Source organism: Adiantum capillus-veneris, chromosome 3 (assembly GCF_014529385.1).
Source record: "Adiantum capillus-veneris isolate H3 chromosome 3, ASM1452938v2, whole genome shotgun sequence".
Classification (NCBI taxonomy): Eukaryota; Viridiplantae; Streptophyta; class Polypodiopsida; order Polypodiales; family Pteridaceae; genus Adiantum; species Adiantum capillus-veneris.
The window spans coordinates 59,421,532-59,709,889 of NC_140933.1; the positions used below are offsets into that span (position 1 = coordinate 59,421,532).

At 42.2% G+C, this 288,358-nt stretch overlaps 1 protein-coding gene and 1 pseudogene across 1 annotated transcript in view; one reads left to right on the forward strand and one right to left on the reverse strand.

Annotated features, from left to right (window-relative positions):
- The first annotated feature begins 21,561 nt into the window (after positions 1-21,561).
- On the forward strand, positions 21,562-225,743 carry LOC147460986 (pentatricopeptide repeat-containing protein At2g39620-like; annotated as a pseudogene).
- A 58,178-nt stretch (positions 225,744-283,921) lies between these two features.
- Positions 283,922-288,358, reverse strand: part of LOC147460987 (pentatricopeptide repeat-containing protein At4g18520, chloroplastic-like) — a 4,528-nt gene continuing 91 nt past the window's right edge. The window contains exons 1-2 of the mRNA XM_086508648.1: positions 288,158-288,358; positions 283,922-288,040 (exon numbers count right to left, since the gene is read on the reverse strand). The exon at positions 288,158-288,358 is cut by the window's right edge and continues 91 nt beyond it. Of these exons, the coding sequence (XP_086364774.1) occupies positions 284,888-287,998 (3,111 nt within the window). The 5' untranslated portion in view covers positions 287,999-288,040; positions 288,158-288,358 and the 3' untranslated portion in view covers positions 283,922-284,887. The remainder of the gene's footprint in view (positions 288,041-288,157) is intronic.

Here is a 288,358-nt window from a genome sequence, read left to right on the forward strand (position 1 = left end):
TGGTGACCACTGCTGGCATAACCTGAGTAGTAAGAGGAACCACTGGTTCATGATGAACCCCTGACATGCGACCTTGTAAAGACTCTATAGGCTGAAATTCAGACCTCATTGGCAAAGACTCCATCCCTAACTGGCTCATTTTCCTCAGCTTCCACTCTTTGTTCCTTGCTACCTCTAGTGCATCTTCATATGTCCTTGGCTTCTTTAGCTCCACTCTCCAACGTATATTCTCCCAAAGACCAGCTAAGAACCTGTCCTTCTTCATCATGTCAGGTGGGGGTACCTGTGGTGCTAAGGCCTTGCACATTTGCTCCCATGCCAATGAAAACTTACGTATGTACGCATCTACTGGCTCACCTTCCTTTTGCACCAAAGCTTGTACTTCTTGCCACACTTTGTCAGGATCTTCTATCTTCACAAACTCCACTTCCAACCCATGTCGTAGATTTTCCCAACTCAACCTTATAGGTGGATCAGCCACACGCAACTCCTCTTCAAATGCTTTAGACCAAACTCGTGCATCACTCTTCAAACAAATTTGGAGAAGGCGTAACATCTGCCCAGGGTCATGAATCTGGTTGCTAATGCAGGCAACCTCCATCTTTTCCAAAAATTCTTCCACATCTTCATCACTTCTTCCATGAAACTCCGGATAAGAGAAAGCCATGGCTACCCAAGTTTCAATGCTTTGAGAACCCCTTTGAACACACGTGCAAGAACCCAAAACTTTTGACTACCCAATCCCCAGAAACTTCAATGGAGCTCAACTTTAGATAAGGACAAACACATGCACATCAAACGAGTTTTCATAGTTGATCATCGGAATTACAACAGACAAAGGACATTCCAAGATCTCTCGTAATCTTCTTGGCCCGAACATAAAGACTATGCGCTGCTGGAAAAAAATCTTCCTGGACACATGAACATTTATCTGGATTCTTTGAGTTAAATGAAATGGAGTGAATTGAGGGCCATTTTGATCATCCATTAAAGCCAACCATGAAGCTCCCAAGAAGGCACACCTGACTTATCCTCTGATTTTGCCAAAATTTCAGCAGCATAACATCATAAATGGCTCAAACGACCAAAAAACCAGCCATCATAACTCAGAAAAATTTTGGTAGAGTTTCCATAGAAGTAGAGCAGTAGGAACTCAAAATATAGATTGTATATGTATACATAAACTGTCAACAATAGAACTCGAGCATCAAACAGGAATCACTAATACATAGCCTATGCGAAAAGGGTGCTCCAGCTACCTGTATCACCGAAAGGATCTCTACATTTGAGAATCCCCCAGCTCAATAAAAACCTCACACGAAGGCTAATGCAAATCGTGTATAGTCAAGTCTCAGAAATGACTATCTTCCAGACCAAGTCTCAAAAATGACTGGGACTGCCAAATACAACCAAGTATGGCTCCACAAATGCGTACAATGGCAGTTTCCACAAGTAACGTACAACCCAGTAGACAATGCGCTCAAGCAGGCGCTAAATGATGCATACCCACAACTGCAAGTGACATCACTGCTAGTATATCACTGTACTCCAGCTACCTGTAGCTGTGTGAATCACCTGTACCTGTACCTGTAACCTGTAATCTGCAACCTGCAACCTGCAGCCTGTAAGCCCGAATCTCGAAGCTTGAAGCTTGAATTAGAAGGTACTCGAAGAAGATCCTCAGTTGGGGCACCAAAAGAATGTGAGCGGGATGAAAACACACACAGCGCCTCTATAACGACCCGACACACACTCTTGGGAAGATACACACACACACACACTATGGGGCACCACTCGGCTTACACAACACACCTGGCCGAGACAGGGAACACACCTCTGGAGTGAGAGGAGAGAGACTATCCACTTGCCCACTCCACACAGACACACACACACACACACACACCCAAAAAACTCAGCTCAAAAGAGGAGAATTTCTGATGTTTAGATACAATTGAGCTTGGGCCAACACCAATGGGGCAAATAGCTCACACAATATAGGTAAAATAAGCCAGATACAATCACAAACTAGAGCAGAAACTTCGCTCATTGGAGAAACTTACCCAAAAAAACAGCAGGAAAAGAGTGAGGAATTTGGCAAAATGGACAGTGCCATCGCATCCGGAACGGCCCAAAACTGACCTCGGATGAGCAGTTTACGGCCAAAATAGGCTCCAAAAACCCCAAAAACACAGTTGCGGCTGTTCCTCCTCTCTTCTCCACGTTTTTTCTGGTCTTCTCTCTTTTTTTTCAGTTCCCACACTTAGATTTATTAGTTGGGCACCCTTGGCCTTTTAGATGACCTCAAACGGACCCCGAACAGGCCAAAAACTGACCTCGCAGTGCGTAGTTGTCAACTTTTTGCATCATTCGCACACCTGGCACTCAGTTTTTTTCCAATAATGCATCTCGCCACCACGTGAAGTGGCCCCAAAAAGTGGTCCTCATGATGACCTTTCTGCATAATTATCACAAGGAAACACCCACGTTGTGTCCGTACTCATCCACGTGCAAGTATTGACCCCGTTTGGCCTCCTGACGCCACTAGATGCCATCTAACGCACCTGCTTACCTCATGTCATCGGCCCGCGGATAGCTTCCTCGAGAAGTTTTAAGCGCTACCAACTCCTCATTATTGTAGAAAAAACACACTGGTACTGGTAATAGTGAAAATCGATGCACTATGTACATCTTGTCCTACCTGTACACATGTGGGCCCCACATAACCACCTGGCTCTGAAAAATGGGCAATTATTTATTTGATGCACCATGCATGTATATGTACATATGCGCAATCCCTTGCTCCAAAAAACTCCTGACAACGTTGTACCTCTGTATGTCAGAAAACCTGGTGACAGTGGGTGTATATGGCGTCAAAAGGCCCCCCTATGAACCTATCTGTTGGTGTGGACTAGGAGGTTGATGGCAATTTTTGCCATCGGATGAATACGCTAGTCGAACAACCACCAAAAGGTCAAGGCTGAAACTATGTCAAGGACGTGATTGATGTGCTCAATGTCGATGCCGGGTGTCACTCCTCTAAGATAGAGGTACCTCACCCATGCACGCCACGAGAATTGTTGTCTTTAGGAAACCACTGGTCCATGGGAACGTTGATGTCGGGGTCGGATGTCGAAAGTCTGCCACGTAAATGTGAGATATTGGGGAAAACATTGATGTAGTGGAAGAAGATGCTCGAGAAATAGGTAGATTTCAAGGTCGGGTGTCGAAATGGAGCACTGAGATAGCAAGTGCTCTCTCTCTCTCTCTCTCTCTCTCTCTCTCTCTCTCTCTCTCTCTCTCTCTCTCTCTCTCTCTCTCTCTCTCTCAAGTCAATTTCGGGGTTTAGTTTAATTATGTGTGTGAGCACACCCTTGTACACAAGCTTAAACTTTTTTTGCTCTATCAAATTGCTGCCAAATATTGTCGATGTCGGGTGTCTGCCTACTCTATGTGTGTGTGTGTGAGAGAGAGAAACACACACACTCACTGCCTTGCTTCCTCCCTTGTTGGCTGCATTCTCTTGAATCTACTACCTTTGTACTCAATTGCCAAGTTTTGTCATTGCTCTGCTGTCGCAATCAATTATTGCTCGATTTTCCACTTACTCATTTTATTGCTAGCATCAAGTGCTACTTGAATTTTCTTCCCTATTGCTGGTCAATTCCACCAAACTGCCCCATTGCGCCAAGCTTCCCCCATCGTTGTTCAATTTTGCCTGATGAGATGCTCTACGGCCTAATTGCCTTCATTGTAGATCACACCGAGTTGCTGCCTAGCGAGGTGCGTGTTCATTGGCTTCCTCAGCTATGTGCTCTTTGCTTTTCCCAAGCTTGCTTGGCCAACTCTCTACAAAGCTCGTTTCTTACTGCCTGCAAGCTCGATGCTCTCTGAGACCGATTTCCTTGCAGGATCCCAATCTCTAATTTGGAGGGCCTGCACATGCGAGATGAGGAACAGAAAGCTGATTGGCTCAAGATGAAGGGAATGAAGCCCCGTGCACGTGCGTGCAAGGAAGGGGGAAGAAGAAGAAGAGCAGAGCTTAAGGTTTGGAAGAAACACACGACTGCAAGTCTATCAGGTTGTGTCTCTTTAGTGTTGTTTTTATGTGTATGTGTTTCAAAGAGGGTTAATAGGATAGGTTAGTTTTACATGGGTCGGCTATGGTAGCCTTTACCCAACAGTAATCACTCCTAAAGCACGGTAAGAAGATCTAAACTCCATAGCTATCATCTCTTTCTCTCTCTACTCTGTTTTTTTTAGTAACTATCCTCTCGGTGGTTGCTTTTTCATATGCGAGGACATGTATGGACTTTTCGGGTGTGTATGAGGATGCTTCATGCTTATTTCATCATATTTAGCACATTGACTTATGCACACTGTGTGCTTGTGATCATGTACATACAAAAAAAATAATTTGGAGGGCCTGCACATGCGAGATGAGGAACAGAAAGCTGATTGGCTCAAGATGAAGGGAATGAAGCCCCGTGCACGTGCGTGCAAGGAAGGGGGAAGAAGAAGAAGAGCAGAGCTTAAGGTTTGGAAGAAACACACGACTGCAAGTCTATCAGGTTGTGTCTCTTTAGTGTTGTTTTTATGTGTATGTGTTTCAAAGAGGGTTAATAGGATAGGTTAGTTTTACATGGGTCGGCTATGGTAGCCTTTACCCAACAGTAATCACTCCTAAAGCACGGTAAGAAGATCTAAACTCCATAGCTATCATCTCTTTCTCTCTCTACTCTGTTTTTTTTAGTAACTATCCTCTCGGTGGTTGCTTTTTCATATGCGAGGACATGTATGGACTTTTCGGGTGTGTATGAGGATGCTTCATGCTTATTTCATCATATTTAGCACATTGACTTATGCACACTGTGTGCTTGTGATCATGTACATACAAAAAAAATAATTTGGAGGGCCTGCACATGCGAGATGAGGAACAGAAAGCTGATTGGCTCAAGATGAAGGGAATGAAGCCCCGTGCACGTGCGTGCAAGGAAGGGGGAAGAAGAAGAAGAGCAGAGCTTAAGGTTTGGAAGAAACACACGACTGCAAGTCTATCAGGTTGTGTCTCTTTAGTGTTGTTTTTATGTGTATGTGTTTCAAAGAGGGTTAATAGGATAGGTTAGTTTTACATGGGTCGGCTATGGTAGCCTTTACCCAACAGTAATCACTCCTAAAGCACGGTAAGAAGATCTAAACTCCATAGCTATCATCTCTTTCTCTCTCTACTCTGTTTTTTTTAGTAACTATCCTCTCGGTGGTTGCTTTTTCATATGCGAGGACATGTATGGACTTTTCGGGTGTGTATGAGGATGCTTCATGCTTATTTCATCATATTTAGCACATTGACTTATGCACACTGTGTGCTTGTGATCATGTACATACAAAAAAAATAATTTGGAGGGCCTGCACATGCGAGATGAGGAACAGAAAGCTGATTGGCTCAAGATGAAGGGAATGAAGCCCCGTGCACGTGCGTGCAAGGAAGGGGGAAGAAGAAGAAGAGCAGAGCTTAAGGTTTGGAAGAAACACACGACTGCAAGTCTATCAGGTTGTGTCTCTTTAGTGTTGTTTTTATGTGTATGTGTTTCAAAGAGGGTTAATAGGATAGGTTAGTTTTACATGGGTCGGCTATGGTAGCCTTTACCCAACAGTAATCACTCCTAAAGCACGGTAAGAAGATCTAAACTCCATAGCTATCATCTCTTTCTCTCTCTACTCTGTTTTTTTTAGTAACTATCCTCTCGGTGGTTGCTTTTTCATATGCGAGGACATGTATGGACTTTTCGGGTGTGTATGAGGATGCTTCATGCTTATTTAATCATATTTAGCACATTGACTTATGCACACGGTGTGCTTGTGATCATGTACATACAAAAAAAACACTTTTTGTTTCACGTTGTGTAGAAAGTAGAAACACTGTTTTGGTCATATATCTCAAAACGATATGAATCAAGTTGAGCCCTTTAGACTAGACATTAAAAAAATAATTTAGAATATTTTCTCTCTTGGGTGTCGTGTAAATTCCGCACAAGCAAAGAGTTATGGTCAAAAGACAGCTTGCTGCTTACCGCACACTCAAAATTTTGGACCTTAGGCTCCTTGGAGAACCACTATATAGACTCGTCAGATGAGAGGACCCACTTAGCCAAATCAAAAGCTGATTAAACTTGCTCATAAATGTATTTAGGTCTTTGAGATCACTTTGTGGGTGCGAGTTATTAACAGTTCCATGTGCAAGGTTACCTACACGTATAGGGGTGCTACCTAGGGGGAGTCCCATATGACTTCATGAGTTGGCTGAGTGGTTCGCATATGTTTTGTGGGTTGTTTTGATGAGTTGATTTCAAGTGTTTGATGTCCATAAAATTACATGGGGGTATATGGTTAGACAACCCGAACCATGCAGGCAAATATAAATCAAGTGGCTTTCTTTTTGTGTTACCGTTTGTTGCATGAGTCTCATATGGGCAAAGTGATGTGATAAGGTGTTAGTCTATATTATGAAGCTGATATTGATGCATTGGGTTGAGATCAAATAATTTCATTTGCATGTTATACATGCACCAAAAAATGGAACAAAATTACTTTTTCTCGTATATCTGACATTATGATTTATGGTTGATCAAAGTGACAAGGCTATTTTGCATCATGATTATGTTGATGGAATGATTTATGGAACCTCAAGGATGGATGTGGACAACTCATGTGCATGCATATATTGCTTCCCACCCTTCTAGGCCAAAACTAGCTCTATGTGCTAGGGAGATGAGGTGCGTAAATAGTGCATTCTTTTATGCATAAAAAGTTCATGTCTTAAGGGCCATGTGTGTGGCTTAGTTTGATTATAGTGGATATTTCAAATTCCAAGTGTGGGAGAAGTCGATTCGATATGGAATATGGTTTATGGCCAAGGACTGAGATCCCTCATGGATTATGGTTGTGATTTTGATTGTGGAAGCCAGTGTGGCTCTTGGATATTTTTTTGGATGTGGTTGTGCTGCCAAAATGCTGTTTTTGCAGCCATGTTATGTACCAAAGTGGTTTTGCAGGACTAGACGTGTATCACCCTGAGTTGGGTGAAGTGTTCACCCATGTGATATTATTGGATTATCGTTTTTGGTTATGGATTGGATCATGAAGTGGTTTTGATGGTTTATGTTGGACATATAAGGGTAGAACCCTGTACATACTAGCTGCTTGGAAAATATTGTTTTTGCATATGGAAGATGCTATTGTGACTTGGACTTGTGTGTTATGTTTCTCATGGTAGCATCGTTACAAGGCTAGGATCACCTATATCGCTTAGCCTTAGACAAAATGGTCGATGACATGGTGCTTTGCTAGATTGGGGGTGTTTCCTAGGTTTTCTTTTTGTTAGGCTCATCTACATGGTAAGTGCTTCAGGGGTTGAATGAGCTACATGACTACTGCGTAGATGACCTTGCCTTGGATTTGCCTAAACACTGGATGTTGGGCATCAAAGAGGCATGTCTCCTAAAGTGGTATGGTTGGTGTTGATACCCTACCACTTCTTGATATTTCGAATCCTTTCTGATCTCGGGTTCATGGAGGGAGGCAAAGCGGCCTCAACCTATGCCTGGCTCAGGTAGGTTGGAGGTGTTTTGGTTCACTCCAGGCAAAGTGAAATTCTCTCTGCTCGTAGTATAGTGGAATTGGATGGGTGGATTGGTTGATCCCCACATAGGGTCTGGTGCTCCCTAGTCATTTGTATTTTTGACGTTATGGTGTACTTAAATTTTGTTATGGAATTAATTCATGGTTGCCTATTTCATTTAGATAAGGCATTTAAAGGTTATCCTTTTTCATTCTTATGTGTCTCTGTGCATTCTATTTCACCCTCTACTATTCTCTCTGTCATAAACAAGAACAGGGGTTAGAATATAGACATGTGCTTACAAATCTATCTCACCATGGGGCCAATGGTAAAGGGGTCCAAATGAGAGATGGTATTTAAGTTGTCCTTCGGTGCCTCTTCTTAGGTATCCTAGAATGTTGTCAAGGTTGATACTCATTTGGCCTTCTATACTAGGAGGGACTCAATTACACTTCATATGCCATGATCTTTGATTTTGGTACCCATACCTGTTTGTTACCTCTATAGTACTCTTGTTCTTTAAACTGAATCGTGATGCTATATATCCCATGTGTTTGTATTTATGTGTTGATATTTTGTCTTCAATCCACACTAGATCACTTACTTTTACTAGAGTGCTCAGAACAAACACTTGCTTGAGTTTGTCTTGCTTCAATGAGTACTTGGGTTGATATCCCTTTGCTTTTTTGGGTGGCTCCCTAGAGGTTTTTTTTGGGTCAGCAAATGACTGGGAGTTTCTAAATCTTGACTTGCTTGAAGGAGTTGATCCATGAGGGGTCTTTGATGTAGAGGCATATGATGAAACATCTTTCATGCTCATCAATTGTAGATCCACTTTACCTTTACCTTTGTCTGTAAGATATGTCAGTGGTCCTTGTGACATATTGCAACTCCGAATCCAACATCAGCGGTACTTGTAATAGTTTCTTACTACTACTTGGGAAAGAGAGGAATAGAATTATGTCTTCTCTATAGGCCTTGTGTTGTTCTGACCATTCATGACCAAGGATAACATTTGCAGACAATTGTTTTGAAGGCTTTACTTGAAACTTTACCTTCTCTTCAAGCTTTTGGATGCTAAAAATAGAAACCATTTCTCCTTGACTTGAAGCCATACCTAGGATTGCTTTACTATCTTGTTTGCATGGAGTGATCTTGAGTATTATCTAGATGTTTTTTGAAACCATATATATTGCATTGTGATTATTTATCTAGTAGAGCATTGCATCAGACACTAGCTCCATTTGCACTATTGAGGACTATAGCTATCCTCATTGGTGGTTCTCTGAAGATTTCTATCTTGCTTCAATCGTGGTCCCATATTTTTTTAGCTAGGTCTCTATGGAAGGTGATTTGGGACTTTGTGCTCCACTAGGACTTCCATCTATTGAGTTTGTTGGCAATGAGTGACTAACCTTTGAACTTCCAGTTACTTCGTGGTTTTCTATAACTACAATTTTATTTACTTCTAGTTTTGATTGTGATTTCTTCTCAATAGCTCTTGTGGTTTTTGTTTGTCGTGCTTGACTTACACTTGCCTTTGCCTAATCTCATCTGAGTTTTTGTTGGGTTGAGACAAAACATCTTCATTAAACTCAGCTTCAGCATCAGTCTCCATTTGAACAGTACTTGAGGAATTTGTGTTGTCTTTCATCGGTGACTATTCTTGGTCTTCTCTGAAGAGTACATCTTGTTTGAACTCCGTATTTCTAGAATTTTTTGGACCAATGGTATCCCCATTGTAATATCATTCGGTACACCTTTTACTATCGTCACATGAAATTGAGCTATGCGGGTCTATGAACCTATTTAAATGATGGTGGAAATGATTCCCAACATTTTGATTTCTCATTTCCTATTATGCTAATAAATTCAGGAGCATCTTCCAATTGCAGTTGGCCATGTTTTTTCCAAGTGCAAAAAGACATGATGTTCTTGTCTAGATAAAAATCTAGCTTTACTTTGCCTGACAGCTTTTATTCATGTTCACCACTAGTAATGTTGCACTTAATCTTCTTAGGATTTCTTTCCATATTGAGACTTATCTTGTTGTGGTGGTGTCCGTGGATCAAAATATTTTTGCATCTTCTTTAATTTGATCGCCTACTTCAGTCAATGTTGACTCATTTGACTATGCTACTACACCTTTACTTGTAGTTGTTACACATTATCTATCTGCATTTGAGTGACCTTTGTTCTTAGAATATCCACTATACTTTCTTGTAGAATTTTCCTCTTCGGAGGATATTTTGGCATTGACCTTTGTTTAGCCTTCTAAGATTTAGACTTTGTCAACTTTGAGCTATTTGTCACTTGTTCTGGCAACTTCAGATTCTATGTCAACTTAGACATTGTGTTTCTTTGTAAAAGAGTTTTTAGCTTGGCCCTTCCTAAGGTGATGACTAAAGCTTTCTCCATGAGTTGGGCTCAAGACTGTTTGGCTCTGTTTTGATCTCATCTTTTCGGACTGTGAAGGCACATTGTGTGTAGCATTGTTGATGTTTGGCATCTGCAAACTCTCTACATAGTTTCCTATGTATCTCCGTGAAACATGACATATGTTTCGCCAAGTCAAGCTGTAAATTACTTATCTTCACCTTGATATTGTCTATCTTGTGGGTCTCCTATGACATGAGCTTCTGTGGTTTTAGAACCCAAGACATCATAGAATTTAGATTCTTGTCTATGTCTAAATCCATTTTGGTCAAAGTATATGCTCGTCTAGTCACAACTTTGAAGCTTGACTTCCGATGGATGAGATTTTGGCTCTGGATAGATTTCTAGATTCACTTGAATAATTTCATTGATATCTAGAGAGGATGGGCTATAATAGATTCTTTCTTCTGAGATAAATCATCCTTCTTGATCTATCATTCGGCATAATTCTATGAGCTGGTATGTAGGCCTCTCAAAGACGGGTCAACTCTTTTTGTACAATTTCCTTTCTCGGTCTACATAGTGTGCATAGGAATTATGTGTGCCATATAATGCTAATAGAAATTCTCTTGGATGTGCTCCTTAGACTTGTGAATGATTGTACACTACTTGATATGGACATAGAATTATTTGCAAACCTAACACTCTTTTTGACCTCTAGTGATAACTAGAGACTTAGACTAAATTCACGCATGAATTTGTTGTTCACAGGTTCCAACTTAAGCTTTTCATGTGCATATGCATCTTCATGCAGATTTTGAACTTGCACTACTTTATGATGAGTTACATGCACTTACTTAAAATTTTGCATTTCTAATGTTGTCCGGGTTTCTGGGACAATCCTTTGAAAAATGTCCACCTTTCCGTCCACAATTTGATACTACACCACCCAAGGGATTCACTGTATATACAAAACGGGATGCCACCTGCGAGCAAACAACTTTGATAAACCCCTATATATGACTCATGTTAGGGAATATGACCCCCCTTTCTACGCTTATACGACAATCAATGCAAAAAACTATCATACTCCTATCTTACATATAAAATTTAGGTCTCACATGATCTAATTGAGTAAAACTAGTCACATAGCGTATAACAGATTGGCAACATACTAAGAAATCACTTTTATTGATAACTAGATGTACCCTCAATGTGTCTTAGTTTGACTTTCAAACTATGTGTCCGTTTAGCGGGCATTCTAGCTACTCGTCCAATTATGACCCATCTAAATTACTCAAAAAACATGGTTATAAAGTTGTGTTAGGTTCTCCGTGTAAATTTGCATATATACAAACTCTTTATAGCTTTCATCCCTCAACAAATGAACTATAATCACAAACCAAGCAATTGATACAAAGCAGTGTTAGTTCTTGCATGTATCTTTGTAGCTATTGACTCACAAGTTCAAGGGCAGTCTCTTTTGGGAAGCCATGATTTTGAAACACAAAAATGTCCTCTCTCTCTCTCTCTCTCTCTCCCCCCCCCCCGCCCCGCCCCCCCACCCATAAATATGATACCCCTCCCTTATTTTTAAGCTTGGGAGATACATTATTGGGGGCATGTCCCTAACTTATACGCTTCTGTAACTTGTAAAAAGCCCCCCTCCCCTGCACTTACGTGGTGAGATAAGTTTTCCATGGTGAATCCCTAGGGGTACACCATTACGGTTGGCACTTCAATTGGCTTGTCCATCTCAAGTTCTTGCTGAGAAGCTTTTGCTTCTATGCTTTCCAAGTTGCCAGCATCTTCCTTTAAAATACTGACCATCAGTCTGTAGATTCCTCCATCTTGACCTTTATATTATCTTTGGCCTAGTTCTCCAATTAGACTTGCTTCTATTGGTTGATTTGTTGGTTCTTCCAGCTCTAGATCTTAACTATAGACTCGACCATCGTAGTCTATGTATAGTTATCCTGATTGCATATGTACCAACTGTATGGTTTGCTGGCTTATGTGAATGTCTGGATGGACACTTGGGTTAATTTTTTGAACTTCTATCTACACCTCATCTTTGACCTTGCAAAACCTAACTCCACTGAAATGTATAAACATCTAGGAGTTCTCTGGATCTAGCTTTACTTTGATCAGTAGGATCACATCTCCTGTGCTGGTTTTGCTACTCATCAGATAACCATGTCCTTCTACATCACTATACAAGACTTTGTCTCCGATATAGCCATATAGTTGTAAGATTTTCTCTACTACACTTGTGTCTATGTTACGGCTGCTATACTGGCTATTTATGGTACACTTGAATCCTTTGCACGACTCGAGCCCATATTGTGTTTGGTATGTACAACTATTTCCTAGCAGATTTTATTGCTGCATGGTCCAATTCCTTCTTCTCCAATTGAAAAGATTGCTTGTGCCAAAGCAATTATGGTAGTTGAATACTTTCTAGACACACAAGAGTTGGGCAACTCTAGTTCAAATGCGTTAGGATTGATTGCAATTCTTTGAAACAATGAAAAATTGGGTCTTCAAAAGCTTAGTTTGCAATCAAATGTGTCCCTAGTCTTTCATTTCTAGGTCCAAATTACAATGCACTAAGCCCCAACATGCAATTGTTGTACTTGCAAAGTTGTAGCTTGCATTATCATTCTTAGCTCGTCAGTGTTCTTTGTCTGAATTGTAGTACAACTTTTTGAATGGGCTAGAATTGGAATATTCTTGCTAGGTGAAGAGTTTATGATCCAATTTTGAAGGTTTTCCAATTTTCAGTATCACTTTTGCAAAAGTAGCCAAAATTACAATTTGCAACCTCCAGTTCCTAAAAAACCAATTTCTAGTAGCAAACAGTATCCAAATGAATCCAAATTTCTCAAGCTATCTTGATGATAGGTCTACAAATCTTGGGAACCAAAAAATGTCCAAAATGAGCCCTCTCTCTAGTTGGAGATAATAAGCATTCTTATTATCTACCGAGTCAAAGATATACTTTTTAGCACTTTTGAAAATGCACACTGATTAAGCATATAATAAAAAATCTTTGAATCAATTTTCAACAAATTTGGACAACTATTGTAGAGATTCTCACTAGTTTTAGTCATATGCAAACTTTGATACAAAATAGCTATCACTCTCAATCAAAACTACTCTAAATTACTTGAAATTTGGTACATGTGCACTCTATTACTATCATAGATCAAGGTCCCTTCAAGAAAAGTTAAAAAATGTTGTGTTTTGGAACAGGAGGTAATAAAACCACTTATAATCTCTTGAACTAAAATGATGTTTTTTTCAAAATTTCTTGTCATACACTTGTTGTACACACTATGATAGGTCACTTTGTTAGGAAATAAGACGTAGCTAAATAGATAATTGAGTAGATTACTTAATGGAGAGAGACAGATTTATATACACGAGATTATAGAGTAGAGAGAGAGAGAGAGTACACACGATATACGTGGTTCACCCAATGTGGGCTACGTCCACGGGAAAGCAGCCACTCAATGGCTTTAGTACTTCAAAACAAGAAGTAGTTTACAAAGGGATTATACCTTAATGGAGCTCCCGCCTTGCTTCACTCTCACCACCTCACACTCACCGTGTTGCATCAACTTCACACTATGAAATGTGTGTAGAAATGGCCTCCTTTTATAGGCCAAAAGGGCTGCCCTCTCTTATGAGAGACAGCCATGTGTAGCCGCCCTTGTGCGAATAAGTCCAAATCGGACCCTCCAATCTGCCCATGTGTGGCCGCCCTTGAGAAGACAAGTCCGCTTTTGAATTCGGCCACCGGCCATTGAATTCGGCAACCGGCCACCGGCCATTGACTTTCGACCACCAGCCACCGGCCATTGACTTCCGGCCACCGGCCAACCGACCGGTTGTTTTCCGACCACTTTCCGGCCGCCGTCCGGCCATAATATTCCGGCGAAAAAGAAAGTCTCGGGGGCCTCCGCCCCCGAGGCCTTTAAAGTTGCCCCTGATTCTTGTCCATGAAAATTTTGGTTTCCGGTGAGTGATTTTCCTTCACGCACGATAGCTTCTCCTCATAATGGGGGCCTTACAAATGTGCGCTTTTACCACAGAAAATTACAAGGGTAAATCAGGCTCCATACTTAACACACTTGACAAGTTTCATGAGGTTTGGAGCACCTAAAAAATCACCCTTATTATCCTGCCAAAAATTGCTTATTATCTTTTGACCCAAAAATGGGGAATTTTTCAAAGTTCCTTGACCCACACTAGTTGTTCATAGTATGGATAAGTCATTTAGCAAGTTTCATAAGGTTTGGAACAATCTTCAAGTTTTTAGCTCCCCTTTGTAATTGTTGTAATTGTTGTTGGATTTCAGAGAAATTTGGGAAAAATCAACTCTCAATAGCTCCAAATGACACCAAATTTGAAACATAAGCTCAATACACAATGGTCTAACATGTGGCATGCTCAATTATGAAAATTTTTAAATCTTGAAGACCGATATATTAAGCGAGATTATTATCTCCATGCCCAAATTTGTAATATTTTCAACTTTTGATGGTTCCCACTAGTCAAGTGTATGTTCGATGAGCTCCGAATGAGGTTTTACAAATATTGGACAACTTTAGCTCAATCTTCGATCATTAACTTTTGAATATATCAGATTCAGATGCATTTCTAGTGGTCATGCAAGTCAAATGATGTCCAAGCCACTTAAAACTTCACACAAGCACTCTATACTACCCTAGATCCAATCCCTTTGAAAAATTTTCAAAAAGTTGAATTTTTAGGGTAGCAGATAATAAGCCCACTTATTATCTCTCACGTCAAAATGAAATAATTTTTTCATTTTTTGACTTGTATTGGATGTTCACAGTATAAACAAGTCACAAATCAAGTTTCATAGAGTTTGGTTTGGTTTCCAAGTTTCTAAGCCAAAATTTGTATCTGCAACGATCTTCAGTGAAATCTAAACCTAATTGGCAACTTACAACTCCAAATGGCACCAAATTTGAATCAATGTATTATTATAATATGTTCTAACATGTGGTATTGTCAAATGATGAAAATTGTACAATTTTAAAGACCAAGATAATAAGCGCGCTTATTATTTGGGTGCCCAATTTTGTAACTTTTTTCAACTTTTTCAACTCACACACTTAAAACAAGGAATTTTAAGACCTGTCAAGAAGTTTCAACCAATTATGTTGTGTTTTTCTATGCTTTTGGCTTGAATAATGCATCAATCCTTAGACTATGACATAGTCCAAGATATCTACCACTTGAAAACAACCTAATCTAATGGTTTCGGTGAGTATGACTACTCCCAAAACACCTCAACACGACCGAAGTAGACACACCTAAAACGTAAATGAAGTTTTGGACAATGCTACTAAGCACTAAGGTTTTTGCCTAGTTGAGGCTACCTTGTCCTAAAAAACAATGCCAAAATGTGGGGCTCCCTTATTGCCAAGCCTCGCTATCTTATGTAGTGACAATGAGAACCATAAACATAAATGTCATATCTTATGACAAAGTCGACTCGGCTAGTGCATGGAGGCTACGAGAGATTGTCATTCTCTTGGAAAACACACTCAATCCTTGTCTCACCCAAATCTACACTCTATTGCATATCACGCAGTAGAAGCTATCTACGACACCATAGACTAATCTTATCGGTTCACTAAGCAAACAAGATCTAAATAAGACGACAAGACTCATGGCCAAACTCTCAAATCCCCTTTTGACCACTTTCCAAAATCGCGCTTATTCTCTATAAGGAAAATTTGACCTAACCATTTTACACCCTGAATACACCCTAGAGCTTAGCAATGATTCCCTTACACTCCTCCTATGCAAAATGCACTTTTGTTAATTAAATCTAAAGTTGTGAGCACATTAAGAAGTAGGTGAGCAACAACAAAAACACAGTTTTATTGCGAGAAAAGAACAATGTCGCAAAGAGCTTTCACATGTGAATGCGATGAAGTAGACGGCACTTCAAACGGACACTTCATGAGGGAAATACAAGCTTGAGAAGACAAGAGGATGTTGATGAAACTATCATCAACAATCTCCCTCCTGAAGAGATTACCACATATATTTTAAACAACGAAATTTGGTGAGAAAATTCTCTCACAATGCGATGCCAAAACACTATGACAAAGCAACCACCGAGTGCCAAATGCAATCAAAACACGATTGCAAACCATGTGCATAAACAAATAAACTCACAAGAAAAATCTTACAGAGTTTCGGCAGTATTTGGCTATCTAACCATAATAACCATACATGTCATAAACATGCTCAAAACCATGAGCAAATCATGCGCAAAATCCGCACTCAAGTATACATAAGCTTCCTCAAAGTCTCAACTCCCTAAAGTTGGAACACAATCATGTAATCCGAAACACAAAGTGTATCAACCGCACTCTACAAGCAAGGCATATACTAGCATAAACTTGGATACAAACCAACCAAAATATGGCACAAATTGATGCTCAAAACAGCTGAATATCAGCTACATATGCCATTGCAAGGCGAAGAATACCATCCGGCGAAAAGCGCACATCATGTGTATAAACGAACATCAAGCATGTACCAAATGTGTATCAAAGAGCATCCAAATTAGCTAAAAATTCAGCTCACAATTATGCTAAAAATGCTTGCAAATCTCTGCGCAAATCTGTGCACTACACTCTTGAAATCTGCTCAATCGCACAAGTGAATGAACATAATATGTGATGAATCCACTCTCGAATCCTGAGAGTCCACAAGAATGCATACATCCACAAAGTGTTCTCAACGTATGCGCATAAATGTGTTGAAAATATCAACCCACACTCTCTTCACCGAGAGAAAAAAATCAATGCGAAAAACAAGAGAATGACAAAGCCTAATCCGAGCTCTCCAAATGTAGAAAATCACCACAATATGCATACATAATCTTCAACTTTCGGAATACCCTGAGGCCGGTCGGTCCATATCTCCCAAACCTTTCAGATTTGCAGAAAACTTCCTTCTGCAAAGTTGTAGACCACTCAAAAACGGTTGGGAATAGAGGGAATGGACTTGAAACGTGTTGTTTTTATAGGTCGAAACAGATCTGTAAAAATCTGCATCTGTGTACCCTAGATGTGCAGGCAGTCTGAGTGACGTATCTCAAATTTGGTGAAGATTTTGAAAAAACTTTCTTCTGCAAAGTTGAAGAGGACAAAAATCCGATCAACAATAAAGAGAATCGGCTTGAATGAAGATGTTTTGGTAGGCCAAAACATATCTGCAAAAATGTGCTGTAGTTTTTGTTGCTTCTCTGCTTGCCTCCCCGCTGAGCTCCAATGGAGCTCCCAATCCCTGAGCTCTGATACGAGTTGAAGTGCGCGAGTGGAAGCGTGTGTGAGTGTGTGCAGCAATAGAGAAGAGAAGAGAGAAGGAGACCTTGTGTTTGTAGGGGCTAAAACTCACTCACTACATGTTGGCCCCCTTATTCTATTATGTACATAATGAATAAGTATAGTGGGCGGGCACCTGGCCTAACCGACCACATGGGGCTTTACCCCAACAGAGGAGAGTTTAAAACGGTCTATAAGCCAGTTGTAACGCTTATTATCCAAAACTTACAAAATTTTTCTTTTATACCTTAGCCATAGGGTGTAAAATGTGCAATGTTCGGGCATCCAAAAGCCTTTAGAACTCCACAACTTCATGTATTTGTAACCTAGGCATGCTAAAAACTGACGTGTTCTTTACAACTTGGAACTAACATCGAGCCAAAACACATTACAATTATTACAATGGCTTGAAATAAATCAAAAATTTACAATACATGGCCATTTTGAGAAAATGTAAAAATGTATAACTCAAATCCTTACTAATTCTTTGCATTCATCTTTGATGCGTATCTGCAAGGCTTGGGCCTTTACTATCTCATGTTAACTGGTGTTGGCTCAGTTAACATGAGCCCTATCGTTCAAAGGCCATATAACCTCTCATTACAATAGATGGCAACATATGGCCCTTGAGCTTATACATTGGCACCCTATGGCCCTAGGGCCATATGATCTCTCATTAGAATAGAGAACAACCTATGGCCGTAGGGCTAGAGGGTGGCATAGGTGTCAATGTAAAAGCTCTTAAAAATCATTTAGGCCATTCTAGTGTGCTTACATGGTCACCATGGTAACCCTAGGGCCATAGGATATCTCATTACAATAGAGGGAAACTTATGGCCCTTGAGCTTATACATTGGCACCCTAAGGCCATATGATATCTCATTAGAATAGAGGACAATCTATGACCCTTGAGCCCTATCGTCGGCCATAGAATCTCTCGTTACATTAGAGGGTAACCTATGACCCTTGAGCTTATACATTGGCACCCTAGGGCCCTAGGACCATATGATCTCTCATTATAGTGGAGAGAAACCTATGGTGCTAGGGCCAAAGGGTGGCCTAGGTGTTAAGCTCTCAAAGAGCATTTGGGCCTTTCAAGGAAACTTACTTGGGCACCATGGCAACTCTATGGCCCTTGGGCCAAAGGATCTCTCATTGGAATAGAGGGCAACCTATGGCACTTGATCTTATACCTTGAATGAGCTGAATGTCAAGAATAAATGAAACATTTTAATGAAACTGATGGGAAAATATCTAACCATCGGGAGAGGATTTTATTGGCATGCCATAAGATTCTGGGGGTTAGTATGTTCAATATTTTGAGGTGGCGTCTTTTTGTCACACGAGAGACACATGACATATGCCAAGCATGGGCTGAAGGCTTGTTTAAGGCTTGTTTTATGATGAGGATGGCCTTCTTTGATATCATTGCCCTTTGAAATTTTTGGCCCGTGATTGTGTATGCCAACACCAGAGGGAACATGCTTTTGTGAAACCATTTGCTATTGATTGCCCTAGTAGCATGCTTTGTCCTTCAAAAGGTCATGGTAGCACCAATGGAAAGTAATTGCACTTTTATTGAAGCAACTGATCTACACTATCATGCAATAAAGATAGTATTCAATAGGTTGAGCCATTTGTTGCACCTATAGCCAAGTTAATGTTCTCTGTAATCATACACTTAGCGCAAATTGCAATATTATCCAACACATGAAAAGCCTTATCTTGTACCCAATGTTGCAACAGTGGCTTGTCAAGGGAATTGGTCTTAAGGGCAACATTGACTATGTGTACTTATAGACATCTTCCCTATGTGTGCATATTATCGTGGTTGAATCATCAATTGTTATAATGAGTTCGGGTCATCCATTACACATGGTGATAGTGTCTCTACTATCTGTTGCTCTGTGGGATGATTGACACGGATTGTGTCAAAGAACTGAACGTACACGGGTGTGCTGCATGGCGAATTGAGAAAATCAGGTTGTAGTAATGTATCCTGAATTTTGTATGTTACATACATGGCATAGTGGTGTTTGACGGTGGCACACTGGAGGCAGCTGCACCAAATCCCGGAACAATACGATGAGCTTTTGACAGAATGTGTCAAGTAGTGTTCCAATACTAATATTCACTATCCAGCGAATGATCAACATATTATCACAACCCATAGCAAAGTGTTCAGTTAATATGAAGAAAGGTATGCCAATTTTGGAGATGAGTTAGAATGAAAGCACAATGTCTCTACAAATCAAAAGAGGTCGGACATTATAATAACTTCTGTAAACATGGTGGAAGAAAGAAACACACATCTTAGAGAGGGGACATAGACACTGCTCGGGGTGCACGTCAAGACGTTGCAGCCCTCGGTCTAGTTTAGTGAGCGTCTTCCTTTCAGAGGGATTGTCTCACAAGTAGTCATTGCAGATTATGTTTTGTATGGAATCAATTTCAATAAAGGTTCTTGTCTGCATGAAGTCAATCTTGTAGTGGTGGCAGATTGTTTATAGAATATGTAGACATGATTAATGATCCATGCAAGTGCATACACATCAATTGATTTTCTCCAAGGGCATGCGGATTTGGTATTCAGGAGTTTAGCTACTCACCACGGCCTAATGGAATGCTCTTTGCGCTTTCGAATATTAATTGGCCTTCTCTTGTATGGTAGTCAAAGGGCAAGACCCCAGTCTATAATGCCTACACATGGCATTCCTTCTCTGGTGAAGTCAAGCACGATGTTCCAAGGGTGAAGGTCATTGTGAGTAATGCCGTTGTCATGGGAAAATGCTAAAACTTGGACTAGCGCAGGAATCAAAGAAGAAGAATGATTAATGATAAGTCTACATTGCCGTAGCTCCATTTCAATCCGTTTCTTGCTACCTTCCTCACCTAGGGCAGCTAAAATTTCACTGATGCTTCCAGAAGGTGCAGGTACACACTCCATCATATCGCCAAGAATAAGGGAATATAAGCACCCATGGTGATTGAAAAGTGTGTGCAAGGGCACGCATGATACCCCGATGGTTGAGGTCAACACTTCTCTCGATTGCAAAAGACTTGAACTGTTCCTTTTCGTGACATTTGAATTCCTTGCAGCAATACATGTTGGTAGATTGAAGGAAAGAAATTTCTTCAAAATTGCATTCATGCTTAGCTCCATGTGATCCTAACCCTAGTTTCCTTCCTTTCTTGATAGCTTTAATGGAATGCCCAATGTGACAGAGCAAAATGAGTTTAACATAGTTTTTGAATATGCAAACTAGACATGCAAGCTCTACTATCTCACAAAGAGTCTCCTTTCAAAACTTCTCGTTGAATGTGTTTTATGTGTCAATGATCCTTGCCCGGTTGGATTTCTCCTTCTGAATATTACAACAGTTATACCAATGTTGTAATTTTTTCATTTGTATGCCCTTTGGGAAGTCGCCTCGGAGGTCTGCAACACACTTTGACATGTCTCCAACAATACTAAGGAGAAGGTGTTGTATACTGCCCAATATCACCCCTCTCAAACTTGGAGGCCATTGAGTAAACCACTTCAGAGAGCAAGGATTGGAGGCGCCACTCATCTCCCAAGGGCGATGTTATGTCATCCGGCATGAGGGCATCCACTATCCGCACTGATTGGGTGCGCAACCGCTTCTTAAATTCAGTGCTTTTTCAGGAATCATTCTACCTACAAGCATTGAAATGACTTTATGATGGGACAATGAAGCATTTATCACTTCAAAGTCCAAACGTGAAGTTAGAGTTTCTGTAGTAATGAAGAATAACATATGGTTAAGGAGAAGGGAAGGAAAATCAAGAAAATAGTATCTCTAGTCACATTTTCCCAATGATTTCATACATAACATGAAACATCTGAGCAAGTTGGGAGTAGATCCATGCTCAATAACTAACAGAAAGCCTCTACATATGAGCTATGAGGATGGGCACTTGCATTGCATGGAATAGCAGGATGATTGCAAGGACTGATGGAAATCATGCTTTTATAAGGTTGCGTACTTTCTCCGTCTATGTTTTTTAACCTTGAAAATTACGTATCCTATTTTGACGCCAATATCAATCCTATTGCAGTAGCCATTCAATTCTGGCCACATGGCATAGCTAGCTTTGGTGCATTCTCCAAATCGATATTACACAATCAAGGTAAATCTACCGATCATTTGCCATTTTTCTGGCAAAATTGTGCACCGAGCTTTCACCATAACTTGGAGCACAAAGACTCAGACGAAGAAGGTCCAGAACATACAAGAGCTTATAAAGGATAAATAAATGGAAGCTCTGCCATGAAAATAGAACACCGTCGAGCTCTGCATTGAAAAGGGGCAAACAGCCCACGCTTCGCACCTGGATACGTATGAGGCGTGTAGCATCGCAGCCCACGCTCATAGCAGAGGAGACGTGCGATGGGGGTCTACGCGCGCACACACTTTTTTTAAAATCTTGTTGATATAACTTACAATGGGAAACAACACACACACACGAACACACACAGATGCGTTCTCTCTCTCAGCACCACTGATTTTGTGTTCACAGAGCATCGCCAAGTATGCAGCAATAAAGGCTACACAAGCAAACATGCAGAGGAAGAAACCGAGTCTTTCTTATGTGAGCTCACTTAAAGACTGTGCTAAGAACAAGGATTTGTACCAAGGCAGTAGGATACATGCTGATATTCGCGATAGTGGATTACTTGAAAAGAATGCATACTTAGGGAACATGTTGGTCACTATGTATGTCAAGTGCGGTGCACTTGTCAAGGCTCAACAAGTGTTTGATGAGCTTCCTGTGCGGGATGTCGTCTCTTGGAATGTACTGATTGCTGGATATGCCCAACAGGGACAGGGTCAGGAAGCTCTGGGCTGTTTTCAGCAGATGCGAAGTGAGGGCCTCGCTCCAGATGCAATCACCTACGCGTGCGTCTTGAAGGCATGTGGCTGTACGCAAGATGCTGATATGGGCAAAAAAATTCACGATGATATTGTCAGACAAGGGTTGTTGCAAAAAAATGTCGTGCTTGGCACTGCATTGGTTGATATGTATGCCAAATGTGGTGCACTTCAGAAAGCACAAAGAGTGCTTGAGGAGCTTCTTGTGCGAGATGTCGTCTGTTGGAATGCACTGATTGCAGGATATGCCCAACAGGAGCAGGGCCAGAAAGCTCTAGGCTGTTTTCAGCGGATGCAAAGTGAGGGCCTCTCTCCAGATGGAATCACCTACGCGTGCATCTTGAAGGCATGTGGCTCTACGCAAAATGCTGATATGGGCACGAAAATTCATGATGATATTGTTAGTCAGGGGATGTTGAAAACAAATGTCGTGCTTGGCAATGCCTTGGTGGACATGTATGCCAAATGTGGTTTACTTCAGAAAGCACAAAGAGTGCTTGAGGAGCTTTGTGTCTGGAACATTGTCTCGTGGAATACACTGATTGCAGGATACACACAACAGCAGCAGGGCAAGGAAGCGTTGAACTGTTTTCAGCGGATACAAAACGAGGGCCTCTCCCCAGATGCAATCACCTACGCTTGCATCTTGAAGGCATGTGGCTCTACGCAAGATGTTGATATGGGCATAAAAATTCACGATGATATAGTTAGTCAGGGGGTGTTGCAAAAAAATGTCATGCTTGGCAATGCCTTGGTTGATATGTATGCCAAATGTGGTGTACTTCAGAAAGCACAAAGAGTGCTTGAGGAGCTTGGTGTCCGGGACGTTGTCTCGTGGAATGCACTGATTGCGGGATATGCCCAACAGGGGCAGGGCCATGAAGCTCTGGGCTGTTTTCAGCGGATGCGAAGCGAGGGCCTCTCTCCAGATGCAATCACCTATGCGTGCATCTTGAAGGCATGTGACTCTATGCAAGATGCTGATATTGGCATAAAAATTCATGCTAATATTGTTAGTCTGGGGGTGTTGAAAAAAGATGTCGTGCTTGGCACTGCCTTGGTCAACATGTATGCCAAATGTGGCTTACTTCAGAAAGCACAAAGAGTGCTTGAGGAGCTTCGTGTCCGGGACGTCGTCTCGTGGAATGCACTGATTTCAGGATACACGCAACAGGAGGAGAGCCAGAAAGCTCTAGGCTGTTTTCAGCTGATGCAAAGCGAGGGCCTCTCTCCAGATGCAATCACCTACGCGTGCCTCTTGAAGGCATGTGGCTCGACGCAAGATGCTGATATGGGCATAAAAATTCACTCTGATATTGTTAGTCAGGGGCTGTTGAAAAAAGATGTCGTGCTTGGCAATGCCTTGGTCGACATGTTTGCGAAATGTGGTGCACTTCAGAAAGCACAAAAAGTGCTTGAGGAGCTTCCTATCCGGAATGTGGACTCTTGGAATGCATTAATTGGAGGATATGCCCAACAAGGGCAGGGCCAGCAAGCTCTAGGCTGTTTTCAGCAGATGCAAAGTGAGGGCCTCTCTCCAGATGCAATCACCTATGTGTGCATCTTGAAAGCGTGTGGCTGTACGCAAGATGCTGATATGGGCGTAAAAATTCACGCTGATATTGCTAGTCAAGAGCTGTTCAAAAATGATGTCGTGCTTGGCAACGCCTTGGTTGACATGTTTGCTAAATGTGGTGCACTTCAGAAAGCACAAAAAGTGCTTGAGGAGCTTCCTGACCGGAATGTCGACTCTTGGAATGCACTGATTGCAGGATATGCCGAACAAGGGCAGGCCCAGGAAGCTTTGGGCTGTTTTCAGCGGATGCAAAGTGATCGTATTCCTCCAAATCCAGTCACCTATACTTTTGTCTTGAAGGGTATGCTTACATCTTGAAGGCATGCGGCATTACGCAAGACACTGACATTCATGAGCGGATTCTCTTCTGAATGGTTGAATTTCCAATTCACAAAGCCCGTCACTCGAGTGCTGCCCAAATATGGATGAAACAAACACAGCGGGCAAGCAAGCAGCTCACACACAAAGCCAGAAAGGTTAGAAACTACTAGACGGTAGGATCTCAATGATGGTACCACCTGTACAGATTGGAATTGTGCTTGAATGCAAGTGGAGCTACCATATGACACATTGTTTTACTTTGATAAAATTGCTAAGAAGAATCTGGTCTCTGAACGATACTTTGTCAACCACATCTATAGACCCCATTTGAAGTGAAGACCGGCAATGTCATGCCATGCATTGATGAAGCGGATTTCTTCGTTGAAGACAGAGCATTTTAGTCCCATTTTGAGGAAACTGAATCTCACGTTGCAAGTCAAGGGAATTTACATGTTGATGTGGTCCTTGGTCAACCATGGATGGACCTCCATCAATGCTGTAACAGGCTTGGACACTCAAGCGAGAAATCAATAACAACACGAACAAAAACTGCAGCAAAATGAACCCAATAAGGAAGTTTACATGTTGATGGACCTCCATCAATGTTGTAACAGGCTTGGGCACTCAAGCGAGAAATCAATAACAATACACGAACAGAAACTGCAGCAAACTGAACCCAATAGAGAGAGAGAGAGTAGTCAACACAAAGTGGTGGAGTTCCGCTTCGTGATGCATTGGCCCCAAAGCTTTGCGCCCCTTTTGGTATTTTTGTTGATCACAAAGTACAATTGCTGGGAGGTCTACTCTACACCCGGCTTCCAAGCTGACTTGCTAGAGTGCTGCACCCCCCAAGCACGATTAAACAGGTTACATGGCCCCCTAACCTTGGCGCCCCATCTTTGATTTTCATTGCTAAAATTGGCGCCAAAAACTACTTGTAGACAGCACAACTTGCCACATGGCAACCCATGCTTTGACACGATTTGGGTTGACATGCCACATCATCACTTTGTGTAGGTTTGTAGGGATGGTTGGCTCTGGCCTAGGCTTTTCATGTTAATGTTCAATTTAATGGTCAGTGTCTACTTGAGAAACTTCCCATGTCATCATACTTGTAACATGCCCCCTCTTGAAAGAAAAGTAATCTTCCTTGGTTACACATGCAAAATAGACAAAGGACAAAGACTAGACATTGACCTGTGTACACATGCATCAGACTACACACATTTAGCAATTGCACAAAGACACCCTTCATTGAACAATCACATCATTATACGAATCTGCACACATCTAATAGTTGCACAAAGACACCTGTCATTGAACAATCACCACATTCACATCATTATCCCTGTTGAGATTTGAGACATGAATCATGATCATTGTAATTGATTTGGTAATCACATCCAGACTGTGCTGATCTTTCATGGATGCCTTGATCTATAAATCTCGTTACTATCATAATCACATCATTAGTTAGGTGGAAAAGGTAAAATGTGAATCATTTCATCTTTTCGATACATACTCAAATATACACGAGAGAGAGAGCATCTAACAAGTTCTTTTTGGGAATTCTCATTTTAATATGCATCTTTTCATATTAATGGTGCGTGAATGCGGTGTATGTGCAGAGAGAGAGAGAGAGAGAGAGAGAGAGAGAGAGAGAGAGAGAGAGAAGAGAGAGAGAAAGAGAGTGGGATGGAGCAGAGGCAAGAAGGAGGACTCACTCCTTAATCTTCTATGTATATAAAGGATCAGTGATGGGTTAGTGAGGTCTCTATACGGTGGACATTGGGCATCCGCTTTGGAGCACAACATGTTGTTTTTATTCCAATAACCTCCGACTTAAAGGTGAATGTGCCGATAAATAGGTACTACTAGCTAAACTACTAATATGTACAAGAGAATAAATGAGAGACTCTCTCAACTTATGTTTAGTGGCTCACTCACTCGATCTACATGCAGTCGTATCGGTTCTAGCAATAGGAGAGCGTGTGTATCCACTCTAGAGCTTGCATGCAAGAAAATAGATGAGAGACTCTCTTAGCCTATGCTCACAAGCTTGCTCACTCGATCTACTTGCATCTGTATCAACTCTAGTGATAGGCGAGCGTGTGTATCCACGCTAGAGTCTGTATGAAAATCTCGCAGACATCTCTGTATAGTCTACGTCGCTCCACAATGCGTCATGTTAATGTCAATCATCGTACGACTGCTAATCTCTGTTGCACATGATCCCACTGCAATTGTTAGGTTGGGCCTTGACACTAGTACATCATACATCAGACCCCCAAATGCTAACGAAATCTTTACAAACCTGGATCTACTAGCCTCCTTAACGCAATGTGTATGCACTGCATCATCAAAATAACTCATCACATATGGATGTGTCATCATCGACATTGGGATCGCTACGTCCCTTTCATCGATAGGCAGAACTATGTGTTCTAACATCAACCCATCAGTCTTTAGCATGAGCATATCAAAGAAGTCTATGTTTGTCATCTCTGTTTGTGTCTTTACTTGCACATCACAGACTCCGATGACACTTGCTGTATCTTACTAGAGCAGTGTTGCTCTACCTTTGTCTCTACAGAGTCTACTCGCATAACCTGCATAGCTACATGCTCTATCTCGTGAACATGGTGTATCTCACTAGCGAAGGAGACACGTCCCTCTCTCGCTCAACGCATGTCAACAAAAAAATCCAGACTGTCATTTTGTACCTGAGATATACGCACATGACATACCAAGCCACTTTGGACTCCCCTGGCAATCACTAGGATCTACAATGCATCTAGAAAGACCGCTCTTTAAGAAGTATTTGACACCCACAATGTGCTAGCTGTTTCACTGAGATTAAACTCTATTTCAACTAAGGAACATATCGTGGCATATGTCGTAGCATATATGATGCACCACTAAGTAATGACAAGCATATATCTCATGCACCTACAATGTCAAACGCCAAGCCATCGGCCAAGTGCATACGACCAAAGCTCCTTCTAGAGAAAGTGCTAAACCACTCACAATGTGGTGTGATATGGAAAGTTGGATCCTCATCTTAAAATCGATGGGAAGAAGTGTCGCCTCTCGAAGACATGTAAGCAAGAGGAACGCTAGAGGTAAACGTGAAATAAAATACATAACCATATGCATAGTAGAGAGAAAACACGATGCTCAATACACATCATTAAAACTACATGCACAATCTACAACCTCGAGTAACCTGTAAACTATGACTACTTGTAACTAGTAGCCACAACGAGCATACACAAATCTCTCTCTTGTGAGTGTGGGTACAAGAATACATGTCTGTGTCCGAAATTGACAAAATCTATCCAAGTGAGAGAAAACTCGATTACTATCAAAGTGGGAGTAAATTTCGTTCACAACAATCTCTGAAAAAGGACACAATATCCTAAACTAATAAACTTAACTCAATGCCAATGAGTAGAAACACCAAAAATAGCTCCATAACATCACTCTCAGTTGAGCTCACAAGCTCCATTACATTCTCACAAAGCTTCCAAGATTTCTTGATCCCTCCACTACCTAGCGTAAGAAAATTATCGCCTCAGAGATCTCGATGACGCCATGCTCCCTACCATCACAGTGCGCTCTGATACCAGTTCTTGATGAGTGCACAACACGAAAGGGATGCAAGGGTTGAGAGATTAGGGTTTTGAGAGAGAGAGAGAGAGAGAGAGAGAGAGAGAGAGAGAGAGAGATTGGTTTTGATGGAGCTTCTTCTCACACTATGTGGGAGCTTCTTAATGTTCTATATTATCAATAAGAAAGAATGAGATTATGGTTAGTGAGTGGTTAGTCTGTGAAGACATTGGCCTAATGGACTTCATCCCCGACATCATAAAGTCTTTCTGCAAGGTACTATTAGACAATATCCCCAAAATAAGGAGAAATTGGTGACTTCATTCTATCTAGGTAATATTTGACAAAAGAGTCACATTAGCTCCCCTTGTGCAACACTCACCCCACAAGATTGAACTTGTCAAGGAATAGTTGGTGCTAGATCAAAAGTCCACGGTACAACTCTAGTAATCAATAGAGTATTCAAAGGCCTCCTCCTCCATCCACTTTATATCAATAAATGAATAGTTTCTGACCTTGACTAGATATTCGTAGAGTCGCTTATCCTTCACTTTCCTTTCCTACCTATTTTGCAATGAGGATCTCATTTGTCTCTTCCAATTTTGGTTATTGCTCTAGCTCCTTGTCCTTGTCTTTTGGCACCTCACCTTTGAAAGGTCTCAAGACACTTTTCAAATTGGAGTAACACCCAATAATTCTCCTTCAACTGCAAGTCGCGTCAATGCTTATTTGTTGCCTTCTTATGTGTGCTCGAGACTTCTGCAAAGCCTTCCTAACCTTAGTGAAAATAATCTCAAATGGTCACCTCCTAAATGATGTTAGTAGTATTGATGTAAAATGTCATAATAACTAATATCTAATTCTCCTTAATGATTTTCTCATCTTAAACTGATCATTTAATATGGAGAAGTACCAGGGGAGTAAAAGTTTGAATACTGGTTAAGCTGGCAGACTGGCCACAGTAGGGATCCAAAGGAGGGAAAATAGGGATCCAAAGAGGGGGCCATCTGCAAAAGAGCAATGTGCAAAAATGGGCTTTAAAGACCCTAAGGTTCAGCCCATTAAGGCTTCCAAAATGCTAAGGTTCCAAAATTCAAAGGTTGTGTCCTATGGTCAAGCTTAGTAAAATTGGATGCTTTGTGAGTGTGCCAAAAAGTCTTCAAGACTCCTACATAGAAGGGGGCGAGCCCTATAAGTAGGGGATGAGAGAGAAACACACACACACACACACACACACACACACACACACACACACACACACACACACACACACACACACACACACACACACAAGCTCCCTTTACACAAAGGGAATAAGGGACACCTGTCAACTCCCTAGGCCAATTGCCCACAAGGTGCACTCAAATCCTATTGGATGGCCATAGAGGTGGACCAATGAGAATTAGGCTAGAGTAAATCTAGTTTGATTCACTTAAAAACACTTGATAAAAGAACCAATAAGAATTAAGGTCTCTAGAAGACTATTGGCTAGTCTCCCAAGGGGTCCAATGAGCATTCAACAGCCCCATGGCTTGCATGATTCTTATTGGCCAGAAGACAAAGGGGTCCAATGAGAGCTTAGTTGCGTTATTTAATTACCTAAAGCTCTCACAAAAGGGGAAAGGGGGACACATGTCACATGACTATCACTTATGCTTCTTAAATCCTATTGGCTAAGCTTGGAGAGGTCCAACGGGAAGCCAGCAAGAGGATTTAGCAAGAGGGGTCAACCAAGAGAGAGAGGGGGGTGATTTTTCAAAGGCATTATCTCTCTCTCTCTCTCTCTCTCTCTCTCTCTCTCACACACACACACACACACACACACACACACACACACACACACACACACACACACACACACACACACACACAATCTCATGTGTGAATCAAGAAGACTCTCTCTCTCTCTCTCTCTCCTTCTCAAGCTTTAATGGAAAGCTCATCACCCACTCCAAGCTTGTGAGAAGGGAGGCCTACACCAACAACTCTTTGCTTTGTGATGCAAATCCAACCAAGAGCCAAGATTCAATGCATGCTCATCTCCTCTACCATGATAATTACTAAGCTATGCTAAGCTTTTATGAGTGATTATGTGAGGAGATATGCTTCTTTCTCGTAAGACTACTCCTTCTTCCTCTTAATCTACTCTCATACCCCTCTAACTCTCACCATAGGTGTGTGAGGTCTTGGGTCTGAGACCGTGAGCAAATTGCTGTTATGTTTTATAAGTGTTTTCTTAGTGCTTGAAGCTTCCATCTTCATTTCACTACCTAGTTATTGAAGGAACACAAAGAATTGTATTGTAAAATGCCTTCCTTGATGGGGGAAGCCTACAATACAAAGCTGTTTGAAGGGGGGACCGGCTCCATGTAAATCTGATCCTCAAGTGTTGTCAATAGCTTAATTTCTCTCTCTTTTGAAGCATTGTTCATGCCTATCTCACTAGGTGTTATGCTTTTTGTTGCTCTCTCCACCCAAGCACTCTTGCTATGCTCAATGCTCACTATGTCTATGCTATTTTCCGCTACACACAAGTTACTAGGCCCTTAAATGTTACATTGGTATTAGAGCACAAGGTTTCTTTTTTCTTGCTCAAGAAGGGAGGTCCTCAAGCTAGCTATAAATGGTTGTTATTATTAATTGCAATTGAGTAACTAGAATAGGGATTTTTCAGCCTTGCAGTGCGCCTGCCTTCATGCAGATAACAGGGCATCACCGTCGAGAGCTATGCTCTTAATAGTGGAGTCCTACGGGGCTTGCCTATGGACTAACCACTATCGAGCTATTAGAAGCTTGACATGAGCCGGTGTTGTTTCGGTGTTGAAAGACCCTCTCTTCTATTCCTTGCAATTAATGGTATTCGAGCCACGGGTATAGTAGATTGAGTGATTTTCTAAAGGGGTAAAGAGGAGTAGCAACTAGGGCTTGAAGTGCCAAAGTACGCCTAAAAATATTACACCTAAAATTGTTAGAATGACTGACAATAGTAAGGAGAGTGAAATTAACGTTGATAGATTTGATTTTGCTAATGAGCTAGCTACTAATGATGCTCCTATGCTTGTTAGATACCTTGTTTCTAGGCTTCATCAAGCCATGGGCAATCCATCCCGCCAAAGTGAAGTGCAATGGCAGCTTCGTGCTCATAGGATTCTCCAAACTCCCCACCATGACAAGAGAGTACCTAGGAAGCCTCCTTGTGAGACTTTCAAAAGAGGCCTCTCTCCGATTCAGGAAGAAGAAGAGGATCCATACAAAGGGCTCAAAAATATTCTTCTTGATGACACATCTCCTTCTCAAAGGAGAACTCAAGAGCCCCCACCAAAGGAACGAGAAAGAAGTGAGTCTCCTGCCACCTTGACGGAGATGGCTCCACGAAGACGGCAGGAAAAACGCTCTCCATCACTTCCTAAACGGAGAAGATCATTGCACACTTCTCCACACCATAATTCAAAGAGGGATGACAGAAAGCAAGAGAAGAAAAAGGCGGGAAAGAGGTCACTCTCTTTTCCATCTTCTTCATCCTCTTCCTCTTATGAAGAAAGTGATGGTGCAGACAAAGAGGGCCAAGGCAAGAAAAAGGCGAGAAAAAGGTCACCCTCTTCTCCATCCTCCTCAAATTCTTCATCTTCTGAAGAAAGTGATGGTGCAAATTTTGAACCATAAAAAAGAAGAGGCCATATGAAATCCTATGCCGCATGGAGAAGTCGTCCATGCTCAACGTCCATGCTCAAGAAGTTCAAAGAGGGAGGAAAGAGCATCTCTTTCCTTACCTACTATGTCACCTTTGGTGCTACGGACAAAGTCTTGGCTTTTACCAACAATTCGATGCGGTGTTTGGAGATGAGGGCTTCATTGGAGTCCTCTAAGCTACGCCATGTAGCTATGCACTTTCAAAAGTCTGCCAGGAAATGGTGGTCTAGCCTACGGGAAAATGGTGAAGCTCCACGAACATGGAAAGCTTTAAGAGGTTCCATTATGAAGCAGTTTTTGGCCACCGATGCCAAAGACAAAGTAGTCACCGAATGGAGAAGCTTGAAGCTCTTTCCCTACAAATCCATTAAAAAATATGTAGACAAGTTTTGGGACTTACACCTCAAAGCCATTGTCTTCAAACAGATGGATTTTGGAGAGCAAAAACAATAATTTTGTGCGGGCTTAACTGAAGAAATGGCGGAGTATGTTAACTCCCAAAGGCCACACACCATATTTGCGGTCATAGACCATACTATGGTGGCTTCTTGAATCAATTTCCAAATAGGGGCTAAGAGAAATCTTAAGCGCACGGAAAACAAGGGTTCCAATGAGCCTAATGGTAAGGACAATGTCCAAAAGTCTCCTAAGGGCAGTTCCAATAACAACAAAGATAAGGAGAAGGGAGTTTACAAATGTGAAAACAAACTCTCTCCTGAAGAGCTTGAGCATTATCGCAAGGATAACCGTTGTTTCAAGTGCAGCAAGCAAGGGCATGCGTATCGTGCTTGCCCCCAAAAGAACACTCGCCATGAGCCTCCTAGAGCTACCTTGGTTGAAATCCAAGAAGAGGAAGCTCACCACAAAGGATCTCCTCTATGCCATGCTTGGGGAAAGGTAAGAGAACATGATGCTTTTGTTATTTGAACTTGGTTCTACTCACAATTTCATATTCACAGAGTTTTCCACCAAGCTAGGCATCCAAGCCTATGAGATGGGAGATGTCCTACCTGTAGATGGTGCTTTCAAGGGACAAGAAGCTTCAATAACTGCCTTAATGGGAAAATTGAGTCTCCATGTCCAAAGCCATGTGGACAAAGAGGACGTCTTTATCTCTCCTCTCAAGCATGAGGATGTAATCCTAGGGGCACCATGGTTTGATCGCATGGCTGCCAATTGTTAAATTCCCTAAAAGGAAAATCTACTTTAAGTACAAGGAAAAGATATGTACATAGATGCCAAAGAGATGGGTAACACCATACCCATTGTACATACACAAGCTTATAATAAGTCAATAAAGAGCTCTATTTTTGTGTACATGATTTTTGTTAAAGATTCTCAAAATGAACCTAATGCTTTAGAAAAAGAAAATATAAACAATCACAAGGAACTAGAGTTATCCAGTTTTCTCAAGGGATTTCAAGATGTTTTTATTGACGACATCCCTTGTGAACTACCTCCTAAACGAGGCAATGATGATCATGCAATTGAACTTCTTCCAGGAAGTTCACCGCCTAATAAACCTCCTTATAGAGTTTCTCAAGCTCAACAAGAGGAGATTATGCGGCAAGTGCATGAGTTAGTTGAGAAGGGCATGGTTAGGCCTAGCTCATCTCCATTTTGCTCACCCGTGTTATTAGTGCAAAAGAAAGATAGCACATATCATTGTGTGTCAACTATAGAGCACTAAATAGGATCACTTTCAAAAATAGGTTTCCCATTCCACGGGTAGAAGACCTATTTGATAAGCTACAAGGGTCGACCTACTTTAGTAGAATTGACCTAAAAAGTGGCTACCATCAAATAAGGATAGTTGATCAAGACATTGTAAAGACCGCATTTCGCACTACGTTTGGTCTTTACAAATACATTGTCATGCCTTTTGGCTTGACCAATGCACCAGTCACATTCAACCGCTTGATGGAGAAGCTATTCAGGCCTTACCGAACCTTTACTGGAGTGTTCTTTGATGATATTATCATCTACTCTAATTCACTAGACGAACACAATCAACACCTCCAAGTAATATTTCAAGTCTTAAGAGAGAATAAATTTTATGTTAATCGAAAGAGAATTTTTTCTTACAAGAGATTCAGTATTTAGGTCACATTATCTCTCAAGATGGCATCCAAATGGATCCATCAAAGTTAGAGGTAATAAAAGGATGGCCTAAACCAAGGAATCTTCAAGAACTAAGAAGCTTTCTAGGTATGTGTGCATACTATAGACGCTTCATAGAAAAGTTCTAACAAATCGCGGGACCATTACATGACCTAACAAAGAAAAACGTTAGGTATACATGGTCTACCAAGGAGAAAAATGCTTGCATAATCAAGTAGCCAATGCACTCTCAAGACGGCCGAGAGTGAATGCGGTTTCCATAGCAACTCACAATGATCTATCTTCTATGATAGATGAGTATACTATTGATCCCGATTTTAGAGATGTGATTTCAGCCCTTGCATTAGGGAAGAAAGAGGAACCATTTACTTTACAAGATGGTTATCTTCTCTATGGCAATAGACTATGAGTTACTAACTCACTACGTGAGAAAGTAATGTACGAATCTCATGCTCCTCCTTATGCGGGGCATAGAGGGATTCAGTCTACCCTAAAAGGGTTTGAAACATATTTCTATTGGCCTACCATGAAAGAAAACATACAAGAATATGTTTCTAAATGTGTGATATGCCAAAAGACAAAGTTTGATAGAGGGAAGCAACCTGGATTGCTTCAACCTTCGCCAATCCCTAGTGGGAGAGCATATCCATGATTTTATATTTGGATTGCCTAAGTCTATCCATGGGAATACGAAAATATGGACGATAGTATACAGGTTTAGAAAACAAGCTCATTTTATACCTGTCAAAACGACTATCAAAGCCCATCAAAGGGCGACGCTCTTCATTTCACAAATCTTCAAGTACCATGGCTTGCCAATGTCCATAGTGTAAGATAGAGATCTTAGAATGACCAATAATTTTTGGAAGGGTCTCTTTGAGAATTTAGGCACAAGGCTAAAATTCTCTTCGGCCTATCATCCGCAAACAGATGGCCAAATTGAAATAACTAACCTAACGATTCTTGATCTACTAAAAGCCTATGTAACGAAATTAGATCAAAGATCCCAATGGGAGAAGTACTTACCCTTAGTGGAGTATGCCTACAATAACACTGTACATACTTCCACGAGAAAAACACTTTCAAAGTAATTGAGGACCAAGAAGAGGTGCTGCAGCCCGAGTCCATTCTCCAACATGAAGACAAGGTATTAAGAGGCGGTAAGATTATCTGGCGGTATCTTATTAAATTTAAGAATTACCTTTTTTTGAAAATGCTAGATGGATGCAAGGTATAAAATTAAAGGATAACCTAAAGCTTGTCAATGTCTAGAGTAAGCAAATGTACAAATGTTTAAAATGAACAAAGTTTTTGTCTTATAAGACTCTTTTTCTTTATTATGCACAAATGTTAAGTAGTATGCATGCTTAGACTCAAGTTTGTGGAGACAACATCTTCCAAACATTAAGTAGAGCTTGTCACTCTACTATGGAATATTGATAGGACTAATGAGAAGACATGCTTGCGGCAGCTTAGGCTCTCAAGTGCCAAATGGATTAGTCATCCATTCTAGAACGATGTTGTAGGGTAAGATAGGGATCTTCTACCCACTAGAAAAAGGACTAATGAATAGGCTTTATCTTCTCTACCCCATAGTCGAGGACGACTATGATTTCAAGAGAGAGGTAATGTCATAATAACTAATATCTAATTCACCTAAATGATTTTCTCATGTTAAACTGATCATTTAATATGGGGAAGTACCAGGGGAGAAAAAGTTTGAATATTGGTTAAGCTGGCAGACCGGCCACAGTAGGGAACCAAAGGAGGGAAAATAGGGATCCAAAGGGGGGCCATCTGCAAAAGAGCAATGTGAAAAAATGGGCTTTAAAGACCCTAAGGTTCAACCCATTAAGACTTCCAAAATGCTAAGGTTCCAAAATTCAAAGGTTGTGTCCTATGGTCAAGCTTAATAAAATTGGATGCTTTGTGAGTGTGCCAAAAAGTCTTCAAGACTCCTACATAGAAGGGGGCAAGTCTTGTAAGTAGGGGATAAGAGAGAAAAACACACACATACACACTCACAGGCTCCCTTTACACAAAGGGAATAAGGGACACATGTCAGCTCCCTAGGCCAATTTACCACAAGGTGCACTCAAGTCCTATTAGATGGCCATAGAGGTGGACCAATGAGAATTATACTAGAGTAAATATAGTTTAACTCATTTAAAAACACAAAATTAAAAGAACCAATAAGAATTAAGCTCTCTAGAAGACTATTGGCCAGTCTCCCAAGGGGTCTAATGAGCATTCAACAGCCCCATGGCTTGCCTCATTCCTATTGGCCAGAAGACAAAGGGGTCCAATGAGAGTTAAGTTGCATTATTTAATTAGCTAAAGCTCTCACAAAACGGGAAAGGGGGACACATGTCACAAGACTATCACTTATGCTTCTTAAATCCTATTGGCTAATCTTGGAGAGGTCCAATAGGAAGCCAACAAGAGGGGTCGACCAAGGGAGAGAGGGGGTGATTTTTCAAAGGCATTATCACACACACACACACACACACACACACACACACACACACACACACACACACACACACAATATCATGTGTGAAGCAAGAAGACTCTCTCTCTCTCTCTCTCTCTCTCTCTCTCTCTCTCTCTCTCTCTTTCTCAAGCTTTAATGGAAAGCTCATCACCTACTCCAAGCTTGTGAGAAGGGAGGCCTACACCAACAGCTCTTGGCTTTGTGATGCAAATCCAACCAAGAGCCAAGATTCAATGTATGCTCATCTCCTCTACCATGCTAATTACTAAGCTATGATAATCTTTTATGAGTGATTGTGTGAGGAGATGTGCATCTTTCTCGTAAGACTACTCCTTCTTCCTTGCAATCTATTCTCCTACCCCGCTAGCTCTCACCATCTTCAAAGGTGTGTGAGGTGTTGGGTATGAGACTGTGTGGGAATTGATGTTGTGTTTTATAAGTGTTTGCTTAGTGCTTGAAGCTTCCATCTTCATTGCACTAGCTAGTTATTGAAGGAACACAAAGGATTGTATTGTAAAATGTCTCCCTTGATGGGGGAAACATATAATACAAATTTGGAGGGGGAACCGACTCCATGTAAATCCGGTCCTCAATTGTTGTCAATAGCTTAATTTCTCTCTCTTTTAAAGTATTGTTCATGCCTATCTAACTAGGTGTTATGATTTTTGTTGCTCTCTCCACCCAAGCACTCTTGCTATGCTCATTAGGAATCTATTCTAATGAAATGCTCACTATGTCTATGCTATTTTCTGCTACACACAAGTTACTAGGCCATTAAATGTCACATAAGAAATTTTTAGAGACTGATATTTCTCCCAGAGAGTCTTGTTTTTAGAGATATAAGACTTCAACAAGTCCAAAACCACTAAGTTAGTAATCTTTGACTTCCAATTTTTCTGTGGATGAAACAATGATGAGTATTTTAAGCTGAGTGACTATATTCTCTGAAGTTTAAAATAGTGAATTTGGGGCCTGTATCTGACACTATAGAAGCATGCAAGGTATGTAATCTAAAGATCTGTGAGATGAATAGTTTGTCCAAGTTGTCGGCTTTCACTGCCTTCTTTACTAGAGTTATGGAATCTCAAGTGAACTGCCCAATGTGATCCCAATATTTATTTTGGATTTTTAAGGTATTTATTTTACTTATTTGTGAATGGCATCATCAAATAATTGTGCAATCCACATGATGTCCTAAATGTGGTTTTGTACACATCTCTAGTAGCGATCTTGATTCGATGATAACCATTTTTTCAAATCTATTCTACTAAAGCATGAAGAACCCTATAGTCTATCAAATATTGTTATTGTTAAAGTTATGGCCTCTCAAGTGAAGAGCCTAATGTGTTCCCAAGGTTGATTTAGGTATGTAATTTTCATTCAAAAAGAAATTGGGTAGGCTAATTTTTTGAGGGGGATACTTAAGGCCCTAGGCTACTATATAAGAAACAACCAATCCCCATTTTATTATCATCTATTTCATTGCCTAGTTGGTTGGTTTGGTAGAATCTCTCTCTCTCTCTCTCTCTCTCTCTCTCTCTCTCTCTCTCTCTCTCTGCTTCTGCATCATTGACTTTGACATGGTATCAGATCTTTAATGGGAGAATTGCACCCATTGAAGAAGAGAAATAAGATTGGAAGTTGGTGGTAGCTCTTGGAGTCTCCTATAAGTAGCATTGCACATCAATGGTGAACTTTGGTCTTTGTCATTTAGAGTTTTAAAACTTTGTTGAATGTAACGTTCAACTCGTGGGTATGAAAGATGTGGAAGATGGTGTGCAAGGCATCTCATGGGGAGGAAAAACATGTGGCAAATGGGGTGCGAGGAATCCCACAGGGAGGAGTACCTCGATTGGGGAAGATCAAGGCCATTGAGGGCCATGACTTCTCCATCAACCTCATAGAGCCAAGCGCATACATATCAACCTTCCGACCTTCAACGACAACCAGTTTTGATTAACATGGCTATGGAAAGTGGATCGGCTAGTACTCAATTAGTTATCCCAACACAATTGGATTCATTAGAGCTAAAATTACATCACCATCCATGGAATACTGAGCCACCTCTCTAGCATGTATCAAAACCAATTTTTTATCTCTCACATACATCGCTACCGCTACCTCAAACGTTGAAGCAATGATGCCTAATGTGTCGCATGTGACCATAATGCTAACAACGCGAGTATCACCATGAACGATTCCTTTGCCCCTCATGAATCATCTTTATAGAGTTTGAAACGTCACACATATTAAATCAAAACTCACATATGCATCAAAATGTGTATGGCAAGAAATCTTGGGAGAAATTCGGCAGAATCAATTGGAGCCTCCACAATTAATTAGGTCTACTATAAAAGAGGTAGTTTCTATGACACCTAGATCAGAACAAAGTGCAAGGCCGTGTAAAGACCATGATATACCCCGAGGGTCTAAGCTTCCCAATACTAAGGAGGCCTTACTTGATTTATAGTACACAAAGAATGAATCAGAGGTGTTGAGATAGAGCAAGATGGTGGAAGAATGTTAGAATATCATGATTTTTGTGCTAGTTAGTTTGTGCCAACAAGCACATCTTGTAAGCATAAGGATAGTGATGTCTTTCAAGTGTAAACTTTTAAAAAATCAGAATGAAGTGTATTGTGCTTTCAAATGAGCTTGAAAATTTATGTTGAGACGTTACATTGAAGGTGTGGTGCAGTCATGATGCATGCAGGGAAGAAGGGCACAGGGGCCACAAGTAGGAGAGAGGGGGGGAGGTGATTATGAGATGCAATTAGGTCCTCACTCATCACAATTGAGTAGGCTGCCCAGATGGAGAATAGCTCAACCACCCACCATTGAGGAAAAAATCTTATGCTACTTCTTCTCTACCCTGAAAAAGGGTGAAGCTATCTGAATCGCAAAGATCCCCATTGCCAAAGAACATGTATGCAGGGCGGGGGAAGAACAAATCAGGTTCTCTGTGTGTGTGTGTGCGTGTGTGTCTCACCGAATGACATCGACTACCTCTCACATTACACCAGGCTTATGTGTATATGTGTGTGTGTGTGTGTGTGTCAATTGAGCACTTATGGTTCAAGCCTTTGCACAAATTACTTGAGAGTTATTTTGATTAAAGAAGCTGTGTAAGGTGTTAATTTTTTCTCTATGTTTTAGTATCTCTTGTATGCATGAAGTGTGGGATACATATCATTTCCCAATAAATAGAAAAATTACCCTTTGACATGGATAGCCTTGCATCATATTATCTTGTGACATTGGGGGTGTGCAAGCCGATGCAAAGCTCCCAAGCTCAACAACCCAGTGCAAGACAAATTTTATATTATAACAAAAGATTTCAATGTTGTTCATGGCCTCTAAGATGCCTCTACATGGGATGGTGCCGACCCCAAACTAGTGAAGTGGGACAAATCATTGATGTGGAGTAGTTTAGTGTATTCAAAGAGCCAAATGAGTTTGCAGTCAATATCACGTTAAATGCAATTGCATACATAACAATATGTATGACCATATCATGTAGCTGCACTAGAGGGTGTACCAAAAGGCCCCAACCAACATGGAGATCAAATCTACATTTGCAAAGGGTCTTGTAGAAGAATTTAGTCCGGAGGCAATTGCAAGCGGTTCAACCATGGAGTTCCATTGGGTTGAGTTTTCTATCCAGCATTTGCAAGACCTTTGAGAAAAAGGATACTATGTCCCAAAGTGGAGGATGCGTAATTTCCATTGTTCTTGCCAAAGAAACGAGGAGGGGTCTATTAAAATGAAGGAGGACTACTCATGCCAAGTAGCTACGAATATTGACAAATCTACCAAGGTGACACGCCTCTCTCACCATAGCACTCACCAAGGGGTAGAAATCCTATCATATTTTGGCCTTGAGGATTTGCAACACATAAAGTTTGTCGGCATGATCATCTCAAAAAACATCTGCAGGATGCTAAACAACATCTCGTGAATGTAAGACAAGATTTTGAAGCTACGAGGGTTTTGAAAGCAAGCAATGCTAGGGTTAGCCAAGTTGTGGTTGCTATGTGACAGAAGCTTCCTGATGCTGACAATGAATTGTAGAGTATACTATAGAGCCACAATCTCAATGTAAAGTGAAAGTAAAGACATTGGATGGTTTGGGGTTTCCTCATAGTGAGTACACGCCCATTGATGCTGAAATTGATATAACTTGTCATTGTGTAAGTATCCATGACTTTTGTTCTTGCACCTTATGTTTGGAATGTGGCCTAGACTTGTTTTCTTATGTAGTTCTCAGTGAGCTAGAATAAGATATATAAGAATTCTGATGAGGCCGAGTGGAGGGCAAAGAACCATCGGAGAGAAAGGGAGGCTCGTGAAGAAGCTGAAAGGCATGGGAAGGAAAGTCTCAAGTGGGAAAGATTAGAGAATCAGTAGAAACTTGAAGTATAAAGGCAAATGCACAAACTAAATGCTCAATGAAGATAGGAGAACAAACACACTAGGTACTACAAGTACAAGTGCCCTAGGCACCACAAGCGTTTTCAAGAGTAGGAGACTCTTTGCATACTTGTTAAATTATCTAGTATGATGGAAAGTTGTAATATAATGATGAGATTCCCGTTTAAATGTTCATACTTGTTCTGACTTCTTTTCCAAATAGTAAGGATCAAATGTTTTACTATCGTGTTTTTTGGGGCCATACCTTGTGCACCGTTGGCATACATTTTGGTCTTGTAATTTGTTGTTGCCCAGAACTAACATGATAGATCCTCCGCCCAACCTCCCTTTTTAGCCACCTGGCCTAGGATCCCTTCTCCACTAGCAACTAGCCCTTGTCCTGGTCCTTGTCCTCCAGGGTGGCCCTTGGCATGACATCACTCTCCTCTTGGAGAAGCGTTTTCGTCCTCAAAATAAAGTGGTTTTATCTTCATAAGAACACTATTTTTTTCCACAATGGCATCCTTTTAGATCCATCTATAAATTGGATTGGAGCACGGTTCAATAGGAGGTTCAATGAAACCAAGAATAACATCTTGATTTTCCACATTGTTGTCCCTTTGCAACCATCCGATATGGAACTGGCCCATATCCATCATAGCGGGTAGACTCCATTTAGAACTCACTTAATATGGTAAATGAGTTATCACAACTAAGATGTACCCAAAAGATTACCTCTTTTCACTTTTCGTTAATTGGTTGACGTAACTAATTAGCAAAGTTTAAGTCCTTGACTTGTGATCTTATCGCATTAGTAATTAACCCCACCATAACTAGTGTTCAAGGTTGAGAGCCTAACTTACACATGAAGAGAGTAAACCTAGTTGCAAACATGCTTGACCTTATGGTTAGCAAACTCCAACTAGAGAAATACATGCTTTTTAATTGGATTTCTTGGTTCTAATGTATGCTCTTTGAATATCCTTTAACACAAGATTACACTTGTAATTTGCACATCCTCTTTGGATAATTGAGAGTTTTGAGGTCTGTTTCCCCATGGTTTATAGACAGTCTTCCAAAAGGACTAGTAAATGGTAATCACAACATTGCTGAGGAATCAACATTGTCATAAATAACCATCTTGGTTAACTTGAAATACCCACAAGCACCCAGACCGAGCCATGACCTCTATTGGTGATTGTTAGATCTATGTCATGAATGTGCATGCGGCTCCGAATCAGCCTTTGTTGAACACTAGGGCCCATAACACCTAGTGTGCATGCATTTATAAAAAGCAGACCCAAAATTACATATCCATGATCATACTTTCCCATACTTATGGCAAATGTGATGCTCAAAGCACACATGAAAGAGGAGTGTAAATAGTTCTAGAAAGAAACTAGATATCGTATACTGTAATCATTTGTAAGCCTTTTCAAAAAAATTGAATCATAATAGATTGTGAAACATAAATCACTTCTAGGTACAAATAGTGGAAAATTCTCATTAACAACACATAGCCTTGCTATATGCATAAAAAAACCATCCATTAATGTTGTTTAGTGAAACTTTTAACCTTAACAAGATGTTCTAAGTATCCGCCAACAATTTTTGGCCACTTAAACTGTTCCTAATACTACATGCTCAAAATGGTCTATAAAACGGATGTGACTATAGCACCTAGGAACTTTATCGCGACACATAATTGATATGACATGCGACAATATCAGTCCCAGAGACTCATATTCTCCACATGTGGAATATGTCTTGAAAAAGGATATCTAAAAAAAGAAAATCCTTCAAGTACAAGGTGTATTTGTGTGTGAAGATGACTATAAGCACTCTACGACATGAGTGATAGGGACCCTCGTTATCTTTACTCCACATTGGCTAAATTGAACTTTTTGAGTTCCTAGACCATGTTGTATCCCATGTGACAACATGTGCCAAAGAAAACCATACATATAGGTCCATAATTGCATAATGTAGGAATGGATGTTGGACACTACAGTTTAAAATAATTTGCTTCTACATGACCTTATCATGTCTCTTAAAGAGAAAAATGGATGAAAATATAGAAGTTTATGCATCCTACTCGAAAAATTAAACAAAAATATATTAAAAAAATAAACAAAATCAAATCACATTCATACCCAGAGGTTGAGCATAGTGTTCACTTATTTATAGCCAAAGACACCTGCCCAAATGTCCCACCTGCAAAGGCCTAGGATCACTAATTGAAAGTTAGTGAAATTCAAGTAGTATTGCACATGTAACCCTAGGTGTTGCCTTTGCAATCCAAACCCCTTAGTTAAAATCTACATCGTAAAACACCTTGGTTAGACTTTGCAAGGAAAATACTCAACTAGCAGCCAATAGTGATTGAAGACTACTTTGGAAGTTAAAATTGTCCACTACCCAACTTGTGGACTTCTTTTCTTGAAAATGCAAGTTTGGAGATTCCAAGAATTGACCATCAATACTTAATAAGTGATTTAGTAATCATGAGTTGGGTCTTACCCTAGAACGGTGCTTGTATAGACACTATTAGTGCTATAGATAAAATAGAAGATCCACTCAAGTTGGAATCGTATTCACAAGTGGATTTTTTCTAGACCTAAAAGTCCATAATCTTGCGTTTTTGTGAATAGCCGTGCTATCTAAACTACCTATTTGAGTTGCTTCTGGGGAACCAAGTAAACAAGCCTAGTCATAGAACACCGCAACAAACTACTACCATTGCATCATCTATACACCATGGTAGAGAGAAGCCTTTACGAGTTTAAGACTTTTAAAAACTTAACTTGATCTTCACACTTAAAGTATAAGTGCTAAATTAAGGTCCAAAAAACGCTAATGGTAAGAATCTTACTTGTCCATTAGAATCAATGGGTACTCATCTAGATAGAATTGTTTAATATTGAAAGAATCACTGATGGATTACAAATAGATGGCTCTTATCCATTTAAAAATAGAATTCTCTTAGCCCTTTGCAAATAGATGGTTCTTAGCCCTTCCTGCTACCATATTGTTATAGAAAGATTTTAGTAAAATCCTTCCTAATGTCACTTTTCCCATAGAGAATTAGGAACGAGAGAGAGAGAGAGACTGCTAGGTTGAGAAAAATACCTTATTCTACTATGTTGTTTACCCCCTCCATATGCCTCTGTGAAAAAAATGGATGTGTGGTATCTTATCCTATAAGCGTACAATAGTGTGCTTGTACAACGCTCTCGTAAAGAGAGGTAACATAAGTCACATCTTGACACACCTACCTTGTATGTGGTCGTGACTGTACCAGAATGACTTAGGTATGGCACTTTGAATAAAAATAAATAACAAATGTTTGCAGACATCAGTAACTTTCATCCTCTTGATAGAGTAGCTAGTTTTATAGTAAAAGTGTATACAATGATGGGGTTTCAAATGTCCATCATACTTGTACGCCATGCATACATATCAAAAAATAGAATAATAAGCCCTTGGATTCAATGACAGCCTCAACTATATGAGCCCCTAGTATACGTGGCTTGCACAATTATACTAGCATGGATACATCACAATGTGTCATTGCATAAATTGTGAGCTTATATCCACATAGTGCCAAAGATATGTGCCCTTATTGTTGATCTAAAGTCTATCAATAATACCTTGGCACCTAAGAGAAGCCTTGCTTCGCATAAAGTCTCGCAAAGCACTTTGATTTGCACATTTGAGAAATCTTTTTTAAATAAAAGGTTAAATTACAGAAGAAACAAGCAAAACTTGAAGTTTACTAACCTTGTTGCCCACTTGTGGCCAGGTTTTTGGTAATGCATAAGTAAGAAATTCGCTCAAATCTTGCTCATAGCCATATGTACCACTCGAGTGAGTTGGCATATGTATCATATGCGCCCTCTTGTGACGTGAAAACATGCAGACATCTTGGTAAGTTTCCTCCACGTTCGTATGCTAATAGCATATTCCAAACTTTGGAAACCGCTATGCCAAATGTTGAAAGAGAAGCCTTTCTTCACATAAGCACTCATGGAGTTCTGGTGCTCATAGCTAACAAATACTCTTGCCAATTACAATTTCTAGCAAACAAAAGTCAACCTTGTCGAGCATTCACAGATAATTCACCTTGTTGAATTGTGAAATATATGGAAAAAAGAAAAAAAAATACTTGCAGGATATGTACCTCATACCTGCTTGGCTTGATTATCGCTTTCCTTAATCATATAGATTTGTCTTAGAAAAATAGTTTTCCTAGGAGCTATGTCCTAGAAAAATTGCAATGTTGAATAAAATAGAGAGAAACTCCTATCAATTTCTCAATCTGAAACAAATGGTCGTCCATGCCAAGTAGTCGGCCATGTCGAGTACCTTTGCCGCAAGTCTAGTAATAGGCTGTGCCGATCTCCTTGAGATGCCCAAACATTATCGATTTGCTATGTATTTGCATGATACAACTTATTATCCTACATGCCTTTGCATGATAAAGCTTAGTAGCCCAACTTTGGATGCTAACCTTCGTGTTAAATACATGTGCCCAATGTTGAGGGCAAAATATTTCAAAAGAATGAATTTTTGTACTTTGCCCTTGCCGAGCAAAGGCAACCTTTGCTTGGTGTGCTGGAAATACGAGAGGTCAAGAGGTGGAAGACTTGCAAAAGTAATCAAGATCTAATCCAATATTGTGAATAAGGCACAAGCTATCTTAATAGGAGAAAATGAATAACATTTATATTCATATATTGGTGTTTTTTTATTTTCCCTACCTGTGTATGATTTAATGAGGTGTTTATTGACACCAACATAAAAATAAACATTTGAGGAAAAAAAGGTGTTTCTGAACACCACCATTTTCTTGAGAATCTACCTCTTTGTCTAATGTAGCACAAGGACTCAACCCCGGGGAGGTCACCTAATAAAAATGTAACCTATCACGTGAGTTCAACATAAGGGTATTTAAAGTTCTTGAAACTGACAGAAATATATATATAGAAGGGCATTATTTTTTCAAATTTGAAAATAACTTATAGATTTTAAAAGGAAAGGGTACATTATATTCTTAACAAAATTCACAAATAAGGGGTTTTACAAACACATCTTGAACGCACGTGATATGGTAGTTTTACACATAGTGAACCCCCCGAGGACTCAACAACAAAAATTATGTATAACATCCAAAATTAAACAAATATTTTCCAAATCAAATGGGAAATAGGACTCTGTAGGCATTGAAATCAATTCCAAAGTTGTGACATTTTTATATTTTATCTAAAATGATGTTATTATTGTCCTCGACGGTGATGAGATCTTGGGCACATCAATTTCTATATTTACTGTATTGACAATATCTTTCATTAGACCTAAAACAAGAATAATGAAAAGAATAAAGAAATGTTCTTTTAGTGTATTTATTGTAGATAGAAAAGCAATGATAAGAATACAAAAATAACAATCATATTGATGTGCATGTATAACTAACTTGTTTCTCTTTTGATGGCCATGCTTTCTTTTTTCGAAATATTTCACTGATCTGTCTATGAACAATCTCATCTCTATATAGTTTGCAAAACCCTTAATGTAAGTGTCTCAGCAGTAACCTGCTATGTTAAGTGGCTGCTTATGCTTTTTCATTGGATACTCTCAAGGCTTGTCCTAGGGATATTTCCTTGAGGCAATGTTTTGCTTCAAAAGGTAAACAAGTCTCTGCAAGGGTATCGAAATAATACCGCTATGTACATTGGTGTACATTGAGGAAACATCATGAATGGTGTGAAAGAGCTGAGAATGTGTTCATGATAATAGAGACAAATCAAAGTAGGATAGAGTTATGGAGAGTCAAGTGTAGGCTAATGAGACAATCCCAAAAATCAACATAAAGAAAGATCTCTTGAGACATCAGTTAGTTACAAAGTGATTATTCCACAGATGCTTTATAAAAAAATCAATGACATGGAGAAATTTCAAGAACTATTTGAATACATATTGAGCTGGCCACACTGAGATGTTTTTGATGAATTCTGTGCACAATGTCAAGTGGAACAGGGCAAAATATATCAGGAGTTAGTAGGTTGAGAGTTCTGAGATTTTGACAGTCTGTGATTTGTGACAACATGACATAGGCAAGGCCTGGTGCAAATGCATCTCTAAAGATAACAAGAACTTTTCTAGAGATTGTTTCACCTTGTGCCTTGCGTCCAGTCATGGCATATGCAAGTGTCAAGGGGAATGTGGATTTATGATAGGTACACTTAATCTCATCTATGGTTGGTTTTATTTCGCAAATAATGTTCAAGAATGGAAGCAATCCAGGGTCCGTTGCATGTATTACAGAGCATGACATCTTGTAGAAAGTTGCATGTAGCCAGTGGATCGAGCTTGTGATATGGCATGTGTAACAAAGTTCCTGTGCATGATTACAAATTGGGGGTAGTTGGGCAAGATCACCAAGCAAGACAACACATTTTTTGTTGAAAGGATTTTCCAATGTAGCACTTGTTACATTGAAAAATTATCTTACGATAAGGTCAAAAGTTGTTTGGGTTACCAAGGATAGCTCGTCTATGATTATAACATCTACCTCTCATTGGTCTTGTGAATAGAGAGAGAATACTTTTGATTCTTGGTTGGTATCTTGAACTGGTAATTCATTGTAGATGCGATGCTGTTAAGTCTTGTTATCACTCCGGTGGATGCAGTTATTATGACACTCATGCTTTGTTCAATGTATTCATACGTCAATATCCAATTAGATGTGTTTTTCTACTCCACAGTGTGCCTATCAGAATGTCAAACCATTCCTGAAAGTCAATAGTTTATTGTATATGCTCAATTGTTCCATTGTGAGTTTTGAGTCGTTGACAATAGTGAAATCCTTTAATATGGGCAATGACTGCAGTCAATGATGGTCCATGGTTGAGTCATTGTTTCATTTTCTCTTTGTAATGTAGTCTTTTGAAGTATCATATGCACAAGCTGATCGATTTGTTCACTAACTAAAATATTTTGTTGTGTATACTCTATAATGCACATCTCCAAGTCCTTGTTTCTTTGGATCAAATACCTCGTCTGACACTCAATGAAGTAAGACCCCTTTCTATTATCAAGGGATAGTAGCTCTGCCTCTCTTTTAAGCATGCATGATGCAGCAAGATGTTGTAGAAGAAGGCCTTACGTGGTGTCTTGGATGGTATTCGATGAACTTGAGCAATCTTCTATGATGTTTGATGGCACTGCTTTAGTTGTCTAGCAAAGGTGTGGATTGTGCACTTTGTGATGACCTTGCTTCAACAATGTAGTTTTTATGGTACTCAAAGAATGTTAAGTTTTCAAGGGCGGTTGGTCTAGCCTAATACAAATCAATAGGGTGCATCACAACATTGTGTGATTTGGACATGATTTGTTGTTTAAGCTCTAGAGGCAATGAATGTATGTAGAACCTATCATTGCTTTTCATTATGATTGAAATTTGCAAGCAGTTCAAAGAAACTTATGTGGAAAAAACACACTTTGTCAAAAGTGCAACAGCTATCAAGTGTAGCTTAATTTTGTCAAGTCCTTCCAAGCCTAATTTTACGGCTGCCTCTATAGGTATGTTTAATGTTCCAATTTCTTTATTCTTCATTGAGTACTTGATCATATAATATGATAAAGATGATTTTGTGACACGCTGGATATTCATATGAGTGCCCCGAAGGAGAAGAACAATTACATGGTAAGGAACCACATTTCAATCTTTGTAAGTAGAGTTGGATGAGGATTTGGTTGAATATCATACAAAAATCCATATTTGCACTTGCCATTGTTGTTGTGCACACGACATGCATCATGAAACGCATGAATTTTCTTCTTAAGGATGAACTCGCAAAGCATCCTTGCATGCATGTCATTGGAAAGTGCAACAGGGATATGAGCAAAAATCGTTGATACTGTTTGCCTGATGTCGTTCTCATCCACCCATAGATAGACATGGGCATAGAGAGATACCCTGTTTTGGATGTCATACCATACAAGGTGGTGATGATTTCAGCCTAGGATGTGACTTCCCTACAAGATGTAGTGATTCATGAACTATTTTAATCAATTGTGAAAGAGAAATGTACATTCAACTGGGCAATCTTTTCAGAGAGGTTGAAGGTTGCACGCATTGTGAGCAGGGGTCGCACAATGCCGCTTAGGTAACATCTATCGTATTCAAGTTTCTGTTTGATTCCCACAAGCACAGAGGCCTCATCCTCAATGAAGCAAGGCAGGACAACTTGGCTCTTCTCCAAGTTGGCGAGCACATTGACAACGCTACCTCTAAGCCCATACTGACCATCATATGTCAGTTTGCGTATCTTGGCAAAGGGGATACGAATGGAGACCAAGAGTGCCTCTACGGGGCTTAGGTTTGACACAAAGGGAAGTGCTGGATTGAACCCTATCTCTTGCAAGCTCCAAAGGAAATTGCTACCGCTTGTCAAGTGTTTCTTGCACTGGCTGCAAACATACACATCCCCATAGCGTCTTCGCTTCCTCGAAGTGGATTATGCAACTAAAGGTAGAAGCTGACGTGTTAGCTGGCATCATAATAGAAAGCGTCCACATTTTTTGCAGGGTGTAATGGGATTGTCCTTGATGCTTTTGTTGTATCTCTTAATCGGCTTGCTCAACCTGCCATGGGTGCATCGTATTTGAGCACCGGTGACCAAGCCCTTCTCTTTCTTTAGGCATGAAAGCTTGCATTTCACGGCCTGGGTTGTGTGCAACGTGTGTGGGTGCTTGGCCTGGAACATGCGGACCACCTCAACATCAGGCAAAGCCTCATGCAACAAGGATAGCCGATGCAAAGTGGCCACCTCATCTTCTTTCCATCCAACACGTGCACGGCTTGAGCACGTTGTGAAGGTATGCGATGCCATTGCTTGTTTCTGAGAGCATAATGCCCTTAGCAAGAAATGGTTTTGATGGCATCCCCAAGATGATTGTTCTCATGCTTCCACTTCTTTTCAAATACACTTTTAACCTACAGCTCGCAAAGCAAGCAAAGTCCATTAACACGTCCAGGCTAAGAGCAAGTGAATTGGTGTATGTTGAATACAAAGATGAGAATTCAAGATGAGAATTCTGTGGCCGACATTGCGCTAGTGGCCCTGTCAGTAGGGAAGAAGAGGCATGCACCCGGGACATCATGTCTTTCAAGAAAGAAGCTCTAAAACAAGTCGTTGAGCAAATTTGATCTAAGGTCATGCGGTGCACCTGCTGAGTTTTGGAGATGGTGTAGCGCGAGAAAGATGTCTAAATTGTTTGGAAACTGTGCCGTAAAAATGGTATCGACATCGCGTTCGGGCAAGTGAGTCATTGCAAAGGCACGCGAAGATTGTAAATATTCAGCCGTCTTGTGTGTTTGTTTGTTTGTGTGTGTGTGTGTGTGTGTGTGTGAGAGAGAGAGAGAGAGAGAGAGAGAGAGAGAGAGAGAGAGAGAGAGAGAGAGAGAGAGAGAGAGAGAGAGAGAGAGAGAGAGAGAGAGAGAGAGAGAGAGAGAGAGAGAGAGAGAGAGAGAGAGAGAGAGAGAGAGAGAGAGAGAGAGAGAGAGAGTATGTGCTTTGGAAGGTTGAAAAGATGGAGAGGAAGGAAGAGTAGAAAGCGAGTTATGGAGAGACACCACGGCAACAAGGCTCAAAAGCACGATACCATTTTCTTATGAAACTCGATATACAATGGACAAGCCAAAATTTAGTTCATCGATTGTAGAGGGGTCTAGGTAAGGAAGCATAGTTATTTGTGGTGAAAGGCCAAAAGCTATGGAAATCCATGCTCTCAAAGCATCTAGGTTTCCAACAGAGGAGTGAAAGATATCATAGACCCATTTGTGCCAATTTTGAACACACCCTCGACAACAGATGCCGATAAATATCCCTCGCCTTTGGAATGCTCTCCATGTACACCAACTCCTTACAGCTCCTTGGCAAGGCCAGAAGGCGATCCACCATAAACCCTGACACTTGAACCGCCACAACACGTCTGTCAATGCTGCTTCGGATTTGTGCCTCCAGTCTGAGAGTCATGTTGATGATGTGATCTTTATCGCAAAGAGAACAACGCAGTTGGCCTTCAACCTTCTTCACCTTTGGTGAGTCACAAACTGAGCACTGGGAATGCAAGAGAGCTCTATTGAATTTGACAAAGTGCAAAGTCCCCACAAACTACAAAAAAAACAAACGTGTAAAGACCACTAAAGATGTCTTTATCTAGTTGACTACAAAGCATGCAAAGTCACCTCTCTATTGTAGCCGAGAATCTCGCACTGTCTATGAAATGTTGTGGTCAATTCTTGTCTTAAGCGTGATCCTCGCACGGGGACCAAAGTTGTGACGTCTAGAACAGAAAATGTGCGCACCTTGCAACAAAGAGGCCAATATTCCTAGCCACAAACATAACAATGTCCTCCCTAGCCATATGGGCCATGACTTGATCATAGTCATGCTTTCTAGAGTTGACAAAGCTCACCTACATATAACAAAAGGTTTGTCAACATCGAAAGAGAGGAGCATTGAAGCCAATGCTTCTGATACGTACAACTGCTTTGTCATCTGGGATCGGGCCATTGGCAACAACCAAAATCCCCAAATGTAGTGCCAATTCTCTCATGGAAATAACGACTTTGCAAGACAACAAATGCCAGTGTCGTCAAGGGCGGACGTCGGCTAGTAGTCTCAGAAATTGCAGAGTTAGCAAGAAATGTGCTTATCTTTGTCTTTATAGAAAGCTAAAGCAATAGGGAATGGGTCACAAGGTCGAATGGTTGTCGATGCATCGACATGCAAGGAGAAAGAAGCTGAGCCAGCATCATTATGGTTTTTAGCCCTGACAAGAGGACAATCAATCCTGACGAACAAGACGATCTTGAGCTCCTTGGTGTAGCTCTCAATGAAGGGATCCACAATGATGATCGTGATCGTGTCGGTGGAATCGGCATCGACGATGTCGAACTTGAAGTAACGTGCATTTTTCTTTTTCCCAGGGGAGATGGAATGGTATGTGCCGTACCAATTCAAGATTTTTTCCTCTATGGAGAAAGGTTTACTACTCTCATCTATATCGCTAATCACAAATAGCAGCAAGGTTTCCTTGACTATCAGGCTTTTCCCTTTGTCCAGTAGCTTGCCATTGTCCAAGATATTGTGAGCAGCTGAAGATTGGCCAGCTTCAGAAAATGAGGCTGCAGCTTTGCTTCATTCGCGTGCTGGGCAAGGAAGTTGTTGTTGAGACAAAGATGGTGCTTGTGCGCACTCCTCCCCTAGTGGAGAGCATCCTTTGCCTACAAAAAGAAAGAAGAGCACCATCTTAATGCAGCTCAACACTCAAGAGTGCATTGCAATAGAGAACATCACAGACATGCCAAGCCTGTTCCACAAAGAATGAATGTGCACGCTGGCCATACCTGCACTACTAGCGGGATGGCTAGCAGGGCTTCCTTGAAGCAAGGCACGCCTACACCTCTTCCCAGCTGCGGTTTCCTTGAAGCTCGGACTTGGGGGCAATTTAGCAAAGCTCGACAACACCAACTGCGATGAACGTTTGTTTGCAGGACATGGAGGAGACTCAACGAACCTACGCACTTTGCAAGAGGACAAGAAAAGGAAGCATCCAATTAAGCGTAGCATTGACTAGTTGAGCAGAGCAAAGAGGACATTAAAAACATCCAACATGCTAGACATTCGGAAAAGACAAGGAAGAATGAGCTGTAGAAACGAAGCTGTTGAGAGGATCCGGAGAAGCTTGCGCCGGCGTGCCGAGATGCCAGGCGGAGAATCCCAAGTGACAAAAACCAAGGGCACTAGCTGACTGCCTGCTGCTGAAAAGTACAAGATAGTCAGAGCACAACCAAAACATGGGAGTGAGCATGGGCAATCCCGCATAACAGACCTTGTGCAAATGACCCTAAGCAGGAACCGTAACAAAAAACGCAGACTAATGCTTTAGATTTGGCACATGGATAATATTCCTTGAAAAGACCTGCTGACAATGTTCTCGAGTGCATTGCACGTAAGCAGAAAGAAACCAGGATCAACAATCAAAAAACAACAGTCACATCCAACATCTCGATTGCATCATCTGCAGAGCAGGGAAAAAACCAGCAGTGCAGGAGCTAGGACGACAACACCAACACAAGGCAATGTTCTCAAGTGCGTCGCACGCAAGCAGAAAGAAACCAGAACCAACAATCAAAAACCAACAATAGCATCACCTGTAGCAGCAACAAGGAAAAAACCAACACCAGGAGCCAGGACGACAATACCAGCATAAGTCAGTGTTCTCGAGTGCATCGCATGGAAGCAGAAAGAAACAAGGACCAACAATAAAAAAGCAACAGTCATAGCCAACATCTCGATTGCATCATCTGCAACAGGGAAAAAACAGCACCACGGAGCTAGAACAACAATATAAGCATAAGACAATGTTCTTGAGTGCGTCGCACGCAAGCAAAAAGAAACCAGGACCAACAATAAAAAAACAACAATAGTGTAGAGCAAGTAATTCAATATCCAACATCTCGATTGCATCATCTGCAACAACAGGGAAAAAATAGCACCACGGAGCTAGGACAACAATACGAGGATAAGACAATGTTCTCAAGTGCGTCGCACACAAGCAGAAAGAAACCAGGACCAGCAATAAAAAAACAACAATAGTGTAGAGCAAGTAATTCAATATCCACCACAGGTAAGCATTGCAAGAGACATCTCAATTGCAAGAGACAGTCACAGCCAACATCTCGATTCCATCATCTGCAACAGGGAAAAAACAGCACCACAGAGCTAGGACAACAATACGAGCATAAGACAATGTTCTCGAGTGCGTCGCAAGCAAGTAGAAAGAAACCAGGACCAGCAATAAAAAAACAACAATAGTGTAGAGCAAGTAATTCAATATCCACCACAGGTAAGCATTTCAAGAGACCATCGACGAGGCAATGATCGAACATGCATTTAAGCTCAAAAACACGGTCAACACATGCCAAACTTAACCGCCAAGGGAGAATACAACCAGCTCAATTAGTAGTGCTCCTAATGCAACAGAAGCAAATGGAGCAACACTAGGCCACTGTAGGCAGGACCAACTGAAAAATGCAGCCAATGAAATGATGTCACTGCAACCGTCATGAGTACATCACTTGTAAGCAAAACAAAAAGCAAGCACCAAGACCGGGAGAACAACACCAGCGCAGCAAACTTTTTTGAGTGCGTCGCTCGCAAGCAAGAAGAAACTAGGAACAATAATGAAAAACAACACCAGCATAGAGCAAGTAAATCAATTGTCTCCATACATAAGCATACAAGAAAATGTTGACGAGCCAGAGAAACAAACCTCCAGAGAAGTCCATGCTCTCACCCTCGTTGGGTGAGGCATTGCTTGCACTCCCTTCACCACCACCATCAATGCCACCATCAGATGCCATGATAAAGAGGATCTCCAAACAAATATTGATGCAACTACTTTAAGACACAAGACACAAACCCTCAAACTAATCTACAGCAGACGCTCATCAAATTTCAACTCAACTCCTCACAAGCGACAACAACTTCCTCAATAGCATTTGGTAGAAGAAAACATTGGCTTGCATATGGTGACTCAACTGATTTAAATTTGGAATTGCAGCATATCAGCACAGACAAATTGAATAGCAAGAGAGAACCTTCCACCAAATAATGATAGGTCAAAGCTCAAACGTCAAAACAAAGATTGAGACTTACTAGCACATGTACAAAAGAAGGATAGAGAGAGAATCTTCCACTAGATAATGTAGCTCAAAAGCTCAAACATTAAAACAAATCTTCAGACTTGCTGCCACATCTATAAAAGCATGACACAATATAATGATAACCAGCTGAGCAAGGGCTTGTTACACTGCATTTTTCTCGCCTTTTTAGCCTCTTATATACGCTACAATAAGCACATGAATTCTTCTAAGAATTACATATCGCGTGCCTTTCAACACGTGCACTGAAGCATAAAGAACAACACGAGCAGTGCTCGTCACCTGAGCCTACACAACGACGCAGTTTCCTTCAACAATCTTGAGAACCCCGCCTTTGGCATTAAACGAGCAGGACTGCATATCAAAACACCTCTTGGTGCCACGTCCTCACCACCTGAGCCTGCACAACAACGCCATTGAATGCAGTTGCCTTCAACAATCTTGAAAACCCCGCGACATTGAACAAGCAAAGCTGCGTATCAAACACCTCTTGGTGCTATGGAAAGAGGAGCACGAAAAGAGCATACTTCTTGGAAGGATGGCACCCGCTGCATGCGCCACCTTCTCCGGTAGGATCAAGGAAAAAAGGGACGAGACTCGCCAAGAGCAACACGGAAAGGGGTTGCAGATTGTGTCAAATGAACCTTTAGAAAACCTAATAACATGTGGTAGCCATCCATCAACAATATCGAACGGCCTGAGCTTTGCAACAAGTTTGCACCTAAAACCCTATGGCCTTCCACAGGCCAAAAAAAGGTTTGTGGGCTTTAAGGAGCAATAGCGCCCGACGCTATTGCTCAAGGAAATCTTTTTAAGCAAGTTTGGGGAAAAAGAAGGAAAAGGGAAAAGAAGTGGAGGGCAGCGTTTTCGAGAGGGAGGTTTTTCTTTGGCTTAGAGGAGGAGGAGAGAATTGGAAAGTGAGAGAAGAAAAGGTTTTTTTTCATGCACTCAGTGATCAAAGCCGGAACAGAAGGCGAATCGCCGTGAAGCGGCTCGAAAGGGCACGTGCTCTGCAGGAGAAGAAGCTAGCAAGGGCTGCCAAGAGAAAAAAGCTACTGCCGAAGAGAAGCGGATGGTATAATTCACATCAAGGCATGTGCCGACAGATTCAAGTGACAAGGGATGTGTGTGCCTTTCTGTGTGAAATAGTGATGGCCATGGTGCGACCTAGAGCAGATTGTACGGACCTTGTACATAGCTTTTTTCTTAGAAGCTATCATTGCCAATTTTGTCTACATCTTTCCTCCCTTCCCCCTTTATTCTTTGCTCATCTCCAAGGTGTGTGATGCCGGTGTGTGAGCGTGTGCGCCCCCCGGGCCCCCTATGTGTGTGATAGAGAAAGAGAGAGAGGTGTTGAGTTGTGGAAGAGCGAGAAGCAAGCAAGATTGGTGTGATCGCTCTTGCAACTGTGCAGATCGTGTGTGCGTTGGGTGAAGTGTAGGCGAGGCCTTGCTAGTGTGAATTGTCTTTTTTTAAGGTGTTTTTGAGAGGACAGGGGTGTTGTGAATACCCTGAGTTGTATAGGGTCCATTGCGTGTGTGTTGGGTGTGTTCCCCATTCCCATTCTCCATCTTCTGGTGCCCCCACGGAGGAGCACGCTGATGCTCCTTTTTGAAGACGAAACAATGATTTTAGCGATGCCAAAGGTGTGTCCTTTGAAGAGAAGGTGCTGCTAGGGATAGCGTGGAAAGGCTTTCCAATTTTCAGAGGTGTTGAAGATACTGTAACCTGATTCCAAGACTACGAATTGTTTGTGTTGGAAAGTGGTTTGTCGAGAGAAGAAGATGCAGTATAGGTGTTTCCGCTCCTGGTTCATGGTAAAGCGAGGCTATGGTTCGATGGCATGTGTGATGAGGAAAAGGTGGATTGTGAAGCCTTGGAATTGGCTTTTTGAAGCAAATTCATAGCGGATGTGCAGCTGGACGAGGTGAAGCAAAACTTGGATAGGTTAAAATAGAGCCTGGAAGGAGATTTTCAAGCATTTTTATGTGAGTTTGAGGTCCTTTGGGGAAGATGATAAAGGTAACTTCTATTGAGAATGTTGGGCTTTTAAAATTGAGCAAGTTTTTGGATTGCATGCATGAAGAAGTAAGAGACAAGGTGGAGATTGATGGCCCGGTGTCATATGAAGAGGCGGTGGCTCTGGCGAAAGGGTGTACCAAGAAGATATTCAAGAAGCGGGAAGCTAGGCGGTGTTTGCCAAGTGGAGTGATGCCAAGGCAGTGTGATGATGTGGTAGGCGAGGCAAGGATGGTGCAAAGAGAAGTGCATGTGCAAGAGGAACCAAGGGTCCTATGGATGCAAAGAGACAGGATGGTTCCTATGCCAAGAATGCCAGTTAGGGTTGTTCTAGTTGTGGAGGATGTCCAGGTAGTTCCAAATCGGGCAGAGGATGTACTGCCAAGCTCAAGTGTAGCTGTAGAAGCTCCATTGAAGGGTGGTAAAGGTTAAAGGGTGCAGTTTGCAAATAAGATCGAAACGATGAAGCTAGGGGAGATTCTCAAGCTTGAGATAGAGGATGAGGTTGAGCCAAGTGAAAGTAGCTCTATGGATGTTGACACAAGTTGGGATACCGAGTTGTCTCATTGAGGTATGATGAATTCGATCTCTTGCATGTGAGTAGAGATGAAGTGAGCATGTGTGAAGAGTGGGGAGAAATGCAAACCAATATGTTCCGTGGAGACCAAGTGGAGGTGCCGAGCCTACAAGTGATGATATGCAAGTAAAGGTTGATAGCGGGAAAAAAGAGCAGTGCAATCGGGTGGCCTCTGTACTCGTGCACACTCCACAAACCACGCCTCATGCAAACAAGCAAAGAACAAAACAAAGGGGGCACCACCCTAAATTAAGAGGTTTAGGGACCTCACACATAGTGCACATAGGCAAGTGAGACTTCTGGCATTATGATGGCATCAAAACATATGGCAAAACACATAGAAACGAAGCTTAGGGACCTTATGTAGCATATATATACACAAGACATCAGCTTAACAATACAACGGCATCTGATCATACATAACAAGGATATAGAGAAGCAAGCCAAGGATGGCATAACCCCTTGTCAAAAACAATCAACCCAGCAAGTAGGTATGATCCTACTAGCAACACATCAATACCTTAGAGAATGATGGCGAGGATGGTGGCCATGGAGCATGAGAGAAGACTCCTTATTTAGGTTTTAGGGCTAGTAATGTAGCATACTAGAGGGAGAGAGAGAGAGGGAGAGAGAGTAGAGCTCCATCCATAGCTCCTCATTGTGAGCAATGTCGTTATAGCTTCGTTGCTTGGTGAAGTGGGTGAAGTGTTGGTTTTGAGTGAGAGAAGGCCTCCTTATATAGGTTTCTGAGAGGGTTTAGGATTAGGGATAAACATGCTTAAATCCGTTGATTGGGGTTACTTTTTGCTTAGGGTGGTCAATAGATTGAGGTCACCTGATATGTCACCATCAAGATATTCTCTAGAGTGATGTGAGAGGGGAGGGTAAATGCTGATTTTTCTGATTGTGACACATGGGGATAAGGCCTTGACCAGCATTTAAGGTGGCTGTTGAAACCGGAGGTTCTGCACATGTCAGGGGGGGACCTGCGGGGGGGGGGGGGGGGGTGGCAGCTGGGTCCTCCTGAATATCAAATTCTCAAAAAATCCTCAACCATGGCTTCTTTTGACATGTGTTCTTTGAAAAAATCAGCATGTCTCTTTTCAACTCAAAAGTCTTTATCCTTGTTGACTCACCTTTACCATAAGATTTTCCCTTTTTCTCCTCCTGTAACTGCATTGTTGATGCCCAATCACTGCTTCTAGTAACGGTGAACTGTTACCTATCAAATACTTATGGTGCAGTAAAAAATATTTACCATGGGCAAAAAAAGTTACTGTAGGTAAAAAGTGATTTGTATTTACCATGTAGGTGAAAAATATTTAATGTAGGTAAAAAATATTTACTGTGGTAAAAAATATTTACTGCCGGTAAAAAAGTGAAAACGGAGTATGCTGTGCTGTGAGTCCACACGAACATCCTCGTGTAAATTTCACTAGAAATTCACACCTAGAATGGGCTATTCTGTAAGATATAGGTTGTAGGCATGCATAAGAGCTCGTTCCCACGTATCTTCTGTCCATGGAACTTTTTACTCTTTGGTGCTTGTGAAGTAGATTTTTCTTCTCTTTTGAGATCCCTTGGACTAGAGTATCCTCATCTCCCCAACAACTGACTGTGCCTTTATTGCATCTTCAGAAGGGGTCCTAAAAACCATGCATCAAAGGTGATGTACGGTGCCATGCTCATGGCCATATGGTTAAGGTTGCAGTGGAGTGTGCCATAGTGGCACAATAGGTGCAAAGCTTTTCCAGGAGGGATGGAGAAACCTTGCCTAAGGAAGAAAATGAGGATGATGCGGTAGAGAACGAGTTTCTCTCTTCCTTGATGGAGCATGATGTAGCAGTAGAAGAGATGCTTGAAGGGCAGGTAATTGAAGCCGACAGACAAGAGGTGTTGGTAGACCTTGAGGGGACAATTGATGAGGGAGATCTTGATGATGCTGTAATTGAGTGCTTTGCAAGTGAGAAGGCAAACATGGAGCCAAAGGCGGAAGTGCTTCCAATGTTGCAAGTGAGCTCTGTGGCAGCGGGTGTGGATTCCTAGATTGTGTTCGAGATTTCTAAAGGGGTTTGTGAGTGGTGGTTGAAGGGGATGCTGATAGAAGTAACTGTACAGTGGGCTATTGGGCAGGTACAGGACTTGGTTGAGGAGGATCTTGTGCTATATGGTTGGGAGGGAGGGCCTATGTATCTCCGTGAAACATGCCAAATTATTCCCCAAGTCAAGCTATAGATAGCATTATCTTTACCCCGATATTGTCTATCCCATGGGTCTCCTATGATATGAGCTTGTGTGGTTTCAGGACCCAAAGCATCATAGATGCTAGACTCTCGTCTAAATCTACAAATGTTTTGGTCAAAGTATATGCTCGTTTGGTCACAACATCAAAGCTTGATTTCGATGGAGGAGAATTTGGCTCTGAATAGATTTTGGGATTCACTCGGGTAATATCCTTCAGCTCTAGAGAGGATGGCTATAATAGATTATTTCCTATGAAATGAACCATCCTTTCTGATCTATCACTAGACGCACTTCTATGAGCTGGTATGTGGGCCGTTCAAACACTGGTTGATCCTTTTTGTATAATTGCCCTTTTTGGCCTACATAGTGTGCATATGAATTATGGGTGCCATACAATGCTAACATCTTTATGTTTGATGTGTCTCTTAGACTCGTGAATGATTGCACACTTGTGTCAGTGGATGCAAAATCATTTGCAAACTTAATAGTTTTTTCAACCTTTGGTGATATCTCAAAACCTTTACTAAATTCATGCAAGAATTTGTTGTTCAAAGAATCAATTTTAAGCTTTTCAGGTGCCTTTGCATCTTTATGCTGATTTTGTACTTGCAATGTTTTTTTTTATGCTTCTAATGGTAATGCAAAATCATCCGATTGCATTAAAAGTGACGAGTTAAATGCACTTACATCGAAATTTGCATTTCCAATTTTCTTTGTACCTTACTTGGCGATTGATATGTACCTGTTGTCTGGATTTCTTGGAAAATCTTCAAAAAAATGTCCACCTTTTCGTCCACAATCTGAGAAATATGCCATGACTGGTGGTATTTCAACTGGTTCTGTCATGTCAAGCTCTAGCTGAGAAGCTTCTGCTTCTATGCTTACCAAATTGTCGGCATCTTCTTTTAAAACACTGAGCATCAAGCTGTAGATTGCTGCATCTTGAACTTCGTACTGTCTTTGACTTGGTTCTCCAATTAGATTGTCTTCAATTGGTTGATCTGTTGGATCTTTCATTTTTGGTACTCGATTATAGATTTGACCACTGTATTCCATGTACAATGACCCTGATTGCATATGCACTAACTGTATGTTTTACTGGCTTGTGCATATTTCTAGATAAACACTTGCCAATGGGTTGATTATCTGAACTTCTATCTGCACTTCATCTTGGAGCTTGCAATACTTGGCTCCACTGAAGTCTGTGAACATCTTGGAGTTCTCTAAATCTGGCTTTACTGTGATCAATAAGATCTTGGCTCCTGTGCTGCTTTTGCTGTTCATCAAGTATCTATGGCCTTTTGAATCTGTATACAAGACTTTATCTCCATTGTAGCCATAAGCTGTAAAATCTGCTTTGTTGCACTTGTACCTGTGTTACCACTGCTACTGGTTGCTCTGCCGTACATGAACTCTCAGTTCGAGATGATTCCATGTTGACTGGTTCTATAAAAACTGTCTCCTAATAGATTTTGGTATTGATTAGCAAAAAACTTTCTGCTCGGGTTTGATAAGATTGCTTTTGCCAAAGTATTTCTGGCAGTTGATTTCTCTTAGACTCACAAGAGTTGATTAACTCTAGCTCGAAAGTGTCAGAATTGATTGCAGCCTTTGAAACGATGAAAATCTAGGCCTTGAATAACCTAACCTACAGATTAGATTGTTTTCCATTTTTTCCACTTGACTTGAATTCAGCTCTTGTCAAGCTCCCAATTCTTTGCCTGCAACCTGGTTCTTCAATCTGAGCTAAGTGAGTCAGCAATTGAGATTTCCAAATTCTATCCTTATAAGGAGCTAAAGGACTAATCTGCAACTTGAAACTGAGTTAACAGGTACCAATTTGGATCCGATGGAACCCAAAATTGACCAGTGGCCTTGTATTATGTTGTTCTAACACTATACAAGCTCAAAAGTCCAAAATCTTGTTTATGGGGCTCAAAAGTAAATAATCCCGATTATTTACTTTTCTCAATTTTTACACTTTTTAGGCTTGTTTTGCTAAGTAATTACCTTGTTGTGGTCTCTGGACAAGTTTGGTTGAGTTTGATCAAGATTTGTCCAAGTTATCAACTGTTTAGTGTCCGCAGACTCTGATTCCAAGAATCAGGCTTAAGTCTCAATTTTATGATCCAAATTTCACCAAATTTGATTTGTGGAGTCTACTTGATGTGCTTGACCCTGTGGTATATTTAGTTGTGTCAAATTTCTCAATTCTGGAGCAAATGTAAATAATCGCGATTATCTACTACAGGTTTTTTTTTTGGTGAACTTTTTTTTCCTCAAAAGTAAATAATCGCGATTATTTACTTTTGATAATTTTTGGTCATCTAAGCATGTACACTTGTTTAAAACATCAATATAAGCCTATGAGTCAAGTTTCATTGAATTTAAACAAGATTTACCAAGTCACACTCAAGTTCTCGACATTCAGTACAGATTTCAGTTTTTTATCAAGGTTTTGGTTTATTTTGTGATCCAAACTTCATGAGCCTTCACAAAAGATGTTTGCAATCATGCTTAGAGTCTATGGTATCAACCTTGATCAGTTTTGAGCCAAAAGTTAATAATCATGATTATTAACTTTTGACCTAAAATAAACAATTTTTTCAATTTTTTTCCTAAACAGTCTTTTTATGATCTATTTTGAGCGTATGAATCAAGTTAGAACTTAATTTGAACAAGATTCATCAAGTCAGACTCAATTTCTCGACAGTCAGTATAGATTTCAATTTTTACCAAGTTTTTAGCATGGTTTGTGATCCAAACTCTATGAGCCTTCACAAAAGATGTTTGCAATCATGCATAGAGTCTCCGGTATCAACCTTGATCAGTTTTGAGCCAAAAGTTAATAATCATGATTATTAACTTTTGACCTAAAATGAACAATTTTTTCAACTTTTCCCTAAACAATCTTTTTATGATCTATCTTGAGCGTATGAATCAAGTTATAACTTAATTCGGACAAGATTCATCAAGTTTATCAACTGTTTTGTGTTTGCAGACTCTGATTTCAAGAATCTGGCTTAAGTCTCACTTTTGTGATCCAAATTTCATCAAAATTGATTTGTGTGGTATACTTGGTATGCTTGACCTTGTGGAATACTCAAATATGCAAGATTGTCAATTTTTGGAGCAGATGTAAATAATCGTGATTATTTACTTCTGCAAAACTTTTACAAGTTTTGGTTCCAATCTTGACACGGATCTATTAAGCACCTCAAGTTAAGGTCTCTAGCCAAGTTTCATCAAGTTTGGACAACTTTTGGTCAAATGGTCATCAGTTTTCTGTCCGCAGACTGACTTTGCAAAATTGGTCACAATTTTCAATCCAATGATCCAAATCTTACCAATTTGGTTTGTGGACTTATTACAACATGGTCAAACTAGTGGTATGCTGACTTGGTAAAAAAAGTTGAAAAATGGGACAGATGTAAATAATCGCGATTATTTACATCTGACAACTTTTTGCATTTTTTTGGTCAAATGATGATGTACACATGTTTATCACATCAATATAAGCCTATGAATCAAATGTCAACAAGTTTGGACAAATGTTTTCCCAATTTAGACTCAAATTTCAAAAAGTCAGTACAAACTTTAGTTTTTATCCAGTTTTTTGCCAGTTTGGTGATCCAAATCTTTTGTGCCTTTACAAAAGTTGTTTGTACACATGTAATGAGTCATTGGTATGAACCTTGGTCAAATATGAGCTGAAAGTTAATAATCATGATTATTAACTTTTGGCCCAAAATGAACACTTTTTTGAACTTTTTCATTGGACAGTTTTTTCATGAGCTATTTTAAGCCTATGAATCAAGTCAAAACTTAATTTGGCCTAAAATGTCAAGAAAAAGCAAATAATCTGAGTTTTGGCAAGCTCTTGAAAATTTTACCTCAAAGTGTCATTGAGTTTACCCACTGGATTATACAACTTTTAATCTTACTCTCCAATCGAATTGAGTGGTTTGGAGGCTTTTCGTGCTATTTCTAGCCGTAGACCTGAAATTCTGCAACTTCCAATAACAACTCACACTTGATTCTTGCAGAGAGAGCAATTATTTGAAATCCACCTCGGATCCCCTACTCCTAGATTCTCATGCAAAGGGATTGTGGAAAGTGTCCACAAACACTTGTTTTCTTGTTTTCTATGGTTTCTTGAGCATTGATTTTAAGACATGTCTCACCTTTCAATCATTCTCCAAATCCAAATCTAAATCTATAATCCAACAATCCTAAAGGCACTCGGCAAGTACAACTTACCTCCAAGCTACCTCTACACAGCAAAAAACGACAATCTTAAGCTATGCGGTTTCTAAAACGAAAGTTTTACTCTAGGTGAACCTAGGGAAAGTTAATGGACAACTACACAAGACGCTCGTGTTTTCCCTAGTTTACGTCTATTCGTCCCCGGCAACGACGCCAAATGTGGGACGCATGTCTAACCTACCATACTATCTTTTTTTTTTTCCGAGAAAAAGATCCTTTTATTAGTTAATGAAAACTGCCCATAGGGCTACATCCACCTCTACAAGAGAGGGCTACAACAAGCATGATGGGCAGACTCTCCCAATGAGAAAAACAACATAAATATAATGAGGCTAAATCAAGAGATGGGAGGAGGGAAGAGCCACACAGGTGGACAGTAGTGCCATCTGAGCACCCCCTAGACTATGGTGTAGAAAGGTCCAGGGCGCCAGAGTCAAAGGAAAGCCTCGCGGCGCTCCCGCATGCGGTCGGAGCTACCCTGTAGTCCCTCAAGCTATCCTCTGAGAGTATGGATCAGCTCTAGCCAAAAGTCACGAACAATCTCTGCTGGTGGCACAGGTCGAGCCTCAAAGATGCGGAAACAACGGGCCCGCCAGATGAACCAAAGTGTCAGGCCACTAATGAGCTCCCAACACTCCTCTCTCTCACTGCACCACTCCTATGGAGTAAGCTCTGTAGCAGGATGGAGTGTAGGTCACCCCCCTGCATCACTATTATCCTACTGGTGGAAGATAGCTCAAACTCAAGTGCCAGGCCTGTGAGTGTGGACCAGGCTGCTGCCCCCCAAGTGTACTAGTGAGTCGTGGAGAGAGCAGGCATCAGCCAAAGAACTTGTAGCCACACCTGCTGGGTCGAGAGACAGTCCCAAAGACAATGACGCTGACTCTCCACCAACTAGTCACAGGCTGACTCTACACCAACCGGTCACAGGATGCACATGCAGTCGAGAGACCACTATGCACAAGACAACTCCCTGCTGCTGTGGCTCTGTGTGCAACCAACCACTGAAACAAAGTGACACGCCTCGGCTATCTGGAGTCCCACAGCCTCTGCCAAAACGCTGCCAAGAACTCGACTGTGAGGCCCTCCTCCTGCCAATGGCGTGTTGCAGCAGGGCGGGCCTCTCTCTATGCTGCAAGTATATGACGTCCAAGCCGAACAGTGTACTAAAAGAAGGGGACTCGTGGGAGCTCTGCAGAAGAGAAGGGGTCCCTCCATAGCCACTCACCAGGATCCCACTGTACTCGTGCCAGTGGACAACACTCCCAAGCCCATAGCCTCCAGTGTCCAGTCTCAAGAGCTCCTGGGTCAGGGTCTATGACGCAAGTCCTCCCACAGATGCCCACAACTAGGATCCTGTGGAAACAACACTCTGCTACCTGCGGGGCCTCTACTGCAACTCGCTGTAATCATCCCCCACCCTGAAGCTCGAAGAACAGGGCTGGGACAGTCTCTGAGCAAGCCCTAACTGAAATGAGAACCTCCAGTCGTGTGAAGGCTCCCATCCACCGGGGTGCTACTGGCTTGAGAGGTGTGAGCCACTCAGCTGGAATTGACTCTGAGATGTCCTGACACATGCTCTACACCCCTCTCATGCCTTGTAGCTGGAAACCCTGCACCTCCTCTGACAAACCTGTGAACTCTAGCCAGTCACCTAGAGAGCGTGTTGGACCTGCTGCCATGGGACCCCAAGAAACATGAGGCCAACTCACAACCAAGTGGCCTCTCTGAGTTCTAACCATGGTGTTCTAGACGAGGGGCTGCCGTAGGCGCTCCTCCGTACACGTCGGCTGTCTCTGCTCTAGGCCACGTCGTAAGAGCTCCCAAGATTGAAGAAAACTCACAGCAAAGCGGTCCTCCAGTCGGCGCAACTCTGTAAAGATCCATTTGGTCGAAGGTTGCCAAGGGCCTCCTGACTGAGGCACCCTGGCACGAAGCCTCTGCAGCAAGAACTCCTTCCAGGGCTCCTCGCCTGGAAGAAGTCCTCTGACGACGAACTTCCCAAGAAGGGCTCTGCTCTGCTGTGCTTGATCAATTATCCCAAGCCCTCCCTGAGAACAAGGAAGTGTGATGACCGACCAAGCCACCTTAGCTCGGGAAATCTGAGTGTCACGACCTGACCAAAGGAAGTTCCTGATCAGCCTCTGTACCTGGCTGATACAAGAACTCAAGAAGATCCAGCAAGAAGTGATGTACCACATAGTCGCCAACAACACCTGGTTGGAAACTACTACTCTACCAGCCAGCGAAAGTCGTGCTAAGCTCCAATGTAACAGCTTTCTGCCGATGGACAGGAGAAGAGGAGCAATCTGCTGCTCAGGGGACAAGTCCAAACCAACCTGACAACCCAAGTACCGAACTGCAGTCCCTGGGGGAATCCACCTGAAACCCTCTCCTGGCATCCAATCTGGCACAGTAGCACTGCCAACCGAGAAAGCCACTGTCTTTCTCCAGTTGATCAGTGCGCCCGATGCACAACAGAAGGTCTCCAAAGCCTGCTCATATCTGTGTAGATTGGCCTCCTGGACCTCTAAGTACAAGGTTGAGTCGTCGGCAAAATCAACGTCCAGAAGCTCATCTCCCCGAATAGGGAGTGCTAAGCCCCTCAGACCAACCTGCCGTGAAACCAAAAATATGCTCATTGCCTCCGCATAGAACAGAAAGATAAAGGGGGAAAGAGGACAACCCTGTCTGACCGATCGTGTGCGCATGAAGCGCTCACCTCTACCTCCTGCCAAAAGCACCTGACTGTGAGCCTGTCTACACAAAGCTGACACCCCTCTGATCCAAGCATCTGAGAAGCCCATCCTGCGTACAGTGCCCTCTAGAAAGTCCCACTCAACTTTGTCGTATGCCTTCTCAAAATCGAGAAGAAGAATCACAAAGTCCTTCCCACGGAGCCGTGCCAGGGAAGAAGCCTCCCAAAAAGTGAAGATGTTGTCAAGTATACTACGTTCCTTGACAAAACCTGTCTGAGTCCCATGTATAAGGCTCTCCAAAAGTGGCTGAATCCTCAAACTCAAAGCCTTGGCAAGAATTTTGTAGGCTGAGTTTAGGATGGTGACGGGGCGCCACTGTCAAATCTCAACCAAGGAGCCACCCTCCTTTGGAATGAGGTAAATCAGGCCCTCACTCATGCTATCCGGCATCACTCCTATGTGCAGAATGTACTGAAAGGCACTACAAAGATCTGGGCCAAGCAAGTCCTAGTACTCCAAGAAGAAGCTGGGAGTCAGCCCATCCTCACCTGGATAGCTACCACGAGGGAGGGCCCTAAGATCCGTGTGCAGCTCTTCAAGCTGAAGAGGCATCTCTAGCCTATGGCGCATCTCCTCAGTCACAAGACAAGGCATCTGTGCCCAAACCTGCTCCTTGCATGCATCCTGCCGCTCTGACTAGGGCTCAGCCGATAGTAACTCATGGTAAAAGTCAGTAGCAACTGCGCGCATATCCTCGGGCTCACAAACAATTGACCCATTGGGTCTCCTCAACCGATTGACCTTGTCATGCGAGTGCTGAGGTCCCACTGTCTCAAAAAAAGCACCTGTCACTCTGTCACCCACATGAGTCCACTGAGATGCCTGTCGGTGAAAAGCAAACTCATGACACCTCTCCTCTGTGCAAGCAAGCTCCTATCGAGCCTGCTGTAACTGCTCCTCCAACCATGGACTGTCTGGATGCTGCTCGTGCATCCTCTATAGTGAAGCAATGCCTCGTCTGAGACGCTGCTCCTCCTCTCTCGCTGCAGCCCGTCGAGCCAGAGACTTTTGGAGAAAAAAGTGGCTAAGCTGAGCTAGGCCTAAGGCCACTCTGTCTGCAGGTAGAGCCTGGCTGTCCATGCCCTCTGTCGAGAGAGCTTCTACCCTCTCTCTGAGTGCTGAGTCCAACAAGACCCGCTCTGGGATGCGAAGCATCGTGCTCCCACTCCTCTGCCTGTCTGCCACTGTGAGGATCACTGGTGCATGGTCCGAGAAGGATGTCCCTGCCAGGATGCCCACTGATTCCCCCAAGTCACTGAAGTGGTCACTAGTGTAGAAGCAATCTATCTGCTATAGATTCACTCCTCCCACTCTGCGGTCCGATCTAGAGAAGGCAAGGCTCGCTGGAGGCCTCACAAAGCTAGAGTGCTGCCATGTGTCCGAGACCCTCAAAGTCATACAAAACCTCTCCCAAGATGCTAACTCGACTCCATGCACAGTAGCATGGCTGCCTCCAATCCTATCTCAAAAGGGTCCTCCAGCATGTTGAAGTCCCCTCCTATACACCAATGGTCAGCCTGTGGCAAAGACTCAACAATCTGTGACCAAAACTCTGCATGAGCACTCGCCACATTGGGCGCATAGATCATTTCAAGAAGCCCACAAGGCCACCCTGAACCTGCATAGTAATCCACTGAGCCCTGCCTGGCACAATAATCCCTCTGCCCACAATGGCCTGCTACAATGAGTCTGCAATAGTCATACATACCCCACCCTGGATGCCTCCAGGTCCAAAAGCAGCTGACCAAAAGGTATCATATTGTCCACGCAAAATCTGACCACATCGCCGAATGTGTCTCTCAGACATATGCTGCTCCTGAAGCATAAGGAGATCAATCTCTCCTCCCACAAGGCAGCGCTGAAGCTCCTGATGCAATCGGCCCCGCGGTCCTTGCTAAAACTAGCGCCCACCTAGTCCCTGCACGTTCCACGAGACGATCCTCATGCGGAGAGAGAGAGAACAGATGCTGCCACAACAGCAAGACGGGCTATCTTCGAGGCTACTGGCTTGGATGGGAAAAATCTGCATCCGAGCGTCCTCTAGATAGGCGAGACTGCAGTGAGTGCCTAGCCCAAGCCCAAGCAGAGCGAGCCGTGCGTAAAGCAACCTCCTCTGTCCAGGAGTCCTCATGAATGTATACATAGCAAGGAAAACACTGCGTATCAGCAAAAAATTACACCACAATGTGCCTACATCCTGCTGAGTCTAGGGGTGTCACTGCAAACTTGGCCATTGGCCACAAAGTCTGCAGCAAATCTGTAACTCCAAGTTCTCCCATGTGGTGAGAGAACTCGTGAACCTGTGTATGCAACCATCCCACCACTAAGTCAAGGGACCACTCTGTCTCGGCCCTACCACAGAGGTGGAAGGAGAAACCAGCTGCTGAGTCCAAGGCCTCTGTCCCCCTAGCGGCGAGGAACAAATCGTGGACCCTGAAGCAGGCTGCCTCGTGGTCTGCTGCGGAATTGTCGAGAAAGCGAGTGAACCCATAGTCAAAGAAATCCCAGCGGCATCGGAGGTCAATGCTTGTCAGACCACAAGGGATAGCTGCAAGGGAAGATGTCCGAATCTGCAGAGGGGGCCGCTAGAAGGGCTTACCCTCTCTCGCTATGCGACTCGTGGCAAAAGCGCTGCCAAGAGATCTCCTAGCCGCCAACGAGGGACTAGTCTCCTGAGTCGACTGTGAAACTGGAGCAGGAGGGGGGGAAGAAGGAGTTGGGGCGGGGGGGGGGGGGGGGGGGGGGGACGGAGGGGAAGAGGAGCGGGGTGGGGCGATAGAGGTAGAGGGGCCGGGAGTAGAGGGCGGGGGGGAGAATGAGGAGGAGGAGGGGAACTCTGAAGGGGGGGGCGGCGGGCGAGGGTGAAGCGGAGGTGGAGGCTTGCGTAGGGGGCTCCTCCTACTCAAGAGGACCATCCTATCTTATTTCAGTATTAGCGAGAACCACAATTAATTTGTCAAACCATGGGACGAAGCTGACTCGACTAGTGCATATAGGCTACAAAAGGTTGTCAATCTCTTGGAAAACAACTAACAACTCGCATCTAACTCAAGCTACACTCAAGTGACTGAAATCACCAAAAGCCAATCGCTCATCGACAAGCATCAAATGACATCCAAACGTAAGGAAACATCTAGGACAGGTTTATAAGACCCAAGCACACATGCTTATGGTCTCAAACCCCACTTTAGGTCAAGTTCCAAAATTGCGATTATTAACAGCATTGGATTTTTGACCTAGTCTTTTTTGATCCAGAATGCATCTAAATGCTTAGCAATGATGTCCCAATACCCCGCCTATGCTTAGTTTTTTATTTAAAAGTGTCAATTCCTAGCTATGATGAAATTAGGCCGCAAGTCGGTGATGCCAAAAGCTACGAAATACTGTGAATGGCTTACGTCAATGCGTAGGGCTCTTACCTGTGGTTGCAATGCAACAATGCAATTGCAATGTGACAACCAGAGAGGGAGTAGAAAGCGCGAGAAGGAGAGAAGTGAGCCCCGTTAGCTTACGTTGTGTATTTCTTATCCAAAAACTTAATCAAAACTTTACAAAGTTGGCTTTTATACTTTAGCCAAGGTCTAAAATGTGTAATGTACGGAGCCCACGACCTTTAAGGCTCCACACTTATTGTATCTGCAACCTAGGTACACTAACTGACCTATGCTTTACACCTTGGAACTCTTATTGAGCCCGTAACATGTTATAATTATCACAATGGCTTAATAATTTAGGAAATTACAATACATGGCCATTTTGGAAAAATGTGAAAAGTGTGTAACTCCAATCTTCACTGCTTCTTTGTATTCATCCTCATGTGCATTTGTACGTCTTTGGTCTTCGGTCTTTAGCAGCTTCTGTTTTCTGATGTTGACTCAGTTAACAAGGACCAAGCTAAAACGGCCTTTATAATTGAATTTGGAGTGTCCGCATTTCGTGTTATGGATTTTGGCTTAACCAATGCTCCTGCTACCTTCCAAAGATTAATAAACATTGCGTTGAGAAAATATTTGAGGGAGTTTTGCGAAGCTTTCTTAGATGATCTTTGTGTTTATTCTTCTTGGAAAGAACATCTATTACGAAAAGTGTTTGAAAAGTGCAAGTTCTAGCATCTCATTAAACCCTTTCAAATGCCAATTTTGGGTTAAACATGGAGTCATTTTAGGAAATAATGTGTCCAAAAATGGGATTTCCACAGATGAGAACAGAATTAAAGCCATTGCTGAATTGCCACCACCTACAAACTATAAAGGAGTTCAAAGGTTCATGGACCATGTTGGTTATTACCGCCGGTTTATTTTAAACTTTGCCAAGATAGCTCGTCCATTGTACAAACTTCTTATTGAGGTCCACTGGACCGTGGAGTGTGATCATGCTTATGAGTCATTGAAAAAGATCTTGACAAGTGGTCCCATTTTACAAGTGCCCGACTGGAATGTAATTTTTCATGTGCATATTGATGCTCGAACTTTGCTATTGGGTGTGTTTTAGCTCAACCAAGAGAACATAAATTGGACTACCCCATTAGCTTTGCAAGTCATCAATTGAATGATGCTGAAAGAAAATACACCACTACAAAGCAAGAAGGTTTAGCTATGATTTATCCAGTAAGGAAATTTTGCTACTACTTCCTTGCCAGCAAGTTTGTTTTCTATGTGGATCATCAAGCCTTGTTGTATCTAGTAGATAAACCTTATTCCATGGGAAGAAATACACGATGGTTGTTAATTTTTCTCGAATTTGATTTTACCGTTGTGGTGAGACCTGGTAAAAGACATGTCATGATGGATGATTTGTCTCACATCCCCAATGATGAAGCCCCTTCTGGAGTCAATGATGAATTGCGTGATACTTCCCTATTCCTAGTCTAGACCATGCTCAATGGAGTGAGAAGATTGTGAACTTTCTATAGTTAATGGTTTTTCACCCAAGGAGCTTCGTCAGGATATAGCTCAAAAACTATTAAAAGAATGTGAACCTTATTCTCTAATTGCGGAAACTCTCTACAAGCTAGGCAAGGACAATATTCTTAGACGTTGTGCTTGTGAGGATGGAGTATTTATACGTACTGCAAGAAGCCCACATGGGTATAGGCGGAGGACATTTCTCAGGGGAGCTAACTTCTAGAAAGGTTTTGCAATCAAGCTATTGGTGGCCTACCTTATTCAAAGATGCATCATTTTTTGCCAAAGGGTGTGATGAATGCCAACGTTACAAGATAAAACAACAAAAGGATAATATGCCCTTACATTCTGTTAAAGTGACTCAAACATTTGGAAAATGGGGTTTAGAATTTGTAGGTCCAATTAGTTTGGTAGCTCGTAACACTTAATATCGATATATAATCGCTGCCACTAACTATATGACAAAGTGGATAGAAGCCAGGGCAACACGCAAGGCTGATGCAAGGTCAACTCCCAAGTTTGTCTTTGAGAACATTATTAAATGATTTGATTGTCCCTTTGAGATTGTCAGTGACAATGGTACTCCTCACGAAAAACTTCATGATAGCCCACTCTTAGAATGTATGGCCCATTGTCATCGTCAACTACAACATTCCTCCGTGGTTGACTACCAAGAAAGGGCACCTGTTTCTAAGCTTGATTGTGTCAGGGTGGTATAAAGTGGAGAATATGGATGTGTCTCTTCGTCTACTATTGGAAGAGCTACAACAATTGTGGATTGGCATAGAAGTGGTGGATATGAGCCGACACACAGGTCCACGAAATGCTTTGATCAAAGGCATTCTAATGTGGACCATGTATGACTATCAATCGTGATTTACACTCAAACTCAAACACTATAAATCTTGGTTTTTATCAAACTTATCTATTGTCATGTGTATACATGCAAGGCTTTAAATAAGCGGATATAGAGCATGTGTCACATCTGGACCTAGACTTAATGCACTTCAAACGCCCTCACTGAAGAAGAAAATCTACGAAGGTCATCAAGCGTATCTTCCAGAGAATCATGAGTTACACGAAGGTTTTTTGGGAAGAGAGCCATCGAGGATGTCTACACAAGCATGGTTAGAGCAGAAGGAGATTTGTGATGACGGTTTGCCCCCAGGGATGAAGAGACTCTCTCTATGGTATGAGTGACCATATTGGCCCAGACTCATGATCAATCACTTGCTCGATCCAAAAAAAGTTCGTGTGTGAACTTTAATATCATTGCTAGACGTGTTTTGCAGTTTATTTTATTGGTGGCCATTGAGGGATGTTTGTCTCCTGATGTCCATAACACAATCTACAAACTTGCAAATTTGGTGCAATGGATCTCACAAAAGGAGATCAATGTAGACTCCATACCATTTTCCAAACTAAACGCTGTGGAGGTTGTGTGCATGTTTGAGAAACACTTTCCTACTACCATGCTAACCATTCAAGTGCATCTTCTTGTTCACATAGTTGATGAGGTGGAAATAGCTGGCACAATACATTCTAGATAAATGTTCTTTTTAGAGCCTTTCATGAAAACGCTCAAGGGATATGTGTGTCAGAAGGCACGTCCAGAGGGTAGCATGACAGAAGGTTGGCTGGTATTAGAGTCCCTAGTTTACATTGGAGAGTGGCTAGATGGATTTGATAAAGCCCGAGACACGTTATGGAGAATCATAGATGATGAATGTATATCTGAGATTGTCATGTGCAATCTCGGTGTTGAGAAGAAGATGACATGGACGATCTAGAGGCTAAAATCAATTGAGTTTGCATGCTTCACAATCCAGTGATGCAAAAGTGGATTTCACAATATGAGGATGCAAAGCAAGAGCAACAAAGTGTAGGAATCGAGTGGAGATGGGGAAGACGACCACCGATGCATTATCCGGCAGGTCTGTAGAGCTTGTCCATATTTTCTTCTCCATTCAATATTAAGATTAAATGTTCATATGTTTAATGCAGGTATGGATGATGATTAGTTTCTTTCTTCTTTGTCACCCCAGCAAAGGAGGTGGTACGAGGAGCATCATCGCTCTGGAGCACCATCACATCGTTCCACTCCTTCAGTGTCTCCCTCTATTTTGGAGCATTCAGTGCACTCCGAAGCTTCGATGTCGATGAGACGATCTTCACACTCTTCTAGGCACGAACGCTCTAGTGGTGGCGATGGCGGTTGCTGTGGGGATGCCGCCGCTGATGCCTCGACACCCCCTCGTGTTCGACGAGGCTCTTTACCTTCCCCTTATTTGCCCGCCCCCACACCAGCCATAGCATCTCCATCTATGCCAAGTTTTGTGAGGCTATCGGCCATTCCTCGCTACACACCACTAGCTACTCCTCCAGGAGTCACCCGAGTCGACACTCCTCGCTTTGGGGCCCAGACTCCAATGGAGACACCTGACGTCTATACCCCCATCGAGATGCTGCTAGATACATCACTCAAGACCCCTGCGGAGACACCCAGGTTCACGCGTCACGGAGAGAGGGCTTGTCGTACTCGATCAACATCAACGACGGCATCATCTTGATGACGAAGGCAAGAAGGTGATCTCACGCATGCGCGGTCTTTGCTCTTAGTTATTTCGATACTATATACTAAACACCTGGAGTGAGCTGCCAAATGAATTAAAAGACAGATTCATCAGCATGGTGCATGACGAGTTTCCTGTGTCAAGTCAAGATGAGCACTTCAGCAAAGACCTGATGAAGGTTCAAATCCGCAAATACTGCAAGCACAAGCATTTTGAAGTACAAAAAGCACTAAAGCATGGGTGGAACAGATCATATTGACTGGCTAAAGAAGATTGGAAGAACGCAAAGCGAGCGGTGTGCAAGAATCTTGACAAGTGGAAGCAACAAAAGGAAGCAGCCAAAGCATGAGTAGAGACAGGGAGCTCGCACCGCTTGAGGAGCGGCGGGTGGGCATCATTTGAGGTCAATTTTGTAAGTGTTTTTGTATTCCCCTTTAGGTTTGGTAGTTATGTCTATTTGTACTTTTCAATTCTAACATAATGTATTCTTTGTATGTTTTGAATAGTGGTCGATGACAGGACATGACCCCACACCATACAAGCGCAAGTACGCAGGAAGAAAGGGCTTAAACACCCTGATGGACATTCTCAGTTCTCGCGGCGGCATGGTTATTATTTCACTTTACTCTTTGACATTTTTTTATTTTAGTGATAAGCTAATAAAATAGATTGTTTTGTAATTATACATTAATACTCACAGAAAGTCTTATCATTTTTTTCTACAGAATACGACAGATATGCCACTTGGATGTGATAAGACGTTGTCAAGAAGTGCGCAGTGCGACTAGGAAAGCGTCGGGCCTCTGACTGTGAGGATTAGTTGCAAAATCAAGCAAGGCGTAGACGATTTGAAGCCAAAATCACACTAAAAAAGAAAAAAACTCCAACCATGAAAGCTCCACTTTGAAAAAGAACCAATACTAACTCAAAACTCTTGTATGTGTGAAGATTAGGTGTAGCCTCGCTCCCAATTGCACAGATGCAATGCTCATTCGACCTCTTAAAAACCCTAAATTTACGCTTTGATTATTTGTCGTGACCATTTCATGAAAGCTTCAGTACTTCATTGGAGAAGCCCAAGTAGTTATTTGAGGAGGGGAAACCCTAATTTGAGGCCTCACAGCCTCAACCATGTAGTGGAAGCAGCAGGGGACTGCACTAGCACCCTGTAAAGGAATGGTTGTATCTCCTTGATCATGTACCCAAATGAGGTCATTCTTGGCTCTAAAAATTCCCACACAACTTGAGAAACAACACCAGCGTCGTTGATGTGGAATTTTGAGCATTTTCAAGGCTAATTTTGACCATTTTTATTCCATTTTTAGCCCAAAAATGTCACTTTTTTGTCCGTAAAAAGCCCAAACGACCTGGGAAAAATTCCTAAAATTGTGGAAAAATTCCATTGGGCTCAAATTTCATGTTGAACCTCATTTTCTCACTTGGTAAGCACTTTGGACACGTCTTTTATGCCAGTGCACCAAACCTGCTATTTTTGGCCAAGATTGCCCGCATTGAACTTTCTAGGCAAAACGAGCGTGCCACTTCCAAACACTTGACATTTGTACATTAATAAATCAAATTAGGCATATATTTATGTGAAAAAGCATTCCATGCACCACATATAGGGCCTCGCCCGCCCAACAAGGTATGTACACAGCTGCAACTGTGGCATTCATTTTCGCATATATCACACTATGTACATTATATCATTTGGTCCCACACATCATAAACATTAAGAGTGAGGTAGATAATTTAATTTCACAATATGAACATTCCATGGCACGACATCCACCCCCTCTAAACCTACACATCCTCCGGCATGTGCCACACATATCTTTTGCAGGTTGAGTCTTCATTTAAGTCAACATACATATCAATTTCGTCATCACTTGCAACGAAATGTAATGCATCATCCTCTTGTTCTTCATCCACATCCATAAGTTTTTTATCAAAGCCTTAATTCTGACTTCTCTGTGAATCAAAGGGATGTATATCACCTCTTCTTTTGAATAACTTGATTCTTTTCCCTGCGATGGGAATCTTCATTTTTGTCCCATCTAATTCATGCAAGGTATGGGTCGCATTCCCATGTACATGTTGAACCACATAAGGACCAAACCATCTCTTTGAAAGCTTTCTTATTGTTGAATGCTGGTTGTCAAGACTACTATCATACACCAACACCCAATCACCTTCCTCAATAGCTTTAGGTCTGAGCGTATGCCTCTTATCATACCTGTCTTTATTCTTTAACCTTGCATCTTTCAATCGCGCTACTGCAAGCTCAATATCTTGGGGCCTTCTTTCTAATTGTTGTATGCGCAAAGCAAGAAGGTCTTCCCTACTCATTCCATCTTCCCAAGGCAATACATTCCATGTGGGAATTACATCCTCAATTGGCATTATAGGTTTCTGACCATACATGAACTCAAAAGGCATATAACCACTAACTGAGCTATGAGTTGTATGATCAGCCCATAAAGCATAAGGCAATAACCTAGGCCACTCTCCCATTTTACCTTTGCAGGCCTTAGCCAAAGCTTTAATGATAGGAGGATGCCCACGCTCTGATTTACATTTTCCCTCAGGATTATATGCAGTAGTGAGAGCAAGTTTAATGCCCAACCTAGAGAAAAACTCCCTTGATTTGTCAGCATCCAACTCACCCCTGTCCGTTGTTATTTTTTCAACACAGCCATAACGGCTAACTACAATTTCCAAGAGGAACTTACATACCCCTTCTGTGATTTTTGTTCTTAGAGCACGACCTTCAACTTGATTGGTTAAGTCTTCTCCTGCAAGCACTATGTATCTCATTTGCATAAGCCCAATGGCATTGTAACCAGATCTACTACCCACTTGTAATGCATGGCCAATGGGTAAGTAGGGTGCAACCCATCACGATGACGTACATTTGAATACATTTGACAGGTTTCACATGATTCCACAAAGTGAGATACATCTTTATACATACCTTTCCACCAATACCTCTCTTTCATTTTAGTAAAGGTGGCCCATACACCTCTGTGTCCAGCATATAGACTCTCATGAAACTTTTTCATAAGCTCATTTTGATTGTCCTTATCATTCACCACTCTCATGGGCATTCCATTTCTTTGTTTTGGACGCTTCCATAAGTACCCATCTTTCAAAAAGTATCCATAGGCCTTTCTCTGTATTCTTTTGAACTCTTGATCAGTCATCCCTTCTTGCCTTGTCAAAGTGCTCAGATAGCGTCCAATGAGCAACCACTCACCTTGATATAGGTCCTCTGTAAATGACTCAAGTGCATTTGACAGACAAACATGATCGCCCTTGGCATGAGAGATACTATAGAACTGTGTGCCTACATCATCACCCTCGAAAACCATGTCTTCTTTTTTTCATACCTTGCTCTTGAAAGCATATCTGAAACTGGATTATCTTTCCCTGCAATATGCTTAAATTCTTGATTCAAGGACTTTATGTAGGCAATCCATCTCAACATAGCAATGTCGGGAGTTGAGAAACTTGTTATCATTCCAATAAGGGGTAGACAATCAGTCTCCACTATTACATTTGCTCCTATCAAATACTCTTTGTCACATTTCAAAGCTGTGACTACTCCCCATAACTCTCCTTTTACCTGTGGATAGTTGCGTTGACAAGCACTTAGGATTTTTTCTCCAAACCTCACTACATATCGCTTGCCATCATCATCATCTTGCCCAATCGCCCATCCAATTCTTGTGGGGCTAGTATCCACTGTTACAATTACATATCTTCCACATTCATAGTTTGCTTTCCTCAAAGTTGGAGACAAAAGTAGCAACTTCTTTAATTTCCTCATGGCATGTGTATGCACTTCTTCCCATTGAAACTTTTGGTTCTTTCTCAAAAGGTGATACAAAGGCTTTGCTACATGTGCATAATGCGGAATCCAGATAAGATAAAACACGCATGCACCCAAGAACCTTCGAGCCTCAGTGACATTTATACATTTCTCTTTCATTATCTAGATTACATCAATATTTGCAGGACAAGTCCTTCTACCATATGGCCCGCACATATGTCCCACAATAAGAACTTCATTCACACCAAACACTGATCCAGACAAGGTAAGGTTCACCTCTTCTAATCTTGACAAGATCTCATCACAATCATGGATATGGTTTGCCACATACTTGCGGCACCCCCTCGATTCCACAGCCACATCTATATCGCTTACATCACATCCTTTGATTGGCACATCATCAAGGAAAGGCATTGTAGTTTGCGGTATGAAGTCACGTAGGACTTTGTTCATACCATTCATCATATGTGCAACTGAATTAGTTGTCCCCTGAGGTAAGGTGAACATCCTTACTAAACCCAAGGGTTTCCTCATGGTAGTCAGGTCCCTGCTTTCCATTGCTAGTTGAAATTGATCATACCCTGAGTACAAATCTCCCATAGAATATATTGCCCTTCCTGCAAATGCCTCTGCAAACTCATCGACAACTGGCCCTATACCCACATTTTTTATTGTCACCTTGTTTACAGGTTGCATATCCTGAATAAAGTGTAAAGAACCATTTTTCTTTGGAACAGTGAACCACCTGTTTGAATATGGAGCACAAGAAGGCTCCAAGATACCCATCTTGATCTTTGCATTAAGCAGCTCAATGAGCTTTGGCAAATGAGCCTTTGGAAGAGGAATAGGCCTCAAGTTCCAAGGTACATGAGGGATAGTGAAGATCACCATAGGAGCAACAATGGATGGATCAACACACCCTATCTCATAAGGCTCAAATGCAAAAGCTTTTCCGTGTTTGGCAAGCATGTCTTCAAAGCATATCTTTTCAGCTTTTGTCAAACTTTCCTTGCAACCAACCTGTAACTCCTTCAAAGAATCCTGTATGAACTTGTGTCCAATCTTGCTTGGGTCACGAAGGCTGGGTTGCAAAGCAGCTTGTTCCATCTTATATGTACAGTCCTTTGGTAGAGGTAATGCCACTGGTTTCACTTTCTTTGCCACAGACTTATACTTGGTCTCCACTCGTGCATCAACACTTTGAGAATTTTTGAAATCCTCAATGACTTTGTATATTTCTATTGAGCATACTTTCATGACCTCACTTCCCATATGCAAATTGCAAATCACTAAAGACTCCAAATCTTGCATAGTATCCACAAAAGAACACTCATCAAACACACCTGCAATGCATTCTTCATCTTCTAGCAAACCATTCATCTTCAAACGTCTTTGTACACTATTTACATGTTGTCGTTCACCCCACTTTAAGTCCTCACACTCTGTAAAAGCAATAGATCCATAGTCTGATAATCCTACAAAACCTATAGAAAATGTTTCCTTTGCATATATATCATGCGAGAACCTTTCTCTTCTTGTACCAGTGCAATCCCACTCTACAATGGTACATGGCCAAAACCCCTCATATCCCTATAGTCCTTAAATTCTTTGTTTGTCTTTGGCAAGGATTGCTCTCTAAGACTTTCACGGTTCCTTTCATGGTCCACACAAACAATAAGGAATTGTACTGCACGCTTCCCATCCCTGCTCCTTATTCTTGCATAAGCTGACCCATCATCCATCACCTTGGTTTCCATGCGAGTAGCTGTGATGTATGACTGTCCAAGGATAAGAGGATATGTAGACATCTCCTGTACAAAGAAATTTTGGTCATCTTTCACATCCCCAATAGTCACCTTTACATTTGGACAAGCTCCCTACAGCTCCCCTGATGAGTTGTTTGCTGCACGAATCATCCATCCATGATTTATATCAATTGCCCATTTTCCTTTTTGATAAAGAATCTTTGACATGAGGTTAATTTCTGACCCATGATCTATCAACGCAATGTATGGCTCTTCTAAGTCTCCCACTTTTACTAGCGTCTCAGTAGTTGCTCTTGCCCAGTGACTATTCAAGTAGTAGCTCTTATGAGTGGTCTCCAGTTCATCTTCATCATCCAAGAAGCGAACATGTTTTACTCCTCCCCTAGACTTGTAGCATCCAACAATAGTTTCATCACCTTGTTTGCCATAGACCTGTACACCTTGTGCATTTAAAGTCTCTTCTTCACCCTATACATGGATAGATTCAGTAAGAGACTACCGCTTCCTCTTTATGATGTCAATTATTTCTTCATGGAATTCCCGCTTTGCTATACCAAGGACCTCACCCAAGGTAAATTCCACCTTACTGTTTAGAATCCTCTCTTCCAAAACCTTTTTGAGATCCGTTGTTGCCTCTATATCGGATTGGAGTTTGTAGGCCGGACCCTTTGCTTTTGATTTTGTTGCATCCTTCTTCTTGTCTTTAGAGGCCTCTTGCATAGGCACTTCGGGGACATGCATCTGTTGCGGGGAAGGTGATCTAGGAGGCACTATGTCATTTCTACCTCCACTCCTCGTTGCCCACTTTGAAAGCCCTTCATCCCCATTCTCGCGCCTACGTTTCTCTTCAACAATGGCCTCATTTGCTTGAATTTTGGTAATATATGCATGCACTGAAAAAGAGTCCACAGGTTCATTCCAACCTGTTTCAAGCCGAATGCAATCTCCAGCTTCGTGTAAAACCTCTGTAGTCATTTTACCCTTCATAGCAGACTCTATAGCGCATAGCCATGGATCTCCAATACCATTAGATTCCTCTTCTCCAACCTTGACTGAACCTTTTTTCTTAATAGGATCCACCTTCAACCCATAGGTGGCTGGAACCACAATCACAGTCTTTATAGGACTCTCGGGAACACTTGGGGATTGAGTAGGGTTGACTATCATCTTCTCTCTTCGTCGTTGTCGCTTAGCTCGCAATGAAATGACGTCTTCGACCTCATTCCAATCAGTCTTCAAACCCTGTTCCGCATCCTTATCCTCAAGTAGTAGCTCTAACTTCTCTTGAATCTCTTTACCTGCGGCTTGCAAAAAGAGCTTTGTCTTCTCCGAGTTTAGAGTAGCCTTTTCAGTTCTTGAAAGTTGATCATAACGACGTTCGAATTCCCTTAGCAGTTCGGTAGGTGAGAGCCCCTCTTTTGGCCGAACTACCCACCCTAAGAAAGTCCTCTTTGTTACCCTTTCGGAGTCCTCCATAAAATACTCTTCCTTCAAGGCTAATTTGACTGCTTCCCAAGTTGCCCCATGCTCATTTCTAATTCCCCTTACATGCTCTCTGATCTCGGGAACCACATCAAGTTCAAAACTTTGCACCATCTCTGCTTAGGGCACTTGATGAAGCTCCATCTCCTTTACATACCCACAAAGATACTTTGTTACATATTTACATTTAAATTGGTCCAATTTCTTCACCACAGATTGAAGCGCTTTGGTTGAGGAAAGATCCCTCCTTTCTGCAGCTTGCTGCTGCTGCATAAACACTGCAAAAGCTTGAAACATTTGCATTGTGACTGGATCAAACCAAATCCCCTGTTGCTCTTGTTGTTCCATAGATTTAAACCTTTCTTTTGAGACCTTCAATGAATATTTTGAACCCTCACCCTAGCCTACTTCGCGTCGGGTTAACCAAAAATGTGTCAAGCAGTGCGAAGTGTGACTAGGAAAGTGTCGGGCCTCTAACTGTGAGGATTCGTTGCAAAATCAAGCAAGGCGTAGAATATTTGAAGCCAAAAACACACTAAAAAAGAAAAAAACTCCAGCCATGAAAGATCCACTTTGAAAAAGAACCAATACTAACTCAAAACTCTTGGGTGTGTGAAGATTAGGTGTAGCCTCGCTCCCAATTGCACAGATGCAGTGCTCATTCGACCTGTTAAAAACCCTAAATTTACGCTTCGATTCTTCGTCGTGACCATTTCATTGAAGATTTAGTACTTCATTGGAGAAGCCCAAGTAGTTATTTGAGGAGGGGAAACCCTAATTAGAGGCCTCATAGCCTCAACCATGTAGTGGAAGCAGCACGGGACTACACTTTAACCCTGTAAAGGAATGGTTGTATCTCCTTGCTCATGTATCCAAATGAGCTCATGCTTGGCTCTAACAATTCCCACACAACTTGCAAAACAACTCCAGCATCATTGATGAGGCATTTTGAGATATTTTGAGAATTTTTAAGGCTATTTTTGACCAATTTTAGCCATTTTTAGCCCAAAAATGTCACTTTTTGTCTATAAAAAGCCCAAACGACCTGGGAAAAATCCCTAAAATTGTGGAAAAATCCCATTGGGCTCAAATTTCATGTTGAAACTCATTTTTCCACTTGGTAAGCACTTTGGACACGTCTTTTACGCCAGCGCACGAAACCTGCTATTTTTGGCCGAGATTGCCCGCATTGAACTTTCTAGGCAAAACGAGCGTGCCACTTCAAAACACTTGAAACTTGTAAATTACTAAAGCAAATTAGGCATATATTTATGTGAAAAAGCATTCCATAGCGCCACGTATAGGGCCTCGCCCGCCGGGCAAGGTATGTACACGGCTGCAACCGTGGCATTCATCGCATATATCACACTATGTACATTATATCATTTGGTCCCACACATCATAAAAATTAAGAGTGAGGTAGATAATTTAATTTCACATTATGAATGTACCATGGCACGACAATGTCTCATTAGACAACGTCAGTCTAGCTGTAGCCAGATAGCATTAGTTTTATTTCATCATAGCATGTAAAATGAGATGATGTGTATATGTCTTTTTGTAACTATTGAAAAACAATGTATTTTTCACATTATGATAATTTTGTTGTAACTATTACATTTGCAAAGCTTAACAATCAAGTGATTTTGCCTAAGATGTGTATAATTGTCATTGATTTACCTTTGCCAATTCACTTTCGTCCAATTACTTTTGTCAGTTTTGTATCTTTACTTTGCAAACAATACTGTGCATGATGGAGTTAATGGTTATATTGTCTTACCTTGCACTTTCTTTCAAAGGTGAATCTGGGATAATCTTGGATTCATTTAGGTTTACTCTATTCTGGAAACATTCAATATGGTTGATGGGGCCTACCAAAAAAATTTACTCTTGAGCGTCGCTATAAGCGTCTCTATATAAGGTTCTGCAACATCGCTATAAGCGTCTCTACAGAAGGTGTCATAAAAACTAATATCTAACCAAGCCAAATGATTTTCTCATATTAAACTGATCACTTAATGTGGGAGAATAAACGGGAAAAAGGGTTAAGATATTGAGATGTGCTTATACATCTATCTCAGTACGGGGCCAATGGTAAAGGGGGCCAAATGAGAGATGGTCTATCAAAGATCAAGGCTAACCAGTGGAGCATAAGAACTTAGGGTTAGTGTCATTGAAGACCTCCAATAGTTAGTGTAAAAGTCCTTTGACCTTAGGTAAGCTAGGGATGATCTTGAGGTGGGAACCCAGCCCAAGCTTGAGGTGCTTGAGGTGGGAGCCCGGCCCAAGCTTAAGGTGCTTGAGGTGCTAGAGGTGCTTGATAATTGATATGCTTGAGGTGCTTGCCATGCTTGAGATGCTAGAGTTGCACTTGAGGTGAGAACCTAGCCCAAGCTTAAAGTGCTTAAGGCCAAGCTTGTGGTGGGAGCTGGGGCTATGCATGAGGGGCTTGAGGTGTCAAAAGGTCAAGATTCAATCCCTACAAGGAGGAGGCAAGCGCTACAAGAGGGGGGATGAGAGAGAACAACCACACACTCACACATGGCATCCATGGTACAAAGAAAGCAAAAGGGACACTTGTCAAGTTCCTCCTCATGTTGCCCCCATGGTGTGTCTGAAGCCTATTGGTTGGCAACCCAAGGGGTCCAATGATAATTTAGGAGATTTAATTAATTGATTTTGAATTTATCAAGTCCTCTCTCTCAAAGGGGAAAGAGGGACACTTGTCCCAAGGCTACCCTTGTTTCTTGTAATGCCTCCTGCTTGTGATTGGCTAGGCCTGGAGGGGTCCAATGAGCTTCAAGCATGAGCTACAATGGGGGGGGGTTCGACCCAAGCAAGCTAGGGGGTTGCTTAGGGGGTACACTCACCCACACACACTCACACACACCCTTATGGTGTGCTATGAAAAGTGCAAGAGCTCCCTCTCCTTCTCCAAGAAAGTAAAGGTTGAGAGCCTACACCAACACTCTTGGCTATGGAGTGCAAATCCAACCAAGAGCTATGCTTCAATGCTTAAGCTTTCCATCTTCTCCATATTCATTACTATGCTATTATGTATGCTAGCAAGAAGAGTTATGATAAATCAAGAATTAATTCTTTCTCCTATGAAATGTTTCTTCTTCCTCTTCCCTACCCTCATTCCTTGGGAGCTCTCTCCACCTTCGAAGGTATTTGAGGTCTTGGGATTGAGGCTTGGGATAGTTAAAGCTTTCTTCAAAGTTTATGTTATGCTTGTGATGCATGAAACTTTCCATCTTCGTTGCAGCACCTAGGTCACAAGGAACACAAAGATTGTATTGTAACAAGTCTCTCTTAATGGGAGAAATCATAATAAAAATGCCTATTGGAGGGGGGACCGGCTCCACATAAATCCGGTCCTCAGCTGTTGTCATGTTCTCTAAATTCTCTCTCTTGCAAAATTATTGTTCATGCCAAGTTATCTTATGGCTATGCCTATGTTTTTATCTTCAATTATGTTCACCTGCTATGCTCACAAAGTAGTTTCTCAAAAGTACTCTCATTAATTTCCGCTACTCTAAAGTTAATAGGCCAATTCCATTACATTGGTATCAGAGCATTTGATTTCTCTTTTTTTGCTTAAGAAGAGAGGTCCTTAAGTAGCCTATAAATGGTTGATGTTGTTAACTATATTAGGGTAAGTGGAACTGGGATCTATTATCGGTTTTATTGAGCCCACTATGTGGGATATGGTGCACACCTTGGGAGCTTTGGAGTTAATAATGGAGTCTTTTTAGACTTGCCTACGGCTTTACCTTTATTGAGCCATAAGAAGTTTGAAAGGAGCTAGCCCTCAGCAACTCTGCTATGTTAGACCTACTCCACTACTCTGTATAATTAACCACTTCGAGCCGTGGGTGTAGATACTTAAGAGCCAATTTTCAAAGGCTAAGAGAAGTGGAAACTAAAGTTTTGAATTGCCAAAGCGTATACTAAGTACATACATAAATTCTGTTAACATGGCTGACAATAATCAAGAGAGTAGAATGAACATTGATAGCTTTGATTTTGCACATGAAGGTGCTAATGATGCTGCCCCCATGTTTGTCAATTATCTAGTTACTAGATTGCAGCAAGCTATGGGCAACCCTGCTTTACAAGCCAAAGTTACTCAACAATTTCGTGCTTATGGAATTTCCCTTCCTCTCCAAGAGGAGAGAGAGCTTAGGAGGCCTCTTGAAGAGACCCCCAAAAGAAGACTCTCTCCCATTTGAGAGGAGGAATCCAAAGAGTAAGAAAGCAATGAAACATTAAGTTCCTCTAAAGATGTGGATCCACAAAGACGGCGGTGTAGACGATCTCCCAATCCTCCCAAGACGAAAAGATCAACACACACTCCCTCTCCTCATCATTTAGAAAGAGAAGAGAGGAAACAAAGGAAGAAAAGGGCTAAGAAGAGGTCACCCTCTTCTCCTTCTCCTTCACCTTCCTCCTCTTATGATGAAAGCTATGGCTATTCTCCTAGAGAATACAGGAGGGGAGGACATCACAAATCATACCCTGCATGGCGAAGGTCACAAAAGGTAAAGAAGCTCAAGGAGGAAGGAAAGAGTATCTCTTTTCTCACCTATGATGGCACCTTTGGTGCTACCAACAAAGTGTTGGCCTTCATCCAACAATTTGATGCGGCCTTTGGAGACGAGGGCTTTACGGAGTCCTCCAAGCTACGCCATGTAGCTATGCACTTTCAAAAATCAGCTCGCCAATGGTGGGATAGCCTTCGTGGAAACGGCAAAGCCCCAAAGACATGGAAAACTCTACGAGTTTCCATCATGAAGCAATTCCTTGCAAGCAATGAAAACGACAAAGTGCTTACCGAATGGTGCAGTCTAAAGCTTCTCTCTCATGAGTCTATCCACAAGTATGTCGACAAGTTTTGGGATTTACATCTCAAGGCTACTGTCTTTCAAAAGATAGACTTTGCCAAGCAAAGACAACAATTATGTGCAGGATTACCTGAAAAGATGGCCGAATACATCAATTCTCAATGGCCTGGTTCTATTAGCGAAGTAATCCATCAGACCATGGTTTCTTCACGCATCAATTTCTATCAAGGGGCTAGACGGAATGTCAAGCCCATGGAAAACAAAGACAAAAATGATGCAAAGGGGAAAACCAATGCTCAAAATTCTTCCCAAGGCACTACCAACAACCAAAACAACAATCGGTCCAAGGAGAAAGAAGTTTACAAAGGCAAAAACAAAATCTCTTGTGAAGAGCTTGAATCTTTTTGCAAGTACCATAAGTGTTTCAAGTGTGGGTACAAGGACATGGCTATCGTTCTTGAACCAAAAAGAATGCTTGCAATGCGACTCCTAGGGCTTTCACCATCGAAGCTCCAAAAGAGGATGCTCATTACAAAGTATCATAACTTTCCTATGCTTGGGGAAAGGTAAGAGAGCAAGATGCCTTCATCTTGTTTGAACTTGGCTCTACTCACAACTTCATATCAGCACAGTTGGCCACCAAGTTGGGCATCCAAGCTGCCGATATGGGAGATATTGTAATGGTTGACACAGCTTTCAAGGGACAACAAGCCTCCATTACTTCCTTGATTGGGAAGTTGAGGCTTCATGTCCAAAGCTATGTCGACAAAGAAGACTTCTTCATCTCTCCTCTCCAACATGAGGATGTTATTCTAGGGGCGCCATGGTTTGATCGCATGGCTGTCAATTCTAATGAGCATGGTTGCACTATTCCAATTACAAATCCTCCTGCTTTTGATAAGTCAATGAAGAGCTCAGTTTTGAAGTACATGATTTTTGTCAAAGAGTCTCTAAAAGATCCTAATGTTTCATCAAATGTAAATGGTAGGAATCAAGAAGAGTTAGACTTGTCTAATTTTCTAAAAGGATTCCAAGATGTGTTCATCGATGATATCCCTATGGACTTACCTCCAAAACAAGGGGATGATGACCATCATATTGAGCTCCTTCCAGGAAGCTCACCGCCTAACAAGCCTTCTTATTGAGTCTCACAAGATCAGCAAGAGGAGATCATGAGGCAAGTACACGAACTGGTAGACAAAGGGATGGTGAGACCTAGTTCCTCTCCCTTTTGTTCTCCATTCCTTCTTGTGCAAAAGAAAGATGGTACATACTGTATGTGTGTGGACTATCGAGCACTAAACCATATCACTATCAAAAACAAATTTCTCGTGCCTCGGGTAGAAGATCTTCTTGATATGCTACAAGGCCCTACCTAATTCAGTAGGATCGACCTTAAGAGTGGCTATCTCAAATAAGGATAGTGGATGAAGATATCCAAAAGACCGCGTTTTGCACAATGTTTGGTCTTTATGAATATCTAGTCATGCCTTTTGGCTTGACTAATGCAGCAAATACATTTTATCGTCTAATAGAGAAAATTTTTGGACCGTACCGTAAATTCACTAGAGTGTTCTTTGATGATATCATCATCTACTTCAAGTATTTGGAGGAACATAAGCAACATCTCCAAGTGATTTTTCAAGCATTCAGGGAGAACAAGATTTTTCTCAACCAAAAGAAAAGTGAATTTTTCCTTCAAGAGATTCAAAACCTAGGTCATATTATCTCTCAAGATAGTATCCGTATGGATCCATCAAAAAGAGGTAATAAAAGAATGGCCTAATCCAAGGAATCTACATGAGCGAAGAAGCTTTATTGGTATGTGCGCATACTATAGACGCTTCATAGAAAAATTCTCTCAAGTAGCAGGACCACTACACGACTTAACTAAGAAGAACATTAAGTATGCATGGACTGCTAAGGAGCAAAATGCTTTTGATAAGCTCAAAGACAAGCTTACTTGCCAACCTATCCTCGTGCTTTTGAATCTCTCAAAGCCATTTGAGGTCCAATGTGATGCTTGTGGTGATTTCCTTGGAGCAGTGTTTCTTCAAGAAGGGCATACCATAGCATATGAGAGCCGAAGGCTCAATACTGAGATGAACGAGTCTTGGGCATTTATGAGAAAGAGTTTTTAGATGGTCTACATTCCCTAGACACATGGAAGGACTACTTATTGGAGACTCCATTCATTCTACGAACCAATGGACAAAGTTTCAAGTATTTCATGACGCAAACCAAGCTCTCCGGCAAACAAATGAGGTGAGAAAATTTTCCTTCATAATTTAATTTTCATATTGCTTAGATTTCTGGTAAGAACGATCAAGTGGCCGATGCACTTTCACGACGACCAAAAGTTAATGCGGTGTCTATAGCTTCTCATAATGATCTATCTTCCTGACCTTGACTTTAGAGACATAATGTCATGCCTTGCTTTGGGGAAGAAAGAGGAACCATTCACCTTGCAGGATGTTATCGTCTCCATGGCAATAGGCTATGTGTTACCCATTCCCTTTGTGAAAAAGTTATATATGAATCCCATGCTCCTCCCTATGAGGGGCATAGAAGTATTCAACCTACTCTCTCAGGAGTAGAGAGTATTTCTATTGGCCTACCATGAAAGTGGACATACAAGAGTATGTTTCAAAATGTGTAGTATGCCAAAAGACCAAATATGATAGAGAGAAGCAACCCGGATTGCTCCAGCCATTGCCTATCCCAGATTCACCATGGGAGAGTATATCCATGGATTTCGTCTTTCGATTACACAAGTCTATCCATGGAAATACGGGAATATGGACAATATTCGACATGTTTAGCAAGCAATCACACTTTATTCCTGTCAAAAAGACTATTAAGGCACACCAAATGGAAACTCTCTTCATATCTCAGATTTTCAAACATCATGGATTGCCAACATCCATCGTGTCAGATAGAGATCCTAGAATGACCAATAATTTTTGGAAAGGTCTCTTTGAAAATCTAGGAACAAGATTGAATTTTTCTTTGGACTATCACCCACAAACGGATGGCCAAAGTGAGATAGTCAATCTTATGATACTCGATCTACTCAAGACTTATGTTACCAAAGTAGATCAATGCTCACAATGGGAGAAGTACTTACCTCTTGTAGAGTATGCCTACAATAATACTGTCATACTTCTATGGGAAAAGTACCTTTTGAGATCATTGAGGGAATACCTAAAAGTCCCTTGCTACTCAGAGTACATGGGAAGATCTTTGCCGCCGATGAGTATAGCCATGACCTACAAGAATCTTTTCAAAAGATTAAGGAGGCTATATCCATCTCTCAACAAAGGCAAAGAGCTACTGCTGATAAGCACAAAAGGGCCTTAACGTTCAAAGAAAATGATTGGGTCTTACTCAAGTTTCCTAAGGCTCTGTTAACTCTCATGCACATTCCTATCATCTAAGACGGACGCCGTATTATTTATTTAGTAGAGTTAGGTATCGGGCTTGTCGGTCCAATAGAAAAAGGGTAAGAGTGATCACCGATGAGAGGCGCACTCTAACTGGAACATTCAAGGGATTAGTTGGCTAAGCATGGGCACCCAAGTGTGAATGGGGCGAACTCATATAAAAGTCAACTAAACCTATAATTCACTCATTCTCTCATTTGTGCAATTGAATGAGTGCTCTTCCTCCATATCCATCTTCTTCTTCTTCATCTCCTTGTGTGTGTGTGTGTATGCGTGAGAGAGAGAGAGAGTGCGTGTGTGCGATCCAGCATTGCGGCGGCACGACGCTGGCGAGGCAGTTGAGCGCAACGTAGTGGCATCTCCCTCTTCTTCGCGGAGAGGAATCCTCCACGATAGCAAGCATAGAGCGGTGAGTGACACATCATCGCCATCTTTGAGCTTACTAGTTAAGGCTAGTTGCATGCTTGGAGCCATTTGTGGCTTGCACATAGTGTATCGGCAAGTTCCTTGCATTGACAAGTGCAACATACGCGCACATTTTTGGCACCGTTGTCGGGGAATGCCATACACTAAGCTTGAATGGCACTCTATGCTTCTTTTGTGGTGCAATTTCAATTGTAGGAAAGGTAGGGAAGGAAGGTGTGTGTGTTGAGAAGAAGGATTTTGTTTTGCTACTGTGTATTTCTTTGTTAATGAAGTTTTGAAAGGTACTATGTTTTCTTCGTGATAAGGTGTTAGTATTAAGGTTGTTAGTTCTGTGTAATATAAAGTATAGTAAGTAGGAAGTAGATCTATTAGAGCTATTGAAGTGTGTTAGTGTGTAACAGTAGGTGTATTAGTTGTAAGTAGGTAGGTAGAGAGTGTGTGTGCTCGCGCGCAGGCCACAGCGACCTTATCCCCAAGGAAAAAAAAATCTTTAAAAAAAATTTAAAAAACTTAAAGGTAGGACTGGGATCGGGAATATCTCCCAAACCCAAGCCCAGACCCAAGCCCAAGCCTCAGGCCTCAATTGCCCTTTAAAATTACGTATTTTAGCTTCACACGTCGCTCAAAATTGATTTTTTTGAGGACCAAGGGAGCTTCAGGTGACCAAACGTTGTGCTGTAAAGCACACTGCGACCCTCTGAGTGATACGCTTGTTTTGAGCTATCACACACTTTAATCAAAAACCCGATCATTAAAAAACATAAAAAACGAGTGAAAACGGACGCCTAAAAAAGTAAGCAGTTAACCTTTGAGATTATCCGCGGGCGCTTGTAGGGTGCCAAAGGCACATGCATCTGCGCTCTGGTCCTGTGCTAGAGACGGAGCAACTAGAGAGAATTTTGACTTACGAGAGTTCTCATTATCCACCTACCTTAGGTTCCGGGCCCTCGGCGGGGACCCAAGGTAGTACAAACCAAGACCCAAACATAGCGGCTAGTAACTCTTCCTCTAACTACGATGTCATGGAGGGTTTCCCAATGCTTAATCCTGATAGATCCATTCAAGACATGCATGCCATGGGCCCACGGTCTGGGCCGAGCATGCTTAGCCGCTTGAAGGAAACCTTTAGTAGATCCACTCGCTCCGAACATGGAGCTAATGATGTAAATGAGGGGGGTGGGGAAGTAAATTCGCCATTCATGACCAACGTAGACCCTATGCGCTTACAAAGTGTGCACATAAATACTTCATTCACTGTAGCCCGTGACTCTTCAAAGCTATTCCCCTTCGAGGTCATATTACCGGATGGTAGAAGCCTTGCCGAAGTGCAAGAGGTTGAGCGATATATCATTGCGGCTAGGGAAAAGGAAATCGAGAGCTTACGCAAGGTGGAGCAACAAAGAGAGTTAAAAGCAAAAGCCTCTATGTCAATATCCTTGCTAGGAGAGAAATCAAGTGCTCCTGGCTTAGCAACCGCTAAGGGCCAACCCCTACAAAGCAATATTTCCTCTAGCTCAAAGGACACCCCTAGCACCTCAATCCTAGATGGAGCGTTCTTAAATGAAAACTAAGAGTACAAACTACAAACGGAAACTCTAACCGACCTATACACAGGTCACACCTATCACGTGGGTTGGTTAGATTTCCTACAATCCACAATGGATGCTACTAGTGTGGAGGATCAACAACAAAGATTTTGTGAGGTCATCCATAGAGTCATTGAGTTAGAGAGACAGAACAAGGGGATCAACATGCCTTCAACGGGTCTCAGGAGATTCTTCGATATAGGAAAGGCTAAACAACCAACCTTACTGAAAATGGAAACTCCCTCGGTAAGTCCGGTGGATCCTCCATATGTTGTTTCACCAGGGGTCTCAATGAAATCTGAGCCCACAAGTGATAGCTTTACCTTTCCAAGTCTATCTCATCTTTCCCTGGATGGCACCACGGCTACCATGCCTACCCCAATGATGAGCATGCCGAGAAACACGCCATGGACCTCATTTGTTAATAAAGCACCACTACATGGTAGCTCAATGCGTGCAACAGTACCTACAAGTGTGTACCAATCGTATACACCCATGGGTCCTCGTACTCATGTAGTCCCTTCCCCTCCCATTGTTTAAACAACCTATGCTCCACAACCACAACACCCAAGCTCTTATTTCCATAGGACTATACTGGCTAGAATTAGCATGTCACATCCAATTTCTGCTATGCCTAGGGCCACCCATATGAACCTTGGGCCACCACATGGCACAACATTGTACCCAACGTGGAACCCAAGGTTTTCCTATGTGCCAAGCCCAATGCCAATGCCTACTGCACATGTAGTCTCTGGAGCGCCTTCACCCACAGTACCTGCTCACTTAGGTGACTTGGCATTTGCCATTTGCTCAAGCTATCGGTCGATCAATTGTTGAGAATATGCGTAACATGCTAGAGCCTAGAAGTAAGGCAGTACAAATAGCCAAGCTCACACAAAAATTTAGTGGAGACGGGGATGTGAGAAAGCATATCGAAGTGTTTGAACAAATATGCGATTCTCAGGAGAACACAATGACTTGCATAAGAGTAATGCTTTAAGCTTAACCTTAAGTGGAAAGGTTGGGGATTGGTAAAGAACCCTAAGGGTGGAAGAAAAACAAATTTACCCTACTCTTAGGAGACTGTTCTTGAAAGAATACGTACGAGAGGGAATGCTTTCGGGTGTAGCCTCTCAGCTTCAAAAAACCCAATGAGAGGAAGGAGAGTCGGTGAGAGACTTTATTAGTTGCTTAAAGCATTTGAATTCTCGTTGTAATCCAAATGAGCGCTTCAATAATAATCAATTGCTGGATAGATTCATTAGGGGATTACGACATGAGGATATCTACAATATGCTCGGTATGCTATGGACCGCATAGTACCAGTGAATGCCCTACTTTTAGAGTAAAATTCAATGGGAACTGCAATGCCTGTGGGAGGTATGGTCATCAAGCTAAGGATTGCATAATATTTAAGCATGTGATGGCCAATAGACCAACCTTAGCATGGAAAAACACACCTCGAGTGCCTTCATTGATGCCGGCCCCACCTCTTGAACAAACGTTACAACACATGGTCCCTAGGGCCCAAAATGTTGTTCAAACAACACCCTTATCACCTCCAGTGCTAGGATCGTAACCACCACATCCGAGAATCACTTCTGTGAATCAAGTGGGTTGTGAGTAATCTATTGCTTGTTTGGAAGGTTGTGAGGAAGATATAGATCCTAATATTGCCTATGGGTTGGATGTGCTTGAAGAAAGTCCACAATACTACATGGAGGACTATTGGGGACAAGTCAAACCTGTCTATCAAGTAGCTGCTCTTGCTGCAAGAGGCCAAAATATCAATTACACTTCTAAGAGACCACCTCTTCAATGCTATGAGTGTGGAGGTCCACATCGTGTAGCCGAGTGTCCTATTAGGCTACAAAAGAACGCCACACTAATGCAAACCAATCAAGTGAGCACGTCTACAATGCCGATACTCATGTGTAATCGATGTGGCATAGATCATTTGATTGATCAATGTCCAAATAATTCAAATGCACCGAAGATCACGCCATTAAACTTGATTGAGGTTACCGAGGAGCCATCACAAAGTACACCTGTGGTACCAATAAACGTACTCACACGATCGATGCTCCAAAAACAAAATTATATTCTTGAGGAAAGAGACATGGCATCAATTGCCCAATCTCAGAAAAAGAAGAAAACACGAAGGAAGAGATCGCAAAAAGCAGCGAAGTCAGACCCTAGTTCAAAGACCAACATAGGGACTGGTGAGGACCCCGTATATATGAATGACGCTGAAGAGGATCTTGATTCAGGTGAAACCACGGAGACCAAAATGACCACTAAGATAGAAACCAACAAGGAAGATCTTCATGAGCCACAATTGCCACGATCCAAGAAGAAGATAGGAACTTATCCAGACTGTACAAAGGAGATCGAGCGAGTCAAGCGATAAAGGAGTTTGGTAGAAGATATCCAAAGGGATCTAGAACTAGCACCTATGCACATCCAAATTATAGACACCGTGTTCCCTATGCAACAACAACCTCACCAAGTCCATAGACCCTTAGCAATACCTAGTGTCATCCAAGAAGAAAATGACTTAAAGTCATGGGAAAGTGGGCGTACTCACTTCTTGATGGAAAGAATGTTTACAGAGGGACTACCTGATCCTATCGAAGAAATGGAGATCCCATCTTCCCCACGTCAAGGGACTGAAGCCCAAAAGGTGCCGTTAAACATTGCCAAATTGATGGATTTCATGTCTTCAGAAGTTAGAACCACCATCATGTCCAAACTATATAAAGACCCTGAGCTAGTCTCAGCTCTTCGAGCCTTCCTCAATGGAGAACTAAAGTTTGGGCTACCACAATTTTCACAGATGGATGGAGGTGGTGAGATGCCAATAGAGGAGTAACACTTAGATCCACAACCCAACCTAGATGAGAACCTTATTATAGAAATACCTGTTAACAAGCTAGGACAATACTTTGAGGGTGATGAATCCAATGCGACCATACCAATCACTACTAAGGGATTAACTATGAAGGGAATCCTTGATGGTGGCACTCGGGTTAGCATTGTGACTAAAAATTGTTGGGAAACCAAAGACCTCACCTTGTGACCACAACCATAGTAGTGAAGATGGCCAATGGGTCTATTGTTAAACCTATTGGGATGCTAGAATATCTCAAGATCAAGGTCTTTGGACATAGAATAAGGATTACATTCATTGTTATGGATTTCTCCAAACACACTATGGCATCGGAGATGATCTTAGGACGTCCTTTCATGAGGGAAGCAAAAATGGTGCATGAATGGTCTAAAAACCATGTCTACTTGTAGTTCCAAGATTATGTCATTCGAGTGGATCTTGTAACTGGTCGAGCACATCCCCTAGGAAACAGGTTTATAATTGATCATAGATCTGACACCACAGTTCACTCGGCCCCATTGCAGTATTGTTACACGTTGTGAGCGGGATGGAAACACATAGAACGCCTCTATAATGACCCGATACACACTCTTGGAATGATACACACACACACACACTATGGGGCACCACTCGGCTTACACAACCCACCTGGCTAAGATAGGGAACACACCGATGGAGTGAGAGGAGAGAGACTACCCATTTACCCACTCCACGCAGAGAGACACACACATACACACCCAAAAACTCAGCTCAAAAGAGGAGAATTTTTTATGTTTAGATTCAATAGGGCTTGGGCCAACATCAATGGGGCAAATAGCTCACACAATATGAGTAAAATATGCCAGATACAATCACAAATTGGAGCAGAAGCTTCGCTCGGCAGGAGAAACTTACACAGCCAAAATAGCATAAAAATAGCGAGTAATTTGGCAAAATGGACAGTGCCATCGCGTTCGGAACAGTCCAAAAGCCCACTCTACAGTGTCAAAGTGCTCAAATCCGACCTCGGATGAGCAGTTTACGGCCAAAACAGGCTCCAAAAACAGCAAAAACACAGTTGCGGCTGTTCCTCCTCTTCTCTCCGGGTTTTTTCTGGTCTTCTCTCTGGTTTTTCAGTTCCCACACTTAGCTTTGTTACTTGGGCACCTTTGGACTTTAAGTTGACCTCAAACAGACCCCAAACAAGCCAAAAAGTGGCCTCGTAGTGCACATTTGTCACCTTTTTGCATCATCCGCACACCTGGCACTCAGCTTTTTCCAATAATGCATCGCGCCACCACGTGAATTGGACTCAAAATATGGTCCTCATGATGAAATTTCTGCATAATTATCACAAGAAAACATCCACGTTGTGTCCGTACTTGTCCACGCGCAAGTATTGACCCCATTCGACTGCTTGACGCCACTAGATGCCATCTGACGCACCTGCTTACCTCATGTCGTCGGCCCGCAGATAGCTTCTGCGATAAGTTCTACACGCTACCAACTCCTCATTATTATAGAAAAAACACACTAGTACTGGTAATGGTGAAAATCGGGTAATGGTGAAAATCGATGCACTATGTACATGTTGTCCTACCTGTACACATGTGGGCCCCACGTAACCACCTGGCTTTGGAAAATGGGCAATCCTCTAGTTGATGCACCATGCATGGGTATGTACAAATGCGCAATCCCTTGCTCCAAAAAACTCATGACATAATTTTCCCATCCCCTAGCCTGCTAGATCATTCATGATCAATAGAACAGCAGCAAAAAGTGATATGAGACTCGCAGCGTCACAAGTCTCCGCATCCTTCACCAACACTGCTTGATCCACAGACATCTCATCTTGCTCGACCATCATTAACCTGGTATGATACAATTTAAGACGCAATCCATTTACCCTTGTCTTATGTAGAATCCCATCCATGTTAGCCAACTGATATGTACCATTCGGAAAACACTCCACTACCTTGAAAGGCCCTTCCCACTTAATTTGAAACTTCTTTTGGAAGGTGTTGTGTAGCTTATTGTTGTAGCGCAAAACCAAGTCATGCTTCTTGATACCCTTACTTTTGACCTTTTCATTTATCTTTGTCAAAGCCTTATCCTACATCTGCCCATAATGTTCCAATGCACTCATTCTATCCAGATGAACATCTTGTAACTGTAAGAGCCTCTCTTTGAATGCACCACTAGGCTGCCCAAGCAACTTTTCTAGCATCTTTACTGCAGGCAACTCTACCTCCACAGGCAATAGTGCTTCCTTTCCATATACCAAATGAAATGGAGTAAACCCTGTACCTGTCTTCACCGAAGTACGGTAAGCCCATAATGCACTAGGCAATTCCAAATCCCAATTCTTTCCTTGGTGCTCTGTCACTTTTGAAAGAATTTGTACCAACTCACCATTGAATCTTTCATTTAATCCATTACACTACGGGTAATAAGGAGTGGTATGTTGATGCCTAATCTTCATCTTCGCACATAAAAAATCTAGCAGTTTAGCTATAAATCCTGGCCCCTTATCTGAAAGTAGCTCGAGTGGCACCCCAAACTTGCAACATATTTCATCATACAAAAATTTTTCCACATCCGGTGATCTGCTTTACTGCTATAGCCTCTGTCCATCTAGAGAGATAGTCCACTGCAGTCAAAATATGTCTTTTGCCCCTGCTTGTGATAGGTAATGGGCCTATTGCATCAATTCCCCTGCTTGTGATAGGTAACGGGCCTTCATGATTCTCTTCCAACACTCTGTAAAGCTCCTCTTGCCAAGGTACAAGTCTCAACACAAGATCAACCCCTTTCATGTACAAGACATCACCAATCAATTTGTACCTGTATGCTCTATGCAAAAAAACATACTTCTTAGACTTCTGAATTTCCTTCGGAATGATTCCTGTTAGCAAAAACTCCTCTTCTTGAGCCAAACTTTCCCGGCCATGATAAAGAGGTAAATTGGTCCTCAACAAAAATAGCTCCCCGATCATGCTTTGAGCTGCTTCATCTGCCTCTCCATTTAGAGCACGTTCAATGTATCTAATGCTCCATGCTTCAAAATTTTTTAACAGGCCTTTAATTCTGAAAAACATATCCTTCAATGAGGTGTTCTTGCTCTTCCACACACCCCACACTTGCTTCACAACTAACAAGGCATCACCTTTTATGCTCAACCTTTTAATCCCGTGCTTCAAGCAAATGTGTAATCTAGCTTCCAATGTAGCATATTCAACTTCATTGTTACTATACGCACCCAACTTGAACCCACTCTTGCATACTAACTTCCCCTCTGGATCATAAAGTGCTATACCCCCTGAAGCCACATCATGGCTCTTTCTGTATGAGCCATCAAAGAACAAAACATGTGCATGTTGATCTTTGGAACTTCTTCGACTACCTTTCTCACCACCTCTTCCTTAACAAGAAGGGGATTCTCCTTGTAGGTCAACAAATCCGCTAGTGGAGCTCTTGTACTGTCTTCCACTAGAAAAGAGAACTCAAACTCTTGCAGCTCAATTACCCATTTTTTGACCACATTTGACATGTTAGTTCCATTGATTAACTGTGGCAAAAAGGTGTAACTCGTCGAGAAACAAAAGGTCGTGGTAGCAAATAATGACGAAATCGTTGACAAGCAAATATTACACTGGCCATCACTAGCTCTACTTCCGAGAATTTTCTCTCTGCTACCAGCTTCACTCGGCTTGCACAATACACTGGCCGCATATAATGGCTGCCCTTTCCCTTTTGCAATAGCATGGATCCAATGACATCATCCCCTACTGATGGATTTACATAAAACACTTGCTCCCAATCAGGAGCCTGCATGGCTGACAACCCTCCTAACACCTCTTTCACCTCTTGAAACACTTCTTCACACTTGTCATCCCATTGCAATGGATCATGCTTTGCCACTTGTTGTAATGGATAAATGAAATGAGAAGACAAGGGAATAAACCGCGCCATGTACTTCACTTTGTGTATAAAGGTTGCCAATTGCTTCATACTCGTAGGTGATGGAAGAAGAATAATAGACTTAACCTTGTCTGGATCAGCCTCAATGCCATTTTCTGACACCATGTGGCCCAATAACTTCACCCTTGGCTGTGCTAGATGACATTTCTTTGGATTTAGTTGTCCTCCACATTCATCATATCGAGCCAATACCATCTGCAACTTCTCATGGTGCTCAGCCCTACTGCTATAGACACAGAAGTCGTCCATAAAATCTTTGACACAACTACCAGTGAAAGGTTCCAATACCCAATTTTCTCTCTCTTGATAGAAAGATGGTCCATTTGACAACCCAAATGGCAATACCGTGTAGCAATAGCAACCCCATGGCGTAATGAAAGTTGTCTTTGTTCGGTCTTTAAGAGCAATCTTCAATTGAAAATAACCTGAAAAACCATCACACACACTGTACCTCTCATAACCTGCCACTAAATCCAAGATCTGATCAATGAATGGAAGAGTATATGGATTCTTCTTAGTGGCTGCATTTAAGGTCTTAAAATCTACACAAATCCTCCACTTTCCATCCTTCTTTGGGTTGACTACTATTGGGCTCACCCATTTTGTGGTCTCCACAGGGACTATGAACCCTGCCTTCAATAGCTTGTCCACCTCTTCCTTCAAGGCTTCCATTTGCTCTTGACCCATCCTTCTTAGGCTTTGCCGCACTAGCTTAGCACCTTCTATCAGCTCTACATGCATCTCTTCTCCTTTGAACCCTCTGATCCCTTCATATGAGGTAATGAACAAATCGGGAAAACTAGCCAGCATGTGCAAATATATCTCCTTCTCCATAGCTGAGAGGTCTCCACTGATCATTTGTGTCATCAATTCCTGCTTCTTTGACAATTGAACCTTGGTTTGCATCAGCCCTTCAATCACTTCATAAGGTCCTTCACTTTCATCTTCAGCCTCATTTGCAAATGCAACTAAACCAGACTCCTGGATTTCTTTTTCCATCAAAAGAAATGCAACATCAGCATCCTCATCACTGCTGGTAGTGCTATCACTGTCCTCATCAGTCTCACTGTGGAATAGTCTTCATCACTAGACTCATCCTCATCTTCATAAAGCTCCTCCAACCGTTTCCTTGTATCCATATTATATAGCTTCTTGGCACCTGTCTTTCCATAGAGACTAATCGTACCACGTCGCCAATCTTGAACAGCTCCCACTACACATAACCATGGTCTGCCCAGTATAATAGGATATGATCCCAACCTCGCTAGCATCACATGAAAATAAACCACTACCTTTGCATCATATGCTTCCACTTCTAAGCTCTTTACAACACCCAAACATTTTACTTTCTGATGGTTTGTCAATCTGATCCGAAAATTTGACACCCCTATCACTGTAAGACCCATCTTCTCAACGTATGAGTGTGTTATGACACATATTTGGGCTCCGTCATCCACATAACCTTGTCCCATATTTTTTCTTTTGTGCCACACATCTAGTATTGGACAAATGTCTGGTAGCTCATCCATCGCCAACACCTTCACTGAACCTCTCTCTGGTTCTTTCTCCATTGGGTTAACCATCCTCTTCCACTGTCGCTTTAGCTTAGGCACCATCTCTATAAGCTGCCCAGAAGTAACATCGGCTTTCCTGCTTGTCAAATCCTCCTTCAAGTCATAGCTTAATTGCCCATCCCCTAGTGGAAAATCTGAAACATGAAACTTGCAACGAGCCCTCCTTTTCCTCTTGGCCTTGACATCCTTGCCTTCATGGCTCTTTCGCTTCTTCTTACTAGGACTCGGGGCACTTATTCCTTCCTTGTCCTCTGTGGTCCTCTTCCCAATAGGCATCACTAATGTATCCTCTAGCTTTGATGCCTTCTCCAAGGTGACTACACTGATCACTTTTGTCTTTCCCATTTCCTCCTGGGTTAATCCATTGGTTCCTTCATCTCCCTTAATTTCGATGCCATAATCATTTGACCTAGTTAGCACCTATCTTGGCAATGGATACATGTCTCCCCCCATCCTTGGTGGCTTATCACATTGTGGGCTGGTGTGTCCCAACTCTCCACAATTATAACATGTGGGTGTCTGTCTCCAGAACCTACCATTACTTTGTCCAACACCATTCCTAGGTCTTTCTTCACCTCCTGGTTGATTTGCATACCTCCGTCGACCTCGATTATTTCCCACTTGACCTAGCGTGTTTAGGCTAAGATTCTTCATTAATTCTACCACTTGCCTCATGTCTTTCCTTAGCCCATCATCTTGCACTGCTGTAGTGACCACTGGTGGCATAACTTGAGGAGTAACAGAAACCACTGGTTAATGATGAATCCCTGGCATGCGACCTTGTGAAGAGTCCATAGGCTGAAACTCAAACCTCATGGGCAAAGACTCCACCGCTAACTGGCTCATTTTCCTCAGCTTCCACTCTTTGTTCCTTGTCACCTCTAGTGCATCTTCATATGTCCTAGGCTTCTTTAGCTCCACTCTCCAACGTATATTCTCCCAAAGACCAGCCAAGAACCTGTCCTTCTTCATCATATCAAGTGGGGGTACCTGTGGTGCTAAGGCCTTGCACATCCTCTCTTATGCCAATGAAAACTTACGTATATACGCATCTACTGGCTCACCTTCCTTCTGCACCAAACCTTGTACTTCTTGCCACACTTTGTCAGGATCTTCTATCTTCACAAACTCCACTTCCAACCCATGCCGTAGAGTGTCCCAACTCAACCTTACGGGTGGATCAGCCCCACGCAACTCCTCTTCAAATGCTTTGGACCAAACTCGTGCATCACTCTTCAAATAGATTTGGAGAAGACGTAACATCTATGCATGGTCATGAATCTGGTTGCTAATGCAGGCAACCTCCATCTTTTCCAAAAAGTCTTCCACATCCTCATCACTTCTTCCATGAAACTCCGGATAAGAGAAAGCCATGGCTACCCAAGTTACGATGCTTTGAGAACCCCTTCAAACACACGTGCAAGAACCCAAAACTTTTGACTGACTCAATTCCCAGAAACTTCAATGGAGCTCAACTTTAGATAAGGTGCACATCAAATGAGTTTTCATAGTTAATCATCGAAATTACAACAGGCAAAGGACATTCCAGGATCTCTCTTAATCTTCTTGGTCCGAACATAAAGACTATGCGCTGTTGGAAAAAAATCTTCCTAGACACATGAACATTTATCTGGATTCTTTGAGTTAAATGAAAAGGAGTGAATTGAGGGCCATTTTGATCATCCATTAAAGTCAACCATGCAGCTCCCAAGAAAGCACACCTGTCTTATCCTCTGATTTTGCCAAAATTTCAGCAGCATAACAGTATAAATGGCTTAAAAGACCAAAAAACCAGCCAATAACTTGGAAAATTTTTGACAGAGTTTTCCCAGAAGTAGAGCAGTGAGAATTCAAAATATAGATTGTATATGTATGCATACACTGCCAACAATAGAACCGAGCATCAATTACGAATCACTAATACATAGCCTATGGCAAGGTCACGAAAAGGGTGCTCCAGCTACCTGTATCACCAAAAGGATCTCCACATTTGAGAATTCCCCAGCTCAATAAAACCTCACGCTATCAACTCTCTTACAAAGGCTAATGAAAATCGCGTATAGTCAAGTCTCAGAAATGACTATCTTCCAGACCAAGTCTCAGAAATGGCTGGGACTGCCAAATAAAACCAAGTATGGCTCCACAAAGACGTACAATGGTTTTTCCACAAGTAACGTACAATACTAGCAGAAAATGCGCTCAAAATGGCGCCCAATGATGCATACCCACGGCAACTGCAAGTGACTTCCACTGTCAGTGTATTACTCTGCTCCAGCTACCTGTAACTGTGTGAATCACCTGTACCTATACCTGTACCTATCCCTGTAACCTGTAACCTGTAACCTGTAGTCTGCAACCTGTAATCCTGAATCTCGAAGCTTGAAGCTCGAAGTAGAAGGTACTCGAAGAAGATCCTCAATGGCGGTGCCAAATGAATGTGAGTGGGATGGGAACACACAGAACGCCTCTATAATGACCTGACACACACTCTTGGAATGATACACACACACACACACACTATGGGTCACCACTCGGCTTACACAACCCACCTGGCCGAGACAGGGAACACACCGATGGAGTGAGAGGAGAGAGACTACCCATTTACCCACTCCACACAGAGAGACACACACATACACACCCAAAAAATCATCTCAAAAGAGAAGAATGTCTGATTTTTAGATTCAATAGAGCTTGGGCCAACACCAATGGGGCAAATAGCTCACACAATATGAGTAAAATATGACAGATACAATCACAAATTGGAGCAGAAGCTTCGCTCACAGGAGAAACTTACACAACCAAAATAGAAAAAAACAATACTGAGGAATTTGGAAAAATGGACAGCGTCATCGCGTCCGGAAGGGCCCAAAAGCCTACTCTAGAATGTCAAAGTGCTCAAATCCGACCTCGGATGAGCAGTTTACGGCCAAAAAAGGCTCCAAAAACAGCAAAAACACAGTTGCGACTGTTCCTCCTCTTCTCTCCACGTTTTTCCTGGTCTTCTCTCTAGTTCTTTAGTTTCCACACTTAGCTTTATTACTTGGGCACCTTTGGCCTTTTAGTTGACCTCAAACGGATCCCGAACAGACCAAAAAGTGGCCTCGCAGTGCACAGTTGTCACCTTTTTGCATCATCCGCACACTTAGCACTCATCTTTTTCCAATAATGCATCCTGCCACCACGTGAAGTGGCCCCATAGTATCTTTTTTCTATTTTAGCATAATACTTTTGATGGCCCGTAGGATTTTTGCCCGTCGTTTGCCTCAATCGAGCATTGGGAAACATTAGTAAGACCCAATCATTTTCTTTGAACGCTAAGGCCCTTTTGTGCTTGTTTGTAGTAGTTGTTTGCCTTTGTTGAGAGATGGATATAGCCTCCTTAATCTTTTGAAAATATTCTTGTAGGTTACGACTATACTCATTGACAGCATAAATCTTCCCATGTACTTTGAGTAGCAAGGGACTTTTAAGTCTTCCTTCAATGATTTTGAAAGGTTCTATTCCCGTAGAAGTATGGACAGTATTATTATATGCATACTCTACAAGAGGTAAGTACTTTTTCCATTGTGAGCATTGATCTACTTCCATAACAAAAGTCTTTAGTAGATCGAGTATCGTAAGATTAGCTATCTCACTTTGGCCATCCATTTGTGGGTGATAGGCCAAAGAGAAATCCAATCTTGTATCTAGATTTTCAAAGAGTCCTTTCCAAAAATTATTGGTCATTGTAGGATCTCTATCTCACACGATGGACGTTGGCAATCCATGGTGTTTGAAAATCTGAGATATGAAGAGAGTTGCCATTTTGTGTGCCTTAATAGTATTTTTGACAGTAATAAAGTGTGCTTGTTTGCTAAACCTATGGAATATTGTCCATTTTCCCGTATTCCCATGGATAGACTTGGGTAATCCAAAGATAAAATCCATGGATATACTCTCCCATGATGAATTTGGGATAGGCAATGGTTGGAGTAATCCAGGGTCCTTCCCTCTATCATACATGGTCTTTTGGCATGCCACACATTTTGAAACATACTCTTGTATGTCCATTTTCATGGTAGGTCAATAAAAGTATGTCTCTATTCCTCAAAGAGTAGGTTGAATGCCTCTATGCCCCGCATAGGGAGGATCATGGGATTCATGCATGCCTTTCTCATGAAGGGATTAGGTAACGTATAGCTTATTTCCATGGAGAAGATAACCATCTTGCAAGGTGAGTGGTTCCTCTTTCTACCCCAAAGCAAGGGCTGACATTATGTCTTTTAATTCAGGGTCAGTAGCATACTCATCTACCATAGAAGATAGATCATTGTGAGTTTTTATAGACACCACATTAACTTTTGGTCATCCTAAAAGTGCATCAGCCACCTAATTGTGCTTACCAGCAACGTGAGTAATATGAAAATAAAATTGCAAAAGAAAATTTACCCATCTCATTTGTTTGTCGAAAATCTTGGTTTGCGTCATGAAGTACTTGAGACTTTGGTGGTCTGTTCGTAAAATGAACGGAGTCCCCAATAAATAGTGTTTCCATGTGTCTAGGGCATGTAGAACATTTAAAAGCTCTTTCTAATAAATGTCCAAGACCTGTTCCTCTGTATTGAGCCTTCGGCTCTCATATGCTATGGCATGCCCTTCATGAAGCAAGACTTCTCCAAGGCAATCACCACAAGCATCACATTGGACCTTAAATGGCTTTGAGAGATCCGGAAGTCTAAGGACTGGCGGGGAGATAATCTTCTCTTTGATCTTTTCAAAAGTATTTTGCTCCTTAGCAGTCCATGAATACTTAATGTTCTTCTTTGTTCACTTTTCTTTTGATTGAGAAAAAACTTGTTTTCCCTCAATGCTTGAAAAATCACTTGGAGATGTTTCTTGTGTTCCAATGACAGGAGCAAAGCGAACCCCGAACCCCCGACAGCCTCTAAAACACCGGGGACCGAATGGCGCGCCTCGAGCCTATCATGGTAAAGCAAACAAGGGGCACCACCTAACTTCAACGGCTAGGAAGCAAACAACACACCACCATAACAAAGTTTTCATCCAAGAGAGATGGTTGCTTGGGAGTAATGATGAAGAGGAAGGAAAATGAGATCAAGTGAGAGAGAGAGAGAGAGAGAGAGAGAGAGAGAGAGAGAGAGAGAGAGAGAGAGAATGAGGGAGGGGGTATAGCGGCTTAGTACTTAGGCACCACAGAAGGATGGCGAATCCGCACACCCTTCACACATACACAAGCTCACTCCAAACACAATACTAGGTGGCGATTCCGCACACCTCACATGGGCAAAACATTGCAAGAAAACATACTCACAAAACCTCAAGCTTTATTTAGAGAATAAGGCGATGAAATGGGGAGCATAGGGTAGGGGAATGAGAAGGGAGAGAGTGGTAGAGCACATGGCGGATAGGTGGGAGTTGATGGCGAAGACTCGCACAAGGGTTATGGCCATTATCCTTCATTTAGCTGCCCTTCATCTTCCATAGCCCAAGGGTGTAGCGGTCATGCTCAAGACGAGCATGGTGATTGCGGTATCGTGATGGTGTGGGTGTGTGTGTGTGTGCACTAGGCACACACAATTCATAGTGTATTCTTTTGGTGATGTTGTGTGTGTGTTTAGTGTGATGGTGACCCCTCTTTATATAGGGGAGGAGGGGGGAGAAATTCTAGAATTTAGAAATGAAAAAATCATTATCTACATAGGCCATGTGACTGTGGGTCCCACCTGTCTAGCTGTGTGTATATGTGCCAGAACAGCAGTCTCATGAGAGAGAGACTAAGAGAGAGAGATGGGTTGATGAAAAAAAGTGAGAGGTGACATGGAGAATAAAGTAATTACAATAGGGGAGAGGAGAGTGTGTTCAGAGGTGAATCTGTGTGCAGATATGTGTGAACACAAGAAAAATCAGGTAACCACCGGGTGGGGATGGGTCTGTGGGCACCTTTTTCAGTGAAAGTGAGTGTGTGTGAGTGTGGGGGAGGTTATTTAGCTACAAGACAAGATACATGGTGCCCTTTAGAGAGAGAGGGGGATATTTGGGTCATGGGATATGATAGGAGAGAGAAAGAGGGGGTGGGGTATACTATTTTGGAAGATAAGATAAGTTGCATGTGAGTTAGGGTGCATTATTGTTGAGTTAGAATGCATTATTGGTGAGAGGTGGGGTAGCTTGAGGGGAGAGAGAAAGGAGAAAGGACAAGGGGAAGAGAGAGGGGGTTGACCTTTTGAGTGGAGGAGAGGAAAAGGGACACACGGCGGGGCAATAGTGAAGAAAAAGGAGGCAAGGTGGGGATGGGCTGCCCCGCAGGCATGAGGTGGCCTATTTTATCTTTCTCATATATTTACATAATCATACTTTATTTTTTTCTTAATTTTTTCCAATGCCTTTTATCACTCCCTCCCTAAGAGGGGGTTTTCATGGGGTGGGAACGAGAGAAGAGGGGTATGGGAGCTTGGCTTGTGAAAAGCCCCCATCATTAGCCCTCCCCTTTTGGCTAGAGGCATTTATGTCTCTAGCTCATCTGTTTGATCATTATCGTCGGAGGTGGCGGCTGATGGTGTGTCCTCATCTGGAATGTCAATAGGTGGAACCTGGTCAAATTGAAGAAAATAAGGTTTAAGTCGCCAACCATTTACCCTGGTTTTATGAAGTTTTCCATCAGCCTCCATAAGTTGGTAGCTTCCATTGGCATACTTTTTTCTGATTATGAAAGGGCCTTCCCATCGGAGCAGGAGTTTCTTATCCTTGCGCGTGTCGAAGCGATTGTCGTAGTGGAGCACCAACATTCCTTTCTTCAATTCTTTTTTCCGGAGATGCTGGTTAAAGCTAAGTCGTCTATGCTCTGCTTGTGCCGCATAATAATTTATTGCTTATTCTCTATCCAACTGCAGTCTTTCCAAGTTGATGATATGATCTCTCAAATGCATTTTGGGCTGTTGAAGTTGGCTTGCCATTACTCTGAGACTTTGTAGTTGCACTTCAATGGGCAAGATTGCTTCCTTACCAAATACTAGATGATACGGTGTGAATCCCAAGGATGTACGGAATGAAGTTCTGTAGGCCCATAAAGATGATAGTAGGTACTTATCCCAGTCTCCAGGATGATTGTTTACCTGCTTGGTAATAATTTTAGAAACCATTCCATTTACATTTTCAACTAGGCCATTACATTGAGGGTAATATGGTAAAGAGTGCCTCCTTGTAATGCCCAGTTTCTGCATTAATTCTCCTACCAAGTCTGCTCTGAAACCCGGCCCTCTATCAGAGATGATCTCTAAAGGTGTGCCAAACCTACAGCATATGTGCTCGTAGATAAATTTAGCTACCTCTATCGCTGTGATTCTAGTGGTGGTTGTAGCCTCTGCCCATCTAGTCATGTAGTCGACCCCCATGATAATGTAGAATTTTCTTGAGTTGGCCCTAGGTAATGGCCCAATGGCATTGATACCCCATTTTTCAAATGGGCCATATGAGAGAATAGGTGTCTGTGGTTCAGGCATAAGTGACCTAGTGCCGGCCTTTTGACACAACTTACACGTTTTGCACCAATGGTTTACATCATGGTTGAGGCTAGGCCATATGAAGCCTGCCTGTAAGATTTTCCTACTTGTTATGTCTAGGGCAAAGTGACCACCACAAACCCCGTCGTGACAGCTAGCAATTATTCCCGTGATTTCCTGAGAGAGAGGGACCTTCCTGAGTATTTGGTCCTTACCCTTACAGTACAAACCATCATTGATGAGTCGATACCTTGTGGCCTTTCGCGTCAGCCATTGCTTCTGTCCCTTTGTTAAATCTCATGGGCATTCCCCTGTTTCCAAAAAATGCATGATGTCAGGCAAGGCATCACTGCCTTGAAATAGAGGGAGCTTTAGTTTTATTGCTCCAACCACCACTTCCTGTAGTCTTTCACTTGCTAGGGCATCTGCTTCTTGGTTTTGAGCCCTTGGGATATGGTGTATTTGAACTTCTTCAAACTTACCCAACAAGGTTTTTACACCACTTAAGTGAGTCCTTAAACTAGGATTCTTGCATGTCCATGCTCCATTTACTTGCCTTACCAGAAGTAGAGCATCCCCAAATACATTAAGGCGTTGTACACCTTGCGAGACGCACCATTGTAGACCCTTGGTTAGTGCTGCATACTCACCTTCATTGGTAGAATGTGAATCTAACAATTGGCCCAACGAAAATACCTTTGTCCCTTTGTCATCAAAGACCACTATGCCTGCAGCTGCTTTGTCGGACGCTCTCTTGTAGGCTCCATCAAAGTAGAGAGAGTATGCTCCTTCTAGCATCGCTGGTACTGGAGATACTCAGACTTCTCCTTCCTTAGATTGCTTATCCTTACCTTCAAAGACTTGGTAGGTCATGAGTCCCCCCAAACTTTCCCTTGTCGTGCTTTCTACCTGTACCGTGTAGTCAAACTCTTGCAGACGAACTAGCCATTTAGTAATTCTAGCAGACACATCCATGTGTTGTACAACATAGGGAAATATTTCATGCGTGGTTAGAATCACAAATTGATTAGGTAGCAAATATGACCTAAACTTTGTCGTTGCAAATCTAAGAGCTATGATTAAGTGTTCCACATGGGTGAAACCTTTCTCTCCTGCTGTCATCATTCGACTAGAGAAGTAGTCTGGCCTCATGAAAGATGTCGTCGTATCCGTTTGGAGTAGCATAGCCCCCAATGAGTCATCACCAACACTTGAGGTGACATAGAATTTTTCATCCCACTTAGGTGGTGAGATAGTTGGCAGAGTGGCTCAGACCTCCTTTACCTTGTTGTAGTGATGTTCGCTTTCCTCGTCCTAAGTGAAAGTTGATCTTTGAGTGAGTTGTTGCAGTGGTAGAACAAGTTGTGATAGTAGATGTATGAATCTACTTAAGTACCTCACCTTCTGTAGAAAAGAGACCAGTTGATGTGCGGTCGTTGGTGAAGGTAGGGCTATGAGTGCAGACACCTTACTTGGGTCGGCGTTGATACCTTTTGCTGAAATTTCATGGCCTAGTAGAATGAATTTACTCTCCCCAATGTGGCATTTATCCACATTTAATTGCCCACCTAGGCTCTGCAACCTGGCCAAACCTTCAGTTACCTTTTCTAAATGTGAAATATGGGAGCTATATATACAAAAATCATCAATGAACACTCTTATGGATGTTCCAAAGAACGGTTGAAAAACATATGTGACATATCTTTGGAATGTGGTAGGTGCATTTGTGAGACCAAATGGCATAACCCTGTATGCAAAACAACCCCATGGCGTGATAAAAGTGGTTTTTAGCTGATCTTCCAAGGCTATGCGTATTTGAAAGTATCCTGAATAACCATCACAGATGGTATAACATTCAAAACCCGCTACTTCATTCAGAATTTCATCCAAGAAAGGGAGAGGAAAGTGGTCTGTCTTTGAAGCTGCATGTAGTGGTTTGTAGTCAACACAGACCCTCCACTTACCATTCTTTTTAGGCGTCACCACTACGGGTGACACCCATTCTGATTTTTCTACAGGATAGATGAATCCCGCCTCCAGCAGTTTCCTTACCTCGGCCAAGAGTGCCTTTTCTTGTATGACCCCCAGTCGTCGTAGCTTTTGCACAACTGGTTTTACCCCTTCCTTCAGCTTAATATGATGTTCCACCACTGTAATGCCTGTGATTCTTTCATAGTTGTCAATGAACAGGTTAGGAAATCCCATCAACATTTGCAAAAAACTATCATTCTCCTCAAGTGTTAATTTCGTAGACAACATACCCTTCAACCTACTTCCTCCTAGGCCAAGAGATTTGCTCTCCTCTTCATTGGGTTGCCCTTTTGGTGATGGATCACCAATTGTGCTTACCCTTTGTGGATCCTTCATAATGATACCCATCACATCAATGGAACTGTCACTTTCGTCGGTGGATGTGGTATCCTCCTCAGAACTGGAAGATTCGCTAGTGGTTTCATCTGCCGATGTTTCCAGATTCATTTTCTTCTGCTTGCCAATCCTCATGTCGTAGTAGATTGTCTCCCCTTTCTTACCGGTCATGCGTAGAAGGCCAGTACCCCAGTCCTGTTTTGCCTTCATGGCCATCAACCATGGCCTTCCCAAGATTAGTGGATAGCCCTCCCCCTTAGTAGGCATTACAAAAACATCTACCTCTACCTCAGTGTTGAAAGCTTTTATTTTCACGACACTTACCACACCCACACACTTTACTTTTGCATTGTTTGCCATCTTTGCCTTGCATGGAGAAGGCCTATCAACCTCGAGCACTAATCGAAGCATCATAGCTTCGCTCATTACACGGATTTGTGCACCTCCATCAATGTAGGTGTTTCCAACCCTCTTTCCTTTTATGTTTACGTTGACAATTGGAAGGATGTCATCTATGTTGCATCCCGAAATTGCTCCGGCTACCTTTGTTTTGGAGCGTCTTGTACTTACCATTTTAGACCATTGTCGCCTTACTTTAGGTACAAGATGTAGCAGTTGTGGCCATGTAATCTTCGGTCCTTGCTCTGCCACATCCAATGTTAGATCATAGGGCTTAGAACTTTCCCGTAGCTAGAAGTCGGTGATGCCCAATTTCCGTCGTGGCCTGGATGGCCTCTTGCTAGTTTCTCCTCTCATGCTTCTCTCATCATCTGATTGTGTAGCTTTCTCCCTCCTAGCTCTTTTCACAGTCATGGCCTCAAGTGGTTCTAAAAAGGTTACCTTCTCCTTACCCTTGTCCCTCTCCTTTGCTCCGGGTGGATCCACTACTACGGCTTTTCCTTTCTCTTCTAGCCTTATGATGTTTACAGGGTGATCAAGTGGTGGGGTTGGTGTAAAAGGTGGAATGGATGCTTGTAGTGGTGTCTGGGGTGGACGTAGAATTTGTGTTGGTGGGGGTGGTGCTCGGGGTGGGGGTGTTCTTTCTCTAGGGGGTGACAATTGGTTCCTCCTATCTCCTCTATTATAGTTTTGTCGTGGTTTGGGACAGTAGTATATACCGTGACCGTCTTCTCCGTAGTTGTAGCAATGATACTCCCTGTTTTTTCGTCGTGCTCTTCCAGGGTCTTGATCTCTTTCTTGACTCCTCCCTTGCTGTATTAAGTGGATAGACAAATTCTCCAGTTGGTCAGTAATATGGGCCAACATATCTTGTTGGTCATCTCTTACCCCAAGAGCCGGTGGTGGTGGTGGAATGGTGGTCATCGTAGTTGCTGGTCGCTGCGATGTTCCTACTTCTGTTGACTCGATTTCTATGGCTTTCATTCGCAGCTTCTTGTCCTTAAGGCGAGCAATCTCGACGGCTAACTCGTACGTAGCCGGGAATCTACCTTTCACCTTCTCCTTGAGAAGCGTCCATAAGCCATGCGTGAACCGATCTTTTTTTAGAAAATCGGGTGCAGCTTCCCTCCTTGCCAGTGACTCAACCCACTGTTCCCACAAATCCACAAATTTGGACTCATAGGTGGCATATTCTAAAAGACCCTCCTGCTTCAAGTCTCTCAACTTGTCCCACAACTTTTCTGAAGTGGTACCTCCCCCAAAGCGCCTCTTAAAAGCGGTTTTTAAGGGTTCCCAGTCATCCTTGGTTGCTTGTGGAAGTGCATTGTACCATGATCTAGCTTCTAGCTTCATGAGATGCTTAAAGATTCTAACCCGGGATTCATCCGTATCTTTGTTGCTCACTACACATGCTACTTCAAAGTAATCTAGGAAGTCTGTTACCAAATCCTCCCCCTTATTTCCTTTAAATGTTGGAAATGCTACACTTGCCATGATTACTGAGAGAGAGCTAGAAAGACACACTGCTTAACTTGCAAAAGTTTTTTTTCTTCTTTAAAAGGAGGCGTGTATACCCTCTTATACTAGGACATAGATTAAAACTTCAAACGGTACATTGCCTTGTACCAAAGGTAAGACAAATGGTTGATCTGATGCCAGAATCTCAAAAAACCGCTCCCCACCCAGCATGGTGTCAATGACGTGCTGGTAGTGAGCCTTCAAGTCCAGTATTACCTTGATTGAGCGTACATGTGTTGGTATGTGTGATCTGTCTTGAGGTAGGTGTACTGATTCTTGTGAAGCTTAGAGGTGCTTAGTCACTGTCCAAGCTTGTGGGAGAGGGTGGTGTTCTTTCCTGAAACAAACATAGTAGATCCCTAGTTTCTCTAGTGAGAGTGTGAGCCAATCCGTTATCTGTGCTGCAGCATCAGGTGCGACTTGAAAACTGACTGTGATAATTACCTCGGTGACTTGAGTTACCCGATTCTCAAAGTAGAATAGTGTTGATTCTCTATTGTGCAGAGCTCCTTCCATTTTGTTGTTGTGGGTTGGTTGTAGGTTGCGGACATGGTTTCCACCTTCTCCTTCTTCTTCTTGGCACTTGGCCTATGTATATCCGTTGGGTTTGGCGTGTTGGTTGAATCTCCCATTGCAAACCGATTACCGTTATGCATGGCACTCGAGCTTCGATGGAGATGCGGAGTTCGTGTAGTTGTGCTTGGAGCTCTTCTTCTTCTGTCGTCCAATTAGCAAATCCTGCTAGCCATTCATCCATTCACAATAGTTTAGGGGTTTCAGTCTTGTAAACTGAAGGGTTTCATGAAAAGATCCTCTGTGGAGGCACCAAATGACGGGAGCAAAGCGAACCCCGAACCCCCGACAGCCTCTAAAACACCGGGGACCGAATGGCGCTCCTCGAGCCTGTCATGGTAAAGCAAATAGGGGGCACCACCTAGCTTCAACGGCTAGGACGCAAACAACACACCACCATAACAAAGTTTTCATCCAAGAGAGATGGTTGCTTGGGAGTAATGATGAAGAGGAAGGGAAATGAGATCAAGTGAGAGAGAGAGAGAGAGAGAGAGAGAGAGAGAGAGAGAGAGAGAGAGAGAGAGAATGAGGGAGGGGGTATAGCGGCTTAGTACTTAGGCACCACAGAAGGATGGCGAATCCGCACACCCTTCACACATACACAAGCTCACTCCAAACACAATACTAGGTGGCGATTCCGCACACCTCACATGGGCAAAACATTGCAAGAAAACATACTCACAAAACCTCAAGCTTTATTTAGAGAATAAGGCGATGAAATGGGGAGCATAGGGTAGGGGAATGAGAAGGGAGAGAGTGGTAGAGCACATGGAGGATAGGTGGGAGTTGATGGCGAAGACTCGCACGAGGGTTATGGCCATTATCCTTCATTTAGCTGCCCTTCATCTTCCATAGCCCAAGGGTGTAGCGGTCATGCTCAAGACGAGCATGGTGATTGCGGTGATCGTGATGGTGTGGGTGTGTGTGTGTGTGCACTAGGCACACACAGTTCATAGTGTATTCTTTTGGTGATGTTGTGTGTGTGTTTAGTGTGATGGTGACCCCTCTTTATATAGGGGAGGAGGGGGGAGAAATTCTAGAATTTAGAAATGAAAAAATCATTATCTACATAGGCCATGTGACTGTGGGTCCCACCTGTCTAGCTGTGTGTATATGTGCCAGAACAGCAGTCTCATGAGAGAGAGACTAAGAGAGAGAGATGGGTTGATGAAAAAAAGTGAGAGGTGACATGGATAATAAAGTAATTACAAGAGGGGAGAGAGGGGAGTGTGTTCAGAGGTGAATCTGTGTGCAGATGTGTGTGAACACAAGAAAAATCAGGTAACCACCGGGTGGGGATGGGTCTGTGGGCACCTTTTTCAGTGAAACTGAGTGTGTGTGAGTGTGGGGGAGGTTATTTAGCTACAAGACAGGAGACATGGCGCCCTTTAGAGAGAGGGGGGGATATTTGGGTCATGGGATATGATAGGAGAGAGAAAGGGGGGGTGGGGTATACTATTTTGGAAGATAGGATAAGTTGCATGTGAGTTAGGGTGCATTATTGGTGAGTTAGAATGCATTATTGGTGAGAGGTGGGGTAGCTTGAGGGGAGAGAGAAAGGAGAAAGGACAAGGGGAAGAGAGAGGGGGTTGACCTTTTGAGTGGAGGAGAGGAAAAGGGACACACGGCGGGGCAACAGTGAAGGAAAAGGAGGCAAGGTGGGGATGGGCTGCCCCGCAAGCATGAGGTGGCCTATTTTACCTTTCTCATATATTTACATAATCATACTTTATTTTTTTCTTACTTTTTTCCAATGCCTTTTATCACTCCCTCCCTAAGAGGGGGTTTTCATGGGGTGGGGACGAGAGAAGAGGGGTATGGGAGCTTGGCTTGTGAAAAGCCCCCATCACCACCAAGGACTTGGAGTAGATGAAGATATCATCAAAGAACACTCCAATGAATATGCGGTAAGCTCTAAAGATTTTTTTCATTAGATAATTGAACGTGGCTGGTGCATTAGTCAAGCCAAAGGCATACGAGATATGCATAAAGACCAAATGTTGTACGAAATGCGGTCTTTAGAATATCTTCATCTACTATCCTTATTCGATAATAGCCACTTTTAAGGTCAATCCTACTAAAGTAGGTAGAGCCTTGTAGATTATCAAACATATCTTCTACCCGAGTCAAGGGAAATCTGTTTTTGATAGTGATATGGTTTAATGCTCGATAGTCCACACACATACGGTATGTACCATCTTTTTTTTGCACTTAAAGGATTGGAGAACAAAAGGGAAAGAAGTTAGGCCTCACCATCCCTTTGTCAACAAATTCTTGTACTTGCCTCATGATCTGTTTGAGCTTGAGAAACTCGATAAGGAGGCTTGTTAGGCGGTGAGCTTCTTGGTAGGATCTCAATTTGATGATCATCATCCCCTCGTTTTGGAGGTAAGTCCATAGGGATTTCATCGATGAACACATCTTGGAATCCTTTTAGAAAATTAGACAAGCCTAACTCTTGTTGATTCCTACCATTTACATTTGATGAAACATTAGGACTTTTTAGGGACTCTTTGACAAAAATAATGTACACAAAAACTGAGCTCTTCATTGATTTATCAAACGTAGGAGGATTTACAAGTGGTATAGTACGACCAAACTCACTAGCATCTATATACATGTTCTTTCCCCTGTAGGTGAAGTAGATTCTCCTTTCAGGGAACTTCATGTTGGCAGCCACGCTGTTGAACCATGGTGCCCCTAGGATAGCATCCTCATGTTGGAGAGGAGAGATGAAAAAGTCTTCGTTGTGGACATAGCTTTGGACATGGAGCCTCAACTTCCCAATCAAGGGAGTAACGGAGGCTTGCTATCCCTTGAAAGCAGTGTCAGCCATTACAGCATCTCCCATCTTGAAAGCTTGAATGCCCAACTTGGTGGATAGCTCATTTGATATGAAGCTATGAGTAGAGCCAGGGTTAAACAAGATGAAGGCATCATGCTCTCTTACTTTTCCCCAAGCATAGGAGACAGGTGATCCTTTGCAATGAGAATCCTCTTTTGGAGCTTCGATGGTGGAAGCTCTAGGAGTCTCATTGCGAGAATTCTTCTTGGGGCAAGAACAATAGCCAAGTCCTTTCTCCCCACACTTAAAACATTGATGGTCCTTGCGAAAAGCCTCAAACTCTTCATGAGAGAGTTTGTTTTTACCTTTGGGTTAAAGCAGGGATTGGTGGTACAAAAAGTAGTGTCCTTGTCACCTCTTGTGAGGCACTCTTGGATGGTGTTTTGCTAGCAGTTTTCAAAAGCCAAAAGATAAATATTCAATATTTCTAAAGGCGTTCTACCAACCACTTTAATAGTTCTTGATTTAGTCGAAGTCAAGACTCTCTACCTACCCCTTTAGCAGTCTACAAGCTCTCTCTCTCTCTCTCTCTCTCTCTCTCTCTCTCTCTCTCTCTCTCTCTCTCTCTCTCTACCTTGCAAGAAGAGGGAAAATTGCAGTAGGAAGTTGTAGAGGGACCTTAAGGAGAATTGTCATAAGGAGTGGAGACTATGGTCCAGGAAATTGGGATGGAGATGTTGCAGTGGGAGAATGGCCAATAGGTTGAGTTCGAGTAGTAGCCTCCACTCGATTGTCACCTTTTGTGGAATGTTGATTTCAGCAATTTGGGAGAGCACGTTCCACACTAGTAACAGCCTCCACACAATTGCCATGTTGGATGGCCGGTCATTGCTTGTGGTGTTAGATGTTTGGAAGAGAGAATTTGTGCACAACCAGCCACCTCCAAGTACATTGCAGGGCTCTGATTACTTTCAGTAGCATGCGCAATACAGTCCACTTCATGATGACATGCCTCACAATTACCACAGGGAAGACTCAGTCACAATTTTCCATGAAGCTAACCATCGGATGCAAGAATATTGGTCTATGATGAAAAGAGAGAGTCGTATGAGACAACACGAAAGTGATGCATTATGTTCAAGGTCAATAAAAGATGTGAATCAGGTTTGCATGAAAGTCTCAAAATGATGGCAGGAAGCAACAAAAGGCATGACTTGTGATGCTAAGAAAACCGCCTTTCAATGTCTTTTAGGACTGCCAGCTTTTAGACGTTTGCATCATGCATTTGAGAATTCAATACTATCCAATATTCGAGGCACAATTACTAAAGTCAAAGCATCCATGCCTGAAGAGGAGCTGAAGATTAAAAGATTTGTCTGCATGATCTTGATGAATAGTGAAGGAGATCCATCAAGGTCTATTATCAACTCCAAGATGGCTAGATTTAATGGATTGCATCGGCAAAACTTTGCAACATCCAATTCGCGGTGAAAATAGGCTGAGGTTGATGCATTTCCTTTGCAATTATGTAGTCGTCAACTACCTCAAAGTTCCACCATCACACAGGCTGAGGTTGATGCATTTCCTTTGCAATTATGTAGTCGTCAACTACCTCAAAGTTCCACCATCACACGGGCGTCAAAAGACCTTGTATTTGTTGAGATGTCGAGCTCTACACCTTGAGCTGGCATCCACTACGGGTCTTGGCCGCTTACGGCATTTACTCAATGGCGCGTTAGGTGGCCGACACGGAGGATCTCTGCCAGTGATTCTAAAGCTGGACTACACTTATAGTGCGAGCCTAGTACACTTCTAGCGAGTTCACACTTAGTGACCGCATGTACATATGTGCTACTTTTCAGCTTTATCACTTAGTCATTTTGTACTCTCTTTTCTGTGAAGAAGAAGAAGAAGCTTTCCATCTCTGTGTGCTTTGTGCTTGTCTTGTGTAGCTCTCTTGCATCCTCATTCTTTACATGGTATCAGAGCCTGGTGCAGGCAAGAGAGCAAAAGCATCACAATCCCTTCGTTCGCAATCCTTCGTTTTAGGGGTTTTTCGCACAAGTTTCTGAACAGGTCTCCAAAGTGCAGTATACAGAGATTTACTGTACAAGTACAGTGGTTGTGAAACGCTTGATTGTGGACACTCGTTGAGTGTAGAAAGCGTTACAGGAACCACGATAGCAGGTTCAGCAGATTTGCAGGTTTTTGCAGATTGCAGCTATTTTGTCTTAGTGCTTCAAGATGTCTGACGGTTTCAGTCAGATTGTTACTGAGAAGCTTGAGAAAAATAACTACCCTGCATGGAAGTTCAGAATAACAAATTTCCTAAAAGGAAAAGGTTATTGGGACTATGTAGAAGGAGACAATGAAAAGGAACCAGAGATTCCCGAGGCAAATGCTACAGCAGATCAAAGGAAAGCTTTGAGGGACTGGCAACAAGGCCAGAGCAAAGTGATGTATTGGCTTTCTATGAGCATCACAGATGGCATGATGGGCTATCTACATGATGTTGAAACCCCCGCCATTGCATGGAAAAACTTAGGCAGAGTGTTCGAGGTGAACACCAAGGCCAGGAAGCTTCAACTAAAGTCGGAGCTAAATCAGGTTAAGAGGAACAACCTCTCAATCAATGATTATGCCTTGAAGATCAAGAGTATCATTGAGGCTCTTGGATCTATTAAAGTGTCAGTGGAAGACGATGACATTGTCCGTGCATGCTTGGATGGTCTAAGAGATGAGTATGTACATTTTAGGTCTTCCATGAATACAAGAGACGACATCCCCGTGTTCCAAGATTTGATTTCTATGCTTATTCTTGAGGAGAAGAACCTTGACACATCTTCTTCTCATGGCAGAAATAATTCTGAACAGGCCTTCTATTCTAACTCCAACAGAGGTAGAGGTAGAGGTCGTGGTCGAGGCCCAAGGGGTTGCAGGGGCCAATTTCTGGAAGGTCAATCAAATCAAAACAATACAGGTGGCAGGGGAAACCAGTCTCAAGGCAGGGGGAGTCAAAGAGGTCGTGGTGCAGGATCAAGCAGGCAGCAACATACTCTAGATAGTAGAGAATGTTGGACTTGTGGTGAAAGAGGTCACATGTCACGTGACTGTCCAAAGGGAAAAGCAAGTAGAAAGAGAGAACAGGGCAACTATGCATCTACTAGCAGAGATGCAGATGACAGCAAAAACGAGCGCATGTTTGTTATGCAGCATGTAATGAATACAATGAATGCAGAGAATTCCACCCAAGATGATGTTTGGTATGTGGATTCAGGTGCCTCTAATCACATGACGTCTCGTGGAGAGTGGTTTAGAGATATGCGCAAACCAGATGTGTCAGGCTATGTGCAGACAGGAGATGACACAGCTCACCCCATTGCTCATGTAAGGGACATACCTCTAAATATGAAGAGTGGGAAATCAAAGTACTTAGCAGATGTACTTCATGTCCCAAACATTACAAAGAATCTTGTTTCTGTTGGACAAATGGTTGAGCAGGGTTTGCAGGTTCGCTTCAATCCAAATGGCTGTTATGTAGAAGATTTCCAGAATGGCTGTAAGCTGATCACAGAGGGCAAATGTGTGGGCAGAATGTTTACGCTGAATGTAGACATGCCTGAGGTAAAAGCTGCATTATTTGCACAGGGCACAGGTGTTGTGGCTGATGTTGACATTTGGCACAAACGCATTGGCCATGTCAATGAGCAGAGATTGCGCAGCATGCAATCAAAACAGATTGTAAAAGGTTTGCCCAAATTCAAGGTGGATGGTATGCATAAAGTGTGTGCAGCATGCCAGTTTGGAAAACAGTCAAAGGGCTCATTTCCACATGAGCGCAATGTATGTAAAAGGCCACTTGAGGTGGTGCACACAGATGTTTGGGGTCCAACCGATACTGCAAGTATACATGGTTGCAGGTATTATGTCTCTTTCATTGATGACCATACAAGGAAAGTATGGGTCTACTTCATGCGTAACAAAAGTGAAGTGTTTGGTCACTTTCAAGACTTCAAAGTCATGATTGAGAAGGAGACAGATATGCAAATCAAGACATTGAGGTCAGATGGAGGGGGAGAGTACTTCTCCAATGATTTTTCAAATTTTCTGCGAATGCATGGTATACACAGGCAGTTTACATGCAGATATACTCCACAGCAGAATGGGGTCGCAGAAAGGAAAAATAGGCACATTGCAGAGGTTGCACGTGCATTGATGAATGAGAAGAACATGACTCATCATTTCTGGGCTGAAGCTGTAAATACAGCTGTGTACATTATGAACAGGACACCTACAGCTACGGTGCATGATGTAACACCTGAGGAAAAGTTTACAGGTACAAAGCCTGATTTGGCACACTTGAAAGTGTTTGGCTGCATAGCTTACGTGCATGTACTAGATGAGTTGCGTAGGAAATTGGATCCTAAAGCAGAGAAATGTATTCTTGTGGGATATTCCCTTGAACAAAAGGGGTACAGGTGCTACAATCCTACTACACGAGAATTACGAGTGAGCAGAGATGTAGTCTTTGATGAGATGAGCAGCTGGTACAGTAATGCACATGGCACTATTGGGGCTGATGTAAAAGATGATGTGGTTGTACAAAATGTGAGGCCACAGTCACAGGTTTTGAGTGGACCACAAGAGTCCTCTTCTCGTGGCTCTGTTGAGAAACCATGGAATGGTAGACTACGTACGCAGGTTACTCCACCAACAGGTACAGGGAATGTATCACGAAAAGGAAAGGAAAAGGTTGATGAACCTCCCTTTATGGCTGATGCATCATCAGGTTTTTCACATGTAGACATGGATTCAGATGGTTCTGAACAAAGTCTTGATGAGGAATTTGGAATTTCGGCTGTCAGGACACCTGGTGTAAGGAAAGTACAAGAAGATTCTAGAGGGCAAAGGAGTGACCCAGGACCGCGCAGATCTAATAGAGTCAGAAATCCAGTTCAGAAATTGACTTATGATGGGTATCTAGCGCATCACCAAGCCTACATGGCTAAGGTGATACAGGATGTGGAGCCCACATGTTTTGAGGATGCAGTTGGAAATGTGCATTGGGATGATGCAATGAATGAAGAGATGGCTGCATTGGAAGCAAATGACACATGGGAGTTGGTGCCATTGCCAAGTGGCAAGAAAGCTATTGGCTGTAAATGGGTGTATAAAACGAAGCATAAGGCTGATGGTAACATTGAGCGTCACAAGGCAAGGCTGGTCGCAAAGGGTTATGCACAGACGTATGGCATAGACTATGAGGAGACCTTTGCTCCAGTGGCAAAGATGACGACTGTGAGAGCTGTCATAGCAGTGGCTGCATCTAGAGGATGGATTATGCATCAAATGGATGTAAAGAATGCCTTCTTGAATGGTGAGTTGCAAGAGGAAGTGTATATGGATCAGCCACCTGGTTATGTTGATCCAGGTTACCCAGATTATGTATGCAGACTTCTCAAAGCTTTGTATGGTTTGAAGCAGGGCTCTAGAGCATGGTATGACAGGATTGCCAAGTATCTTGTCAGTATTGGTTTTAGGAGAGCTCATGCTGATCATTCACTCTATGTACGTGAGAGTGATGTGGGGATTGTGGTCATTACTATATATGTAGATGACCTTATTATTGTTGGTGACAATGCTATGGAGATTGACCATGTGAAGGGTCTTCTCAAACAGGAGTTTGAAATGAAAGATTTAGGCGAGTTGCGCTACTTTCTTGGCATTGAGGTGATCAGGACTCCAGAGGGTGTATGGCTATCACAGAGACAGTATGCTTTGGACATGTTGTCAAAGTATGGTATGGCTGATTGTAAGCCAATTTCTATTCCCTTGGATGTGAATGCAAAGCTAAGTGTAGAGAAGGGTGATGTTGTTGAGGATGTCAACATGTACAGGAAGATTGTGGGTAGTCTAATCTACTTGACTATCACAAGGCCAGACTTGAGCTACACAGTAGGCTTGGAGAGTCAGTTCATGCAGCTTCCGAGGAAGCCACATTTGGATGGAGTACGACGCACACTTAGGTATGTGCAAGGTACTCTTGACTACGCATTGTTCTATGCAGCAGATGCACCATTAGCATTGTATGGGTATACCGATGCAGATTGGGCAGGTAGCATTGTTGATAGGAGATCTACGAGTGGGTTCATGCTCTCTTTTGGGAGTGCTGCTGTTACTTGGAGCAGCAAAAAGCAGCCTACGGTTGCTTTATCGAGCACAGAGGCCGAGTACACAGGTGCAGCAGTTGCGGCGTGCAAGGTAGCTTGGCTACGCACATTACTTGAGGACTTGGGAGTGCAGGTGGACCAGCAGATTGTCATTCATTGTGACAACCTCAGCAGCATGCAGTTGGCTAGGAACCCAGTGTTCCATGGTAGGACCAAACACATAGAGGTCCATTACCACTACGTTCGAGAGCGAGTGTTGGCAAGCGACATCGACTTGGTCTACGTCAACACAGAGGAGCAGATAGTGGATATCTTTACCAAGGCCCTCGGAGCTGAGAAGCTTCGACGTTTACGGACTATGCTTGGACTCTGCGACATGCAGAGCTCGAGGGGGAGTGTTGAGATGTCGAGCTCTACACCTTGAGCTGGCATCCACTACGGGTCTTGGCCGCTTACGGCATTTACTCACTGGCGCGTTAGGTGACCGACACGGAGGATCTCTGCCAGTGATTCTACAGCTGGACTACACTTATAGTGCCAGCCTAGTACGCTTCTAGCGAGTTCACACTTAGTGACCGCATGTACATATGTGCTACTTTTCAGCTTTATCACTTAGTCATTTTGTACTCTCTTTTCTGTGAAGAAGAAGAAGAAGCTTTCCATCTCTGTGTGCTTTGTGCTTGTCTTGTGTAGCTCTCTTGCATCCTCATTCTTTACAGTTTTTTCCCTTTGGTAGACAGAGACAAGAGTGTCGCCAAAAAAAAAGATGTATGTTGGAAAAGATTGGGCAGAAAATCTTACAAAAAGCATCCAATACATTTGCTTGATGATTCACGGGTATACTCCTAAAGTTTCACAGATATGAACTTTGGATGTAGAGAAAAATCATAGAGTTCCTTTCAAAGATAGTCATGGAAGTATCATGATAGTACAAAAGGCTCTTTAGGTACTCTGGATCTTTAAAAAGTCTAGAATACCTGACAAAGGTAGTCTTGAAAGTACCATGCGAGTCTAACTGGGTTCTCTAGGTACTTTGGAGGTAGACAGTTCATAGAGTTCCTTTCAAAGGTAGTCATGGAAGTACAGTGTGACAGTAAAGAGGCTCTTTAGGTACTTTGGATCTTTCAAAGAGTCTAGAATACCTCACAAAGGTAGTCTTGAAAGTACCATAGAGTTCTTTTCAAAGGTAGTTATTTACCATGAGAGTGAAGAGGATCTCTAGGAACTTTGGAGGTAGAGAAAAGTCATTGAGTTCCTTTCAAAGGTAGTCATGGAAGTACCATGATAGTATAAAGGCTCTTTAGGTACTCTGTATCTTTGAAAGAGTTTAGAATACCTCACAAAGATAGCCTTAAAAGTACCATGTGAGTTTAAATGGGTTCTGTAGGTACTTTGGAGGTAGAAAAAGTTCATAGAGCTCCTTTCAAAGGTAGTTATGGAAGTATCATGACATTAAAGAGGCTCTTTAGAAACTCTAGATCTTTAAAAGAGTCTAGAATACCTCACAAAGGTAGTCTTGAAAGTACCATACACTACAAGAGGTACTTAATATTAGCGACGCTCGTAGTGCGACGCTCAAATGTGAAAACCCACGGCATCGCTATAGGCATCGCTATGGGCGTCGCTAAGTTATAAGTAGCTTAGCGACGCCTATAGCAACGCTGATAGGGATAAAAAAATAATCGAGAGCATTCGAAAACTCAGATCTCAGATCTGAGTTTTTGACGTGCGCTCAAGCAAGCAAAGGTAATGCGCGCTCTCCCTCTCTCTCTCTCTCTCTCTCTCTCTCTCTCTCTTTCTTCTCCACACACACACACTCTCATGTTCCCTTCCCCTCTTTCTCTCTCCCTCTCTCTCTCTCTCTCTCTCTCTCTCTCTCTCACACACACACACACACACACACACACACACATTGTGTTTTTGAGAGAGAGAGAGAGATCTAGGTATGCTCCTCACTCTCATGTTCCCTTCCCCTCTTTCTCTCTCCCTCTCTCTCTCTCTCTCTCTCTCTCTCACACACACACACACACACATTGTGTTTTTGAGAGAGAGAGAGAGAGAGAGAGAGAGAGAGAGAGAGAGAGATCACATGCATAAACAAAAAATGCACACACACATGCATAAACAAAGAATGCACACACAGATTGAGAGAGGAAAAGAGAGAGAGAGAGAGAGAGAGAGAGAGAGAGAGAGAGAGAGAGGACAAGAAGAAGAAGAGTCTTAATGTCATAGGAAACTATCCCAAGAGACCTTAAAGATCTAGTCAACGAGGAGTTGAACTCAAGACCTGTTATTCATGAGGGAAATGGCATAACCAATGGATCACACTTGGGTGATTGAAAAGTTATACCATTTTCCTTTTTTTATTGGCGTGCACACACACACCTGAGAAGAAGAGAGTTTAATTTAACGTCGTAGGAAACTAATTCAAGAGACCTTAAAGATCTAGCCGACGAGGAGTTGAACTCAAGACCTGTTATTCAAGAGGGAAATGGCATAACCAATCTACCACACTTGGGTGATAGAAAGGTTATACCATTTTTCTCTTTTTATTGGCACACACACACCCACACACACACACGAGAAGAAGAGAGTTTTAATGTCGTAGGAAACTATCACAAAAGACGTTAAAGATTAGGTTAGATGTAGACTTACGTTAGATTAGATTTAGGTTTATTTAAGTTAGATTAGATTAGATTTAGGTTTATTTTTAGTTAGATTTACGTTTGATTAGATTTAGGTTTATTTACGTTAGATTTAGATTTACGTTATATGAAATTAGATTTAGGTTTATTTTGAGTTTAAAATTAAATTAGATCTAGATTTATGTTCGATGGACTAGCTTTTTTTAGATTTATGTTAGATTTTAGTGCATGTCAATGAAGGTGCGCTCATGATGGTAAGCATTGTATGAAAAACACTTGCTCATATGAAAAACACTGAAAAAGACTCCGTTTTCCTACATGAGAAAATTTCTTGCGCTCACAGTCTCGACAGTCCATGTGAACCAGCAATTCCACCTGCATGTTCGACTACTGCTACCATACAATAAGCCGTCATGATCAGCCAATGGAAGAGCAAATTGAGCCTACACAAAAATTAGTGATGCAAGATGACGATTCCAAGGGTCTCACACACATATACACACACACACCACAGCCCATCAAATCTAGAGTAAGAATTAAGTTCTTTGAGCAGGCATCAGCTACATTGCAAGAATGGTGTACCTACATGCTATAGACAAAGTTCTACTTTTAAAAGATGTTAAGATGCTGTGAAATGCTACAGCTAGTGAAGAGGCAAAGGGGTTTTGTCCACTACATGCAATCATGTAGACGTGGGTGTGTAGATTTCTTGTACCCACAAATATAGGCATTATATTGACCAATAAAGATGAGATTACAACCCGGTGGTTCTGATCTCCGTGCACCTCTAGATCGAGGTGTGCGGGGATTGGTCATGACTAGAGAATGTGAGGTAGTTTACAGTGTGAACAAAGAGAGAGAGAGAGAGAGAGAAAGAGAGAGAGAGAGAGAGAGAGATAAAAGACGAAGAATGCCAATAGAAGGTTAAATTTGTTGTCCAGGTTATAAGATTTTTATCCTCATTATGAGTAGTGACGAGGATGTGGGGCCGTCCAACTGAACACCTATCTCTCAACGAGGATCTTATGTCCTTGTAATCAAGACAAGATGCGTTTCTTTGCAACATGTTCGCGAATTTGGCGAGTTCGATCCATCTATTATAGATCGAGTTGTTGCCAATTATAACTCGTTGGACTCTGACACTGGCCAACAGGCAGCAATCTTGTGACCCAATAGACGTGTTCGCAGGCGCTTTGGTCAAGCAGCATATGTGAGTCCAGAAGATGTAGCCTCTGACACCTCGGGAGATGATCATGCAGACCACATTCCCAACGAGGCAATGTTTGAGCCCGAGATGATCGAGACGATCATGGATTCAGAAAGGCTTATCTATGATTATATGAAAAGTGAAGCTGATACGCCATTGTATAATGGAGCACCTGTGTCTAGATTGAAAGTGCTCCTGGTTCTTCTCAACATGCAGGAAAATTTGAATGGAGAGACACTAGCATCACAGCACGTTTCAGGTGATCTATTACAATTAGTCCCGGGGGATTCACCATGGAAAACTTACCGCACCACGTAAGTGCAAGGGAGGGGGGTTTTTTTACAAGTTACATAAGCGTATAAGTTAGAGGCATGGCCCCAATAATTTATCTCCCAAGCTTAAAAATAAGGAAGGGGGTATCATATTTATGGGGGGGAGAAGTGAAAAAAGGTGAAAATGAGAGGAAGTTTTTGTGTTTCAAAATTATTGCTTCCCAAAAGAGTCTGCCCTTGAACTTGTGAGTCAATAGCTACAAAGATACATGCAAGAACTAACACTGCTTTTTATCAACTGCTTCTTTTGTGATTATAGTTCATTTGTTGAGGGATGAAAGCTGTAAAGAGTTTGTATAGATGCAAATTTACACGAAGAATCTAACACAACTTTATAACCATGTTTTTTGAGTAATTTAGATGGGTCAAAATTGAGAGTATCTAGAGTGCAGGCTGAACATGCACATAATTTGAAACTCAAACTAAGACACATTGATGGTACATCTAGTTATCAATAGAAGTGGTTCCTTAATACAGTGCCAATCTCTATGCTATACACTCTTTGACTAGTTTTACTCAGTTAGATCATGTGAGACCTAAACTTTATATGTAAGATAGGGGTATGATAGTTTTCTACATTGATTGTCGTATAAGCGTAGAAAGGGGGGTTTGTATTCCCTAATATGAGTCATATATAGGGGTTTTATCAAAGTTGTCAGCTCGCAGGTGGCATCCTATTTCGTATATAGAGTGAATCCCCCGGGCAATTAGTTTACTTTAATAAAACTCTATATGCATAATGATCTGATAGATTTTTACACAATTGTACCGTATTTTTATGTTGTGTAGATTGCTCAAAGAGCACATACTACCTGCTGATAATGTGATGCCAGATTCCCGAGAGGAAGCAAGAAAGATTTTGCAAAACTTGGGGATGGATTACAATTCAATCCACGCTTGTCCTAATCACTGCATTCTTTTCAGAGGGGAATACATAGACATGGATGTGTATCTTCGTCCACTATTGGAAGAGCTACAACAATTGTGGATTGGCATAGAAGTGGTGGATATGAGCCGACACACAGGTCGACGGAATGCTTTGATCAGAGGCATTCTAATGTGGACCATGCATGACTATCCCGGACTAACAGAATGCTCAGGTGATTTACACTCCTCACTCAAACACTGTAAATCTTGGTTTTTCTCAAGCTTATCTATTATCATGTGTATACATGCAGGGCTTCAAACAAGCAGATACAGAGAATGTGTCACATGTGGACCTAGATTGAATGCACGTAGGGTGCCCTCATTGAAGAAGCAAATCTACGAAGGACATCAAGCGTATCTTCCAGAGAATCATGTGTTACGTGACGGCTTTTTAGGAAGAGAGCCACCGAGGATGTCTGCACAAGCATGGTTAGAGCAGAAGGAGATGTGTGATGACAGATTGCCCCCAGGGATGAAGAGACTATCTCTATGATACGAGTTACCATACTGGACCCGACTCATGATCAATCACTTGCTCGATCCAATGCAGATATTCAAGAATGTGGGTAATCTACTATGGGACCATCTGACTGGCAAGAAAGATACTTTGGGAGCCAAGGTTGACCTTAGAAATGTGGATCGTATGGAGAAATATTGGCCGCAAACAACGTCCGATGGATCGATAAAACTCCCTAAAGCACCATGGATTTTCACAAGAGCCCAAGAACGCAAAGTAGAAGAGACCATTCAATCTTTGCGGACCCCCACTCGCGTAATGCACTCGCTCCAAACGTGTTTTTACTAAAGAAGGAAAGCTTACCGGTTTGAAGTCACACGACTAGCATAAAATGTGTTAGGTATGTTCATAGTGGAATATATCATAGTGGAAATTGTGTAACAAATTTGTGTGTGGACTTTAATATCATTGCTGCACGTGTTTTTCAGTTTATTTTACCAATTGCCATTGAGGGATGTTTGTCTCTTGACGTCCGTAACACAATCTACAAACTTGCGAAGTTGGTGCAATGGATCTCACAAAAGGAGATCAATGTAGACTCCATACCATTCGCCAAACTAAACGTTGCGGAGGTTGTGTGCATGTTTGAGAAACATTTCCTACTACCATGCTAACCATTCAAGTGCATCTTCTTGTTCACATAGTTGATGAGGTGAAAATAGCTGATGGATGTTCTTTTTCGAACGTTTCATGAAAACGCTCAAGGGATATGTGCGTCAGAAGGCACGTCCGGAGGGTACCATGGCAGAAGGTTGGCTGGTATCAGAGTCCCTAGTGTACATTGGAGAGTGGCTAGACGGATTTGATAAAGCCCGAGAAACGCTATGGCGAACCATAGATGATGAGCGCATATTTGGGATTGTCATGTGCAATCTCGGTGTTGAGAAGAAGATGACGGAAGATCTAGAGGCTAAAATCAACCGATTTTGCATGCTTCACAATCCAGTGATGCAAAAGTGGATTTCACAACATGAGGATGGAAAGCAAGAGCGACAAAAGGCACGAATCGAGTGGAGATGGGGAAGATGACCATCGATGCACTATCCGACGGGTCTGGAGAGCCTACCAATATTCATGATCTTAAGATGGTTGCACAACCCATTGAAAAGCGCACAACAGTGCGGTGAAGAAGTGACTGAGGAAGAGTGGGAGTACTCTCAGGGTTGCACGACCAAGGTAAGTTTGCAATGTACGACTAGTGACTTTCTAGATGTTTGAACGGCCACTCATAATCTTTGTTCATTGTAGTATAAGTCATACACAGCAGCATGGTGTAAAGGTCGACATTTTAGGGTGGAACGGATCGACAAAAAGAATTTTACTCAAGATTGTGGAATCATGGCAAAATTTGAACAATCTAGTCGGACGATGGTCCTCTCATACAGATCCTGTGGTGGCGGAACTCACTTACTTCTGCATGCTACAAGAGATTTTGAGGATCGATTATAGAGGATTTTTTGTCGACTTGTTTGACGTGCAATGGTTCAAGGTAATCATGGAGGGTCGCAACGCTACTGTGCATAGAGGAGAGTCTGGTTTTCTTGAGGTGGATTCAACTAAGAAATGGATTGACCTAAGAGACACTTTTGTACTACTTGAGCATTGTGAACAAGTAAGTATGTAAATAGTTAACATCCCATTTTAGAATTTATGTGCTTAGAAGCTCTCATGTAAGTTATGTGGCTCTGGCAGGTGATATTTCATCCTACAAAGTTTGCATCAAATTGGTGGTACGTCATAGAGGTAGCCCCTCGTAGTGCACGGACGTATAAAGGCTACCATGTGCCAATCACAGCAGCATCAATGGAGGAGATTGGAGAAGATTCTCAGTCAAAAGCCGTTGAGGTGGTGCCAGACAAGCATCAAGCTACTACTCTCTATGGGGTGCATGCAGAGGATCTACAAAATGAAACGGAGGACATCTGTTTAAACGTAGAGCTCTATATAGATATAGGAAGTTATACTGAGCTATGCGAGGATGAGAGAGAGACCTCTTAAAGCCATAAATATTTTATTTGAACAATTTTGCTCCGTTTTGTAAAAACTCTGGCTCTCTAAGTACCTTCCATGTTGTATAAGGCTCTTTTGATTTTGCGCTCACATCCTGGGCAATCCATGGCCACATGCAGCTCCACCACCTGGTTTTTCGACTACAAGATTTGATTGTGTGCGTGCTCTCTCTCTCTCTCTCTCTCTCTCTCTCTCTCTCTCTCTCTCTCTCTCTCTCTCTCTCTCTCTCTCTCTCTATTGAAAATTTTGAGTTATGGACTTGCCTCTTCCATCACTCAAGTTGAATAGAAGAAGAACGCGTTATGTTGCTGCTAGCCTTTGAACATTCCAAAGCTACAAGCACCTTCAAGTTCTACGTCAAAAAAAAAAGAGATGGTTGGGATTCTTGTAGGATTCTCCGTTTTGAACAATTTTGCTCCGTTTTATAATATATATTGTGTTCACATGGCTTTTTGTCCATTTCTATTTATATGCGTCATTGCATCATTGTATTTAATGGTCTTTGCGTCCACTCTAGGTACGTATGCTCTAGGTCTGTTCTCACAAGCAGGGACGACGAGCACTGCACTCCGGGTGCGATGGAGACTGAAGCTGCAATTGCAAAGGGAGTGATCTGTCTCTGCTCATAGATGCAGCTCGTTTCATCGCTAGATCTAATTGATCGGGTGAAAGAGACGCTAAGAAGCACTACTACTGCTTACTTAGCGTCTCTTTCACCCGATCAACTAGATTTAGTGGTGAAAGAGACGCTAAGAAGCACTACTATTGCTTCTTCGCGTCTCTTTCACCCGATCAACTAGATTTAGTGGTGGGGCAAGCAACATCTACGAGCAGATACGGACTTCGTTCGTGATTGCAGCTTCAGTCTCCATCGCACCCGGAGTGCAGTGATTTTACAAATTCACCCTCATTCAACAAAAACTCTCTACACAGGAATCCCTCCTCCTCTCTCTTCCTCTCTCTCTCTCTCTCTCTCTCTCTCTCTCTACTTGTCCATGTTTTCTACTCCATTCATTCAATATTAAGTTTAAATGTTTGTGTGTTTAATGCAGGTATGGATGATGAGGAATTTCTTTATTCTTTGTCACCCCAGCAGAGACATTGGTACGTGGAGCGTCATCGCTCTGGCGCACCATTGCATGTTCCTACTCCACCCGCATCTCCCAGTGTTTCGGAGCATTCAGCACGCTCCGAAGCTTCGGTGTCGACGAGACGATCTTCACACTCGTCTAGGCATCGGCGCTCTAGTGGTGGCGGTGGGGGTTGTTGTGGGGATGCAGCCGCCGATGCTTTGACACCGCCTCATGTTCAACGAGGATCTTCTTTGCCCTCCCCTTCTTTGCCCGCCCCGACACCAGCCATGGCATCGCCATCGACACCAGGTTTTGCGCGGCTGATGGCCGTTCCTAGCAGCTACACACCACTAGCTACTCCTCCAGGAGTCACTCCAGTGGTGGACACTCCTCGCTTCGGGGCCCAAACTCTAGTGGAGACACCTGACGTCCGTACCCGCACCGACACGCCACTAGAGACCCCTGTCGGGACACCCAGGTTCATACGTCAGCGGCGGCGAGAGGGCTTGCCTTACCCCGCGACTTCAGTGGCGGCATCATCTTGGATGATGAAGTCAAGAAGGTGATTTCCCGCATGCGCGGTCTTTGATCTCAGGTGTTTAGACACTACATACTAAACACCTGGAGTGAAGTACTGAGTGATTTAAAAGACAGAGTCATCAACATGCTTCATGACGAGTTTCCCGTTCCAACACAGGATGAGCGCTTCAATGAAAACTTGATGAAGGTTTGAATGCGCGAATACTGCAAGCACAAGCGTTCCGAAGTGCAAAAAGCAATCAAGCATGGGTGGAACAGACCAGATTGGCTGGCCAAAGAAGATTGGAAGAATGCGAAGAAAGCAGCGGGCGAGAATCCCGACAAGTGGAAGAAACAAAAGGAGGCAGCCAGAGCGCGAGTAGAGGCAGGGAGCTTGCACCACTTGGGGAGCGGCGGGTGGTCATCATTTGAGGCCGATTTTGTAAGTGTTTTTGCATTGCTCTTTATGTTTGATATTTTAGGGTTTATGGGTTTTTAAATTCTAACATAATGGATTCTTTGTATGTTCTGACACTGGTCGATGACAGGACGTGATCCCACACCATACGAGCGCGAGTACGCAGGCAGGAAGGGCTTAAACGCTCTGATGGAAATTGTGAGTTCTCGCGGTGGCATGGTTAGTATTAGGGTTTACTCTTTTCTATTTGTTGTATTGTTTTATAAACATCGCTATATGTTTATACTTACAGAAAGCTGTCTGATTGTTTTTTTTTGCAGAATCCGACAGATACGCCGCATGGACGCGATGAGACATCTGATTAGACGACCTCAGTCTAGCCGTAGCTAGATAGCATTAGTTTCTTTTTGTCATAGCTTATGTATCACGAGACAACTTTTATACGTCTTTTTGAAAACCATGTATATTTTTTCAATAATGACAATGGTGTTATAACTATTACATTTGCAAAGTTTAACAATCAAGTGATTTTTCCTATGATGTGTACAATTGTCATTGATTTACTTTCATCAATTCACGCTTGTTAGTTTTGTATATTTATTTTGCAAACAATACGTACTATGGATGATGGAGTTAATGGTTATATTGTCTTGTGAATGACTATTTTGGGTCTATATCTACCTTTGCACTTTTTTTCAAAGGTGAATCAATTAATGAAACATTCAATATGGTTGATGGGCTGCACGGCATTCAATGCCCTGACACCAAAAAAATTTCCTCTCGAGCATCGCTATGACCATCGCTATATAAGGCTCTGCAGTGTCGCTATAAACGTCGCTATATAAGTCTCTACAGCGTCGCTATAAACGTCGCTATAGATGGCCTGCAAACGTCGCTATAATCATCGTTATAGAGCGACGTTTATAGATATGCATTGATACCCGTTTTTCGGCTTTCCATAATTGCCGTAGTAAGCTACCTCACCCAAATCACTCAAACATTTTGGTTATCCCTATCATTTCACTGTACATAGGCGTGTGTGAGTTAGGGGACTTTCCCTATATTTTCTTAAAAACCCTTAATTAGCAAGTCACTGGGCTAGTTGAGCCAAAAAAAATTTAAAAATAAAAATTATAAGTATATTATGGCCCATTTGTGTGTAAATATTTCATTGTATATAGGGCCTAAATATAAAAAAAAATCATAATTATTTTGGTATTTATTTAAATATTTCTACCTATGGTGTGTTATTTATGCTATGTACATTGACTCACCATTGCCATATTTTTTCTTACCATTTTGCATACTCTTTATTCCATATAAAAATAATTTCATGCAAGCTTCTCTTATTTTTGGTGTAACTGCATCCCAACAAAAATCCAAAAAAACTAGTTCTATTTATGTGTATATTTTTTTCACTATTGTGATTTTTTCCTTCCTACATCTATTCTTTATTACTCTCATAAATTAGACCACCAAAAATATTCATCTTTTTATGGTATACTTATAATGAGAGAGATTTATTTTGACCCCTTTATATTTTTTCCACCTATATTATTTATATTTGACATGTACATATTTTTTAGACCCCTCAATATTTGATTTTCTTAGTTGTACTATTCATTTATATCATGATCTCAACAATATCTTCAATTATAGACCTACCATATAAGGTCAAGGGTATGTGGAATGCATGCATGCACCATGGGGAGCTCACTCTTGGAGGTATTCAAAAGAATCATCCAAAGAAAGACCTCACAAGGACCTTGTGCAGTGGAAAAAACAGTCGGTTCTGCTGAATTTTTAAAGATCACATGCTCCCCGAATTTGAAAACGTGATACAAACAAAAATTGTAGCTCCTGAGCTGAACTTTCACCTCAAATGTTTTCATATTTTTTTGAGCTACGAGCTGTGAGCTATGATTTTATTGGTGGACCCCAGTTTGCCCATGCTATGCAGCCACACTTCCTCTTCCACTTTATCATTTTCCTCTTTCACACACACTCCTCCCTCTCCTTCCCACTCCCAAACCTGCAACTCCCATGTCCTAATTCACCCTCTTCACCATTGCCACATCTCTCACACCTCCATAGCCTTCATCCTCCATGTCTACACCCTAGGTGTCCCCCTTTCTCTCTATATATATGTCCATCAGCAAAAATCCAAGGATAACCTCTGCAAATAAAGGCTTTTATCATGAATTTTCCAAGGTTTGAAGATAACGTAGCTTCATCAACACGCATTACTTCGTCATGCTAACCGCTTCTTCTACCGGTGTTGTAAAGAGATCAATGTCAACTTCTCCAAGCTTCAACCTTGCTTTACAAGCTTATCCCTTCTCTAACTTTTCTCATCATATATCTCACCATTTGGTGAATGATTTTGTAAATATTTTTTAGTGATAATTACTAACTACTAACCACTAACCTTATTGTAAAATGCACCCTCTACTAGAGTAGGCACTCCCAAATTATTCACTCAATCCTCTCTCCTTTCATCCTCAAAAATTCTCTTCCCTTGAGCCCACATCCATGTGACTCAAAGGACAAGAGAGACCCACCCTCATTAAAAATAAATAAAAATATGCATAATCTTTTATTCCTTCAAATAAACTTGATTAGGCCTAATCCAAATCGGGGCTTCTAAAACCTATAAATAGAGCCCTTCTCTCCCTTGTAAATCAACACATGATCACACTACACCACACCATTCTCAACACATAACACACCACTCTTCAAGCCTAGTTGTGTAGAGTGTGTGCATCGTGAGTGCTCTATTCCATCATTACACATAGGTGCATGGAGAAGCTTGAAGTTAGTTATGCCATCTAGAGGAGTGGAGTGTATGCCATACTCTTCACCACACTTGTAGCCCACTCTTGTGCATAAATAAGATTTATAGTTTTAGGTACAATTGTATGCTGCAACTGCGACTCTTCTCTCCAAATTGACTTGATAAGTTGGCTCATAAGGTGGTTGAAGGTATATTGTCCTTGAAGTTTGTTGTGGCATTTCATGTTTGGTGGTTTGAGGGCTTGTTGAATTGTTTGCCTAAAAGGTGAATTGTAAGAGGGTGCTCGGTGAGAGGGCTCCCGTGACCCTAAGACAATTTGTGTATTGGCAACAAGGTCAAGTTTTGTGTTGTCTCTCTATTTCTCATCAAGCTTGGTGTGTATCTAGTCTTTAAGGCTAGGATTGAGTTGCTCAAGGTGATTTGTGCTCTTTACCTCTCTCTGACGTGGTGAATGTTTGTGTTTGGTGTGTGTGGCTATCTTACATTCCCCTCTCTTTGTGCGTTTGAGTACAAGGAGATATCACGTGCGTTCTAGTTCGCATCTACAACTAGGTGCTTCCCCTTTTCTTGTTTGGTTTCTGACTATGGGCTGTTGTGTTTCTTATTGTGCTTGGCCCAGCCCCAATTGAGCAGCACAGAATCCTCGAAGGGTGTTTAGAGGCCTCTCTTCTTGTTTCCCGCCCCGGACCGCCTCAAATTGGTGCCCCCACAGAGGACTGAATTTGTGCTTATTGTTGTTTTATTGCATGAATGCTTGAATTTAGCATAATCAAGAAGATTATATGAATCATGAAAACTTGTATGACTGAGTTTAATTTCAATGCAACAGAAATTGATCTAGAATATGGTTTGGATTAGCATACCATAAGAAACAAAAAAAAAAACATTTTCACATAAGAATCTAGAATTCATGAGACCTTTCAAAACTTTGTGTAGTTAGTTGATGTCATGAGAGAAAATGATTGTTTGGAAGTGATCTTTGTGTGGTTCTAGCATTGAGAGACTATGACACGCTATACCTTTGATGATATCCCAATCTTCTTCGGAAATCTAGAAGAAGATGTTGATGATTTTCTTGCTGATTTTAGAATGGTTTGTCGTATCCTTGGTAAAAGGGATGACATTGAAAAAGGGGATTTTCTATTGCTATGCCTTAGAGGCAATGCTGAGCAATGGTTTTGGAGTATGTCTTCTCAGATTGAAGATGGGTATACCCAAATTTCCAAAGCTTTGAAGACCAGATTCTCTAAATTTCCAACAACGGAGAAAACATGGGCTTCATTAGGGAGACTTCAACAACATGGTGAAGACTCCTACGCTTATGAGGATATTTTTTCTAGTCAATGGGGAGGATATGGGTTTAGTTCTACATTTCGAGATTATGTAAAAATAGAGCAATTTATTTCGGGTTTGTCTCCTTTCCTAAAGACTAAGGTTACTTGTAGTGGACCCTCTACCTTTGAAGAAGCATTCACTAGTTCCTGAAGGAAGTTTCACAAGTACTTCTACATCAAAAATGGTTTCCATCATGCTGGAAGAACCAACCATCATGAAAGTGTTTCTATCAAGGAGTCATCTCCTTTGCCATACTTGTCTCCTTCTACTCCGGCAAATGTTGAAGAAGTTACTTACATGCCAACTGATTATTCAAGTGCTAAAGTGTGTGGCCAAGATTTAAATGTGGAATCTCTTTCTTCTACCTTTATCACAAGCATGCAAAAATCAGATATCTCAAGTGGCATTGATGATTCAATAATGGATACATCCAACCTTTTGGCGGAGGATCAATTTCTAGTCCGAGCAGACGAAGCTTTTGTGCAGCATGACTCTATGGAGAATGAAGACCTTGAAGGTAACCTTGATCTTATGGAATGTTCTGAGAGTGTATCTTGTCTAAAAGAAGAGAGTGAAGAAGAAGATGAAATCATAGGTGGGGAGATCATGGACCACATTGATCATAAAGAGATGATTGTGTACATGGAATGCCAACTCCAAAACAAAGTAGAAGAGTGTGAGTTGAATCCATGTGAGGATAATCTTCAAGAAGTGTTTGAGGATGTTGAAAAGCATTGGTATGACCCATGTATATTAAGCATGGAGGAACCTATCATGCAAGAAGCCAAAGTTTTCACAAAATCAAACAGTAATCCATCAACCTTTGAGGTAGTACAATGTGAGGAGTTACAACCTTGCCAAAGGGGGGTCTTAGAAGGGGATGAAGAACATGGGAGAGTAGTAAAAAATAAAATCATAAAAGGAAACTTTCATAAGGGTATCATTCTCTCCAATGGTGTTTTAGTGGGTGGCTCTCCATTCATGGGACAATCTCTTAGCAAGAAAATCCAAGCTTTTGAAGCCCCAATCATCTTCACATTGGGTTTCACCTCTTCAAAGTCAACTTCTCCCCTCTTCATATATACCTTTCATCGGGGACACCATACCTTCTTAAGTGGAAGAGGACATGAATACTTGGTGATGAACAGATGTTTCCAAACCTTCTACATTTGGTTCTTTGGTGTATGGAGGTCACACATTGTGATGCTTCTGGTCTTCATCATAGATGAAAAACTTGTTGATTGCTACATGTGGATATTTCATCAATCAATACCAAAATTTATTCTCTTCGAATGTGTTGGAAGCAATAGAAACCTTCGTCTATTATCTACTTATGTGGTAAACTATTTGCAATATCTTCCAATAGTAGTTGGAAGCATGGATCAAGATTTCCTAAATCATGAAGGTCATAGAATTTTTGACTTGATGAGCCTACCCAGGTTGAATGAATTTTATGAGCTACAGTTCAGGAATTTGCTCATACAAGCTCTTGAAGATCGTAGCAGATACATCAACTTTACACAGGAGGAAGAGAAACCAATCGTTTATATCACATTCATGGCGATAGATGCAATGGTGGACAACAATAAAATCTACAAGTTTCTTCGACCGAAATCAGTAAGTGATTCCATACCATACATCTCTCTTTGGGAAAGATATTTCAAGATCTTTGATCCTGGGGGGTGCTTACGGAAACTTTCTCAATGGAGGAGGTTTACTCCATCACTTCATTACATCCTGCTATTGGCTCTGAGAACCTTTCATATCACACAAGGTTTTTTACTCATACAACAAAGGTTCTTCAAAGATGAGAGTAGACAAAGACAGACGTTACACAATCTACATGCTGTATGGTCGGATAAATGGTACATGAATGTACCATTATCTAAGGGGGGGGCTAATGATAGCCGTTTTTTCGGCTTTGCAAAATTGCCATAGTAAGCTACCTCACCCTATCAAATCACTCAAACACTGTGGCTATCCCTACCATTTCACTGAACATAGGCGTATGTGAGTTAGGAGACTTTTCCCATATCTTCTTAAAAATCCTCAATTAGCTAGTCATTGGGCTAGTTGAGCCAAAATATATATATATATATATATATATATATATATATAAGTATACTATGGCCCATTTGTGTGTAAATATTTCATTTTATATAGGGCCTAAATAAAAGGGTTTTTCATAATTATTTTGGTATTTATTTAAATATTTCTACCTATGGTGTGTTATTTATGCTATGTACATTGACTCACCATTACCATATTTTTTCTTACCATTTTGCATACTCTTTATTACATATAAAAAATAATTTCATGCAAGCTTCTCTTATTTTTGGTGTAACTCCATCCCAACAAAAATCCAAAAAAACTAATTCTATTTATGTGTATATTTTTTTCACTATTGTGATTTTTTCATTCCTACATCTATTCTTTATTACTCTCATAAATTAGACCACCAAAAATATTCATCTTTTTATGGGAGACTTATAATGAGAGAGATTTATTTTGACCCCTTTATATTTTTTCCACCTATATTATTTATATTTGACATGTACATATTTTTTAGACCCCTCAATATTTGATTTTCTTAGTTGTACTATTCATTTATATCATGATCTCAACAATATCTTCAATTATAGACCTACCATATAAGGTCAAGGGTATGTGGAATGCATGCATGCACCATGGGGAGCTCACTCTTGGAGGTATTCAAAAGAATCATCCAAAGAAAGACCTCACAAGGACCTTGTGCAGTGGAAAAAACAGTCGGTTCTGCTGAATTTTTAAAGATCACATGCTCCCCGAATTTGAAAACGTGATACAAACAAAAATTGTAGCTCCTGAGCTGAACTTTCACCTCAAATGTTTTCATATTTTTTTGAGCTACGAGCTGTGAGCTATGATTTTATTGGTGGACCCCAGTTTGCCCATGCTATGCAGCCACACTCCCTCTTCCACTTTATCATTTTCCTCTTTCACACACACTCCTCCCTCTCCTTCCCACTCCCAAACCTACAACTCCCATGTCCTAATTCACCCTCTTCACCATTGCCACATCTCTCACACCTCCATAGCCTTCATCCTCCATGTCTACACCCTAGGTGTCCTCCTTTCTCTCTACATATATGTCCATATTACCATACTTTCTTCAACTTTGTAAAGAACTTCAAAAAATCAGCAAAAATCCAAGGATAACCTCTGCAAATGAAGGCTTTTATCAAGAATTTTTCAAGGTTTGAAGATAACGTAGCTTCATCGACACGCGTTACTTCGCCATGCTGACCGCTTCTTCTACCGGTGATGTAAAGAGGTGAATGTCAACTTCTCCAAGCTTCAACCTTGCTTTACAAGCTTATCCCTTCTCTAACTTTTCTCATCATATATCTCACCATTTGGTGAATGATTTTGTAAATATTTTTTAGTGATAATTACTAACTACTAACCACTAACCTTATTGTAAAATGCACCCTCTACTAGAGTAGGCACTCCCAAATTATTCACTCAATCCTCTCTCCTTTCATCCTCAAAAATTCTCTTCCCTTGAGCCCACATCCATGTGACTCAAAGGACAAGAGAGACCCACCCTCATTAAAAATAAATAAAAATATGCATAATCTTTTATTCCTTCAAATAAACTTGATTAGGCCTAATCCAAATCGGGGCTTCTAAAACCTATAAATAGAGCCCTTCTCTCCCTTGTAAATCAACACATGATCACACTTCACCACACCATTCTCAACACATAACACACCACTCTTCAAGCCTAGTTGTGTAGAGTGTGTGCATCGTGAGTGCTCTATTCCATCATTACACATAGGTGCATGGAGAAGCTTGAAGTTAGTTATGCCATCTAGAGGAGTGGAGTGTATGCCATACTCTTCACCACACTTGTAGCCCACTCTTGTGCATAAATAAGATTTATAGTTTTAGGTGCAATTGTATGCTGCAACTGCGACTCTTCTCTCCAAATTGACTTGATAAGTTGGCTCATAAGGTGGTTGAAGGTATATTGTCCTTGAAGTTTGTTGTGGCATTTCATGTTTGGTGGTTTGAGGGCTTGTTGAATTGTTTGCCTAAAAGGTGAATTGTAAGAGGGTGCTCGGTGAGAGGGCTCCCGTGACCCTAAGACAATTTGTGTATTGGCAACAAGGTCAAGTTTTGTGTTGTCTCTCTATTTCTCATCAAGCTTGGTGTGTATCTAGTCTTTAAGGCTAGGATTGAGTTGCTCAAGGTGATTTGTGCTCTTTACCTCTCTCTGACGTGGTGAATGTTTGTGCTTGGTGTGTGTGGCTATCTTACATTCCCCTCTCTTTGTGCGTTTGAGTACAAGGAGATATCACGTGCGTTCTAGTTCGCATCTACAACTAGGTGCTTCCCCTTTTCTTGTTTGGTTTCTGACTATGGGCTGTTGTGTTTCTTATTGTGCTTGGCCCAGCCCCAATTGAGCAGCACAGAATCCTCGAAGGGTGTTTAGAGGCCTCTCTTCTTGTTTCCCGCCCCGGACCGCCTCAAATTGGTGCCCCCACAGAGGACTGAATTTGTGCTTATTGTTGTTTTATTGCATGAATGCTTGAATTTAGCATAATCAAGAAGATTATATGAATCATGAAAACTTGTATGACTGAGTTTAATTTCAATGCAACAGAAATTGATCTAGAATATGGTTTGGATTAGCATACCATAAGAAACAAAAAAAAAAACATTTTCACATAAGAATCTAGAATTCATGAGACCTTTCAAAACTTTGTGTAGTTAGTTGATGTCATGAGAGAAAATGATTGTTTGGAAGTGATCTTTGTGTGGTTCTAGCATTGAGAGACTATGAAACGCTATACCTTTGATGATATCCCAATCTTCTTCGGAAATCTAGAAGAAGATGTTGATGATTTTCTTGCTGATTTTAGAATGGTTTGTCGTATCCTTGGTAAAAGGGATGACATTGAAAAAGGGGATTTTCTATTGCTATGCCTTAGAGGCAATGCTGAGCAATGGTTTTGGAGTATGTCTTCTCAGATTGAAGATGGGTATACCCAAATTTCCAAAGCTTTGAAGACCAGATTCTCTAAATTTCCAACAACGGAGAAAACATGGGCTTCATTAGGGAGACTTCAACAACATGGTGAAGACTACTACGCTTATGAGGATATTTTTTCTAGTCAATGGGGAGGATATGGGTTTAGTTCTACATTTCGAGATTATGTAAAAATAGAGCAATTTATTTCGGGTTTGTCTCCTTTCCTAAAGACTAAGGTTACTTGTAGTGGACCCTCTACCTTTGAAGAAGCATTCACTAGTTCCTGAAGGAAGTTTCACATAAAACCTTCAAATAAACTTGATTAGGCCTAATCCAAATCGGGGCTTCTAAAACCTATAAATAGAGCCCTTCTCTCCCTTGTAAATCAACACATGATCACACTACACCACACCATTCTCAACACATAACACACCACTCTTCAAGCCTAGTTGTGTAGAGTGTGTGCATCGTGAGTGCTCTATTCCATCATTACACATAGGTGCATGGAGAAGCTTGAAGTTAGTTATGCCATCTAGAGGAGTGGAGTGTATGCCATACTCTTCACCACACTTGTAGCCTACTCTTGTGCATAAATAAGATTTATAGTTTTTGGGTGCAATTGTATGCTGCAACTGCGACTCTTCTCTCCAAATTGACTTGATAAGTTGGCTCATAAGGTGGTTGAAGGTATATTGTCCTTGAAGTTTGTTGTGGCATTTCATGCTTGGTGGTTTGAGGGCTTGTTGAATTGTTTTTCTAAAAGGTGAATTGTAAGAGGGTGCTCGGTGAGAGGGCTCCCGTGACCCTAAGACAATTTGTGTATTGGCAACAAGGTCAAGTTTTGTGTTGTCTCTCTATTTCTCATCAAGCTTGGTGTGTATCTAGTCTTTAAGGCTAGGACTAAGTTGCTCAAGTTGATTTGTGCTCTTTACCTCTCTCTGGCGTGGTGAATGTTTGTGTTTGGTGTGTGTGGCTATCTTGCATTCCCCTCTCTTTGTGCGTTTGAGTACAAGGAGATATCACATGCGTTCTAGTTCGCATCTACAACTAGGTGGTGCCCCTTTTCTTGTTTGGTTTCTGGGTGTGGGCTGTTGTGTCTCTGATTGTGCTTGCCCCAGCCCCAATTGAGCAGCACGGGAGCCTCGAAGGGTGTTTAGAGGCCGCTCTTCTTGTTGCCCGCCCCAGACCGCCTCAACATATAGCAATCATTATAGCAAAATAGGGACGTTCCCGTATCGATGCTGTTAGCGACGGTCTTAGCGACACCGAGGGTTATAAAAACCCAATGTATTTATGTCGCTAACAACGTCACAAGAGCACACAACCTCTTGTAGTGGTGGAGTTCTTTTCAAAGGTAGTCTTGAAAGTACCATGATAGTAAAGAGGTTCTCTAGGTACTTTGGAGGTAGAAAAAAATCATTGAATACCTCACAGATCTTTTAATTTGATAGGTTTTACTTTGAAAAACGTATGAGCCTCTGATGGGTTTTATTTTTTCTTGCACAGGGAGAGCTTTACAAGAGGTTCCAAATACAATACCCACACATCAAGATCTCACTCAGATGTTTTGAGGGATTGAAACCTTGGTTTGTTCATAAGTTGAAGGACCGTTACACGTGCTGCTGTATTGCTCATATTTAGATAACATATCTCAAGGAAGCATTCAACCACATGAGACACAATAAGACAGGCATGCACGATGATGGGTGTGGCTGCATGTGTGCTATATGCTTGCCAAAAGAGGCTCCAAGTAAGTGTGAAGTTGCTACGTACACATACACTAGCGTAAGCACATTGATTGAAAGTGTGTTATGTGCAAAACCAATGGACTCCATATTCCACAAGTAGCCTTGTTTGAAGGGAGAATGTCCTCAATGCGGGTCAAAGAGATTAATGCTTTGTCCAAATGAAACACTTGAAAGTGCAGTCCAAATTTCTGTTAAGGTGTTTGAAGACGTTGCCTCGACCCATTCTCAAGGCAAGAAGTGCAAGGATCTTCTGGTGAAGGAAATGGGATGCAAGGATTTACATCTTTTCTTAAAAAGCATCCATTGACCACTTACATCCGACACAATTTTATTGCCCGGTGGCAATCTCAACAGTTCAAAGATTGCATTCATAGGTTTCCTAGAGATGTAGTGGTCTCTGTTATTGACTTTGTGGAAAATTACTCATTTAAGGAGCAAAATGAAATCCAGTCCATGCATTGGTGCTCTTCACAAGTCACCATCTTGGTGCACATTACATACATTTGAGATGAGAAAGACCAGGTGTTAAAATATACACATTTTTACATTTCTGATAACAAAGATCATGACCCGCTCTTTGTGCAACATTGCTTGCAATTGCATAGTGTTTGCAACTGCATAGTGTTTGGCTTCAAAATCAGGGATTCAACTTCTTGAGTGGCACTGGGTGTGGTCAAATGGATGTGCTGCTCAATTCAAGTCATCTAAACCGTTCTTCTTCGTGTCAAGGTACGCCAAGTTTTATTCCACCTCTGATGAAAAGTCTCCGCAAAAAATTGTTTCTACCCAGTATTGAAGGTGGGTCATTGTTTTAGGTCCTATGGTTTGACTGGCATTGAAATGTTGTGGAGTTTCTTTGCCTCGGGCCATGGCAAAGGGGAGCATGATGGGGCAGGGGCAGTTGTTAAGAGGGATTTAACACATGACCAATTAAAGCCTGATGCACAGTACATGAAGTGTGCCAAGGATGTTGTTGTCTTCTTGAAGCATACATTTAATTATAAAAGTGGTCACACATTGGTGAATCGTATTTTTTGGGAGGTCCAAGCAACTGAGGTGCCAAGGGAGAAGAAGTGGAATTACAAGCAAGTTGAAGGCTCACAATCAACACACTGTGTCAATGGATACTCCAAGAGTGACAAGAGTGGACTTTGTTGCAAACTTCTCTCTTGTTTTTGTGAATTTTGTATATCCTAGCATTGGAGGTGATGCTTGAACAACACACATGCTGAGAATTGGGAGTATCTAACCCTTGAGGCATTGGATGAAAGTGAAGATTTCAGCAATGACGAAGGATCAAATCTGTCAATGCATGGTGGGCACCATGACACAATTAGTGAAGCTCGATGCATCGGTGATACCTTTGCTACCAATGCCAATCAAGACGAAGCTAACTTCTACCTTTTTGAGGTGCTCAGAGAGAAATACAAAACAACAAGAGCCTTGAGTGATTCCTGGGGAAACATACTTTCTATAGGGAGCTATTTGGTTGAGGGGTACTATTACAAGCTAGTGGAAGGTGCCAATCATATCTATTACATGCCTGCTAGTAAACCAAAAGTTCTTCTGGCATCACACTTGGTTATATCAATTAAGATACCCCTGGAACCCTTAGAAGGAGAGCCACATAAGCTATTTGGTTGAGGGGTACTATTACGAGCTAGTGGAAGGTGACAAGCATATCTATTACATGCTGCTAGTAAACCAAAAGTGTTTCTGGCATCACACTTGGTTATATCAATCAAGATACCCTTAGAACCCTTAGAAGGAGAGACACATAATTTCAAACTCGCTGCAGAGGTATACAAAAATGTGTACAACGGTATGCCAATAGTGATATAGGTTGCTGCCCAAGTAACTTATAGAAGTACTACTAATAAGCTTTAAAGTACCATGCAGCTATTCCACAGGTGGTTTTTGTCAGATCCTATCATAGAACTCAAAACCTCTTGCAAGCCAGTCCAAACAAGCACTTGTAAACGTTTTTTTCTACTTGAGTAACAAAAATAGCATTTCAATTCTGGAACACAAAGTACCAGTCTGCCAACCTAAAGTACCTTACAGGTAATTCACAAGCACTTTTGTTAAAATATGTAGGAAACAAGCACTTCTAAAAGTTTGTCTACCAGCCCCAAAGTACCTTTAAGATGACTAGTTCTCATGTGGTTTCTGTATGTTAAGATATGTAGGTAGCAAGCACTTGTAAAAAAATTTGTATGACATCCCAAAGTACCTCATAGGTACTCTATAGGTATGTTAGCACAAAGTACCTTAAAGAAATTCTACGGGTGGTTTCCGTAGGAAACTATCTTTGAAATTATGAAGGAAAGAGGCACACCTAAAAGTTTTTTGTATGCCAGCTCAAAGTAAGTTATAGGTAGTCCTCAAGTGGTTTATGTAGAAAACTATATGTTTAAAATATGTAGGAAACAAGCACTTGAAAAGTTTTGGTTTGCCAGCCCAAAGTACCTTACAGGTAGTTCACAAGTGGAAATTGTCTTAAACTTTGTAGGAAACAAGGACTTGTAAAAGTTTTTGTATGCCAGCCCAAAGTACCTTATAGGTAGTCCTCAGGTGGTTTCTATACATAACAATCTGTTAGATTTTTGTATGCCAACCCAAAGTACCTTACAGGTAGTCCATAGGTGGTTTTTGTAGGAAATTGTCTTAAACTAAGAAACAATAAGAGAATAAAAAAAATAACACTTCAATGCTAGGACACTTCAACAGTCTTAAACTACTTGAATCAAAAACGTAACACTTCAATGTTGGGACACAAAGACAATGCATCCAACCAAGAGATCAATTTGACATCAAGTCATTACATGAGTTACAATGGCAATCAAAATGAAGCCAAAAAATTGGTTTCCACATGGAAAGTAGCATATAAATATACAAGGTTCTGCCTCGAGTTTAGTTTAGTTACAAAAGGTACATAAGCAATCTGTCATCCTAACAAAATCCAAGGGACGTCATCGGCGCTTACACTCTGTGGGCATGAGCTACGGCCCACATAAGTATGCATCATACGATGTCTTTTTAAACCCTTTTGCAATTGCTGTGAATACGTACTTGTCGTCATCAATAGGTTTTTATTTGTTGAATGTGTCCGCCAAGGCACGGGGATCTGTAGCATGCTGCCACCCTTCCAGCTAGGCCTTTAGATCTTTTGACAAGTATTGGCCGGAGCGGTGCTCACTATGTTGTAAGTACCACAGGGATTATAATGACATTTATAGGAACTGTTGTCAACTAAAAGGACATTGCAAGTATCATACTGCTACAACTTCACAAAAAAAAATTGCAATGCCTTGAAAAATGTTGGTCTTCCACCACCAAAACAGTAACTGCCCACATCACATAATTGATGTCTAGCCCATCCACTAATATAGCTATGAACCTGGGAAAATATCTTCAAATTCTTGAGTCCACTCTGCTGAGCATTGCACTACTCCATATGTTGACATTTTCCCATGTCACAGCCCATGCAATAAAATCATGTGTATCTTTCGGAACAAACAAGTACCTACCATCCGCCTCCTCATGCTTGACAAATGATGTAGCCTCAATATCGAGGAGAGACGAAGGGTCATACTTATCAGGTGTACATGTAAGACAAAGTACACCATTAAGATCTAATATGAGGGCTGGTCGGGTTGGATCATCATATGGCAAGGAAGAGATAGCTGGGGGAATGTACCTTGGAGGATCTCTGATGATGATGATTTTCTCTACGGGCAGCTTGAGGGTCCCCTTTTCCTTTGGACGCTCTATAAAAGACAGCATTCAACATTGAAAAATAAACACGAGGCAATATTTGACATAAAAGCAACAAAAACATAGACACTGCGCTTATGAAACATAAAAGCGACAAAAACATAGAGGCCGACAAAAAAAGTTTCTTTTGCATTCAAAATCAAGGATCATAGATTCTTGTATTACAATTCAAGAGTCACAATTTCTTGCAAACTTGAGGCTTGGGGGGAGTGGGAAACATTAGAAGGATTGCAGAGGGGAGTACTCTTTCTGGGAGTCTTCTTCACGGTGTGAGCGGGATGAAAACACACAGGACGCCTCTATAATGATCCGACACACACTCTTGGGAAGATACACACATACACTATGGGGCACCACTTGGCTTACACAACCACCTAGCCGAGACAGGAAACACACCTATGGAGTGAGAGGAGAGAGACTATCCACTTGCCCACTCCACACAGAGACACACACATACACACACACACCCAAAAATTCAGCTCAAAAGAGGAGAATTTCTGATGTTTAGATACAAATGAGCTTGGGCCAACACCAATGGGGCAAACAGCTCACACAATATGGGTAAAAGATACCAGATACAATCACAAATTGGAGCGGAAGCTTCGCTCATAGGAGAAACTTACACAGCAAAAACAACAGAAAAAGAGTGAGAAATTTGGCAAAATGGACAGCGCCATCGGGTCCGGAACGGCCCAAAACCCCAGTCTACAATGTCAAAGTGCTCAAATCCGACCTCAGATGAGCAGTTTACGGCCAAAACATGCTCCAAAATGAGCAAAAACACACCTACGGATGTTCCTCCTCTCTTCTCCATGTTTTTTATGGTCTTCTCTCAGTTTTTTCAGTTCCCACACTTAGCTTTATTACTTGGGCACCCTTGGCCCTTTAGATGACCTCAAATGGACCCCGAACAGGCCAAAAACTGACCTCGCAGTGCATAGTTATCACCTTTTTGCATCATCCGCACACCTGGCACTCAACTTTTTTCCATAATGCATCCCGCCACCACGTGAAGTGGCCCCAAAAAGATGGTCCTCATGATGACCTTTCTGCATAATTATCATAAGAAAACACCCACGTTGTGTCCGTCCTCATCCACGTGCAAGTATTGACCCCATTCGGCCTCCTGACGCCACTAGATGCCATCTGACGCACCTGCTTACCTCATGTCGTCGGCCCGCGGATAGCTTCCTCGAGAAGTTTTACGCGCTATCAACTCCTCATTATTGTAGAAGAAACACATTGGTACTGGTAATAGTGAAAATCGATGCACTATGTACACCCTGCCCTACCTGTACACATGTGGGCCCCACGTAACCACCTGCCTCTGGAAAATGGGCAATCCTTTATTCGATGCACCATGCATGTGTATGTACATATGCGCAATCCCTTGCTCCAAAAAACTCCTGACATAATTTGCCCACCCCCTAGCTTGCTAGAGCATTCATGCTCGGCAACAGCACTAGTAGATGCTCATTCCACTTGGATCAAAAGGCCAAAGGCATATTGCCTGATTCACAAGAAGAATCATAACACCACACCTACATTTGTCAACAATCAACCAAAATGCACCATAGGCATATCCAACTAACACATCCGCCCTGTCTGGAGTTCCAAAAGCATAAATATTGCATGCCACATTCAACCCAACGTATAGAGACAACTCAAGTGACTCATCACTTGGTATCTTGGCTTCACCAACCATAGCAACAACCTGCAAATCATGCACCCAAGTAGCTAAAAGCATTGTGTGAAGGTAAAGTTGTTGATATCCAAAGCACAAAAGTATCCCCGCAGCACACATATCCCTAGCATAGGCATCCACATAGCTGAGATTGGACTCATATATGCCAAACCCCTTCTCATCATCATAAGCATACTCATCATCACACATAACTTTATCCACATCATAATCATGGCTAGCACCACTATCCATAGCTTCTAGCATGGGTTCATCAGTCTCCAAGAATACAGATCCCTGCTCTAAACCACAATCATGCTCACAAATCGGTTCAATCACTGCACATACATCAAAATATGGCTTCAAAACAGGCTCCATATCCAACAAATCCACAAAATGGCTCTCAACCTTGCCCTCTTCCCTAATTTCCAAGGAACTAGTATCCAAAGATACGTGCTCATCATCAATAACTTCAACCTCACACTCACACCCAGAATCACAAGGTACACAAGTAGCCAATGCATCCTCTTCAAGACTTTTCAATCATGTATCCAAAGCATTACTCACCTCTTTAGGCTCTTCCATAAGCCTGTCAACTTGTAAATCATCTTTACGCTTCACAATAGACCTTGGGAAGAAACGAGAAACATCATAGGATAGGCTACTTTTCACCTGCTTAGGCTTAACTTCATCTTCCATGTCAAATCCACCTTGCACGTGCATACCTGTACTGATACCATGTTCCTCAAGACGCTTAAACTTCCATTCCTTGTGCTTTGCAATGCATACCGCATCTTCAAAAGACTCGGGCCTCTTCAACTCAACTTCGAACCGCAACCAAGGTGACAAACCATCAACAAAAAAACTTTTCTTCAATGAATAAGGGGGGGTCTCATCCTTAAGAGCAACACACCAACGAGTCCATAAATATGTAAAACCTTGTACATAGGCATCAACACCTTGACAAGAACCTTGCTTAAGAGCATTGAGCTCATTCCATACTGCATTTGCATCTTCCACAACCCGGAAACGCTCTAAAAAAGCTTCTATAAACTTGTCAAGACTCAAACCATAAGAAGAAGCCACTGCTTCTTTAGCTTCCAAATCCATGAACCAAACACGGGCCTCATCTTTCAAAAGCAATCCAAATAGCCTCAAAATCTTGTCCTCATCACACATATTGTTGCTTATGCATGCCACCTCGACTTGCTCCAGAAAGTCTTCCGCATCTTCACCACTTCTTCCATGAAATTCCGAATAAGAGAAAGCCATGGCTACCCAAGTTACAATGCTTTGAGAACCCCTTTGAACACATGTGGAAGAACCCAAGACTTCTTGCTGACTCGATTCCCAGAAACTTCAATGGAGCTCAACTTTAGATAAGGACAAACACATGCACATCAAATGAGTTTTCATAGTTAATCATCGGAATTACAACAGGCAAAGGACATTCCAGGATCTCTCTTAATCTTCTTGGCCCGAACATAAAGACTATGCGCTGCTGGAAAAAAATCTTCCTGGACACACTGAGTTAAATGAAAAGGAGTGAATTGAGGTCCATTTTGATCATCCATTAAAGCCAACCATATAGCTTCCAAGAAGGCACACCTGACTTATACTCTGATTTTGCCAGAATTTCAGCAGTCTTACAGCATAAAAGGCTCAAAAGACCAAAAAACCAGCCATCATAACTTGGAAAAATTTTGGCAGAGTTTCCCCAGAAATAGAGCAGTATGAACCCAAAATATAGACTGTATATGTATGCATAAACTGTCAACAATAGAACCCGAGCATCAAGTAGGACTCACTAGTACATAGCCTATGGCGAGGTCACAAAAAGGGTGCTCCAGCTACCTGTATCACCGAAAGGACCTCCACATTTGAGAATCCCCCAGCTCAATAAAACCTCACACTATCGACCCTCACACGAAGGCTAATGCAAATCGCGTATAGTCAAGTCTCAGAAATGACTATCTTCCAGACCAAGTCTTAGAAATGGCTGGGACTGCCAAATAAAACCAAGTATGGCTCCACAAGGGCGTACAATTGGCAATTTCCACAAGTAACGTACAATCCAACAGACAATGCCCTCAAACAGGCGCCAAATGATGCATACCCACAACAATTGCAAGTGACACCACTGCTAGTATATCACTGTACTCCAGCTACCTGTTCCTATGTGAATCACCTATACCTGTACCTGTCCCTGTAATCTGTAACCTGTAACCTGTAACCTGTAGCCTGTAATCTGCAACCTGCAACCTGTAATCCCGAATCTCGAAGCTTGAAGCTCGAAGCAGAAGGTACTCGAAGAAGATCCTCCGTGGGGGCGCCAAAAGAATGTGAGCGGGATGAAAACACATAGAACGCCTCTATAATGACCCAACACACACTCTTGGGAAGATACACACACACACTATGGGGCACCACTCGGCTTACACAACCACCTGGCCGAGACAGGAAACACACCTATGGAGTGAGAGGAGAGAGACTATCCACTTGCCCACTCCACACAGAGACACACACATACACACACACCCAAAAATTCAGCTCAAAAGAGGAGAATTTCTGATGTTTAGATACAAATGAGCTTGGGCCAACACCAATGGGGCAAACAGCTCACACAATATGGGTAAAAGATACCAGATACAATCACAAATTGGAGCGGAAGCTTCGCTCATAGGAGAAACTTACACAGCAAAAACAACAGAAAAAGAGTGAGAAATTTGGCAAAATGGACAGCACCATCGGGTCCGGAACGGCCCAAAACCCCAGTCTACAATGTCAAAGTGCTCAAATCCGACCTCAGATGAGCAGTTTACGGCCAAAACATGCTCCAAAATGAGCAAAAACACACCTACGGATGTTCCTCCTCTCTTCTCCACGTTTTTTATGGTCTTCTCTCAGTTTTTTCAGTTCCCACACTTAGCTTTATTACTTGGGCACCCTTGGCCCTTTAGATGACCTCAAACGGACCCCGAACAGGCCAAAAACTGACCTCGCAGTGCATAGTTATCACCTTTTTGCATCATCCGCACACCTGGCACTCAACTTTTTTCCATAATGCATCCCGCCACCACGTGAAGTGGCCCCAAAAAGATGGTCCTCATGATGACCTTTCTGCATAATTATCATAAGAAAACACCCACGTTGTGTCCGTCCTCATCCACGTGCAAGTATTGACCCCATTCGGCCTCCTGACGCCACTAGATGCCATCTGACGCACCTGCTTACCTCATGTCGTCGGCCCGTGGATAGCTTCCTCGAGAAGTTTTACGCGCTATCAACTCCTCATTATTGTAGAAGAAACACATTGGTACTGGTAATAGTGAAAATCGATGCACTATGAACACCCTGCCCTACCTGTACACATGTGGGCCCCACGTAACCACCTGCCTCTGGAAAATGGGCAATCCTTTATTCGATGCACCATGCATGTGTATGTACATATGTGCAATCCCTTGCTCCAATAAACTCTTGACAACGGAAGGAGGTGATTTGGGTGCTTCCCTCTCTCCCATATCTCCATCTGCATGCTGAGCATGCTGCTTTGAACGTGTGAACTCTGAAGGTCTATTCTTTTTGGAAGGTCCACCTATTTCATAACACAACACATCAGCCCCATGCAAACATTGCCTAGAAGTTGACAAGCCCAATACCATTACCACTTACCATCGCCGTTTTTCTTGCGCTGTCGGGGGGTTTGTATTCGAAAGGTGAGCCGGGAAGGCACGGGGCCCCTGGAAGGATTATGCTGCTTTAATCCCGGTGCTAATCAAGAAAATAAAAAATGAACTGCCTTGTACTACCTTCTCCTTCTTCCCGCTAAGGCTTAGGAGCTCGACTTCCAATGGCCTTAGGTGGTCCGATTTGGTTTAAGGTTATCGGCTTAATTCCAGTTTAAGGGGCTTAGGAATTTGGTTTAGAGCTTGTGATCATCAAGGCTTAGGCTTGGCTTAATGAGATTGGATCTTTGGCTTATCTCGTGAGAGATTAGAGATTATGGTTTGGTTATGAGCTTAAGAAAATCCCGGTTAAGGATTTCTTAGGCTTGACTAATGATGGCGAGATTAGGCTTAGAGAGCTTAGGAATATGGCTAATGAGTTTGAGAAGATTTGGCTTGGCTTATGAGAGATTAGAGATCTTAGGAAAGCTTGGCTTAAATCTTTGATAATCCGGGCTTAGGCTTGGCTTAAGAGCTCTGGCTTTCTTCCCTGAAGAGAGAGCGCTCAATGAGAAGAGAAGAAGACAACCAAAGGACGAGAGAGACTCCAAGAGAGTCCCGCCCCCTTTCCTTTATAGGCTGCATGGGCACTTTGCCTTGCTAAAAATAGCCTACCCATTAGCGATGTCGCTAATGGGTAGCCACCCTATGACGTGGCAACCGTTTTTAAACTTGCACGAAGCCCCACGCGACTGGTACCGAACTGGACCGCGCAGGCCTGGTGGTCGTTTTTCGCTTCTGGGCTAGCATCATTGGAGCACCGTAGCGCGTGCTACGAGCTCCTCTTCCTTCTTCTGCACCTCTCGTTGGCTGCCTTCACCATCCCCTTCCTTGGCTTCACATTCCATTGCCTTGTGGACGGCCCTTTTTTGGACGGCCCATGCCCTTTTAATATTGGGCGGGCGGCCTCCCTTTGCTTGCCTTTGGGTGGCCATAGGTTGAGGCCCCTTGGATACTTTTTGAAGGGCATCACATTTGGCTCACATATCGACCGAAGCACTGCCAAGTACAACATTCAAGCTGGGCTAGATAACCATCAAGAATTTGTTGTGCTTCCATGATCACATTGTATTCGGAATACATATTGCCAAAAAACACTGCCAAGCACGAAGTATTTCTCGAGCAGCTCCATAGTGATCTCATTGTCAACTCTCTCACCTGTATGCATGTCTTGCAGACGTCCAAAGGCCACGAACAACAAGTACTTTTCTTGATAATTCATTGAGGGCGGCATATTTGGCATACATATCGGCATCGCATTGCATTAAGCCTGTATACTGGCCAACTCAAAAATACACTGCTAGTAGAGACGGGCCTTCAGTTGCCGCCAATTTTTCTTTGACGGCTCCATTTCCGAGAATCTGTCTGAAGCTCAAAAATTACCAGATGAGCTTGACTGATCAAGGCGACCAGGGCGGTTCGGAACCGGCCCCCGGTGATACTTTAACTGGCCATATCTTGCCAACCGAAACCTCGATTGACAAATTGAAAAGACCGACATGCTCCTAGAAGTGACTTCGGACCCATGCATTCCTATCATCTTCAACCTTTTATCAGCAGCTTCCCAATCCGGTATGGATCTGCTACTGACTCAACTTAAAACTATCATAACTTCTTATTTATAGCTCCAATTGACGAGCCATAAAGACAGGCATGTAGAGCCCTTCAAGTACTTCAACTTTGATCAATAAAATCCTAGCTATTACCACTTGAAGCATACTCGCTGTTTAGCATTAACAAGACATCTTTTGGCCCTTAGAGCTTCATCTGGCACACTTTTAACTTAAAATTGGCATGTTAGCAAGCCTTTATTATTGCTAAATAGTCATGTAGGATTCAAATACACCTGATTAACATCCCTTTGCTCATTTTCTTGTCATGGGAGCGGAGCGGCACGACAACGCTTCTTTGACACCTTCACCATGTCAGTTAGAAAGATGGGAGACTTTGGATTCTCATCACAAGCTACCATGCGTTGTACTGCATCCACTCCCTCTTGCGCTATTGCCTCCGCATTGTCAACTGTTGCATCTTTCTTTAACTGCTTTTGCTTGGTTGTGGCTCAACTGTTGTTGTCCTTACAAGGGGGTCTACCTTCACAGCTACAGTGCCCTCACTGGAGTCCACACTATGGGCTTCAGGAGTAGCTTGTAGCACAACCTTTAGAACGTCATCCTGTATCGGTGCCACACAAGGAATATGGCTAGAACCTGCAAGCACACCAGTGAAGTTCAGGCTTGTGCAATCAGCAGATACTTGAAGGCAACTTGAACAGTTCATGGATTTATATGAGATTTGGAGCAGCTGCAACCAACCTGTATGCAAGAGCATTGATTTAAGTGAATCTGGAACACTACTCTTGCAAGAGGCATCCGCACATACCGTCTCTGATCCAAGCCAGCAACAAAACACAGAGCATGGTATGCATGACCACATGCTAGCGTGTATACACAAACCACATGGGAAGCCATAAATGCAAGACCACATGTGGCACATAGTCCTGGAACAAAGACTGTAGCCTGCAAGTGGCTCAAGTGTTGGCCAGCTGCTGCCGAAACCAGTAACATTGTGTCACCAGCCTTCATCTGCTCCAACATGCTCTCATAAAAGTTGATATGTTGCACACATGTACTCGTTGATGTTTCCAAGTCAGTCACTTCTTTCTGCATGACAAATGAAGAACAAAAGGCCCACAAGGATTAGATCTGAGAAGCACCATTATAGCCCAAAGTACCATGACAAGTACCTTTAACAAAAAAAACTACCATAAAAAAGTACTTTGGACACTACCACGTAACAAAATAACTGGCACTCCAAAAAACCACCAAGGCAATGAAAAATACCATGGCAGGTAGAAAAGTACATTGAAAACTACCACCATAACAGAAAACTGCCATTCCATTAAAAACATCAAGGAAAAAGAAATTACCATAACAGGAAAGACTGTCATGATAAAAACGCCACCATGACCAAAAACAAAGTACAATGACAAGTACCTTGGGCACTACACACTAATCAGCAATGACCCTACAACCACCTTGGTAGAAATAACTACCTTTACAAGTACCTTGGGCACAACCACCATAGCAAAAACACTTCCTTAAAGAAACAATCAACCATAGCAGAAAAAACCATGAAAAAGTACCTTGGGCACTACCACCATAACAGAGATGGCTTTCCAAAAAACCTCTAAGGTAATGACGTATACCATGGAAAGTAGAAAAGTAACTTGGACACTACAACCATAGCAAAAGAAAAGTACCATAACAAGAAATACTTCCATGGAAAAAACACCACCATGATCAAAAGAAGTACCATGATAGGCATTTTGGTCATTACATGATACCTGGAAAAATAGCCATGACCCCTGCTTATGTCATGGTAGAAAAAACTACCATGACAAGTACCACAATAACAGACAAACTTCCTGGGAAAAAACAAACACCCATAGCAAAAGAAACCACCATGGAAAAGTACTTGGTCAATGTCACCGTAACAAAAAGAGAGCCATGTTAAAAGAAACTACTGTGCGAAGTACCTTGGGCACTATTACCATGATAGAACTAAACAAGAGTGCAAAACCAAAGTATAAAAAAAGAAAAAACTATCATATAAAGTACCTTGGATTATACCACCTAACAAAAAAATAGCCATGTCACAAAAGAACCCCACAATAGAAAAAATTACCTTGTCAGGTAGGTTGGGCACTTAGCACCATAACTGAAATAACTGGCATGACAAAAAAAACCACCTAAATAGAAGAGAGTACCATGTCAAGTACCTAGGGCATTACCACATAAACAGAAATAATTGTCATGACGAAAACAACCACCTAAATAGAAGAGAGTACCATGTCAAGTACCTAGGGCATTACCACATAAACAAAAATCCTACCTTGACTTGGTTGACACATGCCTGGAGACGCTCCACCTCATCTCTTATGTTTGAGTTTCTTGCATCGGCCCCAAGAGCTGTGAGTGCACTAGTTAGAGCAGCCATTTTGCCTACAATCACCAAATTAGGGTCGGTATCGACAGCTCCCTTCATGCTGGACCGCAATATCTGGAGCTCCTGCAATTGCCCCTGAAGCACTGACGCGGATGAAGATGTCCCTTGCATCATCCAATGTTGTGTTCAAAGCCTTAAATGCATCGCTTTTTTCATGCAAAATCTGCTCCACCTGTGCTTTTACTTGGTGGCTTATGAAGGAGGCACTAATGAGAGAAGTGTTGCCAGAAAAGAGACATTTTTTCCCACTTTTCTAACTTGCCCCTACATTGTCAAGACGAAGGGGCTGAAGTGATGTCCCCTCATTGTTCTCCAGCCAATTCTTTACTTTCTTGTCAATGCCACCTGGAAGCTTCTTGCAGTGGTCCAAAATCTGTTCACCAAAAGCAGCCCATGCAACCTTTTGACCTGCAGGATCTTGCCGAGTAGCTGGGCATTGCTCGTACACAAATAATGTTGTAAACTTGTGTGTGATCTCTTTGTTGGCTGGCATGCTTTGGTAGACTTTGTGAAATAGTAACCTGCATTCGTCTACAAACTCAGGTCGCATCATATGCAGAAAGATATTAGAGACCTTCTCCCTTTTATTCATGAAGACCGACAACCAATCCTAATATGTGACATCAGCCTCATCGCGGTGCTAGTAGAGCTTGCCCTCCAAGCTTATGCCATACTCCTCATGCAACACCTCTCATGTGTAGCAGAATCGAGTTTGCTTGGGGTATTGAACCCTCCAGGAAGATCTTGCTGCAAACCACATTTGACAGAATAAAATAACATAAAAAAACATTGAAAAGAACATTTCTACAATTGAGGAGACAGAGTTGATATGTACCAATGCTTTTGTCGCCGATAGTTCTAGAGTTTATGCCCAATGCTGTGGAGCTCCTAGGCTTGCTACTGGATGAAAGCATGCTAGCTGAACCACCATCAGTTGCTGCCATGGTGCACTTTTGTGGTGGAGTCTTCATATCATTGTACAAACAAAAAAACACAATCCATGATTCACAATGTCCTCAAACAAACACATTGCCCAACTGCAACAAAAGAGAGGGGGGGGGGGGATTACAGTACGCGGTGAAGATTGAGATCGCACAGAGAGAGCAGGCTTCCACATTTCTTCCTCGCTCTATTCATGCAAGGTGCATGAAGATGGAGTAGCACATGGGTAGCTTCCTGTTGTGTCAGCATGCAGCAGAAGTCACAGTCACCCTCTACCCCTAAATGATGTTCAAAAAATGATGGCATTCTTGAAGTGCCGTAATTTCTTGTAATTTTCCACGTCCCTGCTAAATTATTTGAAGAAACAAATAAAACATGAGAGCTACTTCAAAAACCACCTAGAAAAGCCCTTAAAGCTAACCACCGTTTCATGCTTTCAATCCTTCGTAAACACCCTTCTCCTTGGACCGATTGTTGTTGTTGTTGTTGTTGGAATTTCTTTGGGAAGAATTTTGGGCATTGGTTTTCCCCTTTGCATCATTTTTATCTTTATTTCCCATGAACTTGGAATTCTATATAGCCCCTTGTTGGAAACTGATGCGCGAAGCAACCATGGTGTGGTGGATTACTTCGGTGATAGAACCAGGCCGTTGAGAGTTGACGTACTCGGCCATCTCTTCATGTAATCCCACACAGAATTGTTTCTTTTACTCGGTGAAGTCTATCTTTTGAAGATAGTAGCCTTGATATGTAAATCCCAAAACTTGTCTACGTATTTACGGATAGAATCATGGGAGAGAAGCTTTAAATTGCGCCATTCGGTGAGCACTTTGATTCATCATGGAAACTCATAGAGTTTTCCATGTCTTTGGGGCTTCGCCATTGCCACGAAGGCTAGCCCACCATTGATGAGAGGATTTCTAGAAGTGCATAGCTACATGGTGTAGCTTGGAGGACTCCGTGAAGCCCTCGTCTCCAAAGGCCGCATCAAATTGCTAGATGAAGGCCAATACTTTGTCGGTGGCATGGAAGGTGCCATCATAGGTGAGAAAAGAGATAATCTTTCCTCCCTCTTTTAACTTTTTGAGCTTTTGTGACCTTCGCCATGCAGGGTATGATTTGCGATGTCCTCCCCTCTTGTATTCTCTAGGAGAATAGCCATAGCTTTTGTCGGAAGAGGAAGAAGGTGAAGAAGAAGGAGAAGAGGATGACCTCTTTCTTGCCCTTTTCTTCCTTTGTTTCCTCTCTTCCCTTTCGGAGTGACGAGGAGAAGGAATGTGGATTGAATGTTTCCTCTTGGGAGGAGTTGGCGATTGTCTAGACCGCTGTCTTCGTGGAGTCACATCTTCAGCTAACAAAAAGTTTCAATACTTTCTTGCTCCTTGGATTCCTCCTCTTGTATGGGAGAGAGTCTTATTTTGGGGGTCTCTTCAAGAGGCCTCCTAAGCTCTCTCTCCTCTTAGAGAGGAACGGAAATCCCATAAGCACGAAGTTGTTGAGTAACTTTGGCCAGTAAAGCTGAGTGGATGGAGGGTCAAGTTCTGCAGCCCTCCAACCTACGACTTGACAAAGAGGTGGACAACTTGTAGCAACATGCACAAAAAAAAAAGAGTCGTGTTATCTCTCTCTCTCTCTCTCTCTCTCTCTCTCTCTCTCTCTCTATGTTGTTGTGAAGACTTGTATTTGATTGTCTTGGAAACAAGTATCTTATAGCTCTTCCAACCAATTTTAAAAATTGCATTTTTTTTAAAATAACCTCTCCTTTTTATTAGCAAAAAAGGGAGGCATCACTAAGGCCTCACCCCTTTTTGGGGGGGCACTCTTGGGCACCCAAATTATGTCCAAAGACAACTAATAACACACTTGCTCCATATCAAGTTTAACAAGGTCAGATTGCTTTCATTCTCATCATATCATCTCGTAACCATTAGATCATTCGGGACTTCTCCCCTCATGTCAACCAGAAACCATAATTGGTTTGCATCCTTAACCTTTGAGTAATCTCTTGCTATAGGGTAAAGGCCCCAATAAAATTACGGGTCCCAATTAAAGGAAAAATTTCTAGTCCAATTGTGGCCCTTTAAAAAGTGAAGAGGTTTTCAAAATTCGTGCAACCAATTCAACGCATGTCCAACTTTTGGTGTGTGACTTCTCGAACTCTGGTACGCTTCAAGTTCCCTTAAAGAGTGAGACCTGCAAAAAATCAAAACACGTATTCATCAATAATCATGGAGACTTGGCTTCAATACCAACCTTAACTGCAAGCAATTATCAAAACGACGCTCTTCTTCTCACGCTCAACTATTATTTCGCACAATTCCCCAACTTGTTAAACTACGCAAAACTAGCCCAATGAAATTCATGCTTCAAGATTCAATCTCATGACCAAGATGCACCCTTTTATTGGACGATCTAAATCTACCTTCACCAAATTACTGATCACAGACATAACAACGTGTTTGCATCCAAAAACAGTTTGTGCACACTTGCTCGGGTGAATCTCCTCACATGCAGTGCTTACATGCTATTCTCATATTTTATTCTAGCTTGCATAGCCACTGACAGGTTCACATTGCCTTGTCTTGTAGACACATCCCCCAGCAATAGAAATGCTCTCCATTTCTAATGGCAAAAGAAATAATACTCCTTTAGCTCATGAAGCCAAAGCTATGTTTTTGAAGCAGAGCACTTGCATCACCAACTTAGAGAGCGAAGACCCTCCCATGCAAGGTGAGGAAACAACTAGCAGGCAGCAAAAAAAGAAATTTTCCAACCGTTCAACACTACCTTGGACCAAAAAAAGCTCTGCTAGCCCATGAGCAAGGTCTATCCTTGAGAAGATGCTCCATTCAATTTGGCATAAGCAAATGAGCCATATCCTCTTGGGAAGAGGGACATACACAATCAAAGAAGAAACGTCCACCCATAATGCTCACGTTGGAGGAGGAGGAGGAGGAGTTAAAAGTAGATATCCTCAAGTGCGAGTTAGGACATGGCGCACATGTGATAGACGTAAGGTTGAAGGTGGCAAAGCTATGCCAGACAAGACATAAGATTTTCACAAATGGCATTCCTGGAAGAATTTGGTGGGCAAGATTTTTCAAGTGGCATCGTGAGTTGGGGAACAATCAAGAGCACTTACTTCAGACCTGAAATTGTCAAGAGTTTATACAACAATCTGGAAAACTCTGCTCTCAACATAACTATCCACCTTGCAACATATGGATGCTGATGAGACTGGATTCCAAGGATCAAGAGACAAGGACTTGATAAAACTTGCACGCAAAGGAGCAAAGGTAGTGTATGGTATCACTTGTGACTCTTGCAAATGGATGATAGTATTATGTTGTGTGAACACAACAAGGAGCTCTATTCCATGTTATTACATCTTCAAAGGAAATCGGATTGGTGCAAATTACATTCAAAAATGTGAAGAAGGTGCAGCTATGGCAATGAAAAAGAAAGCATGGATGATAGGAGAGTTGTTTCAAGCCAGGCTAGAGCATTTTAAGAAAGCAATCATGAACAACATAGGTTTTTCAAGTAGGAATCTACTTATTCTTGATGGACATGGTAGCCATGTATCTTTAGAGGTTTTTGGAAGAGCACATGAGGCTGGTATCAACATTTTCACATTGCCCGCTCACACATCTCACATGCTCCAACCTTTGGATGTCTCTGTGTTCAAGTCACTCAAGGAAAACTTCCAAAAGGAAAGAGCAATATGGCAACAAAATGCAGGAAGTTCACAGGCAAGCAAAAGCGAGCTAGCTTTGATTGCAGCTAAGGCTTTGAAATCTTCCTTGACAGAGAGCAACATCACAGCAGGATTTTGAGCAACAGGGATATAGCCACTTGATGGAAGCGTCGTCAAGTTTGAGGGCATGCCTTGAAATCACTTGAAAATAGTTGAGAAGATACCAAATTAGATGGATGAAATCTTGTCTCAAGTTCCATGCACACCAGTAAATCATGTAGTGGATGGTGAAGTCATTCATGTCTTGAGCATGATGGCGAATCAAGCTGATAATCTTGCTAGCAATGCCAGTAATGAAGAAGACAGAGATGATGTCAACAACAACAAATTCCCAGCAAATGAGGCAAAAAACGCCAGAGGTAGTATGCTATTTAGAAATGATGAAGACATAGAGAGTGCTGACAACAACTTTTTTGGAGATGAGGCAAACAACATCAGATGTACTTTGCATTTTAACAATGAAGACGACATAGACGATGTTGGGAGAAACTACCAAATGAGGAAAACAACAGCAGCGAAACTCTTCATTTTACCAAGATGCTAAGAACAATGATTTTTTGGTAAATGAGTCAAACATCAGTCAAGATTTGTTGCACCAACATGAAGATGCATTGCAGAAGAGCAATGCTGCAAATAAAACCAATATTTGACCAGGTGTTAAAGAAAGAATTAAAAGTCGACATAAACATACATCCCTCATCGACACCATAGATTAAGCAACAATTTCAATGACAACAACAATCTTCAATAGAAGATTGGCGAATTGTTGAGTTTCTTCGAGTGCATATAGCAGAGGTTTGTGTGCGATAAGCAACACGTGAAGCATTGGTGGATTACACAAATAGTTTAGTTCTTACATCTAGCCAGTACATTGAGAGCATGAAAGCCAAGAATGCGAGGAAAGAGGAGATTGCCAAAGCACGAGAGGATCGAAAGCTCCAAAAGGAAAGCAAGCGACTTCAATCCCTTGCTGAGAAGGAGGCTCGATAAAAACGCCAAGGAAGAAGCCGTACAAGCGAAGATTTATAGGAAGAAGTGGGAGTCTCAACAATCTCAATTTGAAATACAAATGCAAGCCGTGCTTAGGGAACAAAGTCATCCTTATGGATTGTTTCTAAGGCCACTGCATATTGATCTTTCACATCATGCAATGGCAAGAAATCTTCGCATGGAGAAGCTTCGAAAATCACGAGAACACACTCCCACATCGTCTTGAGCTTATGTCAAGTAAGTATCTATACTAATAGATAAAAGGGGAGGGAATTCAGGCTCCCTCCCCCGGACACGTGGCAAAAGGAGAATCCTCCAGCAAGTGTTCCCTGCACCGGCCAACTGTGCGAAACAGAATGCGTCCCCTCCAGGCTCCAGTCCTCCCGAAAAAGAAAAGAATGCTCTTCATCTGCAGCCGCCCGCTCCTGACTCGAAGTTATGAAGCCAACTAGATGTTCTCCTTTTTCCCTCCTTTTTCTTCAGCTTCGTTCCATTCTGTGGAGAGAGAGAGAGAGAGAGAGAGAGAGAGCGGTAGACAACAGGTCCTTGCCAGTGAAGATGATGACAAGCATGCTCTTTAACTTCGCCTACATTTCCTCTACCACGTCAATAGCTACACAGTCTGTGAGGTGCTTCGCGAACAGGTCAGCACTCAACAGGCGCTCATTTCTCCAATATAAAGACACGGTTGCAGCAAGGTGGCAGCCCGTTGAGCAAGTTGCAGGTGCTACATGGTATCAAGATTCTCCGTACGGACTGTAGTATGTAGCTACAGTTGCCGTCAACAGATGGAAGAGGGAGAGAGAGAGAGAGAGAGAGAGAGATGTTAAGTCAAGAAGGAGGAGCCGGTTTAGGGTTGGGAGCTGCCCATGCAGCACCTCAGCATGCAGTCCGAGGCTTTGGCAATGCAGCTCCCAGCTATGGCGCTTCTGCAATTGCTACGTCACACAAGGAAGGGGCTATGGAGGGCGACAAGGACGCCTTTTTGAAGGGCAAGGCTCACAGAAGAGACAACAGCAGTGAAATTTGGTGAGGGCATGTGAGAGAGAGAGAGAGAGAGAGAGAGAGAGAGAGGCGCACGTTGTCAAGTCACGAAGGAGGAGCCGGCCAGCTTGAGGGTTGAGAGCCACCCATGCAGCACCTCAACATAGAGTTCCTGGCAATGGGACTGTAGCTCCAGGCCATGGCACCCCTGCAACTGCTAATCTGCACAAGGAAGGCGCTATGGAGGGAGGCAAGAACGCCTTTTCGAGGGGCAAGGCTTACGGAAAGGACAGCAGTAGTGAGCGTCAGCGAGGGCGACGTCAAGATGAAGATGGACATTTTCTAGGTAGCAACCTAGCACATGCCACACATTTCTCTTTGTATGGCATTATGGAATATGACTAGCATTGAATGAAAAAAGAAAAAAAAAAGAGAGTTGTGCTGAGGTATCTTACTATTATGAGAGAGAGAGAGAGAGAGAGAGACATGATTGTCCCAGGCACCGAATGCGAACACAGAGAGAGAGAGAGAGAGAGAAGAGAGAGAAGTATCCAATCAAGAGCAAGAGAGAGAGCTCTAGCTCTATGGCGTGCAATGTTTCTCAAGTGTGTGGCCTTCTAAGCGGTGGCGACCTTCATCATTCGAACACATCTCAATCTGCTTTCTCCTTCTCTTCCACCTTTCTCTCTCTTAAAAGAGGCTTTGTCCTTTCGAGCACCCAACATCGTTTGAGTTCATCAAGTGGACGGTCGTGGAACAAACTCTCATGTTTCCTCAATGTGGGTTTTCCAGAATGGTGGTGCAAATATTGAATTCATTGATTGTGCTTTATGAGACGGTGAACATTCTTGAGATCCTGCCATTAAAATCTACTCGAGTTGGCACACATTTCCTTAGCTCTACATAGATGCTACAGATTTAAGTGTATTTGGAGCTTTGCTTACCCCATTAAGCATAGCTATCTTGCCTGGTCCATTATGCATCAAGGTGTATGGATTGGAGCCAGAGCACTTAAAGCTAAAATTGGAGATGGAAAATGCAAAAGATGTCAGGCTGCAGAAGACTTATCACACATCTTTTTTGGCTGCAAAGCTAACAAGAGAAAGCTGCAGATATTTCATTACTGTTGTTCAAGCCTTCACCCTCAACCTCTTACTATTAATGAAATCCTCCTTGGAGAATGTAATAGACTCGACATCCCCCTGTGGAATCTATGGAGAATGGAGTATATATGGGCTTGCTGGACCCAAAGGAATGAAGCAATCTTCCAATCTCAGTTCAAAGACAACTCTTGTGTTTTCTCCATGGAGCTTAAAAGAATAGCTGTTAAATCCTCCAAGCAGATGATAGAAGTGTATAGTCAACCTCTTAACTCTATTCAAAAGTGCCTAAGGTGGCAGTGCTGGCGTGATGCCATGCTCTCATATTATTCCTCAGATAGACTTAGGATTATTTGTTTGGCCTTATCTTTGTAAAGAAGTCGGGATGCCTCTCTTCCCTCCTGTGAGGCACCGTTGTAAAGCTCCACCCCTTTTTTAATCCAATTTCATGTTTTCTCAAAAAAAAAAAAATCTTTGGAGGTTGCGACGATACTTTGGAGGCATTCAAGAATGGGGAGCTACATGAAACAATTGAGGAAGCGATGTGTTCCTAGGAATTGGTGCAATTTTTGTATGATGGACCTAACATACAATGTTGTACTATAGATTGTCTTGAAATTAAAAGTGTTCGTGAATGCTACTGTGAGAGAGAGAGAGAGAGAGAGAGAGAGAGGGGGGGGGGGGGGGGGGGGGGGGGGGGGGAGCACGACTCCTAGAAAATTGAGTCTTTGGTCAGTGTGTCTGCAAACGCACACACACACACACACACAAAGAGAGAGAGAGAGAGAGAGAGAGAGAGAGAGAGAGAGAGAGAGAGAGAGAGAGAGATCAAAGACTTTTTCACGCTCTGCAAGTGTTCGAGAAAAAGTGTCTCGGCTTAATATCGTGGGTTTTCCAATATGGTGGTGCAAAGATTGAATGCATTGATTGTACCTTATGAGACGGTGAACATTCTTGAGAACGAGCAAATGCATTCTGCCATGAAAATCTACTCGAGTTGGCGCACATTTCCTCAACTCTACATAGATGCAGAAGTCTTTGGAGGTTGTGACAGTACTTTGGAGGCATTCAAGAATGAGGAGCTTCAGGAAACAATTGAGAAAGCGATGTGTTCCTAAGCATTGGTGCAGTTTTTGTATGATGGACTCAACATACAATGTTGTACTATAAATTGTCTTGAAATTAAAAATGTTTGTAAATGCTACTTCAAAACAGAGAGAGAGAGAGAGAGAGAGAGAGAGAGAGAGAGAGAGAGACTTTTTTGCGCTCTGCGAGTGTTTGGGAAAAATGTGTCTCGGCTTTTTATTGTGTCGTTTTCAATATCAAAAATGCCGTTTGGGAGCAAGGAGAAAAGGAGAAATTCCGCTCCAAAATAGAGGAAAATGGTGCAAAATCCTTTAAAAGTAGCCTAATTTTCTAAAATTTCCTCTTGGCAAATTCAAGGAAAGAAATTTTGTATATTTGGAAAAATGATTTTTCCCAAACACTGCCGGTGACTCTCCAAGCACAAAAGGTGTGTGTGTGTGTGATGGAGATGGTTAGGCATAGGGGGCGGGACAATCGCGCCAAAGGTGTGTCCGCCGCAAAGAGGAAGCAAGACAGAGAGCGAGCGATTTTATTAATGCTTCAAATTGGAGAGAAAGGAAATGATATAGTAGGGGCGTTTCACACGTTTATAGTGTACTCAAACCCTAACAAACAAACACTGCATGGTTCACCCCTCTAATTACTAGCTGAGCGTTCACACAATGAAGCTTGCTCACAAATCCTAATTCTCCCAGTTTTGACTCAGTTTAGGTGAGGGAGGCAAGGGGGTTTTACCCCTGTCTAGGTAGGTTGAAAGAGGAGATCATTTGATGTTTCAAAATAATCGACAATTTTTGCAATTTTTCTCTATTTTCTTAAATTTTCAAGCAGATTTTCTCCTTCTTTCCCTCCTTTCAACCAACTGTTTTGATTTTTCAATCGGCTCAAGGCTAAACTAAGGCACACTTTTCTCGAACATTGAGACGGAGACACACACACACACGCACACACACACTAGAGAGAGAGAGAGAGAGAGAGAGAGAGATAGAAAACGGGGAGGGAAGCTAAGGCACACTTTTCTCGAACATTGAGACGGAGACACACACACACACACACACACTCTAGAGAGAGAGAGAGAGAGAGAGAGAGAGAGAGAGAGAGAGAGAGAGAGAGAGAGAGAGAGAGATAGAAAAGGGGGAGGGAGACTCCTATTAATGCTTCAAATTTTGAAGTTGATTATTGCCATAGGAGAGAAATGAAATGATATATTAATGTATTCAAGAGGCCAAAATGACCTATGAGACCAAACCATTACAAACTGGTGAATCTGATACCATGTTTGGGTACAAATAAATTATAAAATGAAATTAGAAGTGCTACTAGCTGGAAGAGAGAGAGAGAGAGAGAGAGAGAGAGAGAGAGAGAGAGAGAAAGAGAGTTGCACAAGAGCGAGCGAGATTCCTCTTAATGCATTGAATTTTGAGAGAGGTATTGCAACATCAGAGAAACGAGATGATATATTAACATATTCAAGAAGCCAAAATGACCTATGGGACCCAACCATTACTAACCGGTGAATCTGATACCATGCATGGGTACAAAAAAATATAAAATGAAACTAGAAGTTCTACTAGCTGGAACTGTTTGTGTGTGTGTATGTGTGTGTGTATGTGTGTGTGTGTGTGTGTGTGTGTGTGTGTGTGTGTGTGTGTGAGAGAGAGAGAGAGAGAGAGAGAGAGAGAGAAGACATGTTGTAACCTCCTTCATCCAGTAGTGTGCCCTACAGCTCTCGCGACACAAAGAACAATGCACACGTAGAGAGAGAGAGAGAGAGAGAGAGAGAGAGAGAGAGAGAGAGAATACTTTTCTTGGTTTGCTTTATGAAATTTGCGATGAGCAAGGGAGTTGAGGGTAAGAGGGATCATGCCGCCGTCGAAGGCGGCGCCGTTTTACTAGTCTTAAATATGTATCCTTTTCTTAGTAGCTATCTATGGCGCATAAGCTCAATTCCATCTCCCATCTATTGTTTTGATTTTTCACTCTATCCCTTGATTTTTTGATCTAAAACTCCTATCCTTTTGAAGCACATTATACAATACTAATACGGTTGGCCTTGCTTTGAAGCAAGGAGCTTTGCTTCCACTACCATATGTTCACCTCATTGAGATTGGCCTCTTGAGATTTGAAGCAAGGAGCTTTGCTTCCACTACCATATGTTCACCTCATTGAGATTCTCACCTTTGCATTGAGCTAGGAGAAATTTCTCATCTCCATACCTGTCAGTTTCTTCAATACAAATTGATAGACTATATTCTATGTCTATTTCATAGACAAAACCACACTCACACACGAAGGAAAATAAAAGTTTTTTATCACAATCCAGCTTGAGAGGAAAAGACCATCCTCAAATGAGAACTAACACAAACTATACATGTCAAAAACTCACACAAACAATGATATGGCCTCGCCTCAATGAGGGCTGTATATTTGTCCATCGTGGCTAAATTTTCATGTAGCCAAGGAGAAAATGCCGCAAGAGGTCTGCTATTGGATGGAGGACTCGAAGAGCCCCAGGAGAAAATGTCGCAAGAGGGCTGCTATAGGATGGGGGACTCTATTTTTATAATTTTTAGACCTCTCAGCTCGAGTCTCCCCACAGCTCCCCACTTAATTTGCGAGGTTGAGCCTTGGATTCGATTCTCCATAGCTTGAGGCTGCAACACCACTGCACACTCACTACTCCGATGCTGGAGGCTTGCGCTGTACTGTAAGGTGAACCCCCTTTGTGACTTGTTGGCGACATATTCCAAGAGCTAAAAACTGAGCAAGTGGACGATCAACCCAGCACTACAGGCTCTGCATTGGAGAAACGTCTATAGTGCATTTGGCATGCAGTGGAGAAACGCCTACAGTGGGCTCGACATCCAATGGAGGTGCCAATAGGCTCCGAGAGACGCTTGCAATATGGGCTTGGGGCAGACTCGGAAAGGGGAGGGTAAACACAATATGGCAGTGGGCGAATTTTGTTCAACGCTAGCTGGTAAAAGAGACCTTATATTGGGAGGCATTGCCTACAGATACGGGGAGAGAGAGAGAGAGAGAGAGAGAGAGACAGGGAGAGAGAGGCCACAGCGAGTAATTGCCCGCTAATCAAGGATCCTTCTCTCTCTCTCTCTCTCTCTCTCTCTCTCTCTCTCTCTCTTCGCACACACACACACACAGTCAGTTGGTCCTTGACTGTAGAATATTGTCCGGTGTTCGATGGCACAGTCAGAAGGTGGATGGTTTGCCCGCTGCTTGAGGAGCTCAGTGGTGTCGGCAAACTTGACGCTCGACGTGGCTTGGCACAGAGCAATTGAAGCCGAAGCATACCTTAGATCCGGTCACATGGCAGTTCACTCTTGCCTTTTTGGCCTGCCCAAAGGGCAAGGCTATAGTGATGCATTGTTTTTTTTAAACTAAAATAGAAAAAAGATTGAGTTATATTTTTAAACATTTTTTGATAGGCTAAATAAGATGATTGGTTGAAATAAGAAGCGGACACTCATTTAAATGAAGAGTGTAAATGTAATGATAAACATGTATTGGATTTTGAAATATGAATGAATGCTCCTTTATCAAGGAAAAGATTTTGGGTTACCTTTGAAAGCATGAAACGGCTACAGCCTAGCCTTAGAGATTAAATGATAAAGCCTTAGAGGCTCCACAAACTCACTGCATGAAAGCCTTGTTAGCCCGCCAGGCACTCAAACTTACTGCGTGAAAGCCTTGTTAGCCCGCTAGGCACTCAAAGCCGAGGCAGGGACTCCGATGTTGCAAGTCGGGAGGCTGGAGCATTAAGTGCGTCACGCTTGCGGGCAATATAGAGTGCACAATGCATTATAAGAAGATGAGGATGAGGATGGCACTTTGGGTTTTCTATGACCAATGCAGAAGCAATCAGGGCTTGGGTCGAGGCAACATGGCCAGCAGCTGGATGTTGTGCTTTGTGCAAATGCCACCACTTGTTGCCATCTCTCTGTTAAATGTACAGGAATCTCAAGAGTTCAAGAGAAAATCATATTTTGACTTTGCAACGAATCAAATCATTTAAAGAATACTGTAAACTGATAATATCTACAATTCTCTTTTCAGTACCAATTTTTTATATTTAAATCTCATTCTTGAAGTGGTTTTTTATGTCCAAATTTTGAACAAAAATCTACATCAGCTCAAAGCACAACAGATTATCAATTTGGTAATCAAACAATGCTCCCATCTCCATGATTATTGAGTGAGATAAAATCTCACCTTCCAATATTGCTTGTTAGTCGCCAGCTGAAGATCCTCCTACCTCTTGCATTCAATAAGCCCAGCACAAAGCCTAAAAGTCGGCCATCATAATAAGTAGCCAAGAGAAGTAACCTGTGAAATGAAGTGCCCTTGAAGTGTAGAGGTTTGTCTGACATGGTGGAAGTGGCATAGGAGGCATCATGTTCTTCTCTTTGGATTATGAGCTGCTACTGGAGGAGATCAATGTAGATTTGTTAGGCTTGGATACACGTTTTCTAGCACCATTGCAAACCTGTGATCTCCATTTGAGCCACAAGGAGATTATTTCAGTGGTGATTCCTTGTTATTGCGAGCTTATAGATTATCGACTTCAGGTGGCTCAACTGTGACGCCCACCGTCGTCAGTATTATCTACAAATTTTTTTTCTCCTCTGCATCTCCTCTCCTGCTGCCATGGCTAATTGAGCTTTGGGAGGAAATTGGCAGCTCTGACAATGTGTCTAAGTCTTCCCTATCACAGCCTATGCAACCAATATATACGAAAAAAATTAAGATAAGCTTTCTCAATGCAAGATTTATCCCTCCCTCTTACATACATTCATGCAATGTCTTAGCAAGTCTAATCATGATTCATAAGAGCTGTAAATCTAGAGCTCCTAACCTTGCCACATCACTGTCGAAGCTCTGGTCCAGTGTTCACAGAAAACCGGCCTTTAGTTTATCTTAAAAGGACAAAGATTGAAAATTCGCGATTGGTTTTGAGGGCTGCCTTGAAGGAAACATGTAAATTTTGAGGATTTTAGTGTAAAAATCAATTAAAACCGGTTAAATTTTTGTAAAAACTGGTAGATTTTCAAAGCTTTCCTTTTTTCCATTGGTTCCTAAAAAAGTTTTTGGTGAACAGTGCGATTCTGGTCAACCTGCCGGCCTCTCCATTATGATCCGTCCCGCATGCTTGTCAACAACATTAATGTCAAAGAACACCTTTGGGTTGGCAGGTCTACTCCTGGGTGCTCTCTCTTTGCTCATCACCAAGCATGGAACCAGTGTGCATCATCACAATTTGTTGCATATGCCATGCAAAGTCGAGGAGAAGCGCTTTCTATGAGAAGCTGCTCATAGAAAGCGCTGATGGTAGAAGGCACAAGGCGCACGGCAACTGCAAAGCTTTGAAAGCAATCTATTGCCTCTCCCTCACTACGCGACCTCATCTACCATGCATGCACTGTTGCAACACCCTTTTTCTAAAGCTCCAACCCACTCAACTCAGCTTCGAACGTCAAATGAATTAAAGGACAACATGCTCCCCTCTTGATTAGACTGACACAGCGCACAATTGGAAATCTTAAGGGCACATGTAGGGGTTTCACTGGTCCTCCCACCCACTCCATGTTTTTGGCCTGCCAAAGACAAAGGCCATAGTGATCACTATACTTTTGACTTAACTAAATTCAGTATTACAAAATAAATCAATACAATTATACCATTGGTAGAAAAATAGAGACATGATGGGTGAATCCTTCAAGTGTAATATGTTGTGAACTCATGAGTGGTTTCTGGCCCGCCCAATGCTCATAACCTTAATATGACATGAACCTCAACCTTCGCACACTCCAATGCACGATGACAGGGCCGCATCTTGTGATTACAGCGAGGAGAGCCATTCGGTCCCCTGACTCCCGAGTCGGAATCCCCCCTCTCTCTCTCTCTCTCTCTCTCTCTATGTGTGTGTGTGTGTTGCCAAGTTGTCAGGTCTCTCTCCCCATGTGGTGCGTTCCTAATTAGCAAGGGCGGTGAGGAATTAGTCAAGGTCACTGTCGAGGATGTGGACGCTTCCCACGCCGCCCAGTTGCTACATCAATTGGGTAGCTTGCTTGGGCCGGGGCAAGTTGTTCACAAGCCTGCTGTACGTGATTCCCATCTTCCTCAGCCAATCATGATGTCGCAGCTGTGGAGGCTTCTCATACAATACGGTAACTGCAACACGAGAGACACGCACACGTATTGTGATGCTGCAAGGCATGCATGATTCACAACCAAGCTCGGTGTCTTGAGGCGTCGATACCATGCAAACATTGGTAGAAGGTGTCATCAAAAGAAACAAATAAGGATATTGTTGTGGCTTGGACATTCTTCTCTTATAGTGTCACGCGTGTTTGATGGGGTCTTGCTATCCTAGGCACTTTTCTTCTTCTTCATGTACTTGTATATGTGGAATGCACTCTATATTAGACCAGTTATTTAGGTCCAACATATGTTATCCTTGCTACTACTCGTGGACCTATATAAGAGATGACGGCTCTTACTCGTCAAGGTCGTGGGGAGGGGGGTTGTTGATCACAGCCCTCCATTTAGTTGCCATTTTTGCGCGGAATGAGGAGGTAGAGCTGTCGGATGAGTGACACCTCAGCTGCCGGAACATTGTTGGGCTACATGCAATCAAAATCGAACAACTCAGCAGGCAAAATGCGTTCACAGCTTGACAGCTCCGCATGCGTAATCTGGCTTCCACACTATCGCTGAGCAGCCACCACCTCAGCCCCTGGAATTCATGTAGGCTGTATGGGCATATTAGTGACAGTGAGCAGTGGTCCTGGTTCCTGCAGGTGTTGCGAGTGCTGGCCCCCCTCTCCCACAACCCTTGACGGCCGGGAATGGTCCTTCAGTGACCATTCCCACGAAATAATTGCTCCCACCATGGCTCGCGGCCTCCCCATCGCTCGCCATGCGGTCACAATTATTTCGGGGAATGGTCACTGAAGGACCATTCCCTACACCTTAATTTTGTTGGTCATATGCATGGACCACCTTATATGGGAGCAGTGATGGAAAATCAAGAAGTATGACTTGCTCCATGCTTTCACATGATGCAGGTGGTGTTGTTGATGATGTGTAAGAGATGCTTGCAGCTATGGCCACTTGTACAACAGCAAGCATGCCACCAGTAAGGTGGTATGGAGCATGAGACATTAGGTTGATCGGCTGTAGATCACGCTTGAAATTAACTGCTCAAATCAAGCATTATGTTGTAGCATGCTACCAGTGATGTCCCCATCATGGCACCACCACCAATTTCTATGCAGTTTGGTGATGGGGGCGGTTGATACAACTCATTGCACAAGAAGTTGGACATTGCCCTGGCAATATTATGGACAGGTTGCCATTATAAAGGCTGGAATTAGGTGATGGCTCTCCTACACAAGCTAATAATAATACTACACTTCATCAAAACTTGCAACGGTTTTATAATTGTATAAAACCTTGCTACTACACTTCTAGGACCTTCAGATTTATAAGTTTTTCCAACAGATTTGCATTTTTAAGTTCAAAGACTATGTGTAGATTAAAAGTCAAAAATAATTGTTGATCAAACTTTGTCTCTGGCTATTATACAGGGGTTTTTGGCCTACCCAAAAGGCAAGGCTATAGTGATACCTTCCCACATAGGGTGTATATTGTAACCTCAGCATGGCTCATGTTAAATATCGGCTAGCTAAGCGATGTGTAGTGAAGCTGACCGGGGGAGCCGGTCACAGTGCTTTTTGGGGCGGGCAAGTTTCTTTAAGGCAGGCTGCAAGCAATGTGCAAATGTGCGTGCGTAGTGCAGTGGTACAGCTCCTGCTCTTGACTGGGAGGTCTGGTGTTCAAGCTACGTGTCGTGCAACGCGTTGATCTTTTAGTCAACTCCTCCCATCCGGTTTCATTTGACCGACAACCGTGGCTCCAGTTGCCCTGCCATGCAGGCAAGCTAGCCGATATTTAACCAAACGCCCTCAGCATTTCACTCTTACTATGATGGAGGAAAAATTGTTAAGGGGAACACTTTGTTGCAGAGTTGGCTCTAGCATGAAGATGGCAATTAAAGCAGTTGGATACTCAGTGCAAGGGTAGCAGCGACTCGCGAGTCTTGAGACCTTGGAGGTGAAGTTAATACTAGGGTAGAAAGGGGTTTCACAGTGTGTCAAGGGACTAGTTGCATGCCAGATTAGTATGATAGGGCTACCAAAAACCGCCTCATCCCTCCACCCTTTTCACCAAGCAATATAACTCTAGTGGGTGGATGTCATGCACTATCGACTGAAAAAGCCGGTCAGCCAAGTATTAGCACTGTGCATGCTATCCACAAGGGCTCAGTGAGAAAATCTACAAAATAAATAGGGTTAATGGAGCAAAAGCAACACACAGGTCTGCGAGTGTATCCAAAGGCAGAAGGTGACAAAGAGGTAGGCAGTGTTATGAATACAAGCGCTATAAAATCAATTAGCAATCATGTTCATGTATCATGTACAACAGAATCCGGATGTGAGAAGGGATGTATATTGTCCACGTGTTTAATGTAGGTGTGGTGTGGGTGGTTGATGACAAGAGTGAAAGCAACCAAGAGGACCACTAGGTTGCCCCCAGCCTCACCAAGCTACAACGTAGATGAAAAGTACAGTTGTGAGAGGAGAGGTTTCAGGAGTGGGGTTTTGGATTAATGTTGTGCAACTGACCATGGGGACTCTCTCTCTCTCTCTCTCTCTCTCTCTCTCTCTCTCTCTCTCTCTCTCTCTCTCTCTCTCTCTCTCTCTCTCTCTCTCTCTCTCTCTCTCTCTCTCTCTCGGAGCATTAATGCACCATAAGTTTAACACATTACCATAAATGCTTCTGACACTGGAACTTACCATGAGATCGTGAGCTTTCGCTCTGGCAAGCACTACATGTCCAGCTAGATGCAGTTGGAGCCTTGGAGGGCATGACAACCGTTCTCTTGCCCTCCAACCAAATACCTCGTTGGAGGCAAGGGAGTCGGGACTACTTCATGCCCTACAAACTGCACCGTAGCTAGGTATGTGGTACCTCTAGGGCAGAAGCTCCTAATCCTAAGCACTATAAGAAAAAGAATGAGAGAGTCCATTTTTTAACATTAGAAAGCATCTCAAAATTCTTGTGCATGAAATGTACACAACTTGTTAGATGGGCAGGGTAGGAGGCATTGTACAGGGAAGTGCAGACTTGCCGACGTCTTGATGAGTGGGGTCTTTATTCCAGTATCTAAATTCCAATCCAGTTTTTGATTTTCTGTCCAGTCTACTGTCTGAAATCTTCTAACACTAGTAGCTGAAATCTTTTAACACTGGAATTAGCTATCTCAAGAGATCAGCTCCAATTCCATTTCGGCGATCACGGTGGCTCGAGCTGAAGCTCGTTGACTGAAATACTCTTCTCCCAGTTGGAAGTTTTGAGCAATGGCACCCAAATCCAGTCGTGACCCGAAATCCACCATCCGTGTTGATCCTATTCCTCAGGAGTCGAGAAGAGAGTCTGACCCTAAGCAAGAGAAGGTGACTGACACTGAGGCTCAGGATGAGCATAGTTAGGCTGATGAGACGCAGGACTCACAGCAGTCCAGTCATTCTCGACGCAGACGAGCAGAAAGGGAAGCATGGAAAGCCAAGAGTTCTCGGTCCCGGTAGGGGGATGAGGGTACCAAGGGAAGTAAAGGCAGTCACCGCACTTCTAGCCGACAGGCCAAAGAGAACACTGATACAGAGACAGAAACAGACATTGATTGGGATGCAGACACTGACAATTGCAAGAAGACTTCCAAGCACCGTTCTGAATCTAAGAAGAGAAGCGGTAGAATCAGTGGTAATCGGAATGATTACTCGTCTTCTCTAAAAAATTCTTTTCCAATATTCAAGGGAGGTAAGAAGGATGATCCAGACGTTCACATACAGGCTTTTGAGCAGTATGCTGAACTGAAAAATATTGATGAAGATGATTGGGGGGAATACTTCCCGCAAACCTTGAAGGAGGCAGCAAGGAAATGGTATTACCATTACCCTGCGTGTCAGCTCAGATCCTACAACAAGTTGCTTAAAGCCTTCAGAATGGAGTATTCCGACAACAGAGGGGATAAAGATATCCTCTGTGAACTGGATAAGATCAAGCAACGGAATTTATCAGTCCAAAGTTATGTAGAAAAGATCAAGGAGCTAACCAGGTAGTTATAGGAACCGCCATCCGAGAAGAGGTGGCATGCATGGTTTCTGAATGGTTTTAGAAGCAAAAATCTTAGGGAGCAGGAGGTACCAGCTCCAACCAAGAAATTCAATGATTTGATACAAAGGGCACTGTAGCTAGAACAGCAGGCTAAGAAGGAAAAGAGTCACAAAAACAGAAGATCCAGTGAGAGTTCTGATTCCAGTGAGGTGTCCAGCAGCTCTAATGAACAGTCCAAGGAGAAGTCAAAGAAGGGATCTTGGACCAAGAAGATTGAAGAAATGCTTAGACAGATTGCCAAGATTAGCCACACTAGACAGCTAGTTCGGAAGATGGAGACTTGGTGTTCGAAATGCAAATCCAAGGACCATATCTCCAACGTGCCCACAATGTACCTACTGTAAGGCTTTTGGTCATTTATGGAACAATTGTGGTATCAGGATTCATCACTTTAAGAAGGGTTCAAAGACCTGCCAGTGGTAGCCTATAGTAAACCAGTGAAAGTAGAACCCGCCAAAGTATCTCAAGAGGAGAGACCAGGTACCAGTGGCACTGGTCAAGGACGTGGACGATTCCAAACGGGTATGGGCCGAGGCAGAGGGCGTGGCAACTTCTAGAGTCGGAGCATGAATTGCTACACTTGTGGGAAGTACGGCTATTTTGCAGCCCAATGCCCAGACGCACCTGCACCTACTTCTACTGAGGCTAAGGCACCAGAGCCAGTCCCAGTACGGGTAGTCACAAGAAGCAAGGGCATAGTAATTGAATAAATTCCAGATACTTCAGAAACACCGGTCACTACTAATAGCAGCAAGTGGGCTCAACAACGAGAAATTTGGAAGGCCAAGGGTAAAGAGAAGGTGGTAGATGAATGGCAAGAGCAGAGAGAACTAGCGGCTAAAATCACGAAGGATTTGGCCAAGAAGCTGCCAGAGCAGCCAGAAAGTTCTCAAGCCCGAGTCATTCAGAAGATACCATCCCAATCAACTGAGAAGGATCAGTCAATACTGGGCATACATGAGACCATGTTGGCTGCGGTACAAGGAATGGTTGATGAACTGAGAGTTGATGGAAGGATTGAAAGCATTGCAAGATAGGAATGGCAGTGTGAAGATACAACCAGTTCTTCGAGCTCTGACAATTAGTCTGACCAAGAGAAAGAAGAAATCCAGGTTAAAATTTGTGATAGAATTCAGAAGTTGATTGTAGAGCTGGAGGATATCATTAAAACCTTGCCTGAAGTGGCAAACTTCATCAGACAGTGGAGGAAAGCTGAAGCGAAGGCCAGAACAGTGGACCTGACGGCCGTCCGAGTTGATGAAGTTCCGCTCATTCAAGTGGACTACAAGGTTAGGAAGCAATGGGAACCTCTTTCAAGTGTTATCTTGGATGGAGGAGCAGGAGTCAATATAATGGGAGTTCATCTCCAGCAGAGAATGGGTATCACGAATCTAAAGCCAACACCATTTAAAGTGCGAATGGCAGATCACAGAGTGGTACAAGCTACGGGCATGATTGAAAATATGCAGATAAGAGTAGGCAGGGAAAAATTTAAAACCAGCTTCTTAGTTTTGGATGTGCAAGGGGCATATGGGATGCTACTAGGGCGCCCATGGTTGAGAACAGCACATGCTGTTCATGACTATGCAAATCAAACCTTAACCATAGAAGGGGCCAGCGGAAAAATTCAAATCCAGACGAACAATACTAGGAGCTGGAGAAAAGAACTGAGGCCGAAGGAGTTATGCCAGAAGTACAGAGCCAAGAAGATCGAACGAATGTTAGCAGCCCTGAACATATTCCCTTTAGCAGAGATTGACTTGGATGCAGTTTTACTAAATAAAGAGCAGGCTGACAAGCAGAAAAAGAAATTCCCCTATCAGTTTACTGAAATCAACACAGGGGAAAGATCAGTTCAGCTAACTGGGAGCTTGGTGGAATCAGCTGATACTGGTATGGTAGAGGATCCAGTACGTTCTGAAGAACACACAGTGGATCAGAATGCTGATTCAGAACTGAATGGGCCATCCTAGGATTATGCTAAAGAATCAACCAAATGAAAAGGATGCGGGCCTAATTGGTTACTTCTAGATGACCAAGAAGTGGAAGAATGGAACCTACGATCGGAGGATAGTCCTAGGATGATCAAGGTCAACAAGCATCTCAACCCAGTAATGAAGGAAAAGGCACGCAGGATGTTCTAGAACTACAAAGGCGTATTTTCCTGGGAACACACAGACTTGAAGGGGGTGGATCTTGAAGCATGTCAACATCGGATACCGTTGAAGCCAGATGTTAGGCCAGTACGACTGCAAAGATACCGAATGAACCCCAACTATGCTAAGAAGGTCAAAGAGGAGATTGATAATCTTCTCAAGGATGGGTTCATCACAGAGCGCCAGTAGCGATTGGCTATTTCCCATAGTCGTAGTTCCCAAGAAAAATGGGAAATTGAGAGTCTGTGTTGACTATAGGAAACTCAACGCCCAAACTATCAAAGATCCATTTCCATTGCCTTTTACTGACATGTTGCTTGATGAGATTGCAAGATATGAAATGTATAGCTTTATGGATGGTTACAGTGGCTATAACCTGTTTACAGATCGCTCCTGAAGATAGAGCGAAGACCACTTTCATCACCAAGTGGAGAGCTTTCATGTATCTGGTGATGCCTTTCGGCCTGTGCAATGCACCAGCTACCTTTCAGCGGTGTATGATGGAAATGTTTAATGAATTTCTTCATCGGTTCCTTGCTATCTTTATGGATGACTTTACTGTATATTCAGATGAGGAACAGCACCTACTATTCCTAGAAATGGTTTTCAAACGCTATCAAGAGAAGCAGATTTGTTTGACTCCATTCAAATCCGTTTTCCTAGTCTGGAAGAGACAGTTACTAGGACATGTGGTTTCCCGAAATGGAATAGAAATGGCCAACGATAAAATTCAGTGTGTTCAGCAGGCTAAAGCACCCAAAAATGCTTCAGAGTTGAGCTCTTTCTTGGGTTATGTTAACTTCTATAGAAGGTTTGTACATAAGTTTGCTTCTCAAGCAGTACCATTATATGAGCTTACAAAGAAGACCAATAAGTTCAATTGGACTGTTGAATGTGAGGAGAGCTTCCAGAATCTGAAAAAAGCCATTATCAGTAAACCAGTCCTTAGGAAACCAAACTGGGATGTTATTTTCCATGTACATGTAGACGCTTCGGGATTGGCAATGGGAGTGATATTGGCTCAGCCAGACAGAAGGACTAATTATCTTGTTTATATTGCCAGTCGTAGATTCAGTCCGGCTGAACAAGGATATACAACTACTGAGTGAGAAGCTCTTGGAATGGTTTTCAGTGCTACAAAGTTCAGGCATTACCTGTTGGGAAAGTTGTTCCATTTTTATGTGCACCATCAGGCTCTTCTGTTTTTTTATTAATAAAGTCATTATTCAAGGCAGGCTGATACGGTGGATGATGTTCCTAATGGAGTTTGAATTCAGAATTTTTCATAAGCCTAGCAAGAATCATTGTGGAGATGATTTTTTGTCAAGGAGTACGGAAGGTTATTCAGAATTATCCTTGCGGGATGAACCAGTGGACGTTGACTTATTCTAGCTACAGGCAAGAGAATCAATTGATCGTGAATGGTATGATGTTTATTAATTTCTTGCGGGATGAACCAATGGACGCTGACTTATTCCAGCTAGAGGCAAGAGAATCAATTGATCGTGAATGGTATGATGTTTATCAGTTTCTTTCTCAAGGTGCTTTTCCAGAAGAGTGGAAGCAGAACCAGAAGAAAGCTTTGGTCATAAAAAGCTTGAAGTTTACTATCATCGGAGGGTCACTCTATCAATTAGGTGTTGATGGTATACTTCGGCGATGTGTGCCTATGGAAGGAAGAATGCAGGTTATTTCAGAAGCACATAATGGTGAGTCTGGTGGACATTTTTCCAATGAAGTAACCTACAAGAAGATTCTGCAAGCTGGTCTGTGGTGGAAAACATTAATTGCTGATGTTAGAAGTTTTTGTAAAACTTGTGACATATGCCAAAGAATGGGTCGACCAACAGCTGCAGATATGACTCCTTTGACGCCAGTACAACCACTGGGTGTGTTCATGAAATGGGGATTAGATTTTATGGGACCTTTTAAGAAGGTTAACCCCAGGAAGAACAAGTACATAGTAATGGCTACTTGTTATGTCACTAAGTGGGTTGAAGCTAAAGCTCTTCTTGACAACACAGCCAAGTCAACTGCAAGGTTTCTATTTGAGAATATTGTCTACCGATATGGATGTTCGGTAGAGATTGTGTCAAACCAAGGAACACATTTTATCAATGACACTTGGATATGCTTTCAGTCAAGCATCGGAAATCTACTCCTTATTATCCCAGATGCAATGGTAAAGCTGAAAGTAGTAACAAGACAATCAAGACTATTCTCACTAAGGTTGTGCAAAAGAAACCAGACCAGTGGGATTTGAAACTCCAGACTGCTCTATGGGAGTATAGGACAGCTTACAAGGTCACTACTGGGTTGACACCATTCAGAATGGTGTATGGCACTAAAGTTGTGGTTCCTATGGAGTTTGTTATCCCAAGTCTGAGAATGGCTGTGAAGTATGGCTTAGACTTCAACCACAATCTGAAAAAGCGCCTAGATGAACTTATGCAGTTAGATGAACTCAGGCAACGGGCTATGCTGGAACAAGAAATTGTTCAACAACGAAGGAAGCACTGGCATGATTGCCGAATTAAGGTTCGGGAATTTCAGAAAGGAGATTTGGTACTTCTCTATCAGTCTAGACTGGGTCCAAAGGAGCCAAACCTGAAGATTGCCTGGGCAGGACCATTTGAGGTAGATTGGGTCTTCTCCAATGGTACAGTAAGACTAAAAGATTTATCTGGATTATTGTTGCCAAGAGCATATAATGGTGCAAAGATCAAGCTTTACTTCAAAAGCTAGAGAGTCTGGCCAAGAACATTGTACTAGGGAATTGGGAACTGCAGATCAAGAGATACCAAAATCGAATATTTTTGGGCTTTTTCATGTGCAACTAGTTCCAATTTCAGAATCAGTACCAGTGGAACCAAACCAGATTGATCTTAGAATCAGTACCAATGTGATCAAACCAGACTGGAAACCAGTCCAGTATCAGTGGGAACACACTTTTCAATTTTTAAGCGCCCAACGGTTAGATGGCATGCTTGTAGTAATCATTTCAAGGATGGGTAGAAGTATTGTCCAATGCATGTCTGCCACAATAGCAGCGACGCACACAAGTCTAGGAGCGGCGAGTGGTGGAGATTTTATGGCGCGAACAGTCAGGAGAGTCGGTATTTTTCCTCACAAATCCCCTACGCGTTGATTTCCTCCCGTTATTTATTCTCCATCGCCAAGCTCTGAAGTATCTTCGCTACAGCCGTAGACCTCGTCCTTTGAGGAGACAGTTGACTGTCGACTAGCTTTGCCAGCGACACCTAGGTACGGCTTTGACACATCAAGTCTGTCTTCTTCTCCTTCTCCTGTTTTGTCGTCTTGACAGTGTATGGGTAGGAAGAAGCGCTCAGACAAGATGCAGGAGTCTCTTGAGAAAACCCAAGCCATAGTTACTGCTGCAAAGGCAAGCCTTCCCATCATTGCATACAATAAGATTCAGCGCTATGTATTCAATGACCAAGCAATGGCTTTGCTACAACTATGGGCTCTACGAGTTGTTCTGCAAGCCAAAAGAATCGCTTTCGACGCAGACATCATAAAGCAGGTTCTTGATTCTTTCGATGCTAAAGATGGCAGTGCCATAGTGAATGGTCAAAAGGTGTCGGCTACACCAGAAGATATAGCTTTTGCATTCCGGATGCCCAATGAGCCCAAACCGTCTGTGGCGACCCCACAACAGATAAGTATAGTCATAAAGGAGGATGAAGAGGATAAGCGCAAGCGCAAGCCCAATGGTCAAGGGATTCCAGTAGCAGGACTGGAAGCCTCTACTACTTACAGATTTGTGGCTGAAGCAGTAAGCCTTAAAAATAATCCAACATATGTATCTGAGAAAGTCTTTGCTATGCTGTTGGCCAAGACATTGGATTCAAGGGTCTCTATTAACCTTTGTTAAATCCTGTCACACAATGTGCTTCAGCAAACTGCCAAGTTAAAATCCTAGAATGTTTTTAAAGCTTGCTATGTTTGGCAATTCTTGTATTGGGCCACTGTTCTAGAGGTTCATGGACAGGTAAAAAGGGCTTGGAGTGAGAAGCCAGTTTCAGAACCCAAGAATATTGATATGTCCTCAGATGACGAAGCGACAGACCACTCCAACTGATCTGAAAAGGAAAGCCACCGAAGATCAGGCTGGCAGTTCGAAGAAGCCAAAGACCACATTGACGAAGAGCAGTGAGTTTCTGAAGCAGATAGAGAGCCAGGTCAAGAATGTGAATACTGAAAAGGCTATAGTGAGCTAGACTAAGAAGCAACCTGCTCAGAATACTGTGCTTAACCAGTCAGTAGGACATAGTACAGTCGCTACTGGTTCTAGCAAAGATCAGGCAAAAGCAACAATTTTTGAGAAGGTAGCAGAGCAGTCGGCTGTGGACAAAGGTAAAGGACAAGTGGACAAAGGCAAAGGTCCAGCTTCTTCAACTTTACCAGGTGGTGTCTCTATTCCAAATAATGAACAAACTTTACACCTGGTAAAGAAGGACAGGTTGCAGCAGATGCAGACCCATCCACTGAAAGGGCGTCTTCTTCTACAAAAAGTTGATTATGCAGCCTTACCTTATATGGCTCCAGTGACGGTATACGAGCCTACTGATTCTGACCCAGCTACAGTAAAGGACGGATGTTCAGTTCTCATCCAGTCTTCTTGAAATACTATTGTCAACTGTATGGGACAAATGTTGGATGTTGCAGGGTCAGAAGATGAATTGAAAAAGGCTAAAGCTGACTTGAAGGAAGCTGAAGACCAGATTTAGAAGCTCAAGATAGCACGAGATGAGCCAACATAGGCTACTTGAAGCTCATTCAGATAGGGTTATTGAGCTATTAAACAAAAATCTAGCTAAGGCGGAGTCTAAGATACCGATCAGATTGGAGTCTCAGAATTCAGTGGAAACTTTTCTTCCTCAACTGGAAGGTTGATATCAGTTTGTGTAGACGATGAGAGCTCTACCTTGGCCTTTTCAACTGCCTCTCGCAATCTTTGTATGGCCACTCTATCATTGGTCAATCCAATCCCCAACATCAAAACCAGACGGTGGACTTTTTAGTCTCAAATCCAAATCAGACAGGAAAATTTTTCAGAAATTTTGGAATCTTGCCAAAATTCAAGAAAGGAGGGAAGGATGTAGACGGCTGAGACAGCTTCACTAAGTGGGAACGTTCTCTTATGAGACGGACAACAATTTAGTCAGTAATTACTATGGTAAATCCAAGGTGTATAAATAGGGCCATTACATTGTAATCGGGTTGGCATTTGGGTTAGCATTTCGGTAGCATTTGTACTTGAGTTGTCAATCTTTGGCAGTTGTTGTCAGCTGTATTCTCTCTATAAATCATATCATACTCACTGTAATCTTTTATGTGTAACTCCAATCACGGCAGATATTCCAGTTACACTTACTCTGTATTCAGTACTCTGAATCTGAATCTGAATATTATTCTCAGAACATAGTCTGGTCTTTATTCCAGTATCTAAATTTCAGTCCATTTTCTGATTTTCTGTCCGGTCTACTGTCTGAAATCTTCTAACACTAGTAGTTGAAATCTTCTAACACTAGAATTAGCTATCTCAAGAGATCAACTCCAATTCCAGTTAAGTGCGGTTCACTTGTCAGGGCACAAGAAGTTGTTAATGAGCTTCCAGTCCGGGATGTCGTCGATTGGACTGCACTTATAGCAGGGTATGCCCGACATGGGCAAGGTCACGAAGCTCTGGGCTATTTTCATCGCTTGCGAAGCGAGGGCCTCTCTCCGGATGCAGTCAAAGGTTGTTGGAGAAGAATGTTGTGCTTGTCAATGCGCTGGTATACATGTATGCTAATTGTGGTGTACTTTGGAAAGCACAACAAGTTCTGGACGAGCTTCCCAACCGAGATGTCATCTCTTGGACTGCATTAATTGCAAGATATGCCCAACAAGGCCAGGGCCAGGAAGCTTTGAATTGTTTCCATTGTATGCGAAGTGAGGGTTTCTCTCCAGATGCAGTCACCTATGCTTGCATTTTGAAGGCATGTGGCATTATGCGAGACATTGATGTGGGCGAACAAATTCACGATGAGATTGTCAATCAGGGGCTGTTGAAAACAAATGTCATGCTTGGCAATGAGTTGGTTGACATGTATGCCAAATGTGGTGTACTTTTGAAATCTCAACAAGTTCTTGACGAGCTTCCTGATCAAGATGCGGTCTCTTGGAATGCATTGATTGTAGGTTATGCCTAATAGGGACAGGGCCAAGAAGCACTAGGATGTTTCTAGCGGATGCGAAGCGAGGGATTCTCTCCAGATGCAGTCACCTATGCTTGCATTTTGAAGGCATGTGGCACTTTGAAAGACGTTGACATTGGAAAACAAATTCATGATGAGCTTGTTAGTCGGGGGCTGTTGCAAAAAACTATCATGCTTGGTAATGCTTTGGTTGACATGTATGCCAAGTGTAGTGTACTTTCCAAAGCACAACAACTTCTTGAAAAGATTTATGTCCGGGATGCAGTCTCTTGGAATGCATTGATTGCAGGATATGCCCAACAAGATCAGGGCCAGGAAGTGCTTGGTTGTTTTTATCGGATGCAAAGTGAGGGCTTCTCTCCGGATGCGGTCACCTATGCTTGTGTTTTGAAGACATGTGGCATTATGCAAAACACTATCATGGGCAAGCAGTGTCATGATGAGATTGTTAGGCAGGGGTTGTTACAAAAAGATGTCATGCTTGGAAAGAGCTTTGCTTGACATGTATGCCAAGTGTGGTGTACTTTTGAAAGAACAACAAGTTCTTGACCAGCTTTCTGTCCAGAATGAAGTCTCTTGGAATGCACTGATTACAGGATATGCCCAACAGAGGCAAGGCCAGGAAGCTAAGGGGTGTTTTCAACGAATGTGGAGGAGGGTTTCTCCCCAAACTTAGTTTCTTGGACTGCACTTATAGGAGGATATGCCCAGCAAGGGCGAGCCAATGTGGCAGACTTTCACACGGGCTCCATCGTTTTATCGATGCACCTAGGAAAGCGATACGCACAGGGAGAAGGGCCAGAGCATGGACTCTTGGCTATTTTTACAAGCTTACAGGGAGATGCAGGGCTCTCTATAGCTTTCTAAAGCCAAGGCAGGAACGCAGCCCAGCCCGCGTTAGAGGCTATTGAAAAAAGCTATCCTGCTTGGCACTGTCTTGAAGGGCCAAGTTTTGAAAACAACCAGTGAAGCGAGGGCTCAGCGAGGGCGGCCTCTCTTTAGATGGAATCACTTATGCATGCATCTTGAAGACTGTGGCTCTATGCAAGATGCTGATGTGGGCACAAAAAATAAACAACTATGTTGTTACTCATAGGCTCTTGAAAAGAGGGCTCTCTATAGCTTTGTAAAGCCAAGGCCCAGGAACGCAGCCCGGCCGCTAGAGGCTGTTGAAAAAAATTGTTGTGCTTGGCACTGTCTTGGAGGCTTGAATGCCAAGTGAAGTGAGGGCCTCTCTTCAGATGGAATCACCTATGCATGCATCTTGAAGATTGTGGCTCTACGGAAGATGCTGATATGGGCACACGAATTCACAACTATGTTGTTAGTCAGAGGCTCTTGATAAGAGGTGTCGTGCTTGGTACTGTCTTGGTTGATATGTATGCGAAGGGAGGTTGCAGCCCAGCCGCTAGAAGCTGTTGAAAAAAGCTGTTGTGCTTGGCACTGTCTTGGAGGCTTGAGTGCCAAGTGAAGCGAGGGCCTCTCTTCAGATGAAAAAAGCTCTCCTTCTTCGCATTGTCTTGAAGGGCCAAGTTTTGAAAACAACCAGTGAAGCGAGGGCTGAGCAAGGGCGGCCTCTCTATATATGGAATCACTTATGCATGCATCATGAAGACTGTGGCTCTATGCAAGATGCTGATGTGGACACAAAAAATTAACAACTATGTTGTTACTCATAGGCTCTTGAAAAGAGGGCTCTCTATAGCTTTGTAAAGCCAAGGCAGGAACGCAGCCGGGCCGCTAGAGGTTGTTGAAAAAAACTATTGTGCTTGGCACTGTCTTGGAGGCTTGAGTGCCGCGAGGGCCTCTCTTCAGATGGAATCACCTATGCATGCATCTTGAAGATTGTGGCTCTACTCAAGATGTTGATATGGGCACACGAATTTGCAACTATGTTGTTAGTCAGAGGCTCTTGATAAGAGGTGTCTTCCTTGGCACTGCCTTGGTTGATATGTATGCGAAGAGAGGTCGCAGCCCGGCCGCTAGAGGTTGTTGAAAAAAGCTGTTGTGCTTGGCACTGTCTTGGATTCTTGAGTGCCAAGTGAAGTGAGGGCCTCTCTTCAAATGAAAAAAGCTTTCATGCTTCGCCACTATCTTGAAGGGCCAAGTTTTGAAAACAACCAGTGAAGCGAGGGCTCAGCGAGGGCGGCCTCTCTTTAGATGGAATCACTTATGCATGCATCTTGAAGATTGTGGCTCTATGCAAGATGCTGATGTGGGCACAAAAAATTAACAACTATGTTGTTACTCATAGGCTCTTGAAAAGAGGGCTCTCTATAGCTTTGTAAAGCCAAGGCACGAACGCAGCCCAGCCGCTAGAGGTTGTTGAAAAAAATTGTTGTGCTTGGCACTGTCTTGGAGGCTTGAGTGCCAAAGGAAGCGAGGGCCTCTCTTCAGATGGAATCACCTATGCATGTATCTTGAAGATTGTGGCTCTACGTAAGATGCTGATATGGGCACATGAGTTTACAACTATGTTGTTAGTCAGAGGCTCTTGATAAGAGGTGTCCTGCTTGGCACTGTCTTGGTTGATATGTATGCGAAGAGAGGTCGTAGCTCGGCCGGTAGAGGTTGTTGAAGAAAGTTGTTGTGCTTGGCATTGTCTTGGAGGCTTGAGTGCCAAGTGAAGCGAGGGCCTCTCTTCAGATGGAATCACCTATGCATGCATCTTGAAGATTGTGGCTCTACGCAAGATGCTGATATGGGCACACGAATTCACAACTAGTTGTTAGTCAAAGGCTCTTGATAAGAGGTGTCATGCTTGGCGTTGTCTTGGTTGATATGTATGAAAAGAGAGGTCTTCTCTCCAGATGGAATCACCTATGCATGCATCTTGAAGGCATGCGGCTCTACGCAAGATATTGATATGGGCACAAAAATCACAATTATATTGTTCGTCAGATTCTCTTGAAAAGAGATGTCGTGCTTGGATCTGTCGGTTGATATGTATGCAAAGTGAGGGCCTCTCTCTAGCTACAATCACCTATGCATGCACCTTGAAGGCATGTGGCTCTACGCAAGATGTTGATATGGGCACAAAAATTCACAATTACATTGTTAGTCAAAGGCTGTTGAAAAAAAATGCCATGCTTGGCACTATCTTGGTCAATATGCATGTCAAATATGGTGCACTTGAGAAAGCACAAAAAGTCCTTGATGAGCTTTCCGTCTGGCACTGATTGTGGGATGTGCGCAACAAGAGCAGCTCCAGAGGCTGTCGTGCTTGGCAGTGTCTTGGTCGAGATGTATGCCAAATGTGATGTGCTTGAGAAAGCACAAAAGTTGCTTGAGCAGCTTCTTGTCTTGAATGTGGTCTCTTGGAATGCATTGATTGTGGGATGTGCGCAAGAAGAGCAGTGCCAAAAATCTCTAGGCTGTTGTTTTCAACAGATGCAAAGCATTGAAATGCATAGGTTGCGGGATATGCACAATAGGAGCAGGTCTAGAAATCTCTAGAATGTTTTCCACTTCCTACGCATAGTGTGGACTCTTGGAATCCACTGACTGCAGTATTTTCCACAGGAGAAAACTTAGTCTATTTACACCAAATGCAATCGCGTACGCGTGGATCTTGAAGGCATGTTGCTCTACACAAGATGCTCATATGGACACAAAAATTGAGATTGATATTGTCAGTCACGGGCTATTGATGAAAAAATATGTCGTGCTTGGCAATGCCTTGGTCGATATGTATGCCAGATGTGGTGAGCTTGAGAAAGCACAAAAAGTGCTTGAGGAGATTCTTGCAAGGAATGTCGCCTCTTTGAATGCACTGATTGTGGGATGTGCGCAACAAGAGCAGGGCCAGAAAGAGCTAGGATGTTTTCAGCGGAAGCAAAGCATTGGAATGCACTGGTTGCAGGATACACACAACAGGAAGCAGATGCAAACGAAAGGCTTCTCTACAAATGCATTCACCTATGCTTGCACCTTGAAGGCCAGTGGCCTTATGCAAGCTGTTGACATGGGTGAGAGAATTAACGATGATAAGATACTTGGTTTGGCGTTGTTGGTAAGCCTATGTCGTTCTTGGTAGTGCTTGGTTGATATGTATGCCAAATGTGGTATTGTCATGAAATGTCGCCTCTTGGAATGCACTGATTGCGGGATGTGTGCAACAAGACCAAGGCCAGAAAGCTCTAGGCTATTTTCAACGGATGCAAAGCATTGGAATGCATCGGTCATGGGATACACACAACATGAGTAGTGCTTAAAAGCTCTAGGCTATTTTCAGCTTCCTATCCGGAGTGTGGACTCTTGGAATGTACTGATTGTGGGATTTTGCCCATAGGAGAAAGCTCTAGTTTGTTTTTGCCACATGCAATCACCTACATATTCATCTTGAAGGCATGTGGCTCTACGCAAGATGCTGATATGGGCAAATTATTCACAATTATATTGTTAGTTAGAGTCTATTAAAAAAAGATGCCGTCCTTGGCATTGTCTTGGTCGATATGAATGCTAAATGTTGCCTCTTGAAATGCATTGATTGCGAGATGTGCGCAATAGGGTGAAAGCATGAATAGGTAGAAAGCTATATATGTGATATAATTAAATAGCATAGCATGACATTGGGGGTGTGGTCACTGGTGCCATATTTCAGACGTCCAAATTTATATTCTAAAAAATGTTATACTAAAAAATTCAGCCTTCACACACCCACTTTGTTTCATGAGTAGTTGGCAATTTCAAACACCGTGCCCCCCGACCCCCCGCCTCTCTCTCTCTCTCTCTCTCGCGCTCTCTCTTGCGCGCATGCTCAAGGTCTACTGTGCTTAGATCTTCTACTGTGCAAGCTTGGCTGCTTCAAGGACGATTGCAGTAACCGCTCTCTTCTCTTCGAGGTATGTCTCTCCCATTGAACATGTACACTCTCTACTCCTTGAGCACGCGCGCCCCACCTGGGATCATTTAGCTACATTAAGCTGCATTTGGAGCTGCATGAGTGCCACACCTTGCTCATTTGCAACAAGAGGCGAGCTCCCGAGGTAATTTGCTAGTCCACAATCTGCATGCAATCTTGGGGCAAATCCCATAGCACATCACCTTGAATGCCCTGCTTACAAGAGCAGGCCCATGAAGTTCTTGTTTCTTTTTAGCAGGGATGATAAGCGAGGGCACACCACATCTCATGAGTTCATTGGATGATTTGCAGGTATATCACTTGAGACTGCATCATGGCACCTTCCTCAAAGCATCCAATTCAAGCAAGCAGCAGTCTAGTTAGGAACATTGAACCACCTCTGCATACGAAGTTTTGTCGTCTTGCTGAGGAATTTCATATGGAGAGTGGATTGCCATTGGAGGGAGTTGATCCGCGTAGCTTGACAGGAAACAATGACATCTCTGAGGAGGACTGGGAAGCTGTCTTTATATGCCCAAAGCCTTCTGTTCCGGGTAGCCAGAAGAAAGTGAAGGCATACCATGCTCGGTCGGAGTTCTTACAAAAGCTTGTGTGGAGACACTGAGATGTCTACCAGGAGGGTCCCTTCATGTATGAAGTAGGGACTCAATTTGCAAAGGCCTTTGCATTGGAAAACTGCAGTGAATCTAGCAAACATCAAATTTCTTGGGCTATCTTTGCAGAGAGGGCAATGAGAGCCTCAGAAGAAAGACACAACTTGCAAAACAAGATCAAGAGGTGGGAAGAGCAGATGAGTGGTAGAGGGAGAGGTTCCAAAACCATTGCTGCCTCTACCAGATCATCAGTGAAAATAGAAGGTACGTATGTACCATTGTCAAGCGTGCCTACAGGAGGATGCCTGGTACAATTGGCAGAGGAGGATAGCAGGGCACTTGTAGAAATGAAGAATATTGCAGAGGGCAGATTGCAAGACTATAAGTCAAGACTTGAGGGTGCAAAGAAGCAGGTAGAGGATCAAGTCAGAGAATTGCATAGGGCTGAGGGTGCTCAAAGCTCAAACACTTTGTCCATAAAGTTGCAAACGGAGATTGATTGCGTGCAAGACCCTGTAGCTCGACAACGCCTGATTGATTTGATTGGACAGTTCTTGAGTACTACTAGAGAGAACATTGCTGAATTAGAAGCCAATGTGGCTAAAGCAAAGGTGCATACCCTCCTACATGTGCTTCACTTTGTTTTGGAGTATGTGGTTCACTTCCATGTGGTTATGTGGTTAGAGTGTTATGGATTGTATGGTTATGTGTTGTATGAGCATATTCTATTTCTGCTATGTGCTATATGGACACAACATAGCCATCATCTTCATGGAGTGGGTGGTTATATGCTATGTGCTATGTGCTATATGGTCACAACATAGCCATCATCTTCATGGAGTGGGTGGTTATATGCTATGTGTGGTTATGTGCTATGTGCTTTATAGTTCAATCTAGGTGCAGCATGTTCACAATAGTACCCTCATCTATTTGGAATGTGTGTGATTCTATGCTATGTGCTTTGTGTGGTTATGTGCTATGTGATACATAGCACAATGGACATGTGTAATATGTGCTATATAGCATACCTGTATGCTATATGCTCACAGTATAGCCCTGAAGTGTGTGTTAAATATTGATATGTGCTACATAGCACAATCTTTTTATGTGCTATGTGCTAAATAGCACATTTTGTGTGTTATATGTTCACAATATAGCCCTGGAGTGTGTGGAATAGTGAATTGTGCTATATAGCACAATCTCTATTTTTGCTATGTGCTACATAGCACATCTCTAATTGTGATATGTGCTACATAGCACAATATTTGTGCTATATGCTATGTACTATGTTTCATATATCCCACTGCATATCATATACCCAACAAGATTGTGCTATATAGCATATAGAGAAAATGTTTGGGCTATATCTGGTATTTTAAAAAGTCTCTCTGCTATGATCTACAGTGCATACTCTATGTAGCACTTATAGCACATTATACTTGGACTATGCTATGTGCTATATAGCACAGTGCATATCATATACCACATCAAGCTTGTGTTTATAGCATATAGAGTAAGTGCTTGTCTTATATGTGGTATTGCAAATAAGGGATAAGATTCACGCTGCATATTCTTTTCAGCAATCTGCTTTTGTTGGGTTATTGAAACTTAAATTAGATGTGTTGTCTTCTTTGTTTCACTGGCACTACTTGCAGAAGTAGAGACCAACATAGCACAGGAATCAGAGCACTTTAAATTTTGTGTTACCATGGAGAGGACTTCACATAACGTGGGAGCCAGTTTGATGAAGCCTTTTCCTCCTGTGGATTTTAAGCAGATCATTAGCGAGGTGGCACTTAATGGGTTCTACCATTGTGTAGGATGTGGATTCCCGTTCGATGCCAGAAGCTTGGATGTATTCTCCCTGCCTTGTACCCATGTGTACCATATGCTATGCTTCGCGCATGTATGTAGGGGCTATGGATATTGTGTTGCACTAGATTGCAACATGTCTGTTCCCCCTAGAGCTAAGCATATGATTGGTCTGAAGGTGAAGAGTGAGATGAAAGAATCAAGTGCAGGTAGTCACTATGTCAATTATTTACTACTACTATTGAAGGCCCACTTTCCATTGGTAGTTTAAACTCTTGCATTTAATGAAATCATTGTAGGTACAGACATTGCAGCAGATACCTGTATACAAGAATCATTGAGGACAAAAATAGAGAGAGTCTCTACGCACGCCACTGGTAGGTATCAAAATCAGTATTTATGTGTGTATTTTGGGATACTCCAAGTGAGACTTTGTAAATAGCTTGCTTTGTAGAAAAATCATCGCATGCTTGCTCTAACAAGACGATGCATTCCACAAGGAAGAATGGCCTGATTACCCTAGGGATGCAACCAGGCCTTGAAGCGGAGTCTACCCGCAGGATGCAGCCAGCCCTTGAAGCGGAGTCTGCCGTAGGGGATGCAGTACGTGGAGTAGTTGAAGACATCTTGATGGCAAAGTCTTCTACAGTCAAATCACCTAGGCAACAACTAACTCCAAGAAGGCTATTGCGTTCTCCGTTGAGTGCCAAAGCATCACCAAGTGTGGACACTAGAGATGATGCATCAGATGAGGCAGTTGCAGATGCGGTGAAAGTAACACCCCCTCCAGCGGGGAAGAAGCCAACACCAAAGCGCAAGAAATTGACTCCCAAGAACTTAGGTGGAAGTACCACAATGGATATACCTCTTGATTCATTTAGGAAGAGAAAGAAACCAAATGCAAAGCAATGAGTGTGTTTTTTTGTAACTTCATGCAATTAGAAGATGTTTTTAGAAGGCATGTGCAATCCATTGCACCCCTATTGTATCCATGCTCATTGATGAATCAAGTGTTGGAATTTGTTAGTGACATGTCTCTTAATTCTTTGCATCGAGTAGTTGCAAACTATTTGATTTATTTTTTGTACATGTTTAGTAATATGTTTCTACTTTCTCTTGTCGTAGATAATCAAGAAGCTGAAAAAAGAGGAACTTGCATGAGACGCACTCGCTCTTCAGGGTTTCTAGATGAGGGGTCTTTAGGTTCACTGGCTCAATCTTATCCTGTGAAGAATCCAAGAAGGGGTGCTACAGCTTCCAGGGGGGTTATAGGCAGAAAAAAAGTGTCTTTTGATACAGTTGAGGGGTCTGTAGGTTCACTGGCTCAGTCTTATCCTGTGAAGAATCCAAGACGGGGTGCTACAGCTTCCAGGGGGTTACAGGCAAAAAAAAAGAGTCTTTTGATACAGTTGATCCCTGCACACCTACTAGTACTGCTGAATTTTTTCCAAATGTGCCTAATGCAGTTGATGTGCAGGTTGTGCATGATGATGTGCATACAGATGTTGACCGTGCTAAACTTGAAAAGGGTACATTACCCACCCCCACCACAGTTGAATCTGGCACAGATGCCATTGATGATGCTATGGTAGTTGATGCTGCATAGATGCCATTGCTGATGCTACGCTAGTTGAGGCCTGCACAAATGACATTGTGTATGCTATGGAAGTTGATGCTCGCACAGATTCTGCTGCTGATGGAAATGTTAATGATGGTGGAACAGAAAGTGTTGTTCATGCTATCATAGATTCCCTTCTTGATGTAGTTGTGGCTATGGGTACAGATGCCACTGTTGAATCTGGCACAGATGCCATTGATGATGCTACCAGAGTTGATGCCTGCACAGATGCCATTGTTGATGCTACGGTAGTTGATGCCTGCACAAATGACATTGTGGATGCTATGGAAGTTGATGCTCACACACATGCTGCTGCTGATGGCAATGTTAATGATGCTGGAACATAAAGTATTGTTTATGTTGTCATAGATGCCCTTCTTGATGCAGTTTTGGCTATGGGTACAGATGCCACTATTGAATCTGGCATAGATGCCATTGATGACGCTACCACATTTGATGCCTGCACAGATTCCATTGCTGATGCTACGGTAGTTGATGCCTGCACAAATGACATTGTGGATGCTATGGAAGTTGATGCTAGCACAGATGCTGCTGCTGATGGCAATGTTAATGATGGTGGAACCAGAAAGTATTGTTCATGTTGTCATAGATGCCCTTCTTGATGCAGTTGTGCCTACGGGTACAGATGCCACTGTTGAGGATACTAGAGGCATGGGTAAGGAGGTCCTCATTGAGAGAGAAGCTGGAACACGTGAGGCAGTGGGTGCAAGTGATGTCACAACTCAAGCCCAGGTGGTCTGTCCAAGTGATGCAGCTGATGACATTGTTGATGCAGAGGAGGCAAAGGGTACAGATGCCGCTGTTGAAGATATGGGAGGCTTGGATGAGGAGTACCTCACTAAGAGAGTACATGGAATAGGCTAAGCAGTGGGTAACGGTGATGTTGCGGCTTCTGCCGACACAGCTGAGGCATACGACAGAGTAGTTCAATCGGGAGAGGCAATGGGAGAAGTTCTCGTGGCTGCTACGGACATGAAAGAGGCAAATGCACATAATACAATTGAGGCATGTATAGAGAAAAAGAATGAGGCAGGGAAAGGCGCAGAGGTGCCCACTGACAGAGCAGCTCAATCGAGAGAGGCAATGGGAGAACATTTCATGGCTGCTGTGGACACGAAAGAGGCAGTTGCACATGATACAACTGAGTCTTGTACAGATACCACTATTGGGAATACCAAAGGTAAAAGTCCAAAGGTCCCTATGGGTCGAGCGACTGCTAACAGATACAGATGAGGCAGGTACAAAGAATGCTGATAAAGAGGCCAAAAATGGACATGAATTTGAGAGGCAAGAGAGGCCGTGTCTTGTGGTAATGCCAGTACAGATTGTTGCACTGTCTCCTGCGTCTTTTGAGGACAAGAAGAGAAGGGACAATTTATGCATCATACTGGATGTGAATGGGCTTCTCATAAGGAGGTATAAGGTCTCCTTCTACAAAGGAATAGCGAGAAGCAGTATTCCTGATTGGGCAAGATCAAGGTATCAGGTAGTCACTGCGCCAAATGCTACAGGAAAGATGCAATTTGAATATGTGGTCAGGCCCAATGCATCAATATTTTTGCATGCACTGCTGCAAAGAGCACAAGTTGCACTATGGAGCTGCATGACTCAGGACAATCTAGCACTTGCTTTGAGTGCATGCTTTCCTAGGCTGAACAAACAGCATTTCCTCGATATTATCGGTCAAGAGGGGTGTAGAGAGGCGAGCTTCAATCTAAATGAAGTTCCTGGGATCCCTCCATGTAGAGATAATGCAAAGCCCATATTTTTCAAGTGTTTGAAAGACTTTTGGAAGCACCATCCTAAGTTCAACTCTGATAATACACTGGTGGTGGATGACACACTCTACAAGTGTCTGCTCAACCCTCCCGGGACTTGTGTCTGTCCTACTTCATTTGAACCAACAGATATTTGTCAGTCCCCAATTTACCTGGTTAGCACATTGTTCCCTTGGTTAGTCAAGTGGACAGTCTCACCCAGCCCTAATGCTTATGCAAAGATGAACCAGTTTGAAAATCCTTCGAACAGTGTGTCTACTCGTGTCATCAGCCACTATAGAAGTCAACGAGAAGTATGTAAGGAAGTTTGATTGTGGTTATGGAATCATGTATACAGCATTTTGTGCACTGAATGTACTTGCGATTACTATACAAAAAACTGACCTGTAAGACCATATTAGGTAAAGTGGGAAAATCCCAATTCCCAGGTTGGACAACTTTCAATATATCATGTACAAAATATAGAGATTTTGTCAAAAATTTGAGTTTTCTTAAGGTCTCATTCCACTTTATGCACATACAATACACAATGAAAACAACTAAAATACCATGGTTTCAATCAATTGGATTATTAGGAGACGAGTATATTGCATCCATTATCGTTGTCTATGTTCTACTGTCCTACCTACAACTTATCTCAACATGGAGAGCTTGGTTTCTAGGTCCACCACTTGTCCAAGTTAATGTAAAAGTGACTCAAGGTTCACAACTTGTGAAAGCAAGGATCCATTGAGGAATACAATCCACTTGGCTGTTTTTCCTTAATTTATTGCATGTGACATTCAAGCAAGGTCCACTTCTAATCTATAACTTCTTAATTTGAGGCATGGGGCATACATAAAATATGTAGCATATGCTCTATTGCCTCATAGGAAGGCTGGTTTCAAGGTGCACTTATCCATGCTAGCCTATCTTGGAGAAATGATGGAGCTTGCTTCTCTCCTTGTTTCAATGGAGACTAGCTTGGACAAGTGGTGGACCTTTGCTTCTCTCTATGTTTCAATAGAGTTAGCTTGGACAAGTGGTGATCTTGGAACAAAACCCCCATGTAAAACATATCATGGGTATTCCAAGTGATTAGAAAGATTACCATTTAAGATATAACCTTATAGGTTGGACAAATGGAGCTTGGCTTGGAGAAATGGTGGACCTTTGATTCTCTCCATGTTTCAATGGAGCCTATCTTGGAGAAATGGTGGAGCTTGCTTCTGTCCATGTTTCGATGGAGCCTAGCTGGAACAGTTGGTGGACCTTTGCTTCTCTCTATGTTTCAATAGAGTTAGCTTAGACACATGGTGGATCTTCAAACTAAGCCAACTAATATCAATGTTTCCTAGCTTGGACAAGTGGTGGAGTGTTTCTCTACTCCATGTTTCAATGGATCTTAGCTTGGACAAGTGTTGGACCTTAAAACAAAAACCCCATGTACAACATAGAATGAATTTTCTAGATTTCAATGGAGTCTAGATTTAACAAATGGTGGAGCTTGTCTTCATCCATGTTTCAATGAAACTAGCTTGGACAAGTGGTGGACCTTGTAACAAACCCCCCCATGTACAACATATCATTGGTTTTCTAAGTGATGGGAAGGAATACCATTCAAGATATAAACTTATAGCTTGGATAAGTAGTTGACTTTAAAACCAAATTCATCATAATACAATGAAATACAGGTTAGCCAATTCCTAAATCTTGAGACCAAACCTCCCATGCTATTAGAGATAATACATTGGATAAGTGGTGGACCTTCTATTATTTTCCCATGCCTAGTTTAGACTACCGGTACACTTTGTAGCTATAAAGGTTGGACGAGTTGTGGAGCCTTGTTTCTATCCATGTTTTAATGGATCCTAGATTGGACAAGTGGTGGACCTTGGAAAAAAGCTTCCATGTACAAAATATATGAGGTTTTCCATGTTTTAATGGAACCTATCTTGGACAAATGGTGAAGCTTGCTTCTCTCCATGTTGATTTTGGAACTACCTTAGACAAGTGGTGGAGCTTTGCTTTTCTACTCTTCATAATACAATGAAGTATAGGTTGGTTACATGGTGAATCTTAAGGCCAAACCTCCCATTTTACTAGAGATGATAGGTTGGACAAGTGGATCAACCTTCTATTATTTCTCCATGACTATATTGGACAATTAGTAGACCTAACATCTCTCTATGTTGTCTAGAGATAAGCTTGGACAAGTGATGGACCCTGCTTCTCTCTTCCCTTGGTTTACTAGTTTGAAGACTTAGTATATATACTTTCTTAGATCTAGCTTGAACAAGTGGTGGACCTTGTATCCACAATCTTAATTCATTACAAAAAAGTATATGAAAAAATAACATAGGAATCTTGGTTTGAAGGTCAAGCAATTAGGTTCCAAATGCACATAATAATATATTTTCCACCCATAATAAAAGAAAGTTAAATATGTTATTATCAAATTGACAAAGGTAACGTCCAAGAATTCTACCTTTGCATCTTGTCAGATCTAAATCTTCATCAAGGCGACATGCATGTATACATCAACTTTCAAGCCATTCAAGAATACATGCACTTAGATTCCATAGTTTTGTTTTCAAAGTCTTTTAGGTTCTAAAACTCTTTCACGTAAAGTATGTAATGAAAAATTTCTTGAAGCAAACATTTGTGCCCAAGAAAAAGATCCCTCTCACATATTTAAAGTCCATGAATTCTCTGATCCATACTTACAAGTTTTATTTTGACATCAAACATCAATTCTCTCATAGTTACAAATAAATGCAACCTCGATATGAATTGAAAAAAAATGAATTTCTTTTACTATATGACCCAACATAGGCCCCAATCAAATAAAAAATGAGTCTCCAAAAATTTGGGTGCACTCTAGCAATACATCAGAGTCCCCTTACAATAGGATGCACTCCAATAGTACATTGAAGTCCCCTTAGAGTAGGGTGCACTCCATTCAAGTGTTCATAAAATTGACACACCTTTGTTTTTTTATAAAAAAGACTATATCAAATTATACAAATGTTGAAAGATACACACTAGAATAAAAAAAGCATCTTATGGCCATATTTATTCAATTATTTCGTGTTGACAAGTACACACCAAGGACATAATTTGTCTCAGAATCACTATACTGATTTACAATTGTGTTGTATGTATAGACTCTCTTATCTCTTGCATACAACCATCCTACCAACCATGGAATTATGGTTCTCTGCAAGAAGTTTTGAAGTTGCTCGGAAGTTTGCCTCCACATCTTTGGAAATATAAGATATGTCCCTGGCATGTTCCACATCACCCTATATGGAGTGTCATCAAAAATTAAGGTATTGTTTGCATCCAAATCCTCAAATATCTTCCAAATATCTTCCAAATATCTTCCAAATATCACTCAAATTTTTGTGATAAACCCTTGTAAATCCTAACATAATATTTGGATTTTGGCAATTTTTGTTACTCATAAACACCTTGAACTTGGTATACTGCTCAGGAAAACATTTTTATGTGATGCGTTGCACCCTTGTTAAGTTATAGCAACTCCATATCCATAGCTCAAAGTATTCAGCACAAAAATCCAAAAAACTTTGTGCGTCTGGTCGCACCACATGATAAACTTCATCTTTATCCTCCACAAGTCGCATGTGTTGAGCCCAAGATGGCATAGAATCTCCATGTTTCATTTCAATTGTCTTGAGAAGTAACCCCTCTAGATCCAAGATAAGTACTCTTTTGATGTCCTTGAAAGCAAGTGGTAGGTGATAAGGAGGTGATTCATTCCTTGGACAAGGTCTTGGAGGAGGTTGGATGGGTAATTCAATAGTTTTCTTCAATTTATGCCAGCATATAGCCAATCCATTTTTCTGTAATGGTTCTGAAATTAAAGAACAAGAACACTTAATGCAAACACAACAATAGACATGAGTTTTACATTGTCTACCCTAAGGTTTTATTAGATACCAAAATCCATCTATGATCTACTCATTAATAGAAAGAAAGTCAAATTAATCTTTTTTATGCTACACTCTCTCTTAGTCTCAATACCATGGAGGTCAACTAGACTTAAGTCAACTAATAACTACTACTTGTTGTTAAAGGTATGCTTGAAGTGCATAAGGCTTAACCAATGCTCTAGTGTAGAATGGGTATTTAGGTCTCAAGGTCTACCACTTATCCAAGCAAAGATCCATTTAGATATGGAAACCCAAATTTTCTTAATATAATGATATAGAGTGGACAAGTGGTGAATCCTGAGACCAAACCACTCATGCTACTAGGGATAATAGGTTGGACAAGTGGTGGACCTTGAATGTAAACCCCCCATGTACAAAGTATCAGGGGTTTTGGGTATTTCAATCGACTCTAGCATCTTCGAGACATGGTGGAGCTTACTTCTCTCCATGTTTCAATGGAGTCTATCTTGGATAAATGGTGGAGCATCATTCTCTCCATGTTTCAATGGAGCCTAGCTTGGACAAGTGGTGGACGTTTGTTTCTCTCTATGTTTGAACAGATTTAGCTTGGACAAGTGGTGGACCTTGGAACAAAATCCCCATGTAAAACATATCATGGACATTACAAGTGGTGAGAAAAAATACCATTCAATATATAACCTTATAGGTTGGACAAGTGGTGGACCTTAACACCCAATTATTATTAATATAATGACATAGAGTGGACAAGTGGTGAATCTTGCGACCAAACCTACTAGGAAAAGTAGGTTGGACAAGTGGTGGACCTTGAATGCAAACCCCCCATGTACAAAATATCACTCATGCTACTAGGAATAATTTGGTATTAAGGTCCATGTTTCAATGGAGCCTAGCTTGGAAAAGTGGTGGACCTTTGTTTCTCTCTATGTTTCAATAGAATTAGCTTGGACAAGTGGTGAACCTTGGAACAAAACCCCCATGTAAAGCATGTCATGGGCATTACAAGTGGTGAGAAAAAATACCATTCAAGGTATAACCTTATAGGCTGGACAAGTGGTGGACCTTAGCACCCAATTCCTCTTATTATAATGACATAGAGTGGAAAAGTGGTGAATTGTGAGACCAAACCTACTAGGGATAATAGGGTGGACAAATGGTTGACCTTGAATGTAAATCACCCATGTAAAAAATATCATGGGTTTTGTGTATTTCAATGGAGCCTAGCATCTAGGAGACATGGTGGAACTTATTTATGTCCATGTTTTAATGGAGCCTATCTAGGAGAAATGGTGGAGGTTCCTTCTCTCCATGTTTCAATGGAGCCTAGCTTGGACAAGTCGTGGACCTTTGTTTCTCTCTATGTTTAAATATGGTTAGCTTGGACAAGTGGTGGATCTTGGAATGAAACTCCCATGTAAAACATATCATGGGCATTTCAAGTGGCGAGAAAGGATACCATTTAAGATATAACCTTATAGGTTGGACAAGTGGTGGACCTTAACACAATATAATGACATAGAGTGTACAAGTGGTGAATCTCGAAACCAAACCACTCATGCTACTAGGGATAATAGGTTAAACAAGTGGTGGGCCTTGAAATAAAACCCCCTAGAGTAGCCTAGCTTGGAAACACGGTAAAGCTTGCTTCTCTCCATGTTTCAATGCAGCCTATCTTGGATAAATGGTGGAGCATCATTCTCTCCATGTTTCAATGGAGCCTAGCTTGGACAAGTGGTGGACCTTTATTTCTCTCTATGTTTGAATAGAGTTATCTTGGAAAAGTGGTGGACCTTGGAACAAAACCCCCATGTAAAACATATCATGGGCATTACAAGTGGTGAGAAAAAATACCATTTGATATATAACCTTATAGGTTGGACAAGTGGTGGACCTTAACACCCAATTATTCTTAATATAATGACATAGAGTGGATAAGTGGTGAACTTGGAACCAAACCTACTAGGGAAATAGGTTCGACAAGTGGTGGACCTTGAATGTAAACCCCCCATGTACAAAATATCACTCATGCTACTAGAAATAATTTGGTATTAAGGTCCATGTTTCAATGCAGCTTAGCTTGGAAAAGTGGTGGACCTTTGTTTCTCTCTATGTTTTAATAGATTTAGCTTGGACAAGTGGTGGACCTTGGAACAAAACCCCCATGTAAATCATGTCATAGGCATTACAAGTGGTGAGAAAAAATACCATTCAAGCTATAACATTATAGGTTGGACAAGTGGTGGACCTTAACACCCAATTCCTCTTAATATAATGACATAGAATGGACAAGTGGTGAATCATGAGACCAAACCTACTAGGGATAATAGGTTGGACAAGTGGTGAACCTTGAATGTAAACCCCCCATGTATAAAATATTATGGGTATTGGGTATTTCAATGGAGCCTAGCAACTTGGAGACATGGTGGAGCTTATTTCTCTCCATGTTTCAATGGAGCCTATCTAGGAGAAACAGTGGAGGTTCCTTCTCTCCATGTTTCAATGAGCCTAGCTTGGACAAGTGGAGGACCTTTCTTTCTCTATATGTTTTAATAGAGTTAGCTTGGACAAGTGGTGGACCTTGGAATGAAACCCCCATGTAAAACATATCATGGGCATTTCAAGTGGTGAGAAAGGATACCATTTAAAATATAATCTTATAGGTTGGACAAGTGGTGGACCTTAACACATAGTTCTTCTTAATATAATGACATAGAGTGTACAAGTGGTGAATCTTGAGACCAAACCACTCGTGCTACTAGGGATAATAGGTTGGACAAGTGGTGGACCTTGAATGTAAACCCCTCATGTACAAAATTATGGGTTTAGGGTATTTCAATGGAGCCTAGCTTGGAGACATGGTGGAGATTGCTTCTCTCAATGTTTCAATGGAACCTATCTTGGAGAAATGGTGGATCATCCTTCTCTCCATGTTTCAATGGAGCCTACCTTGGACAAGTGGTGGACCTTTGCTTCTCTCTATGTTTCAATAGAGTTAGCTTGGACAAGTGGTGGGTGTTGGAACAAAACCCCTTTGTAAAACATAGCATGGAAATTACAAGTGATAAGGAAAAATATCATTCAAGATATAACCTTACAGGTTGGAAAAGTGGTGATGGACCTTGACAAGTGGTGAAGGATACCATTTAAGATACACCCTTATAGGTTGGACAAGTGGTGGACCTTAACACCCAGTTATTCTTAATATAATGACAGAGATTGGATAAGTGGTGAATCTTAAAACCAAACCACTCATGCTACTAGGTATAATATGTTAGATAAGTGGTAGACCTTGAATGTAAACACCCCATGTACAAAATATCATGGTTTTAGGGTGTTTCAATGGAGCCTAGAATCTTGGAGACATGGTAGATCTTGATTCCTTTCATGTTTGAATGGCACCTATCTTGGACAAATGATGGAGGTTACTTCTCTCCATGCTTCAATGGAGCCTAGCTTTGACAAGTGGTGAACCTTTGCTTCTCTCTATGTTTGAATAGAGTTAGCTTGGACAAGTGGTGGACCTTTGCTTCTCTCTATGTTTGAATAGAGTTAGCTTGGACAAGTGGTGGACCTTGGAATGAAACCCCCATGTAAAACATATCATGGGCATTTCAAGTGGTGAGAAAGGATACCATTTAAGATATAACCTTATAGGTTGGACAAGTGGTGGACCTTAATACATAGTTCTTTCTAATATAATGACATAAAGTGTACAAGTGGTGTATCTTGAGACCAAACCACTCGTGCTACTAGGGATAATAGGTTAGACAAGTGGTGGGCCTTGAAATAAAACCCCTCATGTACAAAATAAAATGGGTTTAGGGCATTTAAATGGATCCTAGCTTGGAGACATGGTGGAGCTTTCTTCTCTCCATGTTTCAATGAAGCCTATCTTGGAGAAATGGTGGAGCATCCTTCTCTCCATGTTTCAATATAGATTAGCTTGGACAAGTGGTGGATCTTTGGTTCTCTCTATGTTTCAATAGAGTTAGCTTGGACAAGTGGTGGACATTGAAACAAAACTCCCATGTAAAACATATCATGGGTAGTTCAAGTTTTGAGAAAAAAAACCATTTAAAATATAACCTTATAGGTTGGACAAGTGGTGGACCTTAACACCCAATCCTTTTTAATACAATGACATAGAGTGGACAAGTGGTGAATCTTGAGACCAAAGCTATCAAGCTACTAGGGATACTAGGTTGGACAAGTGGTGGATCTTGAATGTACATCCCCTATGTACAAAATATCATGGGTTTAGGGTGTTTCAATGGAGTCTAGCATATTGGAGACATGGTGGAGCTTGCTTCGCTCCATGTTTCAAGTGGTGCACCTTCAATTATTTTCCCATACCTAGTTTAGACAACCCATACACTTTGCAACTCTAAAGGTTGGACGAGTGGTGGAGCTTTGTTTATTTCCATGTTTTAATGGATCCTAGCTTTGACAAGTGGTGGACCTTGGAAAAAAGTCCCCCCTGTACAACATAGCTGAGTTTTTTCATGTTTTAATGGAAGAGAGATTTGACAAATGGTGGAGCTTGCTTATCTCCATGTGGATTTTAGAACTAGCTTGGACAAGTGGTGGAGCTTTGCTTTTCTACTCTTCATAATACAATGATGTATAGGTTGGTTACATGGTGAATCTTAAGGCCAAACCTCCCATCTTACTAGAGATAATAGGTTGGACAAGTGTTCAATCTTCTATCATTTCTCCATGCCTATAATTAGAAAATTAGTAGAACTAGCATCTTTCTATGTTGTCTAGAGCTGAGCTTGGACAAGTAGTGGACCTTGCTACTCTCTTCCCTTGGTTTATTAGTTTGAAGACTCATTATATATACTTGCTTAGATCTATATAATTACTCATTAGTTAGGTTACAAGTAGGTATGTAATTTGTTAGCCTCAAGGGACTTTGAATATTGAATAGTAAGAAAGTCAAGTGCTGGTTTGAAGATCTTTTGCTTATCTAAACTAGAATCTAACTCAATAATAAGTCTCTTAAGTTCCACAAATTGTCCTATCTAGGCTCCAAAAGAGTCTTAATTGGTTTGTGCTAGATTCTAACTTCCTTGATGGGGTAGAATCCTAGAAAAATGATGCACTATAAGTTTTACCTTAGCTCAAATGGATTTTCACTTAAACTAGACTGCAATTTGGCACTCTAGTATCTTTGTCTTGATGGAGTTTAACACTAGATACATAGTAGTGATATTTAAGCTTCATGTCTCTTCACTTGATCGAGATATGAGACCATACTTTCAAGGTCACCACTTGTCTTACCTAAAGACCAATGTGAGACATGGGAGCAAGAAAGCCATCCGATATTGTTTTAAGGACTATTACATAGACAATCAATAACTTAAGTAAAGCAAAAAGACTTGGATCTTTCACAATTAATAACTTAAGTAAAGCCAAAAAGACTTGGATCTTTGACAGTTTTTTTCAAACTAAAAAAGCACAATCTCATGCTAACAAAACTATAAATCACAATTGAAAGTTTTGAACGAGAAAAAGATCAGCAATCTTATAAGAAGGATACTTTTCATTTCATTTGATGATTACAAACTAAAAGAAAGTCTCTCAAGAAATTGATAAACAAAAAATGTAGGTGACTGCTTCATTATTTTGAGCAAACATATCAAAATCTCTATTGATTGAGCTCCATCTAGTAGTATCCTTTGTAAGATCTTGCAGGAAGGAATAAAAAGAAAGATTTGTTAGATACCATGCACATGAGTGTTCAAGTATGTGTATCAAGAATATATGACATGTCACTAGTACCTTAGGGTTGCTTTCTATCCAGCCTTAGAAGATTGTTCTCAGCTTTCACCTTATTTATATAAGCCTTTGCTGTGGTTGCCTTCAAAACTCCTTTTGTGTTACAACCCAATTTCCTAGCTAAAGTGGTCAATTGTGACGCCTTCATGCTTTCAATGGGTGTACGCTCCTTTGCTAAGATCTCTTGTATTTGGGCTCTTCTCATTTCATTGCGGTGGCTTGTGTCACTTGCATTTTCAATGATAGTTTCATCCCTGTCACCTTTTGCAGGTGGTATTCTTCTTGTAAAGAACACCTTAGCTGACCAAACATCATTTTTCTGCTTCCAATACTCCATGATTTGTTTGTATTCACTATCATTTGTCACTATAGGTTGTCCATAACGATTAGAAGCAATTAAATCACGCACATCCCTTCTCTCATCAAGCTGAATCAAGTATGGCAGTAGCTCCTCCAAGAGCATATTGTCAACCATCTTCTCAGCATCAAATTGTGGTGGAAAAATGCAATTGTTTTCTGGTGAAATACATCCCTTGTAAGGAGAGTCATCAATAAGCACCGTTGTTTGTGGATCACATTCAAACCCCATGGCAATTTTAACTAAAGGCTTGAACATTGCCTCAACGTTTGGATTGTCGGGTCTAAACAATTTTTGAGTTTGAGCAGTGTAGCAAACATCTTGCAACCAAATTGCAAAGAAAGGCAATGTATCCTCAGCTAAGTTGTTTAGTGCTGCAAGGATTTGATACACATTATTCCTAGTAGCTGTCGACCAAATTGCAACATTAAACCTCTGTAAAATAGTCTTCAAGAATTGGATGCAACCTGGCCTGAGTATAATATATCTTTTTGAATCCATTTGCACTGAGTTGTGGTGTGAGGATGGTTGAGGGGAACGTTTCAACAATAGACCATTTAAATCCAATATAATTGTAAGCATGGATTTCTCAACATCTACGCTACATGACGTAGTACCAATTGGCAATAGCTCGTGAGTGGACTTTTCAGTTTCTTTTGATGTATGTTGCATTTTTGAAGCATCGATTTCTTGGTTCTCATTATTGGAAGCTTGCTCAAGTTGCACAACACTAGACTCTAGTATAGAAATATCATCCATCTTGGGCACTTTAGAAACTAAATCAGAGTACGTGACCATGTGTGCCTATTTAGCAATCCAACTTGCTGTTGCACTCATTCTTGCCAATCGAAGAAAAGCCTAAAAAGAAATAGAGAAATAATTAAACTATTGAGCAAGATTTGTTAATTAAACACTATCAAAAAGACAAAGAAAATAACTTACATCCCATCCGGCACGAGATGCATGTCCCTCTGCAATTCCACTTGCTGCCTTTGGTGGTCGTCCTGAGAAGATCCATTGACTCCGTAAATGTCTCAATATTTGGCTGTAAGGTTGCTTGACATACAATGCCTGAGCCTCCTCATTTGCAATGGCAGATATAGCAGTTGCAACAAATGGAGGAGCATTCACAACAATGCGAGCCTTTCTAAATTTATACACGCTAATCAGTCTTTCAAATATCTCTTTGTTGTTTTGTTCATTGTGAAGCAAAACTTTTGCAGCATAGATTGAATGCTGCCCATCAAGAATCCAATAATGATAATCTTTATTTTTTTTCTCCTCTACCTCTTCTACTGCCAAAGGAGTCCCCTTCTTTGATTTTGCATTTCGAACAGGCATCAAATATGCACATGCTGCAGGCTTGGTCGTACTCCGTGAAAATCCAAATAACACACTTTCAGCGTGTTTTTTATCCATAATACGTGCATTATAGTGATCAGGAGCAAGCCAACAATTTTGAATAGGGATATCAAATTCCCTATATTGGAAAGGAAAATAATTTATGTACTTATTCATTCCACCTGTATCTTTTTCTTGTCCTTTCATGGCCTCAGCTTCTAAAACATCTGGATCCACAATTCTCATCTTTGACATTGAACCCTCTATTGATGAGGATGCCAAAGATGCCTTGTCTACATCCAAAATGGAACTAGTTCGCTTAGCTGCTACTTTTTGCACTTTTGCTTGCTTCTTTGTGGATGGTGGTCGTGAAGCTTTCACCTTTTTTCGTTGTAGTGTGGCAATGATGGAGCTTTGAAGTTGATCTGCTGTGATGTTTGGATTTGATTCTGAAAACTTCCATCCTCGAGAAAACATTGTCTCTTCTTTGTTTCTAGACATGCGCTCCAATGCATATGCTCCTGGAGATAGTTGAAATTCTAGATTCATTGGAACTAGAATGTCAATGCATTCCACCTCCGGATGACTATCAACTACAGAGACAGATGCTTCCACAACTTGTCCAACATCTTCAAACAAGCTGTCATTCTCCTTTTTGGCAATAAATAGATGCACCTTATGAAATTGTGCACCCTCTATACCATGTATGTCCAAATACCATTTCCTAATATCATTGCAAGTATAGTCAACTGAGACAGCAACCCTTGCAACCTGTTTTTTTGGAGCCATCTTTCCTGAAACAAAAAAAACCAAATGGTATTTTAGCATATACTTTTTTGTAATGAATTAAGTTTGTGTGAATACAAGGTCCACCACTTGTTCAAGTTAGATCTAAGCAAGTATACATAGTAATCTTTTAAGCTAGTAAACTAAGGAAAGGGAGAAGTAAGGTCCACCACTTGTCCAAGCTCAGCACTAGACAACATGGAGAGATTCGAAGTCTACTAATTGTCTAATATAGGCTAACTATATTGAAACATAGAGAGAAGCAAAGGTCCACCACTTGTCCAATCTAGGGTCCATTGAAACATGGAGAGAAGGATGCTCCACCATTTGTCCAAAATAGGCTCCATTGAAACATGAAGAGAAGCAATATGCACCATGTCTTTGAGATGCTAGGCTCTATTGAAATACCTTAAACCCACGATATTTTGTATATGTGGGGTTTAAATTCAAGGTCCACCACTTGTCCAACCTATTCTCCCTAGTAGCATGAGTGGTTTGGTCTCAAGATTCACCACTTTTCCACTCTATGTCATTATATTAAGAAGATCTAGGTGTTAAGGTCCACCACTTGTCCAACCTATAAGGCTATATCTAAAATGGTATTATTTACCACCACTTGGAATGCACATGATAGGTTTTACATAGGGGTATGGTTCCAAGGTCCACCACTTGTCCAAGCTAACTCTATTGAAACATAGAGAGAATCAAAGGTCCACCACTTGTCCAAGCTAGGCTCCATTGAAACATGCAGAGAAGGATGCTCCACCATTTGTCCAAGCCAGATTCGATTGAAACATGAAGAGAAGCAAGCTGCACCATGTCTCCAAAATGCTAGGCTCCATTGAAATATCTTAAACCCATGATATTTCGTACATGGGGGGTTTACATTCAAGGTCCACCACTTGTCCAACCTATTATCACTAGTAGCATAAGTGGTTTGGTCTCAAGATTCACCACTTTTCCACTCTATGTCATTATATTAAGAAGATCTGGGTGTTAAGGTCCACCACTTGTCCAACCTATAAGGCTATATCTTAAACTTTATTCTTTCTCACCACTTGGAATGACCATGATAGGTTTTAAATGGGGGTTTGGTTCCAAGGTCCACCACTTGTCCAAGATAACTCTATTGAAACATAGAGAGAAGCAAAGGTCCACCACTTGTCCAAGCTAGGGTCCATTGAAACATGGAGAGAAGGATGCTCCACCATTTGTCCAAGATAGGCTCCATTGAAACATGAAGAGAAGCAAGCTGCACCATGTCTCCAAGATGCTAAGATCCATTGAAATACCTTACACCCACGATATTTTGTACATGGGGAGTTTACATTCAAGGTCCACCACTTGTCCAACCTATTATCTCTAGTAGCATGAGTGGTTTGGTCTCAAGATTCACCACTTTTCCACTCTATGTCATTACGTTAAGAAGATCTGTGTGTTAAGGTCGACCACTTGTCCAACCTATAAGGGTATATCTTAAAGGGTATTATTTCTCACCACTTGAAATGTCCATGATATGTTTTACATGGGGGTTTGGTTCCAAGGTCCACCACTTGTCCAAGCTAACTCTATTGAAACATAGAGAGAAACAAAGGTCCACCACTTGTCCAAGCTAGGCTCCATTGAAACATGGAGAGAAGGATGCTCTATCATTTGTCGAAGCTAACACTATTGAAACATGGGGGGTTTACATTCAAGGTCCACCACTTGTCCAACCTATTAAAGCTAGTAGCATGAGTGGTTTGGTCTCAAGATTCACCACTTTTTCACTCTATGTCATTATATTAAGAATATCTGGGTGTTAAGGTCCACCACTTGTCCAACCTATAAGGCTATATCTTAAGGGTTATTCTTTCTCACCACTTGGAGTGACCATGATAGGTTTTACATGGGGGTTTGGTTCCAAGGTCCACCACTTGTCCAAGATAACTCTATTGAGACATAGAGAGAAGCAAAGGTCCACCACTTGTCCAAGATAGAGTCCATTGAAACATGGAGAGAAGGATGCTCCACCATTTGTCCAAGATACGCTCCATTGAAACATGAAGAAAAGCAAGCTACACCATGTCTCCAAGATGCTAATCTCCATTGAAATACCTTAAACCCATGATATTTCGTACATGGGGGGTTTACATTCAAGGTCCACCACTTGTCCGACCTATTATCTCTAGTAGCATGAGTGGTTTGGTCTCAAGATTCACCACTTTTCCACTCTATGTCATTATACTAAGAATATCTGGGTGCTAAGGTCCACCACTTGTCCAACCTATAAGGCTATATCTTAAACTTTATTCTTTCTCACCACTTGGAGTTACCATGATAGGTTTTACATGGGAGTTTGGTTACAAGGCCCACCACTTGTCCAAGCTAAATCTATTGAAACATAGAGAGAAGCAAAGGTCCACCACTTGTCCAAGCTACGCTCCATTGAAACATGGAGAGAAGGATGCTCCACCATTTGTCAAAGATAGGCTCCATTGAAACATGAAGGGAAGCAAGCTGCACCATGTCTCCAAGATGCTAGGCTCCATTGAAAGACCTTAAACCCATGATATTTCGTACATGGGGGGTATACATTCAAGGTCCTCCACTTGTCCAACCTATTATCCTTAGTAGCATGAGTGGTTTGGTCTCAAGATTCACCACTTTTCCACTCTATGTCGTTATATTAAGAAGATCTAGGTTTTAAGGTCGACCACTTGTCCAACCTATAAGGCTATGTAATGGAATTTGCCTATTCAATTTGAGAATAGCGGAATTTAATGAGAGTACTTTCAAGAAATGATTTTGTGAGCATAGCGGGTAGACATAATTGAAGATAGCAACATAATCATAGCAATTAGTTAACTTGGCATAGACAATACTTTTGCAAGAGAGAGAGTTTAGAGAACATGACAACAATTGAGGACCGGATTTATGTGGAGCCGGTCCCCCCTCCAATAGGCATTTGTATTATGATTTCTCCCATAAAGAGAGACTTGTTACAATACAGTCTTTGTGTTCCTTGTGACCTAGGTGATGCCATGAAGATGGAAGGCTTCATGCACCACAAACATAACATAAACTTGAAGAAAGCTTTAACTATCCCAACCCTCAGTCCCAAGACCTCAAACACCTTCGAAGGTGGAGAGAGCTAGCAGGGAATGAGGGTAGGGAAGAGGAAGAAGAAACATTTCGTAGGAGAAAGAATTAGTTCCTCACTTATCATACTCTTGTTGCTAGCATACATAATAGCATAGTAATGAAGAAGAAGGAGATGGCAAGCTTAAGCATTGAAGCATGGCTCTTGGTTGGATTTGCACTCCATAGCCAAGAGTGTTGGTGTAGGCTCTCAACCTCTACTTGCTTGGAGAGGGAGCTCTTGCACTTTGCATATCACACAATGAGAGTGATTGTGAGTGTGTGTGGGTGAGTATACCCCTCAAGCAAGGCCCTAGCTATCTTGGGTCGACCCCCCCTTGTAGCTCATGCTTGAAGCTCATTGGACCCCTCCAGGCCTAGCCAATCACAAGCAGGAGCCATTACAAGCAACATGGGTAGCCTTGGGACAAGTGTCCCCCTTTCCCCTTTGAGGGAGAGGACTTGATAAATGCTAAAACAATTAGATAATTCATGTAATTTATCATTGGACCCCTTTGAAGCCTAGCCAATAGGCTTCAAGCAACACATGAAGGTAACATGGGTAGGGGCCTGACATGTGTCCTTGCTGCCTCTTCAAGATGGGCTTCCCTTGTGTGTGTGAGTGGGTGTTCTCTCTCTAGCCCCTAGGAAAAGGGCTCGCCCCCCCTCTTGTAGGAATGCTTTTGACTTTTAGGTGATCAAGCCCCTTACTCACCAAGCATGACAAAGCACTTGAAGTAGGGGGTGTTCCCACAAGCATCTCAGGCAAGCTTCTCAAGGCACCTCAAGTACTTTAATCATGCAGCAAGTCAAGCACCTCAAGCATGGAGCCAGTCAAGCACCTCAAGCATCTTAATCAAGCACCTCAAGCATGAAAAACACCTCAAGCATGACAAGCACCTCAAGCAGGACAAGCACCTCGAGCTTGGGCCGGGTTCCCACCTCAAGCTCAGCCCTAGCCTACTTAAGGTCAAAGGACTTTTACACACATTTATTGGAGGTCTTCAATGAAGCTAACCCTAAGGTCTTATGCTCCATTGGTTAGCCTTGCTCTTTGATAGACCATCTCCCTTTTGGGCCCCTTTACCATTGGCCCCGTGTTGAGATAGATCTATAAGCACATACCTATATCTTAACACTTGTTCCCGTTTATTCTCCCACATTAAGTGATCAATTTAATATGAGAAAATCATTTGGGTTAGTTAGATATTAGATTTTATGACAGGCTAGATCTTAAAGGGTATTATTTCTCACCACTTGGAATGACCATGATATGTTTTACATGGGGGTTTGGTTCCAAGGTCCACCACTTGTCCAAGCTAACTCTATGGAAACATAGAGAGAAGCAAAGGTCCACCACTTCTCCAAGCTAGGCTCCATTGAGACATTTAGAGAAGGATGATCCCCCATTGGTGGAAGATAGGCTCCATCGAAACATGAAGAGAAGCAAGCTTCACCATGTCTCCAAGATGCTAGGCTTCATCGAAATACCTTAAACCCAGGATATTTTGTACATCCCCGGGTTTACATTCAAGGGCCACCACTTGTCCAAGCTATTATCGCTAGTAGCATGAGTGGTTTTGTCTCAAGATTCACCACTTTTCCACTCTATGTCATTATATTAAGAATATGTGGGTGTTAAGGTCCACCACTTGTCCAACCTATAAGTCTATATCTTAAAGGTTATTCTTTCTTACAACTTGAAGTGACCATGATATGTTTGATATGGGGGTTTGGTTCCAAGCTCCACCACTTGTCCAAGCTAACTCTATTGAAACAGAGAGAGGAGCAAAGGTCCACCACTTGTCCAAGCTAGGCTCCATTGAAACATGGAGAGAAGGATGCTCCACCATTTGTCCAAGATAGGCTCCATTGAAACATGACGAGAAGCAAGCTGCACCATGTCTCCAAGATGCTAGGCTCCATCGAAAAACATTAAACCCATGATATGTCATAGATGAGGGGTTTACATTCAAGGTCCAACACTTGTCCAAGCTATTATTGGTAGTAGCCTGAGTGGTTTGGTCTCAAGATTCACCACGTTTCCACTCTATGTCATTATATTAAGAGAAACAAAGGTCCACCACTTGTCCAAGCTAGGGTCCATTGAAACATGGAGAGAAGGATGCTCCACCATTTGTCCCAGATAGGCTCCATTGAAACATGACGAGAAGCAAGCTGCACCATGTCTCCAAGATGCTACGCTCCATCGAAATACATTAAACCCACGATATTTCATAGATTAGGGGTTTACATTCAATGTCCACCACTTGTCTAAGCTATTATTGCTACTAGCCTGAGTGGTTTGGTCTCAAGATTCACCACTTTTATTAAGAATATGTGGGTGTTAAGGGCCACCACTTGTCCAACCTATAAGGCTACATCTTAAAGGTTATTCTTTCTTCCCACTTGGAGTGACCATGATAGGTTTTACATGGGGGTTTGGTTCCAAGTTCCACCACTTGTCCAAGGTAACTCTATTGAAACATAGAGAGAAACAAAGGTCGACCACTTGTCCAAGCTAGGCTCCATTGAAACATGGAGAGAACGATGCTCCACCATTTGTCGAAGCTAAGTCTATTGAAACATGGGGGGTTTACGTTCAAGGTCCACCACTTGTCCAAGCTATTATCGCTAGTAGCATGAGTGGTTTTATCTCAAGATTCACCAGTTTTTCACTCTATGTCATTATATTAAGAATATTTGGGTGTTAAGGTCCACCACTTGTCCAACCTATAAGGCTATATCTTAAAGGTTATTCTTTCTCACCACTTGGAGTGACCATGATAGGTTTTACATGCGGGTTTGGTTCCAAGGTCCACCACTTGTCCAAGCTAACTCTATTGAATCATAGAGATCAGCAAAGGTCCACCACTTGTCCAAGCTATGGTCCATTGAAACATGGAGAGAAGGATGCTCCACTATTTGTCCAAGATAGACTCCATTGAAACATTAAGAGAAGAAAGCTACACCATGTCTCCAAGATGCTAGGCTTCATCGAAATACCTTAAACCCACGATATTTTGTACATGGGGGGTTTACATTCAAGTACCACCACTTGTCCAAGCTATTATCGCTAGTAGCTTGAGTGGTTTTGTCTCAAGATTCATCACTTTTCCACTCTATGTCATTATATTAAGAATATGTAGGTGTTAAGGTCCACCACTTGTCCAACCTATAAGTCTATATCTTAAAGGTTATTCTCTCTTACCACTTGCAGTGACCATGATAGGTTTTACATGGGGATTTGGTTCCAAGGTCCACCACTTGTCCAAGCTAGGCTCCATCGAAACATGGAGAGAAGGATGCTCCACCATTTGTCCAAGATAGGCTCCATTGAAACATGACGAGAAGCAAGCTACACCATGTCTCCAAGATGCTAGACTCCATCGAAAAACATTAAACCCACGATATGTCGTAGATGAGGGGTTTACATTCAAGGTCCAACACTTGTCCAAGCTATTATTGGTAGTAGCTTGAGTGGTTTGGTCTCAAGATTCACCACTTTTCCACTCTATGCCATTATATTAAGAATATCTAGGTGTTAAGGTCCACCACTTGTCCAACCTCTAAGGATATATCATTAAGGTTATTCTTTCTCACCACTTGGAGTGACCATGATAGGTTTTACATGGGGGTTTGGTTCCGAGGTCCACCACTTGTCCAAGATAACTCTATTGAAACATAGAGAGAAACAAACGTCCACGACTTGTCCAAGCTAGGCTCCATTGAAACATGGAGAGAACGATGCTCCACCATTTGTCGAAGCTAAGTCTATTGAAACATGGGGGGTTTAAGTTCAAGGTCCACCAGTTGTCCAAGCTATTATCGCTAGTAGCATGAGTGGTTTTGTCTCAAGATTCACCACTTTTTCACTCTATGTCATTATATTAAGAATATTTGGGTGTTAAGGTCCACCACTTGTCCAACCTATAAGACTATATCTTAAAGGTTATTCTTTCTCACCACTTGGAGTGACCATGATAGGTTTTACATGGGGGTTTGGTTCCAAGGTCCACCACTTGAATCATAGAGAGAAGCAAAGGTCCACCACTTGTCCAAGCTAGGCTCCATTGAAACATGGAGAGAAGGATGCTCCACCATTTGTCCAAGTTAGGCTCCATTGAAACATGAAGAGAAGCAAGCTGCACCATGTCTCCAAGATGCTAGGCTCCATCAAAATATCTTAAACCCACGATATTTCGTAGATTGGGGGATTACTTTCAAGACCACTTGTCCAAGCTATTATCGCTAGTAGCATGGTTTGGTCTCAAGATTCACCATGCAGTTTTCCACTCTATGTCATTACATTAAGAATATCTTGGTGTTAAGGTCCACCACTTGTCCAACCTATAAGGCTATATCTTAAATGATATTTTTTCTCACCACTTGGAATGTGCATGATATGTTTTACATGGGGTTTTGCTCCAAGGTCCACCACTTTTCCAAGCTAGATCTATTACATATATATTATACATACAATATTCAACTAGATTCGCTACCTATCATGTCCAGTAGCATGGATGCTGTAGCTTTAAGGTCCACCACTTGTCCAACCTATACTCTCTTATGTAAGGGAGATCTCGCTATAAATTCAAAACCTTCCCGCCTAAATTTAAAATTCAAAATTCAAAATCTAATTGCCTAAATTTAAAATATCCCTCCCAAATTTTAAATATCCCGCCTAAATTTTAAAATATCCCGCCCAAATTTTAAAATTCAAACTTTTTTATAAAAATTTAAATTTTACCACTTAAATTTAAAATATTCCACGTGAAATTGATTTTAAATTCAAGTTTACCACAAAAAGATATCATTATACCACCTAAATTCAAATATGCAAACCTCAAATCATTATATTGTACATAAATTCAAACAAATTCAAATTAACAAGCCTAAACTGATATTAGTTTGCATAGATATGAATTTATCACACCTAAATTATGTCACCATGTTAGAGAGAGTGGTTAGAGAATTACAACAAGTTCCACCACTTGTCCAACCTAGATACCAAGAAGGATTGAGTGTACAAGGTATTGTTTGGAGGTCCTTATAGTCCACTGGTCTCAAGGTCCACCACTTGTGGTAAGGGTCACCAAAAAGTGTATATATTCATCCAAAGAAATACACGTATTTTTGGTCTACATGTCCTAGTTTCAACCATTTATGTCCATTAGGTGTATCACAAAACAACACTACAATTTTTGAGAAACAGAAGTTACAATCATATCTACAAATGGATTAGAGGAAAATCAGCTCAGCATACATCCAGAACTCGCTACAAGAATCGACTTTAACAGATCACGCAAGTAAGTCTTCCATTCAAGTTTACTAGTATTACAATGTGTTAGTTATTTGTGATATTTATGTATGTATATATACTATGTGTGCATATCGTAATTAAGTGTAATTGTGTATCTGCATTATGTATGAGTATTACAATGAAATAACACAAATATACATACATACACATAGATAACACAGACTCACACATACATGAGCATGTATTTTCAAGAGAGAGATAGCAAGATACAGAGATAGATAGATAGAGAGAGAGAGAGAGAGAGAGAAATACCTTTTTTCTAGAGAGAGGAGAGAGAGAAAGATAACAGATTTCACTGTGTTTATGTATGTGGAAGAGAGGAAGACGATGTATGGGAATATGTGCACGTATTTTCAAGAGAGAGACAACAAGATAACAGATTTCACTGTGGTTATGTATGTGGAAGTGAGGAAGACGATGTGTGGGAATATGTGCATGTATTTTCAAGAGAGAGACAACAAGATAACAGATTTCACTGTGGTTATGTATGTGGAAGAGAGGAAGACGATGTGTAGGAATATGTGTATGTGTGCGGGGATATTTTTAAACTACGTATCTCTGTCTTTTGACGAGAGAGTGTGTGTGCAAGAAGAGTTACAGAGAACTATCTTCTCTATATGAAGAAAGACAGAGAATGAGAGAGAGAGAAATACCTGTTTTTTATCTATTCATGAGGTGTGCAATGTCTCCTGAGAAGAAGCTATGCCCGATCCTGCCCTTCTGGAAAGCGTTGCGTACGCTGCTGTTTCTTTATCTTGTGCGCAAACTTTCAATCCTGTGCTCTCCACCTGTGTGTTGTGTACGATGCCGGGCTTGCTCCTCTACGTGCGCGTATACTCCAACTGTGTACGATCCGTGTGCACTTTCTGTGTGTTTACTGCTCGCCTGCTTTCTCTGTGTGTGTTGCTCGTGCGCTCTCTCTGTGCCTAATCTTGATAGGGTTTATTAGAATGCCACGTATGCTACAAGTCCATGTTTTATCATAGGATTAAAAAAAACAAAAGCAATATAAAACATTAACCAATTCACACAGTCAAAATTAAAGAAATCATGGTTGAAAATATGCAAAACATGCGTAGCTCTATACTATGAATTCACTGTTTTTTTAAAAAATCTTTGGGCTCTGCCCCTAGCCCCGCGGGGGCACTGTCCCTCGACCCCGCCCGGAACAATATCCCAAAATCAGCGTCCCAAGCCCCGCCATCGAGAGCGCTATATTCCACATCCCCATCAAGAGCGCTACCCCCAAACCTCACGTGGAAGCGCTGCCTTGTCACCCCATTGTGGCATTGCCCTAAGACCCCGCATCTGGAGTGCTAAATGGGAACATTCTTCATTAGTGAAATTTTGAACATAAATTATATTTAGCATATACTTAAATATAATACAAATATTAACATATTAACTATACTACTAATTTACTATAGCAGTTCTAGGTTATGTCCCATACTATATTTAAGGTGCCAAAGGTTTGGCCTTATGGTCCTAGATTAGGCCAAGTGGTCAACACATATAGGACCAAGTGCACACTGTGCCACAAAATTTGGCCACCACTTCACTTGCCAAAGTTTAGGCCACATGGTCAATCCTAAGTTTCCAATGTTCTTATTATGTCACCTTTTGCCTCGTGGAAAACCTAGGCTTGTTTTCACATACTCAGGCACTTCAAGCCATAATAAATTTTCATTACTCTTCGGCAACCCTTTTGTTCAAGTCTTTGAAAAAACGTTGCTTAAGGCCACCCTAAACCATTTTCATTTAGGGGTGTCTAAAACTAGCTTTTTGGCAATTCGAGAAGAAAATGGTCAAAGTTTTATACTTAGTTTTAACCACTTGACCAATTCAAATATTGGAAAGCAAGGTCTTGTAATACTTTTCTTTGGACATCACACATTAAAACTAGGTCCCTCACTTGTCCAAGATATGCTCTAATACAATAAAGGGCTTTTGGTTTCAAGATGCACCACTTTCCCAACCTTGATTCCATTAAAGAAGCTAGCTCTACTTAGACATTTAATAGCAAGGTCCTGTAGCAGTTCACATTGAACATTTTCCATGGCAGCTAGCTCCACCACTTATCTAAGCTATGCTCTAATACAGTAAGGGGGTTTTGGTTTCAAGATCCACCACTTGTCCAAACTTGATTTGGGAAGCAAGGTCCTATAATAGTTTGCTTTGGACATTCACCGTTACAACTAAGTCCACGACTTCTCCAAGCTATGTTCTAATACACTAAGGACGTTTTGGTTTGAAGGAGAACCACTTGTACGACTTTGTTTTTGGAAGTAAGGTCTTTACATAGTTCACCTTGGACCTTGGACATTGGATACTACAACTAAGCCCACCACTTGTCCAAGCTATCCTCTATATATAGCCAAAGGGTTTGGGTTTCAAGATTCACCACTTTTCCAACCTTTCTTCCATTAAAGAAAGGAGGGGCATTATAACTAGGTCCACCAATTGTCCAAGATATGCTCTGATATAGAAAGGGGATTTTGGTTTCAATAATCCACCACGTGTTCAACCTTGCAAGACTCAAGGGATACTTGGACATTGGAAAGCATAGTCCTATAGTAGTTGATAGGTGGCAGTGGGTATAACAACTAGGTCCAACCTATGCTCTCATATAGCAAAGAGGCTTTGGTTTCAAGGTCCACCACTTGTCCAACTTTGCTTCCATTAAAGAAATGAGGGGCTACGTAAACATTGGAAAGCAAGGTAGAAAGGTCCTAAGGTATTTCACCTTGGATATTGGGCATTATAGCTAGGTCCACCACTTGTCCAAGCTATGCTCTGATATAGAAAGGGGATTTTTGTTTCAAGGTCCACCACGTGTTCAACCTTGCAAGACTCAAGGGATACTTGGACATTGGAAATCATAGTCCTATAGTAGTTGATAGGTGGCAGTGGGTATTACAACTAGGTCCAACCTATGCTCTCATATAGCAAAGAGGCTTTGGTTTCAAGGTCCACCACTTGTCCAACCTTACTTCCATTAAATAAATGAGGGGCTACGTAAACATTGGCAAGCAAGGTAGCAAGGTCCTAAGGTATTTCACCTTGGATATTGGGCATTATAGCTAGGTCCACCACTTGTCCAAGCTATGCTCTGATATAGAAAGGGGATTTTCGTTTCAAGGTCCACCACGTGTTCAACCTTGCAAGACTCAAGGGATACTTGGACATTGGAAATCATAGTCCTATAGTAGTTGATAGGTGGCAGTGGGTATTACAACTAGGTCCAACCTATGCTCTCATATAGCAAAGAGGCTTTGGTTTCAAGGTCCACCACTTGTCCAACCTTACTTCCATTAAATAAATGAGGGGCTACGTAAACATTGGCAAGCAAGGTAGCAAGGTCCTAAGGTATTTCACCTTGGATATTGGGCATTATAACTAGGTCCACCACTTGTCCAAGCTATGCTCTGATATAGAAAGGGGATTTTCGTTTCAAGGTCCACCACGTGTTCAACCTTGAAAGCCTCAAGGGATACTTGGACATTGGAAAGCATAGTCCTATAGTAGTTGATAGGTGGCAGTGGGTATTACAACTAGGTCCACCACTTGTCCAACCTATGCTCTAATATAGCAAGGATGCTTTGGTTTCAAGATCCACCATAATTTCCAACCTTGCTTCCATTAATATAGCAAGGAGGATTTGGTCTCAAGGTTCACCACTTGTCCAACCTATGCAAACCTTTTCCATGTTGTAGCATGATTTTTTGTTTGAAGAGTATTTTTCTATAACTATGGATTTAACAATGTAATCTTTTTCACTTACAGGATGGACTTTGAATCTGGGGAGAAAGTACATATGATACTTGACAATGAAATTGTTGGTATTGGCTGTGTGTGTAGAACAGATCCAGATTCCACTTGTGGTGGTACAAAGATAGGGCAAGGAAATGTCTCCATACTAGTGGAGGAATGCTTGAAGGATGTGGTCCTACCTTTTCCTACAATGGATACTTCATCTCTCCAAGGCTCATTATGGAGTGTTGTTCGATGGTCAAAGCTTCTTTTGCAATCTTTTGTATTAAATGGGAACTTAATTGATCCACAGGAAAGATACAATGGTGATGAAGAACATGATCATTCTGATCCTCTAGTTACAGATGCAATACCTATGACAAGCCCAGAATTTGAAGCAATGATTCGAGAGTCTTGGAGAAATCAGAGGGTCCTTTTAAAAGATGATACAATGATGCAAACCATGAATGAAGGGACCATCTTATATGTATTTCCACATGATTATGTCAACTTTCAGGAACTTGGTCCTGATTGTGTGGGTGTGGGTATTGAAAGAGAAAATCCAAGCATTGATGATGTGGTTGAAGTGGGTAGCATCACTTTGCTAAAGTGGCCCATCAAGCAGACAACAATGTTGAATGGGAGCCCATTACAACGATTTGTTCCTGTTGATGGCATGCATGCTACATATGAGGATGTATCCAACGATGACAATGTTGTAAAAAAACTTGATGGGAGTAATGTTGTCCAGTTGTCAAGGAAGAGACGATACACTTTCATGAACAAGACTCAAAAATCAAAAGCAGCACCAGCTTCGACTTTTTACCTTTCAAACAAATCAATTCAAAGGGTATCATGCATTGATTGTTGTGCACAAAAATGTTGCCAGTTTGCATATCGTGATATGGTGACCAGGTTACGACAACAATTTTGGGGAGAGTCTCAAAAATCACGTACTAATTATGTTTATGATGTTCTTTCTATATGTTATCAGAAAGATGAGAAGTCACGATACCGATTCAGGCTAAATGGCTCTATTGTTTGTTGTAGAGCATGGTATGAGCTACATGGAATACCAAAGACATCATTTTATCGATACAAGGAGAACTTTGAAAATGGTGTGCGCCAATATTTACATGGGAACACATGTACATTGAGAAGGGGACTTCAACATACTAGTTTAACAAGAGCACTACTAAATGAGTTTGTGGAAAACAACTCTGAGAAGATGCCACATAGAAGTAGAACACTGCTAGATGGCTCAAGAGAGACTCAATTGGTGATTCCATCAACATACAAACAAGTGGATATTTTATGTGAAATCAACACGACACTTGACCAAATGGGCTATGAGAAGAAGCTATCCCAATCTTCTTTTGGTAGAATTTGGAACAAAGAGTACCCACATGTCACTTTAACAAAGACGAGTGAATTCTCTAAGTGCAATATTTGTAGCTCAATCAAGGCAAGGTTAGAAGCTAAACCTTCTCTTGAAGAGAGAGCTCTTCTCTTGAGGGAGAGAGAAGTTCACATGGCACAACAAAAGAGTTGCAGAAGCCTATATTATGCATGGCGCACGTATTCAGAAACTCAACCACAAAAATATGTATGCATAATCCATGATAAGATGGATCAAAAGAAGACTGCCATTCCTAGATTACGCATTGTTCCCAAGGGTGTGGATTCAGGATATAATTTGCAGGTGGCATTGATTGTCATAATCACTCATGGACATGGAGAAGGTCATTACGGACACTTTGTCTTGAATGGTTTGTAGCCATCTGATCCAAATCTTACAATTGGCTCAATTGCTAATTGTTTACATAACCTAGAGAGGATAGATAAGCATCCTCTTGGTGATCTAGTAACAAATGGACTTCCAAGGAGCAATATTTCACTACTACATGCTTTGAACTCAAGGGATGCTTTGGACTACCATAACTTGAGTGATGGAAAAGAGCCCATTGTGCAGTCGTCAGAAATTGCAGAAGAGGAATTGGGGTCAACATTTCGCAGATTGCCAGAGAACTTGTTGCTACAATTGGATAATTGTGCAGGGGAAAACAAAAATCGATACTTATTTGCCTATTTGTCAATGCTTGTTGCAAGGGGTGTTTTCAAAACCATCCAGCTGGGATTTTTAATGGTTGGGCATACACATGAGGACATAGACGCCATGTTTAGTAGGTTTTCAGAGAAGCTGAGAGTTACAAAAACCTATACTTTGCCACATTTGATGGATACATTACGAAACAGCTCATCTTCATCTCCAGCTCCATTTTTTCTCACAAAGATCCCCGATTTCAAGCAATATTGTGATGGCTATCTTTGTGATGGACAAGACATACTTGTTGGACATTCCAAACCGCTTCAGTTCAGGTTCTTTATGCAGGATGAGACACCAATGATGCAATATAAGGCACATGTAGGTGTATCAAGTTGGAGTGGAAGTATTCGCCTTTGGAAAACAGACACAGAAGGCAAGCCAATGTTACCACATGGAGATCCACCTCTAGTACAAATGGCGGAGTATGTCAAGGCCCACGAAGAAGTCATTTTGGGGCTAAAGAACTATATAAAATTTTGGAAAAATTTAGGGAATGGTTCAAGTATTCCGCGATATTATAGACCCGTGATAGATTATTGGAGTAAGGTAATTGAAGAGATTGGAAAAGCAATCATATCAGAGGGAGTCTTGTATGAAATGTTTTGGCCAAAAACTCAAGAATATTCTCACCTACAAAGCACTACAATGAATTTGCAACAAGGAGCAAAAAGATTCCTAGGCCTTGAAGAGTTGAACGATCATTTTTATGGGCCTCAACGAGATAGGCCAAGGGAAAAGTTTGACCCTATGTCTGATGTGCACCAAGGTGACTTTCTTATGCTTGTTCCGAGTGACACAGAAATCTATCCAGTGTGGCTTGCAATGGCTATATCTGACATTGATAATGAGCCTACATCACCAAACTACAGAAAACTCTTGATTCAATATTGGGCACCTTGCGCGAGAAAAAGTGGGATGACAGATACTCAAGCTTACAGCAATTGTTGGAAGGGTTATTGGGCTGTCAACTATAAAGACCCACAAGTGTGGGAAACTGTAGATGCAATTGTTTGGTCCTGGAGACCCAACAAAGAAGGACCATTTTCTAGAATAAAGATTCCACAAAGGCATGCTCTAAAAGCCAAAGAAGGCCTCACTCGTGCACATCAACCACACTTGGATCAAAGTTCAGATATGGTATCAAATGTGGAGTAGAATTATGTGGAGCTTCTATTGTGACTATACTAGTCAGTTTGTAAACAAAATCTTTTTTGTATCTTCCTTTGTTTTATGTAATTTATAAATATTATTCAAATCCATGTGTTGTACATCCTCTTGACTTTTGGTGTTTATCAACACCACAATCCTATGAGATTTTCACTTTATTTACTAACCACACACCTCAATTTTTCCCACTTTAAGTGGAAAATTCCCAAATTACATGAATTTAGTCGATTTGGAGATTCCCATAATGTGAGATTTTTACCAAAATACCTAATATGGTCTTCTGTTCAAAGTTCTCTAAACTTAATGATTGAATGATGTAATTTTATTTTGGTGATATGATGTAATTTTATTTTGTTGATATGATGTTGTCATACTCTGATAGAGTCCTACTACATGGAACACATAATAGCATAGACAGGACCATCTGGCTATTATTACACATAGTTATGCTATATAGCACTCATACTGCAAGAAATACTATGACATGATAGCATAGATAGGGAGATTGGCCTCTTATTACACACACTTACGCTATATGGCACACATAGTGCTCTCAATATGTAATATAGCTCTTTCACATACCACACATCATATCATAGACAGGAACATTGTGCTATGTGATACACACACTTTTACTGTATAGCACACATGTTGCTATCTTACTACAATAGAGTCCTTTTATAGCATAGACAGGGACATTGGGCTATTATTACACACACTTGTACAATATAGCACACATAATAGCCTAGGTAGAGACAATGGACTATCTTGACACATTACTTGGCTACATATCACATATAGTAGCATGTACACAACTCCATAACACCCAATGGGTAGCTATTCATAAGAGTGAGATGATTGTAAGAATGAGACATGTTTACCTGAGATTCATCAAGAAAGTGAATGGGATGCTCTTGATAATGTTTTCTTCCCAATCGTTTCCGACAAATATCTTGGCTAAATTTTTTCAAGGTGCAACATGTTCACAATAGTAACCTCATTATCTGAAATGTGTGTGATTCTATGCTATGTGCTCTGTGTGGTTGTGTTATATGTGATACATAGCACAATGGACATGTGTAAGGAGGTACTGAATGGTGAAGGCTATATAGAACATAATATAAGCGTGTTAAATAGGTATCATGCTGCTTCATAGGGCATGGCATTGTAAATGGTTTCATGTAGTTCCGGAGATAAATAATATGTCTTTGAGGTAGCATCTACCAAAGGCATGTCAAACTTGATTGCCTGAACAAGGTGAGAGTACAGGTTAGTAACTCCCCTATCATCAAGTAGAGTGTAGTGATTTGGGTCCCCCTCTTGCTGTTGATAATAACACCCTGTGACAACATAAGTGTTTTTATCACATTTGCTTTTCCACTTATCTCTTAAGATGCAATCTGTCATCCATTTTCTCTTTGTACATCTCAAAAGAAAGAACTCTACACCTTCTGCATTGCCAGCGTCTGCATTGACTGTAAAGTTATCACCTTCAATGAGATACTCACTCAGCATATCCTGAGATCCCTCAAACATTGCAGCTTCATCTTCTGGTACCTCATTCTCTTCTGCTACCTCAGAGAGTGGTTTCAATGCCTTATGTGTCCACTTGCCTGCATATGATTTGCTGGAACAAGTCCTCCAATGGCCCTTCATGCAAGCATCACAAAAACAAGAAAGCCGCCTGGTCCTTAATTGAGTAGGATCATGACAACAAAAGCCTGAAATGCAATGGAGTGATCGAGATCCTGGTACTCTCTCACCCCATAGATTAGACCTGTCCACTTATGTCTCTTTACTAGCCAAAATTTCCTGTTTATAGTAGGACCTGCTTTAGTGGATTGTGCATAAGAGCTACATGCAGCATTGGACATTATTCTCGTCAAAAATGCAACCACGTCTGCAGCTTGCCTAAGAACAACTCCATTACTCTTGAGTTGTTCATGTGTAAGGGCTCTCTTTATCACAGCGCCAGCGCCATCATGCTCCCCCTTGCCATGGCCAGAGCCAAAAAATTCCATGTCATCTCTGTACCTGTTAGTTGGTAATATCTAGCAACAAAGTAAAATGGCCTTGCAGCCTTGAATTGCAAGACTGCACCATCTGACCACACCCAGCGCTTCTTGAAATTCAGCCCCTGGTCTTTAAGCCACTGATCACAAAGAAGAAAACAATGTTGGACAAATAGCGTATCATGTTGCCTATCATCGGAGATGTAGAAATGCATATGCTTGATAATACTGTCATCTTCATTGTCACACATGTACGTTATGTGAACAAGGATGGTGCATTGATATGTATGCCAATGCATGGATTGTACTTCATTTTTCTCTTTGAACAAGTAATTTTCAGCAAAGTCTACTACAGATATAATGGTATCTGAAGGAAACACCTTCAAACATTCTCTGTATTGATGTGCCTGCCATCTGTAATTGAAATTGTGCTCGATGAATATTCTGATGTCGTCTTTTATCCTCCCTATCAGCTCACTTAAAGCCACCTGTTTGAGTGACAAAATCTTTCTCTTACTTAGACCATGCTTAGTTTGAACTTTAATGTCCTCGAAGACTTGCAGTGGAACTGTCTTTGTCATCTCTGCAAGTTCTCGTGGACAAAGGCTGAGCTTTTCCACACCACAGTTTTTGCATTGGCCCATCAAGCAGGTGTGTTTATGGAACATATCCCCCTCAGCCTTTGTACATACACATGATTCCCACAACTTCGTGATCCCTGAAAACGAGTGCTTAACGGCAAGACATTCTGCATTCACCCCATCTGATTTGCAAACATTGCATTTACATGTACATGACCTCCCATGAAAACCAAAAGCAGATAAGTGCATAACATTAAATGCATCTTTGAGATACATCAGCTTGATATGATAAACACAACAGCAAGTATTTCGATCTTTCAACTTTCGCACGAACCAAGGCTTCAGCTTCTCAAAGGACCTTTGCCCAATTGTCACATGTGGGTGGCTATCTTTAAACTTCAAGAAATACTCTGTTTGCTTGAAAAAAAATGCATTATAATTACATTTTGCTATATATCACACATAATAGCATAGCTACAGATGCATTGGTATAAATACACATAGCTATGCTACATAGCACAGATAATAGCATAGATAGATAACTCAGCTTTCATTACATGCTCAATTTTGTTATATAACACATAATAGCATAGATAGGGATTTTTAGTTGTTATTACACACACATCACACACGTCTTCTATATAGCACACATAGTGCTCTCATATTATAACACAGTTCTTCTACATAACACACAAAAGAGCATAAACAGGGATATTGTGCTATTATTACACATATCACACTCTGCATAGCACACATAATAGCATAGACATGGATACCGTGCTACTATTACACTAACGTCTGCTATGTAGCACACATAGTGCTCTCATAATATTATAAAATCTGATAGCACACATAATACCATAGATAGGTATATTGTGCTATTGCTATATAGCAGACATGATGTTGTCATACTCTGATAGAGTCCTACTACATGGCACACATAATAGCATAGACAGGACCATCGGGCTATTATTACACATAGCTATGCTATATAGAACTCATACTGTAAGAAATACTATGGCATAATAGCATAGATAGGGACATTGGCCTCTTATTACACACACTAACGCTATATGGCACACATGTGGTCTCAATATGTAATATAGCTCTTTCACATACCACACATCATATCATAGACAAGAACATTGTGCTATTCTTACACACACTTTTACTGTATAGCACACATGTTGCTATCTTACTACAATAGAGTCCTTTTACATGGCACACTTATAGCATAGACAGGGACATTGGACTACACTTGTGCAATATAGCACACATAATAGCATAGGTAGAGACAATGGACTATCTTGACACATTACTTGGATACATATCACATATAGTAGGATGTACACAACTCCATAACACGCAATGGGTAGCTATTCATAAGAGTGATATGTTTCACTTGAGAGTTATTCATTGTAATAATGAGACGTGTTTACCTGAGATTCATCAAGTAATTGTATGGGATGCTCTTGATAATGTTTTCTGCCCAATCGTTTCCGACAAATATCTTTCTTGTTTGGAGACACCCTATTGTGATCTATCCAAAATATAATAATTGTCTGCTTCAATTCCTCCGATAAGGACCCAGCATTTCTAGACTTCCTTTTGCATAAGTCAAACCTCAGCGACTTGACATAGGATCACTGTCAAGTCTACCCAAAGCTGAATATAAATTCCTTGGATGAACATTTAATAGCTTTGCCACTTTATATAGAGTAACACCTCTACCTTGGCTCCCATTATCATGCAGTAATCCATTCACCAGCATGCTGAATGTGCTTCGTTTTAAAAACATCTCGTCAGCTAATTTTGGAATCTTTAATTCAAGTAAGGAGACCTTGAGTGCAAAAATAAGGCCATTTGCAAGAAGATACAAATCTTCACAGAATGGGAAGATTCTATCATCATTGAAAACACCTTGAAGAATTGCATTCTTATCTTCTTTCCCGTAACTATGCAACTGTCTCACAATGTGTTGAAAAATAATTTAATTACTATGTTGCTTCTTGTCTTCCTTTGTGTGTACATCAATGTCCTCCCTATGACAATCTTCCGCTCCAATGTTGACGCTTGGCTGTACTTTCTTTCTTGCACGACATCGCTTTCTGTACTCACGTTTAGCCTGTGCTTCATACTTCCTCACTGCAATAATTTCATCCTCATTTAGACAAGCCTTTCTCTTGGAGTGCACCTACGTATGAATGGTGTCTATTCCATGTGCCTCATCATAAAATCCATCGTCCACCATCCTGGAACAGTCTGCAGTAGTTTGAAATGAATGAAGTCGTACAAAACTTCCTGATTGTAATAGTGAATTGAAATCCAGTTGTGCTGCATTGTTGAGTTCAAGAAGCTCCATTGCTGCTTGTGAGGAGGTATGAGCTGGAACCAAAGCAAGAGGAAGGGAGTCTCCATCATCCATATTCTGAACAGGAGAGTAGGAGAGAGAGAGAGAGAGAGATGGAGATGCGCATTGGAGGCCATCTGAGAGAGAGAGAGAGAGAGAGAGAGAGAGAGAGAGAGAGAAAGGGAGAGAGAGGGAGAGGTCCACACGTGCTAACCGCTCCATGTCTTTCAATCCGAGTAGTGGAGTCGTGAAGTCAATTATCTTACCTATATTCTTTTAAAAATTATTGACTTAAAAGCCCAGCTATGGTGCCATCCATAGCATCATACTTGGTTTCCAAGGACACCAAGTATTTAGACACCATTCTATGCTTTCACCCAATAAGAGCAGGGCTAGAAAGCTCGAGACTGTTTTTAGCAAATGCAATGCAAGTGTATCTCCATAAACTCAATCACCTATACTTTCGTCTTGAAGGCCATGCTTACATTTTGGGTATGTGGCTCTCACAAGTTCTCGAGGAGCTTCTTGTGCGGAGTATGGACTCTTGGAATGCACTGATTGCAAGATTTTCCCTAGTGTCATGGCCAAAAATCTCCTGTCTGTTTTCAGCATATGTGGCCTCTTGGAATGCACTGATTGCGGAAGGTGCACAACAAGAGCAGTACTGTCTTGGTCCATATATATATATGTGAAGCGAGTGCTCAAGGGCCTCTCTGCAAATGGAATCACCTATGCATGCATCTTGAAGGATGTGGCTCTACGCAAGATACTGATATGGGCACAAGAATTCACAACTACATTGTTAGTCAAAGGCTCTTCAAAAGAGGTGTCGTGCTTGGCACTGCCTTGATCGATATGTATGGGAAGCGAGGCCCTCTCTCCAAATGCAATCATCTACGCATGCATCTTGAAGGCATGTGGCTCTATGCAAGATGTTGATATTGCCACAAAAATTCATAATTATATTGTTAATCACAGGCTATTGAAAAAATATGAAGTGTTTGGCACTATCTTGGTCAATACATTGGTGCAACCAAAGTTGGTATGTGCTAGGAAGTGTGCAATGCAATGATGTGTATGCTGGTAGGTGCATGGCAAAGGGCTAAAACCAGTGTGGGAGACCTCAGCCGGACAGTGGCAACGGAAATGCGTGCTTAAAGGGGTTTTTTAGGCCAGGGGGGCCTCCAAAGTGGGATAATGATGACGGCAAGTCAAGGTGTTCAAAATGCGAGAAATATGTCACGAAATGTGATGTTCAAGATGCTCTAGAAGCTCGTCCAGATGGCTCGCCAAACAGAGTCCCGGTGTGAAAGTTATGATTGTCCGAAGATGGAATGCTTTGCAGGTCCCGACGAGCAGAGCAGGTACAGACAGGTGGCGAAAAATGGGATCAATGGATACACGTGTAAAGCTCGAGCTGTCGATCATGCTGGTCTTTTCGGTTCGTCATTCGGAGCTCAAACGGGCAAGTTATGGCCTGAGGAATATTTGTCGGGGGTCAGGTATGTGCTCACCGGGCCATGTTGGTAGGCGCGTCGATAAGAGTTTTTTGATCTCGCTCGAGTTCTGGAAAATCCCATGCAACATGGGGCGTCAGTCAAAACTTGCGGATCACTGATCAGATTCATGGGCATCACAATACGCACATCCGGGTGGCAAGCAATCGTGATAAAAAAAGATCAAAAGTGTTTTTTCATTTTCGGACGCATTGTCCGGGGCTAGCGTGGCATCGAGTGGTGGATGAAAGCAGAAATTTGGAATCGCTATAGTAAAGTTCCCATGCAATGTGATCGAGAGAACCCATTTTGGCGAATTCGAGTGCATGGGGCACCGACAGCGCGCAAATTAGGTGCTAAGAGCCCCTTGTTTGTAAATTCAAGGGAAAAAAAGGAAGGCTGGACTTGGAAAAAGGGCAAAAAGGGTAAGCTTACAAGAGGAGGGCCAAAAAAAATAAAAGGAAGGGAAGGCTTGAGGAGAGGTGCCATTGCCAAAAAAAGAAACTCTTTCTTGGCCTTCAGAAAAAAAAGAGAAAGAGGTGAGGCAAGGGTGCAGCGATGGTCGGAGCCGGCATGGGTGGTCCGTGAAGCAGCGAAAGCCTGAAGGCTTGGAGGAGGAGGGTTTTTTTTTGTGCGCTCGGCAATCGAAGCCGGCTTGAAGGGCGAATCATCGTGAAAGAGTTCAAAAGAGCAAATGCCTTGCAAAAAAAGGAGCCAACGAGGGCTTCCATGAGGAAGAGTTGTTATGCGGACGAAGATAGAAGTGGATGTTCCCGTCAAGGCATGTGCCGACGGAGTCGAGTGGCGAGGGAGGTGTGTGCCCCTATGTATGGATTGGTGATGGCCATGGCGCGACCTAGAGCAGGCCACATGAGTTTTGTACATTGTCACTGAGGAGCACATTGATTGCTCCCTAGTGATGTGTTTGTGAGCAAAAATGTGGCAGAGTGTTGGTCCGATTTTCAATGGTGATGAAGATGCGGATGAATGGCTGGCAAATTTCGAGTTATTTATGCTCTCATTGCAAATGTGGAGTGATGAAGAAAAGCTATCGACACTGCCGTTGGTGCTGCGAGGTAAATCAAAAGCCTGGTTCGATGGTTTAGAAGCTGCAAACAAGCAGGATTGGGTTGGTTTTCAAGAGCAGTTTCTTTGCAAGTTTTGCAAGGTGGTAACGGCTACTGAAGCGGATACAAAGATTAAAGAGCTACGACAAGAAGTACGTGATTATTTTGATGCTTTTGTCAGTAATTTTGAAGCTTGTTGGAGTGATCTGGTTGTTGCCACCCAAGTGGTCAATGCGGATGGTTTCAAGCTGGAGAAATTCCTAGCTTGCCTATGTCCTCGAGTTCAAGATCAGGTGGATGATGGAGAGCCAAAGACTTATGCCGAGGCAGTTAGAGTTGCCAGGGTGAAGAGCAGGAAAACGAAAAGAAAGCTGGAGTTAGGCTTGTTAAAGCCTGCAGATTGTGTGTATGTTGAAGCAGCAGTTTGTTCTATGGGCCCGTCGAGGATGGTGCCAATGATCCAAAGTGTGGAGGCTGTTAGGGTAAGACCTATGATTGACTATGTTCCTTGGGAATTACCTATTGGTGAAGCGTCTATGCCGATTGTGGAGGAGCTTGTCAACAAAGATGAGCCTTCTATTGAAGAGAGCTTGTGTGTAGAAGAGTTAGCAGATGCCAAGTGTCCAGTGCAACATGACGAGGTGGAGCCTGTTCTTGTGGAGTGCTTGTATGAAAGGGTAACAGATCGTGGCCAAATGGTAGGTGCAGAAAGGTTGGGGTTGGATGATGAAAGTGGGCAGGATGATGGTCCAACTTTTGTGGAGAAGCTAGAGGATGATGATGCAGGTGCCGAATTGGCCTATGGTGAAGATGATGAGGCTACAAGCTCAAGCTTTTGGGAAACAAGCGAGGAGGATAGAGATACAAGTTGCGAGGCAGAATCCAAAGAGTCGGTGCCAGTAAAGGTAAAGTTATCTTTGTATATGCATAAGGATGTGGTGGTTGCCACTATAAAGGATGAGCAGGTGATAGCATCAAAGCTTGGAAATGGAGATATGCAGGTGAGGGTGTTGTGTGGCACCATGCTAATGACGATGCTCATCAAGGTAGCTGTGGAAGGTGCTTTGATTATACAACATATACAAGGGTTTCCCAAGAAGGAGAGTGTTGTTGTGGCTAAGAAAGAAGAACAGGTTGAAGAAGATGGCAAGGGAGAGGCATCGGATACCTGTCGAAGGGAAGAGCAGCTGCAATCGCCTATCGATTTCACAGGTAGTGCCTTGGATGCAGGTTCTTTTGGCCAGGAATGCATTGAAGATAAAACTGACTGGGGGTTTGATGACCCGGTGGGTGAGATGGATGAAGAGACACAAGTGCTTGCTGGGAAAGCTTTAACCAGAATGCAGGTGATACGAGGGTATGTCCCTCTACAGCTGGCGGTTTCTTTGGGAGAACAAAATTCTGTTGCTATGGTGGTATCGACAAAGGCATGTACGGAGGTGAGTATGGAAGTGATGGTGACCGGGGTGCCTGTGTTGAAAGCGTTGCCCGCTAAGCGGAGTGGTTCTTTTGAACATGAAGAAAAGTCCAAGGGTGTGGACTTGTTCAAGTTGTCAAAGGAAGTTTTCGTATGGTGGTTAAAGGGGATTCTGATAAACGCAGCTGTGCAGTGGGTTGTCGAGCAAGTACAAGATTTTCTTGAAGAGGATCTCGCTTTATATGGTTGGGAGGGAGGGCATGGTATGTTCAATGTGAATGATGATGTGCACTCGGAGAGTGGTGATGCTTTTGGTGGTGTTTTTTTGGAAGTGGACAGTGTGCCTATGGATGCTTGGAGCAATGGAAGCATGGCGAGAACAACTTATGTGGATTGTTGGCTAGATGCCTTGGTGCGGCACTATGCGAGCATGTTACAGGTGGATGGACGAGATCAATGCTAGGTGTTTGATCCAGGTGGATATGGCAGGTAAAGCAGGAGGCTGGGCAACCCGCATGAACAAATGTGGCAGGTGACAGATGCCAAGTTTTGTACATATGTTAGGTGGTTTTGTGGTGTGCCAAGAGTTTGTTTTGGTGTGGCAGTTTTTTTTAGTGCAATAAGCCTGTTTATGGTTGAACATGAATGTTCAACAAGGGGGTGGGCAATGCTGGTGCAACCAAAGTTGGTATGTGCTAGGAAGTGTGCAATGCAATGATGTGTATGCTGGTAGGTGCATGGCAAAGGGCTAAAACCAGTGTGGGAGACCTCAGCAGGACAGTGGCAATGGAAATGCGTGCTTAAAGGGGTTATTTAGGCCAGGGGGGCCTCCAAAGTGGGATAATGATGACGGCAAGTCAAGGTGTTCAAAATGCAAGAAATGTGTCGCGAAATGTGATGTTCAAGATGCTCTAGAATCTCGTCCAGACGGCTCGCCAAACAGAGTCCCGGTGTGAAAGTTATGATTGTCCGAAGATGGAATGATTTGTAGGTCCCGACGGGCCAAGCAAGTAACAGACAAGTGGTGAAAAATGGGATCAATGGATACACGTGTAAAGCTTGAGCTGTTGATCATGCCGGTCTTTTCGGTTCGTCATTCGGAGCTCAAACGGACAAGTTATGGCCTGAGGAATATTTGTTAGGGGTCACGTATGTGCTCACCGGGCCATGTTGGTAGGCGCGTCGATAGGAGTTTTTTGATCTCGCTCGGGTTTTGGAAAATCGCATGCAATGTGGGGCGTCAGTCAAAACTTGCGGATCACTGATCAGATTCATGGGTATCACAATACGCACATCCAGGTGGCAGGCAATCGTGATAAAAAAAGATCAAAAGTGTTTTTTCATTTTCGGACACATTGTCCGGGGCTAGCGTGGCATCGAGTGGTGGATGAAAGCAGAAATTTGGAATCGCTACAATGAAGTTCCCATGCAGTGTGACCGAGAGAACCCATTTTGGCAAATTCGAGTGCATGCCTTGACGGGAACATCCACTTCGTCCGCGAGGGAGGTGTGTGCCCCTCTGTATGGATTGGTGATGGCCATGGCGCGACCTAGAGCAGGCCACATGAGTTTTGTACATGGTGTGTAAAGAAGCTGTCATTGCCGATTTTTTTGGTGTGGTCTTTCCTCCCTTCCCCCCTTTCTTCTTTGCTCGTCTCTAAGGTGTGTGATGCCAGTGTGTGTGAGCGTGTGCGTCCCCCGGGTCCCCTGCGTGTGTGAGAGAGAAAGAGAGAGAGGTGTCGATTTGTGGAAGAGCTGGAAGCAGGCAAGATCGGTGTGATCGCTGTCCGAGGATTGTGCAGAGGGTTTGTGCATTCGGTGAAGTGCAGGCGAGGCTCTGCTAGTGTGAATCGTCTTTTTTGAAGGTGTTTTCGAGAGGACAGGGTGCTGTGAATACCCTGAGCTATATAGGGGCCATTGCGTGTGTGTCGGGTGTGTTCCGCGTTTCCCCTCTCCAACGTATACCAAAAAGTGCTTGATGAGCTTCCTGTCTGCCAACATTGTTTGCGGGATGTGCACAAGAAGAGTGGCTCTAGAGGCTGTTGAGAAAAGACGTCATGCTTAGGACTGTGTTGGTCGAGATGTATGCCAAATGTTCTGAGCTTGAGAAAGCACAAAAAGTGCTTGAGGAGCTTCCTAACCAGAATATTGTCTCTTGGAATGCACTGATTGCGGGATGTGCATAAGTGAAGCAGTCCCAAAAAGCTCTAGGATATTTTCAAGGGATGCAAAGTATGGGAATGCACTGGTTGTGGGATCTCTCACCCGAATGTCGTCTCTTGGAGTACATTGATTGCGGGATACACGCAACAGGAGCAGGGCCAAAAAGCTCTCAATTGTTTTCAGGGGATGCAAAGTGGGGGCCTCTCTCCGGATGGAATCACACACGCATGCATCTTGAAGGCTTGTGGCTGTAGTACTTAAGATGTCGATATGGGCTTGAAAATTCTCTTTAATAGTAGTTGTTGCAAAAAATTGCCGTGCTTGGCAATGCCTTGGTTGATATGTTTTCCAGCGGATCTGAAGTGAGGGACTCTTTCCAGATGCAATCACATACGCGTGCATCTTGAAGGCATAAGTTTGTACACAAGATGCCAATGTGGGCCTCTCTCCATATGGTTTCACCTACGTGTCTAGATTGCAAGCATGTGTCTCTATGCAAGAGGCTGATACGGACACAAAAGATGAGCTTTTTATTGTTGTTCAGAGGTTGTTAAAAAAAGATGTTGCGCTTGGCACAATCTTGGTCGATAATTATGACACGTGTGTTGCGCTTCAGAAAAGTGATGGTTTCTCACCAACCGAAGTCTCTTGGAGTTCTTTTATATCTAGCTATGTCAAGCAAGAGCAGGTGAGGAAGCTTTGAAATTAATTTCAAAGATGCAATATGACATGGGCATGTTCTTCATGACCATTTTGCCCGAAATATTGCTTGTCGAATGCATTAAATGATGGGAATGGTGTCTCTTTCAATGCATTGGTAGCGGGATACGCACTGCAAGAGCAAGCCCAGAAAGCTCTAGGCTATTTTCATATTTCTATCTGTAGTGTGGACTCCTTTAATCCACTCACTATGGGATGTGCGCAACAAGAGCAAGGCCAATGAGCGATACAGGAAAGAAGTTGTGCTTGGCTTTGCCTGGGACTATGTGTACGTCACATATGGTGATCTTCAGAATGCATGAAAAGCCCCCGAGGACCTTCCTGTGCGGAATGCCGCCACAAGATTGCAGAAAGGGTCTCTATCCAGATGCAATCAACTACGCCTACGCAGGAATCTGGAAGGCGTGCGGGTCAATAGATGCAATCACGTATGTAGCCATAGATATTAGAATTCACGAAATGATCGCTAGTCAACGTTTGTTGGGAGTACAATTTCATGCTTGGTGGTGGTTTGATCGATATGTATACAAAATGTGGTGTCCTCACAATAGCACAAAAACTTCTTGAAGGGTATCCTCCTTGTGGTGTCGTCTCTTGTAGCGGGTTAAGTGCAGGAGATGCCCAACATCATTGATGAAGGAAGTCCACTAGCGATAGACATTCAATCTCGTGGTGAGTAAGCATTATCATTTTTTGATTTTTGACACTGAGAACGCAGTTAACGAACGTATTGAAAGTTGCACGCTGCCGTGGGAATGGCACGTTCCCTCGTATTATAAAAATTGGGAAAGATTGTGCAAACTGTCCCATGCAAGGAGACTTGCATGTTTTCTTTTTTTTTTTAACATAAAAAATAGAACAACAAACAATGAGATTGACATCTTGTATGATCATGAACATTGAGCTTGACAAAACTCTTAACACTCCTTGTGGTTTTTGGCGAGGTACCCCTTTGAAGCATTACGATCAGTAGCCAATTTTTGTGGAGGTACACCACTGAACCACGACGATCGGTATCCCAAACACTCTCAGGTAAAAAAATCTAACACTCTTTCATGAAATCTCTCTCTCTCTCTCTCTCTCTCTCTCTCTCTCTCTCTCTCTCTCTCAGTTTCCAATATTTTGTTCGATCTCAATTCGATCTAACATAGCTAACGAAGCACTCTAGTTGTCTGAATTTTGCAACATTTAAAACTGCAAGATATTGGTAAATCGTTGTGTAGTTGCATAGGTTGTAAATATATAAACACTTGTGAAATGAACCTTGCTTTATTTTGCACTATGGGCGGGCCACGTGATTTCATCACTTGTACAACAAAGGGTTGCAATAATCCAAATTTTCTTGCAATACAAGGGGTCCCCCCCCCCGCCCCCCCCCCCCCTACTTCCTAGCATGCAATTGCACTTGGCGCCTCCACTTACGCCTTGAAATCGCCCCTTTTTTAAAATATTAGGACTTATATGAAGCGCCCAATTTGGGTGTCCTTATTCCTAGCAATGTTTCGATGTTAGAGCGAGGTTTACTACAAAATTGTGACGTTTTTGTTGGAAAAGGAAAAATTAGACATGTGCCATTCTAGCCTCACATATACACTCCTCATACTAGTGTCATATTGGTACATACTAGTGTCATATTGGTACATACTGGTAGGTTCTTCAATTTATAAGCTAGAATCTATCCGGATGCCATTCCGCACAAGGTCTCCCTTCATTGTTACCCATCAAAATGGAGATGCCTAGACTCGAACTTTGAACATGACATAATGAAAGCTCGATCTGATGCTACTCAAGCCATCCAAACATATGAGCACGCTGCAGCTCAAGCCTTCCTTCATCTTACATAAAAATATATCTCTGCCCCCATGCGCTCATGCTCAACCTGCTCACAATCTCCGCAACTGCTCGCTCCGCTCCCTTTGCCTTGCTGGTGTCGACGACTGCGTTCCCAATGCATCCCAGTTGTTGCCCACGCGTTGACAAAAGGCTTTCTCTGCTTCACTTTTGATTAACAGATAGGGCATCACCTCAGATTCGTGTTACAACGATTTTTTTAAAAATCGTTGGCACATACTAGCTTACTCAAAAAGAATCGTTGGCACCAAGGTACTGGTGGTTGCGTCATTAATATATTGCCTAGAATCTTGTGCAGATACCCTTTGAGATTTATTTCATTCTCCTCATTTTGGAGCAAAAGCTCCTCTCATTATAAGGAGTTAAACTCAGGCGTCGACAGAGTAAACTAATCTTTACTCTAACCATCCCAACCGGAACGGCTCGGTGTCTTAGTCTTGAACCCTTATGTATATAAAAAAAGTAAATGCGTCTGTCCTGTCCCTTCACGTCTGGAAAAGTAATTGCGTCTGTCTTGTCCCTTCACGTCTGGAGCTCTTCATGGTCTGCCTCGCTCTTAGCTGGCGCCTGCCTGTGCCCCTTGCCTTGACGCCACAGGGCCCCTTTCAGCTCGCTTCTTTCTACTCCTTCTATCGTCGTACGCCGTCATGCACCTTTACCTTCAGGGCATCTTCAAAAGATTCCAACTAATGCATCCTTTTGCAAAATCTAGGGCACATAGTAGCTTACTCAAAAAGAAAGTCATTTCTTTTTTCGAGGTCCTCCCCTTTATTCCCGCACCCTCACCCCACCAAAAATTCATGGGCTCTACCCACGAGCGCGCAGAGAGAGAGAGAGAGAGAGAGAGAGAGAGAGAGAGAGAGAGAGACTCTGCTATGCCATCCATCTTCACCTCTTCCCCCCATCACCTTCTTGTGCTTGCCTCTCACACGTACGGAGCGGTTCCCTTATCCCCGTCCTCAACCCCTCGGTACGGCTCCTGTCTCAGCCTCACTGTGCATGGCTTTGAACGCTCCATATCCATGACCTCCAAGCAATAGGAGTTGGCCTATAGCGTCGAACATCTGTGGAGTAGACTTAGGTTGTTTTCTCAAAGAGAGAGAGAGAGAGAGAGAGAGAGAGAGAGAGAGAGAGAGAGAGAGAGAGAGAGAGAGAGACCTCTCCTATGAATTGATTGCGGAGGGAGGGGTTTGATTAACACCCTGCATCGAGGGCATAAGAGAGAGAGAGAGAGAGAGAGAGGTTTTGACACTCGAGAAGGTTGTAGAGGTAGGACAGAAAGGAGTCCGCATGCCACCCACAAGTCGTCGGGAGGGGGCGGAAGAGAGAGCCAAGTGTCCATGTCGCTTATTTTTTCCAAAGCCTGCGTTGCCAATCTGATGTCCCCACGTTGCCTACCTTCCATTAAAACAAGGTGAGGAGGCACGAAGGCATGCTAAGTTAAGGGGAGACGAGAGAAAGTAAGTTTAAATATGTGCTTATAATCACATGGAATTTTTGTTTTATTTATATATAAAATTGTATGATCTATTATACATATATAATCACAAGTAGTTTATATATAACAAAGAGCCCCACTTAAATAATGTGAAAGGTGCACATTGCATATCAACAGTTTGAAATAAAATAAAATGAGAAAGAAGTTTAAAAAAAACAATAAAATTTAAATTTACAACACAAAAAATATTTTAGTGCTTTTTTCATAAGAAAATATATATTGAATAAATAATAAAACGAGATAGTGAAATGAAGTTTTATGAAGTTTGTTAATGAAAGGACCTATTATCAGTACCTCATATCATGGGATCAAACTCTTATGAATACACTTTTTAATCCAAAAAGATAAACAACTATGGAAAATAGCATTTAGAAGACTATGATGTCTTTGTTTTTTTTTTTCAAAACTCACAATTGTGAGTGATTGTATTATAATGTCGTAGAGAAAATTACAACCTTCACCCTCAAGCTCTTGTCGAGCCTTGAAACTCCAGAATTACATCAAATTCAAGCTGACAAGTTATTATCAAGAACTCATCCGAATGCCCCAGGTTTCCCTGAGATAGTCATCCGAGTGGTGACCTTTACCTATCACATATATAAGCTCCTCAATATAATCACTGAGAAACTAGCCACAGAAAGGTCGTTATCAAAGACGCAAAAGTTCATGGCCTTCTAGATATTATGGAATGGTGCCAAGGGACTAGTGAAGATCTCGCACACAGGTTCTTGTAAGCCTATGATGTCTTTCTATTCACAAGACTTTCAAGGCCCCTTGGAACACTTGTCAAGCAATGAAAATTGAACGACCGTCACCCATAGTGTACTAAGGCCTTTAGTGGGCCAAAAACGGCAACTTCACCCCCGATTTTCTTACAATTGTGCACACATACCTCACACCAGTAAAGAAATTTAGTTTCTTTGTTGGATGCTGTCCCAATGTACTCTCCCCTACGGGCAAGCCACCGAGACCCCACCGGGACCCTTCGCATGTGCGCCGGCTAAGAGAGACAAGCACCGTTAGCCGCACAATGTTATGCTCCCACATGGTGGCACACCACCTTGCCACATGCAATGCATCACCGATTAGTGTTTCCCTTCACCCCATAACAAGCGACAGCATCTTCGACAAATTCTCCCCTCCGTTTTAATTTGGTGACACGGCGCTCTCCCCCTCGCTTGCGGCCTACACACATGGTTGTTAGCCTCTCTCTCTCTCTCTCTCTCTCTCTCTCTCTCTCTCTCTCTCTCTCTCTCTCTCTCTCTCTCTCTCTCTCTAATGAGAAAATTACCAAAATACCCCTCTAATTTGTGGAAATTCCCAAAATAACCCTCAAATCTCAAAACCCCCCCCCCCCTCCCCCCAGCCAGCATATAGAAAGCCATTAGCCAATTTATAAATGGGTACATTGACAATGGTAAAAGTGAACCCCTCGTCTATACAAACAACAAAACCTCATTTACATGTGTAGCCGCCTCCATGAGTCTATGAAGATTCAAACTTCAAAGCTCAAGGCCTACAAATCCCTTCACTTAAACAAGCTCAGAGCTCAATAAGTTGCTCCGGAAGTGATTTCCTATGTAGTAGGTAATGTCTAGCCATGTTTAGGAGGTATAGATTTCTTAAATCCCGCCTTGTAAGTGGATGGATAAGTCGTCCATGCATCTAAAATATCCTTCATCATCTCCATCACAGTTGAGGGTTGAGGAGCATGCTGAGGGGAGGAGCTGGGAGCACAACGGAAGAAGAATACGCATGCACACACTCACACACACACCACCATAGCCATACACACACAGGTTGAAGGGGGAGAGCCACGTACTGTGTGCCCCCTTTCTTTCTTCTCTTTCTATTTACACTAAGGCACAATACACATTGTACTTAGTGTTAGTGGCTCACACAAGTGTATAGTTGTACACTTAGGGTTATTGACAGTTAGTGATGGGCGGTCGACCACATGGCCATTAAACCTAACATTCTCCCACTTGATGGCCAATGTGAGAGACTATAAGAATGGAAGACAACCACTCTTCACCCAATGCCCATCAACTCATGACAGTGCTGAAACTAATGGCTGGAGAGACTCTTAGTGAGTGCATCCGCTGTGTTCTTTGACGTAGGAATCTTCACTAAATCAAGGCTCTTGTTTGCCAGGCATTCACGTCTGAAGTGATAATGCACATCAATGTGTTTCGTTCTAGAATGAAACACTAGATTGTTAACCAAGGCAATACCACCCTGAATGTCACAATGAAGAACTGGTATACACTGCTTCAATCCAAGATCTTTCACTAGGCGAGCAAGCCAAATAGCTTCTTCTCATGCTTCACTCAATACAACATACTCTGCCTCTGTGGTAAAAATGGATGTACAATCTTGAAGAACAAATCTCCAAGAAATAGCAAAACCAGCAAATGTGTAAATCCAACCTATTTTGTTGATTTACGAATTGTCAACACAGCCTTCATAGTCACTGTCTACAAATCCCTGAATGGATGACTCTCCACGACCATAGCATAATTGTCTATCTGCAGTGCCACTCAAGTATCTGAGAATCGACTTGACAGCATCCCAATGCTTTTTACCAGGGTTAGACATAAATTTGCTGACAACTCCCACTGCATGTGCAATGTCAGGTCTTGTAGCCACCATGGCATACATGAGACTACCACAAGCTGAAGCATAAGGAATTTTAGACATCGCAGCTTTTTCCTCAGCAGATTTGGGACAATCGTTCTTGCTAAGTTTCAAATATGCAAGCAATGGAGTACTCAAGGCCTTCCCCTTCTGCATGTTGAAATGATCAAGAACCTTGTGCACATACTCTATTTGAGAAAGGTACAACAACCTCTTCTTACGATCACGAGTAATGCACATACCCAAAATGTGATTGGCTTCACTTAAATCTTTCATGTCGAATTGACTTTTCAGCTTGGTTTTCAAGTCAGCAATGTCCTTCTTAGAATGACCAGCAATAAGCATGTTATCTACATAAAGGATAAGCATAATAAGCTGTCCATTCGGTTGTCTTTTCACGTAAAGACATGGATCCTCATTACTGCTCTTATAGCCTAGGGAACGCATAAATGCATCAAAATTTTGATACCATTTTCTGAACGATTGCCTCAAGCCACAGAGACTTTTCAGAAGCTTACAGACCAAATGTTCCTTGCCCTTGAGCACAAACCCTTCAGGTTACTGCATATAAATCTCTTCCTCGAGATCACCATGTAAGAAAGTTGTAATGACATCCATTTGATCAAGCTCCATATCTTCCGTGGAAACCAAAGCAAGCAACACTCTTAGTGTCGTCATCTTGACCACTGGAGAAAAGATTTCATGGAAATCTACGCCATATTCTTGCTTGAAACCTTTGTCCACTAAACGACCTTTGTAATTCTCAACATTGGATGCAATCTTCTTCTTGTAAACCCATTTACAAGGCCAAGCTTTCCTACCTTTTGGCAATGGAACAAGTTCCCATGTTTTGTTCCTTGCAATACTAGTGATAGGCGTTTTTTCGGCTTTCCAAAATTGCCATAGTAAGCTACGTCACCCTATCAAATCACTCAAACACTGTGGCTATGCCTACCATTTCACTGAACATAGGCGTGTGTGAGTTAGGGGACTTTTCTCATATCTTCTTTAAAATCCTCAATTAGCTAGTCACTAGGTTAGTTGAGCCAAATATATAAATATATATATATATATAAAATATAAGTATATTATAGCCCATTTGTGTGTAAATATTTCATTTTATATAGGGCCTAAATAAAAGAATTTTTCATAATTATTTTGGTATTTATTTAAATATTTCTACCTATGGTGTGTTATTTATGCTATGTACATTGACTCACCATTACCATATTTTTTCTTACCATTTTGCATACTCTTTATTCCATATAAAAAATAATTTCATGCAAGCTTCTCTTATTTTTGGTGTAACTCCATCCCAACAAAAATCCAAAAAAAACTAGTTCTATTTATGTGTATATTTTTTTCACTATTGTGATTTTTTCCTTCCTACATCTATTCTTTATTACTCTCATAAATTAGACCACCAAAAATATTCATCTTTTTATGGTAGACTTATAATGAGAGAGATTTATTTTGACCCCTTTATATTTTTTCCACCTGTATTATTTATATTTGACATGTACATATTTTTTAGACCCCTCAATATTTGATTTTATTAGTTGTACTATTCATTTATATCATGATCTCAACAATATCTTCAATTGTAGACCTACCAAATAAGGTCAAGGGTATGCGGAATACATGCATGCACCATGGGGAGCTCACTCTTGGAGGTATTCAAAAGAATTATCCAAAGAAAGACCTCACAAGGACCTTGTGCAGTGGAAAAAATAGTCGGTTTTGCTGAATTTCTAAAAATCAAATGCTCCCCGAATTTGAAAAGGTGATACAAACAAAAGTTGTAGCTCGTGAGCTGAAATTTCACCTCAAAGTTTTTCATATTTTTTTGAGCTACGATCTGTGAGCTATGATTTTATTGGTGGACCCCAGTTTGCCCATGCTATGCAGCCACACTCCCTCTTCCACTTTATCATTTTCCTCTTTCACAAACACTCCTCCCTCTCCTTCCCACTCCCAAACCTACAACTCCCATGTCCTAATTCACCTTCTTCACCATTGCCACATCTTTCACACCTCCATAGCCTTCATCCTCCATTTCTACACCCTTTGTGTCCCCCTTTCTCTCTACATATATATCCATATTACCATACTCTCTTCAACTTTGTAAAGAACTTCAAAAAAATAGCAAAAATCCAAGGATAACCTCTTCAAATGAAGGCTTTTATCATGAATTTTCCAAGGTTTGAAGATAACATAGCTTCATCGACACGCCCTACTTCGCCATGCTGACTGCTTTTTCTTCCGGTGCTGTAAAGAGGTGAATGTCAACTTCTCCAAAGCTTCAACCTCTCTTTACAAGCTCATCCCTTCTCTAACTTTTCTCATCATATATCTCACCATTTGGTGAATGATTTTGTAAATATTTTGTAGTGATAATTACTAACTACTAACCACTAACCTTATTGTAAAATGCACCCTCTACTAGAGTAGGCACTCCCAAATTATTCACTCAATCCTCTCTCCTTTCATCCTCAATAATTCTCTTCCCTTGAGCCCACATCCATGTGACTCAAAGGACAAGAGAGACCCACCCTCATTAAAAATAAATAAAAATATGCATAATCTTTTATTCCTTCAAATAAACTTGATTAGGCCTAATCCTAATCGGGGCTTCTAAAACCTATAAATAGAGCCCTTCTCTCCCTTGTAAATCATCACATGATCACACTACACCACACCATTCTCAACACATAACACACCACTCTTCAAGCCTAGTTGTGTAGAGTGTGTGCATTGTGAGTGCTCTATTCCATCACTACACATAGGTGCATGGAGAAGCTTGAAGTTAGTTATGCCATTTAGAGGAGTGGAGTGATATTATACTCTGCAATCACACTTGTAGCCTACTCTTGTCCATAAATAAGATTCATAGTTTTGGGTGCAATTGTATGATGCAACTACGACTCTTTTCTCCAAATTGACTTGATAAGTTGGCTCATCAGGTGGTTGAAGGTATATTGTCCTTGAAGTTTGTTGTGCCATTTCATGCTTGGTGGTTTGAGGGCTTGTTGAATTATTTGCCTAAAAGGTCAATTGTAAGAGGGTGCTCATTGAGAGGGCTCCGGTGACCCTAAGACAATTTGTGTATTGGCAACAAGGTCAAGTTTTGTGTTGTCTCTCTATTTCTCATCAAGCTTTGTGTGCATCTAGTCTTTAAGGCTAAGAATGAGTTGCTCAAGTTGATTTGTGCGCTTTACCTCACTCTAGCGTGGTGAATGTTTTTGTTTGGTGTGTGTGGCTATCTTGCATTCCCCTCTCTTTGTGGGTTTGAGTACAAGTAGATATCATGTGCGTCCTAGTTCGCATCTACAAATAGGTGGTGCCCCTTTTCTTGTTTGGTTTCTGGCTGTGGGTTGTTGTTGTCTCTGATTGTGCTTTCCCCAGCCCCATTTGAGCAGCACGAGCACCTCGAAGGGTGTTTAGAGGCCGCTCTTCTTGTTTCCCGCCCCGGACCGCCTCAAATTGGTGCCCCCACTGAGGACGTCTTGTGTATGTTTTGTGTAGGCTCAACCTTTACCATAATCAAGTAGCTTGCATGAATCACGAGAATTTGTATGATCCCTTCATTCCCATTGCAAGGCAAAAGGTACACATAATTGTTAGTACTAAGTTGCAATTTCAACGTGTAATTCGTAGAATTTTAGGTCCTCTTAGGTTGGCAGAGATAAACGCATCAGTAAATCCTTTTATTTTGCCTTTCATTAGGTACGACCTTAGTTTGGACGTCTATATTTTTGTTTTGTTTTAAGCATAAGGTCATGCATAGACAATGGATAATGGCCCAAGAATAGAGGTTTTCCCCTTTCATTTCACTCCGCACATTAGAATAAACATTGCAATTAGTAGAAAAATCCATTTTCAACAACGTATGGTGTTCATGTTTGGTGCCCAAAGAGTAGGAGAAATTCTCGCATCACCAAACCCTGTCATCCTACCTTTTATTGATTATCATAGGTCATTTGATGAGAATATTTTTATTTTGTTGTAGAATAGATTGCAATTTAGAAAACATTATTGTGTAAATTTTTTTAAGAAAGAAAAACAAAAACGTTGTGAGCGGGATGAAAACACACACAGCGCCTCTATAACGACCCGACACACACTCTTGGGAAGATACACACACACACACTATGGGGCACCACTCGGCTTACACAACACACCTGGCCGAGACAGGGAACACACCTCTGGAGTGAGAGGAGAGAGACTATCCACTTGTCCACTCCACACAGACACACACACACACACACACACCCAAAAAACTCAGCTCAAAAGAGGAGAATTTCTGATGTTTAGATACAAATGAGCTTGGGCCAACACCAATGGGGCAAACAGCTCACACAATATGGGTAAAAGATACCAGATACAATCACAAATTGGAGCGGAAGCTTCGCTCATAGGAGAAACTTACACAGCCAAAACAGCAAAAAAAGAGGGAGGAATTTGGCAAAATGGACAGCGCCATCGCGTCCCGAATGGCCCAAAATCCCAATCTACAATGTCAAAGTGCTCAAATCCGACCTCGGATGAGCAGTTTACGGCCAAAACAGACTCCAAAATGAGCAAAAACACAGCTGCGGCTGTTCCTCCTCTCTTCTCCATGTTTTTTCTGGTCTTCTCTCTTGTTTTTCAGTTTCCACACTTAGCTTTTTTAGTTTGGCACCCTTGGCCTTTTAGATGACCTCAAACGGACCCCAAACAGGCCAAAAAGTGACCTCCCAGTGCATAGTTGTCACCCTGCTGCATCCATGCGCACACCTGGCACTCATTTATTTTCAATAATGTGTCTCGCAACCACGTGAAGTGGCCCCAAAAAGTGGTCCTAATGATGACCTTTCTGCATAACTCTCACAAGAAAACACAACTTTGTGTCTGTATTCATCCACGTGCAAATATTGACCCCGTTCGGCCTCCTGACGCCACTCGATGCCATCTGACGCACCTGCTTACCTCATGTCGTCGGCCCGTGGATAGCTTCCTCGAGAAGTTTTACGCGCTACCAACTCCTCCTTATTGTAGAAAAAACACACTGGTACTGATAATAGTGAAAATCGCTGCACTATGTACATATTATGTACATAATTTGATATGAGTCTCATGGCAAATTATGTCAGGATTTTTTTTGAGCAAGGGATTGCGCATATGGACATACACATTTGAGATCAAATTATGCAGCAGCAAAAAGAGATATGAGACTCGCCGCATCACAGGTCTCCTCATCCCTCACCAACACTCCTTGATCCACATACAACTCATCCTGCTCGACCATCATCAACCTGGCATGATACAATTTAAGACGCAATCCATTTACCCTTGACTTATGTAGAAACCCATCCAGGTTAGCCAACTGATATGTACCATTCGGGAAACACTCCACTACCTTGAAAGGGCCTTCCCACTTAATTTGAAACTTCTTTTGGAAGGTGTTATCCAGCTTACTGTTGTAGCGCAAAACCAAGTCATGTTTCTTGATACCCTTACTTTTGACCTTTTCATTTATCTTTGCCAAAGCCTTATCCTGCATCTGCCCATAATGCTCCAATGCGCTCATCCTATCCAACTGGACCTCTTGTAACTGCAAGAGCCTCTCTTTGAATGCATCACTAGGCGGCCCAAGCAACTTCTCTAACATCTTGACCGCAGGCAACTCTACCTCCACCGGCAATAGTGCTTCCTTTCCATACACCAAATGAAATGGAGTAAACCCTGTACCTGTCTTCACCGAAGTACGGTAAGCCCATAATGCACTAGGCAATTCCAAATCCCAATTCTTTCCTTGGTGCTCTGTCACTTTAGAAAGAATTTGTACCAACTCACCATTGAATCTTTCATTTAAGCCATTACACTGCGGGTAATAAGGAGTGGTATGCTGGTGCCTAATCTTCATCTTTGTGCATAAGAAGTCTAGCAGTTTAGCTCTAAATCCTGGCCCTTTATCTGAAAGTAGCTCTAATGGCACCCCAAACTTGCAACATATTTCATCATACACAAATTTTGCCACATCCTTTGCAGTGATCTGTTTTACTGCTATAGCCTCTGTCCATCTAGAGAGATAGTCCACTGCCATCAAGATATAGCTTTTGCCCCTGCTTGTGATAGGTAACAGGCCTATTGCATCAATCCCCCACTTTTCAAACACATCAAATGCCATAATGGTTTTTTGTAGCTCTGGCTTCAACACTCTCTTCCCAAATGCTTGACACCTATTGCAAGACCTACACCAATGGTGAACATCCTTGTGTAAACTAGGCCATACATACCCCTCTTGCAAAATCTTATGCAAGGTGATCTTTAGAGAAAAATGGCCACCACATGCGCCTTCATGATTCTCTTCCAACACTCTGTAAAGCTCCTCCCGCCAAGGTACACGTCTCAACACGAGATCAGCCCCTTTCATGTATAAGACATCACCAATCAATTTGTACCTGTATGCTCTACGCACAAAGCCATACTTCTTGGACTTCTGAATCTCCTTTGGAATGATTCCTGTTAGCAAAAACTCCTCTTCTTGAGCCAAACTTTCCCGACCATGGTAAAGAGGTAAGTTGGTCCTCAACACAAATAGCTCCCCAATCACGCCTTAAGCTTCTTCATGTGCCTCCCCATTTAGAGCACGTTCAATGTGTCTGATGCTCCATGCTTCAAGCTTTTTTAATAGGCCTTTAATTCTGAAACACATTTCCTTCAATGAGCTGTTCTTGCTCTTCCACACACCCAGCACTTGCTTCACCACTAACAAGGCATCACCTTTTATGCTCAACCTTCGAACCCCATGCTTCAAACAAATGTGTAATCCGGATTCCAGAGTAGCATATTCAGCCTCATTGTTACTATGAGCATCCAATTTGACCCCTCTCTTGCATACTAGCTTCCCCTCTGGATCATAAAGTGCTATACCCCCTGAAGCTGCATCATGGCTCTTTCTGTATGAACCATCAAAGAACAACACATGTGCATTGCTGATATGTGGCACTTCTTCAACTACCTTTCTCACCACCTCTTCCTTAACAATAAGGGGATTCTCCTTGTAGGTCAACAAATCAGCTAGGGTAGCCCTTGTACTATCTTCCACTAGAAAAGAGAACTCAAACTCTTGCAGCTCAATTACCCATTTCTTCACCACATTTTACATGTTAGTACCATTAATTAACTGTGGCAAAAAGGCATAACTCGTCAAGAAAACAAAAGGCCGTGGTAGCAAGTAATGACGAAATCGTCGACAAGCAAATATTACACTGGCCATCACTAGCTCTAATTCCGAGACTTTCTCTCCGCTACCAACTTCACTCGGCTTGCACAATACACTGGCCTCATATAATGGCTGCCCTTCCCCTTTTGCAATAGCATGGCTCCAATGGCATCATCCCCTACTGATGGATTTACATAAAACACTTTCTCCCAATCAGGAGCCTGCATGGCTGACAACCCCCCTAACACCTCTTTCACCTCTTGAAACACTTCTTCACACTTGTCATCCCATTGCAATGGATCATGCTTTGCCACTTGTTGTAATGGATAAAGAATCTGAGAAGACAATGGAATAAACCTTGCCATGTACTTCACTTTGTGTATAAAGGTTGCCAATTGCTTCGTACTCATAGGTGATGGAAGAAGAATAATAGACTTAACCTTGTTTGGATCAGCCTCAATGCCATTTTCTAACACCATGTGGCCCAATAACTTCACCCTTGGCTGTGCTAGATGACATTTCTTTGGATTTAGTTGTCCTCCACATTCATCATATCGAGCCAATACCATCTGCAGCTTCTCATGGTGTTCAGCCCTACTGCTATAAACACAGAAGTCATCCATAAAGGCTTTAACACAACTACCAATGAATGGTTCCAACACCCAATTCGCTCTCTCTTGATAGAAGGAAGGTCCATTTGACAACCCAAATGGCAATACTGTGTAGCAATAGCATCCCCATGGCGTAATAAAAGTGGTCTTTGTGCGGTCTTTAAGAGCAATCTTCAATTGAAAATAGCCTGAAAAACCATCACACACACTGTACCTCTCATAACCTGCCACTGAATCCAAGATCTGATCGATGAATGGAAGAGGATATGGGTTCTTCTTAGTGGTTGCATTTAAGGGCTTAAAATCTACACAAATCCTCCACTTCCCATCCTTCTTTGGACTGACTACTACTAGACTCACCCATTCTGTGGTCTCCACAGGGACTATGAACCCTGCCTTCAACAACTTGTCCACCTCTTCTCACAAGGCTTCCATTTGCTCTTGACCCATCCTTCTTATCCTTTGCCGCACTGGCTTAGCACCTTCTTTCAGCTCTATATTCATCTCTTTGCCCTTGAACCCTCTGATCTCTTCATATGAAGTAATGAACAAATCAGGAAAACTAGCCAGCATGTGCAAATATATATCGTTCTCCATAGCTGAGAGGTCTCCACTGATCATTTGTGTCATCAATTCCTGCTTCTTTGACAACTCAACCTTGGTTTGCATCAGCCCTTCAATCACTTCATAAGGCCCTTCACTTTCATCTTCAACCTCATTCGCAAATGCAACTAAACCAAACTCTTGTATTTCTTTGTCCATCAAAAGAAATGCAACATCAGCATCCTCATCACTGCTGGTAGTGCTATCACTGTCCTCATCTGTCACCGTGGAAGAGTCTTCATCACTAGACTCATCCTCATCTTCATAAAGCTCCTCTAATCATTTCCTTGTGTCCATATTATAAAGCTTCTTGGTACCTGTCTTTCCATAGAGGCTAATTGTACCATGTCGCCAATCTTGAACAGCTCCCACTGCACGTAACCATGGTCTGCCCAGTATAATAGGATATGCTCCCAACCCTGCTGGCATCACATGAAAATCAACCACTACCTTTGCATCATATGCCTCCACTTCTAAGCTCTTTACAACACCCAAGCATTTTACTTTCTGATGGTTTGCCAATCTGATCCGAAAACCTGACATCCCAGCCACTGTGAGACCCATCTTCTCAACGCATGAGTGTGTTATGACGCATATTTGGGCTCCGCCATCCACATAACCTTGTCCCAAATTTTTTCTTTTATGCCACACATCTACTATTGGATAAATGTCTGGTAGCTCATCCATTGCAAACACCTTTACTGAACCTCTCTCTGGCTCTTTCTCCATTGGGTTAACCATTCTCTTCCACTGTCGCTTTAGCTTAGGCACCATCTCTATAAGCTGCCCAAAATTAACATCTACCTTCCTGCTCGTCATATCCTCCTTCAAGTCATAGCTTAATTGCCCATCCCCTAGTGGAAAATCTGAAACATGAAACTTTCGACGAGCTCTCCTTTTCCTCTTGGCCTTGACATCCTCGCCTTCATGGCTCTTTCCTTTCTTCTTACTAGGACCTGGGGCACTTCTTCCTTCCTTATCCTCTGTGGTCCTCTTCCCAATAGGCATCACTAATGTATCCTCTAGCTTTGATGCCTTCTCCAAGGTGACTACACTTAGCACTTTTGTCTTTCCCATTTCCTCCTGGGTCAGTCCACTGGTTCCTTCGTCTCCCTTAATTTCGATGCCATAATCATTTGACCTAGTTAGCACCTGTCTTGGCAATGGATACATGTCTCCCCCCATCCTTGTTGGCTTATCACATTGCGGGCTGATGTGACCCAACTCTCCACAATTATAACATGTGGGCGTCTGCCTCCAAAACCTACCATTGCTTTCTCCAACACCATTCCTAGGTGTTTCTTCACCTCCTGGCTGATTTGCAAACCTCCCTCGACCTTGATTATTTCCCACTTGACCTAGCATGTTTAGGTTGAGATTCTTCATCAAATCTACCATTTGCCTCATGTCTTGCCTTAGCCCATCATCTTGCACTGTTGTAGTGACCACTGCCGGCATAACCTGAGTAGTAACAGGAACCACTGGCTCGTGATGAACCCCTGACATGCGACCTTGTAAAGACTCTATAGGCTGAAATTCAGACCTCATGGGCAAAGACTCCACCCCTAACTGGCTCATTTTCCTCAACTTCCACTCTTTGTTCCTTGATACCTCTAGTGCATCTTCATATGTCCTAGGCTTCTTTAGCTCCACTCTCCAACGTATATTCTCCCAAAGACCAGCCAAGAACATGTCCTTCTTCATTATGTCAGGCGGGGGTACCTGTGGTGCTAAGGCCTTGCACATTCGCTCCCATGCCAATGAAAACTTACGTATGTACGCATCTACTGGCTCACCTTCCTTTTGCACCAAAGCCTGTACTTCTTGCCACACTTTGTCAGAATCTTCTATCTTCACAAACTCCACTTCCAACCCATGCCGTAGATTGTCCCAACTCAACCTTACAGGTGGATCAGCCACACGCAACTCCTCTTCAAATGCTTTAGACCAAACTCGTGCATCACTCTTCAAACAAATTTGGAGAAGGCGTAACATTTGTGTAGGGTCATGAATCTGGTTGCTAATGCAGGCAACCTCCATCTTTTCCAAAAATTCTTCCACATCTTCATCACTTCTTCCATGAAACTCCGGATAAGAGAAAGCCATGGCTACCCAAATTATGATGCTTTGAGAACCCCTTCGAACACACGTGCAAGAACCCAAAACTTTTCACTACCCAATCCCCAGAAACTTCAATGGAGCTCAGCTTTAGATAAGGACAAACACATGCACATCAAATGAGTTTTCATATTTAATCATCGGAATGACAACAGGCAAAGGACATTCCAGGATCTCTCTCAATCTTCTTGGACCAAACATAAAGACTATGCGCTACTGGAAAAAGATCTTCCTGGACACATGAACATTAATCTAAATTCTTTGAGTTAAATGAAAAGGAGTGAACTGAGGGCCATTTTGATCATCCATTAAAGCCAACCATGAAGCTCCCAAGAAGGCACACCTGACTCAACCTCTGATTTTGCCAAAATTTCAGTAGCATAACAACATAAATGGCTCAAAAGACCAAGAAACCAACCATCATTACTTGGAAAAATTTTGACAGAGTTTCCCCAGAAGTAGAGCAGTAGGAACCCAAAATATAGACTGTCTATGTATGCATAAACTGTCAACAATAGAACCCGAGCATCAAGTAGGACTCACTAGTACATAGCCTATGGAGAGGTCACAAAAAGGGTGCTCCAACTACCTGTATCACCGAAAGGATCTCCACATTTAAGAATCCTCCAGCTCAATAAAACCTCACGCTATCGACCCTCACACGAAGGCTTATGCAAATCGCGTATAGTCAAGTCTCAGAAATGACTATCTTCCAGACCAAGTCTCAGAAATGGCTGGGACTGCCAAATAAAACCCTATATGGCTCCACAAAGGCGTACCATGGCAGTTTCCATAAGTAACGTACAATCCAACAGAAAATGCACTCAAACAGGCGCCAAGTGATGCATACCCAAAACAACTGCAAGTGACATCACTGCTAGTATATCACTGTACTCCAGCTACCTGTACCTATGGTAATCACCCGTACCTGTACCTGTCCCTATAACCTGTAACCTGTAACGTGTAGCCCCGAATCTCGAAGCTTGAAGCTCGAAGCAGAAGGTACTCGAAGAAGATCCTCCGTGGGGGCGCCAAAAGAATGTGAGCGGGATGAAAACACACACAGCGCCTCTATAACGACCCGACACACACTCTTGGGAAGATACACACACACACTATGGGGCACCACTCAGCTTACACAACACACCTAGCCGAGACAGGGAACACACCTCTGGAGTGAGAGGAGAGAGACTATCCACTTGCCCACTCCACACAGACACACACACACACACCCAAAAAAACTCAGCTCAAAAGAGGAGAATTTCTGATTTTTAGAAACAAATGAGCTTGGGCCAACACCAATGGGGCAAACAGCTCACACAATATGGAGCTCCATGAAGAATCATCTCAAAGTGAGACGGAGGAAGGCTGGACCAATAGCACTTCAGAAGGAGAAAGTAGCGGCAGCATTACTGAAGAGGAGTCTTCCATCAAAGTCATGGGGGTAAGGTTTAATCCAAACAACCAAGAGACCTCTTGCCCAGGTTTGGAAGAGGTAGGTTCCCAAGAGAACCAAAATGTCCAAGATGAAGGAATGTTAGAAGGTATGTTGTCTACAACACTTACAAACGACGAAAGAGAGGAGTTCAAATGTGTGCTAAGGAAATTTCCTAAGCTTTTTGTTAAAGACTACACCAATGTGCGTGGAGTAGATGTTGTTCAACACAAAATTGAGTTGAAGCCAAAGGCCACACCTAAGGCTCAGAAGCTACGAAGGCTAGGAGTCATCAAGGAGCAGGCTTTACTCAAGGAGGTAGGAAAGCTTCTAGCAGCAGGTTTCATTTATCCAGTGGAGAATTCAGAGTGGGTCTCTCCCGTTGTTGTCACTCCTAAGAAAAATGGCAAGTGGAGGGTGTGTGTGGATTACCGTCCACTTAATGAGGCAACAAAAAGAGATCCCTTTTCCCTCCCATTTCAGGATGAGATACTAAATGAGGTAGCTGGTCATGAGAAGTACAATGTGTGTGATGGCTACTCGGGTTACTTTCAAATAGGTATCGCATTGGAAGATCAATTGAAAACAACCTTCATCGCTCCTTGGGGTTGTTATGCTTTTAGAGTCATGCCATTTGGCCTGACAAATGCTCCTGCAACTTTCCAATGCTTCATGAACATGGTGTTTCAAACATTCTTTGGAAAGTCCATTAGAGTTTTTATAGATGATTTTTGCATTTATAGCTCAAAATCATTGCATCTACAAAGGGTAGAAGAAGGTTTAAAGAAGCTCCATGACATGGGAGGTCAACTCAACCCCGATAAGTGCCACATAGGTGAGGATGAAGTGATCTTGCTTGGTCACAAGGTTTCCTATAAAGGCATTGAGGTGGATCCTTCAAAGGCAAAGGCTCTTATTGAGCTCCCATCACCCAAGAATCTCAAAGAGGTCATCTCATTCATTCAAAAGGTGAAGTATATGTCACGCTTTATTCACTTAGCTTCAGAGTTGCTTCATCCTTTGCAAAAGTTGACACAACAAGTAGAATTTGCATTGTCTGATGAGCTTGAAGAGTACTTTTGTAACATTAAAGTCATCCTGTCAGAACTACCAACACTCTTGCCTCCTTGTTGGGAGTACACATTCTTTGTTAACTCTAGTGTTGGGAAAGAAACAATTGGAGCGGTTTTATTACAACAAGATCCCCACAGTACCAGGATGCGACCCATCTACTTTGCTAGTAGAGTCATGAATGCTTTGGAGAGAGGCTACATGAAGGCAGAACTCATGATGCTTTCTCTCATGTTTGCGGTGAGAAAGTTTAGATCCTACTTGCTACCAAAACCTTTTGTAATTCTTACTGCAAAAAATTTGTTTCCTTGGGTGTCATCTCAAATGAATCTTAGCACTAGGATCTCAAAGTGGATTATGGAATTACAAGAGTTTCAATACTCTTTCAAAGTAGAAGATAGTGTGCGTGCACAATTGGCAGAGATCCTTACTTATAGGGTACATGAGAAGGAGATTAAGGTGCCTGAAGTAAAGACCCTACCATTGCCACCACCTAAAAGTATTCCTAATGCTTTTACCTTGTTCTTTGATGGAGCTTTTCGACGAGCCACAGGAAAAGCAGGGGGAGGGCTAGTATTGCTCAACCCAAGTGGAGAGGTGTTCATGAAAGAGAAGGTCAATCTACCAGGTTCAACTAGCAACAATGAAGCATAATATGACACACTACTTCATGGTTTAAAGATATGCATTGGCCAAGGTATACAACGTCTCATGGTAAAAGGAGATGCACTTCTCATCGTGAAGCAAATTTTAGGCATTTGGGCATGCAAGAATGAAAGCCTAAGGACAAAAGTTCATGCCATTCGTAGATTGTTTAATCAATTTGAAGAAGTGCAACTATATCATATTCCTAGGAAACAAAATGAAGATGCCGATTTACTTGCACAATAAGCAGTTACATGTGTTGAGAAAGAAGTGCAGGTCATCATGGTGGCAGCAGCTGTCAAGCAACCGAGATACCAGGGATTGGAGTCATTAACTCCCATTATTAGCTACATTTTGGAGGGTGAGTTTCCACAAGACTTCACGAAGGCTCAGAAGAGGAGACTCATGAAAAAGGCAAGCGCGTATCTCTTTCTAGAAGGATCCCTCTATCAAAGAGGGAAGGATCAAGTGTGCAGAAGAGTACCAACTATCAAGGAAATTCCAGCCATTCTAAAAGGTTTGCATGAAGAGGCATGTGGTGGTCATTTTGCCCAAGAGTTAACTGTGAAGAAGATTTTTCTTACGGGGTATGTTTGGCCAAGTTTGCATGTGGATGTCCAACATTGGTGTAAAAGTTGTCACAATTGTCAGGTAAACGGGAATAGAAGATTGGTTTATGGTCCAAGGAAAATCGTGCTTGCAAATGGACCCTTTGAAAAGTGGGGCATTGATGCTATGGGTCCTCTCCCTAGGACAAAAAATGGTAAACTCTACATTCTAGTGGCTGCAGACTATATGACTAGGTGGGTGGAAGCACAAAGTGTGGCAAAGGTAAATGAGAGGACAGTGAGCAAATTTGTCTACACTCACATTTGTTGTAGATTTGTCACACCTTTGGAGATTGTTTCTGATAATGGTCCAGGGTTTAGAAAGGGCTTGCTCACAGAAGTCTGTGAAGAACTTCACATTCTACATCCTCATAGTACACCCTACTATCCCCAATCAAATGGTTTGGTAGAAAAAGCTAATGGTGTCATTGTAGACATCATTAGAAAGATGGTGAGAAACAAGACAAAGTTGTGGGATGACTTCTTGGATGGTGCCTTGTGGGCGTATCGAAACACATATAGGGAAGCCACGGAGTTTACACCATTTCACTTGGTCTATGGTCAAGAGGCTTTACAACCAATTGAGCTCAACATTCCAACAATGCGACTTCATGGCAAAGCAACACAAGATGATCAAGAAGCATGGATGGATCGACTTCTTACCTTAGCTGAGCTTGAGTGGAAAAGAGAAGCAGCATACGAGTGCTACAAGAGGAAAGCCACACAGACGAAGGAAAAACTTGACAAGAAACTGAAGGACAAAGGCATCAATGAAGGAGATCTTGTGCTAAGGTATGACAATCGACTCGATAATTGTTTTGATGCCAAATTTGAAACTAGATGGCAGGGGCCATACATAGTTAAGAAGGCTTTCAATTCAAGTTACTATCAACTTATGGACTTGAATGGGAAAGAGCACTCTAGGAAGGTAAATGGTTATCGCTTGAAGCCCTATTTGAGTCGCCTTCTACCAAAGGATCTACCAAACATCTGTCAAAGGGCAGCTGTCTCATGTAAGTATTGTTACATGAAGCATGAGTGTGACTCGAGCCAAAATGCCGAGGGGCCAAACAATGAAGATCTTGTCAAGGACTCTCAAATACTCTCTTTGGAAAAGATGCTTTATGATGGTACATGAATATACCATCATCCTTGGGAAGGGCTAATGATAGCCATTTTTTCGGCTTTCCAAAATTGCCATAGTAAGCTACCTCACCCTATCAAATCACTCAAACACTGTGGCTATGCCTACCATTTCACTGAACATAGGCGTGTGTGAGTTAGGGGACTTTTCCCATATCTTCTTAAAAATCCTCAATTAGCTAGTCACTGGGCTAGCTGAGCCAAAATAAAAAAATAAAAAAATAAAAAAATAAAAAATATAAGTATATTATGACCCATTTGTGTGTAAATATTTCATTTTATATAGGGCCTAAATAAACGGATTTTTCATAATTATTTTGGTATTTATTTAAATATTTCTACCTATGGTGTGTTATTTATGCTATGTACATTGACTCACCATTACCATATTTTTTCTTACCATTTTGCATACTCTTTATTCCATATAAAAAATAATTTCATGCAAGCTTCTCTTATTTTTGGTGTAACTCCATCCCAACAAAAATCCAAAAAAAACTAGTTCTATTTATGTGTATATTTTTTTCACTATTGTGATTTTTTCCTACCTACATCTATTCTTTATTACTCTCATAAATTAGACCACCAAAAATATTCATCTTTTTATGGTAGACTTATAATGAGAGAGATTTATTTTGACCCCTTTATATTTTTTCCACCTATATTATTTATATTTGACATGTACATATTTTTTAGACCCCTCAATATTTGATTTTATTAGTTGTACTATTCATTTATATCATGATCTCAACAATATCTTCAATTGTAGACCTACCAAATAAGGTCAAGGGTATGCGGAATACATGCATGCACCATGGGGAGCTCACTCTTGGAGGTATTCAAAAGAATTATCCAAAGAAAGACCTCACAAGGACCTTGTGCAGTGGAAAAAATAGTCGGTTTTGCTGAATTTCTAAAAATCAAATGCTCCCCGAATTTGAAAAGGTGATACAAACAAAAGTTGTAGCTCGTGAGCTGAAATTTCACCTCAAAGTTTTTCATATTTTTTTGAGCTACGATCTGTGAGCTATGATTTTATTGGTGGACCCCAGTTTGCCCATGCTATGCAGCCACACTCCCTCTTCCACTTTATCATTTTCCTCTTTCACAAACACTCCTCCCTCTCCTTCCCACTCCCAAACCTACAACTCCCATGTCCTAATTCACCTTCTTCACCATTGCCACATCTCTCACACCTCCATAGCCTTCATCCTCCATTTCTACACCCTTTGTGTTCCCCTTTCTCTCTACATATATATCCATATTACCATACTCTCTTCAACTTTGTAAAGAACTTCAAAAAAACAGCAAAAATCCAAGGATACCCTCTGCAAATGAAGGCTTTTATCATGAATTTTCCAAGGTTTGAAGATAACATAGCTTCATCGACACGCGCTACTTCGCCAAGCTGACTGCTTCTTCTTCCGGTGCTGTAAAGAGGTGAATGTCAACTTCTCCAAAGCTTCAACCTCTCTTTACAAGCTCATCCCTTCTCTAACTTTTCTCATCATATATCTCACCATTTGGTGAATGATTTTGTAAATATTTTGTAGTGATAATTACTAACTACTAACCACTAACCTTATTGTAAAATGCACCCTCTACTAGAGTAGGCACTCCCAAATTATTCACTCAATCCTCTCTCCTTTCATCCTCAATAATTCTCTTCCCTTGAGCCCACATCCATGTGACTCAAAGGACAAGAGAGACCCAAAACCTATAAATAGAGCCCTTCTCTCCCTTGTAAATCATCACATAATCACACTACACCACACCATTCTCAACACATAACACACCACTCTTCAAGCCTAGTTGTGTAGAGTGTGTGCATTGTGAGTGCTCTATTCCATCACTACACATAGGTGCATGGAGAAACTTGAAGTTAGTTATGCCATCTAGAGGAGTGAGGTGATACTATACTCTTCACCACACTTGTAGCCTACTCTTGTGCATAAATAAGATTTATAGTTTTGGGTGCAATTGTATGCTGCAACTACGACTCTTCTCTCCAAATTGACTTGATAAGTTGGCTCATCAGGTGGTTGAAGGTATATTGTTCTTGAAGTTTGTTGTGCCATTTCATGTTTGGTGGTTTGAGGGCTTGTTGAATTGTTTGCCTAAAAGGTAAATTGTAAGAGGGTGCTCGGTGAGAGGGCTCCCGTGACCCTAAGACAATTTGTGTATTGGCAACAAGGTCAAGTTTTGTGTTGTCTCTCTATTTCTCATCAAGCTTTGTGTGCATCTAGTCTTTAAGGCAAAGATTGAGTTGCTCAACTTGATTTGTGTTCTTTACCTCTCTCTGGCGTGGTGAATGTTTGTGTTTGGTGTGTGTGGCTATCTTGCATTCCCCTCTCTTTGTGCGTTTGAGTACAAGGAGATATCACGTGCGTCCTAGTTCGCATCTACAACTAGGTGGTGCCCCTTTTCTTGTTTGGTTTCTGGTTGTGGATTGTTGTTGTCTCTGATTGTGCTTGCCCCAGCCCCAATTGAGCAGCACGGGAGCCTCGAAGGGTGTTTAGAGGCCGCTCTTCTTGTTGCCCGCCCCGGACCGCCTCACTAGATAGCTCCCTCTTCATACAATGTTCCCACTAAACCTTATCATTGGCTAGCATAGTCTCTTTGTAACAAGAAGGCTCACCACTATCTGTCAGCAACACAATGTCCACGCCTGGAACAAACCGTTCTGGCGGATGTGAGACTTTTTGAAATCTCCTCGATTGATCAGAGCTTGTACTAGCCTATGTAGTAATTGGCTTTGCAGCTATCTGTGCAGGAGGTTATACATTGGAAAACGTCACTTTCCAGAATTCAACCTCTTTCGTTGGCTGCCTATGCATCTTGGTCTCATTGAAGAAAACATCACTGCTACGGATTACTGATCGACTTTCCGGATCCCATAAAAGATAGTCAAATTGACCATCTACACTATAGCCAATAAAGATGCATTTCTTGGACTTGCTAGGAAATATGACGTAGCTAAATAGATATTTGAGTAGATTACTTAATGGAGAGAGATAGATTTCACACACAAGAGATTATAGAGTAGAGAGAGAGAGAGAGAGTACACACAATATACGTGGTTCACCCAATGTGGGCTACGTCCACTAGAAAGCAGCCACTCAATGGCTTTAGTACATCAAAAGAAGAATTAGTTTACAAAGGGATTATACCCTTAATGGAGCTCCTGCCTTGCTTCACTCTCACCACCTCACACTCACCTTGTTGCATCAACTTCACACTATGAAATGTGTGTAGAAATGGCCTCCTTTTATAGGCCAAAAGGGTTTCCCTCTCTCATGAGAGCCAGCTATGTGTAGCCGCCCTTGTGTAGATAAGTCCAAATCGGACCCTCCAATCCGCCCATGTGTGGCCGCCCTTGAGAAGACAAGTCCGCTTTTGAATTCAGCCACCGGCCATTGACTTCCGACCACCGGCCAACCAACTGGTTGTTTTTCAACCACTTTCCGGCCGCCGTCCTGCCATAATATTCCGACGAAAATGAATATTCCGGCGAATTTTTTACCGTGGAAATTTTGGTTTCCGGCGAGTGATTTTTCTTCACGCACGATGGCTTCTCCTCATAGTGGGGGCCTTACAAATGTGCGTTTTTACCACAGAAAATTACAAGGGTAAATCACGCTCCATACTTAACAATCTCCCACTTGGAGACTAATCTCCAAACCAAACCTGTGACTGATTTCCATCCTGGCTTCTTATCCTTGAATGCCGATTGAAGATGAGCAAAAGCTCAACTTCTCCTTGTTGACCACCTTTATAAACATGTCTGTAGGATTTTCACTTGTATGCACCTTTCCTAGCTTTAGATGTCCCTCTTCCAAAAGAGTGCGTATAAAGTGATATCTCACCTCAATGTTCTTTGTCCTTGAATGAAAGGCTGAGTTCTTTGCAACATGGATAGCGCTTTGGCTATCACTGTACAAGACACAATTGTCTTGTTTGAATCCAAGCTCTTCTAAGAATCTGTGAAGCCACATAATTTCTTTGCTTGCCTCCGTCATTGCTACATACTCTACTTCCGTGGTAGAAAGTGAAACCACTTTCAGCAGCTTTGAAGCCCACCTTACTGTTGTGCCTCCAACCGTGAACACATAGCCAGTAGTGCTCCTTCGAGTATCTTTGTCACCTGCCATATCTGCATCAGCATACCCTTCTAGAAAAATATCAGTTCCTCCAAAATACAAAGCATTTGTTGTTGTCCCTTTTAGATACCTAAGTATCCACTTCACAGCTTGCCAATTCTCTTTACCTGGGTTGTCCATGAACCTACTCACAACTCCCACTGCATGTGCAATGTCTGGCCTTGTCCAGACCATAGCATACATTAGAGAACCTACCGCTGCAGCATATGGAACTTTAGACATATAGGCTATCTCCTCTTGTGTCTTTGGACACATATCCTTCGTTAGTTTAAAGTGACCAGCCAAAGGTGTAGAAACTGGTTTTGCATTTTGCATTGCAAACCTTTCTAGTACCTTCTTGATGTAATCTTCTTGAGATAGCTTTATTGTCTTCTTCGTCCTGTCCCTTGATATTTTCATACCAAGTATCCTCTTTGCAGCACCTAAATCTTTCATTGAAAAATATTTAGACAGCTCCTCTTTTAGGTCTTTGATGGCGTGCATGTTAGCACTTGCAATCAACATATCATCAACATACAACATTAGGATAATGAATTTCCCATCTCCCAAATTCTTTGTGTAGACGCAGTGATACGAGTTGCATCTTGTGAATCCATGATCCAACATCCATCGATCAAACTTCAAGTACCATTGTCTTGATGCTTGCTTTAAACCATACAATCTCTTCTTTAATCTGCAAAACATTTTCTCCTTACCTTTTGCTTCATACCCCTTTGGTTGAAGCATGTAGATTTCCTCCTCTAAGTCACCGTGAGGGAATGCCGTAATTACATCCATTTGCTCGAGATTTAGATCATGAGCAGCCACAAGGCTTAAGACAAGCCTAATTGAGTTCATTTTTACAATAGGAGAAAATATTTCATTGAAGTCAATACCTTTCTTTTGAGAAAACCCTTTCACCACAAGCCTAGACTTGTACCTTTTCTTCCCACCTTCTTCTTCCTTCACCTTGTACACCCATTTGTTTTGAAGTGCCCGCTTACCTTTAGGCAACTCAACCAACTCCCATGTTTGGTTGCGATGTAGTGAGTCCATCTCCACTTGCATGCTCTTCGTCCATTCTTCTTTGGATTCATGTTGCATAGCTTCTTTGTATGATTCCGACTCTCCAGAATCTGAGATCAAGAGATGGTTGAAGGAAGGAACAAACCTTTCCGGAGCTCTACTTGCTCTTGTAGATCTTCGGGGAATAGGTTGAGGCTCCTCATTTGGTTGACGTTGTTGTACATTATCACCGTTTGCAGTCCTTGATTCTTCACCGTCCTCAAGCTCCATGTACTCATCACCTATTTCTTTTGTTTGTTTTTTTTCCAAGTAATCTTTGTACATATTTTGTTTGTTAAAAATTACATCCCTACTCCTTAAGATTTTACCATCTTCACGATTCCATAGGCGATACCCAAAGTCACCTTCTCCATAGCCAATGAAGAAACAATTTTTGGACTTTGCATCTAGCTTTGATCTTAGGCTTATATCTATGTGCATGAAAGCCTCACACCCAAACACTTTGAGAAATGCATAATTCACCGGTTTACCTGTCTATGCCTCTTCTAAAACTCCCCCATCCAATGCCGTTGAGGGTTCCTGATTGATTACGTACACAGATGTACTTACAGCTTCCGCCCAAAGCTCAAGCGGTAGGCCTGCATGTAACCGCATGCTTCGTGCTCTCTCCATGATTGTCCTGATCATCCTTTCCGAAATCCCATTTTGTTTAGGTGTTCTTGGGGTTGTCCTTTGCCTCCGAATGCCATTTCTAGCACAAAAGCTTGGCTGCAATATTCGCCTCCATTGTCGGATCTGAGGCATTTAACCTTGGTACCTATTTCATTCTCCAGAAAGGCTTTCCACCTTTGAAATATGGAAAATACATCGGATTCATTCTTCATGACATAAACCCATGTTTTTCTAGTCGCATCGTCTATGAATGTTACATAGTACAATGAGCCACCAAGTGATGGTGTATTTGCAGGACCCCAAACATCAGAATGAACCAACTCAGGTTTTTTATTTTTTCTTTCATTTCCTGATTTTTGAAATTTTACCCTCCTTTGTTTACCATAAACACAATCTTCACAGAACTCTAAGTCCACTTCTTTCCAACCTAGTAGAAGCTTCTTTGTTTGAAGGATTTGCATTCCTTTGGCACTCATATGCCCAAGCAAATAATGCCACACTGCACTATTAACTTTTGTAGTTGATGCACAAGCTGAAGGTTGCGTGCTAACAGTACACAAGTAAAGTGTACCAACCTTTTCTCCCTTGGCAACCACCAAAGATCCCTTGACCTTTTCTCCCTTGGCAACCACCAAAGATCCCTTTGAGATCTTCCACCGTTTGTTTCCGAATGCAATGTTGTGACCTTCATCATCCAATTTGTTACCATATACATGTGGTAGAGATGTAGGACCGCCGGGGCATTTTTTCCCTCTTTAGGAGGTTTTTTCCCCCGTGCATTGTATATACGCCCACTACTCTAGGGCTATCTATTTTTTTCCATTGCACACTAAGTAACACACTCTCTATTGTGTGCCTTGAGCTTCCTTCGTCTTCTCCAAGATGTGTGTGTTTCTCTGCAACCCTAATTCCAACAATTGGTATCAGAGCAGGTCACGTCCTCCCAGGCTTAGTCGCCAGCTGCTCCAGCACACACCTGCTCACTTTCTCCAATTTCAGTGAGCTTTGGAGAGCGTTTGCAGGTCGACAAAAATTTTGGGTAAACTCGAAGAGCTTGGTCTGCTCAAAATTTTGATTTGGGCTCATTTCGGCCTCCGTTTCCACTACAGGCAGTACTGCACAGGCTATTTCATCATTTTGTGCATAACAGGTGCCTTATAGTCTTCTACGGTTTGTGCTATATAGCACAGGTTGTTCCCGCTCCATTTCTCCTATTTTCGGGCAGTTTTCACATCAGGTGCAGCATTTACCATGGTTGACAACAACAACACAGATGTGTTCAAGATGTTTGCTGAGGACAGGCTGGATGGGAACAACTACCCTATGTGGTCTTATATGATGCAACATGTTCTTGTGTCAAAGGGTGTCTGGAACATTGTGCAGGGCATTGATGTACGTCCTGGTTCTGAGGATGTAGGCGATGTTGAGGATGTTGCAGGTCTTGCTGCAAGGATTGCAGCTGTTAGAGTTGTTTTGCCTACGGAAGAACAAGCTCATTGGGATGTTAAGGATGCGCAGGCTCATGCATTGATTGCGTTGTCTGTGAAGCGCACCATTGCTCCTCACATCCGTTCAGCAAAATCTGCAAAACAGGCTTGGGATATTCTAGCAGGTCTTTATGCAAGCCGCAATGAGGCTAAAATTGCTTTGCTGCGTAAAGAGCTAGAGTCAAAGATTATGCATAAGGAAGATGATATGGACACTTTCCTTGCTAGTGTCAAGGATATCAATGAGCAACTTATTTCTGCAAGTGAAGTTATTTCAGACAGTTCCCTTGTGCAGACTGTTCTTGATGCCTTACCAGATTCTTACCAGACTTTTGCTAGTACTTGGAGACTTATGACCCAAGGAAATCCAGAAGTTGTCAAGTTTGATGCATTATGCACATTGCTGTTGCAAGAGTCACTGTCCAGAAAAAACAAGACTAGACAGCGTGCAGTTGAACAGGCTTTTATTGCTTCTCAAAGAAAGGGTGGTAACAGCAATGCAACCACTTCTTATGGTTCTGCTGCAAGTGGCAAAAATTATGTTCCTAATGCTTCTACTGGCAGCAATTCGTCTGGAAATTCTAGTGATAAGGGCAAAAAGAAGATGTGTTGCCATTATTATAAAGCCAATGATCACTTGATCAAGTCGTGTCCTAAGTTGAAGGCCAAAGAGGCTAAGAAGAAAGAGGGTGGTTCCACTGCAAATGCTGGTTCCACTACAAATGCAACCATTGTTGAGTCTTCTGTGAAAGGAGACTGTGTTGCTGATGTTGATGGAGAATGGGCTTTTAGCGCAGAGTGCACTTACAATCCTGCTGTCCATGATGCATTCTTGTCAGTTACTGCAGATTCACATGTATGGTATTTCAACAGTGGTGCTACAAAGCACATTACCTCACATCGTGAATTGTTTACCTCTCTTGAGTCTGTCCCTCATGGGAATTTAGTCACTTGTGCCAACAACGCCTCTTATCCAGTTCAGGGAGTTGGAAAGATTGTGTTCACTGTTGCTAATGGCAGTTCCCTCACACTTGTTGATGCACTTTATGTACCTGAGATCAAGAAGAATCTCCTGTCTGTATCCGCACTTACTAGACTTGGACTTGTAGTCAAATTTGTGGATGACAGATGTACAGTTCATGATCACAGTTTTGGTGATGAAATTGTTGCATATGGCCTTTTGTGCCGTGGGCTGTATAAGCTCACTTTGTATGACAAGTGTGGACAAAATTTTGCAAATGTTGTTGCAAATTCAAGGGCTATTTCAGATGCAAAACTTTGGCATGCACGTTTTGGTCATCTGAATTTTGCCAGTTTGCTGCGTTTGCAGAAATCTGATATGGTTGCTTCTTTGCCGCCTCTTGAAGCACATGTCAAACACGTTTGTGAAGGTTGTATTTTGGGTAAGATGCAGCGTTCTAAATTTCCAAAGGATGGTTCAGTTCTGGCCACATGCAGGTTGCAGCTTGTGCATAGTGATGTTTGTGGGCCCATGCAAACTCCATCCTTGGGCAATTACCTGTACTTCGTGACTTTCATTGATGATTACTCCAGGCATGCATGGGTATTTCTGCTTAAAGCGAACTCCAAAGTTTTTATGTGCTTCAAACAATTTCTGGCTATGGCTGAAAATGTCTCGAAATGTACTATGGGCACCCTCCGTTTCGATCGAGGGGGGGAGTATATGTCTCATAAATTTAATGCATTTCTGGCTAGTCATGGGATAAAACACCAATGTACAGTGCCTTATACACCTCAGCAAAATGGTGTTGCTGAGAGGAAAAACAGGTCACTGATGGAAATGGCACGATGTATGGTCAAAAGTCAAGCTTTGCCGCATTCTTTTTGGCTTGAGGCCATTATGTGTGCCACTTATGTACTTAACAGGTGTCCTACGAAATCTTTGCAGTCTATTACTCCATATGAAGCATGGCATGATAGAAAACCTTCTACGTGTTTTTGGCTATTTGGCATTTGCTTTGGTGCCACAAGTGCAGCGCAGAAAACTGGATGATAAGGCTGTCAAATGTATTTTTGTTGGTTATAGTGCTGAAAGCAAAGGTTACAGGTTGTATCATCCGCAAACAAAACGTATTCTGGTTTCTCGGGATATAGTGTTTGTGGAAGATTTTGTTCAGCCCTTGCTATCATGTACTAGAGACAGTAATGTAAGCTCACAGGACATTTATGACACTTTGTTGCCTCTTTTCAGTGGTGGAAATACGAATGTAAGTTCCAATGAGGCAAATGTACAGCCTATGGGGGTTTCTGAAAATGTTTTAGATCATCCTATTACTGATGCAGATGTACATGATGTACTTGATGAGGAAAGGGTTGAAAATGAGCAAGCTAGAGGTATGTCAAAATGGCTGGTGCACACTTTGCGTGACAGTAAATTGGATGCACCTTTGTCTAGTCGTACTTGTTCAGGCTCTCGCCATGCATCTTATGCATCAGATTGTTATGCTTTGGCTGTGTCTAGCTTACATGATGTTGAGGAGCCTCTGACTTTTGATGAAGCACAAAATTCAGAAAATTGGATGGTTGCTATGCAATCAAAATATGATGCACTTATAGAAAATGACACATGGACTTTATGTGATTTGCCTCCTGGAAAAAAGGCCATTGGTACGAAGTGGGTTTACAAGTTGAAACGCAAGCCGGATGGTGAGATCGATCGCCATAAGGCTCGACTTGTTGCAAAGGGTTATGCACAGAAAAAAGGCGTAGATTATGAAGAGACTTTTGCTCCCACTTGTCGTATGACTACTGTGCGTTTGCTATGTGCATTGGCAGCTCATTTTGGTTGGGATGTACATCAATCAGACATTGTTACTGCTTTCTTGAATGATGACATATTTGAGGAAGTTTATGTAACGCAGCCTCACGGTTTTGTAATAAAAGGACAAGAGGACAAAGTGTGCAAATGTAACAAGGCTTTGTATGGGTTGAAGCAATCTCCTCGTGCTTGGTATGAGAAAGCTTACACTCATTTGGTCAAACGAGGCTTTTGTAACAGTCCAACAGAAAGCACATTGTATGTAAAGCGTGAGGGTGATGTACTTCTCATTGTGGTTCTTTATGTTGATGATTTGCTGATCACTGGACCAAATGAGAGACACATTGCTGAATTTAAGGCTGATTTGAATGCTACTTTCAAGATGAAAGCTTTGGGGCTGTTGCATCATTACTTGGGTATACAGTTTAAGCAGTGTGATGGTGGTATTGCCTTGTGTCAAAAAAGTTACATAGAGACATTGCTATGTAAGTTTGGACTTGAGGATTGCAAACCTATTGCCACTCCCATGGAAAGAGGTTTGAAGTTGAGTCTACATGATGTTGGTGATCCTGCTGATGTCACTCTTTACCAAACTGCTGCTGGCTGCCTCATTTATGTATGCAACACAAGGCCGGATATTCAGTTTGCAGTCTCACAGGTCAGCAGATTTATGCATAGCCCAGGGTCTAAGCATTGGCAGGCTGTCAAGAGGATTTTCCGCTACCTTAGTGCTTTGCAGTTCATGTATATCATGGTTGAGCAAGAAGCAACCTACTGTGGCCACTTTGAGTTGTGAGGCTAAGTACAGGGCAGTCTTCACAGCTACGGTTGAGTATGTATGGCTCAGACGCCTTATGGCTGATTTGGGTGTTGGACAGGACACTGCCAACACTATCTACACTGACAGTCGGAGCGCATTGGCAGTTGCGAGGAACCCAGTTTTTCATGCTTGCACAAAGCACATTGAGGTGCACTACCACTATGTCAGGGAGTGGCTCTCAGCAGGAGAGATCAGCTTGGCTTATGTGCCAACACAAGACAACCTTGCAAATCTTTTTACAAAGGCATTGTCTCGTGAGAAGCTTGAAGCTTTCCGCAAAGCTTTGGGCTTACTCCCCTTTGTGGACTAATCCTATCCTCAGGGCATGGCACTTCCCTTTACTCATGTGCCAGCTCTCGTTCACCGCATCACTCCAGGGGGGATTTGTTACCATTGAGTGGCATAAAATGGTAACCATCTTTTTGCAACATTTGTCAGCCTACTCAACGTCCTCTTCCTCATATGTGTATATATTTTTCTACGCTATTAAGTTATCTAGAGTAAATTCCCCCTCTTCGTTTAACCTTTGTGGCGACACATACATTATACTCTTCTCAAAAAAGTCACCTTAGTCATATATTTATATTACCACCCTTTTCTTTTTTGCTTTGTAAATAGAATAAGCATACAATAACCAACTATATACCCCCAAACTTTCTTACCTCTTTTGAATTAGTAGTAGAAAAATAATATATCCATCTTCCACCCCATATAGATAAATTCCCATGGAAATCAACTCTCCACTTGTCTTTACCAAAGATTATGGTCCCTCTCTACAAGTCTTCTATGCCCCCTACATAGGTGGCCCAATATCTCTTAAGAATATACATATAGTTTTTCTCCTTTCAAAAAAGACTCCAATTGTATATTCTTTTCACAAGCAAATAATATTGGGCCCTCCTCTATTTGTTTAAGCATCATAGCTTTTTGAAAAAGCATGATTCCCCTTGGATGCATACAAGCAAAGGGCCCATACAAGAAGACTTGGAAGCAAAAGGTTCCCTAGCCTAGTGTGGACCTCCCAAACCGAATTCCTTGGTGCATGGGCGTGAAGAATAGTCCAAATTCATATCAAACATGTTGAGAAGGTCAATTTTTCCTTTTGAAGCATGTCATTCCGAGCTACAGGTAAAAAGTTATGGTCAAAATAGTGTAAATCTGACAGATTCGCAGCAAAAGGGAACTGTAAATCAAGTAAATCAAGAGGGTGAGATCTTATTTTTTCCCTACTCATCTTCTAGAAGAGCAATGAGTGTTCAAGGTCACTTGCATGTGATGGGACCAACCTAAAGATGCTTTCTAAATGCCAAGGTAGACAAGTTGAGATACCCCGCAGGAGCCACCCGTAGGGCCTCATGGTGGGACCCACCTACATTATGCACCCCTATGGAGCCTTCACGGTCTAAAATGATATTTTTGGTGAATAAATAGTCCCTTTTATGTCCAATATTCAATGAGTGGTCAAAGGACACTTAACTAGGTCTAATCACTTACTCTAATTAAGTGTAGCATAATCCCACTCCTACACAACTATAAATAGCCCCCCTTGGAGAGACTCAAGGACACACACCTATATTTTCAACTTCATGTTGTTTCTTGATCAATAGTAGAGAAAACCCCAACTCTCCCTCTTTCACATCCTCCCTCCTAACCTTCCTCTTTGGAGGAAGAGCAACTCTATTCTCCACTCTTTCCATTCTACAATCTCTTACTCCATCAACCCAATAAATCATTTGTAGCACCTCAATAACTTGTAAATACATCATGATCTCTCTCATGGTTATGTTAATGATCATGAAATCATCTTCAAAACTTTCAAGTGTCGCAATTCGTGATGGTTAGCAAGCGTCGGTCCTCCCCTTAAAAGGTGTGCGAGAAATCAAGTAAGTGTTCTATTCTCAATTTACCATTGGTTTGTTTCTCCACATTTATTCAATTGGTCTAAAGAAATTTCTCACTCCAAATCTCTTTTGCTTCATTACATATGCATGTGGCTACCTCTCATGGTGATTTTATTTGTGTCACGGCAATGCATAGATGGAGACGAGCTCTCTATGCAAAGTGTGTTAGTTTGATGTAATTGATTCTCTTGTGTGTTTGAGAGGCAAGTCTTGTGCGCATGATTTTTTTTGATGAGTGCTTGAGAGAGGAAGAGTTTGGATGTATTATGGGTATTCTTATGGGGAGAAGGTGAATGCTATTCCACAAATTGCATATTTCATTTTGATGCACGGCATTGGGTTGCATAATCGTTGATGGTGTTCAAGTGTCCAAAGTGTATATAGAGTAAGGGGGTTTTCAAAGTGTGTTGCTTGAGTGGGTGAGTGCAAGTGTCATTTTGATTGGTTTCCTTCTCCACTCCCAAAAGAAGGTGGTGCCCCAAGTAGTGTGCGTACCTCTTTACGAAAATTTTGTGAGGGTAGGCCCATTGGTTTGGGTTTAGAGGCCCCATTTCAAAAAGCTCGCCCTCATAAAGTGGTGCCCCCACTGAGGACATATTTCCAAGTTACCTTCAATTTTTTAGTGATGAACAATGGAGTTCCCATCTATCCATTTCATTTTGCACAACACATTAGAGTAAATGTTCACATAGATAGAAAAGTCTTTTTCCAGCAACGCATTGTTTTTATGTTTGGTGCAGAAAGACTTAGAGAAATACTGGCATCACCCAATCCAATTATACTGCCAATCATCAATTATGAAACTTCTTTTGATGTTCACGTTTTCATTTTGTTTTAAAGGCAGGAACAAGGAGTGGTGAAGGGGTGCTCAATGGCCATATGAAGGAACGAGGTCTTCAAACCAACAACGAGGAGTAGCACATGAATCACGATCAAAACAATGAACCTTTTAGGCCTGTTGCTCGGCAATCCATTCATATAATCATTGTAACTAAGTTTAGGTTTCAATCTATCATAAGGAGGATATTTGGATCCACTCGCCTCAATGAAATCAATGCTTCAATTAATCCATTTATTCTACCTATGATAAAGTACGAATTAACAATGGATGTGTACATCTTCATTTTAATGTAATCAGATTTATAGTGTCAATAATCTTGTGCGGCTCGTAAGAGAAAAGTTTCTTTTAAAAAAGAGATTTCAAAAAGTCTAAACAAAATGTCAAGTTCTTTTCCCACGTTCTATGCAAGAAGTGGGGAAGATGTGCAAGAGTTTCTTGACAACTTGGAGATGGCACATCTCATATCCGGGAGAGATGAAGAGGAAGTAAAGCTACGAGCCTTCCCGTTGGTTCTAAAAGCAGAAGCTAAAGCATGGTATGAGACCTTGCAACCCCAAATCAAGTCCAATTGGGAGAGACTGCGAGCAAGCTTCCTCTCCAAGTTCGGGCAAGGTGATACTTCTGAAGGACTATGGAAATGTCTTATTGGACATAAGCAGGTATCACTTGAAGACTATCCCTCTTATGAAGCAACCTTTGTCAATCTATGGGGTAGGTGGGAGGCTAAATTAGAAAATCATGGTGGTGCACCTAACTTTCTAAAAAAAGAGAGATTCATGGTTGGCTTGTATCCACTTTTAAAGGCTAAAGTAGAGCTAAAATTCCCATCCACCTTCGAAGAAGCACGTGAGGTAGCCATCATCAAGTTTAGAAAACTACACTTCCAAGCACATAGAGCAAGGGGTTTGAATGAAGTGAGTGAGAGGGAGTCTTCACAAACCATGAAGCACCAATTAGGGCCCCTCTTGCACAATCTTCACAAATAGGAGATAACTCTCAACAAGAGGTTTTACAAAGGCTAACTCAACAGCTTGAGAACCTCACTCTGAATCTAGTACAAGGCCTACCTCAACAACGACAACCAAGAGAAGGGAATCGCAATCAACGAAGACAAGCTCAAGAGTTGCGATGTTGGAATTGCAATGAAATGGGCCATGGCATGTACAATTGTCCACATCCAAGGCGACTTCTGGGAGACATATATCCCCCCAGACCACCTCCTCTCACTGTGCAGCAAGAACAAGCTCAAGGCCCACAAATCCTTCGTCGACCACCACCACCAGCAAATATACCTCCCGTCCCACATGAGGAGGAAGAAAGAGGAGTCAACATCATCAAGCTAGAAGAGGTAATAGATGAGCATACTCGAAACTTTGATGTTATGCCGGCAGAAAAACGCACAAGAGCACATGATAAGGATGAAGACATGAGAAGTGAAGGAACAAATTCAGCCAGAAGGGACAAGAAGAAGAAGTCAAAGATGGAAGAAGCTGAAAGTAGCAGGAAGAAAAGATCAAGGCGAAGGGAAATTGGTATCAACGACTTCCCATTGGGAAAGGAGCTAGAGCCCTACAACATCCTGGAGGATTTACAAACCCAAAAGCCAAACATTTCATGGCCTCAACTTCTACACCTATCAGCCAAAGTAAGAAGGCAATGGTCAAAGTTGGTAAGTACAAGAATTCCAAAAAAGAAAGCAAATCTTTCCATTAAGGTTGTGGCCTCAAAGCTACAAAAAGATGTGGAACCCATTGTGGATGCTTACATAAGGGGTAAAAAGGTGTCTAATGTATATGTTGATGGTGGAGCTCAAATATGTGTGATCACGGAAAAATCAATGAACAGGTTAGGGCTTGAAATTACAAAGTCCTCTAATTGTCAAGTTAGGCTAGCCAACAACTCAAGTGTGAAGTGTTTGGGGATCATTGAAAATGTAAAAGTCTCTGTATGTAACATAGATGCACGAGTGGATATGTATGTCATGCCAGCTAAGGGGGAGGGCTATCCCATCATCCTAGGGAGACCTTGGCTCATTGCTGTGAATGCAGATCAAAAATGGGGAAGTGGTCGTTTGATTCTTAAGAAGGGTCAACCGGTGGTGTATGATTGGCGAGAAGGAAAGCAACTAGATATCAACTATGAAACCACGGCAGATGAAGAGAGTGAGGAGGAGAGTCCTTACTCAAGTGATGAGGAAGCATCAACCAGTGCATCAACCAGTGAAGAGGAGTCTTCTTTGGAGGTAATGGGAATTGTATTCAACGCCAACACTCAAGATGTTCCAGTAGAAGAAAAGCCAACAGACAATCACACACGAGGGGATGAAAGATGCCACCACCTTGAAGAAGGATTTGAGAAGATGCTTGCAAAAGATCTTACTTATGAGGAGAAGAGGTCCTACATCAATATGTTAAGGAGGTATCCCAATTTGTTTATCACTGACTACTCACAAATAAGAGGTGTAGATGTAATAGAGCATCGAATTGAATTGAAACCAGGGACCAAACCCGTGGCTCAAAAGTTAAGGCGACTAGGATCTGTGCAACAAAAGGCTCTCCTACAGGAAGTGAATCGACTCTTGAAGGCTAGATTCATCTATCCAGTATCCAACTCCGAATGGGTATCACCTATTGTAGTCACTCCCAAGAAGAATGGTAAGTGGAGGGTCTGCGTGGATTACAAACCCCTCAACGCTGCGACAAAGAGGGACCACTTCCCTCTCCCTTTCCAAGATGAAATTTTGAATGAAGTAGCAGGTCACGAATGCTACACGGTGTGTGATGGGTATTCAGGATATTTTCAAATTAGAATAGCAGAAGAATACCAACCAAAAACCACCTTCATCACACCTTGGGGATGTTTTGCATTCAGAGTAATGCCCTTTGGGCTCACCAATGCTCCTAGCACCTTCATGAGATTCACAATATTTGTATTTCAGTCATTCTTTGGAAAATCTATAAGAGTCTTTATGGATGATTTCTGTATTTATAGTTGTAGATCACTTCATTGCCAAAAGGTTGAAGAGGGGCTTAAGAGGCTCCATCAATTTGGGGGACAACTCAACCCAGAGAAGTGTCATATCGGTGAATCTCAGGTGGTTTTGCTAGGCCATGTGGTTTCTTCACAAGGAATTCAAGTGGATCCCTCTAAAGTAGAGGCCCTTTTGTCATTATCTCCACCAACAACAACTAAGGAGCTAATGACCTTCAACCACAAAGTGAGGTACATGTCTCGCTTCATCCATCTCCTAGCAGAAGCCATCGCCCCTTTGCATAGGTTGGCAAGCCAATCTACATTTGAATGGGGGAGGGAACATGCAAAATGTTTTGAGGAAGTGAAGGGCATTCTTAGCTCTCTCCCAATCCTAATGCCACCAGATCCAAAGGAGACCTACTATGTCACTCCAAGTGTAGGTTTCGAAGCAATTGGTGTTGTTTTGATGCAAAAAGATCCTAAAACATCATACATGAGGCCGATCTATTTTGCAAGCAAGGTGATGACTCCGGCCGAGAAGGGATACACTGAAATGGAGAAAGTGGTCTTTGCAATCTTGTTTGCGGTAAGGAAGTTTAGATCGTATCTTCTCCCTGTGCCATTTGTTTTTCTCACCTTAGAGCACAATCTACCATATGTAGTACAACACATGAGCCTCTCATCTAGAATAGCAAAGTGGGTGCTTGAACTCCAAGAATTTGAATACACTTTCCTTGTAGAAGATAGCACAAGAGCAGGACTTGCAGACATTCTCACCTACAAAGTGAGAGAAAGGGAAGGATCACGACTACAAAGAGATGAAGGCTCAAAATAGTTCAAAGTGAAGGAGATTGATAATGCCCATACTTTATGCTTTGACGGAGCTTATCAACGCCAACAAGACAAAGCAGCAGGGGGAATCATCATTTTGAACCCACAAAAGGAGGTAATGGTTAGAAAAGGTATCACTCTACCCAGTGTTCACTCTAACAATGAGGCTGAGTATGCTGCTCTAACCCTTGGGTTAGAAGAATGCAAAGAATTAGGCATACAAAGACTTATTATAAAAGGTGATTCTTTGCTAGTGGTCAGGCAAATCCAAGGGACTTGGAGGTGCAAGAATCGTACATTGTTTGAGTGGCTTAGTAGTGTAAGAGCTTTGATGAAGGGTTTTAAAGCAACACAGGTACAACACATTGTGAGAACTCATAACAAGGAAGCAGACTTACTCGCAAATAAAAAGCTTCAAATGGCGGTAGGAGGTGTGAAACTATATGAACCCAAATATCAAGGTCAAGAGGAGCTAAAAGATATTATCTTCTTTCTACAAGCAGGTGAGTGTCCCAAACACTTAGACAAGGTGCAAAGACATAGACTAGTTCAGAAGGCCACACCTTACCAGTTGATCGGGGATGATTTATATCACAAAGGGAAAGATTTGGTCTTGAGGAGAGTACCAGGTGTGCAAGAGATAGAGAAAATTCTTCTTTCATGTCATGATGATGTCTGTGGTGGTCACTTTTCTCAAGATATTACAAGTAGGAAGATTTTACAAGCAGGGTTTATTTAGCCAAGCTTACATCGTGATGTCCAATATTGGTGTAAGGCATGTAAGCCATGCCAAATTGCTGGGGATAGACGACTAACATATGAGCCTCGAGTCCCAATAATATCTTATGGCCCTTTTGAAAAGTGGGGTGTGGATGCAATAGGTCCCCTACCTCGTACTTCTACAGGGAAGGTTTTCATCATCATGGGTGTTGACTACATGACACGATGGGCGGAAGCAACAAGCACAACCCGAATCACAGCTGAAGAGGTATCAAAGTTTATTTTTGATCATATTTGTAGTAGGTTTGGAACACCCCTAGAAATCTTATTAGACCGAGGCCCGGGTTTTAGGGCTGACCTTCTGAATGATCTCTTGAGGAGGTTAAAAGTGAAACACCTACATTCCACACCCTACTATCCTCAATGCAATGGATTGGTGGAAAAAGTGAATGGAATGATATGTAAGATCATTTCTAAGCAGGTTGTGGACCGTCCTAATGATTGGGATCGCCATTTGACGGCTGCTCTTTGGGCGTATAGGACATCTTTCAAGGTATCTACCCAATTCACCCCTTTTCATCTAGTTTATGGACAGGAGGCACTTCTCCCCATTGAGGTAGAGCTCTCAAGCTTGCGCGTTCTTGCAAGAGTGGCAAAAAAACCAAAAGAGGTTCTACATGAAAGGATCTTAGATCTCCAACGACTTGAGCTAGATAGAGAAGAGTCCATTGATCACTACATCACCAAAGCGACAAGCCAAAGGGATAAAATCAACAAGAAGCTCAAGGGGAAAGGATTGAAGGAAGGTATGTTGGTTCTTCGCTATGATAACCGACTTGATACTCGACTTGACAAAAAGTTTTTGCAAAGATGGGAGGGACCTTTCATGATAAAAACAAAGTTTGGGAATGGTAGTTACAGATTAGCAGATTTATCAGGAAAACTCCACAAGACCAGAGTCAATGGATGGAGATTAAAGCCCTACTTTCAACGTATCAATCCGTTGATAGGTAGTCATCTGTCTACATCGTCTAAGCTCCAAATTGACATGGCTCCCTTTGGCTTGGCAAATGCTCCACCTATTTTTAAAGCTTTGATGTGCAAAGAAGAACCAGCCTTGAAATCTGAACATACCCAAGGCAACCCTCCCATCTCCGATTTATGGGATTGAGGTAATGAAAAGCAGGTCTAATGGAGTAAAAGAGTGCATGACACTCCTCCTATCGGAAAAAAAAAAAGTGAAAAAGGAAAAATGACAAAAAAAGAGAAAAAAAAAAGGAAAGAAAAAGAAGCAACACCATCCTCCTAAAGATATGAATATCTCTAGGCTTGGGGGAGGGCTAATATGAGTGGCATAAAATAATCACCATGTTTTTGCAACATTTGTCAGCCTACTCAACGTCCTCTTCCTCATATGTGTATATATTTTTCTACGCTATTAAGTTATCTAGAGTAAATTCCCCCTCTTCGTTTAACCTTTGTGGCGACACATACATTATACTCTTCTCAAAAAAGTCACCTTAGTCATATATTTATATTACCACCCTTTTCTTTTTTGCTTTGTAAATAGAATAAGCATACAATAACCAACTATATACCCCCAAACTTTCTTACCTCTTTTGAATTAGTAGTAGAAAAATAATATATCCATCTTCCACCCCATATAGATAAATTCCCATGGAAATCAACTCTCCACTTGTCTTTACCAAAGATTATGGTCCCTCTCTACAAGTCTTCTATGCCCCCTACATAGGTGGCCCAATATCTCTTAAGAATATACATATAGTTTTTCTCCTTTCAAAAAAGACTCCAATTGTATATTCTTTTCACAAGCAAATAATATTGGGCCCTCCTCTATTTGTTTAAGCATCATAGCCTTTTGAAAAAGCATGATTCCCCTTGGATGCATACAAGCAAAGGGCCCATACAAGAAGACTTGGAAGCAAAAGGTTCCCTAGCCTAGTGTGGACCTCCCAAACCGAATTCCTTGGTGCATGGGCGTGAAGAATAGTCCAAATTCATATCAAACATGTTGAGAAGGTCAATTTTGCCTTTTGAAGCATGTCATTCCGAGCTACAGGTAAAAAGTTATGGTCAAAATAGTGTAAATCTGACAGATTCGCAGCAAAAGGGAACTGTAAATCAAGTAAATCAAGAGGGTGAGATCTTATTTTTTCCCTACTCATCTTCTAGAAGAGCAATGAGTGTTCAAGGTCACTTGCATGTGATGGGACCAACCTAAAGATGCTTTCTAAATGCCAAGGCAGACAAGTTGAGATACCCCGCAAGAGCCACCCGTAGGGCCTCATGGTGGGGCCCACCTACATTATGCACCCCTATGGAGCCTTCACGGTCTAAAATGATATTTTTGGTGAATAAATAGTCCCTTTTATGTCCAATATTCAATGAGTGGTCAAAGGACACTTAATTAGGTCTAATCACTTACTCTAATTAAGTGTAGCATAATCCCACTCCTACACAACTATAAATAGCCCCCCTTGGAGAGACTCAAGGACACACACCTATATTTTCAACTTCATGTTGTTTCTTGATCAATAGTAGAGAAAACCCCAACTCTCCCTCTTTCACATCCTCCCTCCTAACCTTCCTCTTTGGAGGAAGAGCAACTCTATTCTCCACTCTTTCCATTCTACAATCTCTTACTCCATCAACCCAATAAATCATTTGTAGCACCTCAATAACTTGTAAATACGTCATGATCTCTCTCATGGTTATGTTAATGATCATGAAATCATCTTCAAAACTTTCAAGTGTCGCAATTCGTGATGGTTAGCAAGCGTCGGTCCTCCCCTTAAAAGGTGTGCGAGAAATCAAGTAAGTGTTCTATTCTCAATTTACCATTGGTTTGTTTCTCCACATTTATTCAATTGGTCTAAAGAAATTTCTCACTCCAACTCTCTTTTGCTTCATTACATATGCATGTAGCTACCTCTCATGGTGATTTTATTTGTGTCACGGCAATGCATAGATGGAGACGAGCTCTCTATGCAAAGTGTGTTAGTTTGATGTAATTGATTCTCCTGTGTGTTTGAGAGGCAAGTCTTGTGTGCATGATTTTTTTTGATGAGTGCTTGAGAGAGGAAGAGTTTGGATGTATTATGGGTATTCTTATGGGGAGAAGGTGAATGCTATTCCACAAATTGCATATTTCATTTTGATGCACGGCATTGGGTTGCATAATCGTTGATGGTGTTCAAGTGTCCAAAGTGTATATAGAGTAAAGGGGTTTTCAAAGTGTGTTGCTTGAGTGGGTGAGTGCAAGTGTCATTTTGATTGGTTTCCTTCTCCACTCCCAAAAGAAGGTGGTGCCCCAAGTAGTGTGCGTACCTCTTTACGAACATTTTGTGAGGGTAGGCCCATTGGTTTGGGTTTAGAGGCCCCATTTCAAAAAGCTCGCCCTCACCATATACATGTGGTAGTGATGTGTGTGAACACACTAGAACCGTCGGGGCATTTTTTCCCTCTTTAGGAGGTTTTTTCCCCCGTGCATTGTATATACGCCCACTACTCTAGGGCTATCTATTTTTTTCCATTGCACACTAAGTAACACACTCTCTATTGTGTGCCTTGAGCTTCCTTCGTCTTCTCCAAGCTGTGTGTGTTTCTCTGCAACCCTAATTTCAACACAATTGTCCTGTAGAGATCAAATTTTTGCGAAGAGAAGGAACATGCCTAACATCTTTAAGCTTCCATTCATTTCCGTTAGCAGTTTTGACAGAAACTCCACCTTTGCCGACAATCTCACAAGCTTCATCATCTCCCAAGTATACATACCCAAAATTACCTTTGATATAATCTTGGAAATGTTACTTGTGTGGTGTCGCATGGAATGAAGCCCCGGAATCTACTATGCATGAATTAGATACATTGTCTAATAAAAGAATTAGAGCATCTTGCTCTACTTTACCTGCCACATTGGCCTCTGATGTTGGCTTGTTGTCTTGAGACTCAGTCTCCTTCTTCTTCTTGGACCAGCAATCCTTTTTGACGTAGCCCTTCTTGCCGCAGTTCCAACATTCAAGAACTGAATTTGTGCGTGACTTGCTCCGTCTTGAGCGATCACGACCCTTTTGGTTTTTGAACCTCTCCTTAGGCCTTCCTCTTGTTTCCACACACAATGCAGCACTTGATGATTCTCCTGTGCTTCTCCTTCGTATTTCCTCGCTTAGGAGAACACCCACAACATCATCAAACTTAAGAGTATTTGTGCAAGAAATAGAATTACTTACAGCCATCACAAGGCTGTCCCAACTATTCGGTAGAGATGATAGTATAAGGAGAGCTCGCACTTCGTCATCGAAATTGATTTTCACCGATCGAAGTTGACTTATGTTTGTGTTAAATTCATTTAGGTGTTCTGCAACTGGACCATTCTCTGCCATCTTTAAATTGAACAAGCGCTTCATAAGAAATACCTTATTGGATGCCAATGGTTTCTCGTAGAAGTCATCAAGTGACTTCATCAAGTCCTCCATTATCTTCTTCTCCGAAACATTGAAGGCCACCGTTAACGCCAAGCTTAACCGGATTGTTCCCAGTGCCTTTCGATCAAGGACAATCCATGCTTCATCTGCCATCGTTGCGGGCTTCTTTGCAAGACCGTCTAGTGGCAGATAGAGGTCCTTCTGGTAGAGATAGTCTTCAATCTGCATCTTCCAATGTTGGTAGTTTTTGCCGTTGAACTTCTCAATCTTGAGCTTCCCTTCCTGCGCCATAACTCCCACTCAATTCAAGGAATCCTTTCCTTGAGATAACTTAGCTACGAGCAAACCTTCCTCTGATACCAGTTGTTAGGAAATATGACGTAGCTAAATAGATATTTGAGTAGATTACTTAATGGAGAGAGATAGATTTCACACACAAGAGATTATAGAGTAGAGAGAGAGAGAGAGAGAGTACACACGATATACGTGGTTCACCCAATGTGGGCTACGTCCACAGGAAAGTAGCCACTCAATGGGATTATACCCTTAATGGAGCTCCCGTCTTGCTTCACTCTCACCACCTCACACTCATCTTGTTGCATTAACTTCACACTATGAAATGTGTGTAGAAATGTCCTCTTTTTATAGGCCAAAAGGGCTGCCCTCCCTCATGAGAGGCAGCTATGTGTAGCCGCCCTTGTGTAGATAAGTCCAAATCGGACCCTCCAATCCGCCCATGTGTGGCCGCCCTTGAGAAGACAAGTCCACTTTTGAATTCGGCCACCGGCCATTGAATTCGGCCACCGGCCCCACCGACCATTGACTTCCGACCATCGGCCACCGGCCATTAACTACCGGCCACCAGCCAACCGACCAATTGTTTTACGACCACTTTTCGACCGCATGCCGGTCATAATATTCCGGCGAAAATGAATATTCCGGCGAGGAAAAAAAAAGTCTCGGGGGAGTCCGCCCCCGAGGCCCCTAAAGTTGCCCCTAATTTTTTGCCGTGAAAATTTTGGTTTCCGGCGAGTGATTTTTCTTCATGCACGATGGCTTCTCCTCATAGTGGGGGCCTTACAAATGTGTGCTTTTACCACAGAAAATTACAAGGGTAAATCAGGCTCCATGCTTAACAGGACTTAGGGTCAAGCTTAGCACGCAACTCCTTGGGTACATGTGCATAAGCTTTGCAGTCAAATGTACGGAGTTTTTCATAAGACAACTTATGTCCTGACCATAATTCCAAAGGTACACAAAACTGTAATGAAGCATGCGGTGATCTATTGATCAAATACACAATAGTGTATAATGCTTCAGCCCAAAACGCTTGCGGTAAATTAGCCTGTGATAGCATAAACATAATCCTCTCTTGGATGGTCCTATTCATTCGTTCGGCAACACCATTTTGTGCAGGGGTATAAGGAGCTGTAAACTCGCGCTTAATTCCCCTACTTGAACAGAAGTCTACAAACTCTTTGGAGACATATTCTCCACCATTGTCTGAGCGTAAAGCTTTCAACATATGTTCAGACTGAGTTTCCACACTAGATAAGAACTTTTTGAAACACGAAAAAGTCTCGTCTTTAGACTTCATGGCATAAACCCAAACATGTCGTGTTGCATCGTCAATGAATGTAACATAATAAGACGCAATGCCATGGGATTTTTAGAAGGCATAGGCCCACATAAATCGCTATGCACAAGCTTTAAGGGCTTTCTTTCTTTGTCAAAAGACTGTGTACAATGTGCTCGTGTTTGCTTACCACATTGACAGTGTTTACAGAAGGGAAAATCAAAAAATGATAAAGACAGTAAGTAGCCCAAACGAGAAAGAGTTTCCATTCCCTTCTTTGACATATGACCTAACCAGCTATGCCATAAAGCAACAGTTGGCAGCTCGGTTACAGAAAGAACACTGTTCTTGTCAAATACATAAAGAGGATAAAGTGTACCAACTTTAGTACCATGGGCTAAAATAAGATGACCTTTCGCAATACGCCAAGACTGCTGATGAAAAGTGACTTTGTAACCAATGTCATCAAGATGTCCAACCGAAATCAAATTTCGTGTCAAAGCTGGAACATGACGCACATTATGTATGGTAAACCTCACCCCATTTTCCATAACCATAGCAATATCACCTATGCCCACAATGTCACAAGAGTAGCTTTCACCTAGTGTAACAGTGCCAATGGTTTCCTTATATGTAGTAAACCAATGCCTATGAGGTGTGACATGCAACGAAGCGCCCGAATCAAGAATCCATGTATGGGACACTTCACCACTAACAAGTAGCTCTGCTGGCATAGAACTCTGCAAAGATAGAGTTTCTTGTGCATCATAAAATACATCATTATTTTCAGTCAACATATTGATGTCTTGTGCATCACAATCATCTTGCACTATGTTCAGTTTTCAATCTTAACCGAACTCTTTGGTTTCTCCTTTTTATCATCATTGTCTTTGCCTTTGCCTTTACCTTTGTCACGCTTCCAAGCATAACAATCCTTCTTTATGTGACCAAACTTATCACAATAATGGCATTGAACATTGCGACGACCAGGAGACTTTGATCTACCCTTTGAAGCATCTCTATTGTCCTCTTTCTTGGATTCACGATTCCAAGAACGACCTTTACGTTGTTTTCCATCCTTTTGCACATAATGAGCTTCGCCATGATGCGAGCTATCCATAGCCTTGTGGCGCATTTCCTCTAACAAAAGAGAACTAGTGAATCAATGTACACTAGCGTACCATTAGGAGCAAAGTTACTGACAGCTGTGCAAAAGATATCCCATGAGGGTGGCAACGAACAAAGCAAGAAGATTGCTTTCATCTCATCATCAATATTGATCCGTTGTGCACGAATCTGGGCAAATAGAGAATCAAAGTCATTAATATGATTGGCAACACTGGCTGACTCCTTCATACGAAGGTTAAACAATTTTTGTATTATGAAAACCTTATTACTTGTCGTATCCTTTTCATAAGTGTTGCATAAATTTTGCCATAAAGCATAGGCAGATTCACATTCTAGCACTGAAAAGTACATTGACTCAGCAAGGTGCAATCTAATAGTAGATTTGCATAGCTCATCAAGCTCCTCCCACTGAAACTGAGTCAAATTCATCTCTTCAGTCTGTGTCGCATAAATAATAGGCAATTTCTGTTTCTTTTGGACAAGCACATCTTGCATCTGATTCTTCCAAAGCTGAAAATTAGTGCCATCAAACTTCTTTATCTCATAAATGTCACGGTCTTTGCTAGTAGACATGGTGACAAAATTACCAAAAGATTCTGGGAAAATTTCGGCAGAGTCTCCTTTGTATTTGGCACTATGTCAACCAAAATACAAGACAAAATGACCAAGTATGTCACTCACAAAGCATAAAAGAGAGCAATGCCTCTCAAAAGCACACTGTATAGAGACAAATTGACGTGCATAAACTGTCAAACTGACCATAGACCGCCAACTTGGCGTCAAAAGCACCTATACCACTCTATGCATGTCCTATGGCGAGGCCTCGTAAGGGATGCTCCAGCTACCTGTATCACCGAAGGTATCTCCACATTTGAGAATACCCTAGCTCAATGAAAACCTCACGCTATCGACCCTCAACAATGTAGGTTATGCAACAAAAACGTATAGCCAAGTCTCAGAAATGCCGGGCTATCTTTCGAACCAAGTCTCAGAAATGGTCGGGACTGCCGTATTAGCCAAAAGATGGCTCCACAAAAGCGTACAATGGCAGTATCCACAAAGACGTACAAGTCTGTCAAGACGCTCAAACAGGCGTCAAGCATGTGCCTGCAACTAACATCCCTGCGGGGAGTCAATCCTCTCTCAAAAGAGCTCAAACACTGTCAAAAGTGTCAATATATGTATGTACGCATAAACAACTGCTCCCACTGGAACCATAATATCGCAAGCACTAAAACCTGTAGCCTCTGAGTCGATGTCAATGTCGTAATTCCGAAGCAGAAAGCGAGGTCAAGAAGCACAAAGAAAGCTAACCAAGCCGCTCTATGTACTTGTACCTGTACCTGTATCTGTACCTGTAGTCGAAGAAGACAATGTTGTCAATCTCCCACTCTATGTGTGTGTATGAGGCCACTCCGAAAGAGGCTACACACTCGCGAATGAGTTGTGGGCTTTTGTAGATGGAAGAGACTGCAACAATGGTACCTGTAATGGCTATGGAAGCAGTGCAGCACAAAGTACCACAAGAGGGCTGAAAATTTCAGCTCCTGAACGTAGCTCAAATGGGGTTTTTGATGGCTCGAATGGCTCCGAAAGGGGGGTAAAACCCCAGGACAAACAAGACAACCAGGACAACCAGTTGGAAACGCTCTCGGGAAGCTGAACTTGCCAATGGTGAAATCAGAATCTTGTTTGCACTCTTGAAAGTGCGCGCGCGCAGAAACAATTTCGAGAATGAAACCGCTTTGATACCAGATGAAGGGGAGAAGCTGGGAGCACAACGGAAGAAGAATACGCACGCACACACTCACACACATACCACCATAGCCACACACAGAGGTTGAAGGGGGAGAGGCAACATATTGTGTGCCCCCTTTCTTTCTTCTCTTCCTATTTGCACTAAGGCACAATACACATTGTACTTAGTGTTAGTGGCTCACACAAGTGTATAGATGTACACTTAGGGTTAGTGGTAGTTAGTGATGGGCGATCGGTCACATGCCCATTAAACCTAACACATGCACCATCTTGTGGATGTCCCACGCCTCAAGCATGCACCATGCTTCACAATCCACCTCAGAAAATGGCATTTCTCCTGCGAATGGACCCTGATCATGAGCTGCGTTGATCACATCGTTGCGCGCATATAACACAGACAATAGATTCAGCCACTCCATTTCAGGCACTAGAAAAGAGAGGATGTCGTTGATGCATGTGTCGTGGTCGGCTATGGCATTGTTTAACTCCCTCAGCTCCAGGTTTAGAAGCTTCTCCTCCCATACCATACAGATGTACATGCCTATACCATACTTCACCATGGCTGTCATCTGCAAAAAGGCAGAGGATTTCCACCTTGGGAGCTTGCTGCTGTGTATATGTCTCTCTTTGAGTGCCACCTTGTTCTACTGAAATTTGAAGCCTGCCATTAATTGGGAAGGCGAGGTGTAGCTTTGATGCATGCTCTCCAACCATTCCAACCCCATTCCTACGAGGAGGAGCAGCATCTCATATTGCACGGGCTCCATCAGCAAGAGGCCATACTGAAAGATGGTGTGGGTGAAAGATGAGTTGGTCGCCGATGGGATGATCTAGCATGCCATCATGGGGATCCCCAAAGGTGTAAACAACAAGATAAAAGAGCTTGAGGAAGAGAGGGTGATGACGCGCTCGTCGTCTACACCATTGGGCAGAATTAGAGATCAGGCAATATCGGAGGAGGTCCGCATCTTGGATGTCCACCGCCCAAGGGCCTCTGAAAGAGGAGAGCCAAGCCGCGTATATTGGATGGCTCCCCAAAGCAGAGAAGTATAGGCTCCGCTCTTCTATCACCTCTGCTAAAAAATAAAAATAACTAGAGAAAGGCTTCATTAAATGCCAATCGGGCTGCAATATGATGTAGAAGGTAACGAAATGAGGGCTCTTGCAAGCATTTGGGTGTGATCTGCAAATCCCTGGTTTCTCGAGCGCATACCGTCAGAAGGGTGTACCAACTGATGGAAAATAAAAAATCATGGCATTCGGATTACACTCGGAAGAAAAAAAAAGGAAGAAGAGGGGGGTAAACCGTGTGGGAAACACCTATCTCTCTTTCCCTTTAAATATCTCTCTCTCTCAGAGGCTCGCTGACGTGTCTCTCTCTCTGCCTCTGCCCTTGTTGTCCCTCCTCTCAGAGTTCCTCCTCTCCCGCACTAGCCTCGGACCATCAATCTGTAGTGCTTCTCGAGGAGGGCAACTCTTGTAGCTTGCACAACTGGACTGCATGAGAGAGATAAGAGGCTTGCAATAGCAGACAAAGATAGGATGCACACATGCATAGTGTAATGGCCTGGTTCCGATGAAAAAGTGTTGCAGGCCCACCAACACGTTCGCACACCCCTGTACAGCTTCACCGTCTTCCTCACCGTCGCTATCGGAACATCAATGCTCCGTAGTTACAGTTTGACACCGGTAGCCTGCCGTTTGCAATGGAGGCTTACATCTCAACCACAGAAAACTCATGATTTTGTGGACGTTGACTCCCGCCATCTTCAATCGAAGCCTTTGGGCGGTTCAAGCTGTGCATGTGCGTGAACCTACGGTTGATGCAGGCCAGGAGATTGCCCCCCTTCCATTGGCTGCCTAGGTGCATGTGCGCAGGCTGAGAGAGAGAGAGAGAGAGAGAGAGAGAGAGAGAGAGAGAGAGAGAGAGAGAGAGCTCTATTTCTGTGTCTTGTCTCTGTTACGCGACTGGCCTACGCCTCATCCTTGCATAGTTGGGCCAAAGAGAATCTTGGGGAGCATCGTTCTACTAATGAATTTATTTCAAAGCTCCCAGTACGTCATTGTACACCCTTAATTAGAGATTCCAGCTTTACTCGAATCCATGATAACCCACAATGATCATTCACTGATTCACCTGCCCTGCCCCAGTGCACAGTGCCCACTACTTGCACTCAAGACCAGTATAGTGTTTTTTAAAACATTTAAAAAATAAAATGTTATGTCTTTAAAAAAATAATCTTCTCTTTTTCATTAGCAAAAAGGAAAACCATCACTAAGGCCTCCCTCCTTTGGGGCCCGCCAAAAAATAGCAGCTCATTTCTTTTCAATTTTGAAGAGTTAAATAACGGCATCTTCTGGTTTTGTGTGGAAAAAAAATAAAAAGATTTGGGTGCTCTAATTTTACCACTGGTGAGGGCTTCAAACATTCGAGTCCCCTTCGCGCGCACGCGAGAGAGAGAGTGGGAATAGCTACCAAGGCGCACATTGTGAGAGAGTGGATTGCAGTTCTCCTTCCTTTCTCCTGTCTTTGAGCAAGCTAAGCTGCTGTTGTTGTGTTGGAAAGCCTGTCTCCTTCCCCAATGTGAACGACAAGGCTATCATCTTCGAGGGTGAGCAGGCAGCGGCCCCCTTGAAGAATGGGGTGGAAGGTAGGTGGGTGAAAGGGTGGGTGGAAGAGACAGGCTTTGTGTGGCTGGTCATCAAAGAGGCCCAGAAGCATCACTTCACTAAGGCGGATCGCACTTGCAGCTACGCCGACATCATTGCACATCCTCCATGCTAAACTGCTTACCCAGGTGATCCACCACGAGTTGCTCTACTGCGAGTCCACAGGGGAGATTGGGTGCAATCTGGTCAGCATCTGGGGCCAGCAAGAGCTTGAACTTGGTGGCAAAGAAACCTACACTCTCTGCAAACTCTGGAGGCAAGGCCAAGACATCAGAATGCTGGCTAATCCCACTCTCTGGACGATAAAGAGGAGCAGATGCAGAGGTTGAACGGGCCCCAGGTTTAGCTGCAAAATGGGTGGCCTGCATGTTGCGTAGAAGCCCAGACCAACTCCAATCAAAGAGCTGGAAATCAGGCGCACAAAGGGGGTCGTACAAGAGGCTGGCCTGTGTTTAGCAATAGGGTTTGGCACTAGCTCTGCAAGCAGAAGGCCACTCACACACCTTCCCCTTCACTTTAGTTCTCTCATCCGGCAGTGCCACTCATCCTGCGGACACCTTGTTGTAAAGCCTCTATGTCTTCCTTCTGGTGAGTCTCTCGTGTCCCCTTGATCCATACATCAAGACAATCATTAATTACCTTCAAGCCCTCTTTAAACTGCCATTAGCGAGGGACTACCAAGCTTGCAAAGGGTAGCTTCCAATATGGGATGTAGAATGTGGATCTGGGCTCAGCCTCATACAAAAAAACCCCTGTATCACAGGAGATAAATTTTTGCTATGCATTCAAAATCATAATTGAACACATTCAATCCAATAATATCCAAAGCCAAGCTAGAAAATAAAGTTCAGGCAACCTTCTCAAGCGGAAGTTTTGTGAATTACACTATTTTCTTGTAAAATCCAAGTGGAAATTTTCCTTTTCAATTCCCTCTAGCCGGCTCAGGGCTAAACTGAGACACACTTTTCTCAAACACTGGCAGTAAAAACTCCTCTTTTCTTCCTGTAGACTTGAAGGCACAACAATGAAGGTATTGATGGAGCCACACGATCCTTCATGAGGGGTATCTGCAAAAGTTCATCATGCGAATTTGGAGCAGATAAGAATAGCAGTGTAGCATTGAAGGAGGTCCATCCATGGTTGACCAAGGACCACATCAACATGTGAATTCCCTGGACTTGCCACATGAAATTCAGTTTTCTCAAAATGGGACTAACTGCTCCAGTTTGCAACGAAAAAATCCAATTTATCAATGCACGGCATGACATTGCTAGTCTTCACTTTAAACGGGGTCTGTGAATGTGGTTGATAAAGTATACTCCAAATATGTCGAGCGACTAGATCCTTTTGGCATTTTAATCAAGTGAAGCAATGCATTGTACACCAGCTCCACTTTTGCATTCAAGCACAATTCCAATCTGTATGGGTGGTACCAACATTGAGATACTACAATCTAGTAGTTTCTAACCTTTCTGGCATAGTATGTAAGCTGCTTGCTTGCCCCTTGTGTTCGTTTCATCCATATTTGGGCAGCACTCGAGCGATGGGCTTTGTGAATTGGAAGGTCGACCATTTAGCAGTGGATCCCCTCTAGCTTGATTTAGGAATCTCATCATGAATGTCAGTGTCTTGCGTAATGCCGCATGCTTTCAAGATGTAAGCATAGCCTTCAAGACGAAAGTATAGGTAGCTGGATTTGGAGAGATACACTCCCTTTGCATCCGCTGAAAACAGCCCAAAGCTTCCTGGGCCTGCCCTTGTTCGGCATATCCTGCAATCAGTGCATTCCACGAATCCACATTCCGCGCAGGAAGCTCCTCGAGCAACTTTTGTGCTTTCTGAAGTGCACCACATTTGGCATACATGTCGACCAAGGCGTTGCCAAGCACAGCATCTTTTTTCAACAGCCCCTGACTAGCAATATCAGCGTGAATTTTTAGGCCCATATCAGCATCTTGCATAGAGCGACATGCCTTCAACGTGATTGCATTTGGAGAGAGGCCCTCGCTTTGCATCTGCTGAAAACAGCATAGAGCTTCCTGGGACTGCCCCTGTTGCAGGTATCCCGCGATCAACGCATTCCAAGAGTCCACATTTCGGACAGGAAGCTCCTCAAGCACTTTTTGTGCTTTCTCAAGTGCACCACATTTGGCATACATATCGACCAAGGCATTGCCAAGCTCGACATTGTTTTGCAATAGCCCCTGACTAACAATATCATCGTGAATTTTTGTGCCCATATCAGCATCTTGCATGGAGCCACATGCCTTCAAGATGCAGATGTAGGTGATTGCATCTGGAGAGAGGCCCTCGCTTTGCATCCGCTGAAAACAGCCCAGAGCTTCCCGTCCCTGCCCCTGTTGCGCGTAGCCCCCAATCAATGCATTCCAAGAGACGACATCCCAGACAGAAAGCTCCTCAAGCACTTTTTGTGCTTTCTGAAGTGCACCACATTTGGCGTACATGTCCACCAAGGCATTGCCAAGCACAACATTTTTTTGCAACAGCCCCTGGCTAACAATATCATCGTGAATTTGTATGCCCATATCGGCATCTTGTGTAGAGCCACATGCCTTCAAGATGCACACATAGGTGATTGCATTCGGAGAGACGGCCTCGCTTCGCATTTGCTGAAAACAGTCCAGAGCTTCCTTGCCCTGCCCCTGTTGGGCATATCCCGCAATCAGTGCATTCCACGACACGACATCCCGGACATGAAGCTCCTCAAGCACACTTTGTGCTTTCCGAAGTAAACCACATTTCGCATACATGTCGACCAAGGCATTTCCGAGCACAACATCTTCTTTCAACATCCCCTGACTAACAATATCAGCGTGAATTTTTATGCCTATATCAGCATCTTGTGTAGAGCCGCATGCCTTCAAGATGCACGCGTAGGTGATTGCATCTGGCGAGAGGCCCTCGCTTTGCATCCGCTGAAAACAGCCTAGAGCTTTCTGACCCTGCTCCTGTTGCGCGTATCCCGCAATCAGTGCATTCCAAGAGACGACGTTCCGGACAGGAAGCTCCTGAAGCACTTTTTGTGCTTTCTGAAGTGCACCACATTTGGCATACATATCGACCAAGGCAGTGCCAAGCACCACATTTTTTTGCAACAGCCCCTGACTAACAATATCATCATGAATTTTTGTGCCCATATCAGCATCTTGCATAGAACCACATGCCTTCAAGATGCACGCGAAGGTGATTGCATTTGGATAAAGGCCCTCGCTTCGCATCTGCTGAAAACAGTCAAGAGCTTCCTTGCCCTGCCCCTGTTGGGCATATCCTGCAATCAGTGCATTCCACGAGACCACGTCCCGGACACAAAGCTCCTCAAGCACTCTTTGTGCTTTCTGAATTAAACCACATTTCGCATACATGTCGACCAAGGCATTGCCCAGCACAACAAATTTTCTCAACATCCCCTCATTAACAATATCAGCATGAATTTTTATGCCTGTAACAACATCTTGCATAGAACCACATGCCTTCAAGATGCACGCGTAGGTGATTGCATCTGGAGAGAGGCCCTCACTTTGCATCTGCTGAAAACAGCCTAAAGCTTTCTGGCCCTGCTCTTGTTGTGCGTATCCCACAATCAGTGCATTCCAAGAGACGACGTTCCGGACAGGAAGCTCCTCAAGCACTTTTTGTGCTTTCTGCAGTGCGCCACATTTGGCATACATATCGACCAAGGCATTGCCAAGCATGACCTTTTTTTGCAACAGCCCTTGACTAACAATATCATCGTGAATTTTTGTGCCCATATCAGCATCTTGCATAGAGCCACATGCCTTCAAGATGCACGCGTAGGTGATTGCATCTGGAGAGAGGCCTTCGCCTTGCATCCGCTGAAAACAGCCCAGAGCTTCCTGGCCCTGCCCCTGTTGCACGTATCCTGCAATCAATACATTCCAAGAGACAACGTCCCGGATAAAAAGCTCCTCAAGCACTTTTTGTGCTTTCTGAAGAGCACCACATTTGGCATACATGTCGATCAAGGCATTGCCAAGCACAACATTTTTTTGCAACAGCCCCTGACTAACAATATCATTGTGAATTTTGATGCCCATATCAGCATCTTGTGTAGAGCCACATGCCTTCAAGATGCATGCATAGGTGATTGCATCTGGAGAGAGGCCCTCGCTTTGCATCCGCTGAAAACAGCATAGAGCTCTCTGGCCCTGCTCCTGTTGCGCATATCCCGCAATTAGTGCATTCCAAGAGACGACGTTCCGGACAGGAAGCTCCTCAAGCACCTTTTGTGCTTTCTGAAGTGCACCACATTTGGCATACATATCGACCAAGGTAGTGCCAAGCACAACATGTTTTTGCAAGAGCCCCTGACTAGCAATATCATCATGAATTTTTGTGCCGATATCAATATCTAGGGTAGAGCCACATGCCTTCAAGATGCACGTGTAGGTGATTGCATCTGGAGAGAAGCCCTCGCTTTGCATCTGCTGAAAACAGCCCAGAGCTTCTTGGCCCTGCCCTTGATGGGTGTATCCTGCAATCAGTGCGTTCCAAGAGATGACATCCCGCAGAGGAAGCTCGTCAAAGACTTCTTTTGCCCTGACAGATGCACCGCACTTGACATACATAGTGACCAACATGTTACCTAAGTATGCATTCTTTTCAAGTAACCCACTATCGCAAATATCAGCATGTATCCTGCTGCCTTGGTACAAATCCTTCCTCTTAGCACAGTCTTTAAGTGACCTCACAAATGAAAGACTCGTTCTCTTCCTCTCCATGTTTGCTGGTGTAGCCTTTATTGCTGCTTTCTTGGAAGTTCTCTGTGAACACAAAACCAGTGGTGCTGAGAGAGAAAACGAACCTGTGTGTGTGTGTGTGTGTACCATTACTTTTTTTTTTTTAAGTGTGTGTGTACAAAAACGGTAGCTCTTACACACCGTTCCATAAAGGTGACCCCCATCGCACGTTTCTTCTGCTATGAGGGTGGCGTCCCAGCTGCAAGGCTACACGCCTCATATGTATTTTTTGGCAACTTCAGGTGCGAAGCGTGGGATGTTCCGCTGCAGAGCTCGACGGAGCTCCTATTCGAAAGCTACATTCTCAGAGCCTGGCACAGGTAAGCTCTTCGCTCAAAGAAT